We start from the raw sequence: 227,605 nt of genomic DNA on the forward strand, positions 1-227,605 counted from the left end.
TTCCGTCTCTCACGCACGAGCCCTTTTAATCCAACCCTGGGAAGGAGATACGACCATCACCTTCATTTTGCAACGAGGAGACTGAGCCTCAGGGCCTTTCAGGGACTTGAAAGGGCCCGTGCCGCCAGCAGACGTGGAGCAGGCGCCCACCCGGGTTTGCGCAGCTCCAGATGCTGCGCGAGGCCACTGCTGCCCGCCGGGGGTGGCGAGCCCGGGTGCTTCGCCGGAGCACGGGACAAGCACGGCACCACCGCGCAGGGATGCCAGGAGGGTTACCAGCTGGTCTGGTCTCACCCACGGGCAACTCCCGGGGCCGGCTCCCGGGCTACCATCACGCAGACCCGCATTCCACGTGCCAGGGGCTTCGCGGGCGTCATTGGACGCTTTGCGCTTGCGCCATCTCCAGACCGCTGGGCTTCCGGGCGTTCGTGTGAACATCCGGGTCACAGATTCTTAAGGACCAATGAGCGACGTCGCCGTAAGCCAGGGGGCGGGGCTAAGGCGGGGCATCATGGCCGCCCCCAGGGCGCTGCGTCCGGGGGCTTCTGGGTGTTTCGCTGACCGGCAGCTCCGCCACTGCGGACCCGCCCTCTGCCCTCCCCAGCCGAGCGTTGGTCGGGCCCGGGCAGCTCTGCGAGGCGGCGGCCGGAGAGGGAATCATGGGGACCGTGCACGCTCGGGTAAGAGGCGCAGCGACGCGCGGGCTGCGTGACCTCTGCGCGGGCTCCGCGGGAGATGTCGCGGCTGCGCCCGGGCTTCCCTGGTGAGGGGCGCCAAGGGCTGCGCGCGCGGAGCCCGGCCGGGGGTGGGGGCCCGCAGACCCCCAAGCGGGAAGCCGATCCGAGAGGAGGGACGTGACTTGCCCAAAGGTCGCTCAGCGAGAAAAGACCTGCGACCTTAGTGACGTCCTGGAGAGAGAATGAGTGTTTCTCTCCGTGACTTGACGTCTCCATCCTCAGCCCTCGGGCGTCCCCTCTCCTTACCGGTCTCCTTCCCCGGTCCCTCCCGCCCAGCCGCCGCGGGAACCGTGACCGACCCCAGGGCTCAGGCATCCTTCCGAGTCTTCCACCCCCGACCCATCTAAGGGTCCTCTTCGCTCCTGTTTGCCGAGCAAAGACGAGTCCTCTCTGTGCTTTAGTTACGCTCTAGTTCCTCCTTAAAGTGGAGGCAGTCATCGTGCCTCCTCACCAGGCCGACGCGAGAGTTAAAGGACACAGTGCCTGTCAAGTGCTCACTGGGGTGCCGGGCGCGGACTGACCGCTGCCAACCTGCTGTCCTTTATCGTAATCCTAACTGAGGGCCAGAGAATGAATGTTTGTGCGAGGTCACACCGTCGTGGCCTCAGAATGTTCCAAAACTCAGATCTCCTGAGTCCCAGCCCGCAACGCGGCCTTTCTACCGCAACGTGGATCGTTTCGCTTGCCCCGCTCCTAAGTTCTCAGTGGTTTCCCATTAGCTCCCGAAATAACTGAGCACGGACTTCTCAGTCTGGCATCCGGAATTGGATTAACTCCCCTCCACAGATCTTTCAATCAGATGAAACCAGGTTGCAGTTCGGACACACTTCGGACTGTACTGTGGCGCGCAGCTCCCCTCCCATCGCTCACACCCGTCAGTGGGTATCCAAGTAGTGCCGTCTTGTAGAACTCAGTTCAGGTCACTTCCTGCATAAACCTCCTCCTATCTCCCCTCTTCTGGATGTGCTCCCGACTTCCTTGACATTTTTTCTCTGATGCCCTGTTAGCTCTGTTTGCATTTGTGTCTTATCCTTTTAGATTCCACGTGCCTGGATGTTACAATAGGGACTGCATCCCATCTGGCTTGCGTCCCTTGTAGCATCTTGAGCAAAGGGAGCGTTCATTCATTCATTCCAGTAATATCGCCAGTGGGCTGCTATGTGCCTGGCACCCTAGTAGGTGCGAGGGATCGGGGTAGGGGTGGGGGGAGGAGTCTGCTTTTGTTGAGTTCCTTTGATACTAAAATTGCTACTCCTTTGATTAATAAATTGACAAAAAATGTTTTCAGGTGTTTAGTTTGACCTTTACATTCCACTAGCAAGTTTTATTTGAATTTTTGGGTCAAGAGTCACAGAAGACATTTTATGTTTGCTACCTAGTACCCTCATGCATTAGTGAAACAACAGGTTTGTGAAACAGTACTTACCATTAGTATCTGTCATGGTTTCTTCTGTTTTCTATTTGATTCCAGTCTATATCACTTTAAAGATGCTGTTAATAACCCAGTAAATTTATTTCACGTTCTATCCCTTCAGTTAGCACTGCCTTGAACAGTACTTGGCACATGGTGTTCCATACAATTTTTTGACTGACTCATCTGCTTAATGGTTAGAGGCTAGATCCAAATATTTATTTAAATTTATTTCAGTAAATGCTTATCCCCTGCCTGCTCTTCCAGCCGCTGGAATGTAAACTATGAGGGTGAGGGTCTTGTAGGTGCCGGTCATGTGATAGGCTCTTCATATGGGTGAGTGGACGCGTCTCTATTAGTAAAACAGTTAATTTAGGACATCAAACTTTGACGTAACTGTGAAATGGTAAAGACATTATCTCTTAAACTTCAAGTCTGAATTTCAGATTAGGGAATACAAATGGGTCTGGCAGGTCTTTGGCGAACCTTGTTTCATGCTTTGGAATTTTAGGAACCATAATGTAATTCTTTTAGCATAATGGAATATGCACTTTGTGCCCGGACAAACCGTATTTGCTAAGCATTCAGATTAAATAGAATGGACATGTGCATATATTCCTAACCATAGTATATATTCTGCATACACAGTTGACACAAATGTAAAATACTTTTTGCACTGTGTAAATGTAAATACAGAAAGCATATTCATGAAATGGTGCAGGTTAAAAGTTTCCTATTTTAATGTGTTAATATTTTTGAGAGCTATAGTAATGATTCAGTTTTTAAAATATTACACAACAAAAAAGAAAGGATAGTGATATGAAATAAGTGATATATTCTTTGCTCAGCATTCTCTTCCCTTTTTTACTTATGTAAATATTCCATTAAAACCACTGTGAGGCAAGGACTTGGTCCTTCTGGGTCAGTGCTGTGTTCCCAGCTCTTAGCCCAGTGCTGGGCGCACAGTAGGCACTCAGTAAACATTTGTTAAATGAAAGAACAAAAGAAAAAAATCATTCACTCACCCATTCCACAAATAACTTGAGTACTTCTGCTGTGCTGCGGCGGATAAAACTAAGCAAAAGAAGGAGAACCTACAAGGGTCATAAACTTCTGGCGTCAAGAGGTGTCCCTGTAAAGAGGGTCTGATTCTGCCTGCAGAAGCCGGGGGTGGCCCACAGAGGAGACGACAGTTAGGTGGGTCCTTGAGCTACTTAGGGGGACGTTATTCCGGGCAGAGAGAAGCTGTGCACAAACATGAGTGTGAGGGCGGGGAGTGGTGAGGGCTGGCGCCGAGTGACAGATGCACGCCTTTGGAGCTCCTTGTGTGCCCTGCTAAGGAGTCCAGTGTGCGTCTATCCCTGTAGGCACGTGTGGAGGACCTTTTAGGTCAGGGGTGGGGAAGAGATGTGATACCTTTGGGTCATTACCTTTCCAGAGAGCAGTGACATTTTGGCGGCTGTTCTGCCAAGAGGCTGAGTGTCCCAGGGAAGAGGTGACGGTGGCTCAGAGACCCCGCTGTTTCACACACTGCAGACATCAAACACGAAGTCCCCAGTGCTGCAGGCACTGCAGACGCCAGACACGAAGCCCCCACTGCTGCACGCACTGCAGGCGCCAGACATGCAGCCCCCACCACTGCACGCACTGCAGGCGCCAGACACGAAGTCTCTGCACTTTAAAGCGCTTATTTGTAGAGAGTTGATGGAGTAAGGAGGAGGGAGATACTGGTCAGCACAGTTTTCCCCAAACTTGCCTATTTGTACGGTCACCTTGTGTCACATGACCTTCTGAATCTGTTTCCAGGAGTGTCAGGGAATCCCTGTGGTGAGGCAAGCATGTATGTAATATATTACATGTAAATTCTCATACATAGTGGAATATTATTGTGTCTCCCTGGGAGTACTAACCCAGGTACAGCCTGCAGACCCTTATTCAGAAGAGGTTTAATGCTTCTGAGATTATGTCAGTTCAAATTGAAGAAAGTGAGCACCTTGTGGCCCATTTTATGAGCATGTGCAGTTCCCCTTAGTGTGTGAATGAGACTTTATAAACTGAAACAAACCTATCAGGGTCCAGAAAAGTATGTTTTCGTAATTTGGCTTGTAGATGTAGTCATCCTAGAGCATAGCCAACTTTGATTCAAAAAGTTAAGATACTTCCCATAACAACAGGAAAGCAAACGTTTTTCTTTTCTCTGATAAATGTCTTTGTGGCATCTTACTTTTTAGCTATTTTTGTCATCAGATGGGGCTCAGGCGTACAGAACTAGACGAGCTGTATATAGTCCTCGGTTCATGGCACAGTCAGGTTCATGCCTGACCCTTTTAGTTCATTTACATTTTTGTTTTATTTGTTAATAATACACTGGACACCGAGGCGCTCACTGCCAATATAAGACTTGTACGTCAGCAGTAGCTCGTGTCTGCCTTTGTGCTCCCCACCCGCCCCCTGCCTCCACTCACCAGAGGAGCCACGGTACTGAGTTATCTGGAGTTTTGTCTAAAGACAAAACTAAAAGATTTCGGGTTTTTGTGTAAGTTCATTTGTCTGTGTTTCTTCCCTCCCTTTCAGAGCTTGGAGCCTCTTCCAGCTAGTGGACCTGACTTTGGAGCGTTAGGGGAAGAAGCTGAATTTGTTGAAGTTGAACCTGAAGCTAAACAGGAAATTCTGGAAAACAAAGATGTGAGTATTCTGCTGAAGGGTTTGATAGTAGTTGCTACTAGATACATTCACTTCCGTGAACACTAGGGAAATGTAAATGTACAAACGTAAAGTGATGACCCAGCCCCAGTGGCCTAGCGGTTAAACTTTGGCGCACTCTGCTTTGGCAGCTCAGGTTTGGTTCCTAGGTGTGGAACCACACCACTGGTCTATCAGTAGCCGTGTCATGGTGGCAGCTCACGTAGAGGAACCAGAAGAACTTAGAACTATATACACAACTACGTGCTGGGGCTTTGGTGGGGGAAAGGAGGAAGATTGGCAACAGATGTTAGCTTAGGGCAAATCTTCCCCTGCGAAAAAAAAAAAAAGTAGGGCCAGGCCAGTGGCGCAGCGGTTAAGTTCACACATTTTGCTTCGGCGGCCAGGGTATCGCTGGTTCAGATCCTGGTTGCGGACCTACACACCACTTGTCAAGCCATCCTGTGACAGGCGTCCCACATATAAAGTAGGGGAAGATGGGCAGGGATGTTAGCTCAGGCCCAGTCTTCCTCAACAAAAAGAGAAGGATTGGCAGTAGATGTTAGCTCAAGGCTAATCTTCCTGAAAAAGAAAAAGTAAAATGACCTGTCAGCAAAGAAGAGTGTGTCTAACTACATTTTAGAAAGACTGGTGACTTTTAGAAAAATGGTTTCTGGTTTTAGAGAAGTAGTTTTTCCTTGGTGATTAATTTATATGAGAAGTTTAAACAAACACACTTTTGTATTTATGTGATTAAAAAAACCAAAAGTATTTCAGGGACAAACTCAAATGATGCTTAAGTTTATACTGTGTTCCCTACTCCCAGAAAAAGACCTTGGGTCTTGAGTGAAACTGTTCGTGAACTTCGTTGCCTGTGAAATTAAATGCAGCACATTCTGATTAATTCTTTTTTTTTTTTTTTTTTTAAATTTTATTTTTTCCTTTTTCTCCCCAAAGCCCCCCCGTACATAGTTGTGTATTCTTCGTTGTGGGTTCTTCTAGTTGGGGCATGTGGGACGCTGCCTCAGCGTGGTTTGATGAGCAGTGCCCTGTCCGTACCCAGGATTCGAACCAACGAAACACTGGGCCGCCGGCAGCGGAGCGCGCGGACTAAACCACTCGGCCACGGGGCCAGCCCCTCTGATTAATTCTTTAAGACCTTCCCAGGGCGGTGTTCCATCACCTGTGAGTGACGCCTTTCCCCCGTGCTCCCTGGGAGCCCTGCTGTATTTCTCTCTGTTTCTCGTTACCATCTGCTCCACTACGCTCTTTGCCAGTTTCTCCCCCTTTAGAATATAAGCTCCATCAAGGCAGGAAGTTTTGTGTTTTGTTCACTGCTGTATCCTCAGTGTTCAGAACAATACCTGGCTCATAGGCAATCAGTGTGGTTTTATTGAGAGATTTAGTTAAATAAGTGTCTACAGAGAGAGGGGAGAGGCTCTGAGACGGCGTTTGTCATGCTGTGTTGAAATCCACGCAAGATCTCTAGCAAGATGCGCAGCTGTTAGATTGGGGGTCACAGCATCATCCGGGGGCCAGTGCTTGGGGAGCATGTTGGGAGGACATACATGGGATCTCTGAGGCCTGCCTGCATCTAGGACTGACATGGTCCTCGGTCGTCTGTCTGCAGAGACCTTGTAGATCTCATTCACAGAAAGTACAGACCCAGCGAAGGGTAAGTTCAAGAAACCAGTTTTTTGAAAAGGCATGAAAAATAAATAGAATGAAGTCTGGAATTAAGAAGTGTGGATCATTAAACTTGAAAAAAAAATCCTGGAAATTAACTTCAGACATTTGTCTTTGGCCTTGATGCCCAATCTCTTGCCCTGTATCATACTTATTCATCAGTGTCCCCTTGTCACATTTAGGTGGTGGTTCAGCACGTTCATTTTGATGGACTTGGAAGGACTAAAGATGATATCATCATGTGTGAAATTGGAGATGTTTTTAAGGCTAAAAACCTTATTGAGGCAAGTATTCTCTGCTTGTAGTCTTGTCCCTTCCCTTCTGAAGACCCCGTGAATCTCCCATCTCCTCAAACCACTGAGCCCCCTGCCCAGCCTCTCCACCAATGACCTGGCCTCCTAGCCCGAAGGGGGCATTGGCACCCCAGGCTGAACCCCTTCAGTTCCCGGGTGCCTCCCACACACGTACATGTGTTTGCATTCCCCCTTGTCCCGGAGAAGACGGTGTCTGTCCGTTTTCTGAGGCTGGTCCATGCCTGTGTTCTTTGCAGCCATCCCAGCAGTGTCCTAGGAGCGGAGCGTGTTGCGTGCTGCCTCCTCCCCTGGCACCCTGCTTAGTGCTCTAGTGCGCTCTCTCCGCGGGGCCTACCCACCTCGTGGGCCGGGTCCTCGATTGTCCCCCACTCCCGCTGTCTCCTTGGGCCTTGCTCCACTTACTGACCAGGCTGTCTCCTGGATTGCAGCATCTCCCTCCTCTCCTCTGCGCTTCCTTCTGTCCTTGGAGCCACGTGGACATGCCTCGGCAGAGTCACCAGGAGCTTCCTCATGGCCGGGTCCGGCTGGCTCCTTTCAGTCCCTATTTTACCTAACTTTTCAACAGTGTTTGGCCTCTCCCACTTTTAAAATATTGGCATTAAAAAAAAAAATTGAAGTACTACATAAGCACAGTTTTAAAAAAAAGTGTAAAACAATCAGATGGCACAGAGGGTATTGAAATGAACCGCAGATGTTTCCGTCCCCTGCCAAGCCCGGGCCCGCTCTCCAGAGGTGGCCGTGCTGAGGACTTCTTGTGTGTCCTTCGGGTATGTTGTACACGTGGATAAACACATAGAGCCCTTAAACAATCTCCCGTTCTCCATGTTTGTTTGCATCTTTCGTTTTTGATATTGGCCTGGAGGTCCTTGCGCGTCAGCACAGTCTGCGTGGTAGCTCATTGTGTGGACTTCAATCGCTCCTTGTAAATAGTTCCCTGTTGGAGGACGTTTAAATCAATTGAGTGTGTAGCTCTTAGGGGCGGTGCTGCGGCAATCATCCTTGTATGTGAGCAACCGTGTGTCTGTGGGGTAAGTCCCTGTGGTGGGATGCTAGGTCGGGGGTATGTGTGCTGTCATTTTCACGGGGTTGCATATTGCTCTGCAAAGAGGCACCAGTTCACACTCCTGCCCGCATGGATGCGAGGGCCTCTTTCTTAACACTGGGCGCTGTCACACATTTAAAATTCTTGCCAACTTGCTGGGTGAAAAATACTAGCTCATTGGTTTAATTTGCACTTTTTCATTATGAATGAGATTGAGCACCTTCTACACGTTTATTGGCCATTCGTATCTCTCTTTTATGAATTACCTGTTGGGTCCCCTGTTTTCCATTGGATTGTTAGGCTTTTGCTAACTTATAAGAGCTCCCTGAGGGTTAAAAAATGATAACTTTGTGGGGATGGCCCAGTGGCAGAGTGGTTAAGTTCTCGTGCTCTGCTTCACTGGCCTTGGGTTTGCCAATTCAGATCCTGGGCATGGACCTACACAGCGCTCATCAAGCCATGCTGTGGCAGCATTCCACAAACAAAATAAAGGAAGATGGACACAGATGTTAGCCCAGCGACAACCTTCCTCAAACAAAAAGAGGAAGATTGGTAACGGATATTAGCTCAGGGCCAATCTTCCTCACCAAAAAAAAATCACTTTGTGATTCGTGTCAAATATATTTTTCTTGCTTTGTTGTCTTTTGAGTTTGTTTATATCCTCCCTCTTTGTTGCCATTTTCCCACCCCTTGGTTTCCATGAATCCCACCCTCTCCTGGGCTGCTTCCCACCTCTCATCACATTCATTTGAGCCCCCATTGTTGGCTTCTTTCCCTGCGACCATCCATAAATGAGGATCAGTGTCCTGGGTGTCCTCACCCACAGCCCTGGGTCAGCTGCCTCCGTGTGTTAGAGCTTCCCACCTCGGTCTCCAGCCAGTTCCTCTCGTGTGCTTCAGCCCGAGCGTGTGGCCGCCGGCTTGGCGTTTCCTCCTGGAATTGCCACAGGCATCTCCAGCCCTAGGCTGCTGAAAACTGAACTGGCGTCTTTCCTCCCCTCCCCCAGCCTGTCCTTTGGCCTCTGTCCCTGACCTCTTATGGCACCAAGGAGCACCCAGCCCAGAGCTGAAAGTTTGTGCAGCCTCCTCTCTCCTCGTGTCCTCCATCCAATCAGTGACTGTCCTTGGGCTTCTGCCTGTGGGACGTCTGGAGTCTGCCCTCCCCTGTGAGGTCGTGGCCTGTGCCGGCCCAGCCTCGCTCACGGCTCCCTCCCAGCTGGGAGGCTCTCCTCCTGCTTCCCTCCGTCTCGGATTTCTCCTCTCTCCGCGTTCGCCCACTCGGTCAGCTGTGTCTTATAAGGACCTCGTCCTGCCTCTCCCCTGCCCGCAGCTCTCCAGTGCCCCCGTGCACCTGTAGGACGGGCTCTAGCTCAGCCTCCTGTGCATGGTCCTCCCTGCCCTGCTTCCTGAGCACCGTGGCTGCCCTGCCCCCGCTCTGCTGTCCCTCCGGGAGGACGCCGGGCGTCGGGAAGAACTGCCGTCTGCGCCGACGAGAAAACATGGCACAGCGGTTAGAAAATGGTTAGAGTTCCGGCACGGCTCAGAAGGCTCGCACGCAGAAGCCTGCCTTCCGCCAAACCCAACCACCGTCAGCAATCGATGGCGATCCCTTCCGGGAAGACCTGCCGGGCTGTGTGCATTTAATTTATTTCCGTGTCACAGGAAAGGGGTTGTGTTAGGCACTCTGCTGTCTGCCCGAAGCTTGGGTTTGCCTCCTGAATAGGATTTTTTTGCTGCCCCCTAAAGTGCTTTGTCCGTTCTTTCACGAGTGGTCTTAGGGGTGCTCTCGGTGGCTTAGCACCAAATGGTAAACCTCCAGCCTGGTCACATAGCCACCATTTATGTTTCTCTGTCTTAGAGGGATACATTCTCTATTTTTTTCTCTCTTGTAGGTAATGCGGAAATCTCACGAAGCCCGTGAAAAATTGCTTCGTCTAGGAATATTTAGACAAGTGGATGTTTTGATTGATACGTGTCAAGGTACACATCTCTCCATGTCCCTTTCCATCCGTCCTCGAGGATCTATGTCTGTGGCCAGACGTAGACAGCACCTGGAGGTTCATCACACGTGTGGGTCTTGGTAGTTAGCAGTCTCGGGGAAGTAGCTGGACTTTTATATCAGGCCGAGGGAGAACGGGTGAACTTTGAAGGTATTGTCCTCTGAGCCCCTGGACAGTACCGGGGTTCTGTGAAAGGCGGAAGGAGGGATAGCCCAGCCCTGCAGATGTCCAGATGGACTCTTGGCAGGCTCCGTCCCAATGTGTGCTTTACAAAGAGGAGGGCGCTAGGAGTCAGATGTCAGTTTTAGGTCATTTGCTGTGTGATATTGGGCAAGTCTCTCAACGTAGTCAACGTTTATTCTTTTATTGGTGAGTCCCTGCTACTGGGGCAGGTCGGGCCCTGTGCTGGGTGCCAGGGAGACACAGCAGCCAGCAAGCCATGGTCTTCTGAAGGAGCTTCTGGTCAGGTGGAGCAGGGTCGGGGGACAGATGAACAGGTGATGACAATTCAGCTGCTGTGTCCTGCTGTAAGAGGGAGCTCCGGGAGGAGACTCGGCCTCTTTTAGGGGCAGAGAAAAAGAGCAATCAGAGAAGGTTTCCTGGAAGGGGTGATGTGTAAGCCGAGACCTAAAAAATGGAGATGAGTTAGTTTGGGAAGTGGGGCTGGTGGTGAGGGAAGGACGGAAACTGTCCCGGGAGAACGATAGTGTTTCACGGGCCCGTGGCCAGAGAGAGGAGGGCGTTGCGTGGACCACGGGTTCCGTAGCCAAAATGCAGCGGTCGGGGAATGAGAGGGAGGAAAGGTAAGGCAGAAGAGCAGTCAAGAGACCAGGTCGTGAAGGCCTTCATGTGTGGTGGTGGACGGAATTCTGAATTCGGTAGACGTCCATTGAAAAAGAAATACTTGAAGTGAAAATGTGAACTCTTCCAAGGTTGAATGGAGGATAATTTTGAGAAAATATAAATGAAGCTCTTTGAAAATGCTTGAAAAAATATAAAATGCTATATAAATGAAAAGTATTTTGATTATTTGGAATATAGATTCATCCATGACTTACAGGGACCCTAAATAGCACTGGTTTAGGCAAGAGAGAAGTCTCTTTTTCTTTCCACGACAGTTGGGAGACTGATGGGCTGGTATCGTAGCTCTGCTCCTTGAGGCCACTGGGTGGTGTGGTTTTCCCATGGGATCTTGTCACTTCATCATCCCTCGGGTCCGCTGGTCCCTGTGATGGCTGAGCACCATTCCAGCATCACGAAGGAGGAAGGAGGGTGGAGGGGCACACCCCTCCCTTGAAGCACCTGTCCCAGGTGTTCACAGCACTCCCCTCTCATCCCATTGGCCAGGACTTACTCACGTGGCCACACCTAGCTGCACGGGAGGCTGAGAAGCAAAGTCTAGGTGGCCGGCTGAGACCTGAGGATTTGCTTGTGATTGAACCGTGGTGCTCAGGGTGGCCCCAGAGCAGCAGCGCTGCTCTCACCTGGGAACCTGCCGGAGCTGCACACGCAGAGCATGCGGCTGCTGCAGGAGCTTCGGGTGGGGCGGCCATGTGGGCAGAATGGGCCCTCCGGGTGATTGTGATGCAGCTAGATTTTGACACTCATGGGACTGGTCAGAGGGAGACGAGTCGCTGGGAGGACCAGCTGTCCCTGCCCCCTCGAGGGATGGGGATAAACAGCCGTCCCGGTGCTGAGCTCTGCCGCGAGGGCTTGTGTATGTGATCCGGGTGAAGCCTCACAAAAACCTGGCGGAAGGATGAATATTTCAGAAAAAATGTTTTTCAGCTAAGGAAACCAAGGCTCAGAGAGGGTTGAGTAGCTTGCCCCAGGTCACAACTGAGTGACAGCACTACTCGGGAGTGTTTTTCTTGGTGGCGAGTGTTGATGGCATTTAGTTATAGCACTCCCCGCCTCTGTTGTAAATGTGATGTGGACGTGGTCACCCACTCCACCTCTGTCTGTGGTTCTCCACCCAGTGTGCACGTTGGAATGACCATAAAAAGGATGGTTTAGGGCAGTGAAACTCCCCGATTCTGCAGTGGTAGGTACTCAACACTATCCATCTGTCAGACCCTCTGGAATGTACCACACCAAGAGTGAACCCCAGTGCGCACCGCACTTGAGTTAATAGTAACATCTCACTCTTGGTCCTCAGTTTTGATGAAGGTACCTCACTAATGCAGGCTGTCGGCATCAGGGGAGATGTGTGTGAGGGGTAGGAGGGGGTGGATGGGAACTCTGTACTTTCTGCTCAGTTTTGCTATAAACTTAAAACTGCCCTAAACAGTAAAATCCTTTAATTGAAAAAATATATATATGGCGCCAAGGCTTCCCCTGGACTGAATAGGAGGGTTCCAGAGCCAGGGCCTGGGCATTGACAAGTTTGGTGGCTCCCTGATGCGGCCGATGTCCAGCCAGGGGTGCAGGATCAGCCCCCGCCTCTCTGGGAAAGGCCCGCAGACCCCTCTGGAACTCGGCCCTGCTGCCCTGCACCCCATGGCCATTGGGGGCCGTTGGGCAGCCGCGCTGGATTCAGACACCAGTCAGCCCGCGGGCGTCACACCCCAGCTCGAGGAGGGACAAGAGCCATCACCTCTTACGTTGGTATCGCGTTTGTGGCTTCTCTTTCAGGATTCCTAGAATCTGTCTTGTCACGTGAATTCTAGGTTTTAATGTCAGTTGAATTGAGGCCCCAAATATCTTCGAGGACCTGCCTGCCTGGTGGGAGAGCAAGTGCCTCGAGCACGCGGCATGTGCCTAACTGGGTGATGTTACCTCTGGTCGTCTCCTGGCCGCAGCATCTGTGTTTTGGTGTCTTCTGCCGCAGGAACTAGCCGCGGCTGTTCTGCTGTAGAGGTGATTGTGATTTTGTGTGGGAGTGTTCTTAAACTTTCAAAGAGATGGTGCGCTTCGCAAAGGAGAGAGTGAAATAAAATGAGCCTGCCGATTGCCTTTTGTGGTTTTCAGCAGCGGGACCTGAAATGAAACCACATGTTGTAGCTGACTTAGTGTTTACCATTTTCTCTTTGCTAAGGTGATGACGCGCTGCCCAACGGCTTAGACGTTACCTTTGAGGTCACCGAACTGCGGAGACTGACGGGCAGTTACAACACCATGGTTGGGAACAATGAGGGCAGCATGGTAGGACACTGGCATCTCCTTCCTGGGGGGGCTTTCAGTTAGGAGCTTTGAAAATGTGACTACTCTAAAAACTGGTGATGCTTTCAAAACTCTCTCATGCACCTTAATCTTTTTTTGTAAGCTAACCCGTGGTTTCTCATTCATCTTCCTAGAGTTGATTATAATATGCCTTGGAGAGTTTAATTAGGAATGGTTTGGGGAATGTTCATATTAAGTTTCCTGTTCAAATTCCCCTAAACTCCAAAGCTGTCGCCTTGATTTTCCTGAGCTTCTCGGTGAGCGAGTCCGCCCTCCCCCGTGTCGGTCGGCGTGTGGCTCTCAGCAGAGGCGTGCTTTAGAGGGTGAAAGCAGTTAGAGGTGAAGGGCTAGGTCTGTAGTCTGCATTTTTGTTGTTTTTGTGCGAGTCCCTCAGCCAACATAGCCTTTCTTAAAGTGACCCTTCCTTCCATGGAAACCACCCTCTGTTTCTTTTCCTCCCAGGTCCTTGGCCTCAAACTCCCTAACCTTTTAGGCCGTGCGGAGAAGGTGACTTTTCAGTTTTCCTATGGAACAAAAGAAACTTCTTATGGCCTGTCCTTCTTCAAACCGCAGCCCGGAAACTTCGAAAGAAAGTAGGAAGCCGGACAGATTGTTGAGTACAGTGGCCTGGTTTAAAAGTTAAAGTGGATTGCTTGTTTGTGAAAAGAAACTTTACAGATTCAGCTGACACTTCTGCAGTGTTACAGCATGCTCTAGGTTTCCTCACGAAGATGAACTCCAGAAGTGTGTTTTTAAATCTGTTGATTTAGTGTGTACAGGTTCTAATCGCTGTTTCAGCTTTTCAAGCTCTGTCCCATTGCCTCCTAGTTTCTCCGTAAACTTATACAAGGTCACTGGACAGTTCCCCTGGAGCTCGCTGCGGGAGACGGACAGAGGAGTGTCAGCAGAGTATAGTGTGAGTAGCCTTACCGTCTTTCTCTTTGTGCACCTGAGTGAAAACTAAGTATCTATTTACTTAATGCCCAAAGACTGAGAGCGGGGCCTAGCCAGGAGAGCACAGACAGGTTGTGGTCTGGCAGTTGGAGTGATGTGCCTTGTTGCTGACGTCACCTTTTGTTCCTTGCCTTCTTGTTGGCTGCCTCCCAGGTGGGCACCTCTCTGCTGACCGAGGGTGAACTGCCAGAGCCCGAGATGGCTGAGATCCACGGTGGCAGCTCCTCTGACCTGGTCACATTTGTTCTGTGCCCCTGACTTCCTGTGACACTGTCTGTCTGTCCGTCCTCATATGCACTAAGATCAATAGCTTCTGCAGCCAGTGGAGTCACTATGGGTCACTGAAGCTTGCATCATTGGTTTACACTTGAGTTTACGTCCAACAGAGTCCGACTAAATGCAGCAAATGGAATTGCTATCATCTGACCATTTTTTGGCTTTACCATGAAGCCTGCTGTTTTTTCCGTCCTTTCTACACTTGTCCTTATTCTTCCCCTCCTGTTTAGTTAACGAGGAAGGACCCTGAGACACATGCCCTATAAAAGTAGTTCCCCACTGGTGGTCTTCAGACCAGCAGCGTGGTCAGCCTCACTGGTGAGCTGGTTAGAAACGCAAATTCAGAGCCAGCCCTGATGGCCTAGTGGCTGAAGTTTAGCGCACTCCTCTTCAGCAGCCCAGGTTCGGTTCCTGGGCACAGAACCACACCACTCCTCTGTCAGTAGCCATGCTGTGATGGCGACTCATGTAGAAAATCAGAAGAACTTAAAACTATATACACAACTATGTATGGAGCTTTGGGGAAGGGGGAGAAAGAGAAAAAAAGGAGGAAGATTGGCAACAGATGTGAGCTTAGGGTGAGTCTTCCCCTGAAAAAAAAAGAAATGCAAATTTGTGGGTCCTACCTGCCCTGCTGAACCAGCCTCGCTGGGCATGGGGCCCAGGAAACTCAGCTGCTTGTGCCTCCCTGGTGATTCTGGTCTGAGAACCAGCCCCTGCTCTTGACTGCTGCCTGCCACTCAGCACCTTAGAGGCACGTGGGACATGTTAGCCATTCATAATTCTCATCTGCAGCCCAGGATCACCAAAGCTCTGAGCACTGTGAGGGAGGCCCAGGCGGCACAGCTCAGCGTGTAGACGTGAGCGCCTGTGAGCGTTTGTGCTTCCATTTTCCTTCTCCGAAGGGAGTAGCCCTCAGGCACCCGTCTGCCCTGTGCTGGGGATGTGGAAGGGGACCCCCGGCACACGTTCTCTCCGCCTCCATCCTCCAGCAGGTCTCCAGTGGCCCCAGCAGTGTGGCCTGCAGCGGGAGGGTTCTCCCCGTCTGTCTTCCCTGTGTCCCTCCTTTATCTCTTTTTTTCTGAGGCTTTTTTAAAGAGCAGATTCTTATTCTTGTTTATCCACAGAGACTAGCAGAGGGTTGGAACGGGCTGCAGGGCAGGTCTGTGGTGGAGGAGAGAGAGGGGGAGGCACAGAGGCCATGCAGCCCACAGCCCTGAAGCTGAGCAGTGAGCTCCTGGAGGAAGGGACTGCATCCTCCTCACTGTGTCCTCGATGCCCACACGACGCAGGGCTCACGACACACAGAGTGGTGCTGTCTGGCCCTGCCTCGTCCTCACAGTGACTCCAGAGACGTGAGGTGTGTCTCCTCTGAGCAGTAGCACTTCTCTTGTGGAGCGCTGCCTTGTGAGGAAGGAATGCTGTAGGTCCGCTCTGCGCCTTCCTCAGGCGTTGGGGAAAGTAGTGAATCTCACTTGGGTGGCCCTGAGTGCAGAACCGGCAGGTGAGCAAGGCTGCCTCCCCGGCACCTGGTGAGATGCCCTGTGGGCGCTTGATAAGTAATCGTGTTGGGGTGGGTGCTCCCAAGTTTTCACCCTGAATTCCGGATGATGTCTGGGCCTTAAATTCTCTGACAGGCCTGGGGGCTACAGAGAATGCCCAGCGGAGGACTCACTCTGTGAAGTTGAAGTGACCTGGCTTCCTTGTAAGGGTTACATCATTGTCATCCTTCCCAAGGAGACCAGGCAACATCATTCACTGTTAGAAACAGCCTGGGCATTTCTCTACGACAGAAGTCTAAGACGGGCTGTCCTGGCTTCAGGAGGGGAGGGTCAGGCCGAGGCAGGTCCCACTTGCCTGGACATCCGGGTTCACTTGGCCAGGCCCCTGCTGCAGCCAGGGTGTTCTTCACTCACATGTAACTGTCTCCTTGCTCTTCTCTGGGGGCCGATAGGGGTCATCAGGGTCACCTGTCTGGCTTCAGACCAGGGGTTGGGAGGACCGGGTGCAGGGTGTGTCCAGTTGTCTTAGGGATGGAAGAGAAACCTGTCGGTTACAGGGTTGCAGGCAGCCTTCAGACAGGCGACGCTGTCTGCTCACCCAGGACACAGTCCTGCCGCTGTGAGCAGTGTCTCCTGTGGTGGAGATCATGGTCTTCTGCGCTTCTCCCTCCCTCCTTCCTCTCTCCCTTCCTTCCTTCCTCTTCTCTTTCTCCCTCCCACCCATCATTTGAAAAATATGTATCTTAGGTATTTAGTTAATAACTGAGTGATGCCTCATTCTGAGTCCTGACTTGGGATGACCACCACGTACATAAGGCACGGAAAGGGTTCTCACGAGCCCGTGTGCATTGCAGTTTCCCATCTGGAAGACCAGCCATACCGTCAAGTGGGAAGGCGTGTGGCGGGAGCTGGGCTGCCTCTCAAGGACGGCGTCTTTTGCAGTCCGAAAAGAAAGTGGGCACTCGCTGAAATCGTCTCTCTCGGTAAGGACTTCCTTGTTCAACTGAAGATTTAGATACTTCGATGCAGCCGTGCTGTACATTGGGACAAGCCTTCACCGACGTCGGGACAGACTGAGAAGTGTCCTAGGTTGGGTGGCAAAAGCAGTTGCTCCTGGGCCCTTAGTGAATTTATGTTCACAACCTCAGGTTTTCCTGAAGAACATCGGTGGTGTGGGAAGGGTGCGCTTAAGAGCCGACTGGAATTTCAGCTTTCAGAAGTCGTTAGGAGGCTGGCTGGGTCGACTTCGGTCAGGCTGTCGGGCTCCTTGAGAGAACCAGCCCCGGGACAGGATCGTGATCTCCCACCTAACCATCGGGCCTGGCTGCTTCTGCTCTCCCCGTCCCCGCAGACCGGACGTAGGGTGACATACTACCTCCCTCCCGGGGTTTTTGTAAAGATCAAGTGATGTAGGAGCTGCCGGGGTTAGCACAGTGCCTCGCATACAGTAGGTGCCCAATCAGTGCTCATTGTTGTTTGTAGACCTGGTTGAAGTGAAAATAACCCCAATACAAATTTCTTTCAGCACGCGATGGTCATCGACTCTCGGAACTCTTCCATCCTACCAAGAAAGGGTGCCTTGCTGAAAGTGAACCAGGTACTGTTCCTCACCTGTGACCTCTGCAGGCCCCGTGACCCAAGGGGGGCAGGGAGTCACACAGAGTTGTCACGTTTTTAATGTTGAGCGTTAGTTGTAAAGAGCATTCTGGAATGGCTTGCAGGGCTGTCAGTGGCCTCTCAGGGTTCCCAGCCCTGGACCTGCTGCCTGCAGTTCAGTCTCGTGCCGTCAGAGGGCCCGGAGTCGGGATGGCGTCCTGGCCTCCGAGGGTGTCACTCAGCAGGCCAGGAGGAGAGCTGCGGTTTGCTGGGAGGGTTTCCTTCGTTCTTAAAGAACACGCTGAGACAGGGCCTGCAAGTGCTGTGTGCGCAGGCGCCAGGCAGCTGCTGCCAGGAAGAGGGGCCAGGGTGGGTGGGGCGCTGGTCCTCGGTTTCAGAGGAGCAGCTCAAAGTCAGATTTTTATATGAAGGGTGCCAAATTGTAAAAGCTTGGCTAATTTTTTTTCAAACACTGATTAGGCCAGCCAAGTCCTAGCATCCATTGCAAGCTCTGTAATAAAGTGTTCGTGTCACCGTGTTTTTCTCTCACGTAGAGGGATAGCGTACTCTGTGGTCATTCCCTAGGTCTGATGAGTCTGTGTGTCTTTCAGTCCCCTGGTCCTGTCTAGAACAGCTAGAATATAGCTGCTGGGAGACAGAAGGGGCCTGTTGCCTTTGTAAAAATATGGAACAGCGAGATCAAACAGTGATCCCAGTAGCCGTGGTTAGGGACCCCTGTGGTAGGTCCGTTTGCTCCCTTCTGACCTGAGGGTTCTCCCCCACAGGAGCTGGCAGGCTACACCGGAGGGGACGTGAGCTTCATCAAAGAAGATTTTGAGCTTCAGTTGAACAAACAACTCATACTCGAGTCAGTGAGTATCTAGCCAGAATGTCGTCGCCCACAATTTTATCCCTCGTTTTTGGAATCTTAGTAGAAAATCTCAGTTCCTGAGGATCCAGAGCATTGACGTGGAAGCTCGGAATGTTAATGCTTGAAACGGAAGTGCCCACCTTTAATTGGGCTAGGATTGAAGATGCTCTGGAGAGAGGTGGTAGTCCCTCTCTTGCGAAGGATCTCTGTTAGTCATTTTACGTGGGGCCGCGTGAGCCCCTTCCCTGTGTACCACCTTGGGGCCGTCAAGGAGATGTGTCTGGAGGACAGAGGGATGCTGTCCTCTCCCTCCTGAGGTTGCTTGCAGAGAAGTTCTGAGTCTTCACCTTCTTTTGCTGGGTCTGCAGGGCTCTGGGCACTTCCAGGAATTTTTTTTTTAACCCTTAATCCAGTTTGGTTTAGTTTCTCCTGATTAACTCAGGACCTGAGGAGTGGGTGACTAGGCTCTGACCAAGGCAGAGGAGCCCCAGGCTGGGAGACACCTGGCTTCTCCGCTGTCCCCAGCGCCCAGGTGACTGGAGCCAGCTCTCTGTCCGCACTCCCCATCACACACACTGTGGCCTGTGCCCTCAGCTACTTAAGACCTGGGGCCGAGGAGGGAGTTCTGATGAAATGGGATATGCGTCTGTTTCTGACGTCGGCCGTCCACGCTCTGTCCGCCCTGGGCTCGCTGCTCTCTGGCTTTGCTTCCCATGTCTCCTCTGCCACTGCTCTTCCTCTGGAGGCCTCTGTTCACGTCAGCGAGCTCTTTCAGTCACCTCTGCGCCCTCTCCAGCACCTGACGCTGTCATCATTTGATCCTGGCACCGCTACCCTCTTCCACACCCCACTCTCCTTCACACTTGCCACCTTTCCACCTTAGGACAGTGTCTCCCCCTGGGATTCTCGCAGCTGTCTCCTGCTCTGCCCGCTCTCCTTGGGCTGCGGCTCCCAGCGCGTGCCTCGCTCTCCTTCCAGGCCCCAGGTTCATGGCTACTGAACATTTCGACTCCATCCTTGTGGGCACCTTACACGCAGTGTATCTAAAGCTGTGCAGCGTGTCTGACCCTCCACAGAGCAGGCCAGAGGGCAGTGGGCGGGAGAGACTGTTCACGCGGACGTGAAGACTGGATCCCAGATCTGAGATCGGGTCACTGCCCCTGAGCTCTTAGAGAGCGTGTCCCTGCGGGTGGCATTGGAAGCTGTGTGTCTTTGCGTCTCGTGATTGTGGGAGCACTGTCACCTCTGCCTTCTTTCACCTGAGGCGCTGTGTGCCCTTCGTCCCCGTATGTTTTGAGGCCCCGGCAGAGAGGCCTGGGCAGATGCAGCATCACTTGTCTGGAGCCCTGCTCTCCCGCTCCGTCAGGCCGTGGCTCGTCCCGCCGGGCTCAGCTTCTTGCAGAAGAGGGCGCTGTCCTGTGTCAGGATGGAAGCCGTGCCGTGCTCGGGGCTTGGGCTTGTCTTTTGCTTGTGTTCAGTATGTCTTTATTTGAAGTCTGGAGTTGCGAGTTTTCAAAGGATCCACAGGTACTCTGAGTTGTACTCCTTCAGCTGCCCGAGCCAGGTGTTCTCCTGTGGCCTCGTGCCCAAGCCCAGAGCTCTGCACGCCGCAGGCGCCCGGCATGTGGCCCACAGCCAGAGATCCGTGCGTTTTATCTGCTGATGCTCATTGGAAGGACGGAAATCCTGGGAGAAAACGGTTGTTTCTTTATATCTCAATAGGTCTTTTCAGCATCTCTCTGGGGTGGAATGTTGGTCCCCATCGGTGATAAACCGTCCAGTATCGCTGATAGGTAAGTTCTAATAAACGGAGGGTAATGTGCGAATGTTTCCCTGAGGCTCTCTGTGGTTGGTTCCTTATAAGATGTTTTAGAGAAGTTCAACTATTAGGAGAGCAAATATTCCAAACTTTACTCAACTAATTTCAAAATATCCAGTATACCTCTTACGCAATATTTTTTGCTTTTTTCCGGGGGGAGGGGAAGGGAGTTAACTTGTTTCATTATATTAAAAAATTTGTATTCTCTTTTGAGTATGAAAGAACACAGTGCATACACGTTGCACTATAAAAACAGATGTTTAAAGGAAGTAAGAGGATAGTCCTGCTTTATGACAGGCAGAGTTAACATTTGGGACTATTTCCTTTTAGTCTACTTTTTGTGGATGTGTGTTTGTGTTTGTGTGTGTACATATAAGTCTATACATCTGTGTTAAATTGTTGATATACTGTATTTTGCACAGTTTTATGTCCTTGCTGCTTTTTAAAAAGTTTTAAAGAAATTATAGAGTAAAACATTGACCAGTTCATGAGAAATTTTTTATAAGCGGCATTTCAATGTTGCATTGTTGGCGTATAAGTAACACTGTGAAGAATATAACTTTGTTAATAGTTTTTGTTCCTTTTATTTTCTGAGGAGAGATCGGTAAATGTGGAATTACTGTCTGAAAAGAATGTGAACATTTTTAAGGCTCATAAAGAATATTGCTGGAGCCTCCTTTTTAGAAAGCTTATAGCAGTTTATACTCCTGCCAGCAGAGTATGAAGCTGGACCTGTTGCTTTATAATTCTAATAATTGTTCCTGAGGGCAAGAAACTCTGACCTTGCGTTAGTTAAAATATTATTTTAGCTTAAACTAATTCAGCCTTTTTGTCTGGCAACTTGGAAGTAAAAAAATTTTTAATTTCTGAGCTCTGGAACCTAACAATTTCACCTCCATGAATCTAATTTACAGAAATATGTTTATAAGTATACAAAGATTTATGTGCAAGGATGTCCATCGTAGCATTGTTGATCATAGAAAATTTCTGAAACTGCCAGTAGGGAAATGATTAAATTCAGACACAACCATTCTAGAGAGACGGTGTGATTATTAAGAATGAGACAGGGGCCGGCTCCGTGGCCGAGTGGTTAAGTTCGTGTGCTCTGCTGCGGTGGCCCAGGGTTCGGATCCTGGGTGCGGACATGGCACCGCTCGGCAGGCCATGTTGAGGTGGCATCCCACATCCCACAACTAGAAGGACCTGCAACTAAGATATACAACGGGGGGCGGGGGGTTTGGGGAGATAAAGTAGGAAAAAAAAAAAAAGAAGGTTGGCAACAGTTGTTAGCTCAGGTGCCAATCTTAAAAAAAAAAAAAAAAGAATGAGACAGATGTCCATGGGTTAAAATTCGAGTGTAGGGGCCAGCCCCGTGGCGGAGTGGTTAGGTTCCCGCACTCCGCTTCGGTGGCCCGGGGTTTCGCCAGTTCGAATCCTGGGTGTGGACATGGCACTGCTCATCAAGCCATGCTGAGGCCGCGTCCCACGTGCCATAACTAGAAGGACCCACAACTAAAAACACACAGCTATGTACTGGGGGCTTTGGGAGAAAAAGGAAAAATAAAATTAAAAAAAAAATTGCGTGTAAACGTGTTCGGTTGATTGCTCTTTGACGAGGGGCAAGAGCTCCAGGCTCTGTGTTTGCAGGTGTAGCTGCGAGGGTCTGGGAAGTCAGCCACCACTGACAGCACTCAGCTGTGGAGATGGGGATGCAGTGGGCAGATGAGGACAGGGGGAAGAACCTTTTCACTTTTTGTGCTTCCTGGGTCGTTATTTAATTCTTTCAAAAGAATATGTGTGATTTATAATTTTTTTAAAAAATGGAACTTGCCGTTTGTTTCTGTAATTAATGTTAATGAGATATTCAGAAAGGCTTTGCTTAGAAATCCCAAATAGTAAAAAAACACATTTATAGGCTTTTAAACTCAAGTTCAAATGAATAAATTCATAAAGGCTTTTACCTGGCAGGAAAATTGGGAAAAGAGTGCCCTGTCGCCCATTCCTTCTGTGCCGTTTCAGACCCATGGAAGGCTCTGAGCAGTCAGAGGGCCAGCGAGGGCACCACGGGCAGTGAGGGCCACGGGGGCATCAGCCGGTTGTTGCTTCCATGGCAGCTGTGTGGGAAAGATTACAGCTTCGCTCATCTTTTTAATTAGTTATTTAGCAATTACTGTGGTCTAAAATCAGGTTCTAATAAGCTGTTAGATTTTGTAGAAAGTGGACTAGATTTCTAAGTAACTTTTAATTCATGCTTTTCATTTTATTCAGATGTAGTATAAAATTGTGTGAGAACCCAGTGCATTAAGGAGCACAAGAGAGATTCAATTTTTGAATTGTAATACATTTTTCCTAGTTAAAAATCATTGCAGAAAATACAAAAAACGTTAAAAATAACAATAATTCTATTTTGGTCTATTTCCTTCTAGTATTATGTTTCTGTTCTTGTAAAATTGGGATCACACTATTCTGTATTTGTATTCTGCTTTTTTTTAACTTAATATTGCATTGTGAGGTGTAAAAGGCCATTTTGCAAAGGAGCTGCCTGATGAATTCTTACAGACGGCAGAGCATTTCTTTACAGTGGACGGTCCACCCTGTGCCTCTTTGCTGAAGAAGTGTCTTTATTTTTGCCTTGTATTTCAACCAAATCCCCAGGAGTTTTAAGCGTTTGTTTGGATGTTTAGATTTTGGTTTAGATTAGAAATTTGGATTTTTATGAAGTTCGCCTTACTCCTGTGCATCTCCCCAGTCCTTAAATGTTTCACCGCTTGCAAATGTCGTTGACGATGCTGAACGTGGGCCTAACTCACGCGCCTCCCTTGTGCCACGTCGGCCTCCACCGATGGTTTTCCTCTGACGCCTGCCCCTGTCTTCCAGGTTCTACCTCGGGGGACCGACGAGTGTGCGCGGGTTCAGCATGCACAGCGTTGGGCCACAGAGCGAAGGTCTGTTGTTCCTCACAATACCGCCAAACAATACCACCAAACAACACCGCCAAACAACACCGCCAAACAACACCGCCAAAATGAAACCAGGCTCACGCCTCATTTTTGAAATCGTGTGTTTGTTTGAAGTACCATGATAATGGGCGTTCATGTTTCACTGCAGGAGAATTAGCACTTACACACCGTCTAGCTCACGGCAGGTGTGGAAGGATATTTGTGGGGAGAACTATAGAAAAACGAGAAAATACATCCAAGCAGAAAATCCGTGACAATGGCCTCTGATCGCACGCATCCTGTTTAAACCCGCGTGTCTTTATACTCGAGCTTTGTTTTGTTTACATGCTGCTTTCTAACCTGTTTCTCCCACCATCCCTCAACAATATATGATAAAGGTTTTTATAGGAATAAGTACTTTATCATTTTTAATGGCTGCTTATTTCATCTTTTTGACATACCATCAGTTTTTAAATTAACAGACTTTATTTTGAGAGCAGTCTTAGGTTTACAGAAAAATGAGCAGCAACTGCGGAGTTCCCGTGCACACTCCATAGCGTCCTCTCTTATTAACGTCTCGCATTAGCGTGGGACACTTGTTACAACTGTTGAGCCAGAATTGGTGCTTTATTACTAAATCTCGTGGTTCACATTAGGTTCCCTCTGTGTTGTGTGGTTCCATGGGTTTTGACAAATGCATCACAGCACGTATCCACCATTACGGAGTCACACAGAAGTTTCCTGGCCCTGGAAGGCACCTAGCTCCGCCTGCTCAGCCCCCTCCCCAGCCCCTGGCAGCCACTGATCTCTGCACTGTCTCCGTAGTTTTGCCTTTACCAGAGTATCATATAGGTGGAATCATACAGCATGTGCCCTTTCCAGACTGGCCTCTTTGACTAAGCAGTATGCATTTAAGTTTCCTCCATGTCTTTCTACATCTGGATAGATCCTGTCTTTTTATTGCCGAATGATACTGCAGTGTACGACTCTCCCACAGTTGATCTCGTCACCTGTTGAAGGACTTCTTGGTTGCAGGACATCCCGTTTTTGGCGGTTACGCGTAAAACTGATAGACACATTCACGTGCAGGTTTTTGTTTGGACAGAAGGTTTCAGCTCATTTGGGTAAACACCAAGGAGTGCAGCTGCTGGGTCATAAAACTTTGTTTAGCTCTGTACGAAACTGCCAGAGCATCTTCCAAAATGGCCATGCCGTCAATGAATCAGAGAGATGAAAACTTTATCGTGTTTAATGGCTGCATATTTCATGTTTTTGTCATGCTATAATCTTTTTATATCAAATCCCAAGTTTTAGACATTTGGGCTGTTTTCTTTTTTTCTTACAATTATAAAACAATGTAACAGTGAATAACTGACTCTTTGTGCTCATCTATAAGTTTTACTTTATAACATAAACATCTGGATGTGGAATTGCTGGCGCAAAAGGATTTGGAATATTTTGAAGGCTTTATGCTGCTCTCTAGAAAGCTTGTTCATTTAATTGGATGCATATTATTCCATTATTGTACCCTGATTTTCTTAACTATTTTTTTAACATCTTTGTTGTTTCCATTTTATATTATTATAAATAATGACTGCCCTGTGCATACATTTTTGCGCAAAATATAGATTATTTCTTTTCATTTGTTTTTAGAGTGCTTTATTAGTGTCATTTTTTTAGAAAAGTAGCAATTTATGGATAGTTTTATTTTTTAATTATAAGCAAGGATTACATAGTGATTATACTACAGTTTAGGAGTCTTCCACTTGCCTGAAAAAACACAATGATTATCCATCTAATTACCTATCAAATAGGCCATTGATAAGAGTTAAGAGCAAGAATGTAAACTGGCATAACTTTGTGAAAACGGTTTGACAGTATGTATCAAGAGCCTGAAATGTATACTTACAAGGACTACTAATAATAGCCCCAAACTGAAGACTGGAATCCCAACTGCCCGTCTGCAATAGAATGATACGTACATCGTGTTGTCTTCACACTGTAGAATCTTATACAGCAATGAGGGTGAGCAAGTTACAGCCACTGGCTGAATGATGATGAACAAGCCTCGGAAACATGCAAACAAAAGCCAGACCTGGAGCATGCATCCTGTGTGACTCCATCTGTGTGAAGTGTGGAGACCTAGGTGGTCGGATGACTGGGTCGTGGTTGCACTTGGCGTGGGTGGCAGGTAGTGATTAGAAGGAAGAACCGGGCCTTCCGGGGGCTGCACGTCTGTTTCTTGTTCTGGGTGCTCATCATATGGACGTGCGCTGTGTGTGGAAATTCACTGAGCTGTACACTTAGGATGTGTGTACCTTTCTGTATGTATATTATACTTCAAGACAGGGTTTAAAAATGTGTGTGTGTGTGCAAGGAAACTCATCACAGGTTAGTGTCCATGCTGGAGAAGTTAGACACCAATATGACAATAGACGAGGAATAGATCATTATATTATGGTATGTATATGATTATTCAGGTATCAAAATCATTTTCAAAGAATTAAAGTATTAGAGGAAAGTGCTTATAATGTATTAAACTAAAAAAAAGGACTGAAAGCTATAAATATAAAATGACTCATTTTATTTTCTTATTTGTTCCTTATAATTCACTGGATGAAAGAACACTAGTTAGCCAGTTATCTCTGAATGATAGAAATTAAAGGAGATTTTCCTTTTTTCTGCTTCTCTATGTTTGTCAGATTTTCTCCAATGAGTATATTACTTTTATGATCAGAATAAAATAGGTTATTTAAGAAAAGAGATGAGCAGTTGCTGGGGAACAGAAAGCAGACTCAATTGCCCTCCTGCTATTTGTCCGTTCTTCGTTTCCTCTAGACTGAGGTGGCGCTGGAGTCTATGTGAATAAGCAGCTCATTCCTCGAGGCAAATCTTGGAGACAACACATTTTTCTTTTTCATGGTCTGTCATTTTGTATTAAAGTGTACTAAGACACTTTAGTGTTTTGCAAGGAAGTGTAGATGTTTCAGCGTTTGGAGGGTTTTTTGGTGTCCTTAATGTTATGGCTATTTATAGTTAAAATGGAGTGAATAGGAGAATTTTTAGAAATAATGCATTTGCATACTCTCAGCACATAGTCTTGCATTTTGGCAAAATAACCTTTGTCCAAAGGAAAAAAAAAAACCCCACATGGTCATGAACCTTTAAAAAGGAACCTCTTCTCTGGGGACGTGAGCTGGGGTGCTGTTTCCTTGTATGCTGAGTAGTAGTAGATGCTGTGTATCCTAACATGTACGGCCATTTCCAGAAAGTGCAGAGACGTTTTCCGCATTTTGTCTCCATATCGTGGTCCCAAGACTTTTGCCCAATAAGACCTTTCACTTGCCAGGTGACAGTGATCTAGTGGCCTGAAGTTGTGGAGACAACTGTGAGTTCACTTGTTTATTCCAAGCATTTTACAAATGTGATAAATTACTGATTTCATTCTTTCCTAAATTACGCTAGCATCTTTTTTTCAGTTAAAGCAAATTATAAAACAAGAGAAAAGGAAAACAGGACAGGAGAAAAGGACAGATGATTTAACATGAGGTCAACAGCATCAGGAGTCAGAAGAGTGGCTGTTCAGAGTTGAGCACTGGGTGTCATGTACGCAGCCTGCACCTTGCTTGTGTAGATTGTGGATGTCACTGTGTGTGGAATTTATGAGCCCTTGTCTTTGTTCTGCACCCTTCTTTCATTAGGCGACTACCTGGGTGGAGAAGCCTACTGGGCCGGCGGCCTGCACCTGTACACCCCGCTCCCTTTCCGGCCTGGCCAGGGCGGCTTTGGAGAACTTTTCAGAACACACTTTTTCCTCAACGCAGGAAACCTCTGCAACCTCAACTACGGTATAACTTGGACTATTTAGAAACTGTTATGGTACAGTTGACTTCGTGTTTAAAAGCGTAGCACACAAATAGGTGTCTGTCTTGTTAGATTACCTAGTCTTTTAATTTAGGGACCACACCTTCCTTTAAAAAAATTCCTACAACACGGGACACTTTGCCCAGAATAAAGTTGTTTGGTTCAATGAATGAAACATGCATGAAAAAATCACCATCGAATGCTGTATTGCAAAGAAAAATCTATTCATTTATTCAGCAAACATTTCTTGAGCACCTGCTCTGTGCCAGTCCTTGTGGCCACAGTGCTGATACGATCAGGTCCTTTCCTCAGGGAGCTCAGGGCCAGAGGAGACTCAGAGCAGGCATGTCCAGCTAGGGGGTGTGAAGAGGCATCTGGAAATCTTTCACTGAAGAGAAGGCCCTCAAACCGAGGCTGGGTGCAGGGCTTCCCAGTGGTGGGCGTGGGGAAATGCCCTTTTAGGCAAAGGGCACCGAATGTGCCAGGCCCACAGACTTAAGGAGGCTTGGCTGCTTCAGGGGCAGGGAGTAGGTGTGGTCCCAAGCCCTCTCTGGATTTTGGTCCTACTCTCACCTCATGCATTCTCCTTGGATATCTTGGCCTGGCTTTAAAAATTACAAGGGCCGCACAGCGAGGGAGAGAGCCAGGGCTTGTCCGAGGACAGCTGTGGAAGGACAGGGGCCACATGCTGTTGTTCACACCCCCTTTCTCTTTTCAGGGGAGGGCCCCAAAGCTCACATTCGTAAGCTGGCTGAGTGCATCCGCTGGTCGTACGGTGCCGGGATCGTCCTCAGGCTCGGCAACATCGCCCGGCTGGAACTTAATTACTGCGTCCCCATGGGCGTGCAGAGGGGTGACAGGTAGGTGCCGCAAGTGCTCCACCGCTGCGTCGCACTTTCTAGCAATTTTATTTTATTCTGGACATGGGTAATCATTTCATCAGTGGCCTTTAAGATTCAAGATTTTAAGAGAAATTGAATAATTAGCAAAAGAATGAGAATGTATGTATTTTTCTCCATCGAGTTTGGAGGGGAAAAAAGTGCTGTGTTCCCATCCCTTCACCTCACACTGTTTGCGCTTCCTGTTGCCAAGTAGTGGGGGCTCCTGGGGAGGTCTGGCCGGAAGAATCGACAAGGCATTATTGATCCTGCTTGCTGAAAACAGAACGAGATGTTTCCAGTGGGTGATTTGCAGGTGGGGAGCTGAGGCTGGCGTGGGCAAAGCTTTGCTCCTGGCTGCGGAGGACTCGTTCTCCAGAGCTTTCTCAGCAGCAGACAAACCCACCAGCTTGTCCTTTCTCCACCCATCATCTTACTGAGCAAGCTCTGCTAAATACTACATGGATGCATTAAATGGCACACGGCCATTTAGAGTTATAGAAATTAATTCCATTTATTGTGTTGTTTGGTATGTGCTGTATACACTTAAGAAAATCCAGAAGTGTTGTCATGGGAGTGTGTGTGGGTCAGCTCGGGCTGCTTGAACAAAATACCACAGACTGAGGGGCTTAAACAGCGGGCATTTTTTCCTCACAGTTCTGGAGGCTGGAAGTCCAAGATAGAGGTGCTGGCAGGTTTGGCTCCTGGGGAGGGCCCACTGCCTGCTTTGCAGATGGCCGCCTTCTCACTGAGTCCGCACGGGTCGGCAGGGGGGCAAGCAAGTGCTCTGGGGTCTCTTATGAGGACACTGATCCCGCCATGGGACCCCACCTTCATATCATATCTAGTTCCCTAATTCCCCCGTCTAACCTAATTCCCTCCCCGTGGCCACCCCCCCCCCGGCCCCCCCCCCGCCCCCGGACGCCATCACACGGCGGGTTAGGGCTTCAGCGTGTAAACCTGGGGATGCACACCTTCTGCCCATCCTGTGGTGTCCGTGTTGTCTCTTCTCTTGTCACGCTTCTGCCTTCAGTACTCTAGGCTATATTTTTTCTCTTTCGTTTTCTGTTGACACGAGGCCACCAAATGGTGCCGTGTGAGTCATAGCTCGAGCGTCAAGCCTGAAGTTGCAGTTTGTCCTACTTTAAGGAAATGCTGTGCCCGTGTACTTGCACTGTCTTCTGCGTAGTGGGTGAGGGAGCCGCGTTAGCCAGCCTCGAATAAAGCCTTAGTGCAGAGGCGCAGTCAGTGTGTGCCTCCCACGCTCATGGTGATCAGCTCAGTCGAGTCTGCTCCCCTTCGTTGTCTCACGGGAAGGCTGACTCAGGCTGCAGGGCTGCCGTGGCCCCCCAGTGAGGTTAGAGCCCTTCTTTCCAGGGCTCTTAATCCACCTCCACTCTCTGCCTGTTCTTTGCACAGAGCAAAAGCCAAAAGGGGTCTAGTGTGGTACAGGCTGTGTGTGCGCTGGAGCCCAGCTGCCACCTCGGATCCTGGCTTGACCACTCTGGCTGTGTGACCCAGAGTGAGTTACTTAACCTTGCTGGGTCTCCATTTTCGTGTCCAGACAGTGGGCACTATGATAGCGACTACTTTGCAGGTTTGAGAGCTAAATGACCTAGTGCACACAAAGCCCTTGCAGCCCACCCAGCGTGTTGTCAGTGAATGTTGGTGCTCTTTTGTGTTGTCCTTGCTGCTGGTTTACCTGCCAGGGCCAGCTTGGTACACAGGAAGCAGACAATGTTCCTTTAGGAGGCCTCTTCCCTCCGCCTGTGTGTTGGCACTGCATGGCTGCCCCCGGGTGGCTGTCTGAGACATGCCGTCCATGGGGCGCTGTGTCCTGATTTCAGTGACAGTGCAATGTGGACAAATGGGACTTTTTTTCCTAGAGCAAGTTCTGTTCGTTAGATACCTTCTCAGCTAAGATTCCCGAGACTTCCATGACTTTGGGGACACGAGGCTGGCTTTGCACATCACCTCCTGCAAAGCCTCTTCCCACCACAGCTGTGAGCGCGGGGCCCCCGGCCTGGCAGCCAGGCGAGAGTGGGATCCTCGTGGGAGCTCCAGAGGTGCGGGGGTGCACCTGCCCCAGGGACGTGGCCAGACGTGTGATGCAGGCGGCCAGGCCTACACCTCTCCCCCGCACTGTGCCCTGACTCCCTGGGACCTTGGTAAAGGCAGATGCTGCTGCCGCCCACAGCGGGCCTCAGATGCTGTGTTTCTGACACGCTCTCCCATGAGGCTGGTATGTGGACCAGCCACGCTTTGAAGAGGGGAGGGCTGGCTGACTCTGTCTTGAGAAAGCCACAGCACTTTCAGCGTAAGGGAGGGCGGTGGCCGTGGGCTATAGCGGGTGCTTGCTTACCTTGTGGGAGACCCAGGCCCAGCTTGGTTTTCCTGTCCAGGCTCCCAGCAGCTCTGGGCAGTGGAGCCTGATGAGCAGACAGGCTCGGCAGTGGCAGTCAGGTCAGCGGCAGAGCCAGGGTGCAGAGCCAGCCTGGCTGAGGCCAAGTGCTTTTCCTCTGCACCGAAACACCAGCGTCAAGAACCGCCTCCCGTCTGAGGGGCCGAAGGTGGCCCCTTCCAGCCCTGCCCGGACTCGGACCTCGGGCCTTCACTGTGGAAGAAACAGCCAGCCTTCTCCCTTGCTTATCTCTACGGCAGATTTTTTGGTTCAAATTTTAATTCTCTACTAACTTCATTATAAGCATTTTTTATTGCACAGAAAACTAGAAGTGCGTGTGGATTTTTAGCCGTAGCTTTAGTGTCTTTCACTGTAATGGCGTTGAGAACTGCCTGCTGCCCTCCGGGCCTGCGTTCTGAGACAGCCATGGACCCCGGGTGCGGCCGCAGGACTGGCCCAGCGCTGTCACTTCCCAGCAGGCTGGGCGTGTGACTTGGGGAAATCCAGTCCCTCCGCTGCCACGTGGTGGCTGCAGTGCTGTCAGAGGCCGCTAGGCGTCACTGTGCTCCAAGGGTCAGGGCCACCGCTCCGAGGAACCGGCTTCGTCCCCCTCCTCACGCCACCTTCACACGGGTGGTTGCAGCACCCTTCCGCTTTACCTCTCTGTCGCTGGGTCAAATTTGAAAATATGCTTCAGAGATTAGTTTCAAATGTGGTTTATTCTCGAAGGAAGCAGCCTGCTGTGCCCGTGGTATTTAAAGACCAGAGCGTGAGGCAGCTGCTCTGCCCCCAGGCCAGGCGCAGCTCTGGTTCCCATCACGGGGCTGCAGCGTATGCTCTTGTATGCAGTGTCTCCTGTGCAGGCTCAGCCTGGTACCCTTGAATGTGGTGCTCGCCTTCACGCCGTGTGTGGCTTTGAAGTTTTATCATCAAAATTGGAATTTTGTGAAGGTTGAGTGATGTTGCCAGAATTTAATCTTCATTTCTAAAATTAGGCACCTAGCAGGATAGGGAATTACATGTGTGCATATCGTCCGTAGATTTCCTCCATAGTTAATGCAGGCACTCTATAATTAGGATTCAGACCTGTACAAAAGTGGAAACAGTTTTTTTTTTTTTTTTTTTTTTTTAAAGATTTTATTTTTTCCTTTTTATCCCCAAAGCCCCCCGGTACATAGTTGTGTATTCTTCGTTGTGGGTTCTTCTAGTTGTGGCATGTGGGACGCTGCCTCAGCGTGGTCTGATGAGCAGTGCCATGTCCGCGCCCAGGATTTGAACTAACGAAACACTGGGCCGCCTGCAGCGGAGCGCGCAAACTTAACCACTCGGCCACGGGGCCAGCCCCAAAAGTGGAAACAGTTTTGAAGTGTTTGCTAAATTTTCAACTGGAGGTGATTTTTGGCACTGTTGTGTGAGATCTAACAGCGTTCTGTCGCTCCGTGCATTACTGAGTGCAGTCCCTGAGGTGATGAATAAGGCGGGCTCGCTGGCAGAGCAGCCCCCCTGGAGAAAGACAGGAAGGAGGGTCATCTTGCCTGGGAGGGCAAGGAGGGCCTCCTGGAGGAGGTGATACCCGAGCTGAAGCTTCATGAAGGACAGCTGGGGACTTGCAGGGGAGAGCACTCCAGGCTACAGAAGAGCTGGAGCTAAGGGCTGGGAGCATGAAATGCCAGTGGGCGCCAGGATCCATCACTCTGCAGAGGCAGCACTGAGGGGCGGGGAAGGCCGGAGGGCCAGCTGGAGGGCTGGAGTGCTGCTCACTCCTTTTGCCCTCTCATCTCTGGCCTTTTCCCTTCGGGCACGTGCCCAGGACTTTGGGTTCTGGCTCTCATCTGGTTGTTCACTGCCGAATTCCCCGTGCCAAGACCAGCGCCTGGCGTTCCCGAGTGATTGCGGTGAAGGAGTGGGAGCCTGTGGAGGACGCCTCCCTCCTGACGAGGGGGACTGTGCACGGGCACTGAGGGCTCAGCACAGGAGGGTGCCCCGCCCCGTGTGACCTTCCTCAAGAGCCCCATGGTGGGCCTGGTGCTGCCAGGCTGGAGGCAGGTGGAGAGCAGGCAGGGCGGCCTCTGGGATGGCCCTGGAGTGCACGCGGCCAGGCTGCCCCGAGACCCTGATGGTGGGAGGGGAGGCAGAGACATGTGGGACCTTTTTCTGAGGTGCCTCCTGAGTCGAATAACAAGGATACAGACACGGTGGACACACAGCTGAAAGATGGGTATGTTGCCGAGGCCGTCTTGGTGCACCTGGCGTTGAGTCGCTCTGCAACACCGTTCTGAGTCTTTGCAGTGGGTGTTTTTTCTGTGACGCGTTTGTCTGGTCTCAGCACATAGACCTGTGCCTGTGAAGCTGTTTAGTCTGTGTCCAGTTGCAGTAAATGAGCCTGTCTTGGCATGCCTGCTGGTTCTGAAGTCAGCCAGGGGCTTGACTGACTTGTTACCTTGTAGCTGATTTTCAGACATTTTCCGAAATAGCAGATGCCAGCAGGGACCACTTTCATGGACCTGATAGTGTAAAATGAAAAAACAAGTCATTTAGGTCCGAGCAGAACGAGGCTGTACAAACGCAGTCACAGTTTGCATGGTAGATCTTTGCCTTTTGAGGATGTTGGTGTGGTTTCTGAAGGTCACAAAGGGACTGCAGCTGTCCCTTCTGGTCAGGTGACTTCTGCGGCTGTTGGCTCCCGAGCACCCTTCACCCTGCAGAAGGTCGGCAGCAGCAGTGGCGCTGATCGATCGTGGCTCTGAAGAGATCAGATATTTTGTTCCCTCACCCGCAGTCATGTTGAAAAGAAAACCTTCATTCCTCACAATTCCTCAGATGGGGCGAGGGCACAGGTGTCATGACAACAGAAACATCAACTTTCTTCTGCATGAAGGAGCCATTCTTGTCCAGTTTTTCTAGAAGTTTTCCACAACTTGCAGAAACACTGTGTTCCACAAGTGTCAGCAGCTGTTTGCATGCCGAATGTCATCTTCCCTGGAAGCTTATGCTTCCTGGCGTTTAGGTCCCGGCCAGGCCCCTTTGTCCCATGTACAGCGCCGGTCTGGCTCCTGAGCTTGGCTTCCAGTGGGCACTGTTGCCTCGGGCCAGCGTGGGGAGTCCGTCCTCCACACCTCGGGTGGTTCTCAGCCCGCTGCACACAAGCATGGCTGTGGAATCTCTGAAATGCAGGTGCTGGGCCGTGGCCCAGGGACTCTTACTCTGGGCATCGCCGGAGGCATGGAAACAGGGAGCCCCACAGCTACACGTCCTCCACGGCGACCGGGGCAGCGAGGCCTGTGCGTGCCCTGCTCCAGGTCCAGGGTCCTGCTCTGCTCCTCCTGCTGTGACCATAGCCATCTCCTCACCCCTCATCCTTCATGCTCATTGGAAAGTGGGCTCGGTGGTCTGTTTGCAGGTTATCAACAGCATTCAGAATAACAGCTGTGAAATGTCTGCTTGTGGCAGGGGTCGCAACCAACGTGACCTCTGCGTCCTCCCTTTCCTGGGTCTGGAGCAGGTTCTCAAGGGCAGTCAGGGTCGACTCCGCTAGGGCGGTGGTTACTGCTGTCGTCAGAAATCCCTGGGACCTTCGAGGGTCTGGGCCGGCCCCCAGTTCTGCCGTCCTTCCTCGTCCTCTCTGTCCTCCCTGCCCTGTGTTCCGTGTCCTCTCCGCCCTCCGCATCCTCCCCGCTCCCTCCTCCCTCCCATCCCGCCCCCTCCTCCCCATCCCGCTCCTCCCTCCCCATCCCGCCCCCTCCTCCCCATCCTGCTCCTCCCTCCCATCCCGCCCCCTCCCCCATCCCACCCCCTCCTCCCCATCCTGCTCCTCCCTCCCATCCCACCCCCTCCTCCCCATCCTGCTCCTCCCTCCCATCCCGCCCCCTCCTCCCCATCCTGCCCCCTCCTCCCCATCCTGCTCCTCCCCATCCCGCCCCCTCCTCCCCATCCTGCTCCCCCCTCCCCATCCTGCCCCCCCTCCCCATCCTGCTCCTCCCCATCCCGCCCCTCCTCCCCATCCTGCTCCTCCCTCCCCATCCTGCTCCTCCCCATCCCGCCCCTCCTCCCCATCATGCTGCTCCCCATCCCGCCCCCCCTCCCCATCCTGCTCCTCCCCATCCTGCCCCCTCCTCCCCATCCTGCCCCCCCTCCCCATCCTGCTCCTCCCCATCCCGCCCCTCCTCCCCATCCTGCTCCTCCCTCCCCATCCCGCCCCCTCCTCCCCGTCCTCCCTGCTTGCTGTGCTTTGCCAGCTGCTCCTCCACAGCCATTTCTGTTGCGTTCAGCCAGGACACCTCTCATCGCCACTCAGCTCCACACAGAAGGTGCCTCGCAGCTTTCCTCTGGCCTGGTAGCCTTAGAAATAAACACAGCTTTTTCGCCCCCAGAGGTTTTATTGTTCATACACACGTCTCTCCCAGGTCCTTCTTTTCTCTTTTTGCCACTTGGGTCAGGATAGGGAGAGCATAAAGGAGGTGAGGAGGGAGCAACAAGGAGCATTTGTGTCTCCGTTTCCTCCCTTTCCCGTCCTCCCAAGGCTGCTGCTTAGACCAGGAGGGGAGGAAGCAGCAGGGGCCGGCAGGTGAGGTGGGCGGACAGGAGGACAGGAGGACAGGAGGAGCGCCGGGCTGTGACTGGCCGGTCCCCTTGGGAGAGCGCGAGTGCTGGTGGGGCTTCTGCTGAGGCAGGGCTGTGCACTGATGGCCTCGTGGAGGCGGCCGGGCGAGCCGAGGCCACAGGGTGGACTTCCTGACCTTTGTTCCCTCTTTTTAGGATATGTGATGGCGTCCAGTTTGGAGCCGGCATCCGCTTCCTGTAGCTGCCGCGGAGCGTCCTGCAGCCCCCGGGGGGAGCTCTGGCCCTGAGCCGCAGCGAGTCACTCGGTGCCACACACTTTCTCTCCAAACGAACACGTTTGGGTGATTCTTTGAGTCTGTGTGCCTCCGTGTCAATAAATTTTAAAGGCAAGGACTCAGGTGCAGCGTGGATATGATTTGCTTTCCCCACCCGAGTGTCCCACGCTGGCTCTCCCTGAGGACCACATGGGGTGAGACAGGTGAAGTCGCTGTGAGTTCTGTCACGTGTCCCTGCCCAGGTGGAAGTTCCTGTCAGACAGTCCCCAGATTCCTGTTCATCCCAGGCTCGAGTCTCAGTGTTTGGTTCCCCTGTACCGGAATATTCCGCATAGGCCCAGAGGAAGCCCCGGCCTGCTGGTAGAGGGCGTGTGCGCTCCGGCTCCATGCGCTGAGGGAGACTGTGTGGGTGGGGCTGCAGCCACGGCACCAGGTGTGCGTCACTAAAATGCTTGTGTGCCAATAGGGACACTGAGGCAGAGAGGGCAGGTGTGCTCTCTAGAGAGTAATAGCAGGTTAGCAAGATGAGTGGCTAGGTTCCGGTCGCTGCTCTAGCAAATTACCATGAACCTAGGGGCTTAAAACCACACAGAAAGACCATCTTGCGGCCTGAGGTCAGAAGCCCAAATGGGTCTCACTGGTGGAAATGAGGGTGTCAGCAGGGGTGGCTCATGGGGAGAATCTGTTTCCTTGCCTTTCAGCTTTTGGGGTGCCTACATTCCTTGGCTGATGGCCCCGTCCTGTCTTTTCAAAGCTGGCAGTGCAGCACCTTCCATCTCCCTCAGGCTTTGCCTTTCTGTGCCCTTTCACGGGCCCTGGGGATTACACTGGGCACCCCGGACAGTCCAGCTCAGCTCCTTATTTTAAGATCAGCTGGTCAGCAGCCTCGATTCTGTGTGCAACCTGAGTTCCCCTTGTGTTACATAACATTTCACGGCGTCCAGGAATGAGCACGTGGACGTCTCTGGGGGCCGTTTTCTGTCTAACACACCTAGTATCTCTCAAAGTAGTGTTTTCAGGATATGCTTAATTAGTCACATGTGGAAAAACTTCCTTTGAATTCTTCAAAAAACAGCGCCGTATAAAAATGTCCAGGGTTGCGGAGGACGCCCCCTAGGCTTTAGCTGGAATGCGTTCCCATTGGACTTTTTCCCTCTCCGAGCTGGGGCTGCGGCCCCATCACTTTCAGCCCTCCCCTAACCTGTTGTTTGTGTCTTTGCCAAGTAAGCTTGGGGTTTCAGGGGGGCTTGAGTCCAAGGACCCTCGTCGTCCTGGGGCCAAGCTCTAAGGCCCCCGAGGACCATCTCCCCCTCATTGCCTGCGTGAGCTACTGGGATTTGACGGAGAGTATGTCAGAAGACACAGTTCTACCTTTCTTAACAGTTGGGAAGATGGGAAAATATACCTTTTTCCCTTGGATTGTCTTATTGTTTACAGTTTCACATTTATGCCTTTGGCAAAATAGACCCAAGTTGCAGAACTGTTGTGTTCAGAATGTAAGTTAAGACCATAAAATCTGAATGACACAAACCCTCAGCGGCCGCGACCTTTCAGAATTCATCTGGTACGTCCACGGAGAACCCAAGGAAGTCGTTTTCCAAAGGTCAGTGTCTGATCCAGCGAGGCCGGGTCGGCCGGGTCACGGCGCGTGCTCCTTACTGACAGCTCCGCTCCAGCTGTGCACAGCGTGGACACGGTCCATTCGCCTGCGCACTCGGGCCTGCTCCTCCTCGAGGTGAAGTGCAAACAGCGGAGGCGCTGGGTGAAAGGAGCATCCCGCTGGAGCTCAGGTGCTGCTAAGCAGGCAGCCTGGAGCGCAAAGCCAGAAGCCCTTCGCAAAGTGCTTTCCGTGAAAGACCGGAAGCCAGGCGTGTTCCCCGTGGGAAGCAGTTTCTCATAGCGGCTCTTTAGGGCGTCGGATGTGATAGAAAGCAAACGTGAAAGGCACAACAAATTCCTCCGCAAAAGCACCAGCGTGCCTCAGTGAGTCTGCATCTTAATTCCTCTCCCATTTTCCTCTAAATACCTGAGCGTTCGGGACCGGAACAGAGTTTGGTATTTGCGTAATTAACCTTTTATTCCACTCTGCAATGAACAGGCCACGAAGCCAGCTTCCTTTTTCTGTTGGAGAATTCTGCTGTTTGCCTTTCTGGAACCCTGCCGCGTCAGTCGTCTTCCGTTTCTAACAGGGAGACTAACGTCAGTGGACCTAATTTTCACGATGCTTGTGGGAGAAGAACCCACTGTGATGGAGCGTGTCCTCCGTGATCCTGAACTTGTGGTGATCTCTGTACACACACTGTGACCTTTTACTCAGCGAGCAGTGCCACCAGCCACGTGTGTGCCCGGCTGCTGTCTGCAAGTCTCATGATCCAGCCGGGGACAGGCTGTTCTGCCAAATGCTACAGTTACTGGAACAAAGGACAGTCAAGGAGGCCACAACGGTGAAGATGTGCCACCAGCCTTGTCAGGCCACTTTTCCCCTTAGCCTGACTTCCGTGAAGGCCCTTCTCCTTGACCGCCTCCCCATACCCTGCAGGTCCTTAGGCTAAGAATTCGCCTTAATTCATGAATTTGCTTTTTTTTAAGATCAAATAAACTTATCTTTAGGACAATTAGATGTACTCAAATGCATCATGTTTAAAGATCACCAAAGAGGAGAGGTTTCCTTAGTCTAGAGAACAAAAACGGGAGAATTGCGTTTTAAGTAAAATGAAATGTTTAAAATCAGGCAGCTGTCCTCAAAATTCAGATTTCTATCTTCTCTTAAACAGTTGGGTCTGACAACAGAAGTCTCCGTTCCTACCCACAGCAGAGGGCTGGAGCTGGGAGGCAGTGTTCCTTTAAGCCAGAGTCTATACCCGCTGGCACGTAGGGGCCTCTCTGGCTCGTGTCTCTCACTCATCTACATTATTCCTGCCTGTGGCTGAGCTGAAGTGGAAGCGTCTGAACGTGTGCGAGGAGGAGGCGAGTTTTGGGGGTGACAGCTGTCAGAAGGTGGGCTCCTGGGTCAGGAGCCTGGCTCTGGGCCTGTGGGCTGTTTACAAAAGCCACTCACTTCTCTCCTCTGGGCCCAGTGTGTCTTCTGTCAGAGGAGGGCATCTGGCTCAGCACCTCTCAGCGATGCTTCCACAGTCGTGGTGGATGCTGCCTCTGGGTCTTCGGGGGCTTTCTGTCCCCCAGGTAAACGCTGGCTGGTCTGACACCGTAGATCGGTTTGCTTGTTTTTGAACGTTAGGGTCAAGGAGTCGCTGTAGGTTCTTGTTTGTGGTCCAGCCCGGACTGGAATCCCCGCCCCGTCACTAAGTGCAGCAGCCTCTGAACCAGGTATGGTGCTCTCTCCACAAGCATGCTCTCAATCCATCGGAGCCTGTTCGCAAAATGTTCACGCAGTCAGTGATCTCCACAACATGACCTCTTACTAGGAGGCTTTTTAAAGCTTGTTTACTGCCTCCAACATTTGAACTCCAAGAACAATAACTAAATATAAATTTTTTTGCCTCCTTTTTAATTTTTTTACTGATTTCATCAGACGATTATATATACCAGCCGTTCTCAATCTGCTGTTGGTCCCGGGACCCCCCAGCACTGTCAGAAATTAGCCAGGATCTCCAGAGAGCTCTGAGTTGATACTAATCACTTATCATAGTGAAATTAAAACTGAGAATGTAAAAAAATACTAATTCATTTAAAAACAACAAACTCATTACTTGGTAATATAAGTAACATTTTTTGAAAAATCTGTTTCCAAAAAAAAAATTTAGTGAAAAGAGCAGAATTGTTTTATAATTTTGCAAATCTCTTTAACACGTATCTTCAAAAACAGGTGGATTCTGGGGCCGGCCCGGTGGTGTAGTGGTTAAGTTCACATGCTCTGCTTCGGTGGCCTGGGGTTTGCAGGTTTGGATCCCGGGCGTGGACCTGGCGCCACTCGTCACGCCTCACTGTGGCAGCATCCCTCATACAATAGAGGGAGACTGGCACAGATGTTAGCTCAGCAACAATCTTTTGTTGAGCAAAAAGAGGAAGATTGGCAACAGATGTTAGCTCAGGGCCAATCTTCCTCACACACACCAAAAAAAAAAAAACCACAACAGGTGGGTTCTAACATCTACTTCTGCTTTCAGTTTGTTGCAGTTGAAGTTGTTTAAAGGACATGAAGAAAATCCATCGTCACATCGATGTGTATTAGGAAAAGAGGAGAGTATTTCAGTAACCTTTTCAGATAACTGAATATTCTTTGATACTTCACCAAAACTCAACGAGTCATGGTGTTTTAAATGTTAGGCAATTTGGAATCTGAAACCCTGTCAATGGCTTTTTCACGCTGTTAAACTGAGTCTGCTGGTCCATCTGGCCCCCTGACTGCATCTTTCACCCAGGTGGGTTTACAACATCACACATTGGTCATTTGGGAAATGCTGGGTCACCGAGGTATTCAAATCTTCCAAATGCTGGCACACGTCATGATTATGCAAAATATAAAAGGTCACACTCATTCGTCTCACCACTGAGCTCAACAGAAAATGTGTAAGTATTGGGAGGCTGCCAACCTCACGGTGGCAGATACAAGTTTCCCCAAATTCCAGTTTTCACTTGAAAGCTCACATTTTATCATTGGCAGCAAATTCTGTCAGTTGCTTCCTTGAAGCTCCCTCCTTCATTTTCAAGGAAACGTCTACCAGACACTCAAGTCTGAATACCCACAGTTTGTCGGTCGTTCCTTCAAGTAAAGATGATTGATGCTCCGTGGAAAGAGCGGTGGGTTCCGCCGGGAGCTCAGCTACACCGCGCTTTGCTTTGAGACAGATGCGCCTCTGTGGGCAGCAGAAGTGCCGGCTTGCTTCCACCGTCACCATGCAGATGTTCAAAGGCCTGAGATGTGGTGACATTGATCGTTTCTGCTTCCCCAGGGACATCCTTCAACGAGCCCGGCGTCATCCTTTTAGATGCAGGGTGTGCCTGGTGCATGGCGTGCAAGGTGGTGAAGGACACGGTGACCACCAGGACAGTGTGCTGCTCTGCCCACTCCGTGCTTGGGCACCAACACTTTCACCCACCGTCACATTTGCTTCCTGAGTACAGATGTCACCCCCCTAGCTAAGTCACTCAGTAATGTCGTAGTAGTAGTATAAAAACTGTTATGACCTTGCAGATCCCCTGAAAGAGTCAGGGACCCTGGCCCATGGACCACACTTTGAGAACCACTGATCTGTCATCACGCTAAGCAGATTCTCTCAGGCTGTGGGTCCGCCCAGATAGTATTCCGACATCTGCACTGGAGTAATTGCGAGAGAACCAGTGACAGGTGACGCTGCGTGTGGACCTGAACGAGGACGGACTCTGTCTTTGCTGAGGGACAAGCCGGGAATTAAAAACCCTCCTTTTGTTATCAGATATAAATCATATTCACCTCCCTGCCCTCAGATTTCTCTTCTGTGAAATGGGGCTGGTGGGACCTGGGTGTAGCAGAAAGTGTATGGGAAGGGCCTGGCGCACAGTAGGCGCTGACAGTGGTAGCCGGGTGGGGGCCGGGTGGGGGCAGGCGCACAGTCTGCACAGGCCGGGTGGGCTCTGCCGTGGACAGTAAATATGGCCTAGAGGATGGTGTCTGCAGGGGAGGAGCCTGGGTCTCCTGCATTGTGTCACCTGGGAGTGCTGGGGAGAGAAAAGACGGGTGTACATTTGAATGAAACGGAGGCACATTCCACATTCACACCGATTTCCATTTCCGTTTGAGACTTGACCTGTGGGAGGCTTCTCAACACTGCCTCACGGGGTCAAACCAGCCGTCTTGTTAATTTTAAGAATGACCAGTGCTTTCCCAGAGTGGGGCCAACGGTCACATCTTGTCCCCACGCCTGAGTTGTGACTTTTTACGTGGCGTTTTCCTGACAAGTAAATTACTGGACTCCTTTGCCAAATCATTAGATAACTTTCAAGAACAAAGAACGGGAGATTCAGCATTATCTTGCTCAGAAAATAAATAGTAATCATTTTTGAAAAGCACATGTTCTGAATTTGGACCAACTGCGAAAATTACAGCCTCTCTCCTCGCTTCTTTTCTCCTCCTCAATCAATCAGTTTCTAATGGAGGAAGCATTTCCTACATTTATCACTCGATAGATGTGCTGGTCAATTAAAATCCTCTGACTTCGCCTGGGTGAGATAATAGCAAGCCCGGGCCCATCCATCACCGCGAAATGGAAGGTGACCTCCTGAGATTGAGTCAGAGACCCAAATACAATTGCTTCGATCTTATTTCATATCCAGAAATTACCACTCATCTAAACGTAATTTCCCTGAAATACTAAGTGGGCAGAGCTCCTGCGAGAAATATTAGAACATAATAGACTGTGGTGTGGCCTTGACATTGAACATGGAGGGGTGACACTGACATGCTGCCCTCCCCGGGAGGAAGCGTTGAAATAAATGGGATGGAATTTCCTGAGACGCTCCGTAGCCGGTAGAGGTTAAATATGATTCATGCTAAACTTCCATCCCGACAAATGAACTCAGCACTGAGAGGAACCCGTGGCAGCAGCCTCCTCGTTTCCGTCTTTCTGAACATGGCGCGGGGAGAGGAAACTGCCTGGAGTGGAAGAGCACGTGCTTCTGAGGCAGAGGCAGAGCCGGCCTGGAATTCTCGCTTCCTTTGTTCATTTACTCATTCGCCCCACACTCGTGCTGGGCACTCGGTGCGGGGCAGGGCCTGCTCCCAAATCTCAGAGTGGGGTCTTCCCTCCCTCTGTCCCCAGGGGCCCCTCAGCATCTGGTGTCTGCTCATGCCTTACCTCATCCCCTGCCTCACCCCAGAGGCCCCCTTTCATTGACACCACCAGTCATTCCGAGTGACCTTGAGCTGCCAGGCTGCGCTTCTGCAGGGCATGCCTTCTGCGCCTTCAGAGCCAGCTCCTCCTCAACCCCATTGTCACCTCCTGGGGGAAGCCCCGGCTGGCTCTCCAGCGGGTCTCAGAGGCCCAGTGAGGTGCTGGGGGAACATGTTGATCCTTGTCTGGGTGTCAGAAAAGGCTTCTGAAGAAGGGACACTTAGGCCGCGATCTGAAGAATACGTAAGCGTAAGCCAGCAGGTGAGGAGGTGAAGGGAACAGCATTCTAGGAAGAGGGAGCAGGGCCTCAGATGGAAAGTAGCTGGGCTTTTTCTAGGAACTGAAAGAAGGTCAGGGTTCCAAAGTGACAAATAAAAATGGCAAGCAATAGGATATATTGGAGTATATGAGGAAGCCATTTGGTAGAAACCTAATTCGGCCTGACTTTTTTTTTTCAAAAGGGCCTGACTGTGGCTATTGAGCACGCATTGCATATCTGCTTAGACATTTCCTATGGCCAGAACAAAGGCCCTTGAGATAAAGGTGCAACTTCCCCCCACATTAGCATTTCCTTAGGGATAAGCATTTTTCCTTAGGCTAGGAACTGATTGCTGCACTCACCTCCCAGCTCACCTGTGACCACCCAGCTGGAGACAACAGACTGCCACCCTGCTGTGTTCACAGAGACAGAAGACCTACCTGCTATTTCCATCAATCGCTGTGCCGACAGAGCAGTCTCGCGACTATCGTAAAAGGGACATTTCAATCCTATGTGAAACATCCTCTTTGAGTGTATATAAGTATATAACCACCCTTATACCCCCACTTCTTTGGAGTGCTCTGTTCCTTTGTGGAAAGACTCTCCCGGGTTATACTCCTCAGATTTAAGCTCAGAATAAACTCACCCAAATTTTCATTTATAGATTGGATATGGATTATTTTCGTCGACAAAAGAAACAATCAATAGGAGATATATGTACATAAAAGGAGATTTATTATAAGGAATTGTCTCACTCGATCATGGAGGCTCAGAAGGCCCACGATCCACCATCTGCAAGCTAGAGACTCAGGAAAGCTGGTGGTGTAAATTCAGTTCAAATCCAAAGGCCTGAAAACGGGGGGGGGGGGGGGGGGGGGGGGGGGGACGGGGGGACGACGACGATGGTGTGAGTCCCAGCTGGGGGGCAGGAGACGGTGAGACATCCCCGCTCCAGCAGTGAGGCGGGGAAAAGGGACAAATTCCCGCTTCTCTGCCTTTTGTTCTGTTCAGGTCCTCGGCAGATTGGGTGGTGCCCACACATAGGAGTCTGTCTGTCTCTATGTATCATCTATCTATCTATCTATATCTATCTATCATCTATTATCTATCTCTCATCTATCTATCTCTCATCTATCATCTATCTATCATCTATCTATCATCTATCTATCTATATCTATCTATCTATCTTTCTATCTCTCATCTATCCGTCTATCTACCGTCTATCTATCTATCTATCTACCATCTACCTATCTATCATCTATCTATCTATCATCTATCTGTCTATCTATCTATCTATCATCTATCTATCTGTCTATCATCTATCTATCTGTCAATCTATCTCCCCTGTTGGTTCTGTCTCTCTGGAAACCCCTACGGATACACGGTCCTTCCCGGCCCTGGGGGTCTGGAAAGGGACTTATCTCTTGAGCATTTCATTCTCTTGTCAGAGAAAATAAGTAAATAAGTTCCCCCTTTTCTGGGCTGGAGTAACCAAGAAAACAGCGAACCAAATGATTGCCGGGACAGCCACAGAAGTCGCCGAGTGGCAGAGCCCACGGCACAGAAAAGGGAAAATGCGTCGGCTTCCTCCAACGCCCCCTGCCGGCTGCGGGGACCACCGTTTGCTGCAGGAGGTCTTGGAGGTGACCCAGTCTGAGCTTCCCCGGGGCCGGCTCTGCTGGGCTCCCCTCAGTGTCCCCTTGGCGAGCTCACACTGCTTCTGTCTCCTGACTCAGCCCGAACAGGCAAATGGGTTAAGCCCCTGAAAGAAATTTTAAGGGAAATTAGGAACTATTGATCCACAAGGGTTCTAAAAGTAGATGATGGATTTGAAAATGTTCTTCGGACGCTGCTGCTTACTCATAGCAGACTCCCCAGCTGGCCTCCTAGGAGTTTTGAAAACACCCCAAATCTTCAGTTTGCAATAAAGGTGGAAAAAATACAACAGCTCTTTAAAAAGCAATGATTTTTTTTAATAAACTTTCCATTGTTTAGTTTTAGATTTACAGGCTTTTGAAGACTGCAGACGGTTCCCATACATCCCACACCCAGTTTCCCTGATTATTAACATCTTCCATTAGCCTGGGTACATTTGTTACCATTAATGAACCAATATTAATATGTTATTAATTAAAGTCTATACTTACTCAGATTTCCCTAGTTTTTACCTAAGGTCCTTTTCTGCTCCAGGACCCCACATTTCACTTAGTCATCTTATCTCCTTAGGCTCCTCCTGGCTGTGACAGTTTCTCAGACTTTCCCTGGTTTTGATGACCGTGACAACTTTGAGGATGACTGCTCAGGCATTTTGTAGAGTGTTATTAACTGGAATTTGTCTGATGTTTTTCTCATGAAAACATGAGTATGTTTGTGGAGTTCTAGGTTTTTAGAAGGAAAGCCACAGAGGGAAAGTGTCATTCTTGTCACATCCCACCAGGCACGTGCTACCAACATGGCTGGTCACTGTCGATGGTGGCCTTCATCACAGGCTGAGGTGTGTTTGTCAGGCAGGTTTCATAAAGAATATTGTTTCAAAAGAAAAACTTGGATGAAATAGGAAAGGTGTTCTTTAGTGATGTAAGCCTGATCCGATCTTAATGTTTATCCTAAGACGTATACATGAAAATCTATGGCTTGCATTCTTCATGGACTCTGAGATGGAAATTCACAAATAACCTGGAAAACAAGTAAAATCTATTGAAACTGCAAACAGAGCTGAGAAGATTGGCAAATGCCAGGAATAAAAGTGCCTCCTTCCTCGACGTAGCCTCCAGATTTGACAGCTCCCAGACAGGGCTGCCAGCGCCTGTCAGAGCCTGGATGATTCTGGAAGCCCGCAGTGATAGGAGCTGAGGTTAGCGATTCTCTTGCAAGTGCTGAGTGCTTCATGGGGACAAGAATAATGCCTCTGAGATTAATAAGGTGCAGCTAGACACAGACAAAAGGCTTCACGATAAAGAATGTTCCAAGTTCTGCACAGGCGCCCAAGTTTAAAATCCAGCAACGCGTGTGGCCCTTGTCAGCACCAGCAGTCTCTAAGGGGCCCTGCCAGAGAGTTTAGCTTCTACTTAAAACATAGTTCTCGCAAATCTTCTGGGTTAATATTTCCAAATAATTGGTAGCAGAATTAAAGAAAGATCAAGCATTTAAAAATGTTTTTATTTCCCCAAGGAGAATGACTATTCCTATATTAAAATCTGCAATAGTGGCCAAGAGTTTGTGAAAAGAACAAAAGTTGCCAGGAAACATTATTCTTTCGTTGATATTTTATAACAATTAAAAAATGTAAGAACCATCCTTAGCTCTGAGACAGTAGAGAACAGGCAGCAGGCTGAATCTGGGCTGCGGGTGCAGCTTGCTGGCACCTGAGGTTTGTGATCTGGAGCCCAAAGGCTAGTCACGGATCAGAGATGTCAGTGTGGGAGTCATCAGCACCAGTGTGGGTTCAGATCCACATGCCTGCTCTTCACTGAGGACATGACAACCTACCATTATTGTCATTGTGTGTGTGTTTTTCATCTTCTGTCCCCTCGAATGTGAGCTCTGTGTGAGCAGCACTTGATCCGTGAATGAATGGACTAATGGATGGATGGATGGAGGGATGGGTGGGTGGGTGGGTGGATGGATGGGTGGGTGGGTGGGTGAGTGGATGGATGGGTGGGTGGGTGGGTGGGTGGGTGAGTGGATGGGTGGGTGGGTGGGTGAGTGGATGGACGGGTGGGTGGGTGGGTGGGTGGATGGATGGGTGTGTGGGTGGGTGAGTGGATGGGTGGGTGGGTGGGTGGATGGATGGGTGAGTAAATGAAGTAAACAGTTGCTACAGTGCGATAGCTGCTATACCAGAAGTACATCGGGGAAATGGAGAGAAGCCAGGGAGGAAATGACCCGCTGGGCCTGGGATGGAGTCAGGTTGAAGAAGTGACCTGAAGCGGGGTCCCCAGGACAAGAATGTGCCTACCAGCCAGGTTTGCAGATGGCTTGTTTGGGACAACTATAAGTTGGGGGGGGTGGGGGGCGTTGGGGTGGGGGATGGGAGGCAAACTTGGAGGGTTAGAAGGAGACAAACCATGAAGGGCGGGGCCAGGCTCCAGGAGGGCTGGGTTCTGTGGGCAGACGCTGAGCAAAGCCTCACACTCAGGGGGTGGGCCTCAGGACAACGTCTGGGCTGGAGATGCAGATTTGGGGGCACGAGCACAAAGGGTCTTTGAGAACCTTGGGGAAGAGTGAGAGCACCCGGGGGTGGGGGGGGAGGACTCCCAGGGGACGCCCCCAGGTAGACGGCGCGGGCAGAGGAGGCTGTGTCCTCTCGCAGGGAGAGGCCACGCCAGAGGCCCAAGGGGCGGTGTTCAAGGAGGATGGCATGTGGGTCTCCTGGGGCCGCTGTAGCTGAGTCCCACAAACTGGGCAGCTGAAATAACACTCATTTTTTCTCTCACAGTTCTGGGGGCCGGAAGTGCAAGGTCGAGGTGTCACCAGGGCCAAGATCTCTCTGAAGGCTCTGGCGGGGGGAATCTCTTCCACGCCTTTCTCTTATCTTCTGGTGTCGCCAGGAACCCTGGCTGTGTTGTGGCTCCAATCTCTGCCTCCATCTTCACGTGGACTCTCCCAGTTGTGCTGGACTGAGGCCCCTCCTAATGACTCATCTGGAGTGGATCACATGCACAAAGACCCTATTGCAGATAAGGTCACGTTCCCAGGGGCGGGGGGCTGGGGTTTCCACATATGCTTTTGGGGGAAACAATTCAACTCCTAACGGCCAGTCAGCAGGAAAGACTGTGCTGTGACCGCTGGACTGGCCGGGGTGGGGGTGGGGGTGGGGGCTGAGGGGCCCGGGCAGTGCAGGGGGAAGGTCAGGGAGTGAAGCGCAGAACAGAACGTTCTTTCAAGAGGGCTGTCAGGAAGGGACGAGAGGCGGAGGGCGAAGGGGGTCAGGATGCAGGAGACCCCAGCCAGGCCTGTCCTTTGCAGGCTCATTTGGTGACAATGGTTCCTTTACTTGAACAAGGAGCGGGATTGCAAAGGGAGACCTTCGCTCCGCGGTGGCGGGGACCACTGGCCGTGACCCTCACAAAGGACCTCTGTGCTCTTTCTGTGTCCGGCCGCCCCGCCTCCTCCCTCTGCACCTCCCTGTCCCACCGCCCCGCTCCCACCAGGCCTCCCTTTCACGAGAGGGGCGAGAAAAGAGAGCAGCCAGCGCACTATTTCTAAAAAGTAATTCTTTGAAACAAACAGTTGGATAATTTAAAAAGATGCTGCGATTGCCAGCAAGCCCCCGGGGCCCCCCTCGCTTGGGTTTGCCCTGTGTTCTTTTTCTCCTGGGAGCCGGGCCGTGCGTCTCTTTCATACAGCTCACGCTCTAAAGTGGAGGCTTCTCAGCCTCGTAAACTTTGAAATTTCTGAGAAAACAAGTGGGGGGTCCCTGGTGGGCAACTTCTCCTCCTGGAAGCCCATGGTGACACTTTAGTAAAAGCAGCGTGGAGCCTTGCTACTCAAAGTGTGATATGGAAGCAAAAAGCCGAGAGCCGGGGCCCCCCTGGCAGTGTGTTAGAAACGCAGAGGCTCAGGCCCGGCCCAGCCCACCTCCTCCAAGAACTGTAGTTTTGCAAGATCCCCGGGTGACCTGTGTGCTTTGAGGATTGAGAAGCGCCGGGACGTCTGAACGGTGCAGCTGGACCCTGCGGCCGTCTCCTCTCAGACTAGAACCCACTTTCCCAGCACGCCCCCCTCCCTCCTCCACACCACGGGCTCTCTTGAACTGTCAGCTGGAAAGCTAGTGACAGTAAAGCTTTGTTTCCTAATATTTCCTTAAGTTGCAATGCCACACCTTCCTCTCTCATAGTCTTCATCACCAAATCTGTCACCTGGGCTGAGTGGCTGAGAAGGAGCCATAAATAATCGGCCTCAATCGATAAAAGCAACGATAAAAGCTTTCCTGCCTGGGTGCAAACATCACGATAATCCCAAGTGGCCGTAGTAATCTCAGGCAATAATTACCAACGACCTACAGTCTTTCATTCATTCGTTCTCTCAGGGAACACTGATTGAGCTCTTCGTGTGTGCCAGGCTCCCTTTGGGGTATGAAGGCGGAGACGACGTTGCGTGTCTGGTGGGGAGCGCAGACAGGGCCACAGGGAGAAGGGCCATGATGGGGTTAGCTGGGTGCTTCGGGACAGCTGGAGGAGGGGCCGCCAGCTTCAGAGAGGGGGCTGGGCGGCTCTGCAGCCCCTTCTTCTGAGAAGCCTCTCTGTGCTTGCTCTGCAGCCCCGCTCCCACGCGGAGGCAGGGGAAATTGATGAGGCTTCTTCCCCATCTCCGTCCTTCCCCTCGGGGCTGCAGTCTCCTCCCCGCCTTCCCCAGGGCCGCCCTCCAGTGAACCCGCTCCTGCCTCCAGGAGACGACTGCCTCTCTGTTCTTCCTTCTCTTGCTCGTCAGCTCTCTTATCCGTCTCTCTTTCCTGTTACTTCTTCTCCACAATAAAGTCTTAACACCTGTTCTCACACCTCAACGCAATGCAGTACTTTTCACAGTTTATTAAACTACCTTTAGTTTCAGGGCCTGAGTAGTTGTGGGTCTGAGACACAGGCTTAAAAAAAAAATCGTGGCAAAATATACATAAGGGAAAATGTACCATTTCAACCATTTTTGAAGTGTGCGGTTCAGTGCCATTGGGTCCATGTACGCGGTTGTGCAATCGTCGCCACCTTCCATCTCCAGAACACTTTCGGTTTGCAAAACCAGAACTCTGTCCCCGTTAAACACGAACTTCTCATTCCCCTCCCCCAGCCCCTGGCACCCACCCTTCTACTTTCTGTCTCGGTGAACGACTTCTCTAGGGACCGCATGCGAGTGGCAGCACACAGTGTTTGTCCTTTTGGGACGGGCGTATTTCACTCAGCGTGATGTCCTCAAGGTCCATCCGTGGTGTAGCTGCGTCAGAATTTCATTATATGTGTACCTGTGTGTTACATTTTGTTTATCTGTTCATCTGTCCACGGACCTTAGGGTTCTTTCTACCTTTAGAGACAGGCTTTTATGACTCATTGAGTATTCACTGAGTATCTACTATGTCCAAGCACAATGCTTCTAGGAAAAAAAAGACTCATTTTGCATTTTTCTTTTAGATTACGGGAAAATGAAGGCTTTAGTTGTAGAAAAATGCTTTCCATTGCAGTCTACTTGGGCTGACTTTTCTAAGCCTTTGCAGATTTCATTACAGATGGCTCCATGAGTTGGCCACCCCAAGGGCAGGGGCCAAGGCTACTGCTGCCACAGGGCTTCTGAAAAAAATTAAGTTCTGGTTTTTTTTTTTTTTTTTTTTGGTGAGGAAGATTTGCCCTGAGCTAACATCTGTGCCAGTCTTCCTCATTTTGTATGTGGGATGCTGCCACAGCATGGCTTGATGGGCAGTTGGTAGGTCCATACCAGGGATCCGAACTGGCAAACCCCGGGCCACCAAAGCAGAGCGCACGAATTTAACCTCTACGCCAGCAGGCAGGCCCCTAAGTTCTGTATTTTAATAGTTCTTTATAATAAAGATTTAAATAGCACTGATGACTGGTAGTCTTCTCAAGCCTTTTGTCTTACTGATTCTCTTGTGAATCTGACATTTTGACAGTCTTAGGGTGATTTACCACACAGAGGTGAGCTTCGCGTCTTCCTGCTCTCCTGATGCAGGAGCATCGCTGGCCTCCAGCTGCTCAGCCCTGCTCCGTTAGTGAGCGGTGGCAGTAGGTATCGTGGTGGGGGGGATCAGGGAACACATTTCGACGTGCGAGCTGCGAACCTGAACGAACGGAAATTCGTCTCACTTCCAGGTGTGGCTGCCTTTTCAAGTGAGGAGCGCGCCCTGCTCATCCACTTTCAAATCCAAATGTCTTCTCATTAGTCCTGAAATCAGTTCTATTTGCTCTACGTAAACACCAATTCGTTATTTTTTGTACTGACAGACAGAAAGGCAGAGCTCAAAGCAGATGTTTCCCCTTGACAAAGTGTTTGAAGATTAAAAGTTGGGCTTCCATAAAGGTTTGTATATACATAAAATGTCCATGTGGATGCGTGGACACACACATATATGTAAAATGTGCACACGTACGTATGTGGGTTTTTAATGGCTAATTTAGTTCCGCTGCCATTAGAATGGGAGCTCCACTGGGCAGGTGTCCGTTTTGTTCCCGGTGTGTCCCGAGGCCTGGAACTCTACCTAATGCGTCCACTGACCCTCAGTGTCGGTGGAATGAATGGAGACCGAGGCATGTAAGGTAGAAAGCGCAGCCTGCTTTTCCACTTAACACCACGTCGTGGATGGTGTCACACGCCAGTCCCACAGCTCTGCCTGCTCCAGAGGGTCCCCCGTGCAGCTGGACCCGGCTGCGAGGTCTGTAATCACGACGCACATTTAGCTGGTTCTCATTTTCCAGAAAGACAAGCAGTGCTGCAGTGTACTCCTGCCTCTGGATACAGTGCGGAAAGTTTTATCAACTGAATTATATAAGAAGTGGAATCGTCACGGACCCACTTTTGGAGGTGCTGTGTTTATGATGCATCCGAACATAAGGGAAGATTTTGTTTACGCCCTTGGAGTTCCAAACAACAGGCTCTGAATCACTCTCATCTCTTAAACGTTGATTTTTGGTGGCACCATCATTGTGACCACTACTAGGCCTTTCAGGCAGCAATGGGCAGTAAGCTGAATTCAGTTTTGGTGCAGTCTGCTCCCAGATCCGGCCCGGTGCCTGTTTTTGTACGGCCTGTGAGCTAAGACTGGGTTTACATTTTAAATGTTTTCAAAATAATTATCAAAAGAATATTTTGCAACACGTGAAAATGATATGAAATCCAAATTTCTGTGTGCATTCAGTTTTCTTGAGCACGCTCATTTGCTTACGTATCATCTGCGGCTGCTTTCAAGCTACAAAGTCGAGTAGTTGTGGCAGGGGCTGTGCGGCCTGTGAAGTTGAGGAGATTTACTCTCTGGCCCTGACACATCCCTGCCCCAGACCATGGTCTGCCCGGCCCCAGCCACGTTCTCACGATGGGCTGTGGTGGCCAAGCCTCCCAGCCATCCAGCAGCCTGGAGCAAGCCCACTGCCCCTGAGGGCCCCCACCCTTCATCCTCTTTCCTCCATCCAAAGCACAATTTCATTCCCTTGCTGCTCCCAAGTTAGCGGGGAGGAAGAAAGCAAAGCCTTTTATTTTGTAGGCAGGTGATACATACTTGGCGAATGCATGGTGTGAGAAATTCAGACTAAGGTGATAATGTCTAATAGGCCTGGCCTTTGTTCTCCCACACATTTAAGACGTACTGGCATTTTTCAAGGAACTTGCTCTCTAAAAGCTGGGGGAAGTCTTTTCTGAAGGGGGTATAATCTTTTAGGGGGCCTTACCAATTCTCTCCCTGGAAGACTCGGAATCAATAACTTGGTGCCAACCTTTCACTCATTCCTCATCTACAAAATATGTACGGGAACAGAGTGTATATGTAGTTTAATTTGCCTATTATGCAGAAAGAAAACAGAGGAATTGCTAATAAATAAAAATGCAACTTCCCTTGTCTCAAAGTTTGCTGATGTTTCCAGAATCCTCTGAGTAAAAGGCTGTGATCTCTGCAGTCAGTGATTTGTGCTGTGCTCCCACGTGGTATGGGAAACGTGACAGCACAACAGTTTTAAAACTCCGGGCAGGGCGGTCATCTTTGCACGCCCCCAGCGTTTACAGCGAAAATCACAGGCTACTCTCTTGCCAGATCACTAAATTAGCAAACTGATTACATAACACCCTTCAAAAGCCTGCTTCAGGTATTATGATTACAGCGCGCTGGAAAATGCCACCCCAAAGCGCAGTCAGCTTGTCTCAGAAGAGTAACCTGGGGGAAACAGGGCATCTTCTCCATCACTGAGTCAATGACGTATTCCCGTCGCTCCTCTGCACTCTGGCTCCTCAGACCGCTGGGAGGTTTGAAGACAGCAACGCACACAAACCTTCCCGAGTCTCAGTCTTCCCTTGAACGAGTTCCCTCTCTCTCCCGAAGAGCGGAAGGCTGTTTTCAGTCTTTTGAAAGCTCTCTCTTCTTTTTAGTTATATGGCAGGGAAACGAGGGACGGCAGGCAGCCTTTGAAACTCTCTTTAAGCGCTCACAGAGCCGCCGTATTCTCACCAGAGACACACCGAGGAGTGAAACCCAGACGCAGATCAGGGAAAGAACGCATTATCCTGTCGTTTATTTACTTTCTTTTCCCCAAGACTTTATGGCGGCATAATTTACACACAGTGAAATGCACACATCTTCAGTGGATGCACGATCACTTTTTACTCAGGTACACACCTGTGTGACTGCCACCCCGACCAAGATAGGGGACATCTGCATCACCCAGAGCTTCCTGGGGCCCATATACAGACAAGCCTTCTCCCCCGCAAAGAGTAAACACTCAGAGCAGAGAGGCCGCCTGCTCTCCAGCTTCAAATAAGCAGATTCACGCAGTGTGTACGCTTGTGTCTGGCTTCTTTTGCTCAGCGTCATGTTTCTGAGATAGGTCCATGCCCCACCTGTTCTTTTTGACGGCTCAGTAGTATTCCATTGCACAAATACACCAATCCGTGTGTCCACTCTCCTGTCTCATTACCTGTAAGGCTGTTTGTTTCGTTTGCCTCAGCTGAAGTGTTAGGACAAATCACATCTATTTGCATTGCCCAGTGCCTGTCCATTTATGGGGAAGATGGCAAGAATGGCAAGAATACATGTAACAGAGGTTGACCAAGACCACACAGTGTGGGCCCAGGATGGGGCCTGGAGCACAGCGCATGTCATGGAATGTTTGTTCCTTGTTCTTTTTTTGGGGGGGGGGTTTGAGGGGGTGACGAAGTTTCGCTCTGAGCTAACATCTGTGCCGGTCTTCCTCTATTCTGTATGTGGGACGCCACCACAGCATGGCTGATGACTGGAGCAGGTCCATGCCCGGGATCCGAACCTGCAAACCCGGGCCACAGAAGCAGAGTGCATGGAGCTTTAACCACGCAGCCATGGGGCCGGCCCCCTGGTCCTTGTTCTTAATTAAGCTGCTAAGGAACTGGCCTCCTTGGAAACCCCAGTTCAAAAGCAAATCAAATGGTTTTCTTTAATGGGGGCGGCTCCATGTAATCTGATTTTCATAATTATTCTTTGAACGTAGAATGACGCAGAGCAACGGTGCGGGCTGCACGTGTGCGGCATGCTAAGCAGTGGAAGACTGCGGGGATGGGAACAGGAGCCAAGACCATATTTCTGCTTCTTGTTAAAGTCTCTTTTTTATTAAAAACCAACTTTCCAAATGTCAAGCGTATATTTATGTTTGCTGTTCTGTAAAGCAATTTGGAAAGTCGTTTTGGTTACCCCAGAGAGAATGCTATGCAAATTCCCCAGGAGCCAGGCCGGGAAGGAGGACGTTTTAGGGGTTTAGATTATTGTCCTTCCTTCCTCTAAGCCTGAAAAAAAATACAGATTAATCCACAGCCATCAAGTCAATTCTTTTTTTTTTTTTAAAGATTCTGTTTTTCCTTTTTCTCCCCAAAGCCCCCCGGTACATTGTGTATTTCTAGTTGTGGGTCCTTCTAGTTGTGGCATGTGGGATGCTGCCTCAGTGTGGCCTGATGAGCGGTGCCATGTCTGCGCCCAGGATCTGAACCGGCGAAACCCTGGGCCACCGAAGTGGAGCTCGTGAACTTAACCACTTGGCCACGGGGCTGGCCCCTCAAGTCAATTCTTGCTTGTCATCTGTGGCACGCACGAGACAAAAAAACCATTATGGGCCAGCCTGGTGGCGCAGTGGTTAAGTTCACGCACTTCACTTCAGTGGCCCGGGGTTCGCTGGTTTGGATCCCGGGTGTGGACATGGCATCGCTTGTCAAGCCATGCTGTGGTAGGCGTCCCACATATAAAGTAGGGGAAGATGGGCATGGCTGTTAGCTCAGGGCCAGTCTTCCTCAGCAAAAAGAGGAGGATTGGTGGCAGATGTTAGCTCAGGGCTAATCTTCCTCAAAAACAAACAAACAAACAAAAAAGCAGTACAAGTATCAGAATAATTTAAAAAAGTCTTCCAAGCTGCATTTTACAAGAAATCGTCCTATGATTTTAGCTTTTAGTCTGAGGATGCGAAGGTCATCTCTCACCCCAGGGAAGGGAACAATTATACGCTTTACAGAGAAGACGCTGCTTTTGCATGGATGGTTTAGTAAAAAGTACCTCTCCGGCATTTAAGATATGATTATGTTTTTGTACAAATGATGTCTACAAAATTCCAAGCACCCTTCTATCACGTAAGGCCCAGGTTAGCTCCTCTTAGAACCGGGAATCACTGGGCTGTAGCACGTGGTCCTGCTTCAAACAGGTGGGCCATTGTCGGGGTTTGGGTATCTTCTCCTAGAGAAATTCTGTCATGGTGTCGTGATGCTTTTTAAAGTAGGATTCCACCTGTTTCAAATTAGCAGTTACCAAATGAAAAGTGTAAATTCTGTGCCTCCACTGGGAAGCTGGACCTGCTGATGAAATATTCAAACGATCAATTTTCTCCTGGGCGCTCACCGCCTGCACAGATCTGCGCCCACGGCTGCTCGGCTCCTGTGGCCCAGGAGCACGGCTCTCTTCCATCTTCTTTCCCAGGCCTACTTCCCTGCTCACTCTCTCGTGGTCACAGGCTCTCCATGTGGGGTCTGTGGGTGTGCCAAGGGCAGCAGGAGAGTGGGGTGTCCGTGGGCCTCCCAAAACAATGCAACATCTCCCGCGTGCGTTTCTCTGGAGTAGACCCTATGTACCGCACATCAGATTTTCCCAGGGCCCAGAGACCCCACCCTGGATGACCGCACCCCTCCAGCATCCAGAGAGCGCCGTCCAGCCCTGACTGTGCCGTGATCCCACTGGAATCTCAGTAAGCAAATTCACCACCTTTCGGCGTTTTCCCCAGCGTGGCTAGTGACACCCCAGATGGGGCCAAGCGAAGCCTCAGAGACCTCTGACCCTTCACTGTCCCTAACCCTGGCGTCCAATTATTCTCCAAATGTTGCAGTTGGCAGCCCTGAAAGCTCATTCTTATCTGTCCCTTCCTTCTGCCACTGCCTTTGTACTCGGCCTCTGCAACTCTGGCCTGGCCCAGCTCAGCAGCTCCAGAATGCTCTCCGGCTCTCGGTTTTGTTTCAATCCATCCCCTTCATCAATGCGATGTCTTAGGCCTCTGCCCAAACCCTTTCATTGGCCCAGGGCTCCTTGCACAGCATTGCTGACCTCAATCCCATCACCCCAAACACTCAGTCCACACCAGGCAGCTTGCCTTTCCTGTCCCGTCCCCTTCACATCTCCCAGGGGTGTGTCTTTACCCAGCATCCTCTCTCCATCTCTGTCCCTTCTGCCTGCTATTTCACCCTCAGCCCAGGTCAGACGTCCCTGTCCTGACAAGCCTCCTCCCCCCAGCCCTCTCCCTCTTTCCCTCCTGGTCCTCCTGCTCCCCTCCCGCCTGGCTGGGTTCCTAACTGCATGACCCCTGCATCCTGTGTCACTGCGGTCGTGCACGTTGTCCTGGATTACAAATGCCTGGAGGGCAAGGAGGACGGGGCCTGGCACCCACAGGCCAACACAAACATCTGCTGGACGGAACTGAAGGAGGCGCCCTGTGCCGTGAGGCCCTGAGCCAGCACAAAGGGAGATGGAAAAACCACCTCCGCCCCAGCGCAGAGCTACACTCACCGGCTGCACCCGGTTGGGCCTCCACTGATAGTCCCTATCTCTGGGTCTGTGACCCCACCCTCATCTTGGGCCCAGCAGGAAACAGCCTTAACTCTTTCCACTCCTTTAAGTCTGGGGCTCCTGACACCCATGAGCATCTCTGGGAGTCTGTTCAGTTCCCTCCTCAGTCACCCGGGGCCTAGGAACTGGTCCCCCGCCCCAGCCTTACTCCTCCACCCGCTGTCACACAGGACCCAAAGTCAACTTTGTAGACCCAAGGCCATCACCCCACCTCGATCTTAAAATCCTTCCTCTGCTTCCAGTGCTTCCGAGCCCTGCCCTGCCTTCCTCTCCCCTCTCTGGGGCCCGCACTGTCCCCTCTGGTCCTGCTCGTCCCTGGACCTGAACACTCACCCCTGATTCCCCCGCCAGCGCTCCTTCCTGTGGCTTCACATGCCTTTCCCGGAAACGTCCTCATCTCCCCCAGCACAGAGTAAGGTGGTCCCTGAGGGTACCTATCCGCCAGCATTCCCCGCCATACTCGAAGCTTCTGAAGGCCGGGCACAGTTCACTGGGGTCCCTCGGCCCCAGGCCTGGTTCTGCGTGGAAGCTCAACATGTGAAATGACCCATGCGTGCGGTTACTTGCACATAGGCTGCGCGAAGGCGGTGGCCTTGGCTGCCACGCTCCCCACTGGAGCCCGGGCCCCATCACCACAGCCGGCCAAGCCCAGGGCTCCAACGTGCAGAACAAAAGGATACAGAGTGAGCCCGGGGTCTGTGCCAGCCGCGGCACTTAGGAGCCGAGCCACCTCGTCACTTCTCCGAGAGTGAGCGTGGCGCGCAGCGTGGGAACGGCCGATGGGGCGCGGGCAGCCCCCGGGGGGACGCGGAGAGCGCAGAGCGCGGGCCGGTGCCGACCGCGGGCGCCGGGCGCTCCAGGGCTGGGGGCGGGCGCGGGGCGGGGGCCGGCGTTGCGGCCGCGCCCTCCCGGCCACTCCCCGGGCGAGCGGGCGGCGGCGGCGGCGGCGGCGACCGGGGCGGCTCCCACACCCGCTGCGCCCGCGCCCGGCCCATGTCCTCCGCGCCGCTGCGCTCGCCCGGCCCGCGGCCGCACAAGATGAAGAAGGACGAGTCGTTCCTGGGCAAGCTGGGCGGCACGCTGGCGAGGAAGAAGAAGGCCAAGGAGGGTGAGTGCGCGGCCGCCTGCCGCCCGCCTGCCGCCTCCAGCCGCGCACGCGCCCCGCGGGACCAGGCGCCGGCGGCCCGGCGCGCGCCCGCTCCCCGCTGCTGGCCCGCGCGCACGCGCCCCCGAATTCCTCCCGACCCGGTCGAGGGGCGCCCCAGCGCGCGCCCGCTCCCCCTGCCGGGCCCCGCGGGACCTTGCGCCCCGGGACCCGCTCGGCTGCCTCCCCGGCGCGCGCCCCCAGCCGGGCCCCGCGCGCACGGGCACCCACTCCCCGCCGGGCCTGCGCAGCGCGCAGCCGCGACCTTCAGGACAGGCTGTCACCCTCCTTCCTTCCTCCTCCCGAGACCTTTAAACGCTGGCGGGGGCCCAGCCGCGAGCCCGCCTGCCCGCCCCCCGCGGCGGCTCATCCAGCCCCTTCTGGGCTCCCGGCGTCGTGGAACGCGCGTCGCCGGCTCCTGCGGAGGGCAGGACCTCGAGCAAAGGTCGGGCGAGCCCCTAGTACGCGGCGGACAGTCTCCTGCCCACCCTTACCTGAGTCGCCATTTGTTTAGCGCCGTTCCTGAGCAGCACCGCCTGCAGGTCGCCTTCATCCGGCCGTGCGTGGTGACCCTTCATTCATAGAGCATCTGTTGACGCTCGCAGCTGGACGGGCACGGGTTGGGCCTGTTGGTGTTCTTGATGCGGTGCCCTGAACGGGGAGAAAGGAAAGGGGGCATGGCAGGCCTGCAGCAGGGACCACAGGCCCCCCCCTCCCATTTTTTATCCCGTGTGCCCACGAAAATAATTATGAAAAACTACCCAGCTCCTCTTACATTTTTAACTATTTTAGAGGGAACATAACTTCGGGCGTCCTTGTGTTTTGCTTTAAATGCCCTGCTGTTCCCAGGCCTCTGGTGAGGGGAGGGGGCTGCATTCCTGAATTTTCCCGTTGTTCAGGCTGGGAGACCCTTCCCTGGGGCAGATCCCGGCTGAATGAGGGTGAGTCGTCCTTACAGAGAAGGGAAGGGGTGGCTGTGAAAAGGCAGGTGGGGAGGAGAAGCCCAGGGCTGGCCTCAGGCAGATCTTTGGGAAAGCAAGGACCCGAGGGAGAGGCGGGGGATGCAGAGTGGTTTCCTTAACCCTCCTGAGCCTTACTTGTGCCCCGGAAAGTCTCTCTGTACCTCCAGGGAGGCGCATACCCCTGGGACGCATGTACCCCGAGGATGGGACACGTGACCCCTATTAATCCCCCCAGTGTCTTCCCAGGGATGCTCGTGACACATTTACCTCTAGGGGATGGGTGTACCCCCATGCACTGGCCCCCCGGGATTTGTGGGGGGAGGTGCCCCCATGCGTTTCCCACCAGGGATGTTTTTACCAAATTAGATTCTGTGGTTCCCTAAGGCAGGGCCTTGTCACCTTCCTCTCCCAGAGTATTTCCAACACTCCTCTCTCAAGCCTTACATTTAGGGACCCAGACTGGCTTTGTTAATCTCCGTCAAGCCCTGCCTCCTAAATGAGATGATAAATGACAGTCACCTGTGCTTTATCATTCCTGCTGCCTCTCTGATGTGTCCTCATGTCACCACGCAAAATTGGGCTTTTCTTGCCCGATGTGCATAGACAATCAATTAATTATGGCATCAGCTTTTGGGAGAGAAATCAGCTTTATTCTGCAACATTGATCTGCAGGGAGATGGGGCGTGTGCCCTCGCATCTGTTTCCCCAATTCAGGATTTGGGGCAAAATTTAAGAGGTTAGAGGGAACAGGCTGGCACGTGGAAATGTTGGTGGGACAGATTTGTTTGGTAGGCCTCAAACATTTATGGTAAGGTTCTAAACGTTTATGGCAGGGTTCTAAACGTTTATGACGGGGTTCTAAACGTTTATGACGGGGTTCTAAATGTTTATGGCAGGGTTCTAAATGTTTATAGCAGGGTTCTAAACGTTTATGGCAGGGTTCTAAATGTTTACGGCAGGGTTCTAAACGTTTATGATGAGGTGGGGAAGGAATTCTAACACCGGGTCTTCCTGGAATGAGGGACCCCTCACTTCTGATAAGAATCCGGCTTTCAAATTCCAGCCCTGTCCTGGTCCTTGGGTTCTGTGGGGAGGAGGATTTTTGGTTTGAGGTCATTTCAGGTCAAGCTTTCTTCTTCTGTGAATGTGCTGTCTGCGTGAGTGCACATTTTCTGGACGGCGGTTCCCAATCACTGTTGATAGGGATGGGGTCCTCGAACTGGTCCCGGGGGGCCTGCGGTTATACTCGCTTGCAGTCATCCTCGACATAAACGACATTCCCCTCCCAGCTCCTTCAGCCTAGGAAGGAGAGACGGACAAGGCTCTTGCTTTCCTGGAACAAGGACTCAGTCGGAAACAGTAAACCGACCAACAGAACTCTAACAGTCTGCACCCTGAAGAAGATGCAATAGGACCGTCAGAGGCCTGGGGAGACCCCAAAGGGGGATGTTTGGGTTGAGACCAGAGGGAACCTACAAAAGAAATCTTTCACAGAATGGCAAGTAGGTAGAATGTTCCGGTTGATTACAGCTTTTTACAGGTGACGTTTACGTCCTCGTAATAGGAGGAACACAGACCGGAAGTAATGGATTGTCCCAAGGGCCAAAGCAGAGCGCTTCTTGTCCTTGCTTGTGTGAACCAGTGTGCGCCTCGAAAATTCAGGGCCAGTCTGGTTTAATGTCAGTGCACCCCGAATCCGATGGTCAGAAGCATCCTGTGATGGGTAAAATAGGCATGAAAACAGCAGACGGAGCGAGATGCCTGTGGTAGGGCTGTTGTTGCTTTTTGTGTGAGTTCGATGGGTGCCCTGCCTTGGTTCTCCAAGCTTTGGTGCCCGGCACCCTTAGGGGTCCCCCATACAGACAAAAGGCTGCGAACACTAATTGGGCTCAGATGCAGGAATCAGGGGAGGGGCGGGGCTTGGAAGGGCTTAGTGGCTTCCGTCAGGTCTCCTGGGAAGTAGGGAAGGAGTCAGAGGCGGGCGGTCGAGATGGGAAGCCTGGATAATGAGGTCCTGAATAATTGAGAGTTGCCAGGATTCCTGCAGGCCTGTTGCCTTGGCAACTGTGCCATTCCTGGGGTTCCTGAGCCGGAACAGGTCCTGGCCGAGACCTGGGGCCCCTGTGGGATGGTGCTCATTTGCTTACCAGGGAAGGATCAGGAAGAGGGTGCTTATGGCTTCTCTGGGACTGCCACCTGCACAGTGGGTTTCATTTCCTTCTTTGTTAGAAAGTTGAGGGTGAAGTCAGGGTTGTGGCTGAAGGTGAGGGCCCTGTAAGAGGGGGCGGGGGTGGAGGATGCTGGGAGGAAGTCAGAGATTTGGGGAGCCTGGAGGCGTTCGACCCTGCGCAGGCTGGTGGAGCTCGTGGCTGGACAAGGCACGGGGGGGCGTGTGGGGTGCATGTCTTCCATGGGAGATCATTTTAGGAAATGCATCGCCCTGGGGTTTGGATGAACCGACGTAGGAAGTCCCCGTGAATGAATTCACGGCATGATTAAGGCCGACGTTCTACGGGAGGGAACCAAGTCGTGTCATATGGTGGCCCGGTTCCAAAAACGAAACTATGACTAACTGGGCACGGGGAAAAGTGGAAAGGGACACTTAAAAAAAAAAACCCGGGGGCCGCCTGGTGGCGCAGTGGTTAATTTTGCACGTTACGCTTCTCGGCAGCCCGGGGTTCGCCGGTTCGGATCCCGGGTGTGGACATGGCACTGCTTGGCAAACCATGCTGTGGTAGGTGTCTCACGTATAAAGTAGAGGAAGATGGGCACGGATGTTAGCTCAGGGCCAGGCTTCCTCAGCAAAAAAGAGGAGGATTGGCAGCAGTTAGCTCAGGGCTTATCTTCCTCAAAACAAAAACAAAAACAAAAAAACCCCAAGTTCCCAGTTTGAAGGCCTGGGGACTTTCAGGAGCAACTTATTAAAAGCTGGTTTGGTTTTACTGGAGCTTGCAGAGCAGGCGCAAATGAAAGACTCTGCATGCCAGGTCCCCCTGCTGACGGTGGAGGGGAAGCCCCATAGGTCAGCAGGCCAGGAGGTGGGGTGAGGGGCCCCCCCGTGACGCCCCAGCGGCCTGCCATGTAAAGTCCTTAGAGGAGGGTGACCAGCTCTGAGGCCAGTGAGGCCCTGGATGGAAGAGTCTGGAGAGAGTCCACTGCACCCGTTTGTCACGAGAGGTCCCCGTCTGCACTCAGGCCCCCGCCCCTCTGCCCAGACACCAGTGACCAGCGTTGGGACTGCTCAGAGAGCCGGGACCACCGGAGCCAAACTCCGAGTTTCTGTCCCTCCTTCTTTTTTGGAGAAAGAAAGCATTAAGGAGGTTCCTATTCCCTGATCGTCTTTTTTTTTTTTTTTTTTTTTTGTAAATATATTTTTTAGAGCAGTTTTAGGTTCACGTTCCTCATGACTTCTGACGTGGTGTCTCTTTTCCTGTGCTTATGTGCCCTCTGTATCTCTTCTTAGTGAAGTGTCTGTTCAGATCTTTGGCCTGTATTTTTTTGTAAAGATTGGCACCTGAGCTAACAACTGTTACCAATCTTCTCTCTCTTTTTTTTCCTGCTTTTTCTCCCCAAGTCCCCCCAGTACCTAGTTATATATTTTAGTTGTGGGTCTTTCTAGTTGTGGCATGTGGGATGCCGCCTCAGCGGGGCCTGATGAGCGGTGCCATGTCTGTGCCCAGGATCCAAACCAGTGAAACCCTGGGCCGCCGAAGCAGAGCACGCGAACTTAACCACTGGGCCGCGGGGCCTGCCCCCTGGCCCGTATTTTAATCGAGTCGTTTGATTTCTTATTGTTGAATTGTAAAGGTTCTTTCTATATTATGGATACAAGTCCTTTATCAGATAAGGCTTCTGTAAATATTTTCTCCCAGTCTGTGGCTTGTCTTCTGGTTCTCTTGACCTTGATTGTCTTCTAAGCATTTGATGCAGAAATAGAGATAAATGAGCCAGATATTGATTGAGGTCTCATGAACTAGGTCTCGAGAAACCGCTTGGTGGCTGTGAGCTTGACCTGAAGTTTGAAGGTATTAATGTTTTTTTGTGGACCTTAAATAACTCAGATCTCAAAAGTCCTACACCACCAACTGTTAACCCCAGTGACTTCCCTTCTGATCACACGGTCTCTATAGAGTGACCAGCTGTGTAGACGCCGCGCCACCCGCTTAAACAGTGCTCTGTCGTAAGCATCGCTGGACCCAGATGCTGTGTAATTTAGCCCAGCAAGACAGGAATCTACCTCCGTTTTATAATTGAGCAAACACAACCTGACCCAGGAGACACTTCCCGGCAGTTTAAGCCAGTGGTTCTAGCTGGGGGGGATTCTGCCCCCAGGGAATTGGCAGTGCCTGGGGACACTTTGCACGGTCACGAATGGGGGTGGGGGTGCTATTGGCATCTAGTAGATGGAGGCCAGAAAGGCTGGTGAACATCCCCCAGCGCACAGGTCGGCCACACCCCACAGGGAGCTACGTGGCCCCAAGTGTCTGAGCATCCTGCCGAGGAGGAGCGCCGTGTTTCTCTCCGGAGGTGTCTGAGAACTCCAGGAGAAGGTCGATGGGGAAGCCACTCAGGGCCCTCACCTGTCGGAGTCTGGAAGCACCCCCCAGAGCCCCACTGAGAACCTGCCCTGGGCCCACACCCAGCGTCTGGGGGTCTCAGTTCAGTTTACTGAGGGGAGAGTCCACGTGGCACACGTGGCCGGGCCAGCCGGGCGCAGGGAGGTGTGGTACAAACACAGGAACCAGCTGGTGAGTGGGGGTCCTGGCAGGGGGCAGATTCCCAGATCGGGGCATGGGTGTGTCCTTGGCAGACCACCGCTCTGCGGAGGTAGAGAGCTGCTGTGTGAGAAGAAATGGAAACTTTTTTGTGAAAGCTCAAAGGAAGTGCAAATCAAATCTTCCAAAATCGCACATAGACAGGAAGCGGGTGGCAAGGGTGGAGCGGCCCCCGTCCCAGGACAGCAGAGGGAGGAGGGGAGCTCAGAGAGCCTAGGGACACAGGTGAAAGAATCCTCACCTGGCAGGCCGGGTGGTGGCGGTGACCCGGCCCTGGCCTGTCTGCAGGAGCCTGCGGGCTGGGGGGCAGGGCCAGCCAGGGTGGTAAGTGAGAGGACATACAGCCTGGGCTTGGGGTCTGGGTTCCGGCTGGAGGAGGCGGCCTCTTGGTTGCATGTACAGCATGACTAGGAATTAGCTGGGGGCCGGGGGCCATGGGGCTCCTTGCCAGGGGCCTTGGGGGAGACTCCAGCCATCCCTTTGGGGAAGTGCAGGCAGGTCATAGCGGCCGGGCTGTGGTCATCTCGGGCACGTGGGAGCAGCGGCCCTAGGGGCGACCTCTAGGGGTGATGTGCGAGTGCCCAGCCTCGGTTACTCCGGAACATCTGGAGGCTGCAGTGTGGACCGGACAGGCGTGAACGTGGGTGCAGGCCGAGATGGGTGTCCCTGGGCAGCGCCGTGGGGCTGGAGGACGCCCGGTTCTTGAGACCTGGTGAGGAGGGAGCAGCTGCAGGCCCTGAGGTGGGGCGGTGGCCAGAGGCTGCTCTGAGCATTGAGGAACTTGGCATAAGAACAGATTAGAGGAGGCACGGTTCTGCAGGACCCCGTCCCGGCCCCCTCTTACTCACGGCTGATGCACCTGGGCTGGCGGTAGAGTTTGCAGCCCGGTTCAGGACGTTTGTATAGAGGCCCGATTGGGACAAATAGCGACCTTGAAGTGATTTCTACGTACTGCTTTCTAGCAGATAGCAACAGCCCCTCTAACTTACCTTTAAAGATAAAAATGGAAAGTATTCTTCTTTGTGGCAAGATATAGGAAAAGGATTTGTAAGGAGTTTGGTTTCCTTCGGGCAGGCGAGAGAAGGACTCTGGGCGTTCTTTGTGTTTCCAGCACCCTCTTTGCTCATGTGATCCCTTAGACAACATCCAGGACCCTCAGAAAGTTAACTACATATCGTGGTTAAGGTTGGTCGGACTCCTGACCTATGAGAAGGGAAAGAGAGTGGCTGGTGAGAAGTGGAGTGATGTAAGCAGGTGAGGGACCGGGGTCACAGACACGGTGAGTTCTAGAATGTCCTATGGGAGGAAAAGTCAGTGTAGGTCCTGTTTGGATCCTTTGAGCTGTGGGGTTCTCTGCAGACCCTGCTAAGGAGAGAAAAACGATTCCACGTCTCTTTCTGCACTTTCTTGGTGGGGGCAGCTCTCGGTCCAGAAGGGGCCATCGGGTCCTCTGCGGCTCTGTCCAGCTCCTGTGTTGCAGCATACTCCTTAGGGAGGGGGCTGGAAATCACTGTGGTGTTTTTCCTCTCTCTGGCTGACAGGAAGTGGCTTTCAAGGGGGGCTTGGCGTGGCTTTGTCAAGTTTCCTTTGACTATTATTCTGATTATAATCTTCAAATCCAGCATTTCTCATTGTTTGTTCCACCGTTGTCCGGTTGGGGGGGGGGGCATTTAAGAGAGGAGCACGTACACACCAGCTTGTGCTGCGCTGGGCTCTTTTCTTGGCGGCCTGTTGGAATCTCTCGGAAACTTAGCTTCAGTGGAGGATGGAGAGAGCGGCCCTGGGCCCGGAGTGATGCTGTCCATCACTGCGTGCTGAGGTGGCCTCTTCTAGGAAGAGCGAGCTCTCTGTGGTCCTCCTAGCATCTTGGTGATACCCGTGTGGTCCCAGAGGAGTCAGGTTGCCTTGGCAACGCCACACTCATTAGAGGAGCTCTGCTTTCAGTTCCTGTCTCCACTCCCTGAAATTAATATTTATTGCACATCCCAAAGTTGCTTACATTGCACTCCCCGTCCAGTCACCAAAATAATTAAGGGATGTTTATAAGCTGTAAGTCGGGGAGCACCTGCTGTGTGCGGTTTTTAAAGGCTCCGTTAGATTGATCGCCTCCCATTGTGGTTGGCAAAGGGCAGGTACCCCTAGCTGGCTATTTTCTTGTTTTCAAATACAGGGTTCTGTCAAATAAATGATGTACCCTAAGAAAGCTTGTTTTCTGTTTGCATTGGCTGTACCACTTTTTAGGTTTCAGATGAAAAATTGCTTTACCTCCTAAGGAATGTTTTCATTTGAGCCTCTGTGGGGGCTGAAAAACATTAGTACACTTAAGGACACATTGTAACTGTGTGTTGGCCCAGTGCCATTGCTCTGCTATCTGTAGTAATTGCTGTTGGGATAAGACATCATAAACGTGGGATGCCATCAACTCTGGACGTTTTTGGTGGCTTTTGCATCGAGAGACACTTTAGTGACACAGATTCAAAAGAGAGGCCTTCGGGTTAGAAGAAAAACGGGATGAGCTGAGGTTCTGGCAGCGTCCAGGCTCTGGGGCACGGTACCCGGGAGTCATGTGATCAGCTCTGGGAAGCCGGCGGAGTCTTTTAATTTTCTCCCAACTCTGGGTGTCCCGGCCATGGGGACCCCTTTGAGTCTATGTTTCACCTGTGAGTTTTAAAGCTTTGGGGCCTCCCGTCCATGTTTGTGAGGTGGGGAAGTGGGGCAGACACCTGCTCTGCATTTCCCAGCTGATGGTCTCGGCTCACGTCCTTGCTCCATGGGTCTGTTACTTCCTCTCGCTAAGCCTCTGTTCCTCACTGGGCCTGGTGGCGCTTGCCCTTGGGTGATGTGAGGGTAACATGTGATGAAGAAGATGAAGTCTTATCAGCAATTGGGGCCAGCACTCAGCAAGTGTTAGCTGTTGATAAAACGTTGACCAGCTAGGGTTTTGACACAGACACCAGCCTCTAGAGCTGGTTAGTGGTAGAGCGGGGGTGGCAAGGTAGTCTCCACCTGAGGGCAAACTCAGCTCGATTGATAATGACTGCCTGCCTCTGTGTTAAGAAGGATTCTGAGGCTGCGTCTGGACTCATGGGGGGAAGAATGCTGAGACTAATTAGTCAAGCCTGCAGTGCATACGAGAGGGTTCATTGCTGAGTAATTGTCACCCCCAGAATAGAAGCCTCTTCTCACTCTGGTCCTGTATCATTTCAACAGCTCTGGCTGCTGCTCTCCCTTGGTGTTCCATGCAGCAGGGGGTTGGTTGTTGGTAACAAAGTTACGTAAATCCTTTAAAATAGTTGCATTGGAGGACTGTTGGTATCCTCGTTCTTCCCCTGCCTGCTGTGGCCGGGAAGCACGGTGCACACTCACTGGAAGTGTGCGCTGCAGAGATATGCCGCGTCCCTTACGTTTGCAGAGCGGCAGGTGGTTCCGAGCTGGAATGCTGTGTGCCTGGACTGTGGGACCAGCCCGGGGGGGCCTCAGGAGGCGTCCTCGCCCCTTTGGCTCCTGGGTGCTGCCTTCCAGCCTCAGCAGTCAGGGACGTCGTGCAAACCGTGCGGTTTCTAACGCCCGCGTGTCAGCGGTTGAATGCATGCCTCCTTCAGCCTGGACGTTTGGAAATGATGCTCTTGGTTTGCATCTCTGACCTCTTGCTTGCTGGTCACCCCGAATCGGTCAGGGATGTTGGCTTCCCTAAGGAAGGCGTCTGAGTGGTTTATGCCTGTGGTTTTAAAAAGTTAAATGTTTTCATGCTTGCATGCTTGCTTTCATTTGAAAAATTATAATTCTGAAAGATCTGGGTTTTCCTCTGTAAGTTACTGACAAGTTAAAGAGGGCAGGAAGGTTCCTGACTCCCAGGCTCAACCACACAGCCTGCTCGACTCGAACGCTCCCGAAGCAGCTGTCCTCCTAGACGGACCCGCGGCTGCCCTCGGTGTTTGCGCGTCTCACGTCGCGGTGGCGCGCTTTAAATCTGCGGCCGGAGCATCCTCTGAGCAGGCTGGGGAAGGGAACCGTGCTGGGGGTGCCTGCGGTTTATGGTCGGGGTAAATGGAATTTGAGGGGCATCTTTCCCAAAGCTTTATTCAAAGTGTCTTCATCCTCTGTTTTTTCTTTTTCTGAAAATTAATACTATCTTTCAAAGTAAGACCTGAGCAAACCCGTACTTGACATATACAAGCTTAATAGAAGCTCATCTGAGAAGATGTAAGGAAAAAGTTAAAAAACAAACAGAGTGGCATCTCCAGTAGTCACGTTAGTGGCCGAGACTCGGGCCCTTGTGAGGTCCCAGGCACGGGGCTCAACCCCTCCTGCGTTACCTTGTTTAGTCCTCACACAAGCTTGGCGGTAGGTCCCACGTGGTCATTCCCATTTTTCAGATGAGCAAACAGAGGCTGGGAGAAGTGGAGGCCCTCGGTCGCATGGCCAGCCAGTGAGAATGAAACCCTGGCAGGCCGGCTCTTGGTTGCCGCCAACCCCGCTGCACTGGGAGAGCTGTTCAGCTGCGATCAATCTTCCCCGCTGGCTCAGAGTGAAACCGTTGCCATTCCTGGCGTTTAGGATGCGCTCGTCCCCAGTGGTAGGAAGATGCTCTGAAGGAGACAAATGAGATCCGTTTTGTGCTGAATGGACCCGTTGGTGTTTACAGAAAGAAGCCAGGACCCCGGCGGCTGCTCCAGGACTGAGTCCAGATCCTCGCTGGCCTTCTGCTGTCTGCCCAGCTCTTGGCCGGTGGCCTCCCGTCCTCCTTGGCTCGGGGCCTCGCGCACGCCGTTCAGTGTGCTCCGGGGCCCCTCTGCCCCGTCGGCTTAAACGTCAGCCTCCAGCAGGCTGGGGCCGCTCTGTCCGCCTGCAGCACCGTGTCCTGTATGTTCCTGCCAGAGACTGTGGGCTCGGTGCCCGTCCTGCCCCAGCCTGGGCCCCAGGCCTGCTGTGTCCTTGCATCGGGAGCCGGTCAGGAGAAGAGCTCTTTGGCCGTTTAAGGTGGTCTCAGTGTGTTTGCTGAGAAAGCAAGAGGCAGTCTGTATGGGGCAGTGGTTAGGGCCGCGGACTGATCTTGGGGGCCCAGCCATGGGGTTTGAACTGGTCCTGCTGTGCTCTGGGGCTTTGACCTTGGAGAACGTACTTCCCTGCCCTGTGCCTCAGTTTCCTCTTCTGTAAAGAGTACTTAACTCATAGGGTTATTGGGGAATTACGTGAGTTATTGAAGGAAATGCTGTATTTCATTTTCTCCCGTAGAGTGGGAGAAAATATTGTTAGGATTCTGGTACCAATTCCACATCTGGCCGCCAACTATGATTCTGATGGCAATTCCAATAAGTTGTTTTTTCCCCACACCAAGCAGTTCTCCGACACCAGCTTGTGTCCTACAGTTTAGCTCAGTTCTAGCGGGAGATGGCATCAGATCCCGCGGGTAAACGGCCCAGTCTCACACGACTGTGCCCACTGCAGACCCCGATCACAAGTTCAGGAGGTTCCCAGGGCCCCTCCTCGGGTCCTATTAATTTGCCAGAGCGGCTCAGAGGCCGCAGAGAGCACGTTACTTCTAGATGACCAGTTTGTCGTAAAAGGAACAGCCAGATGGAAGAGACGCGTGGGGCAGGGTGTGTGGGAAGGGGCGTGTCGCTCTCCCACATGTCTCTGTGCGTGTTCGCCAACCCGGAAGCTCTCTGCACCCCGTCCTTTGGGGTTTTCTGGGGGCTTCGGTACATAGGCGTGATTGATCAATCACTGGCCATTGGTCATTGAAGGTGATCTCGAGCCCCCTCCTCCCTGGAGGTCCAGGCTGGGACGGGAAGTTTCAACTCTCCAATAACGAGGTTGGCTCCACTGGCAAGCAGCCCCATCCTAGGTGACCGAGGGGCTTTCCAAAAGTCGCCTCCTTAACATGACTAAAGACATCTTCATCCCTCTCTTCACTTAGGTAATTCCAAGGGTTTTAGGAGCTCTGTGCCCGGACCAGGAGGAAGACAAAATATATATTTCTTATAAATCACAATGATCACAGTTTCCAAACACACGTCTATAAGGACTGGTGTCCAGAACATGCAAAGAACTCCTATAACTCGATGATAAAAGACAATCCAAAAAAAGAGTAGACAAAAGGTTTGAACAGATACTCCACCAAAGAAGATGCAGGCTGATATGTATCTGGAACAGACTCAGCATCATTGTTCACCCCAGAAATGAGCCACACGTTCGAACCAGAGGGGATGCACTCCACTCCTCCCAGAACGGCTAAAGTGAGCGGACAGAGACGTGGCGGGGCCGGCGGGGGGGCGGGGCGTAGCTGGACCTCTCATGCACGCGGGGGAGGGCGTTTCCAGGGCTGTGGTCACTTAGGGAGGCCATGCGGTAGTTTCTTTAAAAACATGCATCCCCCCCATGACCCAGCAACTCCGATTTGACATATTTACTCAAGAGAAATGGAAACCTGTGTCCAGAAGAGGATTTGCACAGGAAGGTTCGTAGCAGCTTTATCATAATTGCCCAAACCTGGAGACAGCTCGGGTGTCCATCAACAGGAGGATGGAGAAATGGACGGGGGTGTATTCCCAGGACAGAACACTGCTCAGCACTAACAAGGAACGAAGTGCCAGTTCACGCAACGCGTAATGACTCTCCAAGCGCTGTGCTGAGCAAAAGAAGCCAGAGCCGGAGGAGAGCACTCTGGTGCGGGGTTGGCTGGGGCAGAGCAGGAGGGAATTTTCTGTTGGGAGGAACTGTCCTCTGTCTGACAGGGGTTTCAGATACACAGGTGCATGCATTTGTCAAAACGCATTAAATGTGCACTTCAGAATGTGCATTTCATTGTATGCAAATCTTAAAAGAAAAAAGAACTGTAAATACTGAACTCTAGTTAGTCGTATGGATACTTAGGGGGAAAGTATGTCGGTCTGCAACTTCTTTTGAAATGCGTGCAAATTAAGATGGTGTGGTCGGGCCGAATAATAGCCCCCAAAGATGTCCACACCCAGGACCGGGAACCTGTGACTACATCCCCTTCCGGCTGAGAGGGAGTTTGCCGATGTGGTGAAGTTAAGGCTCGTGAATTGGAGAGGTCATATTGGATTATCCGGGTGGACACAAGGGTCCTCATAGGAGGGAGGCAGGAGGGGCAGCGTGGGAGAAAGAGATGTGCAGTGGAAACAGAGGTTGCAATGGCTTGGGGCAACAAACCAAGGAATGTGGATGTCTCTAGAAGCTGGAAAAGCAAAGAAACAGATTCTCTCTACAGCCTGCAGAGGGAACAGAGCCCTGCTGACACCTTGATTTGAGCTGGTGCAATCCGTTCTGGACTTCTGACTTCCGAAACTATAAGATAATAAATTTGTGTGGGTTTTTTTGCAGGCAAAGAGTTGCCTGGAGCTGACATCTGTTGCCAATCTTCCTCTTTTTGTATTTTTGCTTGAGGAAAAGTCACCCTGAGCTAACATCCGTTGCCAGTCTTCCTCTTCTTGCTTGAGGAAGAGTGTCCCTGAGCTAACATCCGTGCTGGTCTTCCTCTGTTTTGTATGTGCGATGCCGCCACAGCGTGGCTGATGAGTGGAGTAGGTCTGCGGCCAGGATCTGATCCCGTGAACCTGGGCTGCCAAAGTGGAGCACACAGAACTATAACCACTTGGCCATGGGGCCTGGCCCCTCTTCCTGTTTTTTTCCCCCTCCCCAGAGCCTCAGTGTGTGCTTGTATATCCTGGTTGTAAGTTGTCCTGGTTCTTCTATATGAGCTGCCGCCACAGCATGGCTGCTGACAGATGGGTGGTGTGATTCCACGACTGGGAACCAAACCCCGGCTGCTGAAGTTGTGAGCACCCAACTGTGACCACCAGGCCATCAGGACTGGCTCTAAATTTGTGTTTTTTTAAGCCACTAAATTCGTGGTAATTTGTTACGGCAGCAGGAGGGGATGAATACAGATGAAACAGTTACAGAAAAAGGTTAGTGGTGGACTCCGGGCAGTGGGTGTACAGGTGTTCACTGTCAAGTTCTTTACCTGTTTCTATATGCTTGAAAACTTTAATGATAAAATATTGGGAAAGATGCCTGGGCCGGGCACGTTGTAAGCCCTCTGCATAGGTGTTAGCGTCCTTCTCATTAGCATCTCATCATCATCAGTACCACTCCTGCCACTTCCCACTCTATCCGTCAAATACAGAAGAGATGCAGGAAGAGAAGACCAGGGCGTGGGCTGGTGGTAAGTGGACAGAAATAATAAAATCTAATGAGACCATCATGACATATTTGGACAGTTGCTTCTGTTGAAGAAAACTTGAGAGGAGAACTCAGGTGAAGTGATGGGAGCCCAGAGCCACAGAGGTGCCGCCCCTGAGTCAGCTGTAATTTCTGCCTGTCGCCTGATCAGGTGCAGGCTGCGAGCATTGGCAGACATGGGCCGGGCGCAGTGCTGTCCTCACGCAGCCTGCGCGTGGCCCCTGCTTCCGGGAAAGGCTGCACTTTGTGAGGGGAAGAGCGTGTTGTAGTTAAGTCTATCTGGAAAACATATTATTAGGATAATGAGATTTTAATGATTTGAAATGTAGTTGGAGCAGCACACAGAATTTCAATCTTATTGTGTGCAGCTGGGCCTTGCTTTTATTTTATTTAATTTTTTGCTTGGGCCTCATGGCAAGGACATGTTTTTAGTTGTTCTTTCTTAGAGTCCTGCTTTTAGGCTGCTCTTAATTTTCTTGTTTAGAAGATCTCTTGAAAAAAAAAGAATATCCTTTTTGCAAGCACTTAACTGGCTGGATCAGGACCAGAGTGTGTGTGTCGTCACTGAAGGCGATGTCTGTGTGTTTAAGGTTTTGCTGACACTCTCTGCTCATTATTCGTAATTGCCAGGAAGTGGGACAACCCGGTGTCCACCTGCACATGGGTGAATAGCACAATGCGGCCTATCCCTACAATGGAATACTATTCAGCAGTGAAAAAGAACAGAGTACCCATCTACACTACAACGCGGATCAGCCTTGAAAACATTCTGCTCGGTGAAAGAAGCCAGACAGAAAAGGCCACAGATCACACGATTCCATTTACGTGAAATGTCCAGAATAGGCAAATCCACAGAGACAGGAAGTGGATCCGTGGTAGACAGGAGCTGGGGGAGGAGAAATGGGGAGAGGGTACAGCGTTTCTTTGTTGGCTGACAGAAATATTCTTAAATTGATTGTGGTGATGGTTGCAAAACTCTGTGAATATACTAAAAATCATGGAATCGCACACTTTGAAAGGATGAATTGTACAGAACATGAGTTGTATCTCCATCAAACTGGTTTTTTTTTTGAGGAAGATTAACCCTGAGCTAACTGCTGCCAGTCCTCCTCTTTTTTGCTGAGGAAGCCTGGCCCTGAGCTGACATCCATGCCCATCTTCCTCTACTTTATATGTGGGACGCCTCCCACAGCGTGGTGTGCAGAGCGGTGCCATGCCTGCACCTGGGATCTGAACTGACGAACCCCGGGCCACCGAAGCGGGACGTGCACACTTAACCGCTGCACCGCCAGGCCGGCCCCTTGATCAAACTGTTAAAACATACTGTGCTGCTGAGAGTTGGCGCTGAGAGCTTGTCAGGTTTTTCCTCCGATTGTAAATCAGCATCTTTGCCTATTTCCAAGGTGGGACCTTTAACCTGGGAGGGGGATGGAAGATCGGGGGCAGCCGTGGGATTGTCGGGTCTCTGTCCTCGTCTCTGTTCATGGTGACAGCTGTCCCCCATCAGGGGCTTTGCTGCTCAGGAGCTGGGCTCGTGCTGTGTGCAGATGGTCGTATCCGATCCCTGTGCTGTTGCTTTCGAGGCAGGTGCGATAGCGTCCTCATCGGGCAGGTGAGGATGGGGAACCCCGGAAACCGTGTGACGGTTTCGCTGGAGCTCGTGCGCCGAGGAGGAGGACTTTGATCAGGTTCTCGTGGGAACCTGAACATTCAACCGATGTTCTAGAACCTCTGAGCCGAGACCGTGGCGGTTAAGCTTTTATCCTGACCTTGACCCTTGGTAAGAAGTGCTGGTTCAAACATACAACTTATCCGTATCCATAAATATGTATTTCACTTAAAAGCTTCATGAAATAATATCTTCTGGTGAGGGAAGCACATCTCCCTCTTCTGTTCTGTTTCATTTCCTTGGAGAACTCACTAACCTGAGTTTATGACCCTCTGGCTAAGGGCGAAAGTTCAAAAGGTTGCTCTGAGAGGTGCCCGGAGGGAAAAGGAGTCGGTGGATGTTAAGGGGCCCGAGTCCTTTGGGGAATCTTATTGTTGGCTCTCGTGTCTGCTGGTCCAGCCTGGCCTCTCAGTCTCGTTGTTAGTCTCATTGTTAGTCTTGGATCATTCAGTCTTCCAGACCTGCAGTCGTTCATCGATGCGTTTGAGCTCCCCTAAGGCCAGGTACCAGGCTGGCGACAGGGGACCAGTGGAGTGGCCCTGTGCCAGATGCTGGCCCAGCCCTCGTGGCGTCGATGGGCTGGTAAGACCCTCCACTGATGCTCCCCTCGCTCTTGCTGTCCTCTGTTTATGCCCCTTTAAGTGATCTTGGCCCCCTTGCTGTCAGTCGGTTGGCTATCCGTTGTGGGTTTATTTCCGGGCGGTCTGTTCTATTCCACTGGTCTGTCTGTCTGTCCTATGCCAGCACCACACTGTCTTGATTACTGTAGCTTCGTTGTAAATTTCTCCCGCTTTGTCCTTCTTTGTCAAGATTGTTTTGGCTTGGGCTGGCCCTGTGGCCGAGTGGTTAAGTTTGTGCACCTCTCTTTTGCGGCCCGGGGTTCGCTGGTTTGGATTCTGGGCACGGACCCCGCACTGCTCATCAGCCATGCTGTGGCCGCATCCCAAATAGCTCAGCTGGAAGAACCTACAACCAGGATACACAACTCTGTACTGGGGGGCTTTGGGAGAAGAAGAAAAGGAGGAAGATTGGCAACAGATGTTAGCTCAGGGCCAAGCCTCCTCACCAAAAAAAAAAAAAAAAAAAAAAAGAAAAGATTGTTTTAGCTATACAAGGTCCCTTGAGATTCCATATGAATTTTAGGGTGAATTTTTCTATTTCGGTAGAAATCACCATTGGGATGTTGACAGAGATTGCACTGAACCTCAGCCTTGCTTTGCGTACTGTCGTCATCCTAACAATATTGCCTTCCATTCCATGAACACGAGGTGAGTTCTGTTTATTTAGGTCTTTCTTCTTTAATTTCCTTTAGCGGCATTTTGTGGTTCTCAGGGTGCAAGTCTTCACCTCTGTGGGACCCGCTCTGGGTCGTCTCTGCCTTTGGACGCGGTTGTGAATGGGCTTGTTTCCACGCACGGCGTCTGGTGAGCCTGCAGCCCGGCCAGCGCCCGGTTCCTGTACCACAGGGCCCCCTCCGTGCCCACCTGCATGGTTCTTCCTACTTTTCCTTGCTGGGGTCTCACCCTTGTGGTTGGATGTCACCGACAACCAGTGGGGAGGTCACGCTCCAGGCTGGGCTTGGCCGATGGGGGCAGGGGGCTGCCTGCAGGAGGGAGACCAGCTCCGGGCCTGGAGGTGGGTGAGGTCGGCTCTCCAGTGCCGCCTGGCAGGCCTGATAGAGGCCGGGGGTCGTGGCTGACGATCATTAAGCCGCGGCGGGCCGGCTGGATTGCACGCTATCTCCCGGCGCAGCCGCCCGGTGCACTTGGTGGAAGGAGGCGCAGAGGGCGCTTCTGGCCCTGGTGGTGTCCACTGGCGCGCTGTGCTGGCCACGACGGGTCTGCGGGATCCCAGGCGAGACCACGAGTGTTTGCAGCAGCTCACTGGGTCCCTGGTCCAGGACGGCGTGGAGGGTGCAGCTGGGGAGTTGGAGGCTGAAGCCAGAGTCTGCTGACCGGAGCCTCAGGCCCTGGTCAGTGAGGGGCGAGCAGCAGCCTGATCGGCGATGGCTCTGAGGAGGCAGCGGGGTCGTGCACGGCTGGGTTGGCACAGGGCCCCGCTGAAGGGATCCCAGGGGCCTGGCCTGCTGCTGTCTGCCTGCTAGGCTCTGACTGCTTCCTTGGAGCAGCACCGCCCTCGTGCTGCCTCCTGTTGACCCATCGCCCTCACGGCAGCCCTGCGGGGTGGGCCTGTTGCGATCCCATTTCACTGATGAGGGAGCTGGAGGCTGGAGAGGAGGGACGTTCTGCCCCCGGGCCCCTTGGCTGGTGCGCAGAGGAGCTGGTATCCACGGCGAGCCTGTGTCCCCAGCCCCCGGGCCGCACTCTGCCTTGTCACCCTGTGTCAGTCACTGTCACCCTCAGCCTCGGTGTCCTCGCCTGTGAAAAGGGTGGGAGGAGGCCTGCCCTGCCGCGAGACACTCGCTGGGAGGGTTCACTCCAGACAGCACCTCGGAGGCTCAGGAGGGGATTCAGGGGCCCCCAAGGCCAGGATGTGGCGTAAGGACATCTAGGGAGCAGCAGTGAGAGGAGGGAGCCGACTGTGGTTCCCCGGCCGCCTTCTCTCAGGAGCAATGTGAAACCGGAGCGAGTGCTGCATTCCTCCTTCACTTCTTCCCTCCTTCCTTCACTCCTTTGTTCCTTCAACAAACGCTTGGTGGGCAGGCCTTGGAATAGAGCCCACAATGTGCCCAGCACAGACCCTGCCCTCAGGTGGTTCCGGAACAGTTGGAAGGCAGCCCACACCCCCCCACACACCCCCTAAGGAAGAGGGACCCTCAGAGCATGTGGGGGGCCGGCCCTGGCCTGGGGTCGGGAAAGGCTCCCCTGCGGAGGCCGTGTCTGGACTCCGAGCTGAGGGGTGACCTGGAGACGGTGGGGAGGCTGGGGTATAGGCAGAGGGACCAGCCTGCGGGAGGCCCAGAGGGCTGTGGGAAGAAGGCGATGAGTCGTGTGCCCCACCTCCGTGTGTGTGGTGCAGTCCCAACACCAGCACCCCAGAGTGTGACCTTATTGGGGACCGGGTCTTTACAGAGGTCATCCAGTTAGATAAGGTCACGGGGGTGGTCCGGTGTGAATGGTGTCCTTATGAAAAGGGGATCAGGACACAGAAACACAGAGGGACGACCATGTGGGGACACAGGGAGAAGGTGGCCGTCAACAAGCCAAGAAACCAGCCCCGCCGACACCTGGATCCTGGACGTCCAGCCTCCGGAATTGTGAGGAAATAAACTGTTGGGGTCTGCGTACTTTGTCTGGGCAGCCCCTGGGCATGAGTACAGCCGCGAGGGCTGGGGGGAGGCACAGGGGCTGGGGGGTGAGCGAGGGTCTGGGACCCTCTCTGGCCATGACCATCGGTGGCAGGAGTGGCGCTGTGCCATCGGGCCACGTGGAGCCTGCGCCCTTGCTGGCCTCCTCTTTGAGGCGTATTTGTTGTTAAAGAGGATACCACGCAAGCTAGTCCAGCGACCCGGCTTTGCTGCAGTGTGAGCAGAGGGGAGCGGAGCTGTGCATCTGCAGGGACTTCAGCACGGAGGGGTCGCTGTTGGGGCAGAGCGCGGGCCTGCGCAGCTGTCTCCCAGCGGGCGCTCGGGCCCTTCCACCCAGAGATGCGAGGCAGCAGCCATTGCTGAGAACCCAAGAAACAAAACCAAACCCTCCCCCAAACCAAGACAAGCGCCAGGGCCTGGGCTTCGCCTGTGGATGGGTGAGCCCTAACGGAGCTCGGAGGGCCTGAGCCTGGAGCACCCACGCAGGTCAGCACGGTTCCAGGCAAGAGACCCCGCTTGCGTTATTCCAGCAGGAAAGGGTTGCCTTGTGTAAGCGTGCCCTAGAGGAGGCGGGCCAGGAGCTGAAGCTGGTGTGACCCTGCCCTTCGAGGTTGGCTCCAGTCCCTACAGCATCACAGGTTGGGGGGAGGAGAGCCAGCCCCACCCCCCACCAGTCAGCTCCGGGAAGACAGTTGTTGGGGTCAGGGCAGTGTGTACCCTCAGCCCGTCGTATCTATCCTGTCACCGGGGTGGGCAGCAAGCTGTGCTTAAAATTGGATGCCTACATACCTGGGGCTCCCAGCCGTGTGGCCGCGGGAGGCACTGCAGGGCTGGGCCCCCTGGCTCCAAGGCTGTGCCTCCTCCTAGAGAAGTGACATGCAGATTGAGTCTCATTTTGCAGGTGAGGAAACTGAGGCCCCGAGAGGGGGTGGGGAGCCAGGTCCCTTGTGAGTGGTCTCCTCACTGTAGGTCCCCACGTGGACTTCTGTGCACGCAGTGTGTGCTGGTGTCAGAATAGACAATGCCCCCACGCAGGTGTCAGCGGTCACCAAAGAAGGGACGCTTTCTCCCTTTTCTCATTTCAGGCTCTGAGCAAGAATTGCAGGTCCATTTCTCAAGGTTAGCGCTGGTCTGATTAAATTTGGGTGTTGTCCACCGTTTTTTACCCATGTAAAGATAGCCGCCAAGGGATAATATGAGCAGGGCGCACAGGAAGTGGGGCGGCATCGCGAGGTCGATTAGATTTCTCCAGCGGTAAAAGGCCCCCCGAGGCCGCATGCCCACCGCTGGCGTGGCCCTGTTGATTTGTTTTCATTTTCCTCAATGTTAGAGGGATCCAGTTTTAAGTATGACATCTGAGCGCCATGCAAGGAACTTTTTCGACCGCAGTGGGCCCTGGAGATTGAAGCTGGAAATCAGATTCACGCTGGTGCTTCATGCCTAGGACAGGCAGGAGGCCTCTGCCTGGGACGGCCCCAGCCATCGGAGCCTGGAGTGGGTGGATTTTAGTGTCCAAGCAGTTCTGGCCTCAGGTCAGCCTCGGCTTGGCTCTGGCTGGGATTGCCATGCTCCATGCTCCACGCTCCCGCCGTGGACCAGCCCCACAAAGGCTCCAGCTTTGAGTTTCTGTTTAAGTATCATGGGTACACAGGGCCCTGGGAGGGTGCCTGTGTCTGGCTGCGTCCAGATTCCTTCCTCGCTTCTCGGTCATCACCTCCAGCAGGGGATGGAAACTTGTTTGTAAAGGGCTGGAAGGTAAACATTTTAGTCTCTGTGGCAACTACTCAGCTCTGCCGCTGTGGCGAGCAAGCACATAGAAAATGCTAAATGGATGGGTGTGGCTGAGTTCCAATAAAGCTTTATTTACAAAAACAGGCCAGGGGCCAGATTTGGCCCCCAGGGGTTTGCTGACCCCTGACCTATGGCTTAGATTCTGTGCCCTCAATTCGAGGTCTGTTTTTAGTCCTCTTTCTGTCTCCTTAAACTGTTATTTAAAAATACCTACCCCCATCCTGACCCCGTGCCCCAATGATGTTCTGCACCGTTAAGACTCTGGTGCTGCCAACTGGTGGGCAGAGACAAGACCTGGGTTGCTTGTCCCCTCTTAGCTTGGTGGTGTTGAGCTGAACAAAGGGATTGATGGCAACACCTCCCTTACCAGTCTCCAGGATTGCTTTAAGAATTAGACCTGACGATGTGTGAGAAGTGGCCTCGTGATCGTCATGCCATCTAAGCGCGTACACGTTCGCCACCAGGTGCACGCGTGGAGGAGAAAAGTGGGCAGAGAAGTGCAGACAGGCCGAGGCTGGGCCCAGGCCGGCGTTTACTTCCACCTGTGCCCCGCATGCACCCCTCGCAGGTGCGGTGTCTGCCTTTGGTTGTCTAATCTGTGGAATAAAGTCTCTGGCTGCCAGTGGCTCTTCCTGGTCACTGTTGGCTCCGAGCTCCATCTGTGCTGAGTAACAGCCATGGTGGGAGGACCATTAGTCTTCCACGACGCTCGAGCCACACAGCCATGAAAGTCCTCCTGCCAGTGAGTGGAAAACGTCTCCTCTGACAGGTGCCGTGTGATCAAGGACACGTGCCTCGTGGCTGCAAATCCCCTTCTGCAAAATATAGATAATTCTTATGAAGGTAGAGGGAGCCCTGGGAGAGCTTTTATGTCACTCGCACTGTTTATAGGCACTGGCGGGGATTAATAACAAAGTGGAGAATGTTCTGCTGGCTCAGCTGCGTCCATATATGGCCTGTGACTCCAGCCCTGGGCGTTTGGCCACCAAGGAATCCTGTAGGCCCAGCCTTGGTGTGCCAGGTGAGTGGTTCCGTGTCTCAGTGAGCACATGAGCAGGGATGGTCCCCAGTGGGCAGGGCTGTGCTGGAACCAGCTTAGCCACAGCAGGAAAAGGGAGAGAAGCAACTGCCCGCATCCCCTCTCGATGGAAGGAGCCCTTTGTGGAGTCAGCGCTGCACTTAATAGACGCTGCTCACGCCAGGAAGCACCTTGCGTATGTGGATGTTGTGTGTTGGTCCAGGGAGGGGCTGTGGGAGGAGATGGGGTGAACGTCTCTGTTATGGGTTGAATTGTGTCCCCTGCCCCCGCTTCCCCAAAATATGTTCAAATCCTCATCCTGGAGCCCGTGAATATGACCTTATTTGGAAATAGGGTCTTTGCAGATGTGAATAAGATGTAAGTTAAGAGGAAGCCGTCCCGGAGTAGGGTGGGCCCCTAATCCGATATGACTGGAGTCCTTGTAAGAGGAGGACAGGAGGGACAGTCGCACAAGGAGTGAAGGCCGTGTGACGACGGAGGCAGCGATTGAAGCGATGCAGCCACAAGCCAAGGACTGGCGCCACCGTCGGCCTTGAGGAGAGGCAGGAAGGAGCCTGCCCGGGACCTATGCAAGAGCGCGGCCTGCCGACACCTTGACCTCAGCCTCCTGGCCTCCGTAACCGTGGGAGAACGGACGTCTGTTGTTTCAGGCTCCCAGCTTGTGGTCATTCGCCACAGCAGCCGCAGAGTTGTCCAGTGACTGAGGGTGTGGGTGGAATTGGAAGGTCGCAGGCGGAGGTCAGGTTAAAGGAATTAGCCGGAAGTGCTACATGAGGGTCCTGCCACCCAAGGGGCGGTGTGGACACTGAACACGAGCGGCAGAAGCTGGACTTGCAGAAATCGTTGGTCGACTGGCCCAGGGGAAGTCGAAGGACTTTAGTCCCCTCTCCTCACCCGATTCAGAGAATCCTGCCATACCCCTCGATCCTGAATACCCCGCCCCTTGGAAACATTTAAAAACTGTATTATGAATTCTGTTAATCATTGAAAAGGCCACAATCTTTTTCTGTAAAGGTCCAGAGAGTAAATATCTTAGACTTTGCAAGCCATCTGGTCTCTATAGAAACGACTCAGCTCTGCTGTCGTGTGGCGAAAGCAGCCGTGGATGGTATGTCAACGTGTAGGAGTGGCTGTGAGCCACTAAACACCACTTACAACAGCAGGTGGTGGGCCAGGTTCGGCCCCCTGGCCGCACTTCACCAATCCCTGGTATAAACCAACAATTAGAGAAACCGCGTTTGCGTGACCTGTTCTACTTTCTAGAATGTTCTCAGGGAGATGGCCATTTAAAGTAGTCTATTCTTGCTCCCTGTGCCTTTTACAGGGACCCCCTGAATGAGAATGAGAGTCACATGGACAGTGTGGCTATGCCATCCGTGATTACCTTCCCAGTGAGAGGGTGGAGCAGGGTCTGGTACCCAGAGTCTCTGCATGCGTGTCTTCTCCCGCGCTCCCTCCTGCTTGGGCACTCAGCCATCAAAACATGTCCTGTGACACAGCAGCGTGATTCACAGTAGCCAGAAGGTGGAAACAGCCCAAATGTCCATCGACGGATGACTGGATAAGCAACGTGTCGTACATCCACACACTGGAACGTGATTCAGCCTCACAAAGGAAGGAAATCCTGACACAGGCTGCAGCACAGACGAACCACGAGCATGTGATGCTGAGTAAAATAAGCCAGGCGCGAGAGGACGAATACTGTTTGATTTTACTTGTATGAGCTCCCTAAAAGAGTCAAATTCAGAGAGACAGAAAGTAGGATGGTGGGTGCCCAGGGCTGGGGGTGAGGGGGTGGTTGGTGTTTGATGGGGACAGAGTTTCAGTTTGGGAAGGTGAAAGGGTTCTGGACGTGGGTGGTGGTGACACTTGTACAACGTCGTGAATGTACTTCATGCCACTGAACTGTCTGCTTAAAAATGGTTAAAATGGTGAATTTAGTGTTAGGTATATTTTATCACAATTTAGAAAAATGAAAAAGTATTGTGCAATATATTACACACACAAAAGAGTGTACATATGTACAGTTGAAAGAATAATTTAAGAAGCACCCGTGGTCCTACCAACCGGCTTGGATAACATTCCCTGTACCCTGAGCCACTTTGTCGCCCCCTCGGGGCCCTCCCCCCCCACCCCCCACCACCTGGAATGTGCTCTCAGCACCTGTCTGCCTCTCCCTGTGGCATTGCCACGTGTGCTCTCCTCTGTGTTGTTTGGCTTTGCCTGACTGTGACCATGACGTGCCTGGAGCCACACTGTGCGCACCCCCCACGACTCGAGGTCACCCGGCCGCACTGCTCGGCTCTGCGGTGCCCGACGCTGGCCCCTGCCTTTGCACCTCTGTGTCGGATCCCGTGCCAGGGGCACTGTCCGTTTGGAGCTCAGGAGAGGGTGATTCAGCGCCTGGGCTGCGGGTGGACTTCCTCCGGCTGAGTTTTGGTTTAGAGGCAGGAGAACAAGTGGCCAAGGGAACTAACTCTGATGCTGGATTGCCCAGCTTCTGCCCGGGCACTGCCTGCCTCCTGAATCTGATAAGGCAGGCCACTCTGCTGTCCGTGCCCCCACTTTCCCAGGCAGGTGGGAGGGTGACTGTGTAAAGTGCCCGGTAGGGGACCTGGGGAGTGCTCAGAGGGGCAGGGGGCATGGGAAGTGCTCAGAAGGGCAGGGGGCATGGGAAGTGCTCAGAAGGGCAGGGGGCATGGGGAGTGCTCAGAGGGTCAGGGGGCATGGGAAGTGCTCAGAAGGGCAGGGGGCATGGGAAGTGCTCAGAGGGGCAGGGGGCATGGGAAGTGCTCAGAAGGGCAGGGGGCATGGGAAGTGCTCAGAGGGGCAGGGGGCATGGGAAGTGCTCAGAAGGGCGGGGGCTGGGAAGTGCTCAGAAGGGCAGGGGACCTGGGAAGTGCTCAGAAGGGCAGGGGGCATGGGAAGTGCTCAGAGGGGCAGGGGGCATGGGAAGTGCTCAGAAGGGCAGGGGGCATGGGAAGTGCTCAGAAGGGCAGGGGGCCTGGGAAGTGCTCAGAGGGGCAGGGGGCATGGGAAGTGCTCAGAAGGGCAGGGGGCATGGGAAGTGCTCAGAGGGGCAGGGGGCCTGGGAAGTGCTCAGAGGGGCAGGGGGCCTGGGAAGTGCTCAGAGGGGCAGGGGGCATGGGAAGTGCTCAGAAGGGCAGGGGGCCTGGGAAGTGCTCAGAGGGGCAGGGGGCCTGGGAAGTGCTCAGAGGGGCAGGGGGCATGGGAAGTGCTCAGAGGGGCAGGGGGCCTGGGAAGTGCTCAGAGGGGCAGGGGGCCTGGGAAGTGCTCAGAGGGGCAGGGGGCCTGGGAAGTGCTCAGAGGGGCAGGGGGCCTGGGAAGTGCTCAGAGGGGCAGGGGGCATGGGAAGTGCTCAGAAGGGCAGGGGGCCTGGGAAGCGCTCAGAGGGGCAGGGGGCCTGGGAAGCACACAGAAGGGCAGGGGGCCTGGGAAGCACACAGAAGGGCAGTGGGTGGGAGCTGGCGGTGGAGCCCTTTGGGATGGGCGCTGATGCTGACAGTTTCTCTTCTCCTTTTTCCGAGCTGCTCGTCTCCACCTGGCAAAAATGCTTGGCTTGTAAGCTTGTAGTTCCATTTATGGGAAAATTAAACACATTTAGGAGTAAATTGAATTAGGGGATATGTGATCATTAGCCAAGTAAATTATTTTTTGAAAAAGTAATGTACCAAGCACGATACAGCACATGGTGGCCTGCTCGATAAATATTTTTTAGAGCAAAGGATAATTTTATGAGCCAATCAAGTGATATGTAATGGGATTATTTGCTTCTGAAGCTAATGAAGTGACTGCAGAGCAGTAACGGCTGCTAAAAATAATGCGTATTTGTAAAAAATTCCAAGACGGGAGAAGAGGCTTGTTCTGGATTTCAGCCAAGAGCAAAGCCCAGAGAGAGCTGGCACAGTGGGTCCCAGGAGGCGTCCAAGGGGGCATTTGTGACAGTGCTGAAGCCTGAATTGATCCGCACCTGGAGCAGACCTGTCTCGGGGATGTGCCCGCTTGGCCAAGTTCAGGAGACCAGGGCATAGAATGGGGCATAGCGTATAGTGTGTCCGAAGTGCCGCTGGGGCCCTTGGGGGGCGCTGGGAGTGGACATCCTTCCTTGCCTTTTCCTGGTTTCTGGTGGTCTGGCAGTCCTTGGTGTCCTTGGCTTGTAGCCACATCACTCCCCTCTCTGCCTCTGTCGTCACCAGGCCTTCCTCCTTCTGTGTGTGTTCTGAGTCCCAATTTCTCCCGTCTGGAAGATACCACTTGGGCCCACCCTAAGCCAGTGGGACCTCATCTTAACTTGATCTCATCTACGAAGGCCCTATCTCCAAATGAGGTCACGCTCACAGGTTCCAGATGGACATGAATTTTCGGGGGGATGCTATTCGACCCACGGCACTCTGTGCTTGGTGCCTAAAACCTGCGAGTTCTTATTACCGCTGATGTTATCATGTCCAGAGGTGAGGGGTGATGGGGATAAATGTGAACGCATCGCTGGTCGTGTTGTGTCTTGGTTCCGCTCGCTCTGGAGTTCGTCTTGAAGACTGTTCTTGGTTTGGAAGGGAGAAAGGAGGAGGAGGGGTGATCTTTCTCTTTTTTTGTTTGAAAAAGACTGCGAGGCTTCTGTTTGCACAGTGCCCACAGCTTACAAATTGATGAGTCCTTTTAGATGAAGTTCTGCTTTATAATTTCATCGTGTACAATTTTGCAGCCATAAGATAAACAGCAATTTTTCTGACATATACTCCTTTAAAATAAATGCCAGTCCCTGTCACTTTGAGAAATTTAATGAGCTGGTACAGTGTCCCAGTCTCATTCTTGTTGGGGGAAGAGGTGGCCTTTGCCACAAAATGTGGGTGTCGGGTGTAAATTCAGAAGATCATGTGCTCGACGTCGACTGTATCGATTGTATTGATTGTATCGTATCGGCTGAAAAAAAGATGTCGCACTTCTCTTCCTTTAGAGAATCTCACTTAACTTGTTGGCAGGTGCTGAGGACCTGTCGTTAAACGGATGCGAAGACTGCTGTCATTTGGTTTTAAATAGCACTTGTCATCCTCCTTGTGGTGTGTTTTCTTAGCATAATGAAGGGTGGGTGTGATGTCCCAGGTCGCATCTTCTTCTGCAATGCTTTCTCTACTTGTCATCAGAAGAAACCTCCTTCTTATGTTCTGAGAAGGTAGAAAGGATTCAGAAATGAAAGGTGGCTTCGTGCGTGAGGATTTCGTGGCTGATTGTCATGGGGGCACCTTTAGCTGCAGTATCTGGGGAGAGAGGAGCCGCTTTCGATAGGAAACTTTAAACATTTGAGCAGGAGAAATTTGGACTGAGGCAGAAGCAAAAGAAATCGGTGGTGAAAAAGAAAGGTGGTCTGGAAATCCCGGTGTTTGGGGTGTGGGTGTGAGGAAGTCGGAGTTACACCCGTGGGACTTACCGGGCAAATGTCATCTGTAACGGGCCCATCCATGCCCAGACAAAGGTTGGAATAAGCCTGAGTTCTCTGAGCTCAGGCCAAGGAGAGAGTTAGATGTCACTCAAGAAGAGAAGCCATGGACAATGGAGGAGGTGTCCGGAGCCGGCCCGGGTGAGGGGCTCAGTTCAGTTCCTGCCTTCTCACATACAGCGCGGTCTCGTGCTCACGGTGCTTATGTTGTTCTGTAGTCACCACAAAGCCTGTAGCCCCTGCCGAGCCGGCCTCAGGGGAAATACAGGACTCGCTTCCTGCGTGCCTCTGGTCACAACATTTTATCAACCGATCAATACATAACCTTGTTTTATGTGTGTTTCTGTTTAAAGACACCCTATTTAATATATTACTGATTCATGAACACCTAGCTCACAGCCACCAGCATTATAACTCGAGCCTGACCCAAGCTGACCTAACACACGTATTTTCTCCATATGGCCCGTCCCAGCCTGCTTGCATCTGGAGCACTAGACGGTACTCGCTTTGCTGGGGGCCATTTAAACAGAAAATCACCAACAGAAAGCACAAAAATGCGCAAAGCCTGGCGCTAAATAGACTGTGAAAAGGCCCCTTGTTTACAGCATGAGCTGAAAGCAGGCAGAGCTCACCTTGTTCAGCCCCAGCCGGGAGCGAGCACCCGGGCAGTTTACATGTGTTGCCGCTCTGCGCGTGTCTGCGAATGACGGTGAGCAGAGCAAGGACTGATTTGGGGTTACACGTAAATTTTAGTGAGTCGGGGAATTTGCAAATACAGAATCTGCGAGGAGCTGACTCCGTGGCCAAGTGGTTAAAGTTCGCGGCTGCGTTTTGGCGGCCCAGGGTTTCGCCGGTTCAGATCCTGGGTGCATACGTGGCACTGCTCCTCAGGCCATGCTGACATGGTGTCCCACATGCCACAACTAGAAGGACCTGCTACTAGAAGATACAACTTTGTACCTGGGGGCTTTGGGGAGAAGAAGGAAGAAAAAAAAAAGATTGGCAGCAGATGTTAGCTCAGGGCCACTCTTCCTCGCCAAAAAACATTAAAAAAAGAATCTGTGAGTAATGAGAGTAGACTGTATTTTGTTCGACAAGCATTTGTTGGGTGTCCGCAGGGTTTCCTCTGACCTCTGCCCTCAGCATCGTGGTGTAGAGGGGGACAGACAGGGATGGTCAAGTTGGAGAAGGCTGTCTGGGGCTTGGCAGTCCCCAGAGTCAGGCCCCTGTGCACGGGCGTGTGTGGTGGTCCAGCGCGGTCACAGCTGGCCTGTGATCCATTCCCTCATCCGTGGCCTGCTCTGTGCTGGCGAGCCACAATCACAGAGGACACACTCTCTGCTCTCGAGGGTCCAGCAGTCAGCTTGTCTAGATGGGTCGAGAGGCGGCTTGCTCAAGGTCATGTGAAAAGCTGCCGTTGTCCAAGCCAGCTCAGATTGCCCTGTTGCGACCGAGCTGGTGTGGTCTCTATTACCGCGTTCTGTTTCCCTTCCCAGGCCTTCCCCTGCTCCCTGGGCCTGGTGGGAGATGTTCAGTGGACCAGCGTGTGGCCTCCTGGGGGCGTGGTGCCCCCGTTGATGGACAGGCCTGGGATGGCTTTTTTGGCTCAGGTGGGCATTCTCACTGTCTCCTGCCCACGCCCTGCCATGGAAGGGCAGAGGGCTGCATGGGGGTGGGGCTGGGCTTGGGGAACAGGCTGTTCCTTTCTGTGAAGCCTCCTGGGGATCACATGTGCGACGACCTGGCAGTGCCTGGAAGGAGGCATTAATCTTAAAAGAGCAGAAAGCAGCTCAGTTCGAGAGCGCAGGAAATATTGGTGGCCTTGCATTTGTGAAGGGTCCAGCCGAGTTTCCAGAGGCCGGGGTCAGTGTTCAAGAGTGTTCTAGAGCTTCAGATCCACAGCCCCCGGAGGTCAAGGGGCATGACCTTGAGGAGGGGCAGACCTCCCATGCAGGGCTGGGTGGGGTCTGTGGCTTGAGACAGACGTGTGGCTGTGAAACCTCACTCAGCCAGTCCTGGGGGTGTGGCTGTGAAACCTCACTCAGCCAGTCCTGGAGTCGGGGGGGTCAGAGCCGGAGGGGCTGTGTGGGTTTTCTTTCCAGTGATTTTGCCGGTTGGATTGATTGTGAACTGGTCGGGCTTCTGTGGAGGAGAGAGAGGGGCGTTTCTTGGGCTTTTTCCTTGGGTGGCTCTGGGCGGGGCGCTGGGTCTGCCGTCGCATGTGGCCCCCAGAGCACAGGTGGGGCTGAACCTGGCCTGCCCCTCGAGCAGGCGGGATGGGGGCTCCCGAGAGATTTGCCTGAGGCCCCAGCCTCACGGAGACTGCTGGGAAGAAATGAAAGTGGTAAGACAGCAAACATTTTCTGAGCGCCTGCTGTATACCAGGCAGGCGGCTCTGGTGGAATCTGCTCCTTAGTCAGACTCGCCATCCTGGTTCCCCGTTTTTCTGAAATATTTCGCCCTTCAACGTAATGCTTTGATTTTTAGAACTTTGTAGCCACCCTCCATCTCCCCTCGCCTTGTGTTCACAGCGCACATCATCCTCTGAAATACCCTATTTACTTATTTATTGTCTTTTCTCCCGCTTTCTTACCGGCCCCTCAAAGGCGGGCCCTTGGTCGTTCCCACCACTGTCGCCAGGCTTGAGCGACGCCTGGCGCACAGTAGGTGCAGGGCGCACACCCTGGCTGGAGACCCCGAGCGGGCCTCCCTTCTTGGTTTTCTCGTCCGTTCAGTGGGGATGCTATGAGGATTCTTACTCTGCCTTGGGGGGCCGTGAGGAGGGTCAAGTGGGATCAAGGATGAGCCAGCCCTAATTTACTCTAAACACGCACCTCCCCTGCGCTCCCCTGCCTGGCCCAGTGCCACAAATCCCCAGCACCTGGCGGGCAGGAGGCGCTCAATGCGCCTACGTGAACAATGAAGTGTCAGCACCTGGCTCTAAGACGCCACCGTGGGGCTCCTGATTCTTTGATGGTTTTTCAAGGGCACAGTGGTTTCCTCTTCAAAGCTGGGCTGCCCTTCCTTTCCTGCCTGACCCTCTTTATCTTTGCCCCCCAAGGATCTGCCTGGCTGACTAGCAGACACAGAGGTGCTGAGGTCACCTCCCCCACCCCAGATGCAGAGCAAAAGGCCCCTCTCCTGGAGCGCTGGCGCCCTCAGGTCAGAGTCGTGCTGCTCCCGGGCTGGCGAGGGCCTCCTTTCGGATGGGGGACGCCCTCGCCCTGCTCCCACTGAAGCCGCGTTGCCTCGGGCACCAGTGCCATTTGCTGTCCTGGCCTCGGGCTCTGTGTTAGTTTTAGTTTGCTAGGCGGCCATAACAAAATGCCACAGCCGTGGAGCTTAAACAACAGAAATTTATTTGCTCACAGTTCTGGAGGCCGGAAGCCCAAGATCAAGCTGCCAGCAGGCTGGGTTTCTTCTCTCAGCTCGCTCGCTGATGCCACCGTGTCCCTGTGGTCCTCACATGGTCGTCCCTCTCTGCGTATCTGTGTCCTGATCTCCTCTTATGAGGACCCCGGTCCTCTTGGTTTAGGGCCACCCATATGACCTCATTTTAACGTAATCACCTGTTTAAAGGCCCTGTCTCCAGATGCAGTCACATTCTGAGCTACCGGGGTTAGGACTCCAACATATGCATTCTGGGGGGACACAGTTCAGCCCATAACAGGGTCCTTTGTCAGGTCGCCCAAACGTGAGAACCATTAAACCAAGATCAGCCTTGGGACCACATTGGCCTTGTGTTTCTTGTAGTTTCAGCCACAGGTCCCTGGTCTTGACTCTGGATGACCCTTGGTTTGCAGCAGGTCTATTGGGGGTGAGGGTGGAGTGGGGCAGGGGTGCCCGGGAGCGGGCATCCTGTGCTGCCTGGGGTTGGGTGGGACCACCAAGCCACCGTGCAGAGTAGGCTGGGCGTGTCCCACGATTGCCAGCTGCCCCGAAGCCCCTTTCCCTCACCCTGCCAGCAGAGGGCCGGCTCCAGGCACCTTCGTCTCTGTTGGGCTCACGCCTCCCTGCGCCCTCCCTGCTTCTGCAAACCCGGGAAGCGGCGGAGGGTTAGGCAAGCAGCACCCGCAGAAGGCAGTGTTTCCCCGCAGGAGCTGGGGCGTGGCTAATAATTCTCATGGAGAAGAGCTAATAGTGCCTCCTGCTGTGCCAGCGCCTTAGAAACTCATTTACCCCATGGCAACGCTGTGGGGCCGGTCATTGTTAGGACGCCCATTTTACAGAGGAGGAGACCAGGCAGCCACAGGTGGCCTGTCCAGGTCACCTGGCTGGTAGGCGCTGGGCCTGGCTCTGACGCCAGCCGGTGTGTCCAGTGGCCAATGAGGGGAGGTGTTCCAGGCAGACGTGGGTGCAGTTCTGCTTCTGCGCCCCCCCACCCCCCTTCCAGGGTCTTCCTCCGTCCCTCCCCCCAGGAGTAGGTGCTGCTAACAGCGGATCTGTGGCCTCTGCTTTTGGTGACCTCAGCTCTGGCTTCGGCGTTGTTTGTCGTGTTTGGTTTCTGTTGTCATGGAAACGGGTGACAAGTGTGTCTTGTTAGCGCCGGTCTTCCTGACGTGGTCAGCGACCAGGAGATGCATCACGGGCCTGTTGTGATGTCCTGTGCGTTCAGGGCTCTGACGGAGAACCAGACCTGTGCCCACTCGGGACCCTCGGTCCGCCCAGCCCTGTCGCCGGCTCTGCGGGCCCCGGGCTGAGATGGGAGACTTACTGAGGCCGGAGTCTACTGTCCCCTTTCTCGCTGAGCCCGAGGAAACGTGTCTTCGGTCACACCGCACGTGCGGGTTCTCCCTTCCTTCCCCCTGTGCGCCCGTGGGTGCGTTTTCCTGGGCACCAGCCTCCTGGCCCTGAAGCCGTTGGCGGTCGGGACAGAAATACTATTTTGTGGTTAGCAGAGTTCTATCACTGAGACACAGTGCGGTCCCCCGGCAGCCTGTTCCTTTGTGGCCTTCCTCAAAGTCTCCCTAAAAGGGCCTTTTCCTTGAATTGCAAGTCATGGTGGCCCGCCCGCCTGCGTGCATAGATGAGCTTGGGGCCTCCTGCCTCCCCGAGTCCCTGCCGGCCTCCTGGCTGCATCTCCAGCGCCTGCTCCGGCCGCACCCACGGCACCAGTGAGTCCCTCGTCTTCTCGCCCATCGTTTTCAGCAGCAGCTAAACCCTTGTTCCTTCTCTGCTTTATGGGGCGTGTTGTTTAGACAGGAGTGGACCCTGGGCTGGCCCTGTGGTGAGGACGTTGGTGGGACGACAGTGCAGAAGGGGAGGCCAGGGGCCTGATTTGTGGACGAAGCATGCTGGGAAGTCTCCATCCCTCGGGTGGGTCAGGTGGGTCTCTGGGCCGAGACGAAGGGTGTTTGGAGCATTTTCAGGGACAGGTTGCAGTCACGGGGTTTTTAGGGGTGTCTGGTACGATGGGTTTCTCTTGAATGGTCTTTGGGTCCGTCTTTCCCTTGTAACCGGCTCTCTGCAGCCAGCATCTGGCTCTTCACGTCACCGCTGGATAAGAGATCCCCTTGCTCTCTTCTTTGGGAGGCAGCTGCCAGCGGAAGGGGCTTCCCGTTGGGTGGTCTGTGGGGAGCGCAGCTCTGCCGTTCTGAGCACCGATCATGGCAGCTGGTGTCATCGCGCTGATGCTCGGTCATCCTGCCTGTGAGGTGGGGACGGTGGTGCGGCTGATGTGTGCTGAGCAACGTGCTTTGTTTCGTGCAGTCCTCATAACAACTTAATGTTACAGTTGGGGAAACCAAAGTCCAGAGAGGCTAACCGGCCTGCCTAAGGTCACACAGCAAATGGGAATAGGATCTGGAGTTTCGCTGAAGCGCTTCAGCTGGGCCTGAAGGCCGTCTCCCTGGGCCCTGCTGGGGCACTGGGTGAGATGACGCTCATTCACGTGCTCCTGTGGTTCTCACACCGAGAGAGCTCCAAAACAATGCCCCTTGCCCTCTCTGATGGAATAAAGGATGCGTATTTTTTCCTGGGCTCTGCCTGGTACATCTTTAGAGAAATGGATGCTGGTGCCCAGGTCCAAAGGTGACCAGGAGAGGAGCCCTTCCCTCAAGGAGGTCACAGCCGATTTTTGCCTTGGTCGTTCATGTCCTTTTGAGCAGGCTTTTTGTGGGTGCGTGGGGCCTTTCTGGAGGAGACACCAGGGATCGGAGGAAATTGAGGGTACGCACCCTCCCAGCTCGAGGCAGCTCCGGTTCAGGGAGGGGTGCAGAGGGGGAGTGCGGTGCGGTGGGGGGGGGTTGTGGAAGGAGTGTGGGGAGAGGGGTGCAAGGAGGGGAGTGCCGTGCGGGAGGGGTGTGGTGTGAAGCGGGTTTGGTGTGGGAGGGTGTGCCAGGGGGGTGTGTGGTGTGGGAGGGCTGCGGTGCGGGGGCGAGGGCGTGGGGAATGTGGTGCAGGAGGGGTGTGGTGCAAATGGGGGGTGCAGTGCAGGTGGGGGTGCCGTGCAGGGTTGAGGGGCTCCCGTGGGGGGGAGGGAGGGGTGTGGTGAAGGGAGGGAGTGCAGTGTGGGAGGGGGTGCGGGGGGGGGGTAGTGTGGTGCAGGAGGGGTGCATGCAGGGAGGGCATGGCAGCTGAAAGGGCTTTGCGGTTGCTGGAGGGGCAGACCCTGCGGGTCCTCCTGGGCAGTGATGGACTTTGTTCGCGTTGCTCCCTCTAACGAGGGGCCTGATTACTGCGTCCTCCACCCCACCCCTGGGAGAATCCCAGGCCCCTGAGCATGGTTAGGGCTCTGAGAAGTCCTGCAGAGAGACGTGCTTTCAGCTGCGCTTCACCGTATTTCCTCCCCTTCCTTGACCCTGCCTTAACCCTCCAAGACCTGTGCCCTGGCGTCTGGAACTCCCTTGGGGAGATGTTGATGGAGGCCAAATGGGTATCTCGCTCTTGTGCGGACTGCTGTTTTCCAGTTTTTCTCAGGTCCCGTTGGACTTCAAAAAACTAATTAAAAAGCCGTGCCGATGTGTTTTCTCTGCCTGAAAAATACAGCTGCTGACGCCATGAGGAGGCCCGTTAAACTCTCCGCAAGAAAAGGGGTCCCGCCTCCCAACGCTCGAGGACCGGAGCTGAGGGCGCCCCGGCCCTGTGGCTCCCTGGCCACTGCCCCCACCCCCCAGCCCATGGACCGGCCCCCGCTCGCCCTGCTTTGACCCCGAGGTCTCTTCTGGAATGGCTCTGGTCACCGTGTGTTTGGCGTCTCCTTCCAGGCTTGACGTCTGCTGCGTGGAGGACACGGAAGTTATGACTGGGCTCAAGTTAACGGACGTGTGTTTATCCTGGATGCTCAGCTGGTGGGGTGGACAGGCCCCTGGCTCATTTCTTACTAGTCGTGGGGCCTTGGGCGATTTCTGTAACTCCCCTGAACTTTATGTTGCTCATCGGTGAAACGGGGGTGACGGGGGCCGCCCACTCTCTGCATTGAGGACCGCCATCCTTGCCCGGCACAGAACAGGCGCCCCAGAAGGTGAAGCAGCTGCTCCGGGCTCTTCTGATCCCGGCTGCTGGCTGTTCTGCCTCCCGCCCCTCTCCCTCCTCGCTGTTCACCTCCCCGCAGGGGCCCGAGCCTGGAGAGCGTCCGAGGATTTCTCAGGCGTCCGTGACTTCCCCGTGTCTCCTATTTTGTGGAGAGGACTTTGTGGTTGGGTAGACATGGGTCCAGTGCCAATGTCAGCTCTTGGCCGCCTCTCCTCAGCCACGTCACCTGCTTGCTGAGCCGCCGTTTCTGGTCTGTGCTGGGAGCCCCATCCCAGCTGTCGGGAGCCTGAGGGAGCTCATTAAGAGGATGTGGGGCGGGCGGGCCCTCGAGAGAGGCAGACTTCCTTCCTCCACGGCTCTGGGTCCAGGCGTCTCGGTCTCCACCCACAGGCCACCTCTCGCTGCCCTTTCCGGTCTGGGGATTTCAAGTTGGGTGTGGAATGGGGCACAGATGGAAACTGGAGAATGAAGAGCTGGCAATTTGCTGATCAGGACTTCAGAAGTACCCTGTCTCATCCCAGCTTTTGAGCTGTCCTCCTGCTACAGGGCAACCCAGAGCAAAAGGACACGCCTCCCGTACCCGCTGGAAGCAGGGGGATGGACAAATGGTCCCCTCTCCCCCGACCCTGTAGGGCAGGCTCCTTCAAGACTCGACTCCAAGGTTACCTCCTCCAGGAAGCCTGCCTGGACTGCCACTCATTCCCTCCCGAGTCCTCAGCGTTCTCACATTCCTCCATTATTTGTCTTCTGGATGCGGAGGCCCTTGGGGCAGGGCCTGTGTCTGAGTCCTTGCCCAGCCCCCGGGTGCCAGGCCTGACGTTAGTGGACGTCCAGTGAGGGGTTGCTGGATGGGCAGATGCAAACTGAGGCAGCTCCCATTGTGGTGATTCCATGAAATGTGTGTAAAAGCCAGACTGCTTTTGTTAAGTGGAGGAGATTTAAGGTTGAAAGTGAGTTAATAGGACACCCCTCCTTTTCCCCAGCCCCGGACCCTCAAACCTTGAAACACCAGCTACAGATAAAGAGAGCCAAGCCGTGGACTGTGCCCCTCCAGTTATTTTCTCCAAACACGCAACTTTCCGTGCAGGTGGGGAGGTAGGACGGGCCTTTGAAGTTTGGGGTGGACTGGAACAGAAACATTCATCCCCTGAAGACGGCGCAGAGGCCGGGGAGGGAACATTGCTCTGAGAGGGAGGAGGCAGGTGGGCCTCAGCACGTGCGGGGGGTCACCCACCTACCTTCCCGGGACAGGCTCAGGGCCTGCCTCCTCCTGCTGCAGCTGCGCCCGGTGGCCAGCTGCGCGCAGTAGGCCCTTATCTGTGAGCATCTGCTGAGGACGTTCCATGGTGGGCACTTTACGTGTTCTCTCATTGAGTCCGTCACCCTGACAGCGTGTGGTTGCGATGCATGTTTCACTCAGTTATTCAGCTGACATCGGTTGAGGGCCTACTATGTGCCAGCCCCTGTGCTGGGCTTCGAGGGTCCAGACAAAGGACCCTGCACTCAGGGAGTGTGTGCTCAAGCCGGAGACGAACAGTTTACTGCGACATAAATTAATAACAGGCTGTGATGACTTCAGGGCAGGGACAAGCTGGGTACTGTGCTGCTCACCAGGGGACTTTGGGGTGGGCGCCCGGGAAGGGCTGTCTGGGAGCATGAGACGGGGCCGCCCATCTAAAGCCGGGACGAGGCCTCTGGGAGGTGATGGAGGGAGGTCTGGTCCTGTCAGAACGAGTCCCGCGGTTTTGCGCCCCACTGTCCCTTGTGTTGCCTGCACGGCAGCCTGGGTAAGCAAGGCTGACAGAAGAAGCTCCCTTAGTACTGTGACCCTGGGCTTGGGTCACCGGAGCCTCTGGGCAGCAGCTGTCCAGGACACACGGGATGTTGGCTGCACACTGGGCTGGTCCGGCCATCCATGCCTCTCCCCCAGCTGTCACCAGTGTCTGGAGCACTCACCCTGTCGGAGCCCAGTGCCTTCCTTGGGGAGGGAGAGTGCCCGGTTGCCAGGGCAGCCAGAGGTGGGAGGCCTGGCCCTCAGGCAAGCGGCTGAGGACCAGGTGGGCTGATCCTGGCCTTTGGGGCAGAACAGCGGAGGAAGCCCCCGACCCAGCACTGCACCCTCTAGGAAGGAAGTGGGTACGGGATGGGGAGTGTCACATCACTCACCGCCTCCTCCTGGTGCCTCCCAGCTGCCTGCTGCGGCCCTGGCCGGGCTGGTGAGGGCACGTGGGTATTAGCGTCTGGCTGGGTGCTGGGCACACAGGGTGACAACGAAGATGGATGGACTTGGCTGCAGAGCCTGCCCCTGCCTTCAGGCCCCCCACCTAATGCCCTCACTGGACGAGAAAGCAGAGGGACAGAGGAGTCCAGGCTGTCCCTGTGTGCCAAGGAGACCCACCCTGTGGGCTGCCTGGGGGCTGGAGGAGGGGGGCCAGGTGGCAGCAGGTAGGAGGAGGAGCTGGAGGCAGGGCCCCTGCCCACCTTGGTCCTGTAGGCTGAAGATGCCCACGCTCTGTGCTTAGTTAGTGCTTATGGTTTGCAGTGTGCGGGATGGCTGGGAGGGGGTTACGCCCCACGACAAACCCGTGAGGTGGGGAGCATAAGGAATGCCCTGACCCCCATGGGATTCTGGCCCAAGTGCAGGTCCTGGGCTGCCTCTAGGTGCCATACAGCTGTGCAGGTGTCAGAGCCCTCGCCCGTCCAGCTCCAGTGCGGTTTCTCCACCTCGGCACCGGTCCCGGTTTGTGCCTGGTGGTCTCTGCGGGGCGCCGTCCTGGGCGCTGTAGGGTGTTGAGCAGCATCCCTGGCCTCTACACACTAGACGCCAGGAGCACCTCCTGCCTCCGGGTGTGACAACCAAAACTGTCTCCAGACGCTGCCACTGTCCCCTGGAGGGCCGAGCTGTCCCTGTTGAGAACCTTGAGCCAGCAGGAGGTGCCTCCATGGATGGGGGCCTCAAACTGTCCTCCCCCGGGAGTCGGGAAGCCAGGGAAGGGAGCGCCCTGGGGCCCTGGGGATGTGGTGCCAGGGTCTGCCCAGAACACACACACATACACACACACACACACACACTCACTCTGCGACCCAGAGGGGGCCCCCTGCTGCTCTTTTTATGTTTTAATAGACTTTATTTTTTAGAGCAGTTTTAGGTTCATAGCTTCTGTTGAGCAGAAGGTAGAGTTCCCATTTACCCCTTGTCCCTGCACAGCCTTCCCTGCCAGCGTGGGACCTTTGTTACAATTGGTGAACCCACATTCCCACATCCTCACCGCAGTCCATAGTCTACACTGGGGCTCACTCTTGCTGTGCCACATTCTGTGAGTTTGGACAAATGTATACGGACATATTTCCACCAGCATAGGATCCTCCAGAGAAGTTTCGTTGCCCTAAAAACCCTCTGGCTCCAGCTGTTCCTCCCTCCTCCCCCCAGCCCCAGGCGACCACGGACCTATTTCTCTCTCCATAGTTTTGTCTTTTCCGGAAGGTCATACACAGTATGCAGCCTTTTCAGATTGCCTTCTTTCACCCGGTAATAGGCATTTAAGGTTCATCCATGCACTTTCGTGGCTTGATGTCTCATTGCTTTTGAGTGCTGAAGAATATTCCATTGTCTTGATGTACCACAGCTTATTTATCCTGAAGGACGTGCTGCTGTTGGCAGGTGTGCGGCCCGGGCTCCCTTGAAGTGGGATGAGAGCTTCAGCAGGGATGGGAGCCTGGGCCTGGCGCCCTGAGGTTGGAGCACTGAGGCCCTGGAAGGCAAAGCCCAGAGAGGGTGCTGCAGGGGGCCGGTGGGGCGAGTGGGACCCGGCTGACCCCGGGATGGGGAAGGTGGAGGAGAGAGCCAAGACTGCTGCCAGTTTCCCCGTGAGGTCAGCCTCGGGGGAGAGTGGCCTCCGTGGCAGGGAGTTGGGTGGACCCGTCCTTATGGAGACTCCTCCTTGAAGAAAGGTAAAAGGGTGGCGGTCCCTGCAGTCCTCATCCTGGGGGCCCAGGCCCCCCGCCCGCCGTCCCTGTCTGCCTAGAAATCCCCTCTGCTCGCCTGGTCCAGGCCTGCAGACCGGCGGGGCTGGTGAGATACAGAGCACGGCCTCCGAGCGCCCAGGGCCACATGCGCCCGTGCGTTTTGAAGGATGCCAGGATACCGCCCCATCTGACCGGCTCTGTGCCGGAGTCCTGAGTGCCTCCCACGCCTGCCAGAGGCCCTCTGTGCACACGCCTTTAGGTCCCTGTGGCATCTGCCCCATTTTCAGGTGGGAACACCGAGGTGGGAGCGTTCACAGACCTGTGACCTGGAGGAGGGCAGGTATCATCAGAGAGGACACCTGCAAGCGGGATCGGGCCTGGGTCCCACTCTGCTCCATGTCACCACTTCATGGCCCCTCCCTTGGTACTCCGTCCCCGGTGACTTGCATGGCTGGCTCAGTGCCTGCCTGGTCGCCGTGCAGCAGAGCAATGGCTGTGCATGTCACTGTCCCACATAGCCTGGTTACAAGTCTGACGACGACGTTACCCAGTGCTGAGTGCTGCTACAGAGGCACCCAGCTGGTCCTGGAGCGGCGTGCGTGTCAGTGTCCTGGGGCCGCTGTAACAAAGCACCACAGGCCGGGCGTCTTAAACGGCAGAAATGCACTCTTCCCCAGTTCTGAAGTCTGAAATCAAGGTGTTGGCCGGGCTGTGCTCCCTCCCGAGGCTCCAGGTGAGAATCTGTCCCTGGCCTCTTCCAGCTGCAGGGGGCCTCAGACATCGCTGGGCTGGTGGCCGCATTCCTCAGTCTCTGTGTTCACGTGGCCGTCTTCCTTCGTGTCTCTTCTCGTCCTCTTCTTTTAAGGACACCAGTCATTAGGGTGCCCACCCCAATGGCCTCATCTCCACTTGACCACACCTGCAAAGGCCCTGTTTCCAAATGAGGCCACATCCACGGGCGCCGGGCGTTAGGGCTCTGGCCTGTCTTTCTGGGGAATGCACTCTACCCGTAACGCATGGTGAGTTCTTCCAGGTCTTTCTGCTTCCAGAGAGCTGGGGCGACCCATAGAAGGGTGCAGCCGGCTCTGCAGGCCTGGCCTCAGGTCCCCGCTGAGGGAGACGCGTGGCTCTGAGGGATGAGAAGGGGGTGTCAGGTGCACCTGTAGGCGGGTACCTGCACAGGTGTTCAGGAACCGCGTGGCTCTGTTGCTTGTTTGCATTGATGAGGACGTTCATCTGCATGTGATTTTAAAAATTAGAGCTGGTGTCAGTGTAGTTAAACATTACAGCTGGGGAGCGACTGGGGCGTCGTGGAGAGATATAGGGCCTGGTCATGTGAGTACAAACACTGGCTGCTTGAAAGCCGGCGGGCGCTTTGCAGAGCCGCGTGGTGGGGAGCCCTGGGTTGGAGCCCTGGTCCCGGCTCTGACCCTGCGACCCCGTCTGCATCCTTTCTGCAGAGGAGATGCACACGGATGCCTCAGACCGTGAACGGAACACTGTGGGGCCGTGGGAGCCTGATGTCATTTGGGGGGCAGGCAGGGGATCTCCACTCCCAGCTGCTCCTCTGGGGCTTTCCCTCCCAAGGCCGGTCTCCAGGAGCCCCAGTGGGCCATGAAGGGCCTCAGCCTTTGTTGTCTTAGTGTCATCTGTTGAGGGCGGGTGGAGCTGTCTGCACCTGGACGGGCTGGCTGAAGTGCTGCGTTGGCCCCTCGGGTATCTGGGGGCGCCCCCCAAAGCCGCCTGCTTTTGGAAGGTGCCCGCGTGCCCAGCAGGCCGAATTCCCATTGTGGAGATGAAACCCTGCAGGGGGAGACGGGCCGCCAGGGGGCGCTGTCCACCCGGCGTTTTCCGCTCGCCTCTTCTCACGTTCTCTCCCAACTGAGCGTTTCTGTGGCAGGTGCACGTACAGTCATTTTTTTTTTAATGACTTAATGACTTAATCTCCTTATTTTCTCAGCAGAGCACACTCTGGGCTTCCCCGGGTACACTGGGACGTTACTGATCAGATTAATTAATACAAGTTTTGCAGCGCAGGGACCAGCCGAACTTGCGCCACCAGGCTCGTGTTTCCACTGCCATTTCTCTCTTCTCTTTCTGAAGTGGTTCCTCTCACAGCGTGTTAACTTTCTCGAGCCCGTCCCTCTGCCGGCAATGATCAGCGGATTTCGGATTTCGTCACCTCCCCGCCCTGGGGGGCACATCCACCTCTTGGCTCTGAGGGGCCGTGACTGTGGCCGACAAGGCGAGACGTTGGTGTCGTTTTTTTGATAATTCTGAGTTTCTTTGGGTTTTGCTCCCTGCTCCCACCTTCTGCTTCCTCTAGACTCCTTTTCCCTTATCACGAGCTAATGACAGATTTTCACGACTAGTGATTGAAATGGCTTTCAAGTACTCACTAAACACCAGATTGACTGGTGGAAATGTGACAAATGCGCCATTCCAAAATCAAGGAAGTAACACTCACTTCAAAGGATTTGCCATCAGATTAGGATGGATGTGGCCAGGAGGCTCTGATTGCCAGACACTTGAGCTCCAGGGGGCTGGGGAAAGGGAGGGAAAATAGGATGGTCCTTTTGGGGGTCACAGGAAGCTGGCCTCGGGGATGTAGGTCCAGCTGGTCATCAGAGGACTGGGGTGATCGGACAAGTGCCAGAGAGCTCTGGAGGAGCATGCACCAAATGGCTAAATGAGGGCACCCCCGAGCGGTAGCCGAGGTCCCCAGGATAGCCAGTGCCCAGCACCTGTCCAGACAGGCCTGTCCGCCCACCGGGCTGCTCAGCTGTCCTTCACCTCCGGTGGGCGGCTGCGTTTAAATTCTCCTGAGTCACCTGAGAGAGCTGCCAACCTCCTGCGGGCTCCGCGCCTTCCTTCTGCTGGTCCCCCGTCACCCGCGATGGTGGCTGACCCTGGCTCGCTGCTGGCAGACGTAGGGGAGATACTCTGCACGTTTCAGAGTTGGCGTGCTGGGCTGGCTGTGTTGCGGGCACCGTCCAGCTGCCATCCTGGTGTTGCATGTGGAGTGGCAAGCCTGTTATAACTCAGCCTGATTAGTGTCTCTTTTCAGTGCTCAGCGACCATAAAATGCCTGGTTTACAGCAAGTAGACATTGCAACATCTGGATTCTTTGCGAACTCGTGACCTGGGGGTGGGTGGCCCCTTGAGTCATCTGGACGGTTCCTTCACATGGCCATTTGACACCTGGACACTGTCGGATCCCTGAGGCTTTTGGGATTCGGTTTCATTCGCTTCTGTTCAGGCGAGCACACGTCGTGGGGTCCCCTCTGTGTGCAGGGCCTGCATCTGGGGGCACAGGGGCAATGGGCCTGCCCTCTGCCCTCTAGGAGTTTATAATCCACCAGCGAGATGTCCACACGCCCCTGGGTCGTAACCTCTGGGAGATTAGGGGCTTCTGTGAGCGCATGGCTGGCCCTGGCACCCCGCGTGGGGCCCTGCCGCTGGGGGAACTTGCTGCATGGGTGACTCTCTGTGACGCTCATTCCTCCCTGTCACCCAGTTAGATGAGTTGTCACGACACCCTCGGGGGCAGGTCCTCTCATTATCGCTCTGCGGAGGAGAGACGGTAAAGACGGCGGGAGTTAAAGCCTGTGCCCAAGGTCATGTGGCCGTTCTGTGCCGAACCTCCCAATTCTGTGGGCACTGGCACAGACCCTGGGCCCTGAGGGGTTGGAGGAGGGATCGAGGCCTCCAGAATAGGGCCATGGAAGAGGGGACATTTGCAGTGGACTTTAAAAGTGCGGCGTCTTGGGGCTCCTGGCGTAGCTGCTGGATCTGGTGCTCCTGGAGGGGGCAGAGCCCGAGGAAAGGCACCGAGGTGCCCCGAGCCCTTTAGTGGGGGGCCGGGGGAGGCCACGGTGGGGGTTGGACTTTGTGGGGAGGCCGTGGAAGAGCGGGATGCTGTGTGGGCAGAGGAGTAGCCTGAGGGTCTGTGTCCTGGGGATGAAGTCTTGAGACGCCGTGGGAGGGGCGTTGCAAGAGGGAGGGGACCAGGAGCCTGGGACCCGCAGAGGCTGGTGCGGACGCCCTGGCCAGTTTTGGGCCCCAGGAAGTTCCACCTGCTGTGCTGGGAGAGGTGACTTGAACAAGGTGACCTACTTGCTTTCCGTCTGAAAAGCCGGCCACGTCGTCGCTCGTCCCTGGAGGGTCAGCCATCGTCTGTGAGCGAGACCCCTCCCGTGTCCCGGTTTCTGCTCGCCGGGCGCTTTCTCTGTAGACCTGGCGCTCACCGGCCACCTGGAGCCTTTCTTCCTATTCTTCCCAAGACAGTGCGCTTTTCTGTGGTTTTCACCTTCTTCTGATCATCCCGGGCCAAGGGGAAGGAAAGGACGGTGTCTGGGCGGAGGGAAGTGTCTGACATCGCCTTCTGAGCGCCGGCTTTTTTTATGTTTATCCTTAAGCAACTTCTGCTGTTCAGAGGACCTACTTTCGCAGAAATGGATGGATCGCTTCGTTCTCGGTGGTCTCCGTCTCGGGTGCCTGCGGCAGGTGGCCGGTCCGCGCGCGCCCACCCGCAGGCGAGATTCCGGAATGTGGCTCCAGAGGCAGCTTGTCCCAATAAGCCCCTAATTGCAGAGCAGAATCGCCCCTCTGGGGTCATCACCCTCCGCACGGCCACATCGCGGTAATTGGGTTCCTGGTGACCCACGACGGCCAGGCTAATGTAAGCCTTAATGGAAACTCTGTTTTTTCCACCCAATTAAGTGGGTAGAGGTGGGACGGTTTGCAAGAACAGTCTTTTCCCAGTTCTTCTGACGTTAAGTCTGTAACCTAAATTCTCTAGTTAGTCCTGTTTTGCCTACGTAAACACATTTATAGTCATTCTTTCGTTCTCCGGATGTGTATTGAGTGCTTGTGTGTCAGGTTTTGTGCAGGAGACGATGCCATGGTCACAGGTGGCCCCGGCTTCTCTGTACTTCTCGGGTGGGGGAGGGAGGCAGGGACACCCCAAAACTACATGATGGGGGCCGGGGGCTTGTGGTTTCATGTGCACAGGGAGCTGTGGGATCCAGAGGATCGGCTCTGATGCCACCTGGGGAGGGGTGTGCCCTGAAGATGCTTTCCTGACAGATCTGGGGTATGGGGTGCAATTAGCCAGATAGAAAGTGAAGGGGGCATTTCGGATGGTGGGGACATTTGGGGCAAAGATGTGACAGATACGTGTGGTTTGGAATGGCCTCGTGGAAGGGGTATATGGAAGCCTGAGAGCTGCATCTGGGTACATGAGACATGGGGTCTGCCCATATAGAGTCTTTGGGTACCACTACAAAGAGTCTGGGTGTTACCCTGGAGCTGGGAGTGGGGGGCTCCAGCGTGCCCTATACCAGGGAGTGATGGCCAGTGTACTGGAAGGACTGATGGTGAGACAGGACTCAGTTTGCAAATGACCGAAAACCCAACTCAAGGTGAATTAAGAACAAACTGGAATTCATTGGTGCATTTGACTGAAAGGACCAGAGGTGGCAAGCCTCGGGTAAGGCTTGATCCAGCAGACAGACAGCACCGCTAAACCCTGTTCTCTCAGCTCTAATGACCCAGTGCCTTCATTTCTAGGCTCTGTGTGGTGGTAAGATGATGGGGCAGCTTCCGCCTGCATCTTTTCTGGGTCAAGGCCAGTGGGAAAGAGTTTCTGTCTTGTTCTGCATTCCTAGTAAAGTCTCCTTGTAGCTGTTGGCTCTAGTTGGGCCCAGCCCATCTCTGACTTGATTGTGTTCTGGGGAGTGCAATGTGCCCGTTGGCTTTCAGTCTTGGATGCCTGCTCCACCCTGGGCCTGGGAGTGGGGCTCCCCCTGGAATATAAAGCTTGAGAATAGTGGCTGGAGGGGATGGGTGCCCACAAGGGAAGGCTGGGTCCTGTTTGATCAGAGTAAAGACGAATGGATGCTGGGCAGGAGAAACAGCAGAGTCCAGGATGGTCACCTGCAGAAGGGGAGAGGCTGGCTTGGCATGGGAAGAGGCCATCCTGGTGAGAGGTCCCCCTGGTCGCCCCAGGACAGGACACGAGATGCAAAATCTGCTGGGCATGATCTTGGTCCAGCATCTTGGTCCCTATCTCTCTTTTCTTTGCATTTGCACACATGTGGGGCCTTTTGCCTTTAGTCATGGCCCCAGGGTCGGCTTGTCATTCACGCGCGTTTCGTGTGGTTGGGGCTGTGCCGTGTGGGTCCCTCTCCCCGATTCCCTCTCCCTGTAGACTGTTGCCATGTCCCCTGAGGCTGGCAGTGCTGCTGCGACATCCCGAGGCTCCCGCGAGTCCCAGAGCTGTTTCTGCCATTGAACCATGTTGCTGGGATGTGGGGACCAGCCCTTTGAAGCCGAGGCTCTCGGGAGGAGCCGGGGGTCTCGGGAGGAGCCGGGGCGGCAGGTGCCTCATTCCTTGTTGCTGCCGGGACAGGCCGCTCTGTATTGGCTCAAGGTCAATGACAGGGGTTCATGGAGAAAGAGTGAAATTCTGGGTGCTCTCCGCAGGCAGGAAGTGGTCTCTGCTTCCCTTTGATCCTACCGAGAGCTGGGAGATTTGTGTTTTTGGGGTCCCGTGGGCCTTGGGTGGGTCAGACCCATCCCTAACCAGCTGGGCCAGCTCAGGTGCGACTCAGTCCTTCAGTGACCTCGTCCGTAGTGGGAGCTTGGCACGATGCTGCGTGTGAGGTGCTGCCCAGTCGGTCTTCCTTCCTGAGCACCCGGGGCCGCGGCACGTGCTGGCCGGGTGGAAACGTGGGCCCTGTGCTCATCTCTGGAAGGAGCCCAGAGAGCGGCTCTGAGGAGCAGGCAGGGTGTGGGGGTGCCGGCTAAGTTCTTCCGCTGCACGTGTGATCCGATGCTCAGCATCACCTGGGAGCTGTTAGTGATGGACGCCAAGTCCCGGACCCTGTCCCCGACCTGCTGGATCCCAATCCTCCCCTTAGCCCGGGGGATCCTAAGGGCAGCAAAGTTTGGGGGCCTGGGCTGAGTGCCTGGGAGGGCGGAGCGGTGGGCACAGGCTCCAGGCAGACTCTGGGTGATGTCAGGAAGGGAGACGAGAGGGAGATACGATGGTGATGGGCCGCTCAGGGGTGTCGTCTCAGAGCCGGTCCTTGGCAGCCTGCAGGTCTCCCATGCGGGGTTCCCCGAGGACGCAGGCTCCTCGGCTCCCTTCACACACCTTTCCCGCGCAGACCCGGGTGGCACTCACTTCCCAGTGTCACCCGAGACAGATGTGGTGCATTGATCTGTTCAATAAGCGCACGGAGGAGCAGGCAGATGGGCTTAAAATGGTCCTGAGGAAAGGGGATGCTGAGCTTTTGAGCTGTGTGGAGGCGCCTGCATCCCGCAGAAGGTGCTTCCTGAGCCTGGAGGTGATGACGGAGCTGCCTGGCTCAGATCAGTTCCCCCACTCCCCCATTGACGGCTCCTCTCCTCACCCAGACACGAAGGGCTGTGTGGCCCTCTGTGACTTCCTCAGGGGTGTCTGCAGCAGACATGGGCTACCGCCCTGCAGACCCCCGACAAGGAAGCCCAGGGCGGAGGCCTCCAGGCCGAGGCTTCACCTAAGGCAGAGGGGACACCATGCCTGCCGGACAGCTCCTCAGTCTGGGCATCTCTGCCTTTAGAAACCTGTCCTTGCCCGGGGGCTGAGCCCTTCAGGGCAGGCAGCAGCCTCGGCGCCCCCTCGTCCCTCATGTCTCCTTCCCTGAAGAATTGGCTGCCGCCTCCTTGGGGCCTCCACTGTAGCCTGCACATGCCCATCAGAGCATCTGTTTGTTGTCCGTTCTTTTAGCTTTATTTTTATTTCACAAGTAACGTGTGAATGCAGTTGAGGCAAAGCCTCTCCCCGTCTCCTCCTTTCCCTCCGTCACGCCTCCCTTCCGAAGGTAGTGCTACTCTTGTCGTTTTGGAGCGTATCCTTTCATTCCTTTTTCTATGGATTTAGATGTGTACACACAGAAATGTATAGTTTTGAGTTTTCCGATTGTATTTTTTTCATAAATATCATGCTGTATTGTTTTGAAGCGGGCTTTTTAAAACACACCATGATGTGGACTGCACTCAGTGAGCCGTAAGTTTGTTCCTTCAGACCCTCCTCTGCCAGGGGCTAGGCCAGCTCTTGCGGGGGAAGTGGCCAGGACACGTCCTTCCCCGGTGTCCGCTGCCTGCCCCGGACTCTCCCAGCGCGAGCGCAGGTTGGGTCAGTGGGCTGCGACCCCGAGGCTGGCCGCTGCCTGAACAGGACAGATCCTGAGCTCTTGATGTGCAGTCCGTTACGCCTGCTGACCTCCTTCTGATGTTGCCGTATTGAAATGCTCGCTCATTTGTTTTAACTTGAGAAATGGGTTGGAAACTCGTGCCCCAGCAGAGCAAACCCCATAAATCACGGTGCTCTCTTATTCCTGCTGTCTGGTCAGGCAGTTCGGAAACTCGTCCTCCGCCGAGAAATTATAGCGCGTTAAATGTACACAGATACACCGAGCTCGTTAGAAGGGCCGGCGTCCTCGTGACGGGGCCAAACCCCATTCCTGGGTGAAAACAAACCAGATCTGCCACGTGAGAGGTAAGTGGCTCGCTCTGTCAGGTGTTGCTCCACTTGTCGCTGAAAGTGGGGTTGCTCTTTTCCCATCTCTGGGTTCGGAAGGGCAGCTGCTCTCTCCCGGCCGTTAGCTCTCACTGCCATTACCCCGGGTGAGGTGCTGTCACCCCTCCCTCGAGACCCTGGGAATCGCAGAGTTACCCTGAGCAAGACGCTGTCACCCCTCCCTTGTGACCCCGGGAGTCGCAGAGTTCCTGACCTCCTGGGAAGGGCTGGGCCTCACGTTTCAAGGCCTTTGCAAGCGTGATGCTCCGGAAACAGCTCGCCCCTTTGAATTATGAGCGGTAGCTGCTTCTGATCCCTGTATCCTTGGATGTCAGAAACGGTGGCCCTGCAGCGTCTACCCCCAGCGGTCTAGTCTGTGGGTGTCACTGTTCTCGTTCGGCTCTTACTTGGGCCTGATTTTAACTCCACTGAGCTGTGAGATCTTCACATGAATTCCCATTTGATTTATTTTTAGAAGAACCGCTCTGTTAAGACCTTTATGGCTGATGAATTTAATTATTCTGATAAATGATAACTTCTGCAAAGAAACAGCCCCTCCGAGCACAGATGGGAGCCGGAGAATTCATAGAAAGCACTTGCTTCCACCGCGAGGCCCGGAAAGCCTTATTGAACCAAGATTTCATCGGGCTCCCACTTACACACCGAAGTTAGTCCCCGAGACCCCTCGGCAGCCCGGGAGAGGACCGGGGGTGGTGAGCCGACTCGGAGAGGTCACTTTATCCTCCGCACTTTTCCCGGCAGCTCTGATCAGGGACCACTCGGTGTCTTTGCGTGGGGTCACCTGTAAGTGGAAGTGGGTCTGTCTTGAAAAGGGCTGGCTGAGTGTCCAAAATTAAGGCAGCTCTCCTGCCATTTTCCAGTTCTCCTTTTAGGCGTGGACCCGGTGAAGAGCGGCCGTTTTTGCTCGGGTTTTCTCTTTGATCCTGGTTCAGATGGGCCCTGCTGAGAGTTCTCCTCCTGGTCTTTTGTCCTCTCTGAAAACCAGGATGTGGATGTATGGAGTAAAAAGCCCCCACAGGTGGCAAAGCACGTCTGCTGGGCTGAAACGACACACTTAGAAAAATGTCAGAAAATGGAGATGTCCCTGCTTCAGCCTCGGAGGGCCGCAGTTCACCCCCCGTGAGGCCTCCTCACCCTCCCTGAAGCCCCCACAGGTGAGCCCCCACTGGGCTTCCTGCACCCCATCTTTGCAGGGGTGCATTGTGACACCCCCCCCGCCCCGCCCCCTCCTTGTGGAGCAAGAAGCTGAGAAGCTTTGGTTTTCCCATTGATGCTTCTCTTCCTGTAACCTTGTAAGCCAGCCCGCTTTCAAAAGTTGTGTTTTCCTAATAATGTCAAAAGGGGGGAAAAAAAGCTGCCTAAAAGCCTTTTTTTTTGGAAAGAGAATGGGCGTAAATAAATAAATAAATGAAACCAATGCAAAGAGAAAGATGAAAAGAAATATATCAAAGATGGAAGCGTTGCATTTGGCTCGGGGTCTGAGTGGCAGCCTCTTTATGAGATACTTTCAAGTGGCGAGGTTCAGGTTTCGGTTCCCTGTCCTCCTTTTTATGTGCTTGTGATTCTGGTCAGGAGCGGTGGTTTTTTTTTAAACCCTGCCCAATCTTTGGGTGGAGTGATGGAAAGACAGAGGGGTTTGGAGACACACATGTGGTCATCCATTCGACAGACGCCAGAAGCTGGCATTTATTGAGTGCTTGTTGCATGCCAGCGAGTACTCTGAGGGCTCGTCTCATTTGATCTTCCTAATCTCTCTTTGAGGGGTAGCAGGCCCCATTTCACAGATGGAAACTGAGGCACAGAGCACTTAAGTAGCATGCCCAGGATCACCCAGTTTGCCAGTGGCCAAGCCGGGGTCTGAAACCAGCAAACTGTCTCCAGGGGTCTAAGCCCTTCATTGTGCTACTCCCCAAATGTGAAGACCTACTATGCGCAGGAGCTCAGTTAGTACTGGTGTGAGCAGATGGTCCACTAAAAGAGAGAGTTACATGGCTGTATGCTGTGAGCTGGGCAGAGGGGAGCCTGGGGTGGGAGGGAAGCACCCAGGAGGGCTTCCTAGAGGAGGTGGCCAGTAAGCTGAGCCTTGAGGGTGGGTAGGATTTAGCTGGGCACAGCGAGTTGCAAGACCAGGTAGAACTGGGTTCTGTCCTGACTCCGGGGCTCACTGGTGGTGTATCTCAGGTACCTTCACATCTAACAGAAGCTGGCCCAGCAGGACCCAGCCACTCCCGCACAGACTTGTTAGGAGATGAGATGAGTAGACGGCACATAGTAGGTGCTCAGGAAATGTTAGTGGCCCTCTCCCCACTCCCACTGACAGGCAGGAACATGGACTGGACATTTACTGCCACCTGAGGTGGCAAACTGGTGGCCCCCAGCTGGCCCACAGAATTTGAATTATTTGCTCACATTTGTAAATTTGGAGATTCCACACTAAACACCATATTTCCGGCGACTACAGTCTGCATGTCCCACTCTGCCGCCCTGGGCTGGGCGAGGAGTGGATGTCCCCAAAGGGTCGTGCTAGCAAATGCTCCCCTTGGCTCTCCTCCGACCTGGCCTCCATCCTCTCTCCCTCCCCCTCCTGGCACTCCCCAGCCCTGTGTCCGCTGTGTGGCCCGTGGCCGTGGTGTCACTGCTGGGAGGTGAACTTGGCGTAGTGGGAGCGCGATGACGTCCACTCCCTCCTGGTTGGCTGTTGGGTTTAGCGTGGACAAGGGTGTCCATCTCAAAGCAATGGCAGGCGTTTAGGAACGCAGTTAATCTCTGGCCCCAGGACATCGAGCCCCAGTCCCTTTGAACGCCCGTACCCATTGTGCACACCACATGCCAGCCAATCTTTCCCCGTGACTCTAGACAGCTGGTGTTTCGTATCTTTGAAATGTTTGACTTTCTGAAAAATGGACCAGTACTTGAAAAAGCAGAACATTCCTGGGATTAACAGAAAGCCACTAAGCTGACAGAGTGAGGTCCTGGGGGAAAAGCCGTGGTTCAAAGGGCGCCCCTCCTTCCAAACGTCAGGCTGACCCTCGGAAGACGAGAGTCAGAGATAGACCCGACGCTCCTCAGCACGGCGCCCCTTAGAGAACCCAGGCCGTGGAAAATAGCAGAGTCCCAAAGAGGCATCTGTGGAACCCTCCTGTGGTTCAGCATCGACGTGGCTGCCACATTGGGCTTCTGGAATCCCAGCTCTCATCAATCCCCCGTGTGCTTTGCACAGAGTCCCAAAGTCCCTTTTCTGGCTTCTTGCCATCTTTCAAGGCTGTTTAATTGCTGCCTCCTCCAGGAAGCCTTCCGTGGTTTCCCTAGGATGAAGGAGAGCCACACCCTCCTCTCCATCGCTCCTTCCTCAGTTTGCGTTTTTCTGGAGCTGCTATTTACCTACATCCGTCCCTCCCCTTCGCAAAGCTGGGTCTCTGACCCGGAAGCCGAGCGCTCATGACCTCAGTTATTCCTCAGAAGCCCCTGGGAGGGAGGTACTGCTGCCACCTCTCCCCCTCCCCCAAAGCTATAGATGGGAAACTGAGGCTTGGCTAGGTGAAGGGTCTTGCTTGAGGCCACACGCCAGCATGTGGCAAAGGGAGGTTTGCACCCGGGGCCCTGTGGCCGCAGACCCAGGCTCCCAGCTGCCGGCCCTGCCCTTGTTCTGCTCAGGGCTTCGTGTATAACAAGCCCTTCTGGAATGTGCCGTTGAACTGGAGCCTGGCAGGTCCTTGAGAGCATTTCTCGTTTATTAAGATCGCCAAGTCCTGGGCCCTGGTTAGTGTTATCTTTGATGTTCAAGGGCGGTGTGGAAATTTCTCCGTTTTCATGTGACCCAGTTTCTGTGCTTTGAAAATGCTCTTCCCTCCCCCCAACCTCTGTTTTTGAGATGAGGCAGGAGGGCAGCTGGCAAGCATTTCCCCAGCCTCCGCCCTTCTCATCCGTTGCCTGGCGCACGCCCCGTGTCCGGGGGAGCGGGTGGTCGGTGTGGCAGCTCTGCGGCTTTCTGAGACGAGTGGTGGCTCATGGTGCCGACTCACCTGTGTGCCTCACCTGTGCCCTGAAGCCCACCTGTGGGAGCCTCTGCTTGCACGAAACCAGGTCTTTTGTTCTCACTCGGCCGCGCCCAGCACGTTGCTCCCTGCCCTCTGTCCACCAGGGATGTCGGCCCAGGAGACGGACGTGGAGCCGACATCTTCTGCGCACGCCCGGTTCCCCGATTCACGTACGCACCTTATAGACGCCAGGGCTTTTGTGAAATAGCCCCTCTCCTCGCCTCCTTTTCTGCCTTTGAAAGCTCTTTGCTGGTTAAAATGCTCTGTAACTCATGTAGTAAAAACAGTCGCTGAAATCTGGTGTCTGTTTTCTAACCTGGCCTGGGAGGGGGTCTTTGGGATGTTTTTAGGGAAGTGGGGCAGAGGGGGGTCCCGGAAATCTGCAAGTTAATCATTTACTCCTGAAGGTATTTAACATTTGTCTGCTTCTTGCACAGAGTTAAGGTAAGAATTTAGGGGATAAAAAGATGGCTATGTGTAGGGTCTGTTCTCAGGACGCTCCTGTGGGGTGGGGTGGGGCTAAGACGCCACGGGCCGCCCACGAGGGCTGACTTCCAGGCCGGGATGTTGTTGCGAGAGGGTCCACTGTGTCTTGTCTTTTCTTGTTAGTGGTAAAATATATGTAACATAAAATTGACCATTTTAACCCTTTTTAGGTGTACAGCCCAGTGGTATTCACTACATTTGCAATGTTGCACAACCGTCACACCATCCATCTCCAGAACTCTTTTCATCTTGCAATTAGACACTAGCCCCCCGACCCCCTCCCCGAGCCCCTGGCCCCACCATTCTGCGTCCCATCTCTATGGATTTGTCTCCTCTAAGTACCTCACGTTAAGATGAATCCTGCAGGATTTGTCTTTTTGTGACTGGCCTATCTCACTTAGCGTGATGTCCTCAGGGTTCATCCGTGTTGTGGCGTGTAACAGGATTTCCTTCCTTTTTATAGGTGGATAACGTTCCATTATACGTATGGACCACATTGTGTTGATCCCTCCATCCATTGGTGGACACTGGGGCTGCTTCCACCTTTTGGCTCATGTGAATTGTGCTGCTATAGAGCGTGGGTGTCCAGAGAGCCTACTTTTAAACGTCTTGTGTCAGGCCTTCACTGATGTCTGAAGCCAGCATCCTGGGCCCCACTGCTGTCGTCCTTGTGAGGGATGGAGGGTGGGTCGTCCCCAAGGCTTGGTCTAAAACCAAGTCCAAGAGCCCCCCCGTGTGTCCAGCTCGGGGCTTGCTCACGTTCATTGTTTCATTTAGTCCTTCCGGGGCCCTGATGTTTTGAGGCTCAGAGAGGTTAACGGGACTTGCCTGGCGTTGAGCCACCAGCAAGGGGGTGCCACTAGGCCTGCTGTTCCAAAGCCGTCGTGCCGTGTCCCCTTGCCACTCTAGCACCTGTTGCTTCCAGTGCCTGGATTTGGAGGTGTCAAAGGTTCAAGGCCACTGTGGTGTTGAAAGAGGGAACAGATTTTCACCTTTAAGAACCTTTCGTCTAAGAGGAGAAGGCCTGGGCAGACTGTCCTGGGCCCTTGCCTCTGGAGACCGCCGATGAGGAGGCTGGCTTTGTGGGTGTGACTCGGGGCCGTTACCCAGTGCTTCTCAGCCAGGGCTGTATGAAGTGGCAGGTGCCCGGGCCCTGCCCCACACTCATTAAATCTGACTTTGGGGCTGGAACCTGGAATCCGGTGAGCAGCTGGGACTGACTGGCGGGAGAAACATGGTGTTAAAAGTCGAAGGTGTCACAACAGCCAAGACATGGAAGCAACCCAAGTGCCCATCGACTGATGAATAGGTAAAGAAGAGGTGGTATATCTATACAATGGAATACTACTCAGCCAGAAAAAAGACAATATTATCCCAGTTGTAACAACATGGAAGGACCTGGAGGGTATGATGTTAAGTGAAATAAGCCAGACTGAGAAAGACAAACACCATATGAGTTCACTCATATGTGGAAGATAAACTAACACATGGACAAAGAGAACAGTTTTCTGGTTACCAGAGGGGAAGGGGGTTGGGCACAAGGAGTGAAGGGGCACATTTATATGGTGACTGACAAATAATAATGTACAACTGAAATTTCACTATGATGTAAACTATTATGAACTCAATTAAAAGAAAAAAAGAAAGAAAAAAAGAAAGTCAAGGGTGTCAGTCCCCAGTCTAACTGCCGGGTCTCGGTGATGCTCCCTGGTGGATGTGACTCCGGGCATTTACCTGGAGGGTCTCTCTAGGGCAGGAAGTGAGGGATTCTTGCTGCCACTGTGGGATCCTGCTGTCCTTTCGATGGCACAGCCCCCTGGACCCTGGGACTGTTCAGGACGCCCTGCGCCCCCAACACACGCACAAGTGGTACTCTCCAGATACGAGGTGGTGGTGCCTCCAACACAAAGCCTCTGGACCCGGCTTGTTCGATTCTGTTGCATAATCTAGGGGTGCTGACCCTGGCGTTACCTACCTTCAGACCGTCAGGATTCCGTCCCCGTGAATGTGGCCATCGACAACAGCATGGCCGTTCAATTCTGGACTGGCCTGTGCACGTGCTGGGAGGGGCCTTCACACCCGGAGTCCAGCGTAGGACGCAGCAGCTGTCCAGGCAGAGGAGGGGAGGCAACCTCGCCCTTACAGCCTCTGTCGCTGTGGTCCAGACCTCGTCCAGTCTCCGCAGCCTTGGGCAGATCTGGAAGCATCCAGAAGCTTCCTCGTCTTAGTCACGTCTTCCAAAGAGCCGTTAAAGCAGACCGGCCGGCCGGGCCTGGTGGGTTTGGGGGAGTGCCTGGCAAGGGGGAGGAATCACAGAGTGTGTTCTTGGCTCGGAGCCTTTCTCCTTGGACTCTTTCTGGGCAACCCGCCATTTAGGAATGTTTGTTAAATGCTTAAAAAACAAGAGTTGATTCCTCTCTGTTTCCCCTGCCAACATGTGAGACCACAGTATTTCATTTATACTAACCCGGTTTTTCCCTTTCTCTTTCTGCTCGACAGTGAGTGACCTGCAGGAAGAAGGCAAAAATGCCATCAACTCGCCGATGTCCCCTGCCTTGGCGGATGTTCACCCTGGAGACACCCTGCTAGGTACCGTCGGCTCCGCCGTCTCCCTGTCGTGAGAGAGTCGAGCTCCCATGACGCGCAGCCAGTGTGGGTGAGGCCCCAGAGGAGCGTGTTAGTTCTGGCCTTTGGATCAGACGTCACGCCAGGTGGCACTTGAGAGTCCTGGCTCTTAGCTCAAGGTCATGTTTAGAAAAGTCTGTAGGAAAAAGTCAGTAGACTTCTGCCTCTCTGATTTAAAATAGAAGTTTTGTTATTATTTAGGCGTGGTGAGGCCAGCAGATATGGAGACGGCTGCCAGCGAAAAGAGAGTTTGTTATTCTCACAGTTCTGAAGTGAGGGGGACGCGGTGCCACGCAGGGCCACACGGGGAGGCACCAGGGTGCGTGGGAGGCAGGAGCGGGGGGAAGACATGGGCAGAAACCTTTATTATTGTTTTCATGGGAAGGGGTGGGTGAGGCAGGGTGAGCAGGCTTAGGAGGGGCTAATTTGAATGATTTCAGCGGGTTCTGGGGAGTGGGAGCTGTCCTAAGTTGTCTGTACCTGGTCCCAGGGTGATTGGGTCGCAGGTGTTGGCTGGCAGTGTTAGAGCCCGTGAGAGCCCAGGAAAAGAGATGGCTGGGGGTGTGGGCTCTGGACTGGCTGGTTTGCACATGACAGGAAAGGCCCTCGCAAGGGGGTTGTTTGCTAAATGGAGAATTAGCAAGCACTAGAGGGGTGATCTCTCTAAGTCTGCAAGGGCCCAAGATGTCACAGCATCAGAAGATAGGAAACACGATGAATACAGCCCATCGCTGTGCAAGCCAGAGCTGCCCGAAGGCCTGGGGCTTGCTGGGTGGGACCTGCCAAGTGTTGAAGGCCCCCACACCCATTTCTTGGGACTGTGACACAGTCCAGCACTAATGAGGTTACTCTCTGGACCCATTTTCCTTAAAGTGCGTTTTGGGATCTGATCAACCTGGAAGGCATTCGTGGAACTTTCCACGTATTTCCAAACCCTGGTTCCAAGGCAAGTCCAGTTGATTTCTCTTTTGTGGTTTCCACTCCAAGGCCAGGCCGGCAAGAGCTTGTGGAGAAAAATGCAAACCCAGGTTCGGCCTGGCGGGCCTGCAGCCCAGCGCTGGGCGAGCCCCTGAGGTCCCACGGGGTCCGCTGCAGCCGTCCCGCCCTCCTGGAGGAGCGGAACTCTTCACGGTGCCTTTGCTGGTGGTCTGCAGTCTGGCTGGAGTTGCTGTCCAGGAGGCTGCTCCGGGGGCACAATTTCTCCAAGGGGAAATTGGGGACCAGCCTGTGGGGCTGAGGATTAGCCTGATTTAGAACAAGGTTTCTCCACCTCGGCACTAGGGACAGTCGGCACTGGATAATTCCTCGTCCTGGGCACTGTCCTGTGCTTTGCGGGGTGTTCGACCCACTAGATGCCAGTAGCATTCCCCGCACCAGTTAGGATGATGAAAAATGTCTTCAGACGCTGCTGTGTGTCCCCTGCGGTGGGGGACACAGTCACTCCTGCTTGAGAAGCCTGCTTCACACCAGCAGGGGCGCTAGGAAATAGATTCATGTTAAACGTGCGGCAGGCTGTTGTTGTATCAATAATGCCTTGTACCTGCCTCTCCCTGGGCCCTGACCCTCCTTGTCTTACCATCTTTTGCAAGTAGCTTCTCTTGGGCCTGCGAGTTGTCACTCTTCAGCTCGCTCCGTAAGGTTCTGCTGGCCCCTGAAGCTCATGAGATCTTGATGAGGACTGGCCCGGTCAGCACCTGGAGCTGAGATCTGAAGGGTGAAGGGGTTGTGAATGGGGGGAGGGGATATTGAACAGGGAGCAGCATGTGCCAAGGCCCTGGGGCAGTGGTGCTGAGGCTTGCTGAGCAGCAAAGGAAGGCCAGAAGGGCTGGAGTGGAGCGTGCCAGGGATAGCTGGGGAAACAAGGCTGCAGAGGACCTTGGAGGCCACGTGGAGGTCCTGTCTTTGTTCCCAGCAGAAGTAGGAGGCTGCTGAGGGCCTCAGCAGAGACGTCACAAGGGACCCTGGTGTGGTCCCCTGCGTGTTACCCAGAGCATCCCCCTTGAGTGTCTGATCTGCACAGCTCCAAAAATAGTTTTTCCGTTTTATCAGGTTTTCCTGCTGTGAAACCATTGTCTCTCAAAGCCTTTTCATTCCCACCGACACGGACAGGGTCCCCAGCTCCTTGGAAGTGTGTCTGGGCCCCCGCTTCCGGGTCATCTGCACCCGCACACCCCGTGGGCCCTGGCCCTGCCTGCAGCCCCCCTTCTCTCTCTCTCTTATCTCCTTTTAATTTCTCTGGTCAGTTTTGTTCTCGTCGTGTCTGGCCTCTGTGGGTCTTTCCCGTCTGCAGTCCCACGTCCTCGTTATTACCACGTCTCACTCCTTCCGTAGCAAGCTCGGTGGTCCCCCGATGTCCATGGATCATGGCCAGAACACGGAGGGAAAAACAGAAACAGAGTATAGATGAACACAGTTTGCTGTGAAACATCATCCTTTTTTTGCCATGACTTTCTAATATTTTTGTCTGGCTGTCTCACGTGGCAGCGAGCTTTCTCAGTGAACGACAGCTCTTCCCCGAGGTTGTTATTGGAGGCTGCGGGAGCTTTCCCCTTGGGTCCGACTCCGGCCTTGTGCATGCCCCCCCATAGTTTCTCCCAGAAGATGGGAGTGGTTGCGGTGGCGTTGATGAGGGGCGAGGCCTGGCAGAATGAGGGAGTAGGAGCACATCCCTTTCAGGAAGAGGCGAATGTGTGAGGATGGCCCGTCCACCTTCCTCAAGCCCTTTCCCCGCGGCTGGCCGGCCTCCCGCCCTGGGCTGTGTGCTGCGCGGCTGACACCGGGCGGTCTGGCTCGTCCTCACTGAGAAAATGAGGAGATTCTCTGCTCTCGGTCCATCTCCCCCGATTTGGGTGAGGGAAGTCGGCCACCCCCGGTGTCCCGCTGCTCCCCCTAACGCTGACCCTGACGCTCCTTTGTTCCCGGCAGAGGAGAACGAGGAGCGCACGATGATCGACCCCACCTCCAAGGAAGACCCCAAATTTAAGGAGCTGGTCAAGGTAAGGAGGGGTGTCTTCGTTGGAATGATCTTCTCAGGGCAGGTCTTTTGGGGTGCATGTCCCGGCAGCAAAAGGAGCAAGTCCTGGGGGCTGGTGAAGGGGCCCTAAGGCCAGTCCGGTGGAGGCTGCAGGCCTGGGGGGCTGAGCGGAGCTGGAGGTCAGGCTCACAGCACGGAGCCCCTGCCCGGCGCCCGGCTCTGCACCCTTGCGCGCCGCTGGCCAGACGGCGGGAGGGCCGTTAGTACGACGTGGATGGAGCCGCTCGAGTGGACTCTCACAGCACGTTGCAGTTTGGGTTCAAACTCTTCCTGGAGCACGATCGGGGGATCAGAGGTGGCTCTGAGAAGCAGGCCTGTGGGACCCCTCTGGCCACTCCGGATGTAATTAAGTTAGGGATCTTGAGAGGGGCAGATGGTCCTGGATTATCCCGTGGGCCCGAGGTCATCACAAGTGTCCTTACGAGAGGGAGGCAGAGGGAGATTTGACTGTAGGCCAAGGTGGCAAAGTGAAGATGGAAGCAGGATGCCATGCTGCTGGCTTTGAAGATGGAGGAAGGGGCCACATGCCAAGGAGTGTGGGCGCCTCAAGAAGCCGGAATTCTCCCCTAGAGCCAGCAGGAGGACCCAGCCCTCCAGCACCTTGACTTCAGCCCAGGGAAACTGATTTTGGACCTCTGACCTCCAGGACTGTGAGAGGATACACTGGTGCTCTTGGAGGCACCAAATTTATGGCAGTTTGTCATAGCAGCCACAGGAAACTAAGTCACCAGACTAAGTGTCCTCCCTTCTGCTAACTGCTGCCTCCCTCGGCTGCAGCTGACTGGTCCCCTGTCCAGTGGGGTCGGACGGGGGGCCTTGCTACCTTGCCGGTGTCCTGGAAGGGCCAGCTGCCAGACACTTGGACCTCTGCTCCCGTGGTCGTCCTGCCAGCCTGGAGCACATATGCCTGGAAATGGGCGATTTCTGGAAGGTTCTGCCTGCTGTCAGACTGCAGGTCGCATCTTGAGGCAAGCTGGTGGCATATTTTTCACTTTATCAAGTATTTTCTAAAATAAGCATAAACACAGCAAGCAGGAGGGCAGCACGGGCTGGCCGTCTGTGGCTTGTTAGCTGCCGTGGTGGTGGGGTGGAGGGGATGGATGTAAAATCTTACTTCTCGCCAACTATAGGCTTTTTAAACAGAGACACATGTGGGTGGGCCTCTGCTGAGCTCCGGCTGGATGGAGTTTGTTCTTGTTTACCAGGCGTGGGGGGCTGTGTGCGAGGCCTCGGTGGGTCCCTGAGTCGGGGTTTGCTCAGGGCGGCAGACTGTCAGCCCTCCTTTTCCTGGCTGGAGGAGGAGCTGGTCCCTGGCCAGAGCAGCATGCAGGCACAGTTAGGGGTGAGCTCAGGGGGTCAGCCTACCAGCTGCTCCAGAGCCAGAGGCCAGCACGGTGGCCTGTCCTTGGAGGTGCTGCCGAGCTGGGCCCCCTGACACGCTCTGGACCAGCAGCCCTGCCCACATCACTCCGTGCCTCCCCTCCTCGCTCGCTGTGCTCCAGCCACTGGGCCTCCTTGCTCTTCTGGAGCAAGCTGAGCACGTGCCCACCCAGGCACAAGGTTGAGACGCTGGGCCCCTAATCCCACCCTCACTTCTGGCACTGATTGTAGGTTTGGGGTCCCCAAGACGGCCTGTAGGTTTGGTAATTCACTGGAAAGACTCCCAGATCTCAGTGAAAGCTGTTACACTCACAGTTGTGGTTTATTACGGTGAAAGGGCACAGGCTGAAATCAGCCAAGGTGGGAGGGGAATGGGACAGGTCCAGGGGTCCCTGAATGCTGGGCTTCCAGTTGTCCTCTCCCTGGGGAGTCATAGATGGCGTCACCTATTGGCAGTGATGTGACATTTGTGCAGAGCATTGCAAGCCAGGGGTGCTTCTGAGCCTCATGGTCCAGAGTTTTTATTGGGGGGCCATCTTGTAGGCATGGCGACTGCGCTCATGGCTGACCTGTCTGCATCTCTCTGGGATGTGACACACAGGGTAGGACCCAAAACCCCCACCCCAGGCCGTGCTGGTCCTCTCTGGCTGGCCCAAGGCCCCCACATATGGTTTTATCCAGCGGGGCATTCCGGGGGCGTAGAGGTCACCTCCCAGGGGCCGAGGTGCAGGTCAGATGGCTTTGACGAGGTTAGAAGCATCCTGGGTTTGCCTGTGCAGCCCCTGCCTGGAGCTCTCTTCTCCACATCCCAGTTCTCTCTTGACGTTTCCTCCACAGACACACATTCTCTGGCCCCTTCCCTCCGCCCGTGCCACTCAGTCACCCCACCTCCTGGCCCCCCCCAGTGTCCTTCCCTTGACTTCCCACAGCCTGGAACCATTACGTGCCGACTTGTTTGGTGTTGGTCTGTCTCTCCCTCTGGAATGTAATCCCCATGCAGTCAGGGGCTCAGCCTTTTGCCCCTCGAGTCCCCAGCACCTGGCGGTGTGCCCTCACACAGCATCGTGGCTCATCCCTGCTGGAGGGGCGGTGATGGGGGGGCGAGAGCGTCCACACGGGCTCACACATCAGAACCCCCGAGGGGGCATGCGGCCTCGAGACGAGCCCGGTCTTTCCCCGACCCCAGACCCACAGGGTCAGCGTCTTGGGAAAGGGGCCTCTGGGAGGAGGGACGAGACCTGGGGGCCTGGCAACTTGCACACTGCTGTGGGTTGTCCTGGGGGCCAGTCTTGGTTCAGACAGAACACCTCCCTCCACTTCACCTGCGCCATCCTTACTGGTTTTCGGAATATCCGTGCTGCGCTGTAGACTCTATTAGCCAAGCTTCTGGTGGATTAAATCTGAGTGGCTTCAGCAAAGGCCCCTGTCAGGTCATCTTCAGAGCCGTTCGGCCCAGACACAGTTGTTTGTGGTACGGAGCGTGGCCCGTGTGCAGGCCGGAGCAGGTCAGGCGTGAGGTCTGGCGGACAGGCTGACCCGCTGGCCACGTCCCAGCCTTGGGACCAGCGGGACACTTCTGAGGAAGCCCGTCAGCGGCCTTGTCTTCTTTCTCTGCTCTCTGTCACCTGTGCTTCCTCACCTCTCGTCTCGGCCCCTGTCCTGTCTCCTCTGTGGACTCGCCCACCGACCCTGCTGCCCCAGGACTGTCTCTGTTGAAATGACCACGAGCTGCCCTCTGCCTCCTGGAAGGAAGCCCTGTCTCTGGGTGTGCTGGGTCTTAAGAAGGGGGCTGGCTGTTCAGAAATTCTCTCTGAGCATCTGTTGCGCATGCCGTAGTGTCATGGGGGGAAGGGGTACCATGGGCTCTGGAGTCCGGCTTCCTGGATTCAAATCCGGCTCAGATGCAAGTGGGAGAATGGCAGCACCTACTCCGAGCATCGTCGTGGGGATAATGTAAGACACGATTCCACGTTATTGCTGCCTGGCGGGCACCGCGCTAGGAGCTGGAACGTGAGCACCCACAGGGCGGAGCCGGGAGGGGGTGAATGGGCAGGTCTGGCGTACGCATTTAGAAATGGACACGAGACTCCTGTGGCTTCCAGGGCCTGAAAGAGTTAGTCTGACGTCGTCTTTGCTGGCGCTTTGTCCTGCAGTCATCTCTAGCATCCTCAGAGCGCCCTGAATTCCTTAGCAGGGGACTAGCTTGCTCTGCCTGGGCAGACAGCAGTTTGTAGATGACAGTCTTTATTTTTTTTTAATGATCCTCGAAAGAGGGAATGGCAGTTCTCGTGCTTTCCAGGACGAATAGCCAGAGAAAGGCCCCCACATTTGTGAGCACGCTGGTCCACGGCAGGCCGGCTGTGTTGTCCTCAGGCTGCGCATTTCTCCCCACGGGCAGATTTCATATCTCATTTCCCAGCTTATTGGACGAGACCCTTCCTGGTGGTTAAGTTTTGTTTCCTTCCTCTCTTTGTCCCTCTGAACAAAATCAGCTGCATACAAACAGTCCTCCGGGCGGGAGACGGTGCTATCAGAGCCGCGTGGAGATGCCCCTGTGACGTGTTCTGGCACTGCCCCCGGCTGGGATGGCCTCCTGCCTGTTGCAATCAGCCGGCATCCTTGGTGGATTAAGCAGCGATGAGCCTGTTTGGAAGTGATTAAAACATAGCTGTCATAGCTTTGGGGCAGACAGGCTGCAGATCTTGATTAACATTCAGAAGGAACTAACGAAAGAGTAATTTTTTATTCTGGTTAAGGCAAGCTCATAAAACGCACGTGCACAGAGCGCCATGCCAAGGGCATCGTTAATATTTGTCCCTGAGATTTGCCTGCAGGATTTGGGGTTTGCAAATGAGCACATCCCTAAAAATAATGACTGCTGCTATCTTTAAGAAGCCTTTTGTGAAACAGAGGATTAAGATAAATGCCTGGGAAGGAGAGGACAGGGTGACTCGTGGTGTCGTCCAGGAATAGCAGGTGCACCCCCCGGGGGCCTGGGATGGGCGCTGGGTTGCTTCTGCTTCCAAGAGCCGAGCCCTGTGGCCTGTGGCGTGGAATTTGATTTTCATCCCTTTCTGTTTGTTGTTTTGTGTTTCGACTTTGACCAGGTCAGACATCCAGATGTGAGTTTTTCCGTTTTAGTTTCTTCCCAGCAGAAGCATCGTCTCTCGTATGTTTTTCAACAGACTGTGCTGCGGGCAAGGCAGCCTCCAGAGCCCAATGTCTGTGCCCCAGAGACCTTTCCGGAAGGTCTGTAGGCAGGTCTGCAGTTTGTTTGAGCGTCCTCCATGGGTCTCCTCCTGTTTCAGGCCCTGGGGAATATGGCGCTGGACCAAAAAAGGCCCAACCTGCGTGGAGCTGACAGTCCCGCTGGGGAGAGGGACATGTCAAGGGGGGAACTGATGTGTGATCCAGGGGCCATGAGGGCTTTGAAGGAAATGGACACAGAAGCAGGATGACCTACTCTTCCGTATGTAGGTGGGGTGGTCAGGGAGGTGGCATCCACGCAGAGGCCTGCCTGTGGGTACCAGGGGGAGAGAGCACTGGGCAGAGGCAACGGCAGAGGGGCAGAGGCCCCGGGGAAGGCACGTGCCTGTATGTGTGAGGCCCACGAGGAGGCAGCGTGGCTGAGGCCTAGTGAGCAAGGAGAGAGGCCAGAGGGAAGACCAGAGTCGGGGCAGGGGTGCTCAGTGGTGTTGGACTCCCGGTGGGGTGTGGACCAGCTCCTTCTGGTAGCTGTGGGGGATGGGCGGCCAGCTCCTGAGTCCTGTGCACCATCACGCGCGTGCCCTCCCAGCGTGGCCGCTGTGACACCTTCACTCCCGACCCAGGGCAGAGACTAGATCACGGTTCCTTAGTCTCCAACTCCTAGGGTGGTGTCTGGCTTATACTAGATGCTTCTGGTTGTGCTGAGGACATCAGGAATGGTAGTGCCAACATCTGTGTAGGTAGTTTGTAGTTGATTAGGGCCACCAACTGGATCAGCTTCCTGAGTCCTCACAGCAGCCCTGCAGGAGGACGTATCGACACCTGCATCCAGAGAGTAATTTTTTAATAACAGCTTTTTGAGATAGACTTCACATTCCATAGAATTCACTGGTTATTCGTATGCTCCCAGAGTCGTTCACCCATCACCTCCGTCAACTGTAGAACATTTTCAGCACTCCAGAAAGAACCCGCAGACCGTCAGCCGTCGCTCTCTGTTCCCCTCTTCCAGCCGCTGGCAAGCGCTCTGTCTCTGTAGAATTATTCTGTCTCTACAGATGTGCCTCTTCTGGATATTGCCTGTGAGTGGAATCACACCACGTGTGGTCTTCTGTGTCTGCCTCTTTCACTGAGCGTCGTGTCTTAAAGATTCGTCTGAGTTGTAGCCTCTGTCAGCACTTCGTTCCTTTCTATCAGCAAGTCGTACTGCATTGTATGCATAGACCACATTGTTCTCATCCGTTCCTCTGGGGATGGACAGTCACGTTGCTTCCATCTCGTAGCTATTGTGAGTAGCGCTGCTGTGAACCTCAGAGTACGAGATTTTCTGTGGACATGTGGTTTCAGTTCTCTTTCGTATATACCTGGGAGTGGAGCTGCGGAGTCATATGATAATTCTGTTTAACCTTTCGAGTGACTGCCAGACTCTTCTCCAAAGTGGCTGCACCTTTTGCATCCTTTCAGCGTTCCAGTGCCTCCGCGTCCTTGCCAACGCTTTTTATTGTATGTCTTTTTGATTATAGCTACCCTAGTGGGTATGAAATGGCATCTCATTGTGGTTTTGATTTGCATTTCTCTAATTGCTAATGATGTGGAGCATCTTTTCTGGTACGGTCCATTTGTATATCTTCTTTGGAGAAATGTCTATTCAGATCTTTGCCCATTTTTTGATTGGTTGTCTTTTTATTGTTGAGTTGTAAGCGTGCTTTATATATTCTAGATACAAATTCCTTATCAGATGTATGATTTGCAAAATCTTCACCTGTTCGATGGGTTCTCTTTTCATTTTCTTGGCAGTATTTTTTGAAGTACGAAAGTTTTTAGTTTTGAGTCCGGTTTATCTATTTTTTCTTTTGTTGCTTGTGCTTTTGGTGTCGTATTTAAGAAATCATTATCTAACCCAAGGTCATGAGGATTTACTTCCACATTTTCTAAGAGTTTTATAGTTTTATTCTTACATTGAGGTTTTTGATTCGTTTTGAGTTGATTTTTGCATATGGTGTAAAGTAAGGGTCCAGCTTTATTCTTTTGCATGTGGCCGTCTGGGGGTCCTGGCACCATTTATGGCAGAGACTATTCTGTCCCCATTGAGGGGTCTTGGCGCCCTTGTTGGTATCAGTTGACCGTAGGGTGAGGTTTATTTCTCGCCTCTCCATTCTGTTCCATCGGTCTCGGTGTCTGTCCTCCTGCCAGCGCCGCACGTTTTGGTTACCGTAGCTTTGCACTGAGGTTTGAAATCAAGAAGTGTGACTTCTCCAACTTTCTTCTTCTTTTTCCAGACTGTTTTGGCTCCTTGGGGTCCCTTGATTTTCCATATGCCTTTTAGGATCTGCTTGTCAATTTCTGCAAAGAAGCCATCTGGATAGTGATTAATTTTTTCAAATGGCATTTAGCATTATTTTTTCTGACTACCAGTAATACATACTGCTGAAAACCTGGAAGACAGAAAAATCCAGCAGAAGGCAGGGGTAATTTTTTCTTTAAATTTGTGTCCCTTCAGGCTTTTTCTTTTGTGTATTTGGCTTTTCCTACACAAAATGTGGACTCATTCCTGAGGTAGTAAATGTCTGGGGGCACATTTAGATTGGTACTTTGGGGTAAACTCCTGAAACTGGAGTTACTGTGTCACATGGAGCATACCTAGCAATAGCAACTGATTTTTCTTCCTTTTTTTAATGATGGCTCTGAGGACCAGAGAGGCTCAGTCACTGGCTCAAGGTCACACAGCTAAAACCCCCGTGGAGCTGGGTCTCAAGTGCAGGTACCAGCAGCACGCTGTGTTTTTACGTGGTGGTAGTGGTATTCGTATACGAGGCCGACGCGTGGAATTTGTGATGGCAGAACGCTGTTTGTGTTCGTTTTCTGTTGCTGTGTGACTAATTAGCAGCTGAGCTGCTTAAAGCGTCGTCTGTTTATCTGCTCTCAGTTCTGTGGGTCGGAGGTCCTGCATGATGTGGCTGAGGTCTCTGCTCAGGGCCTCACGAGGCTGAAATTGAGGTGTCACCGGGCTGAGTTCCGTTCTGGAGGCTCTGAGGAGAAGCAGCTCTCTACTCCGAGAGGGCACCCACCTCCTGTCCACGTGGGCCCCTCCATCTCCAGAGCCAGCAGTGGGGGACCGCTTCGGGCTGCCCCTCTCTGTGTCTCCTTGGTCTCTGACCTCTAGATCCAGTTCAGAGGGTTCATGTGCTTAGGTCAGGCCCACCTGGGCAGTCCTTCTTTCTTGAGGTCAACTGTGTCCTGGAAGAACCGAATTGTGGGGTGTAGTCCCATCCTCTTCACAGTCCCAGCGCTTCTGTGGGCTTGCACACCGAGATCTCAGCGGCCTTTTAAAATGCTGCCTACAAAACTGTTCAAAGCCGTTAGCCCAAATGACATTAGGAGCACTGTTAGTAGTCACTCAACTAGCATGTGAGGTGTGCCCTGGGTGCTGTGGGGAGGACGGAGCTGCAGGCGTGGTCCCCGGTCGCAGGCAGCTCCCAGTTGGCCTGGGGGTCAGGGGCCAGTCCCTGATGGCAGCTCTGAGGTGTGGGGTGGCCGACCAGTGTGGATGAGGACCTCAGGGAGGGCTGAGTGGTCAAGGAGGAGGGGAGACGGGCTGGAGCAGGGGGTCCGCGGGTGAGAAGGGGGTCAGCGGGCAGGCGGGGGAGATTGTGGGAACCCGGTGGACAATGAGACCGGCTGAGAGTGGAACCAGATCAGGGGGCTTTGAGGACCAAAACAGGAGTTAAGATTGCTAAGCTTTGTATCTCTGCACTTATTTTTATCTCTTAGGTTTAAATTTCACACTTTGCAAAAGAGTACAAACCAATAAAATCTCATCGAGTGGCCAGAACAGGCCCCTGTGGGGTCAGAGACACGGGCAGGGGTGGGGTGGGGGCTGCGGGAGAGGATTCAGAGGCCCTGGCGCTGGGTCAGCCTCAGCGAGCTCCCACAGGCAATGTTCCAGATCTCTCGTTCTTGGGGGAGAAGCATCGCATCTTTGTTCTCAGAAGTGTGGGATGCGGGCTTGGGCCCCTGGATCACTGGCTGCACAGCAGAGAAGTGGGTCTCTGTGACCCCTGGCCACATGGAGCCTTGGGCTGCAGCTCGGTCCCCCGAGGGGTCACCCAGCCCGTCCTGACCTCCCCACTGTGGGGTTACGTTCTGGATGCCTCCACCTGCCCATGACATCAGGGGCACACGTTCTCACCTCTGTGGCCTGGATCTTGCCATCTCTTGTGCCTGTCTGCCCCCCAGCCCCCTGTGCGCACCCTCCCTGTGCCAAGCGTTTCCTGTCTGTCCTTGGACAGATGCTGCCCAGACAGCTCCGACTCTGTGTGGTTCCTCCGCTCCTTGGACCACGTGATCCCTCATGTCATAATTCTCTGTGGAGAAGGATTATCGCTCTTGCTCCTGATTCCTCTCTCTCTGTGCCGGAGCATGGACTCACCCGGTCGCCTTTGCCCCCACACCTGGCACGAGAAAGATGCTCAGTAATAGCTGCTGAGTTGAACGTAATGCTGTCACTCGGCTCCAGTAATCCCTGTAAAATCCCTGATGAAAGGACGAGGATGGCAAAGTCCTAGAGCTTTGTGGGATTAAGGCATCTGCGGATCAGGCAGCCTGGAGAGGAGCCAGCTGCTGGGCTGCGGGGTAAAGGTGTGGGGCACACCTGTCTGTGGTCCCCGAAGCCGCCGTCTGCACCTGTGTGACGAGGCCTGGGGATGGAGGGTGGATGACGGGCTGCAGATGGCTCAGTGGGGCTATGTCTGGGGGCCTGGAGGGGGCAGGGCTCCTCCCAGCACCTCAGTGCTGCTTCTAGACCCTTCTCCTCCCTCTACCTCGTTCCCTCTTCCTTCACTGCTACCTCCAGCCCCTGGTGCAGCAGCTTCCTCTTTGCTCCTTCTCACACCATTCTGGTGACCTCATCCACGGAGATGCCCCGGCCGCCACCCCGGCCGCTCCTTCCTCCCTCTCCTCGTCCTCCACCCTGCCTCGCCTGCCCATTCCCACCCTTCGTCCGAACCTTGTTTCTGCCCCACCTGTCCCCTCCGTGGTCCCCACGTCCAGCCCCCACGCCCGCTAGTGTCCACAGTCACTCGTCTCAGAGCAGCTTCACGGCCCCTCCCCTCCCAGCTGGTGAGAGTCCAGGGCCGGCTCTGCCCTGACCCCCCACCTGCCCCTCTCGGCCCCCACGGGCCCCAGCTCCTGACCCGCCCCTCCCTGGCTTCCCAGGTGGCACTCATCTGCACCTCCCTCCTGTCTCTGCGCAGCTGCCACCTCCTCCGAGAGGCCCCCCCAACCCCAGATTCCCCAGTGGCCCCTCCACCTTCTCTGTCCCCAAACTCTGCCTTATTCTTTTCAATAGACTTTATTTTTCAGAACAGTTTTTGACTTAACAGAAAAATGACAAAGATGGGACAGAGTTCTCATATACCCAAACCCGGCCCCCTGTTATTAGCATCCTACGTCTGCACAGTACATTTGTTATATTAATGAACCAACGTTAATACATTATTAGGGCTAAAGTCCACCCTTTATCCAGATGCCCTCAGTTTCTACCTAATATCCATCCGGGACCCCACGTGACCTCTAGTTGTCGTGTCTCCTCAGGCTCCTCTTGGAGTGACCATTTCTCAGACTTTCCTTGTTTTTGATGACTTTCCAGTTTTGAGGAGGACTGGTCGGGAGTTTTGGAGGACGCCCCCCTATTGGGATCTGTCTGATGTTTCTCTCAGGATCGCGTGGGGGTTCTGGGCTGAGGAGGGAGACTGCAGGGATGAGGTGCCCTCTCTCACATCCCATCAGGGCACATTGATGTTGACCTTGGAGCTCCTGGCTAAGGGCACGTAGCAGGTGCTCAGTAAATTGCTTCCTTAACTCCATGCCAGCTTCCAGAGCTTGTGCCAGGCAGTGAGCGCTGGGGACAGAGCCACAAGCAGGATGAACAGAGTTCCTGCGCTCACAGAGCTTAAAGTCTACTGGGGGAAATCATTACAAACAAAGATGTGCTCCTATTGCAAACGTGAACAGGGTCGGGAAAGACACTTGGATGCGGTGAGAGCTGTGGGGGTGATGTGTGGCCTAGGCGGGGTGGGCGGTCAGAGAATGATATGGAAGCTTGAAACCTGAAGGATGAGTGAGAACCTGCCAGGCAGTGGGGGGCTGGGGGGACATGTTCAGGGTGGAGGAAAGAGCACATGCAAAGGCCCTGAAGCAGAGAAGAGCTGGGGGAGTCTGAAGAACACCAGTGAGGGGACAGGGGGCTCAGCTGGGGCTGTGGCAAGGGCCCAGGGAGGTGGTCTGCACAAGGGTGGCAGAAGAGGAGAGGGTGAGAGGTGGACCCAGTTAAGAAGTGGGCAGAAGTGGGGTGAGGGGATGAAGTCCAGGCTTCTGAAACTGGTGGATGGTGTCTGGTTTCCTTCTCAGACCAGGAGCAGGTTTGCGGGTGACGAGTTCAGTTAGTGATGCTCATGCAACCTGAGCAGAGGGATGGTGCAGAGATGGGGCTGTACGTTTAGAGGTTTCTGGGATAGGGATGGTGTTGGAAGTCGTGCGGGGACGGGAGCTGGCCCCAGAAGAGAGTGGAGAGCGAGAAAAGAGGGGTCGTCCAGGGCGAGGCCTCAGGAACATGGCTTTGATGGTCAGGAGGAGGAGGAGGTGCCAAGGAGGAGCCCCCCAAGGAAGCTGGAAGGGTGGTCTGAGACGGGGCGGAAGCTGGGCCATCTTGGTGTCTGTGGGTGATGGACGAAGGTGGGAGGAGGGGACGGGGATGGTCAGGTCCAGCTCCAGGCTCCCGGGCCAGTGCTGTCGGGGAGGGAGGCGAGGAGCTCTGGAACGGCCAAACCGGCTCCGTCCTGCTGGCCTTTTGGGGACGGACGCCTTCGACAAGCCCAGAATGCCACGGGGCTGCTCACCTCATCCTCCCTCCAAACCTCCCTTTAATTTACTTCACTTCTGTTCTTCCTGGGGTTGTGTGTCTGATTTAATATTTTTGAGTTAGTGGGAAAATGGAATAACTGCACAGAAATTTGCCTTGTGGCCAATTCTGCAGGTCGCATCTGTTTCAGAGAGTGACGGAGAACGCTGTGTCTGCGTTAGCGCCTTTCGAAGGCACCACACTCCTGTTCCCAGGAGGTTATTGGCACCCATTAGGTACCTTTATTAGTTTTGCTTGCACAGAAAAGTCACGGACTCCATATATTTTTCATCAAGTCTGTCCAGGCGTCGGTTTCGTTTTGTGGAGAGGCGCCTGACGCAGGGTTGGCCGAATGGAATTCTCTTCCATGGAAATCCTATTCCTCCACAGATATTTTCACAATTGAGGCTGTCTTCTCTGATCTCACATCAGCCAGGGAATTGAATGGAAAACTTGTTGAGAAAAGCCTTAAGGAAGAGGCTGGCCCAGAGAGTTGAACACATGAGTCCACGGGAAGCCGTGTGCACCCACGTTCACAGTAGCATTATTCGCGGGAGTGGAAGAGCCGTGACCGCCCGCCCGCCTGTCCATCAGCTGAGGAGCGGACAAGCACAATGTGGTCCGTGCCCCCACAGAACAGTGTGTCCACAAGAAGGAAGGAAGTACGGACACACGCCTCAACGTGGGTGAACTTTGAAAAGAAGCTGGGCACAAAAAAAATCACAAAAGTTTTATATGATTCTATTTATATGAAATATCAAGAATAGGCAAATCCATAGACAGGGAAAATGGTTAAGTGGTTGGAAGAAGCTGAGGGTGGGGGAGCGACTGCTAATGACTACGGGGTTTCTTTTTGGGGCGAGGAAAGTGTTCTTCAGTTGATTATGGTGATGCTTGCACAACTTTGTGAATATACCAGAACCATGGAATTGACACTTTAAAAGGTGCATCGTGTGGGCAGGCCTGGTGGTGCAGCGGTTAAGTTCGCACGTTCCGCTTCGGGGGCCCGAGGTTCACCGGTTTGGATCCCAGGTGCGGACATGGCACCGCTTGGCAAGCCATGCTGTGGTAGGCGTCCCACATATAAAGTAGAGGAAGATGGGCATGATGTTAGCTCACGGCCAGTCTTCCTCAGCAAAAAGAGGAGGATTGGCAGCAGATGTGAGCTCAGGGCTAATCTTCCTCAAAAAAAAAAAAAAGTGCATTGTGTGATGTGTGAATTCTGTCTCAACGAAGCTGTTATAAAGAGCTTGTCGGTAACAGGCTGCACGGGATCCCCTTCTCTCCACAGCTTTAGGCTCAGGGTGACCATGTAGACCTCATGGGAGGGAGATTTAATGGCCTGCCTGTATGGCCTCGGGCTGCATGGGGCAGTGCTGCTGACATTTACTCCTTTAGCTCCCTCCTCCCTACCAAGGTGAACAGCATCCTTTTCGCCGGTTGAGAGCGTCTGCATCTACTCCGGCCTGGAGGAGGCCCGGGGCACCGTGTGGCTGCCCCCGGCCGGCTCGCTGTGAATCCCCACGGGAGTCCCGGCAGCGCGGGGTGGGTGCGCGCCCTCCCACTGCCCCTAGGCTGGAGGAGCCTGCCTTCCCATCCTGGCTCGCCTGGCTGCTGGGCCGGCACGCGTCTCAGTGTCCGGCAGCTTTCAGTTCCTGTGCTTGCCTCGGTCCGCGTGGTGCAGGTGAGCCAGGCCATAACGCCCGCCCTCCCCCAGGTTCTCATTGACTGGATCAACGACGTCCTGGTGGAGGAGAGGATCATCGTGAAGCAGCTGGAGGAGGACCTGTACGACGGCCAGGTGCTGCAGAAGCTCCTGGGTGAGTCGACAGGAAGGGCGGCCCCCCCCACCCCCAAAAAAGGGCCCTGGCATGGGGTGGCCCTGGGGCGGGACCCTGCGATCCTCTGCATGGTCACACCGGTCACTTGTCCTGAGAGTAGACCTAAAGCCACGACCCTGAGCCCATAGCTCCAGGTGGCCTCCTCAGGCCCGGGGCTTCAGGTCACTGGTCCTCTCACTGTTTCTCCAGTGAGCGCCCAGCCACGGGGCTGCAGCCTCACACACAGCTTCCAGAAGTGCCTGCTGCTTCTGTGCCGTGGGTGATGAGGCACACGCAGGGCGCCGTTTCCTCTCCAGGTCGGCCCTCCCTGCCGGCCTCATGCCCTAGGTGACCGTGAGCGCCTTCAGGCCCGTGCTGGCTCATTCAGGATGGAGGCTGGCAGGAGGGGGCTGGTCCACAGTGGATGGATATTTTGTGAGTGAGCTGTGCGCTTGAGGGGCGTGATTCGGGGTGGGGAGGAGAGGCGAGGAGTGGAGACTGTGATGGCAGGCAGCTCTGTGCGTGTCTGTCGTTTCGGGACAGTCAAAGCTCCTTCCTGAGCTGTTGTGTGGGGAGCATTCGCACAGTGCCCGGCTAACGGTCTGGAGTCAGTAAGTGGTAGTTAAAAAAAAAAAAGACAAAGAAATGAAGTGTAGGATGGGGGCCGTTGAGTCCCCCGGTGCCTCTGAGGGACGGGCACACGGTCGGGATGGGTGGCCGAGTCCGTGAACAGGGCCCTGTGGTTTCATTACCTATAAGGACTGTGGGCCCCTTTTACAGGAAACAAAACCAGTATTTGTCTGCATCTGCTGGACCTCAGCACCGTCCAGAGACTCTGGGAGGGATGAGCCGGCTGCTGAGCAGTCTCAGTCCCCAAGAAGCTCTGATGTCCTTTCAGGGTCCCCAAATGCCCTGGAAGGGTGGCCTCGGGGACTCTGTCCCCTCGGACATTAGGATGACACACCTCCTAAAGGTCAACAGGAGACCCTCCGCCCCCCCAGCATTGGGAGGGGCTGGCAGATCCGCTCTCTGGGCTCCTTTCTGCTCACGCCCCTCGTCCCTTGATGGGCCCCACAGGCAAGCGCTGTCCTGGTGGAAGGGTCTCCCAAGCAGACCACCCCGAGGGTCACTCCTTCAGGGCAGGGCCAGCGATGGGTGGGATCATGTTTTCCTCCATAGTTATAACAGGGGCTGGGCGAGCTGAGTGTGGGCTGCTATGTGGCTATGTTGTGGGGGTGCTGAGTCAGGGACCTGGGGTTTTGGGGGGCTCCGTTCAGGAGAGGAAGCTACTGCAGGAAAGCATATCTGCCCCGGGGGGGCAGGCAGGAGAGGAGCACTGTCCAGGGAGGACTGGCCCTGGCCCCCGGGTCCAGCACCGGCAGCTGCGTAAACTGCGCTCCTCCGGCCTCGGCTCAGCATCTGCATCCTTCCTCGGACCTGGGTCCCTCCGGGCAGGGTTTGCACGCTCCACACAGTGGCTCTCACAGACCCTCTCACCTTGGAGGGAAACCTATGGGGAGGGGACCAAATCACACAACTTGCCCTGAGGACATGGTGATGGATGGCTCACCTGTTGTCTTGTCCTTATTCAGCCAATCCTCAGAAAGTACATTTGGGGGGACGAAAGTGTGTGTGTTTTGATTTGGTCATTCCTTCGTTTGTTGAATGAATGTGCATTGGCCTACTGTGCGGCAGGTGTGGATCTAGGCTCAGGAGATGCAGTGGTGACAGAGGGAGGGGTCCCCCCACTCCCACCTTCTGGCAGAGGGAAGAAAGAGGAGTATTAGGGGTTGCCTCAACCTAAAACACAAATCAGTGCTTGAAGAGGGTAACAAGTGCGAGGAAGAAAGTCAGAGAGGGTTATGAGGTTAGAGAGTGGCTGGGTTGGGTGGACAGGCTGGGCGGTCAGGGACGGCCGCTCTGGGGAGGGGACATCTGCACAGTTAGTGTCGGAAGAACCTTCCAGACTGTCTTTGAAGAGGTGGAGGTGGACAGTGAGAAAGAGAGAGAGAGAGATGAGGCTGGGAAAGACAGATGGGGTCAGACCACATCCAGTCCTGGGAGACAAAGGCTTTTATTCCAAGTGACAGGAAGTCACTAGAGGTTTTGAGTAGGGCTGTGACATGATCTGAGTTAGAGTTTTAAAAGGTCACGTGGGCTTCTGGGTGCAGAATGGAGGGGAGGAGAGTCAGGAGTCGGAGCGGAGAGATGAGGCAGGACGCTGTCACAGCAGCCTGGACACCAGATGAAGTGGCTCCGGATTGGGCTGGAGGTGCGGACATGGGGCGATATTTTGGAGCTTAAAGCTGCCGGAGGCATCAAGGCTGACAGCCGGGTCCATGGCCTGAGCAGCTGGTGGACAGGGAAGCCCTTGGGAGTTGCGTGGAGGGTGGGGAACGAGGAGGCGGCATTGTGTCTGCCGGGGCTGACCCGTCCTACCCAGGTCGGCTGTGGGTGAGGGTGGGGCTCGGCCGCGTGGAGATGATGGTTGGGGACCCGGGTACCTCACCTGGAGAGCATCTTTCAAATTCCTTATCTGGCTGAACACCGAACAGCCAAGAGTTAACACCTCTATTTGGCTAAGCCGAGGACCCCCATCTTAGAATGAGCTTCCCTGGTCCCAGAATAGATCTGAAATGTATGGAGATTGTTTCATATTATCACAGTTTTGTTATTAAAATGTCGGTCAGCCTTTCGATGTTTTCTATGGTAGTGTTGGTGTGGTCATTCTCACACTGTCAGGTTCCAGGGTGTTCTCGAGGTCAGGAAACCAGACATTTGGGATGCCAGACACTCTCGGTGACCAGAGAAAGACAGTGTGGCTGAGGCTGAGGCTGAGGCTGTCTGAGGGGACTCTAGAGATGGCAAAGCTGCCCCGTCATCAGCCCCCCTCCCTCTCCATGGTAAAGACCGGGCTCCCCTCCGACTCTCAGACTCGAGGGCCTGGTTGTTGGTGGCAATGCTCTTTGACTGAAATAGTCCTTTGAACTGGGGCCTTGCTCCCTGCCTGAAGGAGACACTTTTAATATTTTCCGAAGCAAACTTAAGAGTGTTGCGCTCACTTCCATTTTTTCTTTGCAATTCTTTTGCATGGCCCTGTGGCTTCACCCAACCCGTCACTTGAAAAATTGCGTCCCTAAACCTTAGATCTGCCAGCACGTCTGTGGAACTCCTGCTGCAGGATCACAGGAGAAGCTCTGCATTTGCATCAGTATCTCAGCCTTGGTGGCCTGGAAATGATGCCAGCTCCCTCCCAGGAGTCGAGTGGCAGGCATCTTTAGAGCAGATAGCATGTAAGAGGTCCTTGCCTGCCCAAGGACATCCTTCGGGGTTCCCTGTTCAGTGGGCTCCAGCAGCACTTTCTCTGGAGCTGCTCTGGCTCACCATGAGTCCTGCTGTGTCGGTTTTCTTATCTGCCAAGTATAGCGTGAGGCTGGCTTGGCAGGGGCAGCATTCCTTACCGTGGAGTGGCTGCGGTTCCATTCTGTTTGAATATCTCGCGTATGTACTTGATAAGGCGACTCTAACATCTCTTGTATGTCTATGGTCTGACATACACTCTGTTTGGCTGAAGAAAAGAACAATGGAAGAGAATATTCAGATATTAACAGAACATCAGAATGTCTTGCCTGATGTATCAAGGATGTGGTTACGCTGGGGAGATGCAATAGGAACCTCCATGATCACGTGCTCCTGGATCCCAGGATGCCAGGCGTGCCACTGATGGAGGTCACTTTCCAATGGCAGGAGCCAAAGTCAAGTAGGAGATCTGGCTGACTGCCAAGGCCGAAGCTGGCTTCTGTGCGTCTGTAGAGAGAGAAGAGGCCTGAGGACTGGGCCCTGGGCAGTCAGCCATTAGTGGTCAGGAAGAGCAACAGCCAGCACCGGAGTCTGAAGGGTCCAGCGGTGAGGGAGGAGGAGCCGGGGGAGCACTGTGTGTGGGAGGGACAGAGGAGAAGCTGTTTCCAGGAGGCGGCCGTGAAGGAGATGAGGACCGGGAAAGGACCTCTGCCTTTGGCCATGTGACGTTGCCACGTGTGAGTCACCATCGGGACCCCAGCTGTGTCCCTTCTTGAGAGCAGATTCCGGAAGTGGCTGCTGGATTCTGTCCCATGGCAGGTCCTGTGTGTGGGTGGGTTACTCTCAAGGTGGACCATCTGTGGACACAGTGAGGGGCCCATGCTGGAGCGCAGAGGGGACTCCTGTCTTGCTTCCAGCTCGTGGCTCACCCTTCTCCTTACAAAAGTTGGGCCGTTCCTCGTATAATCAGCGTTCACAGCCCTGCGGTCGCCATTGCCCATGTTGGCCTGCCACGCCTGCGAATCCGCCCCGTCCTCCTCTGTCTCTTTCCATGCGAGGAAGAGGGGGGTCCCGGCCACAGCGAAGCCCTGAGCTGCTCCTGCAGCCCCATCAGCGGGCAGAGGGATGCCTGGTGACATGGGCAGCCATGTCCCTTATTTTCTCCCACATGGGGGTCACCCAAGACCCAGCCTCAGGCAGCACCTCTATTTTTGTTATGGGGTGAATTTTGTCCCCTTAAAATTTGTGTGTTGAAGTCTAATCCCCGGGACCTCAGGCTATGACTTTATTTGGAGATAGGGTCTTTAAAGAGGTGATGGAGTTAAAATGAGGTCATTGGGGTGGGCCCTACACCCATGTGACTGGTGTCCTTATAAGAAGAGATTAAGACACAGCCACACAAAGGGAGGACTGTGTGAGGACACGGGGAGAAGACGGCCACCTGCAAGCCACAGAGAGACCTCAGGAGAAACCCACCGTGCCAACACCTTGATCTTGAACTTCTGGCCTCCAGAAGGGTGAGGAAGTAAATTCCCACTGTTTAAGCCGCCCGGTCTGCGGTGGGTGTCACGGCAGCCGCAGCGGTCTGAACCAGCTTCCTCCCCTTCTCCCTCGACTCCTCCTCCAGCCTGGGTGTTGCGGCCACGTTCAGTCTGCAGGTTGGCTGGTGGGAGGGGACAGCGGAGGTGTGCTGGGCTCCCCGCCTCAGAGATCAAGGCTCTGGGACCACCCGGCTCTCCGTGACCCTCCTTTCTCCCCCAGGGGCCCCTGCTCTGCCCTGCCCCTGGCTGTTGAACACCTGGGGACCTGAGGTTTATTTTCAGGGTGTTTGTATGGACAGACAGCTGTGGGTTATTCAGCTAGGACCCGTTAGATGGAGATGGAGGGAAATCAAAATGTATAAACGAGAACCATTTCCATGCCCTGCAGGATGGGTTTCTCTGAGCTGCTTTCTTTAGCCGCCGTCAGTCAATCGCTGCTCCCTGACCTGATTTAGGTGTGGCCGTCTCTGCACTCAAGACCTCTCTTGTCTATGCTCTGGCCAGCCCTAGGACGGTGCCTGGCACACAGTAGGTGCTCAGCAGCCATTAAGTGGGTGAATGAATGAATGAATGAATGGATGAGTATCCGGAGCCCAGCAGGCATTGCTGTATGATTATATTACCCTGACGGGAATATCAGAACCGTGTGTTCTTGTTCTAATGGAGGGAGGGGGGACATGGGGAGAGAATGTTGAAGTGATGGGGCCTCCAGCGAAAAGGCCTTAAACAAAACTTTGCTGGGGACCACTTGCCAAATGGGAACGCCGTTTGCAAGCAGCCTCGACTCGACTGCCTCTGTGGTCTCCCCCGCCCAGCGATGCTGCTGACACTCCGGCAGGTCGGGCTGTGTGGCCAGCGCCTTGTAATCTCCCTCGGTTAAGGACCTCATGACCTTCTGCCACGTGGCTTCTGTCGTTTGGCAGAGGAGCTCTATCAGGAAACAGCCGAGTCTTGGAATAGATGAATAGGAGGGAACCCGGGCATCCTTCCTCGCCTTGCCCCTTAGCAGGTGCGGGGTTGGGCGTCACCTGCTGCTCCGCTCAGGAGGGAAGTGGGAAATGAGGGCGCGAGGGCCGTGGCTGGGTCTCAGTCTCAGTAATTGAATCTTGAGCGGGTGTGACAGCTCCTGTCTGGCTCCTCCAGATTGCTCCCTCTGCGCTCTTGGCAGTAAGATAGTCTCAGGCATCTGTAATATCAATAATCCTTCTTAACGTGGTGTCCGAATTTTGGAGAAACAAGAGTGGGAGAGTAAGAGTGCAGGGCGGCAGAAGGCAGCGTCCTAGACCCTTTTTATTTTCCGCTCGAAGTCCTCTTCCCTCTGGGCACCACTGGCACAGCCTCCTCACCTCCGTCCCGTCCCCAGGGCATCTCCTTGCCTCCTCGCTGCACCTGGACTCATTTTGTCTGTTTTATGGGCATAGAGTGTTCCTGAGTGGGATGGCCACAGTTTCCTCCTGGAGCTCTCCTCCCTCTTTTCTGCTGGAGCACTTCTCTAAGGAGTATGGGTTCCGTGGCTCAGCATCCTGAAACTCCCATCGCTGCGTGAAGACCTGCTCCACCTCGGACCCGGCGGGGGAGGGCACCTCTTTGCCGCCAGTTGACCAGGCGGCCCTTTGTCCCTCCAGCATTTCCCGACACTCTGCCTTTTGCTCTTGTCTTTCTCGTTGCAGAAAAACTGGCGGACCGCAAGCTGAACGTGGCTGAGGTGACACAGTCCGAAATAGGGCAGAAACAGAAGCTGCAGACGGTGCTGGAAGCCGTGCGAGACGTGCTGCGGCCCCACGGCCGGGCGCTCCAGTGGAACGTCGACTGTGAGTCGCCCCCGGGGAGAGGGAACGCGTCCTCTCAGCTCGCCACGTTGGCATTCATCACCCCGTGTGGCCTTGCGTTTTCAAAACGGGTTCATACTCCTGCTCTGTGAGAGGCAGCTGGGAGAGGACAAAGCCCATCCTTCGGATCTCTGTAGATAAGGGGCTAGGTCACGCCCACCCTTCTTTGTTTCTCCTGTGGGTCAGAGGGGAGAGGCCTTGTTTCTGGTTGGGTGGATCAGGGGAGACTTCCAGAGGAAGGATGGGAGTTTGGTTACGAGACAGAGGCAGCTCTGCCTTCTGCCCAGATGCTAACAGCACCAATGCCAAAATGAGCTGTTTTCCTGATGACCCACCAAAGCAGGTCCTCAGGAGACGACCCCTGCTGGCCTTGGGCACATGTCTCAGAGCGTGCTGGCGTTAGGAATATATGTCATCACAATATTTCCAGCAAAGACCTGAACCCGGAAAGTGAAGAACTCAACCAGGAGAAGCTGGGAGCGTCTTTGTCCCGGCTGCCCCTCTCCCTGGTCCTGGTCCTCGTCCTCAGTGTCCGGCGGGGTGGTTGGGGCGCAGCTCAGAGGCTCTCCTGCTGTGAGAGGCCCCTGTGCTTGGGTGAGACAGCCATCGGCTGTGGTGACATTCACCCCTGCTTTCTTGGCCTCGAGACCTCGGAAAGACCCAGGCCTCCCTCTTGGGCTGCGGGGCTGTGGGTGGGAAGCCAGTGCTTTGTAAACTGGAAAGCCCGGCTCAGAAGCGGTGATGATCTCCACACCTTGGTCCACGTCCTGGAAAAGAGCTGGTGGAGTTGGCGATGGCAACCAGGGACCCAGGCAGGGCAAGCGGCACGTCCAGTGTCCCCGAAGCACCATTTGCCCTGAGACCCCACCTTGTGGAGCCCGCCGAGCGTGCAGAAGGCGAGCTTTTTAAGAGCCGGAGAGAGTAATGCACATGATTGTGGTGGCTCTGTGGCCAGGGTGACCTTTTTCACGATCTTTTCCCTTTTTGTGCTAATTTTCCTCTCCTGCCCATTCTTTCTCCTGTCACCACCCAATTTAGTCCTTTTAAAAACATCATGCTTTTGAAAGTGGTTGCACGGGTCGCCCTGGGCCAACAGGAAAGAAACAGTTAGAAACCATAAATTCACACAGGATGCTCATCAACTCTCTTCATTTTTCCGTGGCCTGTGGTTTTTTCCATGGTTTTTCTCTGAGGTCTCATTTAGACACAACATCTTTGTTGCCTTTGCGGACGTGGGTTCGGGGCTCTGTGCCTCCCGATCTAAAGCGCCTTCTCCCTTTCCTCCCCCCGACAAGCAATTCACGGGAAGAACCTGGTGGCCATCCTGCACCTCCTCGTGTCCCTGGCCGTGCACTTCAGGGCCCCGATCCGCCTTCCCGAGAACGTCTCTGTGCAAGTGGTGGTCGTGCGGGTGAGTAGCAGCGAGGGGCGGCCTGCTCGTGACTCTGCAGGAGAGACCACCGCCCCCCTCCCCCCAACCTGGACGTTTTCCTCCTGTAATCTTTCCGCTTTCTGCTTCTTTTTCCCCCAAGCAGCTACCTCCTACTTTTCCCCCTCGACAAAATGTACGCCTCGCCCTGGCTTCGAGATAAACGATTGGAGCAGGAACAATGGCATTGATTTGAAGAGAGGCAGTTTCAAAGGCGTGAGGGAGCTGAGGTTTAATTTTCCACATTTTTGAAAAGAACATTCATTTCCCGGCAAAGCCAAGTAGCTGGGATTCAGTCCTCTTGAATGAGCTGATTACTCACTGGAGGGGGCCGAGTCCGGCCATAGGAAACAGATACCCCAATTAGGGCCGCTCTGCCTGCGCACCGCAGCATGGCCACGGTTCCTCGTGATGTCTGGCTGCGCCTGGAGAAATCTAACCTGGGGCCAGGCTCCTTCTGACGGGGGTGGAGCAGACTTCCCTGGCCGTGTCCCCTTTATTGAAGGGGAGAGACCCTGCCTTAGCTTTCTGTTTGTGATTTTGTCCTGGAAGCGTGTATTAAGCACCTACTGTGTGCTGGCAGTCGGCACTGGCTCTGGGGAAACTAAATGAGGAAAACACACTCTGGTCCGGAAGGAGCAGCTGCCTCCGCCAGCGCGGTGAGGGGACGCTTGGAACCGGGTGTCCCGCGTGCTTGTACTGCTTGAGATGGCCAGCTCCACCCTCTCCTGTGGGTTTTAAACTTATCAGCCCCGTGGTCTCTGCGGTCTGCAAGGCTCTGGCTGATCCTGTGTTTTCCTAAGCCGCCTGACCCTCCCTTACCCCGGGAGCTCAGCCTTAACCTGACGGGCGGGAGCCCCCCGTTAGGCACCAGGCGAGGGGTACCGGCCGTTGGGCCTCATTTGGTTCCCAAGGAGGAAGGTTTGTGGTCGGCAGTGGTGATGACGGGGACGAGGGACCATCCCTATTGTCCTCATCTTGGATGCTCACACCAGGCAGCCAGCCGGGAAAGGCTTCCCAAGGACACAGGGCAACATGGATCCCAAACCCATGGACGTCAGACTCAGGGCCCCGAGCGCCATGCAGCTTGCTGATTGGGGTATTTCCTTTCAGACCTGCGCTTGGATCCAAGAAAATCTTTCGGGTTTGCAGAAAGTTTTACTGACCCGGGCCAGCCCTGGCTGGCGCTTCCTGCCTTGACCAGGGTTGCAGAGGATGCTTCGGGCCACGGCCAAGGTGGAATGAATCGGGGGGAGGAGGTCCTGGCAAGTGGCCGGCCTTGGGCCTCGGAAGCCCTCCTCCCAGACCTTAGAGCTGCCCCCTGCCTTCCCCGTGGCCCCTGGCCTGTCCCTCCACCTCCAGCTTTGCAGTCGGAGGTGGGGAGATGTAAGGAATGTGGCAGTGGAGGGAAGGAATGAGGACAGCGGCCCCATTTACCACCCAGCAGTGCGGCCCCGGGAGAACACTTGACTGCTCGGAGCTGCGGCAATGTTCCCATTAAGCTGAGACTATAGTGCAGACCTTGAAAATACTCAGCGTCATGCATCCAATAGCTCGCCCTGGGCCCGGCACCCAGTAGGCGCCTGATGCACATTCGATGTGTGATGAGTGAGTGAGACGGCTCTGGACTGCCCTCGGTGGGCTCTCTGGAGAATCAACCAGGAGCTTACTTTGCTCCCACCAGTGATGGTGACTCTGCATTCACAAGACGCAGCAGAGGCCGAGCTCAGGAAAGGTGGGGAAGCTCGGATCTTGAGAGGGGTCCACAGTGGGCTGCCCAGCAGAAAGTGAGTTCCCCATCCCTCAAGGGGTTCAAGTAGGGGCTCACGGTGGTGACTGGGTTAGCTGGCTGCCGAGCTCCACCCTGAGGTCCTGTGACATCCAGGCTGCCCCCCAGCACTGCCACCACTGCCCTCCCCTCCCCCCACCATATCTGCGAGGCGCCAGGAGACATGTGTCACACACCATGTCATGTCCTAAGCTGCTGTAACAAAATACCACAAACTGGGTGTCTTAAAACAACAGACATTTATCCCCTGACAATCACGCAGGCCAGAAACCGGGATCCGGAGTCGGCAGGGCCCCACTCCCTCCGAAGGCTCCGGTGGGGGGCATTTGTCCTTCCCCCTTCCAGCTCCCGGCCGCTGTCTGCAGTCCTTGGTGGTCCTTGGCTGGTAGACACACCCCTCCAGTCTCTGCCTCCTTGTCACGTGGCCTCTTCCCTCTGTGCCCATTTCTATTTCTAAGGCCACCAGTCATGGTGGGTATAGGCCCCGCCCTCATCCGTTATGGCCTCGTCTTAACTAATCATATTGGCAAAGACCCTGTTTCCGAGGGCCACATTCTGGGGTTCTGAATGGACCTGACTTCAGGGGCCCTATGTAACCCAGTGCACGTGGACTTCACGCGGAGCTCCCTGTGGTTATGTTCGTTCCTTGTGCTGCTTGCCCGTCCATGGCAGGACGCAGAGGGTCCTTGGGGAGCTGGGGGGTTTCTACTGAGACCCTCACAGCTGCCAGCTCGCAGAGCAATGTGGAGACGAGAGGGTGCAGGAAGGTTGGGGGCAGGTTCCAGCCTCCAAAAGGGTCACTCCCTGTGGTCTCCTGCAGCTCACCCACCCGGGCGTGGCTTCATCCTTTAGTTGTTCCCGAGAGCACACGGCGTCGCCCACCCCGTCAGCGACGTCCTTCCTCCTGTCCTCTGCCTGCCCAGGGGTGTGTATTGACTTCTTCCTTTTGGGGTTTCAGAAGCGGGAAGGCCTTCTGCATTCCAGCCACATCACGGAGGAGCTGACCACGACCACAGAGTAAGTGGACCCACACCCTGCCCTGCGTCAGCCGGGCCCCGGACATACGTGGGGGCCACTTTTCACTCAATGTCCCTCAGCCTTACGATGAAATTTTCACATGAACATCCACCCTCGCTTTCCTTCCTCTGCTCACTTTCTTCAAAGTTTTAATGTTAGGACTGAGCTGTTTGCCACAGCCTTTGGACTTCTCAGTCCTTATGTTAGAAGGTGAGCATTAAGAATGTTGAGACACAGGAGGTGTCCAGAATGGTTAAGGGACCCGTTGTCCTGGTTTGTTTATCCATCTACATTAGCTCCGTCAGAGGGAGGGAGCCACATGGCTAAACTAGAACTTTCCTTTGACAGACAGTGCTGAGCTATCTCTTATCTCTTAGAGAAAGCCAGAGGGCAAAATTTATTTTTTATTTTTTATTTTTTTTTTTTGGTGAGGAAGATTGGCCCAGAGCTAACGTCTATTGCCAATCTTCTTCTTTTTGCTTGAGGAAGATCATCCCTGAGCTATTATCTGTGCCAATCTTCCTCTGTTTTCTGTGGGACACCACCACAGCATGGCCTGACAAGTGGTGCTAGGTCCATGCCTGGGATCCAAACCCATGAACCCTAGGCTGCAGAAGCAGAGCGCATGAACTTAACCACTATGCCACCAGGCCGGCCCCCAGCAGGCAATTTTCAAGAAGGCTAAAAGGCTTCAAATCTATGGAAAATAGCAAATCAAATGGTCTATCTTGCGTATGGTTTTTAGGAGCCTTTACAACACCCTGTTGAGAATCTTTAAAATTCATGGCATTTGTGCCTCTCGACTAAATCTGTTTCCGATGAAACAGAACATTTAAAAATCGATCCTCTCAGCTAACCCACCTGCTCAGTTCGCAAACCGATTGATTACTATGTCGTGAATCGTGTACAGTCTTTCAAACATCGGAGCTCACACGGGAAAGCACTGTAGGCGTGGGAGCCGTCAGGTGAATGAGAGAGACGCTGACATGTGCGAGCATTTGTTCAAGCCCATGGTGGGGACTGGGGGCGGTAGAGGTGGAGGGGGGCCAGGGGATGAAGGGCCCAGCCTGGCGCGGGGGTCTCAGGCGGCCTGCTCGGGAGCAGGAGGAGGGCAGCTCGAGAGGAAGCAGGAGTAGAGTTATGTCTTACCCTCTATTAATGTGTGACAAACCACCCCAGAACCGAGGGGCTTGTCCGGCCACCTCATTGTCTGCTCACGGGGCTGTGGGTCACGGGGCTGTGGGCCGGGCTCAGCCAGGTGGGGCTCCAGCTAGTCTGGTGGTTGGTGCTGGCAGGCGACGGCCTCTGTTCCTCCATGTGTCTCCTGTCCTCCCTGAGCCGGGCTTCCTCCCAGGGTGTCCCCAGGGTTCCCAGAGAACAAGAGGGCAGCCACAGGCCCCATGGACCCCCACGCGCCATGTGCTCGCATTCTGTGGGCCGGAGCCAGTCACAGGTCATCCCGGATCAGAGAGGGGAGACGAGTTCCCTGCTGGCAGGAGGGGCAGGCAGACCATGGTGGGGACAGCCGTGCAGCGATGGGTGGATGCGGGGCCGTCACTGCAGGGCTCCTTCAGTTCTCTTGGCATCTCCTCCATGTCTGCTTTGGGTGGGCACGGGCTGGGTGGAGATGGGGGCTTACGCATCTCACCACTGGGCATCAAGGGGGCAGGGCCACATGGCGCTTATTTCTCCCTCTCCACGGCCTGTGTGTAGCGGGGGCTCAAGAGAATATTTGTTAAATAAGATGTTAAGTGAGATGGAGCCAGAGGACTTGAGCCTGGAGAGATTGAGGGGTGAAGGAAAGAACGCCCTGCCTCTCAGGAGGGAGCACAGAGAGGAGCTGTGCGTCGTGCGCTGGAGGTCCTCGAGGAGAAGCCGCGTGCCACCCTCGTGGTTGCAGCTTCGTGCAGTGGAAGTCAGGGCCAGCCTGTGTTTCTCAGGATCCTGTAGCATTAGGATTCCCCGAACGTGCATCGAGCTTACTTGCTGACATGTGACCCTCCGGGGGTCTGCACCCCTGCCGTTTAAAGCTTACCATTCAGGGCTTCCAGACAAGCCATTTTCCACATGAACCACTCCCATGATTGAAATACCCCCCAGATGGCCTTAAGGGGCTGGTGTAAACAAAGATGGTGATTTGCTGCTGATCTCGTGCCAGCACTTAGTAACCTGCGTAAGCACTTCTCGTTTGTAATTAGAGCAGGGCAGAATCTATCAAAATGTGACTTACGGGGCCGGCCCAGTGGCACAGCGGTTAAGTTCGCATGTTCTGCTTCAGTGGCCCGGGGTTCACTGGTTTGGATCCCGGGTGCGGACATGGCACCGCTTGGCAAGCCATGCTGTGGTAGGCGTCCCACATATAAAGTAGAGGAAGATGGGCATGGATGTTAGCTCAGGGCCAGTCTTCCTCAGCAGAAAGAGGAGGATTGGCAGCAGATGTGAGCTCAGGGCTAATCTTCCTCAAAAAAAAAAGTGACATGTTTTTATAAATGGCCCATCAACTGGGCAGTTTGGGGCTCTGACTCTCCGGTTGCCTCCAGCGCCCCCTCACGCTGCTGATCAAGCTGGGTTCTGAGCACCCGTCTGACGGCTCTCTCTGTTCTTGCTTGCAGGATGATAATGGGTCGCTTTGGTAAGTAACCCCGGGGGTGGGGTGGGGAGTCTGAGGTTGCAGGGCACTTTGGGGCTGTCCCAGCATTCCCACCGTCACACAGGGGCCGCAGGACCCGGGGTGGGTTTCTCGGCTCCCAGCAGTTCTGGAATCTTAGAGCAGGTGTGCAGTCCCCCGTGGGCCCCGCGCTGTGGGCTTATGGAGGTTCGAGGGGCCGGGTGGTGATAAGGAGAGTGTGGTGGAGGGTGGGGCAGGGGACAGGGAAATGTCTGGGATGGGGCAGATGCTCTCACCGGCAGGGACCAGGGGCCGAGCAGGGACTGGAACCCGGATAAAAAGGAGGGCAGAGATGTCGACCTGAATACAGAACATAATCAGCCAGCGGGAGAGAGTCTCCTTAGGGGAGGTGCTTTCATAGATCGTTTCTCCACCTTAAAATCTCCGGCCTGGCAGACCTCCTTAGAGTCAGGCAGCCGTCAGTCTGGTCCCAGCTGGGTGACCTCTGGCCTGCTCCTTCACCTCTCTATGCCTCATCTGTGAAATGGGACCTTGACGTTGTTGAGAGGATAGCGTGCGATAATAAATGTGCGCTCTGCTTGGCCCTGAGCCCGGCTCTCTTTCTGTGGGGTGGTTATCACTGTTAGTTTTCAGTGGCTGTTCCCAAAGAGCTGTGCCCTGCCCCGTTATAGCCCCAGAACTCATCTTCCCCTCAGCGAGGACGGCAGATAAAGGGACAGCTTGTGGCAGTGTGAAAGCCTCAGGGATGGGAACCCCCAGTGCAGCCGCAGCCGGAGGCAGCCTGAGCCAGGCTCCCTGCTTTGGGGACTGTTTCAAAGCAGATAGCCCTTGACCCCCAAACACGGTGTTCTCCACTGAGTGAGGAGGGAGCAGAGCTGTTGGAGGGAAAAGTGGAGCCAAATAGAAGTTTCCCTGTGTGCCTGGTGAGCCTGCCGCCTGAGCTGGTCCCCTGGGGAGGGGGGGGTGCTACCCCGGAGCCATCTGCGGCCTTCGCCGAGGGGCTCTGTAACCTCAACGTTATTCTGGGGACCGATGGCACACTGCTGCTTGTGTGTAAAGAGAGGATACGGCTGTGATGTTCTCAAAGGTCTCGAAGGACAGAAAATGTAGCAATTACACTCCTTAGCCTTTGTAAGCTGTGTGGGGAAATTCTTAGTCTTCACTATTTTTTTTTTCTTAAGTAGCAATTCAGTTCCTTTTAATGTCTTTATTATTAAAAAAAATAGTAAAAAGGGAGAGAAATGGAACCCCTCCTGTGTGGCTTTGGCGAGGGCGCGGTAGGGGTGGGGCTCATGGGGCGTGTGGGACAGTGGGAGTGACCCGGCCCGGCCCTGGGTCTGGGAGGAGGCCCGTCTAGGGGTGCACCTCTGTCCAGTCCTTTCTGCAGGGAGGGCTCCGACCCCCGCAGGGGTTGTCCACGCACAGAGGTGACGAGAGTGGGGTGGTCAGAGCATTAAGTGTGGTCTTTGGTTTTCTGTGAGTTGTCACCTTTGTGTTTGGGGCAGGCTGGTCCAGGGTCTGGGGAGCCCCGGGAGGATCGGTTCAGTTGGGGGGCTGTGTGCGGCACCCGGAGGCAGAGGGTGAACACTCCCCATCCCCCCGCAGCCGAGTGAGCCATTGCTTTGGGGGCCGGTGTATCAGATGGTGACTCCCTGGGAGGAGGCAGGTGTCACAGTTTGGAAAATGGATTCAGCCGCGTGCTGACCTTAGAATAGTGGGGGCGGGGCCGGGAGCCCCGAGAAGCCCTGCATTGTCCTCCCGTGTTCCTAGGCTCCCAGCTTCTGAAATGCAAACAGGCTGTTAGTGGGCGACAGGCACTCAGTTCGCCCCCAGCTCGCTGCTGCTGATGCCGCTCCCAGGTCCCAGTTACCCCGCTGGCTGGGCAGCCTGGGCACACGCAGCGGGGCTGCCGCCGGCCCTTCTCCTGGGGGAGCCTTCGGTCCCCATTGCCCCATGGCTTCGCTGGGTGCTGGTCCCTAGCTCGCCTCGAGCTGGTTCCTCTGCACGTGGTTGGGGTCAGCCTTCCGCCTGTAACTCCCTTGCTGCTCCAAGAGCATCCCAGATGCCCCCTCTTCCAGCTTCCACACTTGCAGTGCCCTCTGCCTGAAATGCTCTCCCTCTGGAGTCCCCCATGGCTCACGCTCACTCAGCTCCTCCAGCTCTCACTCATCATCACTTAGCAGGGAGGCCCTCCCTGACACGCCCTCCGGCTCACCCCACCCCTGCCCTGCCTTGTTATCTCTTTTCTCATCTCTCTGCTCACTGGAGCACTTTGCTTGCTCCTTGCGTCAGTGGTCACTCACACGGAGCCCTGCCATGTGCCTGGCAGACCCAGGGTGCTGCGGCAATCTGGGGACCCCAGCCCTTCCCTCTTTCCTCTCACACATGGATCCTCCCACTGTAAGCATCCTGTGGGCTGGACCGTGTCTTCCTCAGCCAGCATCCCCCGCAGCCAGCCCTGGGCCGCAGACTTTCCAGGAGCTTCCAGAATACCAGGCAGACCCTCCTTGGCTAATGTCGGCCCGCTGGGCTTCGCAGGGAGTCACGTCCTCAGCACAGTTTCTCCCATGAGCAGTCTGAGCTAGGGAGGGAGGGACCCACTCTGCCCCCACCCAGGGTCCTCCCCTTCCCTGCCTCCGGAGGGCATCACTCTCCAGACCCAGGTGGGAATGGGAGGCCCTTCTCTCCCCAGGGGAGCTGGGGAGCTGCAGCCTGGTCTCCATGGCAACGGGTTTGCTGGCTGCCTGTCCTCCACAGGCGGCGCCTCCCCCTCCCCCCTGGGCTTCTCCCCAGCTGTAGGGAGAAGGGAGGAGAAGCTTTTTTCCTCTTCCCCTCCTGGTCTCCTTATAACCCTGGTCTCTCCCGCTCACATCTCCCCCTTTCTGCCAACAGAGCTTGTTCCAACATTGCAGCTGGATCACACTGCTCCTAGTCACCACCCTCCATGGCTTCTCACACTGTGGGACCTACCCCCTCTTAGCCCCCATAATAGGCCAGCCCTTTCGAACCCACTCTGGCTTTCTTGTGCCTCTCTTTGCGCTTTCTGTTCCCTCTGCCTGGAATACCCTTCCTTGTCTTCTTGCCCCGTCAGGCCCCGGCTCAGATGTCACAGCTCCTGTGTGAAGCCTTCCTTGGTCCCCCCGGCCCTATGTCCATGGGCCCCCGACTCGGGTGCCTTCATGGACCAGGCTGATAAAGCCAAAGAGGGAAGGGGCTGGAATACCAAATGCTAAACGGCAGCTGCCCTCAGACCCCGTGCAGGGTGGCAGCGGGGCATGGTGGGGCCTGGGGCAAACTGGAGGGTCCACACCCTGCTTCACAGGCACGTGGATCCAGGGGGGCACCGTAGGCAACCTGTGGCCACAGCTTCCGGTCCTTCAAGAGAGGCCAGAAACTCAGAACTTTGGGACAAATCTTCCAATTAGAAAGATGTCACACAAACAAAAACAACTTTATTTGGACTAAACTAATCCCTGAAGGTGGAGCTTGGTCCCTTTCCATGTCCTTTCTGGCCTTTTGTGGCACCTGTCCTGTTGGTACCACCTCGGTTTACCCATCTGCCTCCCCAGCTGTCCCCGCCCAGGGGCAAGGCTGCCCTGTGGTTATCTCCGGCACTGTCCCCAGGGCCTGCGGAGGAGATGGGCTGGGGCAGGAGCGCCCCGGGGAGGAGGGGGGCTCTGCCAGCCCTGTGTCCTGCTCTGCATTCACCGGCTGTTTAATTCCCGCACCAGCGGTGAGGCGGGACTGTTTTTATTCTTGCTTTATGAGGAGGAAGCGGGTTTGGGGGGGAAGGGACAGGCCTGAAGCCATGGGGCTTTGAAGTGGCGGAATCTGGATTTGAACCCAGATCCAAACCCGCATCTATTTTCATCCTCGAGGCCGTAAGGGCAGGGGCGCAGTAAGGCTCGCCTGGGCCTGCGCCGTGTGACCGGCCGTGTGGCATTGCCCTGGGCAGGTGAGGTCCCCGGCGCAGGTGAGGTCCCCCGGGGCGGGTGAGGTCCCCCGGGGCGGGTGAGGTCCCTGGCACAGGTGAGCGCGCCCCAGGGCGCAGTCCTCCGCACCCCCGTGCGGACTCTGCAGCCCAGCGGTGGCCCAGCTAAATATACTCGGCTGACGTCAAGCGCTCTTCTGCTCCCGGGGTTTCTCTCAAGCTGCATTTAAAGTTTGTATTTTGCTTTGTAAAGATTTAGCTCTTTTTTTCCCCTTAGCAGACTGCCTTATTGAGTATAATCTGACTGAGATGATTATAAAAATAATTTACAGCTGCTGCGGTAGACGGGCGGTAGGGGGTATTCCCCTGGGTGTGGCCTGTGCGGGAAGGAAGTGGGGCGGCCCTCATCCCAGACAGGCAGGGGCACGCCCCCTCCCTGCGCGTGCGTACACCCCCCACCATGTTCCCTCCCTCCCCACCCGCAGGCCGAGGAGGAGGCTGCTGCCTGGCCTGGGCTGGGGTTGTGGGTTGCCTCCCAGACCTGGCCCTTTAGTGGATGGGGAGCATCTTCCTTTTGGGGCCAGGTCAGGGGAGAAGGGCTGGATGCTTCCTTGGGCGACGTCCTGCCTTCTTCTCATCCCTCCTTCCCTCCCCCCATCACTGCCCCATCAGGCTGGGCGCCCAGGCCCCCAGGGCTCCCTGTTGGGCGTTGGGACCTAGCATGGCTGCTAACAGAGGCTTTGCTGCTGGCCGGGGTCCTCTGAGCATATACTGCCCCCAGGAACCTTGGGGAGACGGGTGGCTTCTTGAGGACAAAAGTTGGGTCCCAGGACTTTCCAGATGCCCTTCTCCCCTCCTCCCCTGCCCCTCTGCCCTGGCGTCGACTCCACTCAGCCCTGTGTCCACCCTGGCGGCCTCATTCCTCCTGCGTGGGGTCCAGGCTGCAGCGGGCTCTGTCCTGCCTCCATGTGGCCACGGCTTCATCAGGCTAAAACTGGGCACCTGGTGCCGCAGTCCTGCTCCTTTCTTAGCCACCAACAGCGTGTTCCCTTTGCCTCCAGTGGCCCCTCATTGCAAAGAGGAGGGGTTGGTTCTGTGTCAATTTGGAGGGCATGGCTGGGCCCCCGACTGGCAGTCAGAGTGGGTTAGGGCTCACCTTGGAGAAGGAAGATGGGCGGGACGCAGAGGAGCAGGCGGCGGGGGTTCCCACAGAGGTGGACACCCCCGAGAGAATTGCTGCAGAGAGGGTCTGGAGCAGGGTCTTCGGGTTCATTCTTTCGTTCTGAGCATGGCTGTGGGCCCTTCAGTGTTCTGGGAGTCAGAGACAGTGCAGGGCTCTGGGGAGACAGCAGTCCCAACCCTCGAGGAGCTCACAGTCCAGCAGGTCATATGCAACACACAAATACACACAAAATGTACTCTCAAATAGTGATTAAGTGCTATAAAAAGTGCACCAGGATAAGAGGACAGAGAGTGGGAGTGGGGCGCTCTTTGAGATGGGGATAGTTGTGGAAGGCCCCTCAGAGGAGGTGACATCTGAGAGCAACCTGAAGGATGTGAGGCCAGTGAACAGCAGGTGCAAAGGCCCTGTGGTGAGCATGTGATAGAGGAGCAGCCGGGAAGCCGGTTGGTGGAGTGAAGTCAGGGAGAGCGAGTGTGTTGGTGGATGATTGTGAGCCTGTTGGAGCCCCCGGGAGGGAGAATCAATTTTATTCTAGAAGTGATGAAAAGCTGTGGGAGAGTTTTAGTTGGGGGTGGGGGGTGGGCATGGGGAATGATCCAGTTTACACTTTAAACGGCTTTCCCTGCCTGCTAGGGAGAATGGATCAGAGGGGCCGGGAGTGGAGGAGGGAGGCTGATGAAGTAGGAGGCTGTGGCCGCCCCTGGGTGAGGGGCCATGGGGCCTGAATGGGGGCAGCAGTATGACGAGCGGGAGAGGTGGTCACATTTACCGACAAGATACTGGTGGGTACGGAGCGTGGAGGAGGGAGAAGCAAGAACCCCCAAGTCCTGGGACGCGATGGGGGCAGCTGTCCCTGTGCTCCCCGTGTATTTCAAGTTAAAAGATGGACCCTGAGTTAGAAGGAGTCTAGAAGCATCCTTTCCTTGGGTTGTTCCTCGTCAGCGCCCACCCTTCGGGTTCTGCAGGAACTGAAAGGGTTCTAGGCAGGCTGAACGTCCCGGGGGAGCAGAGGTCCCTCCCCCCGGGCCGGGTGGGGGTCAGGGCAGCAAGTGCATCTCCACAAACCCTTCTTTCTCCCCGTATCTCCGCGGTCCCCGCAGAGCGCGACGCCTTCGACACGCTCTTCGACCACGCCCCGGACAAGCTCAGCGTGGTGAAGAAGGTAAGCCCGTGGTCGGATCGTGTCTCCCTCCGTCTGCGTGCTCTTTGCAGCATCAACCCCATGCTGGGAAGAGGGTGGGGAAATGTTTAAAATCTGAAATGTTTGCCACTTGGATTGAAGTGTAATTATAGTCAAAAACAGAACTGCGGTGCATAAAATTAGCACCTTTTAACTGCACGTCTCTGCTCCCTGGGTCCCCGCCCGCCTGCTCGCCCGCTCCTGCCGAGTGCATTACCCAGCCAGCGCCCGCGTGGCGGTTCATTCCGACTCGAGGCGTTTTTTAATGTGGAAATGTTTTTAAGCGTGTCAACCTGCTGGCTCCTGCCGGCCTCATTACCGCGGAGCTGCCCAGTAAACAGGCTTTGCCAGCAGAGCTGTTCTGTGCGTGCGTTTGGCCCATTTCCCCTCCAGGCAGGAGCACAGAGGCCAGCCCTGCAGCCGCAGCTCAGGCAGCCTGCTGGCGATTCCGCGGATGGAAAAACCCGAGCGAACCCAAAGCTCTGAGGGTGGGGGCTGGGGAGCCATGGGTTTCTAGGGGGATCTGCCAGGAAGGCTTGTCCCCACCCAGGAAGAACTGAACCTCTCTCACTGCACATCGAGCTTATCTGAGCACCTGCAGACAGCTCATTCCGCGAGGCAGCCTACGGTGGGCGTGCTCCCGCTTTCCTGTGGAATCGGAGGAGCCATCGTGTCTGCCTGAGACCCGGGGGAGAGGGGACGAGAGTTCTTGAATCCCTAGGATGGTTTTCCCATACAGGTATCATAATGCAGGACTTCTCAGAGCCTTTAAGATGCTGATGTGCATTGTAATTCTCCAAGAAAGGACTTAGTAGGAAGCGTTTCCCAAACTCATTTGTCGGTAATGAGATTTGTGTATCTGTTTTGGGTTGGAATGCATTGAGTTCCCGTGGAACCTGCTTTTGGAAAGTGCTGGTCCTGGCTGCGACAGGGTGATTGTTGGCTCTTGGAAGCACCTTCAAAAGGCCGGGGGAACCATCCCAGTGGTCCTTCTGGGGCACAGCCTTCTTAGCACCCTTGGGGCATGAGTGACGGCCTGGAGCCTCAGAGCCTCCCCCTCCCCTCCAGCCGCTTCTGGCCCCAAGGCCCTGACAGAACCCATTCAGCAGAGCCCAAGAAGATTCAAACCTGCTTCCCACTTAGCAGCTGTGCGACCTGAGGCAGAGTCTAACCACTGCCTCAGTTTCCCCATCTATCAGTAGGGCCAGGCCATCCCCACCTCTCGGGGGCACCATGAGAGTAAAATGCAAGGGCCCGGCGCGCAGCCCGTGGTCACAAGATGGTGTGGAACGTGGCAGCATAAGGTCAGCTTTGGTCTTTCAGCGGATGTGATCTTCTTTTTTTTTTGAGGAAGATTAGCCCTAAGCTAACATCTGCCACCAATCCTCCTCTTTTTGCTGAGGAAGACTGGCCCTGAGCTAACATCCATACCCAACCCCTCCTACTGTATATGTGAGACACCTACCACAGCATGGCTTGCCAAGTGGTGCCATGTCCACACCCGGGATCCGAACCAGTGATCCCCTGGTCACCGAAGCGGAAGGTGTGCACTTAACTGCTGTGCCACCGGGCTGGCCCTCAGGGGATGTGATCTTCATTCGTTCTTTGAAACGACATATTTTGGGCCCTGGGGACCCCAGCAGTGCACAATACACAGTCCTTCTGTTTGCCTGACAGCATCCTGCTTCCCGCCTGGCCCTTCCCCACCCCCATGTTGAGAGCTGCTCTGTTGGTGGCTCCCCGGACCCCAGAATAAAAGCAGAGGGCCCTGCCCACAACCCCCAGGTCTGTCCTGGGTCAGCCCCTCCTACTCTTTCCCACCCATCCACATACAGCCTGAGGATCCCAAAGGGTTCCCACCTGTGCACATGGCCTGGGTTTCTGTGCTGCCCATCGCCCCGACTCCCGCCTCCCGCTTGGCCTCTGCCAGGACCGGCTCCAGTGCGCCCTCCTCCAGGGCCACACCTCTCCCCGTGGGCTCATCAGACCTCCCTCTGTTGCGTGTTTCCCAGCTTTGCGTATCTCTTGATTTCTCTGTTGCCTCCCCTGGGTGTGCCTAATGGAGAACTGGCCACAGGCTCTCCAGGGTGGGGCTCTGTGCTCCCGTCTTTGTGTCCCCAGCACCGAGCAGAGTGCCTGGCACGGAGCAGCTGCTCAGTAAATTTCAGGGGAACGAATAAGGAAGTGACATCACATCCAGGGATGGGAGGGGTGGGGCTGGTATTAAATCTCCATTTAATTTGGGTTTGATTGCTGAGAAGTTACAGGTGACAAGTTTTAAACTTTCACCAGAGAGGAGGTGCCAGTGGCTTTTGCTGTGTATGTCGCAGGCTCCACAAACCCCAGCTTCCCTGAGACAAAGCCGGGATGGAATCTCCATCTACTGAAACGGTGATGGGTGTGGCCCGAGGCAGCCTTTCTCTCTGATCTTTTGTCGCTGGAGGTTACCTATGTTTAAAAATTTCATTATCTTCCCCTGACAGATTTACCCTTCTCAAGGGCCCTGGGCATGCCTCTCGAGGATAGTTAGCACATGTGCATGTGGGTGGTGAACAGAGGTGTGTGTTTCCTTCTCCAGCTGGGATAGATTTAGGCATTATCCCATTAAAACCAAGGGTTGCTGTACGAACAGTCTGTTTTAAACACGAGCCTTTTGTTTTAGCAAACAGGAGGTAATCGAAGCATTCCACAAAACAGAGACGGCCCGTGTCGCCTCCGTTCTGGTGGATGGAGCCGAGTCGCTCACTCATGGTCCGTGTCTCTTTGCCTTGACAGTCGCTCATCACGTTTGTGAACAAGCACTTGAACAAGCTGAATTTGGAGGTGACAGAACTGGAGACCCAGGTAAGGTGTTCTGGGGTCCTGTGTCGTTGTCAGCAGGCTTTCTGATCCCGGGTGGCCGTGTGGGCAAAGCAGGCGCTGTCTGGGTGTAACGAGGATGCCTGGCCGCTCTGGCCTATCCAGACCCTCTGTCCTGGTTTCCTGGTGCTGCGGGAACAAAGCACCACAAGCTGAGTGGCTCAGGAAACAGAAATTGATATCACGGTTCTGGAGGCCTGAAGTCCGAGATCGAGGTGCGGGGGGCTGGTTCCTTCGGAGGCTGAGCGGGGGCATCTGTGTCAGCGCCCCCCCAGCCTCTGCTGGGTTCCTGGCGATCTTTGGTGTCGTTGGGTTGTAGCTGCATCACCCCGACTTCTGGCTCCATCATCACATGATGTTCTCCCCGTGTGCGTGTCTGTGCCCAAATTTCCCCTTTTTGGAAGAACAGTCGTATTGGGTTGAGGTCCCCCCTGCTGACCTCAACTTAACCTGATTACTTCCGTAAAGACCCTATTTCCAAATAAGGCCACACTCACAGGTCCTGGGGGTTAGGACTCCAACACATCCTTTTTGGGGGACACAGTTCAACCCCTGACACCCTCCAAGGTGCCACACCACCTCCACCAAAGGGCCTCTGCATGTGCAGGTCCCTCAGTTTAGATGTTCTAGAATGTTCCGTCCCCCTCTGCTTCTCTCCGTCGCTGTTCTCACACTTGGCGCTGTGGCTGGCTCACTAACGTCCCTCTAATGCATATGCACAGTAAGCATAGAAAGTATGCCCCCTACCCCCACCCCCAAAGCTAAAGCAGCTTCGTGATAAAATATGTTTTGAGCACTCGGCAGGATTAAAGACAAAATATAATTTTTCCCCACGATTAGCTGGGTGCTTGAATTTGGAGTCCTTTGAGTTCTTGGTACAGATTTCTCTACCGCACAGCTGATCCTTCCTAAACCCTGGGGGGATTGCATCCGTTGCTTGCTTTCTTTAACTTTTCTCATTTGCTTTTCTAATTAAAAAAGTAATTCAGGTTCATTGTAGAAATGTCTGAAAATGCAGATAAGTAAAACAAATAAAAATGATTCGTAATGCCCTCCTCAGAGAGAACTGCGCTGAGGGTCTTGTTCCAGGCTCTCTTTCTCCTTGGCGAGCTAATCGGGGACGGCGTGCGTCTGTATTTGAGAGCCGATTGGTCCGTTCTTAATTGGTGTGTTTATTTGTGTGTTGTTCGCAAATACATTTATTATCTTCAGCAGTTTACTGATATTGCACACAGCCTCTGATTGCTTGCTGTTTGGTATATGAACAGTCCAGAAGGAGAATAATTGAAAAGTGAGAATCCTTCTTGCTCTCTCCCCGCAATCTCCCCCCGTCGTCTTCTTGGGAGAGGTAACCAACTACAGTTAATGGTAGGATGTGTGTTTTTCTGCATACTTTATGTGCATAAATGTATTTTTTAAATGACCATAGATCGTACTGTACTGGATAGCTGTTTGCAGTGTGTGTTTTGTTACTCAATCTATTGCAGGCACCTTTTCGTGAGTGTCGGTGTTTCTGTCTCGTCTTTGCTCTGTCGCCTGGGCTGTCTGCATTCGGTGTCTCTAACAGCTGCCTTCTCCTCCACTCTCAGGCTGTGCTGCCCTTGATTAGACGTTTCCCTTACGATGGGCGTTTCCCTCTCTTGTAAATGGTGGTACTGTGAGCATCTTTGCACACAGCTGTGTGCTCCCTTGTCTTTTTCCTCGGCATAAACTCCTAGAAACGGAATCCTTAGACCAGAGGTGGTAACACCAAGGGCCCCCAGGAATGTTTGACCATGTGACACTCTCATCCTGCAGTGGTGACAACTCCTTTTCCCACGTCCTCATCAGCAGTTCCTGACTGTCACTTCCCAGATGGGCCCGCACGCCAATATTAATAGCCAGACATCTTAGGCTGAGATTCTAAGCTTAAATTTGCATCGATCTTTAATTACTCGATATCTCCATTTTTTTCCTATCATCACATTATATAAAGTAATATCTTAAAAATATTTTTAACCACTGGTCTACCAGATTGCTGGCCACAGAAATGCAGAGAACTTTTTCTCTTTTGTTGCAAAGGAATCTGGCTATTTTTATAAATATGTTCACCATTAAAGTCTGGATGCTCTGGGAGTCGGAGAGACCCGGGTTTGAATTCCTGCTCAGGTTGTGTGTGTGTGTGCTCGTGTGTGTCTGTGTGTTTCCCCCTGCATTTTAAAGCTGCTCTTATGCTGTGGGCTTATCCTAGCTTATGTTATATATTATCCTATCTGTGTGATTTGAGTCAGTCAGTCAACCTCTCTGAGCTTCTCCCACAAGTTTAAACTGCAGACAGTAGATATTGTTGAGGCTTAATGGAGATAATGCTCTTAAAAGGTGGGCGGTGACGAGGAAGACGGCGATGATGGTGTCTTGGGGCATCTGTGGGGGTTTCCGTTCCCTGCAGAGAGGCACAGCAGATTTCTGAGCTAGGGCACGCCCCGTCTCAGGATCCCCGCTCTGGGGATGTGCAAATGGAGGGTCCCACCCACTCACTGATGAGCCGCCTGTCAGTGCAGCAGCTCCACTTCCTCTACCTCCGGGCAGGTGTGTTCGTCCACGCACAGCTTCTTTTTGCCTGGAAGTGGGTCAGGCTGATGTGAGGGCTGGCTTCTCTGGGCTTGCTGGCTCCGTGTCCCTGGGGGAGAGCTGCTAAACCCTTCTGCTCTCCTTAGGGAGATGAGTAAGCGATTTCTTCACAGCGTGGAAGCAGGAGACTCGTGACACACGGGCAAAGGGTCATTTATCAGTCAGAGCACATTGAACCCGGGCCTGGTACACTGGCCTTGGGAGAGACCCCGCCCGTCCCCACGTCGCTGATCGTGTCCCTCTGCCTCCGGCTTGTTCCTTAGTGCACTTCCCCTTTCCGAGGACAGGCTTCTTTTTTTTTTTCAATTTTTTTTTTTATTGAGTTAATGATAGGTTACAATCTTGTGTGATTTCAATTGTACATTAATGTTTGTCAGTCATGTTGCAGGTGCACCACTTCACCCTTTGTGCCCACCCCCTACCCCACCTTTCCCCTGGTATCCACTAAAATGTTCTTAGTCCAAAGTTTTAAATTCCTCATATGAGTGGAGTCATACACAGATTATCTTTCTCTTGCTGGCTTATTTCACTTAACATAATTCTTTCAAGGTCCATCCATGTTATTGCAAATGGAATGATTTTGTTCTGTTTTGCAGCTGAGTAGTATTCCATTGTATATATGTACCACATCTTCTTTATCCATTCGTCTGTTGATGGGCACTTAGGTTGCTTCCGTGTCTTGGCTATTGTAAACAGTGCTGCAATAAACATTGGGGTGCACAGGACTTTTGGGATTGCTGACTTCAGGCTCTTTGGATAAATACCCAGTAGTGGGATGGCTGGATCGTATGGTAGTTCTATTTTTAGTTTTTTGAGGAATCTCCATACTGTTTTCCATAGTGGCTGCACCAGTTTGCATTCCCACCAGCAGTGTATGAGGGTTACTTTTTCTCCGCAACCTCTCCAACATTTGTTGCTATTAGTTTTAGATATTTTTGTCATTCTAACGGGTGTAAGGTGATATCTTAGTGTAGTTTTGATTTGCATTTCCCTGATGATCAGCGATGATGAGCATCTTTTCATGTGCCTATTGGCCATCCGTATATCTTCTCTGGAGAAATGTCTGTTCATGTCTCCAGCCCATTTTTTGATCAGGTTGTTTGATGTTTTGTGATTGAGTTGCGAGAGTTCTTTATATATTAAGGATATTAAGCCTTTGTCAGATATATGACTTGCAAATATTTTTTCCCAGTTAGTGGGTTGTTTTTTTGTTTCAATCCTGTTTTCATTTGCCTTGAAGAAGCTCTTTAATCTGATGAAGTCCCATTTGTTTATTCTTTCTATTGTTTCCCTTCTCTGAGAAGGCATGGTGTCCGAAAAGATCCTTTTAATACTGATGTCAAAGAGTGTACTGCCTACGTTTTCTTCCAGAAGCCTTATGGTTTCAGGTCTCACCTTTAGGTCTTTAATCCATTTTGAGTTTATTTTGGTGAATGGTGAAAAAGAATGGTCAATTTTCATTCTTTTACATGTGGCTTTCCAGTTTTCCCAGCACCATTTGTTGAAAAGACTTTCTTTTCTCCATTGTATGCCCTCAGCTCCTTTGTCAAAGATAAGCTGTCCATAGATGTGTGGTTTTATTTCTGGGCTTTCAATTTTGTTCCATTGATCTGTGCACCTGTTTTTGTACCAGTACCATGCTGTTTTGATTACTGTAGCTTTGTAGTATGTTTTGAAGTCAGGGATTGTGATGCCTCCCGTTTTGTTCTTTTTTCTCAGGATTGCTTTAGCAATTCGGGGTCTTTTGTTGCCCCATATGAATTTTAGGATTCTTTGTTCTAATTCTGTAAAGAATGTCATTGGGATTCTGATTGGGATGGCGTTGAATCTGTAGATTGCTTTAGGTAGAATGGACGTTTTAACTATGTTTATTCTTCCAATCCATGTACATGGAATGTCTTTCCATCTCCTTATGCCGAGGACGGGCTTCTTGATAGCGAGTGTTTGTGATGTTCACTCCTCATCTTAAAGTCGGGGGCCTTGGTGGGCTGCCCAGGATGGCGGAGGGAGCTGTCACTGGTTTTAAGTACAAATGCGCTCCCTTCTGCAAGTTCTCGTTTTGCTCATTTCGAGTTGCTGATCTCTGGAAGCTGACAGCCTCCTGGGCGTCCCGCTCCTCGTGGCTGTCCACTCATCCTGCGTGACGATCGTCTCGGCCGGTGCTGACCCCTAGAACTTTCTTGAATGATGGAGATGTTCTGTCGATGCACCATCTGATACAGACGTCACTGGCCACGTGTGGCTGTCGAGCACTTGAAATGTGGCTGGTCCCACCGAGGGGCTGGATTTTGTGTTTTAATTAAAAAACATTTTAAATTTCAGAGTTCTGGAGCTCGGTTGCACAATAGTGTGAATGTACCGAACAAGACTGAACTATGCCCTTAAAAATGGTTAATATGGTAAAATATGCACATCATAAAATTTATCATAATTAAATTTAAAAAAGAAAGCATAAGCCAGTCACAAAAGGACAAATACTGTGTGTTTTCAGTGACATGAGCTCCCTAGGGAGTCAGATTCATAGAGACAGGAGGTAGGATGGTGGTGCCAGGGGCTGGGGGAGGGGGTGGGGGAGTTGTGTTAACAGGGATGGAGTTTCAGGTTGGTGAGATGAAAAGAATTCTGGGAACGGATGGGGGTGATGGTTGCACAACAATGTGAATGGACTTAGTGCCCCTGGACTGTGTGTACACTTAAAAATGGTTAAAATGGTAAATTTCGCCTTATGTTTATTTTTATGCAGTAAAAGAGGGTAAGTCAGCAACAGTCAAACAAAGAAATTTTTAATTTCGATAGGCGCGTGTGGCTAGTGGCTACTACAGTGGACAACACAGCTCCAGACATCTGGAGGCTGGGGGCCTCACAAGTCCTCACTCTGCGGGGGACCAAGCAAGTCTCGGCCCCTAGAGACGCCCTCTCTGTTCTCTGTGAGGGTGGGTGAGGCCCGCCTTCCCGGGGTGGGGGGGCGCGGGGTGCTGGTCTGTGCCCTTGAGGTGAGGCTGTACGCCTGCATCTTGGTTCTCTCCTCCCCTGGGGCAAGTTGTTCTGCCCTCGCTGTCTGCCTTGCTTTGTCTGTAAGAGGAATGATTGCTCCCTGGCCTGGCTCGTTGGGCTGGGGCCAGCAGGGGCTGTCTGCTGAAGAGCAGTCTCTGTTCTAGATTCTCTTTCCCTCTCCGTGGGTGGGAGGGGATGCCGGCTGGGCGGCAGGAAGAGGGGCCGGGGCTGCAGTCCGCAGGGCTTTTCCCCAGGGTCAGCCCCGCCGTTGAGGGCTCAGCTGGGCTGAACGCTCTGTGCTGGGTACACACACACAAAGGCTCAGGTCACCAAGGCTGGAGCAGGTGAAAGTTGAGCTCCCCGAGAGCACAGCTAAAGGGAGGCGCTCAGGCAGCTGACGAAGTGAGCAGGCGAACCCAGACCTGAGCTTAGGGCGCCCTTGGCTTATGGGTTGATCATGCCAGCAGCTCACGCCGAGGGCGCTCACGATGTGCTGGGTGCTCACTGCCCCCACTCCTCTGGATGCTCACGTCAGCCCTGAGAGATGGGAGCCAGTGTTATCCCCAGGGTCAGTAGTTGGGGGACGGGCCTTGTGGCTGAGCTGTCTGGTCCCAGGGACATGGTCCTGTCCACGCGGCTGCACCCAAACTCCAAACGCGCACATGGTCACCTCCAGGCCTGAGCGTGGCACCTTGCACCAGCCCCTTCGCCTGATGGCTGGTCCTTGAGCCTGAATGAGGGATGGGTTATTTCACCCTAAAACATTTTCTTCCTTTGGGTGGATGCAGAGCGTTCACGGCCGTGCGAGGCCCGGGAGCATCACCAATGTTTCTCTGTAGTTTGCAGATGGCGTGTACCTGGTCCTGCTCATGGGCCTTCTGGAAGACTACTTTGTCCCCCTGCACAACTTCTACCTGACCCCGGACAGCTTCGACCAGAAGGTACGTGCTTGGTCTCCATCCTCCGAGGGGCCCAGGCCGTGCTTGCGGGAGCGCACGGCGTCCAATACGCCCTGACGAGTCTGTCTGGAGTCTAGCTGCTTTCTCCAAAAAAGAAAAACTGCTCGACAGATGGTATTGCAATTAGACATAACCTTTAGGAAAAAGAAAAACTGTCGCAGTCCGTGACACTTCAGGGTCGTGTGTGGGAGGCTCTGTTCAGGGCTTTTCTCTGGGACGATGATGTCGTTAATCACTGTGGTCAAACGTCAGTGGAATTGCAAATCCTTCCTCTGTTGGTGCCATGAGTACAGCGTGTCTGGTTTTCTTTGCTGCTTCCTGCCCTTCCCAAATACCATTTTCACAAATCTGGGGAGTGGCTCTGACCCCGGTGTCTCCTGTTCCCCGCTCTTGGGCGATCAACTCGTTCCTATTTTCCCTATTAAGACAATCGGGCGTCTTCTTGAATGTATATATTTTTCATTTCTATGGATTGTTTTCGAGGAAAATTCCTCACGTAGGATTGTTTGGGTCACAGGGCTTAACCTTTAAATTGGGGTTGACGGTTCCACTGTCACCGCCCTTGGTGACCGTGCTCGTCTCTGCCCAGGGCTCCCCAAGGTTCAGCGGTCCTGGCGGATTTAGTGCGTCGCCTTTAGAAACGTGGCGTCTGGACTGTCCGTGTTGCTTTGGACTCGCGGGTGCCAGTCATTTCATTTTCCTGAGGTGCTAGACCCACGCTTCAGGGAGGCAGACAGTGTAGCGGGCGGCGGCAGCCAGAGAACCATCCGGAAATGGGGCCAGAGTTTGTCAGTCTGCTCCCTTCTGGCTCCCGGCAGGCTGTCTGCTCGTGGCCAAGTGTCGTCCCGTCTTGCCTGCTGTGATGGCATCAGAGCGGTTTAGAGAGGGCCTGGCTCATCGCCTCCAGTGTGAATGGTGAGCGAGAGCGAGCGCGAGCAGAGGAAGGAGCGAGGCCATGTCAGGACATGCTGGTGGCTGTGCTGTCCTCCGGAAACCAGAGAAGGACAGTTTGGTGAAGAGGCTCGTGTGGCTCCAGGCCCCGGGTGGCCAGCAGAGGCATTGTTTTGGAGAGATCTTTTCTTTGTTCAAATTAATAAGAACTGGCGAGAAGGGTGAATTTGGCCAGACGGTCCTGAGCTGGGTTTCTTCCTGAGACGAGGCTCGTGCACATGGCAGGGGCGGCGTTGACCCGGCCTGCTTCCCTTTGAGGTGGGCGTGAAGGTCTCTGTCGGCCGCTGCCCTGGCCTGGGAGGCGTGAGGCCTGTTCCATCCGCCTTCGCCCTGTGTGGGAGCCACGAAGGGAGGGCTGCTACGGGCGGCCGCGTCCACGCACTGTTGGCCATTCTCCCTCACGGGGGACCCTCTGCTGCTGGCTTTGTGGGCTGCTGGAGCTCTCGGAGGATGCCAGATTCTGGTGGATCCTCTTCCCGCCTTGTTAGCCCCTGGCCCCGGGGTTTCTCCCTTCCCTTCCCCTCCTGGGGACTGATGGGCATCGTGGCAGCCGCTGGAAGTTCTTCGTGAGTCCATGATATTCATGAACCTCCTGGTCCTCACGACCGCCTCACAGGCGGTGGTGTTTCTCCACTGCGTAGACCTCAACCCGCTTCCGGCTGGCATCAGCACCCGAGCTGTCGGGTGCCACGTGCAGATGTGGCACGGCGGTGCTGGCACGGCACAGAGGGACCACTCAGCGAGCATCTCCTGGGGCTCGGGCTCTGCGAGCAGCCTTTGCTCTGGCACTAGGCATCTCTGCGGCAGCTCTGCATCTCCTGGAGGAGGAGACTGAGCTTCAGTGAGCAACATCAGAGATGTGTCGTGGGCTTGCGTTTTTAAGCAGTTGCTTGGGATTAAAGAAAATGAGACTGGATGGCTCACCTGTAGGTTCCTTCGAACAAATGAACGGTGCCCTTTGAACCGTCTCAGAGGCTTGGGCACCACCCACGGCTTCTTGATCTGGAGCCACTGTTTGAGTCTTACTCTGTGTTGGCCCCTTTGCTGAGAACCTTGTGTCCGTTGATTATCTTTCTGGAAGATTCTATAACGTCCCTCTCTCTGTGGGGTGGATTGTGTCCTGGGGACTTGGAGGTTATTCCTGGAAGCAAATACCAGAAAGGGCCTTGCAGGGTTGGGATGCTTCCATCTCCCTGAGAAGGAGACGGAATCTCAGGGGGGCTGAGAGACAGCCTAGGGTCGCACGGTCAGCAGGGCAGAGCCCACCACTGTTCTGGAACCTTCTATTCTTCTCTCACATGGTCAGGTTTTCTAAAATCCTTTGAATTACAGAGAGAAACGACTTCTGGTGTCCTGCCCGCGTGGCCGACCCCCAGTGGTGGTGTGGGGCTCTGGGCACGGCGTGTGGCTCCCTAGTGGTCTTGGGGTCACACTCTGTGGTCATGGTCAGGGAGGGTGGCCCCAAAGCCTTGTCAGGAGCTCTTTGCTGTTCCCTCTGCCCTGTCGGGTGGGGGGGCCTGGGCTCGGGGGAAGCCCCTCTGCCAGGGCCCGGAGCACTGCGGGGGGCCCTGAGGGCTCACAGTCGGAGGATGGATGGCAGCAACTTCCTGCCTGGCACTTTCCTCACACTGAGCAGAAAGCAGAAGGAAAATCTTGTTTTGGAACCAACACCATTGAGCGGGTGCCAAGAGGGGGGCTTGGATGGGAGTTACCCCCCAACTCTTCTCTGTGGGGCAAGGATGGGGCTTCCTGAGCTTGACCACGCTCGATACTGAGCAGGTTCTGGGAGCCGTCTCTCCTCCGAGGGCCTCGGCCTCATCCGCTGTGTGCCGGACGCGACATTCCCCCCACTCTGCCCCTGCCTGTGCTCGCGGGTGGCTCCTTCAGGCCCGGAGGGGCCCGTGGTGGGCGGCGCTGGGAGCTCAGCCCCAGGTTGGCTGATGGAGTTTTCCATCCGGAAAGTCTTCTTCCCGTTTCTCCCTCCTGGCCGTCCTGTCTCCATCTTGATTCTTGTGAGTCAGGTGGTCTGGATGGTGGTGAGCTGACGGTGGGGGAAGCAGATGCTCTTGGAGAAAGGGTACCGCTTCTCAATCCACACTGGACTGGGTTGAGTCTGGCGCCGTCTCTTGGAGCCCCGAGCCTTTCTTGGCACAGACGTGCTGACCCGTCTCAGTCCTGGAGCCTCCTCTGAAAAGGGGACGTTACAGACCATCCTTTCCATTTCCCGCCCTGGTCCCACCCTCAGGCCCAGCCCTGGGCCGCCCTCCCCACAGCCCTTCCTCTGGGCCCCCACCGCGGACTGCGGGCTGGGTGGCTGACACCCTGCCTGGTGTCCCATTTGGCCTTTTCCAGGGCGGCCCCGGAGCCTCCCGCCTGGTCATTCGCAGCCCCGCCCAGCCCTGGGTCTGCTGGCTTGTCCCCTCAGTGGTCTACCCCCCACCCCGGGCCTCCCCGGGCTGGCTCCTGGTTGGTGCCCGGGAGACGATTGCCTGCTTGGCTTCCCCGAGTGCCCCCGCCCAGTGGGCCCTGGAAGCTTCTTCGAGGTACCCGGAGCTGTAGTGTTTCACTCACTGAGGGTTACTTTGTCAAACATCTTTTTCCTGGTTAATTATTAAACTGCATCACAAGTAAAGTTGTCATGTTTCTGATTGACTTACACTGAAGTTGTGAAAGCGTTCCTGTTTCGAAGGTGCTGGATTCCTGAGAGCCCTCGGGTCCTTTCCAGCTCTGACGTCTCTGATCGTTTACTTGGGTGCCCCCCCCCCATCCCACCCCCACTGGCCTTTGCTGGCGGCAGATGGCTGCTGGCGGTGAGTTGGCTGATGGCCCCACATCCTTACGATTCGGGTGGACTTGAAATGCACAGAGAAGGCTGCATCTGAGACCTCATCAGCCGTCCTTAGCAGAGTGCAAGCTTTAAGCATCCCTGTGGGCCGAGTGTCGCAGATGCTTTCATTCCGAGAAGTCATGCAGGGGCGGGAGGTGTCCCCCTTGCTGTGGCATCCAGCAGGTCGAGGGCCAGGACCACAGCCCTGCTGCCTCACACTTGCAGCCGCCGTCGGTCTGACTTCAGTCCCAGCAGCGTCCTCATGCCTGCCTGGTGGTGAGGCTGCCGCCGCCCTCAGAGCATCCTGTGCTGCTGAGCACACAGCTGTGCACACTCAGCTCTTTGAGGCCCTTCCTGCAGCTCTGTGGTGGGGACAGTACTCAGGGCTGGGTGCCTTTGGGAGGTCACTCGTCCTCTCTGAACCTCGATTTCCTCATCTGTAAAATGGGTCACTGTCACTTCTCATCGTGTGGTTGTGCAGGGGCCTGGGGCAGGGCAGGCACTGGGGACTCAGCCTTCCGGGTCAGGCTCTGTGCCTTCAGCCCTGCACCAGCGCCTGCAGATCACTGGGGAGGGGGTTGGGACCATCTAACAAACGTGTGACGCCCTCAGCAGATGTCTTCACCCTCCTTCTCCCCACCCCAGGCCCTGCCCTGGGCGCCCCGGGTCCATGTGGACGTGGTCGTTCCTCAGGCTCGGTCTGTCCACACTTGCCCCCATCCGGTCCTTGCAGAAGGAGAGCAGTGGGTGGCGGGCCAGGCTGGGAACAGCTGCAGACCCCGGCGCTCACTCTTGCTTCCTTGGCAGGTCCACAACGTGGCATTTGCCTTCGAGCTGATGCTGGATGGAGGGCTCAAGAAACCCAAGGCTCGCCCTGAAGGTAGTGACTTGCCCGGGGGCCCTCGGGGACAGTGAGGAGCACGGGAGGGAGTTCAGACTGGGTCTTAGAAGTGGCTGGAAGGCCGATGTGTCTCTCTCGATTAGGTCCCGAGTGTGCCGGGGTCCCCGTGCCTCCTGCCCCATGCTTCTGGTTTTGGGGACCAGGGCAACTGTGCTGGTGGAGCCACAGTGCTGGTTCTTTAGGAACCACTTGACTTGGAGCACGTGGCTTCTGCCCACAGCCTCACGATTTAAGGTCCTCTCCAGGGGCTGGGTCTCAGGCAGGACATGCCGTTTCAGGCCTTGAAAGGATAGTCAAGGCTTCAAGCAGTTTAACGACTGCCGGACTGTTGTCCCTGATGCCCCATGAAGGGCGATGCTCATGAGCAGGACGCGGCACCTTCACACCCCGTTTGGGTCTGAGTGGCAGCACGGAGGCCACAGAGCTGGGGCCAGGGACCGCCTCACTGTCTCTGCCTGGCCCCTGTGTTAAGAGATCTGCGTCGGGATCTCAGACTTGAGTCCCCCAGAGGGCTTCCTACAGCACGGATTCTGCCTCAGAGGCTGTGCGATGGGACCAGCAATGCCCATTTCTCGTGAGTTTCCCGGTCCAGGGACCCCACTTGAGAGTCACCGCCCTGCAGCGACAGCGTGAATCCGGGGAAGATGCCTTCGTTACCCTCCACACACGCCCTGGGAGGCTTGGCGGCCACCATTTCAGGCCCATCCTGGGACAGAAATTCCATCCTGGGACCATGAAGCTCAGTCCCTTCCCACGTGGGCTTGGTGTCCATCTGCGCTCCCAAACCGCCCGCCTGCCATCCAGCTCCTGCACTGAGCTCTGGGAACTTCAAGTTGACCACCCACCTCCTGCCCAGCAAAGGACCCTTGTGAAGGGCAGGTGTCCAGGGACCTCCACTAGAGTCTCTTCCAGGCTCCGCCCCTGGGGCGGGGTGACGCCAGAGTTGGGAGTCTCGGGGACCAGGAGCAGCCTGGCCCAGCCCCCTGCAGCCCTGCCCACCCACAGAGAGCACGGGGCCACCCCCTCTCCCACTGCTGTGTTGGTTTGTTGGCCTGCCGGGAGCTGGAGCCCCAGCCTCAGGCCCGGGGAGCCCCTGGGAGCCCCACAGCGCCCTGGGTGTGTCCACGTGCCCGCTGACTTGATTTTGCCTCTTGAGGTGAGCTGGTGGGCAAGCTGTTTCTCCTCTGTGACCTTGGCCTCCTCCTTTGCAAGCTGGGAAGGCATGAGAGGGGGTTGCACCAGCTCTCTGTGCCTCCCACCCGCCCGACAGGCTGGGGCACACTGGGGCTGGTTACAAGGACAGTTGCTGATCCGTGGCAGCCACTCAGCCTGCCTTCCTCCGGAGGAGATGCCATTTCTTGCTCCCTGCAGGTAATTAATTATCTGCAGGGGAAACAAGTTGATCATTCCGTGGCGGCCTTTGAACCCCAGGAAGTCAGAGCTCAAAGAGCCTTTAGCATCATCCAGTCCAGCAGGCCCATTTTACAGACGAAGAGACTGAGGCCCAGAGCAGGGAGGTCACTTGTCTGAGGTCACAGGGCAAATGAGGACAAGACCCACGTACCCAACTTGCAGGAGAACAGGTCCACTTTCCACCCAAGAAGGCAGCCTGGACTTAGGGGCCCTGCAGGAGCTGCCGGATCCCGTGGGTGTCCTGCTGTGGGCTGCACCTTGTAGCTGCGCTTGACCTTGAGGGGGCGGAACATTGCAGCAGTCCCCCCCCTGCTTCGCCCCAGGAGACCTGGCGGGGCAGCGGGCCGTCGGTCCTGCACAGGTCGGCCCAAAGGTGTTGGGCCCCCACTGTTAAGTGGTCCCCACACCATGCAGACACCGTTGGTCTCCGGCCTTGTCCCCATGCAAATCCCAGAAGGGATGAAGGAGCATCCTTGTCCTGGCTGTCCCAGGTGCCCCTCCCGCGGAGGGTGGCCCGGGGGCTCTCGTGGCAGCCTGTGTCTGGGGGTGGCGCTGCCAGAGCGTCCTGGATATGACGGCCATCGCTCTTTAACCCGAAGCGGTCTGCTGTGCACATGGCAGATGTCCCACTCGTCTCCCGAGTGTCGGCTCCAGGGCTGGGGCGCCGTCACCCTGCCAACGGTGTCTCTGTTTCCTTCTGCAGATGTGGTGAACCTGGACCTCAAGTCCACCCTGCGGGTCCTTTACAACCTGTTCACCAAGTACAAGCACCTGGAGTGATGGACGGCGGGGGCACGGAGACGGTGGGGGGCTCAGAGACGGTGGGGGGCGCAGAGACGGTGGGGGGCACGGCGACAGATGGCAGCAGTGGGGGCTCTGCTGTGTTGCCCTGGCCAGGAGGCACCTCCACTTCCCCTCCAAGCCCGTGGTTATCCTCCGACTGTCCCCTGTCCGCCCCCTCCCGCCCCCCCTCCCCCTCCCCATCCCCCTCCCCCTCCCCGGCATGGACAGGATCCTTCAAAATGTAGGGTTCAGACACTGGTGCTTCACCTGGGGGTCTGCTGGGCGCTGAGTCACTTGTCGGCCTCCATGCAAAGATGAAAAAGAAAAGCAGAGGCCCAACCCCTCAGCCCATGTGGGGGGCGCCCCGTGTGCTGTGTGATGGAGCAATTAGTGATCACAGGCGATCGTTCTGGGGCGTCTCCGGGTGGGGCTCTCCTCAGAAGTGAGGGTTTTTTAGTAAAAAGCATTTTGCAGTTTTAAAAACTTCCCTCTGAAGTCCCGGAAGGTTTTGATGTGACCAGTGTCCCCCCAACCCCGCATTCCTTTCACTTCCTGCCACTCGGTGCTTTTTTCGTTTCGCTTTTGCACAAACACCTCTACCCCAGGATGACCCCGCCCACCGGCCCCAGAAGGAAGGATTTGCTGAGGGCCATTCTTGATTTCTTGCCATGCCTGAGCTGGGGCGGGAACCGGCTCTAAAATCTGCCTGAGACAGCTCCCTCCAGAACTTTGCCGTCTCAGAGGCCCTGGCTGGGAACGGATGCGTTTTTAGAAATGTAGTAACGGGTGTGTGCTAGTCTGATCCGGCTGCTATGACAAAGTGCCACAGGCCGGGGCTTAGCAGAAATTGATGTCCTCACCGTCCTGGAGGCTGGAGGTCCAAGGTCAAGGGGTACGGGGTTGGTTCTCCTGAGGCCTCTCTCCTTGGCTGGTAGGTGGCCATCTTCTCCCTGTGTCCCCACATGGTCGTCCCTCTGTCCCCACGTCCGAATTTCCTCCTCTTATAAAGACCCCGGTCCTGTTGGATTAGGGGCACCTCAGCGACCTCATTTTAACTTCATCATCTTTTAAACACCCTGTCTCCAAACACAGTCACATTCTGAGGTGTCCTGGGGGTTAGGACTTGGGAAGGGGGACACAATTCAGCCCATGACAGGGGGACACGAAGGGTCCCCTCCCTCCTCCCAGAGCCCTAGCTTTCTGGAGCCCTGTTGGCACCTCCCCTTGGGGTGCCCTGGAAAAGGAATGCTGACCCCTCATGTGGGTGCCGCTCACGGTGGCTCGGGAGAAGAGGGGACCCGTCAGCTTGGCCTCAGGCGGGTCCTGCACTGTGTCACACCCGCCCCCTCCCCACCCTCCCCGGGAGCCCCCTGCAAGTCAGCCTCCCCCTCCCCTCACCAGCATCCACCACCACAGCCCGTTCTCGTCTCTTTGATTTCCACCTTCCTGCGGTGGATCAGAGCTGTTGAGTAAGTCGTTAATATTAAATTGAATACCAACGCTCAAGATTTAGAAAACAGTTTAATATTCTGTCTCAGCTCTGGCTGCTGCTAGGCTGGGGATGTTTCCAGAATAGCCGTTCTGATGGAGGTGGTTTCCCAGCAGGGGGAAGAAATAATTAAAACGGCATTACACTGTCTCCTGCGGGATGCGGTGACATTAAAGAGCCGCGGTGACAAAATAGCTGGGGCTGGAACGTTCTGTGCTGCCTTCCTAACACACAGAATCACAGCCACCCGGAGCCGCCGGGGGGCCGGTCCACCTGCCTCGCTCACGGGTGGGCTTGGCGAGAGCGATGTGGATCCCTGGGGGCCACGGGGGTGGGGGCGGTGGGTGACAAAGGAGACAAGGTTGGGATTGGAAAAAACACAGCCTGGGGATTTTCAGCGCAGGTGGGCAGCCGTGAAGGGCAGGAAGTGGTTACTCAGGGTGGGGGGGGGCTCAGCGTCCCGGGGCAGCGAGCCCATTCCAGCCCTGTGTTTCCAGTAGGAGAGTTAGAGAATGAGATAGACGGGCGCTGTGGCCTCCGCCTCGGGCTGTGTGTGTCTCATTTCCGCCCCCTCGCTGTCCAGTTTGAATCAGAATTCAAAGCATGCCCTGGACGGTGCGTCGACGGCCGGTTCCCAGGGAGAAGGCAGGTGGACTCTCCATGGCAGTGATTTCCCCCTCTTGTCATCGGCCTGTTGTCCCTGTTGGCTTGGGGACAGTGATTCTCTGGATGTGAGTTCCGGGGTCTGGGACGTCTCCTCTGTAGGGCGCCCCACGCTGGGGCATCTACTTGGGGCAACTTGAGCAGCAGAGGCCGCTTTCCTGGGACACTCACTGGGGGCCCCTTGGATGTAAATGCTTCCCTCTTAGTCCTTAACTGAGGAGAGTTCTGGAACCCGCTTCCCTCCACAGACCCACGTTTTCAGTAAATTGTTTTTCCCCGAAGAGGGACCCTCGTCCACAGGAACTAGGTGAAAGCAAGATCATTGCGCCTGTGCGGCCCCAGCCCCGCCACGCGGACGCCTCGGGGTCTCCAGGGCCTGAGTGGCCGAGTGGGCCAGGGCCGTGAAATGCTGACCCCGCTTACCCTTCTCGGTGTGGCGTGTCTCTGAACCCCAGCCCCCCGCTGGCCTTGGGGAGCCTGCCTGCAGCCCTGGTTCCCTTTTAACAGCCACACGGTGTTATGCAGGCACTGAGCCCGGAGCCCCACGCACCCCGTTGTCCTAATTGGATGCGTCAAAGAGCTGTGTTGTTTTAAAACGACTGAATCCTTCCTTCGCCTCCTTCGTGTGCCAGTGTCATCGTGTCTTTTTAATTGTTTTAAGCAATGTTTACTTTGGATTTATGGATGTTAAGTAAAAGCCACTAAAACCCTGGCCGTGTTGTCGCCCGGCTGACCGCGGGAAGCTGACACTTTCATTTGCCCTGTGGGCCAGCCGGACGTCGCCTAAGCCAGGGACACGAGTTGGGAAAACGCCATGTGGTGTGGACAGTGTGCTGTTATTTATTCCAATAAAGAACTCGCGAGCACGGGCCGTCTGCTGCCTGTTTGGCTGCCGTGTTTTCTGCCACACATTTCACCGTCGTCACTGGTTGTGCCAGCCTCATGCCTGGTGCGGGGGCCACGTGATTCCAGCACAGTCCTGCTCCCCAGGAGCTTCCAGTCGGACAAGGAAGTGGCGAAGGAGCCAGCTCACAGCCCTGTGTGGGGAATGGGGCCCTGGGTGGGCTGAGGCCGAGGTTTCATAGGCAGGAGTCATGAGGAAGGAGGGTGGCAGAGTCGCAGCTGCAGGCGAGTGATGATAAAGACCGGAGCAGGGCCGGCCAGCCCAGTCGCCTGATTCCAACGGGGAGATGCCCACAGGCAGTGGCCCAGGCTGGATAAAGTGCCACCATAGTTGGGTGGTCTCCTCCTTACCCTTTGGGGCCGAGGGACCCCTGGGCCCTCGATGGTGGCCAGATGGTCATCCTCCTCGCCTGCCCTGCTGTAAACCTTCCCTGCAGGAGTCCTGCGAGGCTTCAGGTGCAGCGGACTTTTCTCTACGAAATGTTAAGATTGTGACTGTTAAAATATGGCTGACCCAGAGAACAACGCAACAATGCTATATAAAAAAATACTAACAGTTACAAACTTGCTGGAAAAACCTGCGCTTTGGGGAAACGCACGGGTTCAAGTCTGGCTTTGTTCCCGTGGGACCGCTGGCCAGTGAATTAACCCACACTCTCCAGAGTGACCGCTCACCAGATTCACCCCTCCCTTAAAGTCAGCCGTCCTCGATGGGGATGGTTCTGCCCCCACGCCCTCATCTGGCGATGTCCTGAGCCAGTTTGGGTTGTCACACGGGAGGGGATGCTGTTGGCACCACATAGGGGGTGGAGTCCTGAGTTGCTGCTAAACGTGTCACAGTACACGAGACAGGCTCCTCTCCCCCAACCAAGAGTCCCCTGGCCCCAGTCACCCCCGTGCTGAGGTTGAGAGACCCTGCTGTAAATGCCAGTTCCTCCAGCCGGCCTGTCTCAGCCTGCGGTTTTACTGGATGGGTTATCTGTTAATATTGATGAGAATTAAGCATCGTCCCCTGTGACGTCAGCCCTTTCAGGCCAGCCTTGGCTCCTAACCTCCAGGGGTCTTCTGGTTGGTCCTGTGTAGGGGACATTCACCGAGGGCCTGGTTCATCCAGGGGGCCAATGGCACAGGCGGGCTGCTGCCCTTGAGCCATGGAGAGAGAGACAAGCGCGTAGATAATTCCCAGGGGGAACAAGGATGAAGGGCGGGTCCAGGGCGTGGCCGGGGACAGGGTAAAGCTGTTTGGGGAGGAACAGTGAGGACCTTCTGGAGAAGGAGGAATGAGAACTGAGAGCTTCAGGTGGACACAGAGTGGGAGGCCGTCCCTACACACTCTAATCCTGCAACCTTATACAAGTCCTTTCGTCTCCATTCGTCCTGATTGCCAGCCCGCCATGTGGGTGATTGACACCCCCCAACTCCCCTCCACCCCCCCCCCCCGTGATCCGCACGCCCTCAGGAAAGACTCCCAATCCAGCCATCCCTTCCCCGGGGCCTCTGCTGGGGGCTGGGGCATCTCCACTTCAGGCAGGGCCCCTTCCTCCTGCCAGTCTCTGGGGACTGTGACATTACCTGGCCGCTTGCCCTCAGCAGAATCTGCAGAGTCTGAGGACCCCTGAGGTTGTCTCGTTCAAGCCTTTTCCAGGCAGGAGGCACGTGGCACTCACAGATGGTCACGGCCCCTGGCGGGATGGGAACTTGCTCCTCTTTCTGCAAGGACAGTGTCTTGCCTTTGGGAAGCCCAGCTTTTGTTGGGGTTCGTTTTAGGTGGAAATCCACTCTTTGGCATATGATCGGATTCAATAAATCGTTATTGTCCTCACCAGCTACCAGGGTCAGGCTTTACCCTGGGACAGGGTGTGGGGACTCCCCTGCACCCAACACAGTAGGAACTTGCACATTCGTTTAGTAAATACTTACTGAGGGCCTACTGTGTGCCAGGTGAGGTCCAGGGGATGCGGTGGGAGGAGGGCAGACACAGCACTGCCTCGGGAACTGGCAAGTGGAGGGGTGGAGAGAGAACCCGGCAAGGAGGACGTGAGAGATGCAGACGGCAAGTTCTGGGAAAGCACTGAGACAGTGCTGTGTGGTGAGCTAGGGGTAGGTGAGGAGACGGCAGAGGATCTGACCCAGACCCGTGACTCACCCAGCCCTCGGCCCCCCAGACTTAGGAGGGCCCTGTGGCCCATCCCAGCAATGGGCCGTGAGCAACCGTGACACATACAATCTGACATTTAAGCCACGTGACCACATCTAAGTCCACATCTCCTTTGTCCACACTCGGCGTGCTTTTCCACACGCCTTGCAGGATTCTGATGTCCTACCCGGCATATTTGGAATGTGGCTCTAGATTTTCCCCGTATCCATTGTTGAATGTACTGACAAGGTGAGCCTGAGACATTGTGCCAGATGCCAGGAAGAGCTACGCAGTGAATGACAGGGACACGCCCAGGGACGTGGGCGCTCTCTCTTAAAGGGTGTGTGTCTCGTGGACAGTCGGCATGGGAGAAAGAAGAGTGGCGTATAACACGGTGAATTCAAAAACTCCGTGTGTTTCTAGTGATACTGAGTGAGGGTGGAAGCGGGCACCTCTTTTTTTCTTTTAATGTTTTCTATTTATATGATTTCGGACTTAGAGGAAAGTTGCAAGAATAGTACAAAGAGTTCCTGTATTTACCCAGATCCCATAAATGTTAACCTTTACCATATCTGCTTTATCCTTTCCACTTTCTCTATATACATAAAATAGAGATTTGTCTGTCCTCTGTCTCTCTCTCTCTCTATAGAGAGACCTATCTGTCATCTATCTATCTGTCTATCATCTATCTATCTGTCTATCTGTCATTTATCTATGTGTCTATCATCTGTCTATCATCTATCTATCTGTCTGTCTGTCTATCATCTATCTTTTATTTACCCATGTGTCTATCATCTATCTGTCCATCATCTATCATCTATCATCTATCTATCTATCTATCATCTATCATCTATCATCTATCTATCTATCATCTGTCTATCATCTATCTGTCATTTATGAATGTGTCTATCTATCATCTATCTATCCATTATCTATCATCTATCTATCTGTCCATCATCTATCATCTATCATCTATCTATCTATCTATCTATCATCTATCATCTATCTATCTATCATCTATCATCTATCTATCTATCATCTGTCTATCTTTCCTGAATCTTCGAGACTAAGTTGCATGCATTATGCCCTTTTATCGCTAAATACTTCAGTGTATGTTTCTTAAAAACAAGAACCTTTCTTGCGTAATCTCAAGACAAGTGTCATTACCAGGAAACCACAGTGAAACAACAGCATTATCTAATCTACAAGCCTTAACTATATTTTTCCCATTGTCCCAATAATGGCCTTTTACCGAAAGAAATGCATTGCAGTCTTGTCACGTCTGTCCAGTCTCCGTTCACCTGGAACACTCTTTCAGTCTTCCTTTCTGCTTCGTGACACTGACACTGACGAACACAGGCCAGCTATTTTCTAGCCTGCCTCTCAGCCCGCGTCTGTCTGGCGTTTTCCTCGTGATTAGATTCAGCCTGTGCGTTTTTGGCAGAAGCTAGGCGTTCTTCTAGGGATCCTATCAGTAGACGTGGCACGTTGACTGGTCCCATTTCTTGGGACGTTAGTTTTGATCGCTTAGTTAAGATGATGTCTGTCATGTTGTCCACTGAGAATGGAACCTTCTTCATAATTAATAAGTGTCTCATGGGAAAGGATTTCTGTTTTTGGAGTCACCTTTCCGCTAGAAGTAACTAGAAAACTGGGCAAAATACAGGAAACAACTATTTCAGTCATCAGGCACGAGGCAGGGCAGGTCTGCAATCCTTAAAAAAGGGTCAGCCCCCCATTGTCTAGGGTTTCTCCCTGAACATAAATCCTGGACTGGGGTGCGTGGGGTGGATCTCAGAGCCCGGGGGTCTCCCTGGATTGAGGAGACAGAGATCAGAGTTCGAGGAGGTCAAGGTTAAGAATAAACTTTAAAAGGATCAGAATAATCCACAATTAAGTGCCTCCAGAAAAATGCCAACACTATTTAAAGGAAAGCAACAAAATTTGCCCAATAACATAAAATCCCTCAGATCTAGCACTATGTAAAAAATTACTAGACATTCCAGGCAGAAAAATGTGATCCATAATCAGGAGAAAATCAGCCAATAGAAGCAGACTGGAAATGGCAGAGACGATGGAAGCAGCCTTCTGCAGGACAGCCGAGCTCAGCTTTTTAAAAATATTAATGTCGTGGAAGACTGTTCTAGATTAAAAGACTCTAAAGGAACGTGACAGTCAAATGCAACCAAGTGGATTATGTGATCCTTATTGGATCCTGGAGTAAAAAAAGTAAAACAAACAAAAAAGCAGTAAACAGCATAACAATACCTGGGGAAATTTGCATATGGATGAAATGTTAGAAAATATTCTATCAGTGTGAATGTTCTTGGGTGCCATGTGGTACTACGTTGTGCAGAAGAACCTCCTTGTTTCCAGGAGATAAATTCTGAAGTGTTTAGAGATGAAGTGACACGATCCCTGTAATTGTTTTTAAATGGTTCAGAAAAAGAAGGAAAGAGAAAGCCAGTGTGATAAGGTGTTAAACAAACAAACCTGTCTTGAGATTTTGGGATGTAAATATAATTTACACACTTTATATAGTTATACAAATATAATTAAACTCTGATATATAACTGTAATATAGTCGTGTAGTATATAGTTTCTTATATAAACTTCGAATAAAAAAACCCATTGTAGGGGCTGGCCTGTTGGCGCAGTGGTTAAGTTCATGTGCTCCACTTCAGCGGCCTGGGATTCGCAGTTTCTGATCCCAGGCGTGGACCTGCACACTGCTTATCAAGCCATGCTGTGGCAGAATCCCACACACAAAATAGAGGAAGATTGACATGGATGTTAGCTCAGTGACAATCTTCCTCACCAAAAAAAGGACAAAAAAATGCAACTCAAATGCATCTTCCGCATTAAAATATATATTTTTTAAAACCACTGTATTGAGAGATATATATATTCTGTGAGTTTGGGTATTCAAAACTGAAGCATTACCAGGAAAATATGACCCCAGGAGATGTGCTACAGGGTATGTATTTGTGTGTGTGCAATTGGACATGCACATATGTAAACATGTGCATGTATGCATGTGTGTGCATGTACATATGTGCATCTGTGCATGTATGCATGTGTGTGCATGCATCTATGTATGTGCATGTGTGTGTGCAATTGCACATGCAAGTGTGTATGTATATAGACCTCAGCAAGGAAGAAAATATGGGGAGTGATTAGAGTCCTCATTTCTACAAGTGACCATGAGCCAGTAATTCTATTTCTAACTCTCTTCTACCATTTTTTGTGACCTGTTGGCTTTGCCCCCAGCCAGAACCTCAGCTGATCACTTGTTACCTTGAGGGGCACCCAAGTCTTCCTTTGAGGAATGTGAGTCTTTCTCATCCTGTCACTGTGGGGTGGCGGTGGCTTTGCATTAATTTTTACCACACGATATCACTGTTCTAGGAGGCTCCCCAGGGACTCTCCTGGGTCCCAGCTGGCCTCCACGCCCCGGCCGTGTTACAGCCCCTGCTCTTCCCCCTCACGATGAGGCTCCACATCCCCATCCAACGTGATGACCCTCTTCCTTTGCCCGTTGGTCCAGCAGCAGTAAGACGCCCACATGGCCAGGTGGCCGTTGTGTTTTTCCTGGTGGCAGTGTTCCTCTCTGAGGCACTAACACCTCTGACCTCGCTCAGCTCGCGTCCTCAAGGCTGACCCTGAGTGAGGCTGTGACCCTGCAGGACCCACTCCTGGGTCTTGCCAGCAGGGCCGGACCACCATCAGTAACCCGGCTGGACTGCTCTTTTGTCAGTGGACATTGGTGTTCCTCCCTGAGGCCGTAAGGAAGGCTTGAGGAAGAGGTGGCAGTTCCAGTCACCTGCTCCTGCCGTTGCCCTGTGTCTTTGGGGCACGTCACTCCCCTTTGACATGGAAGGCCGTGACACACAGAGTTTTAAAGATCAAATGATTCTCAGTACCTGATGGACAACTCAGGCTTCCTGGTCACTTGGGACCCCACGGCCAAGGATTTGGCCTGTCCTGGGCCCATTAGCAAACTGGGAAGCTATTTTTCAAAAGGAGAATAAGTATTTGCCATAGACTGAATGTTTGTATACCCCCGAAATTCATATGTTGAAACCTAAGCCCCAGCGTGATGGTGTCAGGAGGGGGGGCCCGTGGGTGGTGATGAGGTCACGAGGGCGGAGCCTTCAAGAATGAGACAGCATCCTTGTAAGAGGCTGGGAGAGCTCCCTTGCCCTAGTCACCACGTGAGGACACAGCGAGAAGACAGCTGACTGTGAACCAGGAAGCAGCTCCTCGTCAGACCCCAGACCTGCCAGCGCCTTGATCTTGGACTTCCCAGCCTCCAGACAGTGAGAAATAAGTATCTGTTGTTTATAAGCCACCCCGTCTGTGGGGTTTTGTTACGGCAGCTTGAGTGGACCAGGACGGCGTTCTAACAGGAGATGACACAGCTTTGTCCCAAAGTTCCAGGGCCTGTCCTGTGCTTCCTCCATCACTCTCACCGCACAGCCTCCTGGTCCACCTCATGTACTCTGAGCCCCCACTGGACCTGCCGGGCCACCAGGGCTCAGCGTTACCGGTGCGGGTGCTGCTTCCAGGACTGGCTGCCGACCCTGCTCTGGGCCCCTCACGGCTGGGAGCCTTGCAGCTCACTCCGTGAATGGTTGCAGCTGCCCCAGGGGTGGCTGTGTTGCCCGCCAGATGCAAGGTGCAGCAACTTAAATTTCATCTGGGAGGTGTCACCCCCATGTTCCCGGCCAAGGAGAGCCCCAGGGAGTTCACTAGGGAGCTAGCCCCTGAATTTGCATGCACATGTTCCTGCAAGGCAGCTAGGACAGTGTTCCCCACAGGGCACCACGCTGGTCCACTACACGGACGACATCAGGCTGACAGGACCCAGTGAGCCAGAGTGGCATGTAGGCCACGTCAGAGCTGCCCACAGGTGTGCCACGAGTCGGGGGTAGGTTCCAACCGTGGCCCTTCCTTTGGCCCTGAGATGGTCCAAACCCCCAGGCTTGCCATTTCTGGCCACAAGCAACTTTATCTCTTCATCCAGGGTGCTATACAAATTCTGTCATTTTTGCATATCCCACGATGCAATGCAAGCAGAGATTCGGACGGTGCTCGTGCGTGGGGCTTACCCTGCCTTCTTGTGAACGAACCTGAAAGATGGGAGCTGTACCATTAATAGCCAGCTGCTGCCGCCAGGCATGCGAGTGGATCCTTCTGGACAGCCAGCCGCCGGCTGAGTGCAGATGCGGGAGAGCCCAGCAGAGATTGCCCGGCCAACTCACAGAATCACATGCTAAATAAAATGGCAGTTGTTTTAAGCTACTAAGTTTTGGGGTCATTTGTTACATAGCAAAAACTAACCGATACACCCACCCCCCCCATAGATGAATGAGGGCTGCCCGTTGGCCTCTGCCATTTTGAAATGACCTCAATTCTGCTGAAACTGGGGCAGCCGTCCCATCCCAGCATCTCCCAGGGTCATTCCTGGGCTACAGAGCAGACGGAGCCACTGCACTGCTTTTCACTGTGCCCCAGAGTTCCCCGGGTCTCCCCAGGGGAGATGGGCATATACGGCAAACCCACCCAAATATCCTTCTCCATTATGCCAGTGTATTGCTCCACCCTGTTTTCGTTCCCTGTGGGCCAACGCCAAGTCTGCCTTCGGAGCCGACCTAGCAGGCAGGTTAGAGTCACTCCCGGCTCCTCCCGCTAGTGCCCCTGGATTCACTCTCTCCAGCAAGTGCCTTTCTATCTGGGAAAGCAGCCCCGTCTAGAAGCGTGGCTCTCTCTTCCCTGGCCCGACGCCCCAAACCCTCTCCTGAACATATTTCTCTTTTTTTGCTGACATAAATTAGCATCTTCAATTTTTTAAAAAGATATAAGCCTTCTGCTCTTAGCTTTGACTTTGTGCTTGTCCTCTGGGAACTCGCTGTAGTTACGGGTCTGGGGGCCAGGAGGGGTGAAAGACGGGGAATGAGAAGAATTGGCATGGCCCTTGCAAAGCAAACACCTCAGAGGAGGTTTCCTGGAGGGGGACAGCCTCTCCCGGTGGCGTGGCAGGCAGGGCTGCTGCCGCCAGGGTTCACCCAAGGCCCCGGGGGCTGGAACTCAGCTGCTCTTTCCTTCTTAGGGTCCCTCAGTTTTCCCAAACAACGCCCTGCCTTTCCCGTGGGAAGCTTGGTGAGGCAGCGGGTTGAGTGTGCAATTCTGCACCACATGGCATTAGATTGCGCGTCTGATTTTCAGCTACACCAGCGCTGCAGCCCCAAGAGATACGGGATCCTTTTAGGGCCATTGCAGGTCCTCCTCGGTGCTCTAAACATACCTTGAGCGGAGGGTTTTAAGCCCCGACATTGCTCTTTTCTTTTGAAAACTCTTTGGTGTGAGAAGAAAAAGCAAACTCAGCTGCCGTCCTGGAAGGCGCCAGGCCCCTCGTACCGCGAGCGGCGGCCGTGGCGCGGTCTGCGAAGCTGGGATTTCACAGATACTCAGTTCCAGGCCCTCCCAGGTCACTGTCTCACCACCATGTGCCACGACCCACTAGAACTCCATTCTCTAGTGGTTACTAGCTCCTCGCTGCCTTTAAACCAACTGCAACAAATACCCTTGTTCCCAGATTCCCATCTCTGAGGATATGTCACCTGCAATGATTTCTGGTGTCAAATCCTATATTAATTGGGATTCAGTTGCAAATAACTGGGACCACTTTAGCGGCTGAACCGGAAAGGAACCTCATATAGGAACCCGGACGACCACGCAGCCGTGGGGAGCCCGGAGGAGCAGGCTGGAGACGGCCCGGAGCAGCAACTCTTAGACTCAGACCCCGGGGCTGCCTTCCTCCTCCACGAGTGCGGAGCTGCTGCGTGGCTGCTGGCTCCAGAAACTTAAATTCCGAGCCAGATATTTTCATTCACCTCTTAGATCCGCGCTCGCTGTTTTCCATCTTGACCTCTCTGGACTGCAGATGGGCTTTCTTGCCCTTGGCTGCCATTGGATTTGGCCCATGGGAGGCCCTGGCAGGAACAAGGAGTGTGGAGGAGAGCGAGGTCGGGACTTATTCCTCTGGCTCTGCCCCTCTGCTGGGCCACCACGGGCTGGCCGAGTCCTTTACCAGAAGCCACAGCCCCCAGCGTGGCCCCCTCTTAGAGCTCCAGTCATCCTCTTCCTGGGCTCTGGAGTTGGCTCCCTTCTCTGCTGCTGTAGGCTTTGGGGTTGCCACAGCCCCAGCCTGTTGCTAGTCTTGGGGTGCAGCACTGTCTCTTCGGGGTCCCCTTAGCCCTGTCCCAGAGCCCCTTTATTAAACACTCTTCCGTTTCTGTATTTGACTGTGCCACCTCTTTGCCCCTGGGACTCAGGGCGATGCACCTGCTTGGCTGTGATCCAGGGTTTGGAAGGTGCCACCAGGATGGTGGGATCCAGTGCTGGGCCATGCCCGTCACCCCTGCCCCAGCCAAACGGACATCCGGGCCTGGCTGCTTCTACCCACGGCCTCGTCACAGACGCCAGTCCTGCACGGAGGTGTCAGCATGGCAGAGACTGAATCACACGCCTCTGTGTCTTCCTCTGTACTTGGGGTTGTAATGGCACCTGCCTCAGAGGCCAGTTCCAGTAAAATGAAAGCCCTTAAAACTATGTCTGCTTCCTCGTCAGTCACTCTGTTCACATCAGCAATAATATCAGAGGGACTCTTCACCATTTTCACAGCTTCCCGTGAACAACCCCACTCTCCTGCTCGCTCACACCCCGTGTTCCCACTTCCCACCTGCTCTGGCCCCTTTCCGGCCTGGTCCGTCAGCAGACAAAGAGTGGTTATCTTCCTGGTCACTCAGTGCTGTCACCTGTTGCTATGAAAAATCACAGTTTCAGCCTGGCTCGTGACGATGCAAGCTCGAGAGGGCAGCCTGGGTCGGAGATGTTCTCTGACCATCCTGCTGTCCTGGGATCTCTCCTTGAACTCCTCTAGGCCTTTGCACAGGCTGTTCCCTCTACCTGGAACATACTCACCCATCGTCTTTAACTGCCAAACTTCTACTCATCCGTCAAAGCCCACTTCTCTGGGAAAACCTCCTGATCTCCTGGGCAACAATAGTCATCAACATTTACCCATGGAGTCCACTTTGTGCCAGGCATTGTTCTAGGTGCTGGGACAGAGGAAACCTTCAGGGCTGGGGTAAAGAATCAGAGAGAGGATTTGCTTTAAATAAGGCAGTTAGGGAAGGCTCCCTGAAGGAGGAGGCATTTAAGCTGATGATAAGGATGAGGATTCAGCCCTTTTAACAGCTGGGACAGGAGTTCCAGGCAGAAGGAACGGTGAGTCGGGAAAGCAGGGAACAGAAAGGCAGTCAGTGTGCGTGGGAGGATGTGAGGGTGGAGAGGCCGGGAGATGAGGGTAGATATAGGACTCATGGGCTGGGCGTGCAGCCTGGATGTTATTTTAAGAGCTCTTGGACACCACTGGCCTGTTTTGAGTGAGCTGGGATGTGAAGTGTGTCCTCTGGTTGCTTATGGAGGACAACTCAGGGGCAGGAAGTGGGTGTGAGGAGCTGGCAGCGGGTTCCAGCTGAGGGGCCCCTGTGGGTCCAGGTGAGAGGAAGGGGGGCCTGGCTGAGGTGGGGGCGTGGAGGTGGAGGGACGACCTGGGGGCAGAGCTGAGAGTTTGCTGATGGTGGGATGGGGGGGCCTTGGGGACAGTGGACGCACAGTCTCTGGCCTCAGTGGCCGGGGGCTGGAGCTGCCATTTGAAGATGGGAAGACTGGAGAGGAACTGGCTTGGTCTGTGTGTGGGGAGGGGAGAGGGAGAGAAGGCAGACATGTTAAATTGGAGCTGCCTGCGAACCATGGAGGAGGCCAGGAGGTGTGGCGGGCTTGCTGGGGCCCTGGGGGCAGATCTTTTCCGGTAGGTTCTGTGGTGGCATGCTTCCGAAGTGAAGCCTTGGGCCCTGAAGCTCAGTGAGGAGGAAGCTGCCTGCAGACGCCCCCAGCAGGCCCCGCAGAAGCCACAGGCCTGGAGGAAGTGAGCAGCTCGGCCCCCGCCTCTGGACCAGCCTCTGCAGACCCCGCTGACCCAGGGACCCCAGCACCTACTTTCTTTCAGAGCCCGGGGACCACCATTCGAGCAACGTGGCCTTCACTTCCTCACGTGCAGGAAGCGCCAGGTGAGTCGTCCTGGCGTCTGTGCCCGTGGGAGCCCTCGGCCGCCAGGGCTTCCTGCCTGTCCGTGGTTCCGGGAGGCCGAGCGCACACAGGGAGGGCTCCTGGGGGTCCGGAGAGCACAGTCTCAGCCGAGGGAGCTGGGCAAAGCAGCGCCCTGAGCCCCGTGCCTCCCTCCCCGAGGCCCGGACAGGTAGAAGGGGCCAGGTGAACAGGTTTCCAACAGGTTTCCCGTCCCACTGCGTCCCTTCCCAGAGCTTCATCCGATGGGTGGAGCAGAAAGGCCTCCCCTGGGTTCAGATGAAGAAACTGGCACCCAGGGCGGGAAGGGACTGCGGGGGCTGCTGATGGCTGGAGGCGCTCCCAGCTCTATCTGCTCTGCTCCCTGTGGCGAGCATCGAGTCCAGCCCCTTCTTGGAAAGAAGCATCAGGGCCGGAGAGGGGAGGGGGTTTGTCCAAAGTCACACAGCCAGAATGAGGAAGAGCCTGCCCGGAACCCAGGCCTCCCAACCCCCAGGCGGGCTTTTTCCTCCTCTCTGATCACATCCCTCAAACCGGATCCTGGGGTCCGAGAGGAGGATTGGGGATTTAGGGCACGAGGTTGGCTCAGAGTCACCCCCTCCCCAATTCAGGGCAGAATTGCCCCCCAGTGTCCCCAGGCTGGCTGCTGGTGTGATGAGGCGGCCCCAGCGCTGGGAGTTCCTCCATCCGACCGCGGCAGGGTGCCCTGCCACTTTAGCCCAGCCTCCCCGGGGGCTGGAGCTGACCACTGTCCTCTGCCGCATGACACCCCTGCCCCAAATGTCCATTTGGGGCTAGAAACGCTGGGGAAGACCCAGGGGCTGAAGGGGGAGAGAGGGAGGGCAAAGCAAAGCAGGGGAGGAAGTGAGCCCCGGGGAACAGGAAGGAGGCCGGGCTGGGTCTGAGTCTGCCCGTCCCAGGCCCGGGGCCAGCCTGGCACCCTGCCCTTAGTGAGGATGCTGGACCTCACCTTCCCAGCGAGCATGTGCCTGGTGCTTCACAGGCATGAGCCCCAAGACCCCTAAACCGCCCCGAGAGGCTGAGGATGATGAGCCCCACTGCAGAGAGCTGTGTTCAGAATCGGGGGCCAGGCAGAGCCAGGCCACCCTCCGAGAGCCAAGCCTGCACAGATGGGCGACGTTGCCACACCAGCTCCAGTCGGCTCACTCCAAGGCTGGTGGAGCTGCTCTGTGGTCGTCTGCCTCAGGCTCAGGGGCCCAGAGGAGACAGGCCCGGTGCCCACCAGGAGCTCACTGTCTGTCGGTCTCATCCATCCGTGTGTTCCCCTGTACCAGCCCCATAGGAACCCACCCAGGCCCACCCTGGATTTGCCCCTAAGCTCAGCCTGAGGGTTTCCTGGGTCTGCCAAGCTCTGAGGAGTGGGCTGCCCCCTCCTGTGTCCTGATGGCAGGGGCCGGGGGGCTTCCTGTCTGCTGTGGGAGAGCGGTGAGCTGGCTGCTCTGCCCCAACCAAGGGGGCACCTTTGCTCTGCCAAGCCTTTGCTCAGGCTGTGCCCTCAGCCGCACGCCTTTCTCCACCCCAGTGGAGGCAAGGACTGGCACCCTGCATCCTTCCCATCGGGGTCCTTGTCCCCTTCCCCAGGCAGCGCGGTGACTTCTCCACCCACAGCCGGCTCCCACCTGCTCCCGTGCCTCCTGGTCAGGAAGAAATGACACCGAGTGAGCATGGGGCTACTCAGACTATGACTGCCTCTGTCCCCTCCTCCCCCAGGGCCAGCCAGGGAGAGATGGAGGCCGAGTCCTTGTACAACCTGCTGCAGCTACCCCAGGCGGGCCCACCGGTGGAGGAGGAGCTCCCACAAGGTACGCGGCTGCGGGCTGGGGCGTGGTGGAGGGGGTGGGTCTGCATCGCGAGGACCAAACAGGCCGTGCCAGGGCACATGCGATGCTTTCCACGGCATCAGCTGAGCATCCAGTTCTGTTCAGCCTCTGCCTAGGCCTTCTGCTTTAAACCTGACTCTCCTTACCCCCTTGCCTGCTTCTGGAACCTTCCACAGTTATCCCCATGCCCCTCCAGGTTGATGGTGATGTTGGGGATGTGGAGGGTACTAATTGCTATGTGGGCCTACTATGTGCTGGTATGTGCTAAGCACTTCTTATATGCGGCATCTCATTGATTGCTCTGAGGGTGGGTGTTATTATCTCCTTTGTGCACATGAGGAAACCGAGGCACAGAGTAATGGAACAGAGTAACAGGTGACTGTTAATAAATAGTGGAGCCGGGATTCTGAACCCAAGGAGGGTGGCTCCAGAATCCAGGCAGTCCTGGGGAGGTCTGCAGAGATGTACCTGCCATCTTGCAGAATGGAGAGTCTATTGACCGGCTCCCTTCACACCTGCGGGTCTTTTAGAAAAGAGGGCAGGCATAGGGTTGGGGAGGTTCAGTGAGAGTGGGCACCCCTGTGAGCGAGGCTCTGTTCTGAGCTTGGGGAGCTTGTGGCCACAGCCCCTGAAATCTCCCTCCGCGGAGATGCTTTGAAAGGAGGATGGTGACAGGTGCCCAGAGCTGTCACCACCGTGTTACAGAAAAGAAAGACAGCAAAGCAGGAAGCAGCCCAGGGCCCCCTGGGCAGGGCTCTGAGTGAACTCACTGGAATTCAGGTAGCCTTTAAAACCGAAGTGTGAAGACGGGGAAAAGTGTGAAATACTCTAATTGACAGAGCAGACGGGGAGGCGGGGCGCCCGGCCCAGCGGCCTTCCTGCCAGGTCTGCTCTGCTGCTCCCTGTCGATGGATGGCTTAAGACCTGAAGGCATCATGAAGAAAGCTGCCGTCCCCGCGGTCGGCCTCAGTTCTTTGAAAAAATATTTATTTTTTGTTTTATGGTTTATTTAGAGATACTTGAAGTTCTGGCAGGCAGAGCTGGAACACGGGGTGATTCAGAGTGGCAAGAAATCTGCTCCAGGGGGGCGGGGGCGTTGTGTCACCACAGCCGTTCATTCATTCATTCATTTAGTCACTCACTCGTTCACTGCCTCCCTCCCTCACGCCGCTCTCCAAGGCCGTCCAGCGCCCCGCTTTAGCCACCCCTCTCCTGTCAGAGGACACGGGGCTGGCAGTACGCAAAGATTTTCAGAATGTCTAGGAAAAGTCTCAGCCGGGTCATGTGAAGACAGAGGCCATGCATTTTGTGAACTTGGGCAACAAAATACCCACTCGGCGACTCAGTTTCCCCCACATCCATCAGAACAAGATGATCTCGTGGGTCCCCTCAGCCCTGACATTTGGTGGGTTCCATGAGTCTAAATGTGGGGAAGCTGCTGATCCAGGTTCTGGGGCTCCGAGAGCGAGCCAGGGCGGCCTCTGTGTGTCCACGCCAGGAGCCGGACAGTGTCAGGTGGGCAGTGGGGATCCACCGGGGCCCCTTGCAGCCCGGGAACCTGGGCTCCCCTGAGCTGTGGCTTCCTCTTATGTAAGTGGGTAGAATTGCCAGATAAAACACAGTTAGGGGCCGGCTCCATGGCCAAGTGGTTAAGTTTGTGTGCTCCAATTCAGCAGCCCCGAGTTCACCAGTTTGGATCCTGGGCGCAGACTTACACACCGCTCATCAAGCCATGTTGTGGCAGCGTCCCACATAGAAGAACTAGAATGACCTACAACTAGGATACACAACTATGTACTGGGGCTTTGGGGAGAAAACAAAAGAGGAAGACTGGCAACAGATGTCAGCTCAGGGCCAATCTCCCTCACCAAAAAAAAAGGATACCTTTAAAAACAAATCCCTTAAAAAAACAGTTAAATGTGAATTTCAGATAGACAAGAAATAGTTTTTGAGTTTATGTTCCCAAAATATAAATATTGCAATGTCTGAGGATGAGCTGGTGCTTATGACGGAAAGGAGGAGGAAGGGTGTTGGGGGTGTGGCAGGAACAGTATGAGCAAAGCAAAGAGGGGTGGAAGACGGGGCACGTCCGGGAAACCCAAGTCACCGTGGACGTTTGGTGCTCAGGGTGTGCGTGCATGCATGGTGTGTGTCTATGACTGTCTGTATGTGCGAGTGCATGTGTGTGTGTGTGTAGGTGCGCATGTGTGAGAGTACACGCGTGTGGTGTGTGTGTGAAGCAGCGGGACCACAAATTCCACTTGCAGTCATGATGCCAGCCCCACGGGGACCTGTGGGGACAGAGCTCCTGAGCCCCACAGGTTCCACATGCCAGTCATGCTCCCTCTGCTTCCAGGACAAAAGAGGAAATACGTGCCGCCCACATCGAGGAAGGACCCCAAGTTCGAGGAGCTGCAAAAGGTAGGCGGCCTCTGGGGGCGGCGTTTCCTCTTCTGGGGGTGGGGCTGACAGGTGCCCCGCCCCTCCCTGACCTCAGGCCCTGGGCTCGGGAGACCTGCTGAATGGCCACCTGAAGGAGCGTTTATTGAGCGCCGACTGTGTGCCCCATGGCGGCTGAGAGGGATCTGTCGTCACCTCCATTGCAGAGAGCAGATAGCAAGGCTCGGAGAGGTGACGCGACCTGGAGGAGGCACAGGGCTGACCGCCACAGAGCTGGGTTTGACCCAGGCCGTCCGCCCCAGAGCTGGTGCTCCTTCACTGGCGCGACTGCCCAAGGCAATGGACAGCTGGAGAAATGGGCAGGAACAGGCGCGGGTCTCCCGGTGGGGCTCCCCATGGCCACAGGACTCTCTGGCACAGGCTCGGGGCCTCCACTTTCCTCTGCCCTACTTCTCTAGCCTCCATGTGGCCTTTCTGTGGCCTCCTCCGGGGAGGCCTCCTGGCCTGCACCACCTGGCCTGGACCCATGTTCCAGCCCTCCCTTCCTCTCTCTGTTTCCCTCGCTCTCTCTGTCCACCTTTCCCACCATTGGGCACCGGGACACGGAGTAGAGTGGTCCCTCCTGGAAAACCTGGCGGGGTGCCGACCCATGGTCTCAGTTTGGGTTCCTCTAGATGCTGCTCCTGAGATAAGGACGTGGGTGCAAGTGGTTGAGCTGGGAGGTGATCACAGGAGATGAGGAAGGAGAGTGGGAGGTAGGATGCAGAGGGAAGGAGCCACCGGGGCGAGTGATGGAGCAGGTGACAGGGGTGGGAGCTCGGGCCTGCTGGGCACCTGGGAGCCAGCGTGGAGCAGCGCCTCTCGGATCCTCCCGGGTTGGTGGGTGGGCAGCCGGGTGTATATCTGCCAGCTCCCGGTTAGCTCCCGCCACTCCCTTAAAGGGGTGGGACACTATGTCCCCGGTGTTTCTGGCCCGTGGAGCACAGAGGGACCACCCTCGGGAGCGTGCAGAGGGAGCGGTGCTGTGCACCACCACCGTGCAGTCTGTGGGACGGGCAAACACCAGCAGCCCATGTTACCAAATCCTTACACAGGGAGAAGTGGAGGGTCTGTGGGAGCCCAGAGCAGGTCCCTAACTCAGCCTGTGAGATCAGGGAGGGCTTCCCAGAGGAGGTGGTGTTTGACCTGGCCTCGAAGGATAGGTAGGAGTTGGCAGGTGGCAGGAGGGCATTGCAGGCTGAGGGTAGAGCTGAGCCAGGTGGAGGACCAGGCGAGAAGTGGCCCCGGGTCAGCTGTCCCCTTGGCACCTGCAGGTGCTGATGGAGTGGATCAACACGGAGCTCCTCCCTGAGCACATTGTGGTCCGCAGCTTGGAGGAGGACATGTTCGACGGGCTCATCTTGCACCACCTTTTCCGTAAGCAGCTGCACCCTCCACAACTGGCCGGCAGGCCCCACAGGCAGGCTCCTCACCAGCCTCAGCCTCCCACCCTGCAGAACTCGAGGGGCTGCAGGTCTTGCTTTTTCTCTGCCAAACCGTGGACTCTGCTGCCTGCACACTGCCTCTCCAGCATTTATGGAGCGCCTGCTGTTTGTAAGCTGCTGGAGATAACAAAGAAACCCGTGTCCCGGCCGGGGGCTGCCCTGGGCTGCTGGAGAGGAACAGGCCCCTTGGGAGACAGCCCTGTGGTAGAGGTGGGCTGGCTCCTGCTGGGGGCTCCTGTCTCTGTCCAGAAGGTCCTTGTCACCTCTCCCTTCGCTGGTGCACAGTCACGTGCCTCCATGGCTATTTTCTGCACGAGGCAGTGAGGTCCTGGAGGGGCGGTGGGCCTGACTCTGGCCTCAGCCAGCCTGGGGCATGGGGCCAGACTGTGTTTGGAGCCCTCTGTGGACGGGCCACAGAACAATCCTACCAGCCACCGCTGATGCTTCCTGAGCACCTGCCACGTCATGGCACGGTTAATCCTCTGGGCAACTCCATCCCCATTTTATAGATGAGGAAAGTGAGGCTCTGAGAGGCCTAGTGACTTGTCCAAGGTCTCAAGGAAGAAAGCAGAGGAGTGAGGAGGCTAAGCTTTAACCACTAAGCCACACTGCCCTGCAGAAAGGAAGTGCACAGAGCTGTGCAGAGGGTTAGGGGCTGGGACATAGGGGGTGCTGAAGTGAAGAGGGCCAGTGGGGGCAGCTCGGAGGGCGGGGGCTTGCTCAGGTCACACCACCTGCATGCCCAGGTGAGGAGGGGACAGTGCCCTTACCCCCTGAAGGCTGGCCAGCCTCCTGGAGGAAGCCCAGGGGCTGTGGGTCCCTCTGACCCGGCTCTCTCCCCGCTCTCCCATCCTCTCCACTGGCTCACTGGCTTCTCTCCACCCCCTTCTGACCCCTCCTGCCCTCTGTTCTCAGAAAAACTGGCCGGGCTCAAGCTGGAAGTCGAGGAGATCGCCCTGACAGAGGCGAGCCAGAGACGCAAGCTTGCGCTGGTGCTGGAGGCCGCCAACCGGAGCCTGCAGGTGGAGGAGCAGCAGGCCAGGTGGAGCATGGAGGGTACGTGGGGCCCCTGCCCAGGGCTGGGGTCGGGGAGGGCCAGGGGCTCCGGGGTACCCAGCAGGTGCGCTCGTTCCCCCTCAGGGGCAAGTACAACCCGGGGGGCTAGAAGGGGCAGCAGCCTCAGGCAGGGAGGACTCTCTTCTGTATCCACAGGCGTCGCTGCCGCAAAGCCCGGCCCGTGGGGATAGACTCAGTTTTGTCACCGAGGCAGCTGCTATTTTTTGAGCTCCAAGCACCACCTGGGCCCAACTGTCCCCTTTCATCACGGAGTTTTATCTGCAGTGCCAGCCAGAGAATGGAGAGCATGAACCCCCGCAGACCGCCCCCCGCCCCGCCCCACACCGCCCGCAAACAGTTTAGTGTGAATTTCCTGCTGTTCCATCTCTGCATCCTCCCCATTTACCAGATGAGGAAACAGAGGCCAAAAGAAGTTAAGAAGCTTGGGTGGCAATGACATAACTGTTTTCAAGCCCGCTTTTTATTGGGCTCCCTGCCACTGCCTTTGCCACTGTGCTTAAATTCTCACATTCGATAATGCATGTTTATAATGTTGACCCCGAATTAAGTCCCATTCAGCTGAAATCTAACCGCTGCTCTCCCAGTGCCCTGCTGTAGGACAGGACATTTAGCGTCTCCAGCCGACATCCCTGTCTAAACCCCATGCACAGGGCGGTGCGCCCTCGGGCTGTATTCGCAGAGGTGGGATGACTGGGGCAACGTGTGGCTCTTTTCATGTCTGAATATCTCTCCAGAATCTGCCTTCAGAGGGCTCGACGCAGGCCTCCTTGTCTGCAGAGGGTTGCTGTGATGGTGACGAAAGCTCCATGTGGCCCCAGGATGGTGGCCCTCTCAGCTCTAACCTGGTACCCTCTCCTCTCCCAGCCATCTTCAGCAAGGACCTGTTGGCCACCTTGCATCTCCTCGTGGCCCTGGCCAGGCGCTTCCAGCCTGCGCTGCCCCTCCCAACCAATGTCCAGGTGGAGGTGATCACCATGGAGGTGAGGGGCTGGACGTGGGGGTCCCTGTGCACGGGCTGGGAGTCTCCGGTCCGCTTCACCATGCCCTGGATTTGGGGGTGCTGCGTGGGGTGGGGACCAAGCCAGGCCGTGTTCTCGGGAGCCTGGAGAAATGTCAAATCCCGCGAGGACGGCAGTGGGGCGCTCGGCTGGAGCTGTGGGTGGGAGGTGCTGAGTCCAGTGGAGCCGGCAGGGGCTCAGTGGGGCCACGGAGAGATTGGTGGGCCAGCCAGTCCTGCTGACATCATCAGATGGCATCTCCCTGGGGTGTTAGGAAGGTCCTGGCTGATGCAACCACATCGCAGGGGCTAAGTGGCCATCTCTTTGTGGCCTTTCGGGAGCCTTCACATCAGTGAAACACAGCCACAGCCCTTGTCACTCACTCACTACCTGATGGCTGTGACGATGGTTCCAGGGGGCCTTTATGGGCTTCCCCACCCCACAGGGCGCTCTCTCTCTAGCACGTGCAGGACTGCGCTATAGTTAATGCCCCAGGAGTCCACGGCTTCTCTCTCAGACAGATTCTCAGCACCACAAACAGGTCCCCCCACCTTGCCCCCGTTCCTCCCTCCCCCACCCTCTGAACAGCAGGGCCTCCTACGTAGGGCTTACCTTTGACTCACCCCAACAGAACAAGCCAAGTTTGGCCAAACTCAGGTGAATTCATTCTTACTTTTTCCAAAACCATTGATTAAGATTCTCCACTCAGCAGTTTCATGGCTTTGTTTATACTTCTTATGTAAATCAGAGGTGACTTTATTTCTTCACTCATTCGTTACTCATTCATCCATCCATCCACCCATCCATCCATCCATCCATTCATCTATGCATCCATCCTTCTATCCATCCATCCATCCATCCATCCATCCATCTATCCATCCATCCATTCATCTATGCATCCATCCTTCTATCCATCCATCCATCCATCCATCCATCCATCCATCCATCCATCTATCCATTCATCTATCCATCCATCCATCCATCCATCCATCTATCCATCCATCCATCCATCCATCCATCCATCCATCCATCTATCCATCCATCCATCCATCCATCCATCCATCCATCCATCCATCTATCCATCCATCCATCCATCCATCCATCCATCCATCCATCCATCTATCCATCCATCCATCCATCCATCCATCCATCCATCCTTCTATCCATCCATCCATCCATCCATCCATCCATCCATCCATCTATCCATCCATCCATTCATCTATGCATCCATCCTTCTATCCATCCATCCATCCATCCATCCATCTATCCATCCATCCATCCATCCATCCATCCATCTATCCATCCATCCATCCATCTATCCATCCATCCATCCATCCATCTATCCATCCATCCATCCATCCATCCATCTATCCATCCATCCATCCATCCATCCATCCATCCATCCATCTATCCATCCATCCATCCATCTATCCATCCATCCATCCATCCATCTATCCATCCATCCATCCATCCATCCATCTATCCATCCATCCATCTATCCATCCATCCATCCATCCATCCATCCATCCATCCATCCATCTATCCATCCATCCATCCATCTATCCATCCATCCATCCATCCATCTATCCATCCATCCATCCATCCATCCATCCATCCATCCATCTATCCATTCATCTATCCATCCATCTATCTATCTATCCATTCATCCATCCAACCTTCCACTCGTCCATCCATCCATCTGTCCATTATTCAGACCAACACATGTTCATTGACCCCCTGTGAGCCAGGCAGTGGGTGAGACTCTGAGGACGCCTGGGGAACAAGGCAGGCATGGCGCCATCCATGTGGGGTTCAAGGCTCATGGGGAAGGAGGACAATTAAGTCGAACCACTGTGATGAAGGCTGCCCAGGAGGACGCCCTGAGGAGGGCAGGAGGCAGAGTACACGGGTCCCCCTGGGCTGCGTTGGCCACCACAGGCTGTTAGCAGCAGTGTGAGTCCCAGAGTTTTCCCAGGTTGCTCAATTCCTTCCTTTTTTCTTTCTTAGCGCACCAAGAGTGGCCTGAAGTCCGAGAAGTCAGTGGAACAGCTCACTGAGTGCAGGTGAGGGAAGGACCGGGGACCGGGCAGGGCTGGGCTTTGGTTTTGGGGGAGGTTGGCAGTGGGCCTGAGGTCGGCGGAGACAGCAGACCTGCCTGACCCTCGTGGGAGGGGCCTCACACTCTGCGGGTCCCCTCGGCCCTGTTGTGGCACGCTGGGGCCCTTCCATCCTGCTGGGCCTCGCAGGGCGGGCCCCTTATGGACCATTCGGCAGGCCCACCTCCACAGCTCATTTGTCCTCTGCAGAGCCCAGCAAAACAGGCAGACTGGGGTCAGAAGGGGCGCTTGCCCTCAGTCACGAGGTCACCTCACAGCCACTGGGGGCCAGGAGGGACCCAGAAGTGCGGTCTTTGACCTCGATGCTGTGCTGGCTCCCTCAAGCCCGGCGTCCCAGTGCTGCCAGGCAGCCTCGGCCGCGGCAGGGAGGGGCTGTCGCTGGGAGGGGCCCTTACAGCCCGACAGCAAGGCCCCTCGGGCCTCCCGGTGCCGGGGGCGAGGGCACCAACACTTATTGAGCGCCTACTGTGTGCGGGGTGGGGGACTGGAGTGCCCAGGTCAGCCAGCTGCTGGCTCTTCGTCTGTCCGGGCGAGCAGGGCGCCCGGCGGAGCTCTGCCGATGAGCTCAGGCCTCCAGGCGGTGCCGGCTGGGTCTTTCTGGGTCGGCCTGAGAGTGGGCTACTTGCAGGACAGTGGTGGCTGCTCCTTTCTTGTCTACACTGACTGAAGGCCTACTATGCGCCAGGCGTTGAGCTGTATGCTTTAGCTCCCCTGGCTCATTTAACCCTCATGAAGCCCAGCCGGGTGGAGTAGCTTGTCTTCAGCTCACAGGCTTGGCAGTCGGCCCCACCTGAGCTTAAATCCTGGCTCCGCCTTGTGTGAGCTGTGTGATCTCAAGCAAGTCACCTCCACTCTCTGAACCTCTTCACTCCTCTGAAAAATGGGGACCCCTTCCTACCTGCTGGGGCTGCTGTGAGGGCTGGAGATGATGATGTGAGGGGGGCCCTTCCCCTCCTGCTCCCGCTTGACTCTGAGGCCTTCCAGTCTGTGGCTCCTGGATGTCCCCTGGGGAGGGTGGGCTCCAACTACTGCGACCGATGACAAGTAACCACTGTGGCCCAAGTGAGTGAGCTGAGCGTCGCAAAGGGCGGGAGGCAGACGACCCTTGCTGGCCCCTCACACCTGCGGGTCCCGTGCATACACCGGCCCCTTTAACCCTCCTGAGGACTCCCCGGCAGGAAGCCTCGTTCCCGCTGACCCAGTGAAGCTATGGCTCCCAGGCACCCGGCCCCCGAGCTGCTCGGCGCTGGCTCCACGGAGCCTCAGGCCTGAGAAGGGGTTTCAGGTACTTGGGTGGGAGGCTGTGGATGGTGCTCATGACGCCACATCCCTCCCCCTTCGCGGCTCCAAATCTCCCCTCTCAGCCCTGTTTCTGGACAGGAAACCCCGTGGGGCTCCCCTCTGGCACTTGGCTGGTGTCGCGGGCAGCATGGAGGGGTCCGTCCCTCCTGGCGGGCTGCTGACGCGGAGCCCTGGGTCCAGATTCAGGCTGCCTCGAGGGCCACGGGCAAAGGGGCCCGGCTCTCCCAGGAGAGCGTGGCCGGCTGTGGGCCCAGACCCTCGCTTTGGGGGGCCGGGGCTGGGACAGAAAATTAAACAGCAAAGTCAGAGAAAAATGGCTCAAAAACAATAAAAATGGAGTGAAAGAAGCCAGACACAAAAGAGCACGTACTGGATGATTTCGTTCATGGGGATTTCTAGAACAGGCAAAAGTAACAGACGATGAGAGAGATCCCAGCAGCAGTAGAGTTTGTGGGGTCGCGGTGGTGGGATCACACACTGGGGGTGCTCACTAGGGGGGTGAGCACGCAGGTGTGGGTCTCCGTAACATGCACAAGCCATAAATTTAGCATTTGTGCATTTTATTGTGTGTATAATATACGCCCCATTAATCTAAAACAGCAACCACAAAAACAACCAAATCCAGACGTTTCTGGGAGTGGCCGCCTCGGGGAAGGGTCGGCCTGCTTCCCACGGGGTCCTGCTGCTTCTGGAGACAGACGTTGGTCTCTCCGTCAGCCTTGTGTGGTTACGTCCTGTCATATCAAGAAACCATAGGTCTGAAGACTTTTTTTAACCATTTGTTTGCTTTTTTTCCTCTACCATTTTCCCTGCAGCACAGAGCAGGACCAATCAAAGAGTGAGTACTTTTGTCACTGAAGGAAACCTTTTTCTACTGGATACGTGTGAAAACAGATGCGTAAAGATGAAGGGTTAATTGCTGGGGGTTCTCTCGCACTTCCCCTGTGGTCTGCTATTCGTATCTCAGCCTTCTTGTCTATTTGTCCCTCCTTCTCGCTGTCCATCCACAGGTCTGGCTCTTCCTTCTCATGACACCGCTCACACTGGGAGAGAGATTTGTAATTCCCATTGCCGATGACGGCGCAGTTGTTAAGTGTGGGGGCTCTGGAGCCAGGTGGCTGGGTTCAAACACTCGTTCTCCCGCTCATTATCCACGTGAGCTTGGGCAAGTGTCCGTCTTAAGCTGTCTGTGCCTCAGTTTCCTCATCTGTGAAATGGGATCAATAAGGGCACCTGCCTCTTAGACTATAGTGAGGGTTAAAAGATAATTTGTGAATATGTTTAACACAGGGAATGCTTAATAGTGATTGTTCAATAATGTGACTGCTGCTTTTCTTTTTGTTTTTGTTTTTTTGAGGAAGATTAGCCCTGAGCTAACATCTGCCACCAATCTTCCTCTTTTTTGCTGAGGAAGACTGGCCCTGAGCTAACATGCGTGCCCATCTTCCTCTAAGACTACTGCTTTTGTGACAGAGCTCTTCAACAATCAACTGATCCAGCCATTCCTTCTTTCATTCATTCATTCCTCAGTCAGTCGGCCTGGCCAGCTGTTCATCAATCCATCTATCTATCTATCCAACCATCCATCCATCCACCCATCCATCCATCCATCCACCCATTCATCCACCAACCCATCCATTCATCCACCATCTATCTATCTATCCATCATCCATCCACCCATCCACCCATCCACCAACCCATCCATCCATCCATCCATCTATCTATCCATCCATCCACCCATCCACCCATCCACCCATCCACCAACCCATCCATCCATCCATCCATCTATCTATCTATCCATCATCCATCCACCCATCCATCCATCCATCTACCCTTCCATCCAACCATCATCCATCCATCCATCCATCTATCCATCATCTATCCGTCCATCATCCATCCACCCATGCATCCATCCATCTACCCTTCCATCCATCCATCCATCCATCCATCCATCCATCTACCCATCCATCCATCCATTATCCATCCATCCATCCACCCTTGCATTATTTTTCCTCCCTGCAGCCCTCCCTGCTTAGGACACACAGCTGTCTGGGCAGGAGGTTCTACCAGGGCACCTCGTCTTCAGAGGTGGAAATAATGACCTGTGAAGGGCTTCTGAGAATGGGGGCTGAGGGATGCTGAATGGGGGCAGGAGGGAGAGGGGAGGTGCAAGGGAGGCTGGTCAGAGTCTGCGTACGTGTGGGGAGGGACATCAGAAGCATGTGGGGGGTGCCCTGGGAGCAGTGTTATTAGGGGGCAGCATGAGGATGGGTCACACAGTGAGGGGCGGGACACAGGGCAAGGCCTTCTCCAAACCGTTGCCAGCACGTTCATGCTGTTCTGGCTAGTGTCATCTGAGGGCACATTTGCCCTTCATCTCCCAGGTCCTTCAGTGACACAGTTTCCCTGACCATAGGCCATGAGGTCAGGAAGGGACCACTGCTGTTCCCTCCGTGTTTACGGGTCTGTGGGGCATTTACTGTGCATGATGCTAACTCATGCTACCTTTCCTCCTTCACTAACAAGGGAACCGAGGCACAGAGAGGTGACGTGACTTGCTCAGAGTCACACAGCTGCAGTGGCAGAATCCAAAGGCAAATTCTTCTACCCAGTTTGGGTATTCGGTGTCTGCGGACCAGTCTCCCCAGGGGAGGCGCGTTGGCTGCAAATAGCAGGAAGGCAGCTTGTGGGAAAGGGCACGAGCCCGAGGACTCGCGGCGTCAGAGGCTGGACGAGAGCCTAGCTGCTAAGATGCTCCCTCTGTTCTCAGACCCCGTGGGCATGACTCAGCTGCTGCTGGCGCTGGCCTTTGCACGCTGCAAGCTCAGACACTCCGGGAGGGCTCCATGCCCTCATTCTGCCGATCGGGGAACGCTGGGGAGGAGACCTGTGGGCTGAGTGTCAGTCCGGGCCTGGGCCCTGCGCAGCCACCTGTGGCAGCTCCCGCAGACCTGTGGGTGGAGCAGGAACCAGAGAGGAGGCAGGGCAAATTCCTAGAGGAAGGGATGGCGGCCGAGGCGTCCACTGCAGAAAGGATGAGCATTTATTGAAATCCTGCTGTGTGCCCGGCCACCATGCTGAGTGTGTTATCTGCTACCAAGTCTGATCTTTGCAACAACACCACCTAGTAGGTATTATCAGCCATACTTTACAGATGAGGAAACCAAGGCACAGAGAGGGGAGGCAATTCCCCCAGGGCCACACAGCCAGGGGAGCACTGAATGTTTGGTTTGATATATTTATGGTGGTTGAGTTTGGTGACTCAGACCCAGGCCCGTTTTTTAATTCAAGAACCTTAAGGTAAAACCACAGCTCCCTCCAGACTACTTGGGAAACTTTTGTGGAGAAAAAGTCCCCGTTCGGCACAGAGATCATGGCATCGTAATGGGGTGTTTGTTGGCTCTGTCTGCAGAGGACGTGTTTGATGAGTTATTTAAGCTGGCTCCTCAGAAGGTGAACGCCGTGAAAGAGGTGAGCGCGATCAACACCCCCCCTGCTGCCTTGTGCCCGGGGTGGGGACACAGGGGAAGGCACGGTCCACGCTGTGCACCCACTGTGCGCTGGCACCTTGCAGGCTAGGGGCTTCTGTCTCCATAAGCGGGAGGGTCACGAACCCGAGCCCTGGGCCTGAGGGCATCGTCTTTCCTTGGGTAGGCCATCGTGAACTTCGTCAACCAGAAGTTGGACCGCCTGGGCCTGTCTGTGCAGAGTCTGGACACCCAGGTAGGGACTCGGCTGCGGGAAGGGCCACAGGGCGCGGGCGGGAAGAGGGCCCCGCAGGCACCAGGAGCCGGCCACCCCCACGGCCTGCAATGTGTCACCTCACGGAGACTTGGGGTTTGCTCTCCAAGGGGAGTGTCGCTGGCAGCAGCGTCGCCACCCAGGGCCACGGTGGGGACCCCGTGAGGTGGGGAGAGTGGGAGCACCTTACAAATGGGGTGATCGATGCCGCTGTTATTACTTTTCATTGCTGTAAAGTACCCGCTTTTCAGCTCTTTTTTCAAAATCACTGGTGGACTAGCAGATACCAGGACTCACGGCCCGCGAGCTGCCTGGGGGCAACTGCGTGCGTGCCCGGTATTTATTGGTTGTGCGCTGTGGGCCAGGCTCTGCCGTAGGTGCCGATGTAGCCCCGCGTCTGCAGGGTCCCCGAGCACAGCCCACCGTGGCTGGCCCGCATCCGGTCGTCCCGGGGTGGGAACAGGACCTCGGCAGTCAGCCCTCCACAGTGTCCGCGGCCTTCCTCGAAGGCGCTGGGTCCTGTGAGGCTCCCTCGACGCAGCAGGGGGCTGGGGAGCCGAGAGGCTAATTGCCTGCCTGGGGTCTTCGGGGGACAAGGGGCCTGCTGGACGCGGCGGTGTGGGTCTCAGGCCCCCTGGGTTCTGGACACAGCGTAGGGGGGAAGGAGAGGGCAGACCTGGTCCCAGATGGACGGAATGGCTTATGACCGTCTTAGCCGGAGCTCAGACAGACTGTGACATCAGCCAGCAAGGAATGGGGTTGACACGCTTCTGTATCTGGTAGCTGAAACCAGGAAAGCCCTCACTGTGTGCCAGGCCCTGAGAAGAGCTTGGCATACATTAACTCATCAAATCCTCCCTACGCCCTGAGGTGGGAACTGATTCTATGCCATTTCACAGATGAGGACACTAAAGCACAGAGAGGTTAATTAACTTGTCTAAGGTCACACAGTGATTAGTGGTCGAGGGGATTTGAACCCAGGCTGCTGAGGCCAGAGTTTGTGCTCACGACCCCTTCACATGGTGGCCATGTGAGACATTTGTGTGTGATATGGTGTGGTGACGTGGCAGGGTGGAGACACCAGACTCCAAAGCCACATGGGGACATGTTGCTTCTGGGCTCCGAGGACGCCTCCTCCACATTAGCTGTGTGATGTTGGACCTGGACTTCTCTGAACCCAGGCTCTTCTTCTTATAAAACGGGTTCAAGGATACCAACCTCACAGAACTGTGAGTACTAAGTGAGATGATGGAGTTGGTGTTCAGTACACCCCCTGGCACTGTGGACGTGCGACAGAGGAGAGATCTGCAGTTTTATTATGTTTCGTGTGGGTACAAACAGGATGATTTCCCAGGCTTACATTCGACCTGTTTCATCCTCACTTCTCCCGTGTTAAATACTGGCGTTCGGAGAATAACCGTGTGTGGGAGGATGGTGGTTGCAGGCTGTCGGGGGAGAGGCGGTGCTGAGGTCCCGGTGTTCTGGTGGTGTTACCAGGAATATGAGCAGAAAAGATTTCAGGGCGAACCAACACCGTTGGAACAGACCCACTAGGAGGACATTCCCTGAGGACCCGGAGAGGAGGCTTTCCTCGATAGCCCACCTCATGTTTCGTATCTTTGCAGAGATTTCAAAGGATTTTATTAGCATCGGACGTGCTGGGGAGGGCGAGGCTCTGTGTCTGCACACAGACAGACAGACACATTAGTGTGGCAGTGGCAGCATGAGCCAGAGTGCCATGCCCTGCCTTTTCTCACGGAATAATTCTACGCTTAACTCTGTTTTCTCCTGTGCTTCTGTAGCTCATGGAACAGGATGTGGTTTAAAAAGCGACATGAGGCTATGTCACAGAAAATGTAGAAATAGCTCATTTTATTGAGCACGCACGATGGGCCAGGCAGCCAATAACCGCTTTGTATCGGCTGCCGCCGATGTTTCCAACAACACGGCAAGGCCAGGGAGGTCATCCCCATTTCTCAAAAAGGAGGCTGAGGCTCAGAGAGGTTGTGTGACTTCTGAAGGGCCACGCAGCCTGTGAAGGCAGAGCGGGCTCCGCCGGGCCGTCCAACTCCAGCCCCCCTTCTCTGCAGTTCGCAGACGGCGTCATCCTGCTCCTGCTGATCGGACAACTGCAAGGCTTCTTCCTGCACTTGAAGGAATTCTACCTCACTCCCAGCTCTCCTGCGGAAATGGTGAGTTTTCCAAAGATGTTCCTCCACGGTCCACGTCAGAGTGCACACGTCTGTGGAACCGGCACGGCCAGTCTTTACTTATTTACTTCCAGGAGAAGTGGAGGATGGAGGAGAAATTTGTTTGTCATGTGTCTGCCCATCCATCCATTCATCCACCCCTCTACCTTCACACCTATCCATTCACTGGCCCACTCCCCATCCACCCAATTCGCCCACCCATCCACCTGCTTGCCCATTCATCCATCGATCTCGCCATCCATCCCTCCCTCCCTCCATCCATCCATCCATCCATACATACATCTATCCATCCATCCATCCATCCATCCATCTGTCCATCCAGTCACTTGCCCATCCATCCATCCATCCATCCATCCATCCATCTGTCTGTCTGTCCGTCCGTCCGTCCATCCATCCACCCATGCACCCATGCACCTGATCCCTCACTTTCTGAGCTCTTGCTTGGTGTCTGGCCCTGTGCTGTGTGGGCCATAAGGACAACCCAACAGAGCTCCTGCCTCGGAGGACCTCCCATCTCACCCCCTGTACTCTCAATGCTGTATGGTCTCCCAGGGTCACGATGAAGCGCGTTGACTCGTGGCGGGTGGGTCCCTGGGGGGCCTGAAAGAAAGAGTGGTTAGTGTTAGCTGAAGGAGCCATAAAGGCTCCTTTAAGACTGTGTAAGAGGTGACACGTGAAGTTGATTAGGGTTTGGTTTGCAGAGTGAACAAACTCTTCCTAAGGCGGGAAAACAGCGTCAGCCGGGGCTCGGATGTGGACGAAGGCAGGACCGTCTGGGGGCTGCGTCTGTGGCTCCCTGGGCTGCAGGAGTGGGCCAGGGTATGGCCAGGGGGGGTCTGTCCTCGGGTGCGGGGTTCCCGTGTGGGCCCTGCAGCCCAGGAGGCTGGTTGGGGTTTGGCTGCATTAGCCCAGGCAGGAGGGTCTGTGGCCTGACCCAGGGAGGGGAAGGGGCAGGAGAGGATGGTGATGCTGGCGGAAGTGACAGGACAGGACCGGCCTCCCGCATGCAGCCTTCAGCATCCCCGGGGCTTCCGCGTCCCTCCTCTGCGCTCTGGCCCTGTCCCACGGACCCGCCACAGCTCCTGGCGGAGGCTCCTCACGCTCTCCCACCTCTGGGCTCTGCATAGGCTGTTCCCCTGCTGGGAACGCCCTTGCCACACGGGACATCCACTCCGAGGGGAGGGGATCCTTACTACTCCCCCAAAGAGGAAACTGAGGCCCACAGGGGTGGCGACTTACCCTCGTTGTCTGGCTCCACATCGGGGCAGACGTGGCAGAGGAATGAGCATCCCGCCCGGCCGGAGGCCCCGAGTCCGGCCCCTGCTCACCACCAGCTGGCTGCCTGCACCTCAGGCTTCTTGTCTCTGAAGTTGGCTGACGACCTGTGCCCTGTGACCCCTCAGGCCACGAAGGTACTAGGAGGGAGAGTGGAGAGCCATCGAGGTGGGAGCATCGGGGGGCCTGTGGTCCCTGGTCTCCCCACCCAGCCCAGGGCCGGCCGGCAGTCTTCATGGCCATCAGCCCTCCAGGAGGTGACACTGGATTGTGGCCGGGAGCCGTTCCTGGTGCCAGCCTATGGGGCCTTTTCTGGGAGGAAGAAAGGTTTCTGCCCCCTTTGACATGCCCGCGTGTCCCCGGGAAGGGGGATAGCTCGTGGCCCTGGGCTGTTTCAGGACCCTTGGGGTAAAGCTGTACACCCTGGACCCTGGCCCAGTCCCAGGCCGGTCTCCCCTCTTCCAGGCCTCCCTCCCTCCCCCGCACAACCGCAGCCCCATCTGTCCCCTGCCTCCGGCCGCCAGCCCTGCCCCCAGGCTCTCCTCTGGCGTTGCAGCCCCGGGTGGTCCAGCCCCACCTGCCTCCCCAGCCTCCTCCCTGTCCCCATGCCGCTGACTCCAGGCGGCAGCCGCAGAGCCCCGGCAGCCCTTACGCGCTCGTCCAAGATCTCCAGGTCTCCGCCCGGGCCATCTCTCCTTTGTTCCCACCCTGCTAGCCCCGCCATGGGCTCTGATGCCTTCCCGCCTCCTCTGAGCTCCTGGGCCTCAGTGGGCCCCTGAGCCATGGCCCCTCTCACATTCTCTGCCAGTCACCACCCACGTCTACCCCTCCCGGCCCTTGACCCCATCCCTCCCTCACTGCACGCCCCTGTGAGGGGCTCAGGGAAGGGTCGTGTCTCCATCTTACAGAGGGGGAGACCAAGGGCCTGAGAGGCTGTGGGACTTGCCGAGGACCACTCAGCTGCTCGGTGGCAAATCCGACACCAGGACGGGCCTTCTGGTCCCCAGCCTGCTGTTCGTCCTCGTGCACCATGGGGATGCCATCTTCAGTGGGCGTGCTCTCCACCCTCCCAGGAGGCAGGGTGCTCCTGAGGTCAGGATTGATTTGGGCTCAGAGTCCCATGGCCGGGATGTTGGGCGAGGAGCGAACAGGCTGGGGTGGTGCCGTGTGTGTGGTTCTGGTGGTGGCAGGAACAGTGGTCAGCACTTAGGGGTTCTTACATTCTCTGGGCACTGCATCCGTCAGCTATTGGCACAAAAGTGCTGCGTAACAAACCTCATGAGTAAGCGGTGGCTTAAAACAATCATTTCTTCTCACAGACCTGCGGTTGGCTGAGTGTGTGATCCAGCTCTGCTGGGCTCCCTCACTCATCTGGGATTGGCCAGAATCAGGCCATCTTGGTGGGGTCGGGGGGGGGGGTGGTCCAGCTCCACGTCACGTCCCTCTCATCCTGCTCCTGGGACCGGCACGAGCCGGGCCTCGTTGTCTCGTGGCAGCGGCAGAGACCCAAGAGGCCAGCGGAACACAGCAGGCCTCGGCTGGAGCTGGCGTGGTCACCGCCGCCTCACTCTGTCGGCCAGGGCAGGCCCCGCAGCCCGGTGGGGACACACTGCGCAGTGTGAGGCTGGGGCTCAAGATTTTGCTCACTGCCAAGTGGCCTGATGTCCACGCCCTGTGCGCCGCCAGCCTGCTGGATCCCCCATCTCAGAGCCCCCTTCTGAACGTCGGCCAGACGGACGGACGTCGGGGAGGAACCAGCCTTTCAGCTCAGCCCCTGGGATGAGCTCTCACGGCAACTGCAGGAAACCTGCGCCGCAGGAACGTCCAAGAGAAGCGCCGAAGGGGCCATTGGCCGAAGAGGCAGGGCCAGCGGCCCCTCCTGAAGGGGGGACCCCGCAGAGTCGTTATCTCGGCAGAGCGGCCCCTCCGAATTGGATTTCTCGTCCTCAGACCTTCTTTGCCAGTGGTGTTCACGTGAGACTGCCATTCGCTGTGGGAAGAGGAGTCAGGGATGAGGGAGGGATGCAATCATCTGCTCTGCAGAGACCGGAGCTCTGAGCCAGGAAGGCTCGGCTTCCTCCCTACTCAATCATCTCTCCTCGGGAGGGTTTGAATGCGTCCTCCCGGGGCCGTGACCTTCCCCTGGCCGCACGGAACGTGGTAGCTGTCCCTTCATCATCTCAAATTGGGCACGCAAGAAAAGTGATGCTTCGAGCAGGACGTGGTGAGACAGTGCTGGAGCCCGGGGCAGCTGCTCCTGGTTCCGACTGGGCGTCGTCGAGGACGAGGGTGACAAATCGAAGCTGGCGTGATCATTTTTATAGTGTCGGTAGCAGCCAATCTCACAGCACCAACTCCTTGAGGGCAGAGGGGGTCTGTTTTTCCCCCGTTGCCTGGCCAACGCATAGTAGATGCTCGATAAATATTTTTTAAATAAGCGAATGCATGAAGTGTTTCCAAAACACTGGTCCCATGAGGTGCTCTGTAACAGACAGATTCTGTGGTCAGACGACTTAGGAAAACATGCAAAGTCTTGAAGGTTGGTGACGCACCAAAACAAATTCAAGGCTCTGAGAAGTCCTTCAGGGAAGGATTTCTGGATTACTTTGTTTGAGCCAACACTTCCCAAAATAGTTTGGTCACAGACACCCGTCTCCCCCTACACCCTGGATCACGCTCTGGGAGATGCTGGCTTAGAGAGTGAAGACATCAAAGGCACAGCTGCAAGGCAGGAGAGCACTGTGCTGAGAGTCTGGTCTCAGTGTCTCGTTCCCTCTCTGACATTGACTTTCTGTGCATCCTGTGAATAGTGGTCACGGTGAGAAGGTGAACAATGGCAACAATTGCAACCCTCCGTTTGCAGGCTACTTCAGTCTGGGGGGAACACCTGGGGACACAGTGACAGGAACAGGCCATGCAGCTCTGATCTGCTCACTCTGAGATTTCCTTTCCTTTTGGCTGGACATCCCACAGGTGTGTCCCACCTGCCTGGGGGCTTTGGCATCCCGTGACAGCCTTTGTTTCTTCTTCTTCTTTTTTTTTTAAAGGTTTTATTTTTCCTTTTTCTCCCCAAAGCCCCCCAGTACGCAGTTGTGTATTTTTAGTTGTGGGTCCTTCTAGTTGTGGCATGTGGGATGCTGCCTTAAAGTGGCCTGATGAGCGGTGCCATGTCCACGCCCAGGATTCGAACCAGTGAAACCCTGGGCCACCGCAGTGGAGCTCGTGAACTTAACCACTCGGCCATGGGGCCGGCCTCTGTTTCTTCTTCTTGACTGACTATAGTGGGACAGCCTGCTGGGCCAGTGATCCAGCCTCTCCCACGCTCTCTCTCATCTCCTGGACCTGCCCCCAGCGCAGTTGCTCTGTCCACTGGATGCTCCAACAAGAGCTCTCCCTCGCAGAGAAGGACCCTGCTCACTCCGTCTTCCAGATCCCAGGGAGGGGCTGCCTGTGCTCCCTGAGCGGCCCACCGTGTGCCAGCCGCCAGCGAGGACTCTGGCCCCTGCCCTAGGACTCAGCAGGGGTCCTTGGGGGTGGGTGCCCCTGCCCAGTGTCCTTGGACCAGGACTGTGACCCACACCCCTCTCTCCCTCAGGGAGAGTGCTTTCTCAGGGGGCCTTGAGCTCCCTACATGTGTCCTGCCTCCCGGCCCTTGCAGGAGCCCAGACCCAGGGAATTGTCCGGGAGGCCCTGGCTGAGGCCAGGCCCCTGCTGTGCCTTCATCCCACTTTCAAATCTTGCTTTGTGGCTCCAATTCTGTGTCCATCATCACATCGGAGCCACACGGCAGCCTTGGAGATAGCGGCTGGAAGATGTGCTGTCCCCATCGGACAGACGACGGGACTGAGGACGTGTACTTGTCTGGCCTGTGACCGTCACCTGGTGGGCATTGGTGCACGGACATCCAACCGAGATCTCAAGAGGCAGCCTAGGCAGGGCTGGCTTCCCCGCATGGGCCTTGCTCCTCTGCAGCTCTGCCAACCGGCCTCTAGGCCCCTGGCTGGGTTGCCATGGGAGCTGCCCGGCCTGTTTGAAGCGAGCTGTGGGCCTGGGATGGCTGGCAGATGGGGAAGGAGTGGGACCAGCGTGGCTGGCCACCCGTCTGGGACGTCCAGCCCCGACGGTGGACCTATGGGTGACTGAGATGGTTGAAGGAAGGACCTGCGTAAGGTCCCAGTGTATCAGGGGCTCAGCTGGCTTTAGACCTCACTCAGCCCGCTCCACCCCACACCTCTCTTTGTGTGCACCAGGCTGCTGCCCCAGGCGAAGGGCGGGGTCTTTTTGGTTGTACCTGAGGCCTGTGGGAGAAACTAGCCTTGAAAAGGGAGGACCCCATTCACAGAGGGTCTGCTCTGAGCCAAGGACAGACAGGGCTCCCCACCCGGTATCCCGCATCAAGGCCCCTGGGAAATGACAGGGACCCCACTTTGCAGGTGATCAAGTGGTGGCCCCAAGCGACTTGCCCCAGGTGACCCAGTGGACAGGCTGGGACCTGAGCCGGGTGGGCCTGACTGGCCGGGCACTGTCTGCCGTGCTGGAGGCAGTGAGCAGGCGCCTGTCCAGGCAGAGGGGTGAGGAAAGGGCAGGGACCGGGGCAGGGCTGGCTCCTCCAGCCTGCTGCACACGGGCATCAGAGCGAGACAGACCTCGTTCTGGCACTTTCTGTCATGTGAGCCCCAACGAGCTGCTTGGCCACTCTGAGCCTCGGTTTCCTCATCTTGCTTTGCCCATGGAACTTGGCTGTTTCTGAGGGGGTCTCTGTTGCCTACAGGGTTGGGGGCTGCATCGGAAAAGATCAGGATGAACTCACAATCCTTCCCTGGCTAAGTATCCTCACCTGGTCAGACTCACCTCCAGGCGTCACCTCCACCAGGAAGCCTTCCCTGACCCCCCGGCTGGGTGCGCCCCTGACAACTGCCTTTCCCACTGGAGGTGGCCTCCTTGACGCATGATGGACATCCTGGATGAGGGGTGGGCCTGGCACTCGGGGGCCAGGGCCTAGGGGGGCTGCCTCATTCTGCTGACATCTGACGGGGTCTTGTCATTGTAGCTGCACAATGTCACGCTGGCTCTGGAGCTGCTGAAGGATGAAGGCCTGCTCAGCTACCCCGTCAGCCCCGAAGGTGAGCGCTCGGCACACCAGGGTGCTATGGCTCTGTTCCCTGGGCAGCCAGCCTCTGGGGGCACCCGCAGAACAGGGGGAAGGGCAGTGTGTGGGGGGGTCAGGCAGCTCGTGTTGGAGTGGTCCTCTTGCCTGGCATGGGGGCAATGAGCATTTGCCAAGGCTTCCTGTGAGGGGCACTGTGTCCACAGCTTCCAGTGACCCCAGTGGAGTAGGGGGTCCTGGGGAGAGGAGATGGGGGCCAGAGGTCCCTGGGGACGGGTGTCCAGAGACCTTGAGGAGTTCCTGTGTTGGGGGCACCCCGGGAGGGATGCTGGGCACAGCTGGACGGGGGAGGAGGGAGGCAAGGCCATGTGATGGGACGGGGGACTCAGGCCGAGCGTGACCAACTGTGCCGGTTTGCCAGGATTCTCCCGGGTTTAGCACTGAAAACCTGTCCCTGGAAAACCCTCTGTCCGGGGCAAACTGAGTCGGTTGGTCACTCCCCTACCCGGGCCTCCTCTTCTCTGCTCTGCCCCACAGACATCGTGAACAAGGACGCCAAGAGCACGCTGCGGGTTCTCTACAGCCTGTTTTCCAAGCACAAGCTGAGAGAAAGCACGGACGGGATGTCCTGTGGATCCCCGAATTAACCGTCGCTGCCCCCAAAAGCTGCTTCTCAGAGCCTGCCTGCCGGGTCCAGCCGGAGGGCCCGAGGGCCGCAGAGGGATCTCCTCCACTTCCCTGTGTGTCTGTAGCGCTCCGGCCTTCCCCCCCGCCCCGTCTCCTGTTTCCATCTGTCTGAATATCTTTGAACCCACTAGGCGTGGATCCTTTTTGAGCCAACCTCTGGCCTCACTCAGTTTATTTTAACAAAGGTCTTTCCGGGAGGGATTTGGGGAGCCTGCCAGGGTCCCGGGAGGGGCTCTGAAATATGCATTAATGCGTCTCAGGCAGCCTCCCTCCCCGCGGCTCCACCCCTCACCTCTACGGGCTCCCTGGTTGGGTGGGTCAGAGGAGAGCCCGGCGATGCTGACCTTTCTTCAGGCTTGAGGGTCTGGCTCTGGGAGCAGGAGGGGCTTCAGGTGTGAGGGCTGATGTCCAGATGCCCCCACACGCAGCTACTGCTGTCCGCCCGCCTCGCACTGGGGGTGTCAGGCCCCAGGTCACCATCCAGAGGCGGGAGCCCCATGTGCTTCCCACACCAAGCCCCCGAGCCGCTCTGGGAAGTTAATTCAGTGACTTGCCAGAGGCGCCGTGGGCCAGGCCCGCCCCTGTGGGTGCGATGGGGAGCTTCGCCCAAAAGTTGTGCAGAAGAAATCTTTGTGGTTGATTAGTGGTCAGACCGTCTCCCAGCCTGTCCCCGAGAAGCTCCCGTCCATCTCTCTGGTGAGACCTGGCACTTGCTGCGGACATTTCTCAAAGAAAATGTTCCTGTAGGAGGATTATGAATATGGGTGTTCCAGGAGCTGACGTCTGACGGGAACCAGCCAGGAGGAGGCGCTGTGGGCAGGGGTGAGGGCCTGCCGGGGAGGCGGAGGTGGGAACCCCGGGGTGCCTCTGGGCTCCTCCCCTGCTCTGCCAGCTCCAAGCACCCATGGAGGACGGAGCCCACCAGCTCTGGGGTTGTCACAGTTTGACGGCCTTGGATTTGGGGAGGTGCTTTGGGGCAGTGGGCCAGCGTGGGCCAGGCCATCTTTGCCAAACCAGCTGGTGGAGCTTGGGTCGGGGGGGGCGTCCTACAGGCAGGGACATCTGGAGGCCTTGGAGTTAGTGTCTGAGTGTGAGAAGGTCTGGGGTGGTCTTCCCCCCACCCTGCCACCATCCACCTGTGCCCCTCACCTCCTGATTCACAGGTCATTAGGCGTAGATGAGGTCGTGAGGGCGGGCTCCCCAGGATGGGATCAGTGTCCTCATAAGTAGAGGACGAGAGACCAGAGCTCCCTCTCTCCACCGCATGAGGACACACAGGTGCCATGTGCCAGCCAGGAAATGCGCCCGCACCAGGAACTGAACCTGCCAGCACCCTGATCTCAGACTTCCAGCCTCCAGAACCGTGACAAATAAACGTCTGTTGTTTAAGGCCCCAGTCTACGGTATTTTATTAATGCAGCCTGAGTGGACAGACGGAATCTCAGTACCATCATTCATTAGGGAAATACAGCTAAAGCCACAAGGACCATACACACCCAGAGTGGCTAAATTGAAAAGACTGACAGTAGCAAGTGTTGACGAGGATGGGGAGCAGCTGGAATTCTCAGGCATTGCTGGTGGGAATGCAAAGTGGTACATTTACTTTGGAACACAGTTTTGCAGTTTTTTTTTATAAAGTAAAACATGCACTCACCATATGACCCAGCCATTTCACTGCTAAGTGTTTACCCAAGCAAAACGAAAACATATGTCCACACAAAGACTTACACACACAAAGTGCTGCTGCTACTCGTAAAAACCCGAAACTGGAAGAAGCCAGATGTCCATCACTGGCAGATGCACGAATGGCAGCGTGTGCAGACGATGGGGTTGTGCTCAGCAATGAAGAGGAGAGAGTGTCGGTGCAGAGACAGGGCGGATGACAAGTGGCATTGGGCTGAGCGAAGGAAACGGCACACAGGCCACATGCTGTATGACACCGTTTATTACAAATTCTAGAAAAGGCAGAATCATGGCGGCAGGAAGCCGACCAGCAGCCCCAGGGCCAGGGGAGCTGGAGAAGGGGACTGACAGCGAGGGGAGCGAGGGAATTTCGGGGGATGATGGGATGGTGGTTACACCACTGGTTACGTTTGTCAAAACTCGTCAAACTGTGCACTTAAAATTGGGAACATTTACCTTTGGTAAATTATTCCTCTATAAAGCTACAAAAAATTAATTAAAAAATTTTTAAATTTCCCGTCAAACTGAAGAAGGGTGAGGACTGCCTGCCTGCAGTGGGTGAGGCCTGATGAGGGAGAAAGCTGAGACCCCAGGGCCGGTGAGCACAGGACCACCTGCGAGCGCTGAGGCCTGAGGTTGCGTAAACGCAACCCACGTGGGGCCCGCCCGTGGTGTGTGCTCGTCAGACCCGGCACAGCCTCGTGACGTCCTCTTTCTCCTTCGCGGAATCTCTTCCTCTGAAATCTGCCTTGTCGGGTGTTAACACGGCTGCGCAGTCTTGCTCTTAGCAGTAGCAAGGTATCATTTCTCTCCTTTTCCTTTTCAACGGTCTGTGTTTTTATATTTAAAGAGGGTTTCTTATGGGCACAAATCATTGTGTCTTTTTATCTGGTCTGAATACCTCTGCCTTTTAATTGGAGAATTTAGTCCATTGAAATCTTTTGATCGTGGTAAAATACACATAACAAAATTTGCCGTTTTAGCCACTTTAAAGGGTACGGCTCAGTGGCGTTAAGTGCGTTCGCATTGTTGTGCAACCACCACCAGCACCCACCTCCACAGCGCTTTCAGCTCCATAACGGTTAGACAACAGCTCGCCTTCCTTCCCACCCCCACCCCCGCCCCCCAGCCGCTGTCTTGTACCGTGCTCCTTCCTGGCCAGACCCATGTTTCTAACCGCCCAGGGCACAGCCCCTTGGGGTGCCCACCCCAAGCTCACCACATCCAGGTCGGAACCCACCCCTTTCCCTGCCCTACCTCCTGGCTCCCCATCTCTTTGATCGCCCCTCCCAGCCTCCTGGCCCCCAGGCCTGAGCCCTGCGGCTCCTTCTAACACTCCCCGTTCTCCCATCTGGGCACCGAGTCCTGTCCTTTCTGCCGTCTGCTCACCTCTCAAGCTCGGGCCCTCCCCTCCTCTCCTCTGCCCCTCGGAATCCAGGCCCTCGCCGTCCATCCGTGGGGAGTGCTTACGGTAACTCCGCAGCTGGGCTCCTCATCTCGTTCCTCTCTGACCCCAGCTTTGCACCTGCAGTCGGAATTTTTCTGCCCTGGGAACCTGATCCTAAACGTGCCCTGCTGCCCAGCCTCTGGGCGGCATCCAATGCCCTGGGCCCTCCTGACATTGCGGCTCTGTGGTCTTCCTGGGGACCGTGTGTGGGGTCCTGCTGCGCCCCAGCCCTTCCCGACTGAGACCTTTTCTCCAGGCCTTTCTGATACTGTCCTCCCTGCCGGAGATGCCCGTGTCCCACCCACCCCTGGAGGTTGGCGTTCACAAAAGGAGTGGGGACATCCTTGAGGAGAGAAGGGAGGAGGGAGGGGCCCTGGGACAGTGTGGATGCCTGGGGTCCTGGTGTTGGGGGTGGGTGGAGAGAGCTCCCACAAAGGAGCCTGAGCAGAGGGGGACAGGGAGCCCTGCCCTCGGTTCAGCTCGCTCCCCGGCGCCCTCCCTCTCTCCTCCACGCCAAGGAATCCGACTCCAGTCGAAGATGCAGCAGAAGTTGGACGCGTGATGAAGACAGTGGGCTGAACGGGAAGACGTCCAGGCCGGAGCAGGAGCTGGCGGGCTCGGGCTGGGCGTGCAAACAGCTTCGCAGCCACGGGAAATGCCTCGAAGGCCGGGGTGCCTCCGAATTGAGCCGCTTCCCAAAATAATCCAGGGGGCAGCTGTCTCGGCTTCGGAGACTGAGTCTGGCTGCCTGAGCGGCAGGAAGCCCCAGGCCCCACACCAGCCCCACTCTGGGAACAGATGGCACGAGGAGTATTTTTTTCTTCTCCTGAAGTCAGCTGGAGCGCGAACAGCTTGTCTGGAGAAGTGCCCCTCCCCCTCCCTTTTGGCAGCAGATCAAAGCCGCCGCCGCCCCTCCCCCAGCCCCTGGCCTCCTTCCCTTTAGGACCCGGGCAGCCGAGGTGGAGGGGCCTCACAGGCCTTTCTCACTGTCGGGTTTAACCCAGGGAGCAGCCGGGGCCCCTCGGTCCCTGGGAGCCTGGGCTGAGCTAGGGCAGCAGATGCGGGAGGCATGGCTGGTTGGAAAATGGACAATGGGGATGTCGCAGAAATGATTCTTCCTGGAAGAGCCGGCCAGCTGACCTGGGTTGGCCAACAGCTGCATGCATTCATTTATTTATCTGCCAGCATTCCAGTCGATTGGTATGCTTACTGGCTGCAGACGGACTCAGCAGCGGGCAGGTGGGTTTTCACGTCTGCACAAGTCGTCGTGCACGAGCCGTTCCCTGCAGACCTTCCCTGAGCAGTTGCCGTGTGCAGGCCCCAGCTTGGAGCTCAGGGCGTAGAGAGCGCTCAGACGCAGGCGCTGTTCGGGCGGAGCTCAGAGCCCGCAGGGCAGGAGGCGGGGCGGGGCGGTGGGCAGATGCAACGCTTGAGTCGGACTCGGGCGCGAGTCCTGGGTGCATCCTCCGACTGCCCGGTGACGCTGGTGAGCCACTTACCTCCTGAGCGTCAGTTTCCTTCTCTGTCAAATGCAAGCAATAAGGAAGCTATTTTTTTTAGGGTTATTATGAATGTTAACCAAGAGAATCCATCTAAAGAGCTTGAACCATTGCCCGGCACATAGTGTTCCATAATGTCGGATGACACACCATCACCATCATCACAATCACTCTCACCATCATCAACACCACCATCACCGTTGCCAACACCACCATCACCACCATCACCATCACCATCACCACCATCACCACCATCACCATCGCCAACACCACCATCACCATCACCAACACCACCATCACCATCACCACCATCACCATCGCCAACACCACCATCACCATCACCAACACCACCATCACCATCACCAACACCACCATCACCACCATCACCATCACCACCATCACCATCACCAACACCACCATCACCATCACCACCATCACCATCACCACCATCACCATGACCAACACCACCATCACCATTATCATCATCATCACCACCATCACCACCATGATCATTATCAGCATCACCATTATCACCATGACCATTATCACCATCACCACCATCAGCATCACCACCATGATCATTATCAGCATCACCGTTATCACCATGACCATTATCACCATTACCACCATCAGCATCACCACCATGATCATTATCAGCATCACCGTTATCACCATGACCATTATCACCATCACCACCATCACTATCAACATCACTATTACCATCACCATTATCATCGCCATCATTGTCATCACCATCACCATCACCGTTATCACTACACCTGCAAAAACAGAACCGAAAGGCCCTCCCTCGGTGGTTCTGTGTGAGGGTGCTGTCATGTGAAGTCAGACCTTGGCACATAGTTGGAGCTCAGGGCTGGGCAGTAAAGAGCCAGCCCATCGGGTAGGCCCCACCTGGATTTTGCATGTCCCATGCCCCCAGGTTCTCCTGCTTGGAGCCCATGACACTAGCCAGCACATCGGAGGCACTGGGGAAATGTTTGCTGGCTGATCCACTGGCAGAGACCTCTTAGCTGTTCCAGACCTGTTGCTCAGCGTGCAGCCCACCCAGCTGGCTGCTCTGACAGCCTCGTTCATAAGTGTTAAAGCTGAGCACGACTCCAGATTCACCGCGCTGACCTCTGGCCAGTTGCCTCGGTCCCTGGGTGAGGCCAACGGGTTTACCAGCTCAGCTGAAAATGCAGAGGCCAATGGAGGTCCTCTGGCTCCATCATCCCCCTTTCGTCTGGAATGAGAGGCAGCAGTGTGACGTCGTGGGGAGTCCTGGGCTCCAATCCCAACTGGGCCTCTTAGCAGCTGTGTGGCCCTGGGCACATCACTGCCCTTCTCTGAGCGTGCATTTCCTTTTCTGTAAAATAGGAATGACCCTCCCTGCTGAGCTTAACCCCCAGGTGGGAGTCACAAGGATAAACTGAAATCATGACGGGCAGGGTCTTGAAGAGCGCCATCAGCTGAACAACAGCTGTGGCTAGCATTTACTGGACCCTCACCTTTCTTCAGCTGGCCTGGCCCAGATGGCCTGGTCCAGACGCCCTGGACCACTCAGCAAACCCACTTCCTCCCCACGCAGGACACATGGCTAGAATGTTTCCCAGCCTCCCTTGCAATCTGACAAGACTGCGTAACTGAGTCCTAGTCCACAAAATGTGAAGGAAGTAAGATGCTACACTGCCGGGCCTCGTCCCCACACCTGCTCCCCTGCATGACCCTGGGTGCCCCATGGTGCCCGGGGATGACCGGATGACGCAGACAAGTGGGGATAGGGGAGGCCACGTGCTGAAGATGGTGGAGCCACAGGGGGAACCTCCCTGACAGGAGAGCTGCCTGCCGTCAGGGACCCCCGCTTTGAACCGCCCCTGAGCAGGAAGGGCTTGCCCTCGCTTCCACGTGGAGTCTGCACAGCAACTGGTGGCATCTGGACCGAAGCAGCTGCATCGACTCTGCCGTTCCATCCGCCCATTTTATTTCAATTATAGAGCTTTGTCGTTTCTAGAAGTTTTATTTGCTTCTTTTTCAAAATCTCTTGGCCATCTTATATCTCTTGCTCCGTATTCATCTTTTTTGATCCTTTCTTTGAGTTCTTTCTTCACGTTCAGCATCTTTATTTTACGTTCTGTGTCTGCTGGTGCGAGGCCCGAAGCCGCCGCCGTGGCCCCTTCTGGGGTCTGTCGTCTGCGCTGACTCTCGCTCATGATGCTTTTCCCTCGTATCTTCTGTGAGCTTTGCTGCTGGTCCTTTCTGCTTAATCCCAGGTGATTCTTCGAGGCCCACATGGAAAATGGGTACGTCCAGAGAGAATTCACATCTGTCTCAGCCAGATACTGAGGGTCCCTCGGAGGCAGCTCCCTTTAAGTTAGTCTCAGTCTGACATTTGTGGGCCACACAGCTAGGGTAAAACCCACGTCAGGGCTGGCAGGAGGTTATGACTTCACGGGGGATAGTTTTTTTCCTTTCCCCCAGTGCCGAGATCGACACAGACAGGTGTCTGTGGTTTCTCCTTCTTCAGGTTTTTCTCCCTAACTTATTCCAACAGGGAGAGCATCTTTGGAGGGCCCAGCTTTACGTGGGGCCCCTATGTGACTCTCATGCTGGGTGGGCCATCCTTTTCTCCCACCCCAGAGCCATGTGGCGTCGTGAAAAGGAAGATCAGGTGACCGGGCTTGGCAAATGTCCCCAGGGCAAAGCCAGCTTTGGCAACAGCTTACTTCTGGGGACTTCCAATTTCATTCCTAGTTCTCTGGCTGGTGAGGATTTCCCTCGTTCTTGCTCGTTCAGCTTGATGCGTTTAAACACACACATCCGTATCTCTATGCACATGTGCATATATAACAAATACATTCATATATGCACACACATATGTTATGTTTTTGTTTCTTTGCAGTGCAACTATTGCTCAGTGAATTTGTCTGCCATACTGTGGAAAATGGAAGTCATTCTCTGGTTTCATATAGTAGGTTTTTAATAGGCAGCAAAGTGTCTTTGAAATTCTCTCTCTCCGTCTCTGCCCCTCCCGAGTCTCCATGCAGGGGTATGTGTGCGCTGCCCCGTCCACTCTCTATCCTTGTCGAGACCCCCCGGACCCCCTGTGCTGTCTCCCAACCTGGATCCCAATCCAGGGTGGCATTTACCCACAGTCAATCTTCCTGTCACATCAGTACATGCCACCAACGAGAGGCTTTTGATAGTTTCTTCTAAAGGACAAAATTACCGTGTGATGTTCTAGGGAGATGGAATCTTCTAGAATGGCCAGTCCTGGTTGTTTTGGGTGACAGGACCTGCCCGGGGGACAGAGTGGGCCGAGGCAGCAGGTCTGGAGGGAAGGAGTCAGCTTGAGGTCCCAGCCAAGAAAACAGGGGCGGGGAGCTGACGCCTGCGGTGGAGACAAGGCCCCGCAAGCTCAGCGGGGGATGCAGAGGCCCCCGGGTGACACCGGCCCGGCCCAGGAGGCAGGTTCTCTACCAGCATCAGGCAGAGCTTCCTAACAAGCAAGGCCTGCAAGGGTGGCAGGGCTGCGTTAGGGGCGCGTGAGCAAAGCGAGGACACCCGCCCTTTGGGGAGCCTGCGTGGGGATCCAGCACCCCGCGGACAAGAAGCACCACTCCTAACGGGCTAGGGCAGCTCACCGGGCGGGGGTCTTGCTCAGACCACCCTGGGTCGTCAAAATCTGGGCTGTGGCCATCAGGCAGGCCCACCAGCTGATGTCCATCCACCCTCGGGGGCCCATGGGGACGGGCAGTACGTCACAGGTAAGGGACCAAAGGTGAGACCCAGAGTTGCTGGGTTGCATGTTATGCACCAGGCTCACTGTTCTCACTGCTCAAACCTTACCTGTGGGTGACTCACCTGGGTGTTAAATGCAGACTCGCCATTACTAACGAGCCCTGGGCCATCCGATGCTGCCGGTCCATGGACCACACTTTGAGTCCAGCCCTGGGGCAGTGGTCCTCACCTGGGCTGCACACTGGACTCTCCTGATCCCGGGTCCCCCTGTAGACATTCTCAGTCCCTGGTCTGGGTGCGGTTTAGACACCGGGAGGTCTGGATCTGCCCAGGTGATGCTAATGTGCAGCCGAGTTTCAGAACCACAGGTCCAGACCACGGAGAAATGGAAACTCACAGCCCTCTTTGCTCATTTTCCATTCCAATTGAGAGATAGGTTTGGGCAAACATCTGTCCTTTCTGAGGCAAAAAGCAGCCCATGTGGTGCTAAGCGGTGACTGGCTGGCTAGGACAGGAAGCCAGTGAGCAGTGGGGACACAGGAGGGGACCCCCATGACCCCTCCCGGGCCTCAGATGCCACTGTGAGGCAGGACGGAAAGGGAGAGAACAACCCCAGGTCCAGCTGGGGTTTATTTCCTTGTTACGTGTTCTAGGTCCCCCCGACTCGCCTGTGTTCTTGTCCTGCCATCTCTGGGCCACAACGGTCGCCTCCAGCTTTGGCCTTGAGCTCACACTGCATGTGGGCTCTCTGTGCCTTGACCCCTTCTGATGTGGCCCAAGTCCTTGGGCCCACAGCCCAGCTCTGAGTGCCATGTGCGCGGTTGCACCTGTCTTCCCCGTCGGTGGGCTGCTCGGTTCTTCCCCCCGCTGAGTGCCCCGTGCCCGGCACAGGAGGGCATGGGGAACCATCAGGGAGGACCTGCTGAGTGAGCGAGGAATGGGGACCCATGGAACAGGGCTCTGGGGCGTGCTGGTTACCCCGACGTCAGTTGCTAGGGCTGCTCCGGTTAGGTGAGAGTAACGGTGGTGTCCTCCTGAGCCGGCATGTGTGTGCCCACTGAGCCGGGGCCTGTGGTCCTGGGCATCGTGGCAGGTGGCCATTCTCCCTCTTGAAGCAGCTACAGTGGGTTGGAATTGGGCCATTTGATTGGAACCCCAGGGCCACCCATGGGGGATCAGACCCAGGGCTCTGCTTGCTCCGTGTTGGCATTCAGGGCCCAAGAGCCCCCAAGAGAAAGCTCATGTCTCAGGTGCAGCCCCATGACCCAGGGCCCCCTCATCCAGCGGGGGACACGAGTACCGATTGATGGACTGCTTCTCTGTTTCCTAAGTTATCCTGGTCATCATCGTAGAAAAGTTAGGAACTTTGAACAAGCAGACGGGGAACCACACCCGAACCCCCATCCACAGTGCCTGGGGGACTTCCTCCCTGACCGTTTCCACGCACGGCGGTGTAGACGTCACCCTAAGAGCTCTCCCTCCAGCCAGTCCTGGCCCAGAGCTTTCGGACCCCCTCGCCCCCTCCGCCCCTGCCTGCTTCTGCTCCAGCCTGGCTTCTCCCCGCCCTGAGCAGGGCCAGCAGGCCGAGACCGCAGAGCTTAGGCCCCTCTTGGCCTTGATTTTGGGGGGAAGAAATTGAGATCCTCTTACACACGGCTGTTTGTCCTTGGACAATATTTCCATTTCAATACACACTCAACTGTAGGATTAGTTTAATGGCAGAGTACACTTGTCTACTTTATAATGATCTGTTGAACGAGTTGTGTCTTTATCTCCTCCGTGGGCTTGCCTGTGAGCCGAACAATCGCCCCCACCCCACCTCCTCCCGTCTCGTCATCCTCACTCGCCCCCGTCTCCTTCCTCCCCTCCCTCCTCCCTCTTTTCCTCCCTTTCAGCCTCCCTTCCTCTCATTCATCCTGCAAACCCACCCTGCACGAGGTCTGGGGGTGTGGGAGGAGACGGCCTGGCCCCTGCCCCCAGGGGTTCTCGTCCTGGGGTGAGCCCCTCGCCTCTCGCAGCCTCGGTCCCCCCACTTTAGGGGCAGTCCTCTGACCTTGGGCTCCCAGTGGGACCCCTCTCCCCGTCGTGGACCTCCCTTCCATCTCCCCCATGGTGCATGCGGCAGGCTGCCAGCGGGGTTTCTCAATGTGGGTTAGGTGAAGCAATGAATCCTGGGCTCTAGAGTGGTGGTTTCTGGAAGAAGCGGCAGCTTTCTTAAAAGGCAGAGTGGACTTCCGGGGTGGGGGGAAGCAGGAGCCTCGGGGCCCCTCCCTCGCATGGCCCCTCTGAGGAGCTGGGAGGTCCCTGCTCGCACAGCCGTGGGCTCCACACAGTTTGCAAGAGGAAGATATTTTCGTGTTCCTTTTGCGGACGCGTCCGCCCCACCAATCGCTGGAAGCTTTAGGCCCTGGAGCCCCCGTACCTGGTGCCACTGACCGGGCCGCTCTGGAAAGGCTGAGCCTCGGCCTTGGGGCGAGAGCACCGGCCCCTTCTCCTCGGGGAGCCCTTCGACTGCCTCTGCCACGCAGACCACCCTCCATGCCCGGGGGACCCCACACGTCTAATCAAATCCATCAGAACCGGCCCCTGTCGAGGCAGGGACCAGCCAGGCTGGGGAGGGCGTGCGCATTAAAGACAGGACACTGGGGTTCGAATCCCGCTCTCCCTTTATCTGCCCCTGACCTGGGGGAGGGACTGGAGCTCCCTAAGCTGATGTTTCCACCTTGTAAGGTGGGTACTATTGATAACGACGTCCTCTCTTCCAGTTTCGAGGGCTGGCTGTTAACCGCCCCTAAAGCAACCACTGCGAGAGAGCCAGCATTTGCTACGCTCCGGCCTCTGCTGGAGGGGCATCGATGGGTCCCGGGGTGCTGGCTCTGCTCCACTCCCAGCATCTGGGGCCTCGGGCAGGAAGGCTCAAGAGGCTGCAGTAGCTGGAATCACCCAGCAGCATCTCGCTCACTCGTCTGGTCCTGTGCTGGGCTCAGCTGGCGCTGCTTGTGGACCAAGGGCCTGTGGCCACGCTGTGCACCTTGGGCTTCTCGTGGCAGGTGAGCTGGGCTCTGAGTGTCCCAGGAGGAAGCTAGTGGCCTTTGGTGACCCAGACTGGAAGTCACATAGGAGGGCTCCGCCGTGCTCTGTGGCTGACGCAGTCACAAGCTGCTGTGAACTTGTCTGTGGCGAGTTTGAGACCCGCGTGAAGCAGGCGTGGCTTGTGCGAGACCAGAGCCAGGGACCCCAAGGAGACGAGGACGCACAGAGTGAACGGGGCTGAGAGAGCGAACGGGGCCCAAGGTGGACCCAGCCGGCGAGCCCAGCAGCGGAAGGAGCCTCAGACGGGCCCCGTGGGCAGCTGGCTGTGTCAAGCCGTTCCCTGACGGGTGGACCACCCAGGTCCTCTCTCGGGTGAAGAGTGAGGATGGGAAATAGTTGAAATGCAGTTTTCCTCGACGACATGGCTCCTCCTGGGCCGATTTGGCTCGTGCAGAAGGAGCTAGGAGGAAAACAGGCGGCCGCTGGCTCAGGGTCCTCTGGGCCGTTTATCCTCCAGGCGCAGGCGGAGGGTGGGGACAGGGCCTGGGGCTGCACCCCGTCAGACAGGACAGCAGTGACCGGTGCCTCCAGGATATGTGGTCTGACAAAGGACATCCCCCCTCGATTGGTGATGTGCTTTTATGAAAAATCTTACCCAAGTGTAAAATCCTTGAAACACACTCAGCTCCACGCTTCACAGGCTGCCTCTCTTGATGAGAATAAAACTGCATACAAGGGACGTCAGCTTCAGGCAAGAATACCTTCCGATCGCACATGTCATTTTGGTTACCTCTGCTGAGACTGAGGCGCACTGTGGTGTTTATACTTAGCGGCCAATCCCTGAGCACCTTCTAAGTGCCAGCTCCTAGCTGTGTGGTTTATAAATATTATTTCGAATCCTTACGATAAATTGAAATGGGAGTTCTGGCACACTCATTTGGTAGGAGCCCAGAGAGGTTGATAACTTGCTCCGGGCCACACAGCCACAGCATGACCGAGCCGGGAGACTCCAGTGTGATAGCTGGGGTGGCCCAGGACTTCGACTCCTGGGGCTGGGACCAGACGCTAAGAGAGGACATGATGTTGTCGTGTTAACAGAAAGAGAAGGCACCGGGCGAGGGCAGCTTCGTCTGCCCTGGCTCAGTCACTCGTCCACTCCTTCTGCTAGTGTTCATGAGACGCGTCACCTGAACGGTTGTCAGTCTTTGTAGGAGCTCCCGAGGGCTGCTGTAACAAATCGCACAAACTGGGGGCTTCACACAACAGAAACTTATTGTCTCACTGTCTGGGGGCCGGAGTCCGAGATCCTGTGGGCAGGGTCTGTTCCTGCTGCAGACTCTGAGGTAGGATGCGTCCCGGGCCTCTGTCTCGCTTCTGCTGGCTCCTGGCAGCTCGCTGTCCCCTGGCTTGTGGCTGCATCATTCCCAGCCTGCCCTAGTCCTCACGTGGGCTCCCCTCTGGGTCTCTTCTGTGTCTCTGTGCCTCAAATCCCCCTCTCCTTTCTCTTACAAGGACTCCAGCCATTGGATTTAAGGCTCACCCTGCAGTGGAGATGGCGTATCTTAATTACATCGGCAGAGACCCTACACCCAAATAAGGCCACACGCACACGGACTGGGGGTTAGGAAGTGGGCCTATCTTTTTGGGGACTCTCTTCAGGCCATTATGATCCTGAGGAAGGCCCGGGAGGGATGGAAGTGGCCTTCCGCAGGTCTCTGCAGGGCTGTCCTGGGGACGGGAAGCAGCCCTGCGGGCCCCGGAGGGCAGGGCTGGGCTGCGGGGTGGGGGTGAGGTGGGAGGAGCTGGATCTGGGCTCAGTGCACAGTCCAATGAGCATAATGAGCCCGGGGCCTCCAGGGCTGGCAGATCGGAGGATCTCCAGGGCTGGGGGAGCGGCCAGACCCTCCGCCCTGACTCTGCTGTGGCCTCAAGAGCCTCCTCGAAGGATATGCCCCCTGTGACTGGGAGCCCACCCACAACCATGTTCCAGTGCTGCTCAGAGCAGGGGAGGTCACAGAGACCTGGGGGGGCACAGCGGGAAGGGGATGGGGGAAGGGCATCGCCCGTGGGGAGCCACACCCGACAGCCCCCCACAGGCTCGGCAAGGAGGTGCAGCGCCCTGCTGCCAAAGCCCCATCGCCCAGGGCCAGCGTCCACTCCTGGGACTGACCATCTCCCAACAAGGACATCAAGGATGGCTGCCCACCTCAGGGGAGGCCCCCTCCATCCTCAGAGGACGGCAGGATCCCCACTCTCTGTCCTTCTGTCCAGAATGCTGTGCTCGCCAGTGTCCACAGGTGCAGCCCCTTCTTGACCCAGGTGTCAGCTTAGCTGTCACGGCTCCTGGCCATCAAGGCTGAGCAGCCCCCGTCACTGTCTCGCACGGCCCTACCATCTCTGCCTTTGCCACCAGCTCTCGCTGCCCTGTAGTGTCTGCCCTGCATCAGCACCAGCTGCAATCTCCCCCCTCCCCTCCTTTGGCTGTCTGTGTGGGTTCTTGTTTGTCTTTCCACTGAGGGCAGGGAGCCTGTGGGTCTCATTCACGGCATCCCATGTCTAGAACAGCACTCAGCACATTAATAGGCACAAGTTTTGCAAAGGAAAATACTCCCTAACATTTGGAAGGGTCTAACAATGGAATGGACCACTGGTTGGTAGTGAGCTCCCCGTCGTTGGCGGTATTCAGCAGTAACTGGGTGAGCACTCGTCAGGGTATGTTGGAGGGACAAAAGCAGAGGTTGAGCTCCAGCTGAAGGCAACCCCCACTCCCCTCCGAGGGGCTCCGACCTTGCACTGCTCCCCTCTCTGTCCTGTACCATCTCACTGTGAGATGCTGGGCGACGCCCTGTCCCTCTCTGGGCCCCAGTCTCTCCACAGTTCTAGAAAACAAGAGGTGGCAGCATCTATTTGGTTGAACCACCCAGATGGAAAAAACTGCAGAAGGAAAGACCAATATTTATTCATTATCATACTCGGAAATTAGACCGGGGAGCCGCAAATAGACATTTCTAACGGGCGCCCGTCTGGCCCTGCCTCCTGGGCTCATGCTGCAGATTCCTCGTGCATGTCACGTCTTGCTGCCTCCCGCACTGGGGTTTGGCTCGAATATTTGCCTGCCACTTGGTTATTTTCTGATGCAAATAGAGGGAAGCTGGGGTGTCCAACAGAGATCAGGATGTTCTTTTAAAAAGACAGATGCTGTTCTGGACAAGGACCCCTCTGAGCACAGAGCCTCTGCACGTCTCAGGGGCTCCCCCACCTCTTGGAGTGGGAGGGTAGGGGCGGGCAGGTGGAGTGAGGGTACAGTGCTGTCCGGCGTGAGACCCGGAAAAGCCCAGGCTGCCCTGGGCAGGCCACGTCTGCCTCCGCTCCTGCTGTGCCCCGCGCCCTGGCCGGTCAGTGCGAGGCTCAGGGTCGGTGCTCAGCCAACACTTCTCCATCATAAACTGTTAGCACCAGCATTCACGCGTCCAGCTCTCCCTCCCATCTTCAAAAAAGTCTTCATCTCCCTCGTCTTCAGCCCACCGCCCCCGTCTCCGTCCCCCCTTCTTGATAGCAAAGCTTCTTGAAAGAGCAAAACTCCTCCGTATCTTTCTTGAATCGTGCCCCCATCCCCTCCAAGTAGGCTCTTGACCCCATGGAGTCCCTGAAGCTGCCCCAAATGACGTCGGCAATGACCCCAAACCCCAATTCCAGTGCTGGCTGTTAGACCTCGGCTTCCTGACCCATCAGTGTCCGACTCTGCTGAGGGGCCCCTCTCCTGCCTGTCCTCCCCTTGCCCAGCTGCCCTCCCCTCTCCCGGCTGCCCTCCCCTCTCCCGGCTGCCCTCTCCTATCCTCGTCCAGCCTCCTGGACCCTGCACACTCTCTGGAGGTCCCTCCTCACTCTGTTGCTGGTTCTTCCTGTCTCCTTGACCTTGAACATGGTGGAGTGTCCCGGAACTCAGTCCTTGGGCTGTCTTTGATTACCCGCTCACTGCCTTATTGATCCTGTCTTGAGACTTGAAACGCCATCAAGATGCCAATGACTCCCGCATTACACCTCTAGCCCGGACCCCTATCCTGACCCCCTACCAGGTTTCCGACTGCCTCCCTGACAATTCCACTTGGACGTCAGAGCCACCTCGTCTCAAGCCCAACACGTCTCCCGCTGAACTCTGATCTCCGCCCCACCTCCCCCTCTCGGTGGGCGGCAGCCCCGTCTTTCAGTTGCTCAGGCCGAGGGCCTTGTCTTCACCCGTGGTGCCCCTTTCTCTCACACCCCGCAGCCAGTCTGTCAGGAATCACGCTAGTGCCACCTCCAAAATGCATCCAGAGTCTGACCGCTTCTCACCACCGCCCCGCGTCCATCCTGGTACAAGCCAGCTTAGTCCTTGCCCCCCTACAGTCTGTCCTCAGCACAGCAGTCAGGACAATCCTCTAAAAACATGAAGCCAGAGCGTGTCACTCCTCTGCTCGGAACCTTGCAAAGCCTCCCACTCTTCGCCCAAAATACAAGCCAAGGTCTTTACAAGGGTCTGCAAGGCTCCAGAGAATTTGACTTCTTGTCCCTTCTCTGGCATCACTTCCTTGGCTCACCCACTCACTCAAGTCTTCTCAGCAGCCAGTCGCCATGCTGTGTGGAAGCCCAAGCAGCCGGGTGGAGAGGCCCACACGGAGGAGAACCGGGGTCCCCACCCGACAGCCTGGCTGAGCTCCCAGCTTGGAGCCGACATCAACCACCGGCCGTGTGACGGAAGTCGTGTCGAACACTAGAGCCATCCGAGCGCTCCAGCCGACACCACGGGAAGCAGAAAGGCCATGTGCTCCACCCACAGAATTGTCGTGCTAAATGGCTGTTGGTATTTTAAGCTCCTAAGTTTTCGGGGGGTTTTGTTGTGCAATGATAGATAACCCAAATGACCAACCCACTGAGGACTTGGTTGAAAAATGTATTTTAGCGACATGAGCACAAACATTCATAGATTATACACACGTGTGTTAATATGTTAACATGCACGGGGTTTGTTTTTTGGCTGTCTCTGCGTTCTGTTTTCCTATTTTGCTTGGCTTCCTTTTTCCTTCCCACACATCACGCTGTACGCCCCCAAATCACGTTGCCTTATTCTTCTGAATATTCATGCAACTATTTATTAACGTCTACAGACACAGATGAAGAGGTCTTGTTGGGAACACATTGTGTTTCAAAAACGTGGTCAATATTCTGCTCTCTTGTCTGTATTTTGCTTTTCTTATGCGACAATTCTTTGTGAAAATCCCTCCAAATCCCCTGGAGACCTCCAATTCATTCCTATAAATAGTTGCACAAAATTCCACATTGTGCGGCCATCTCATATTAGTCCACCATTCCCGGGGTGCCAGAGCCGGCACACACTGGCTCATGAGAGTCTACTGTTAATTTTTCAGGAATTTTGTGAGCCAGTTATTTAAATGCAGCCAACCAGTAAAAAAAATTAAATTCCATAGACTTATAATTAAGTACATTCTATAGAACGTAAGTAATAAATACTCAAAATTGTCACTTCCTAATTGTTTTGCTATTATCGATGTGCTTGAGGTTATTTACATCCATCGTAAAATACAGTATGATGGCGCCTTCTCTGGCGTCTTCCCGAGTGTGGCCTCAGCCGTGCCACAAGCAGCTTAACGTCGGCCGTGGGGAAGGCACACACACCACGGACGTTGGCACTCATTACAAAGCAGGCCTTGGTTTATTGTTTCGTCGGGTGTCTAGACTTAGGAAACATTAACATTAATAATGCAAATTCAACTTAAAAGTGTGTCGTGTCTGCCGCTGTTGCATCAGAATAGCCCAAAACCCTTGAGGAGCTGTTCTTCCAGGATGGGAAAGCCGTTAGTCAGTTCAACAAAGAGGACGCTCCCGCCATGGATGAATGAGAGAAGTTTCAACACCCGTCTTCCTCATTCCACTTTCATCTTACTCTTGAACAAAACCGAAACTAGCGCTGAACGCTCAGGTTGGACACACCCCTGTTCTTTGGTTGCAACTATGGGTTGGTTCCAGGGATAAGATTCTGGCAAAAATCAATAGACGTTCTGTAAGAATAAGGTGACTATATAAAATTTACAACAAAGAGTATTATATGTTTTTTCCTATTTGTGAACTTCATGCCACACATCCTTTATGTTAATAGATTTTGTAATAAATATTGGTATGCACATACGTGCATGCATTTTTTTTCTGGATACCAGGTTGTCGATCCCACAGGAGCACCCCACTGGGCCTGTGCCCCTGTGGATAGGCATCTTTTGATTTCCCGTCCAAGAAGGAATTCCATCCCATGCACGCTGGGCCAAAGGGTGGAGGTATTTTTAATTCTAACAGATATTTTCAGATTGCTTTCAACAAGAGTTATAAAAACTCTCATTTCTAGCATCTGTGCATGAGTACCCTTTTCCCATATAGCGGCTAATAACAGATTTATAGGCTTATTTTTGCCAGGCTGGTTTTCATTATTTCACTGTGCCAACCCGCATGCCAGCGCCTTTGAAGGTCTCCTCATGGGTTTGTTGCCATTTGGTTCGTTCTGTGAATTGTCTCTTGGTGTCTCTTTTGCTTTTTCTCTTGGGTCATTTATTCCGTTTGCGCATGCTCTCCGTAAATAAATATAAGCCTTATATGTGCCCCCCTGTTTAAATCTCTTGTTCACATTGACTCTGTGTTGTCTTTTGTCACACAAAAATTAATTCTGTCCTACCAAATGTTTATTATTTCTTCTGTAGTTACTGGGTGTCTGGTCTTGGTTAGGAATATTTCCTTACCTCTAGCGTGTTCATACAATCCTTTAGAATTTCTTGCTAAACTTTTATTGTTCAAGTCTTTAATGGGAAGTTTATTTTCACATATGGCTAAAGAAGGGGTCCAATTTTGTTTTCTTCTGGATGGGTAGCCCGTCACGCCAGTATCATTTGTAAATATTTGTCGTTCAGTGAAACAATAATAATAATTACGTTTTAATTAATCATTCTCCACTGTGCTGAAAGACTACTTTTGTTGTATTAAATTATCATAAATGCTCACATATATTTCTTATTCTCGCCTGTCTATTCTCATGCCAACAGCACATTGATTTGATCACAATGTCTTTGTAGTATGTTTAACTCGGAGCGTTTCCGGAAGACGATACTTAATGCTGTTCCAGAAGGGGGTAACGGTGTGCCTCCAGTGTCTCTCCAGTCCCCTTTTGGTGGTGTTTATCACCAGGAGGCTCTGTGTTGAAACTGTGGAGACGTGAGTTGAAAGCCGTCGGATCCTGAGTCCCTTTATGGAGGAGGGCTCCCCTGGAGCATTGCCCCATGGCATCATCTTCGCGGGAGCGATAAACGACCCCTTGTTTTCACCTTAGCATCATCTGTCCTGTCCTGACTAATAATTGGCGTCGCTGCATCAAAAACCTAAAACATATGGCGTTGGCTTAGTGGCTGGCGGTGGATTCCAGGGAAACTGATACTGGAGGCTGGGGGATGGCAATCCAGGCTATAAATGGTAACGTTTACTCAACCCAGTCTGTGTGAATTCACAGCCTGTTGGGAAGAAAGCAGGATATTATGAGTGTGTCTTGGCTGTTGGCTACCCTCAACAAGATTTTGCAAGAAAGACATGAACTCAGGAAGGAAGTGGCTAGTTTGAGACCAGAAATAAAGAGAACAGAGAAATTCCAGAAATTTGGGGCTTAGCAAAGTTGGAAAGCCAAAAATAACTTCATCCAGGATCGAGAAAGCCGTTGAACACGAAAGGCTCAAGCTACCTCAGGGCAAAAAGCAGGTTAGAAAGGTCCAGGCAGACTCAAGGGAGCTCCCAGTAGGCGTGAGTGAGACTTGGGGGCAAAGAGGCAAGTAAGTAAAGCTGAGATCTGTATCTCAGAACTTCTGAAAGGAGGTATAGAACTTGGAACTCGCTGCACAAAAAGAAATGAGAGGCTTTTTAAGTTTTTAAGGAAATTGTATTGTGAAAGAAACCCAAAGCTTGGATAGTTTTGACCATTCATGACGTAAAACGAGCCTTGAGTCCCCAGTCTTCCTTGGGCAGACAGCGGCCCAGAGCCCCACAGCCCCCAAGGACAGCACACTCCTCCACATCCATTTCAGATGTGGCCAAGGAGGCTGACGGAATGATGTAGTCAGGGGCCAGGGGGGACAAGGACCAAGGGACCTCCCAGAGGAGCCTAATCGGGAAACCTCTGCTCGCCCAGGGCAGCGGCCTTCACAATGTTGACCCAGCAGGGTTTCAGGATTGCTGCAGAGCAGCGCCAGTTCCCTGTCTCCATTCTCCCCATTTCCAAACGGAAGTGTTTACTGCAGTTGTGAATGTCACTGCTCCGTCACTGAACAGGGGGTCCGTGGAGGAGGCAGATAGTGTCTCTTTCGTTTGCAGGTCTCCAGACTGAGACGCAGGGACAGGCCCACCGGAGAGCACTGTGCAGATCACTTGCTTGGAGATCCGAGATCCAAGCTGGGTCCAGGGACCTGTGGCCGTGGATCACTCATCTTGAGAAGGTGTCAGCATGTTCTACATGTGGAGAAAGAGTGACTGGAATATTTGGGAGCTACAGGAAGACTACACTTCCTAGTTCCCTGTCAGTTAGGTGGGGCCATGTGACTGGTTCCAACCAATGAAACGTGAGTGGAAGTGACACCTGTCACTTCCCGACCAAAGTGTTGAATTGCTGGTGCATTTCCCTGAGACTCTGTGTTTCCTCGCCCTGGAGGCCACGTGCTGAGACCACAGCCGGCAGGAGGGAGGGTGCCTAGACCCTGGAGTGGTGTATGGAAAACGGTTCTCACCATCCATGTTAGACTTTGCTTGAATGAGATACATATTTTTTTATACTTTGCTACTGGGTTTAATTTAAATTCGATTATTTTGGATTTGCTACCTATACAATAATATCATGTTCAAAGATGACATTTTAATTCCTTCCATTTCAATTCCTACACCTTTGATCCCTTGTCTTTGCCTTACAGCGCTGCCAGGATTTCAGGTTCACTGTTGACGAGAAGTGGTGCTCGCAGGATCTTGGGCTCATCCCCATCTGAAAGGAAAGTTTTCAATATTTTAAGCATTAAGACACATAAGACGTTTTCTGTACGTTTTTCACAGGTGTCTGTTATCTGCTTTAAAGAAAGTTCCCTGAGACTCCTAGCTTGTCTAGCATTTTTTACCTTAAAGGAGTGTTGAATTTTATAATTTTTTTCTGTGTCCTATTGAAATGATCACGTATTTTCTTCTTTAATATGCAAGTGCTGTGGGTTACGTTTGTTGTTTCCTGGTGTTAACCTACCCTGCCATTTATGGGGTGCAACTGGTGAGGTCGTGCTGGGTCTGGTTTGCTATATTCTGACTGAGGTTTTTGCATCTATGTGGATGGCGGAGACCCACCTTGTCAGGTTTGGTATCAGGGTTATTCTGGCTTCATAAAATGAGTTAAGGCCATTTTATCCTCTTTTATATTCCATCTTATGTATTTTTTTTCTATTCTCCAGAAAAGCTTGTGTAAGATGGGCGTTATCTCTCCCTTAAATGTTTGGGTGAATTTGCAGGGCCTGGGGTTAGCTTAGTGGGAAACATTTGCTATGGATTCAATTTATTTAATAATTATGGATCTCTTCAGATTTTTATTTTTCTAATATCAGTTTGGGAACTTGCATGTTTTTAGAAAATTACCCATTTCTTTTAAAAGTTCAAATTCTTTGGATACAATTTTTTATAATAGTCTCTTATCTTTTTTATATTTGCTGGATGTGTAGTGGCATCTTCCTATTTCCTGACACTGGGATTTTGGGTCTTCTCGCTCTTTTTTTCTTGAGTTTTGCCAAGGATTTATCAATTTTATTGTTTTCAAAGAACGTGCACTTGGCTTTGCTAATTCTCTGTCATGTTTATTTTCTTTTTCGTTACTTTTGCACTCATCTCCATTGTTCTTTTATCTTACTTTGTGTTTATTTGACTATCCTGTTTTTAACATGTGAGAAGTATGGCTAAATCTTTAGTTTTCAGTCAGTTAAAATTGTATATCGATTTGGGGAGAATCGACATCTTTACTGTGCGGCTGTCCAATCCATGAACCCAGTCTGTCTCTTCGTGTATTTAGATCTTTGGTTTCTTTACCAAAATATGCTCTTAAGCTTAAATTTCCCTTTAAATTCTACTTTACCCACATCACACAAGTTTTAATAGGTATCATTTCCTTTATGCTCAAATATTTTCCAATTTCCATTATGATTTCTTCTTTAATCTTAGGTTATTTATAAGCGTATATCTTACTTCCCAAACAAGTGGGAATTTTCTAGTTATCTTTTTTTGTCTTCATAGATTTCTATCTTAATGGCATTGTGGTCAATAATGTCCTTTGAAGGTTGAAACTTCCTTAATTATCCAGTACATTGTAACTTTTCATAAAGGCTCTACGTCTGCTTGAAGAAAGTGTGCATTTTATATTGTTGGATGAATTGTGCTTATACTTCCATTTAGTAGATTCCTTAGTCATGTTCAATTCTTCCACATTCTCACTGATTTTTCATCTGACTGTTCTACGTGTTAGAAAGAGAGTGGTGTTAAGATCTTCCACTAAGACTGTGCTTTTGTCCGCCTCTCCTTGTACTTCTATCGGTTTTGGCTTTGTATATTTTAAGCTTTGTGTTATTAGGTGTGTACCAATTTAAGGTTGTTATCTTTCCCTGTTGAGGCGGCTCTTTTGTCATTATGAGATGTTATTCTATATCTGTGCTAATACTCCTTGTCTTTGTCTACTTTATCTGATGTTACGATAGATACACCAACTTTTGGGGGGTTAGTGCTTGCATAATATATCTTTTCCTATCCTTTTCTTTTCTTTCTTTTTCTTTTTTTTTTTTTTGGTGAGAGAGATTGTCCCTGAGATAACATCTGTGCCAATCTTCCTCTATTTTCTGCAGGATGCCGCCTCAGCATGGCTTGACAAGCAGTGCTATGTCCATGCCTGGGATCCGAACCTGCGAACCCTGGGCCCCTGAAGCAGCACATGTGAACTTAACCACTATGCCACCAGGTTGGCCCCTTACTTTCATTTTTTCCTGTACCGTAATGTTGTAAATGTCTCTTATAAATAACACATAGTTGATTTTTTTTTGTTTTAAATCCAGTCTCAATCTTTATCTTTTAATTTTAGACCATTTCATTCACTTATATTTAATGTGATTACTAAAATATTTGGTTTTAAATATTATATGCTTTATTTGTCCTCTCTATATTCTTTTTTCTCTCTTTCTTCTCATTTTTTGGATAAGCACATTTTGTCATTCCATGTTTCCCTTCATATTAGCTTGGAAGTTGTATCTTCTTTTACTATTATTTCCAGATTCTCCTAGAGATTACAAAATGCATTCTTAACATAATCTGATACTATTTGGTACTTTCTTTCTTCCTGGACAATCCAAGACCTAACAACACTTTAGCTGCATTTATATCCCTTCTGTCTTTTCTGCAGTTTTTGTCCTGTGATTTAATTCCATATATTTCTACACCCAGAAGACATTATTACAACCACCCAATTCCGCACTTCTCATTTAGAGTTCACTACATACCCTCCTGTTGCACTTTGTTCTTTTCCGTATCATCAAGCTTCTGCTGGAATCATTTTTTTCTACCCAAAGAAGACCCTTCAATATTTTTTCAGTTGAAGTTTACTGGTGATGAATTCTTTCAATTTTAATTTTTCTAAAAATATCTTATTTTACCTTCATTCTTGAAGGATGTTTTGCAGGGTTTAGAAGTCCAGGTTGGCAGTTACAGGCACACCCCGTTCTGTCGCACTGCCCTTTCTTGCGCTTTGCAGAGATTGCATTTTTTACAAGACCCTCCACCAGTAAAAAGGCTATGACTTTCTGAAAGCTCAGATAATGGTTAGCATTTTTTAGCAATGAAGGATTTTTAAATTAAGGTATGCACATTGGTTTTTTAGACCCAATGCTATTCCACACTTAATAGACTACAGTATAGTGTAAACATAACTTTTACACGCATTGGGAAACCAAAAAGTTTGTGTGACTTGCCTTATTGTGGTATTCGCTTTATCATGGAGGTCTGGAAGTGAATCAGCCATGTCTTCGCGGTTTGCCTGTACTTTCTTTTAGCGCATCAAAAATACTCTTTGACTGCCTTCTGGTTTCCATTACGTCTATTGTAAAGTCTGTGGTTTGTCTAGTCGCGCCCCTTCAAAGGTGACCTCTCTCTGCCTCCCTCTGGCTTCCCCAAGTCCTGCTCTCTTTTCTGGCTGCTGTTAAGATTTTTTCTTTGTCTTCTGCTTCAATTGAATAGGGTTTCTTGAATCTGCAGCTTGATGTCTAATTAATTGTGGAAATTTCTCAGCCTTTTTTATGTCTTCAAATATTATTTCTTCTCCATTCTCTTTCACTTCTCCGTCTGGACCTACAATTACACGTCCATTATGTGTTTCCTATGACTGCTAAGTGCTTTTCTATATTTCCCATTAATTTATCTCGATGGTCCTCATTCTGGATATTTTCTTCTGACGTATCTTCAGGTTCATTAATTCTCTCTTCTCTTGTGTTTAATCTGTTTTTTAAAATTAAACTTTTTCATTCTGAGATAACTGTATATTCACATGCTGTTGTAAGAAGCAACTCAGAGACATCTCTTTACCCAGTTTCCTCCAGTGGTAACTTCTTGCAAAAGCTCTATCACAATATCAGAACTGGGATACTGGCATTGATACTGTCAAGATACCTAACATTTCCATTACCTCGAGTATCCCTCCTGTTGCCCTCTTATAGCTACATCCACTTCCCTCCTGCCCCCACCTCCTCCTTAATCCTTGATAATCACAATCTGTTCTCCATTTGTATAATTGTGTCATTTCAAGATGTTATATAAATGGAATCACACAGTGTGTACCCTTTTGGGATTGGCTTTTTTCACTCAGCATAATTCTCTGGCGCCTCAACCAGAGTCTTGCATGTACCAATAGTTCATTCCTTTTTATTGCTGCATAGTATTCCACGACATGGATGTACACAGTTTGTTGAACTTTTCACCAGTTCAAGGGCATTTGGAAAGCTTCCAGTTTGGGAGTATTATGAATAAAGCAGCTGTCAACATTCATGACAGGTTTTTGGGTGAGCATCCATTTTAATTTACCTGGAACAAATGTCCAGGGGTGCAATTGCTGGGTTGCATCACTGGTGCATGTTGAGTTTTTAAAGAAACTGCTAAACTGTTTTCTAGAGTGGCTGTACCATTTTACACTCCTACCAGCAGTGTATGAGTGATTCAGTTTCTCCACATCCTTATGAGCACTTGTCACTATCTTTTTTTTTAAGATTTTATTTTTTCCTTTTTCTCCCCAAAGCCCCCCAGTACATAGTTATATTCTTCGTTGTGGGTCCTTCTAGTTGTGGCATGTGGGACGCTGCCTCAGCCTGGTCTGACGAGCAGTGCCATGTCCGCGCCCAGGATTCGAACCAAGGAAACACTGGGCCGCCTGCAGCGGAGCGCGCGAACTTAACCACTCGGCCACGGGGCCAGCCCCTGTCACTATCTTTTATTTTTGCTACTCCAGTAGGTGTGTAGTGATCTCTCATTGTGGTTTTAATTTGCATTTCCCTAACAGTTAAGGATGTTAAATATCTTTTCACGTACTTATTTGCTATCTGTATTTGACAAAAGAAGTGTGAAACTTATGCTCTGAAAACTGCAAAACATTGCTGGGAGAAATTAAACAAGATCTAAATAAATGGAAAGACATCCCACGTCCTTAAAGACTTAATATTGGGGGTTTTAATGGGAGACTTAATATTGTCAAGATGACAGTACTCTCCAAATTGATCTATAGA

The 227,605-nt window shown here is 54.3% G+C and overlaps 3 protein-coding genes and 2 long non-coding RNA genes across 8 annotated transcripts; 3 read left to right on the plus strand and 2 right to left on the minus strand.

Moving 5' to 3' along the window:
* The first annotated feature begins 478 nt into the window (after window positions 1–478).
* Window positions 479–35,086, plus strand: SAMM50 (SAMM50 sorting and assembly machinery component). Its single transcript, XM_023631707.2, has 15 exons — window positions 479–680; window positions 4,723–4,833; window positions 6,699–6,800; window positions 9,764–9,851; window positions 12,909–13,015; window positions 13,496–13,626; window positions 13,862–13,949; window positions 16,620–16,748; window positions 17,291–17,362; window positions 18,147–18,233; window positions 19,955–20,025; window positions 22,929–22,996; window positions 26,692–26,838; window positions 27,573–27,714; window positions 34,889–35,086. The coding sequence occupies exons 1-15, from the start codon at window positions 660–662 to the stop codon at window positions 34,932–34,934; spliced, it is 1,410 nt and encodes a 469-aa protein (XP_023487475.1). The 5' UTR covers window positions 479–659; the 3' UTR covers window positions 34,935–35,086.
* Window positions 35,087–56,730: 21,644 nt separating this feature from the next.
* On the plus strand, window positions 56,731–166,794 carry PARVB (parvin beta). Of its 4 annotated transcripts, none has more exons than XM_023631729.2 (13): window positions 56,731–56,933; window positions 111,185–111,274; window positions 114,236–114,306; window positions 127,544–127,646; window positions 134,158–134,298; window positions 135,612–135,727; window positions 138,493–138,551; window positions 141,164–141,183; window positions 147,395–147,456; window positions 150,250–150,318; window positions 156,777–156,878; window positions 161,482–161,554; window positions 163,692–166,794. In XM_023631729.2, the coding sequence occupies exons 1-13, from the start codon at window positions 56,819–56,821 to the stop codon at window positions 163,766–163,768; spliced, it is 1,098 nt and encodes a 365-aa protein (XP_023487497.1). In that variant the 5' UTR covers window positions 56,731–56,818; the 3' UTR covers window positions 163,769–166,794. The 4 variants fall into 4 exon arrangements, with proteins under 4 accessions (XP_023487497.1, XP_070110149.1, XP_070110148.1 ...); XM_070254048.1 differs by lacking the exon at window positions 56,731–56,933 and adding an exon at window positions 57,153–57,414; XM_070254047.1 differs by lacking the exon at window positions 56,731–56,933 and adding an exon at window positions 89,194–89,250.
* On the minus strand, window positions 165,734–170,614 carry LOC138921196 (uncharacterized). The gene is made up of 3 exons (XR_011433557.1): window positions 170,216–170,614; window positions 167,178–167,299; window positions 165,734–166,960 (listed from the first exon to the last, which is right to left on the minus strand). It is a non-coding gene; the product is annotated as an uncharacterized lncRNA (long non-coding RNA).
* A 6,937-nt stretch (window positions 170,615–177,551) lies between these two features.
* On the plus strand, window positions 177,552–203,751 carry PARVG (parvin gamma). The gene is made up of 13 exons (XM_001488005.5): window positions 177,552–178,100; window positions 179,848–179,939; window positions 182,314–182,378; window positions 183,671–183,773; window positions 184,757–184,897; window positions 185,783–185,898; window positions 187,924–187,979; window positions 190,151–190,173; window positions 192,748–192,806; window positions 192,990–193,058; window positions 195,167–195,268; window positions 201,612–201,684; window positions 202,206–203,751. Exons 2-13 carry the CDS (start codon window positions 179,864–179,866, stop codon window positions 202,313–202,315), a joined length of 993 nt encoding a protein of 330 aa, XP_001488055.1. The 5' UTR covers window positions 177,552–178,100; window positions 179,848–179,863; the 3' UTR covers window positions 202,316–203,751.
* Window positions 195,214–196,652, minus strand: LOC138921195 (uncharacterized). Its single transcript, XR_011433556.1, has 3 exons — window positions 196,526–196,652; window positions 195,806–195,886; window positions 195,214–195,318 (listed from the first exon to the last, which is right to left on the minus strand). It is a non-coding gene; the product is annotated as an uncharacterized lncRNA (long non-coding RNA).
* Window positions 203,752–227,605: the final 23,854 nt, after the last annotated feature.

The sequence above is a fragment of the Equus caballus genome, chromosome 28 (genome assembly GCF_041296265.1).
Source record: "Equus caballus isolate H_3958 breed thoroughbred chromosome 28, TB-T2T, whole genome shotgun sequence".
Classification (NCBI taxonomy): Eukaryota; Metazoa; Chordata; class Mammalia; order Perissodactyla; family Equidae; genus Equus; species Equus caballus.

Excerpts from the sequence above, each read along its gene's own strand:
- SAMM50 (XM_023631707.2), top strand. The coding sequence starts at position 660 with ATGGGGACCGTGCACGCTCGG. Across the intron at positions 681-4,722 it reads TGGGGACCGTGCACGCTCGG|AGCTTGGAGCCTCTTCCAGC; the intron begins GTAAGAGGCGCA and ends CCTCCCTTTCAG. Across the intron at positions 4,834-6,698 it reads AAATTCTGGAAAACAAAGAT|GTGGTGGTTCAGCACGTTCA; the intron begins GTGAGTATTCTG and ends TGTCACATTTAG.
- PARVB (XM_023631729.2), top strand. The coding sequence starts at position 56,819 with ATGTCCTCCGCGCCGCTGCGCTCGCCCGGCCCGCGGCCGCACAAGATG. Across the intron at positions 111,275-114,235 it reads CCCTGGAGACACCCTGCTAG|AGGAGAACGAGGAGCGCACG; the intron begins GTACCGTCGGCT and ends TGTTCCCGGCAG. Across the intron at positions 150,319-156,776 it reads TGACAGAACTGGAGACCCAG|TTTGCAGATGGCGTGTACCT; the intron begins GTAAGGTGTTCT and ends GTTTCTCTGTAG.
- PARVG (XM_001488005.5), top strand. The coding sequence starts at position 179,864 with ATGGAGGCCGAGTCCTTGTACAACCTGCTGCAGCTACCCCAGGCGGGC. Across the intron at positions 190,174-192,747 it reads AGAGCAGGACCAATCAAAGA|AGGACGTGTTTGATGAGTTA; the intron begins GTGAGTACTTTT and ends CTCTGTCTGCAG. Across the intron at positions 201,685-202,205 it reads CTACCCCGTCAGCCCCGAAG|ACATCGTGAACAAGGACGCC; the intron begins GTGAGCGCTCGG and ends TCTGCCCCACAG.